At 43.1% G+C, this 202,787-nt stretch overlaps 2 protein-coding genes and 1 pseudogene across 7 annotated transcripts; all 3 read right to left on the bottom strand.

Moving 5' to 3' along the window:
- Positions 1-18,735: 18,735 nt before the first annotated feature.
- Positions 18,736-102,410, bottom strand: CEP192 (centrosomal protein 192). Of its 2 annotated transcripts, XM_079108817.1 has the most exons (42): positions 102,029-102,407; positions 98,843-98,898; positions 97,941-98,061; positions 96,225-96,373; positions 95,040-95,184; positions 94,343-94,470; positions 89,192-89,552; positions 88,471-88,614; positions 84,706-84,770; positions 83,614-83,823; positions 80,920-81,046; positions 79,872-80,002; positions 71,102-71,921; positions 70,898-71,021; positions 65,215-65,383; positions 62,556-63,465; positions 61,585-61,733; positions 58,938-59,168; positions 57,552-57,677; positions 57,251-57,394; positions 57,079-57,142; positions 56,576-56,718; positions 56,396-56,488; positions 55,763-55,881; positions 54,711-54,887; positions 50,890-50,980; positions 50,562-50,738; positions 46,444-46,704; positions 46,088-46,203; positions 44,472-44,581; positions 41,867-42,017; positions 37,946-38,124; positions 37,223-37,346; positions 35,452-35,557; positions 34,829-35,036; positions 32,822-32,901; positions 31,920-32,015; positions 27,250-27,369; positions 26,705-26,826; positions 25,403-25,529; positions 24,896-24,954; positions 18,736-19,185 (listed from the first exon to the last, which is right to left on the bottom strand). In XM_079108817.1, the coding sequence occupies exons 1-42, from the start codon at positions 102,171-102,173 to the stop codon at positions 19,047-19,049; spliced, it is 7,317 nt and encodes a 2,438-aa protein (XP_078964943.1). In that variant the 5' UTR covers positions 102,174-102,407; the 3' UTR covers positions 18,736-19,046. The 2 variants fall into 2 exon arrangements, with proteins under 2 accessions (XP_078964943.1, XP_078964944.1); XM_079108818.1 differs by lacking the exons at positions 79,872-80,002; positions 80,920-81,046 and having other exon boundaries at positions 102,029-102,410.
- Positions 102,411-116,593: 14,183 nt separating this feature from the next.
- On the bottom strand, positions 116,594-144,378 carry SEH1L (SEH1 like nucleoporin). Of its 4 annotated transcripts, XM_079108876.1 has the most exons (10): positions 144,111-144,378; positions 137,760-137,810; positions 132,922-133,068; positions 128,771-128,982; positions 126,575-126,673; positions 122,645-122,785; positions 121,423-121,580; positions 120,086-120,236; positions 119,089-119,130; positions 116,594-117,287 (listed from the first exon to the last, which is right to left on the bottom strand). In XM_079108876.1, exons 1-10 carry the CDS (start codon positions 144,219-144,221, stop codon positions 117,086-117,088), a joined length of 1,314 nt encoding a protein of 437 aa, XP_078965002.1. In that variant the 5' UTR covers positions 144,222-144,378; the 3' UTR covers positions 116,594-117,085. The 4 variants fall into 4 exon arrangements, with proteins under 4 accessions (XP_078965002.1, XP_078965003.1, XP_078965004.1 ...); XM_079108877.1 differs by lacking the exon at positions 119,089-119,130 and having other exon boundaries at positions 144,111-144,374; XM_079108878.1 differs by lacking the exon at positions 119,089-119,130 and having other exon boundaries at positions 117,278-118,908; positions 144,111-144,374.
- Positions 144,379-178,309: 33,931 nt separating this feature from the next.
- LOC306643201 (small nuclear ribonucleoprotein G-like) lies at positions 178,310-178,599 on the bottom strand (annotated as a pseudogene). Its single transcript has one exon. The product of its transcript is annotated as a small nuclear ribonucleoprotein G-like (transcript).
- Positions 178,600-202,787: the final 24,188 nt, after the last annotated feature.

The raw sequence follows: 202,787 nt of genomic DNA, 5'->3' as shown, positions 1-202,787 counted from the left end.
GGAAAGTCCAGAAACCACTTGAGAAGTTGCGGTAACCCTGGCAAGTTCAGAGCCCAGGACACCCACGTTGGAATAGGTAAGAGAAGCCATTTCCTTCTGACCCCACAAAGTCGCTCCCCAAAACAGCACGAGGGGGAGCAATCACCCCGTTCACAGCTTCTCCCTCAAGGGGGAGGCAGGTGTCCAGCAATCTGACTTTCCAGGGGCTGCTCGAAGACCAGCTTGTGTCTTGCTTGGTTGGGGCATGAAGGACCTGTAAGATGGCTACTCCTTGATGTACAGAGGGGGACATTCTGGAAAGCCCATCTCAGCTGAAGATACCACAATTAAAAATGCATTCGATGCCCCTGACCTACTACACATCACAACTTGGCAACACAGCGCACTGTGGAGTTCTGGTTGTAGCATGCGGGGTGCTTCTATGGTGACATGGCTTGCAGAATCAGACTGCATATCACTAGCCCAGGAAAGGACCAAACTTCAACCTTTAAAAGTATGGTCTTTACTGGGTATCATTTTCACACCACCATAAGGTTGAAAAACTTTAAGTAGAACCACTGTAAATGGAGATGGTCTTCACTGTGGATGCCTCAGGACCAGAGAACAAAAGAAACCCAGTGGCTTGCAGCACTATCAGAGGATCTGCAGTAACACATGCAGACACAAGGGGGAGCAAGAGATTGCAGCGCCTGAGAGAAACCAGCAAGCCCCTGGACGGGAAAATGACATGCACAAAGCCAGGGGAGATTTAAGAGCCCCTCCCCTGCCCCATTTCTGGTCAGCATGATTAGTGAAGGTCGTCCCTTATGAAGCTTGTCTCTAAGGACTGCGAGAGGTGGCTGGTTTTTCAAAGGATAAATCAAAGCAAAAACAAAAAGACATGATGAAACAGGAAAGCACAGTGGAATCACAGGAACAAAGAAACCTCCAGAAACAGAGAGCTATTAAATATCTGCAAATAGTTTAAAACATTTGCCTTAAAGAAGCTCAACATGCTAGAACACAGGTAAACAACTAAAGGAAATCAGGACACCGTTGCATGAACAAAATGAGATTACAACAAAGAGAGATCACAACAGAAGAGATTAAATTCTAGAGCTGATGAATACAATAACTAAATTTAAAAATTTTCCAGAAGGATTCAATAGAAGAATGATCAAGTAAAAGGAAGAATTAGAAAACTCAAATACAGGTTATTTGAAATTAGGGAAAAAGGAAAAAGAATGAAGAAAAGAAATCCTAAAAGAATTTTAGAAAACTATGAAGCAGACAAATATATGCATTATGGAAGTCCCAGAGAGAGAGAGAGAGAGAAGGGCAGAGAGATTAATTGAAAAAGCAATGGTTGAAAACTTCTCAAATCTGGAGGGAAAACAGATATCCAAGTTCAAGAAGTACAAAGAATTTCAACTAGAATGAACTCAGAGGCCTACCTCAAGACACATTAAAATCAAACTCAAGAATCAAAGATAAAGAAAGCAGCTTGAAAGCATGAAGAGAAAGTAACTTGTTGTATACAGAGGAATTTCATGAGACTATTCAAAAATTTTTCAGCAGAAACATTAGAGACTGGAAGGGAGTAGGAAGATATATTCTAAGAAGTGGAAGGAAAAGATAAACTCTGCCAACCAAAAATACTAATATTCAGTAAAAATGTCTTTGGGTAATGAAGGTGAAAGAAAGACCTTAACAGATAAACAGAAGCTGAGGGAGTTAATCATCCCTAAACCTGACTTACACAATCGCTAAGGGGAGTCTAAATGAAAGGATGCTAGAGAGCAACACAAAAGCACAAAAATATAAAGCTCTCTGCTAACAGTAAATGTGGAGACAGGTAGAGATTCTCGTAACACTGTCATGATGGTGCGCACGTTGCTTTTAATTCTGGCACAGAACTTAAAAAATGAAAGTTCAAAAATAACTGATAAAACTGTATTAACGGATACAAAACATAGAAAGATGTCATTTGTGACACTGATAGCATAAAGGGGAGCGATTTGAAGCAGAAGAGTTTTTGTATGTGATTGAAATTAGGCTGGTACCAGTTTAAAACAGATCACTATGATGACGTGATCCTTATGGTATGACGTAATCCCTGGGGTGACCACGAAGAAAACACTCAGAGAAAATGCAAGAAGGAAATGAGAAAGGAATCAAAACATGTCAATATATTAAAAAAATCAACAAAACACAAATGAAGGTAGGAAGGAGGGAAAGGAGGACAAAATAACTACAAGACACACAGAAAACACAGTGGCAGCAGCAAGTCCGTCTCCGTCAATGTTACTTGGAATGTCAATGGAAAAATTTTTAACCCAAAGGTGAAATGGATCAAAAACCAAGATTCAGTAATATGCTGTCTGAAAGACACTCTAGAGATAAAGATCCAGGGGCTGAAAGTAAAAGGATGGAAAGAAATCTTGTGCAAAGCAACCAAAGGAGGTCAGGGATGGCTGACTTCAGGCAAAATAGACATAAGTCAAACTCCGATGTGAGAGAGAGGGGAGGACTCTGCAGAGCCGCAGGAGGAGTAGGTCACCAGGAAGCCTGACCTTGACAGGTGTCCATGCCTTCAACATCACAGCACCCACGGGGAGGAAGCCACACGGCAGAAGCGAAGGGAGAAGCAGTCACAATGTCAGCCGCTGATTTCAGCATCCCACTTCCAAAACTAGAGGAAGCAGACAGAACGTCAGCCTGTCACAGGCCACAACCAAAGCCACCTTCAGCCGGACAGCACTGTGGACAACTGGACCTAGGGAGCACCACCAATCACAGGAAGATAGATGTTTTTCTCAAGAGCACACAGAACGTTCTCCAGGACAGATCACATGTGAGGCTGCAAAAAAAAGCTTTGACATGTTTAAAAAACGGAAGTCATACCACGTATCTTCTCCAAGCATGATGAAATGTAACCAGAAACTAAGAGCAGGGAAAATTGGAAAATTCACAAGTGTGTGGAAACTAGGCAACGCTCTCCTCAACTACCGGTGTACCAGAGCAGAACTCACAAGGGAAATTACAAAAGACTCCAGAAAAATAAAAACTCACGGTATGTAACAAAAGCAGTACCAAGAGGAAAGCTTATAAGGCTAAACACCTACGTTAAGAAGAAAGGTCTCGATCAACAACCTAACTGCACACTTCAAGGGGCTGGAAAAAAGAAAAACAAACTAAACCAAACTCAGCAGAAGGAAGAAATTGTTAAAGGTTAGAGCGGAAATGAATGAAAGATTCAAGTAACAAAACTCAGAAATGAAAGACATGTTTTAATCATCCTTTTTGCTGCTGTGGCTAAAAGACCCCACCAGAACAACTGTAGAGGAGGAAAAGTTTATTTAAGGGCTCACAGTTGTAGAGGTTTCAGTCCACATACAGCTGCCTCTATTCCTTGGGGCTCCAGGTGAGGCTGAACATCATGGCGCAGTGTGTGGCAGAGGGAAGCAGCTCACACGATGATCAGGGAGCAGAGAGAGACTCCACTCCCCAGATACAAAGCCACACCCCCAATAAACCACCTCCTCCAGGCACACCCCACCTGCCTCCAGTTACCACTCTGTTAATCCCATCAGGGATCAATTTGCTGATTAGGTTAAGGCTATGACCCAATCATTTCTTCTCCAAACCTTCTTGCATTGTCTCACGTGAGCTTTTGGGAGACACCACATCTAAACCATAATAAGACATTACAATCAATGCCACAGAAATGAAAAAGATCATGTGAGAATACCATGAGCAATTATATACAAAAAAATTGGATAATGTAGAAGAAATAGACAAATTTCTAGAAACATACAACCAACTATGACTGAATCATAAATCAGTAAATAAATAAACAGATAAATAAAGATGGAACAGATTTACAACTGGAAAGGAGATTGAATCAGAAATCAGAAGCCTCCCAACAAAGAAAAACTCAGGACCAGATGGCTTCACGAAGCAAATTCTACAAAACATTTAAATAATAATTAACACCAAATCTTTTTGAACTCTTTGAAAAAATTGAAGAGGAAAGAACACTTCCAATGCCATTTTATGTGGTCAGTATTATTCTAATACCAAAATCAAATAGATACTACAAGAAAAAGAAAACTACACATCAATATTCCGATAAACGTGGATGCAAAAATATCAACCATATATTAGCAAAGTGAATTCAACAACATAGTAAAAGGATTATAAACCATGAACAAATGGGATTTATTCCCAGGATGCAATAATGTTTCAATATATAATGCAAGACACCAAATTAACAGAGTGAATGACAGACAACATGATCATCTCATTGATGCAGGAACAAAACACAATAAAATTCCGTATCTTTTCATGATAAAACAATCCCAACAAACTAGGAGTAGAAAGAAATTCACTCAAAATAGTAAAGTTTGTATATGAACATCATATTCAATGATAAACAAGGTTTCCTTTAAGATTGGGAGTACGGGGAGAGGGGCTGTAGCTCAGTGGTAGAGTGCTTGCCTAGCATCTGTGAGGCACTGAGTTCAATTCTCAGCACTGCATATAAATAAATAAAATAAAGGTCCATCGACAACTAAAAAAAATATAAAAAAAAAAAGATTGGGAGCAAGGCAATGATGTTTCTCTTGCCACTTCAATTCAACATAGTACTCAGAGTGATAGAGCAATTAGATAAGAAAAATAAATAAAAGGTGCCAAAATTGGAAAGAAAAAAAGGAACTCTTCATAGAAGATATAATAATATATATAAAAACCCCTGAAGACTACCCCAACACACACCTGTTAGAATTAATCGCTGAATTTGGCAAATTTCCAGGACACAAAATCGGCATACAAAAATCACTTACATTTCTGTACACTAACAACAAACAATTCAAAAATCAAAAGAAAACAATTATATTTATAATAACAGCAGAAAGAATAAAGTACTTACAAATAAATTTAACCAAGGAGATAAAAACCCACTAGAAATTACAAGGCATTGCTGGAATAAACAAGAACAGATAAACAAAAAGACATTCATAATAATTGTAATCCTTCAACTCTGTTCTTTTCCAAGGTTGATTGGCTATTCTATTGCTTTTACCATTGACCTCCATCCCTAGCCCTGTCTATCTGTCAATCTATTTTATTTGCTGGTAACTGGGGATTTAACCCAGGGGTGTTTTACCACAGAGCTACATACCCAGGCCTTTTTATTTTTTTGAGACAGGGTTTTACTTAGTTGCTTAGGCTGATTTGAACTTGTAATTCTCACTAAGTTGTTAAGGCTGGCTTTGAACTTGCAATCCTCCTGCCTCGGCCTCCCAAGTGGTTGGGATGACAGGCATGTGTCACTGCCCCTGACTGAAGCCCTGTATTTTAAGGGTGAACAGGCTTCTGGGGTTGGAGGAATTTCAAATGGTAAACAAAGAAATGCCAGCAGGAAATGAGCCCAAACCCCAGTCCAACATCCCACCCTTACAGTTGCAGGTCCATGGAGTCACTGGGGCTGGTCAGTCACTCTGCACAAACCCAGAGCTGGAATTTGGAGGCAGTTGGAGCCAGGCGTACACCAAACTGTGTCCCTGATGGCTCCTCGGCTCCGGGGGCCTCTTTCCGGGGGTGGAATCAATAAGCTCCATCATTTCAGATCTTATTTATATCATTTAAATTATCGTCATAGAATTTTAAAAACATAAAATTCCAGTGCCAAATAATTATTAAGGAAGTCCCCAGGATGCCCCTGACTGCTGGCCTCGCATCTGTTACAGGCCCCCTCGCTCTACTCCTAAGAAGAGGAAATGCACGCTCCGTCCGGTAGGCGCAGCTTAGACGTGTGTCACAGGCAGGCCCGCCGCGCCCCTGCTCTCGCCCGTCGACCTTGGGTCTGGTGCACGAACCCGCCACCTGCAGCCCTGGGCGCCGCGCAGCCCCTTCTGTGACTCCGGGGCGCCGAGGGCAGTAGTGCTCCCGGGGCCGCTGAGGGCCGGGATGGGCGGCGGAAGCCTCGGTTCCAGACACCAGGGCCCGCCGCGGGCTGCGACGCCACCGACGGCTCCACCTGCCGAGGCTCTTGGACGGGAACAGGGAACCCTTGGGCCAGAGGGGTCAGCGGAGGGCGGAGAGCGGGGTGGAGCTAGGGGCCCCCTTGGCTTGGCTCAGTCGGGGTCCGGACGGGTCTGCACGCTCGCTCCGGTTGCGTCCCTCGGTCCCTCGGGACCTGGACTCACTCTGGCGTTGGCCTTTCCGCCCGCAGCACCTGCGTGCCGAGCATCTGTACGCGCCGCCTCGCGGGGCTCCTGAGATGACGTCCTGCCACCTCGCGCACCTGTCCTCCAAGACTGGACAACACATCTGTGGCGGGCGGCCAGACGGAGGGCGAACCTAGGGGCACACAGCCGGCAGAGCGCGCAGCGTGGGCAGGGGCCTCGGGGGCTGGGTTTCCTCCGCCGCCTCGGGCTGCTCGGGCTGCTCGTGAGCAAAGCCCAGAGAGCATAGCACTGTGGAGGCGCGATCCGGTCCAGGGCTGCTCAGCAGGGCTCGAGCAGTGGGAGGACACCTGGCCTTGGCCGCCCTTTCTAGAACCCCTGCGTGTAGCAGCTCATGCCGTCTGGACGCACATGGGAGCTCAGCACAGTGATAGACCCTATTTTTAGATGAGGACACTGAGGCACAGGGTGTCGGGTACCAAGGTGCGTGGGACAGGCACTGGACCCAGGCAGCCACCTCCGTCCTTATGCTGCCCCTGCCCTGCAGACCCGGCTCAGTGGCTCAGGTGGGTTAGTGCCTGGACTAGCTCCCTGGGGAAACTAGGGAGAAAAGGGGGCTGGGGAGCAGGGGGAGGAAGAACGAGAGGCAGGGGAGGGGAGAGGCTGTGGTGAGGGCAGGGGATGAGCCAGGCGCCTGGAGCCCACGTGAAGGACCAGCTCCTCCATCGCCCCTCCGTGGTGTACGTCTGTCAGGAATGTGCTCCATGCTGAGCCTCCACCTTGGACTCCCCACCACCCCATTGAAAGCTAGAGTGGTGGGTGAGCTCTGAACACAGAGCTGCAGGTCCTTGAAGAGCCCCACCACCCCACAGCAGGGCCGTGGCCAGACTTTCACCCTGGTGACCCCTGGACCCGCACGGCCTCTGCAGATGGAATGTCCTGCTTTTAGCCAAAACATGATGTAAACAAGAGTGATGTCTTCTTATCCCTTCTTTCTCAATTCAAGATGTGTCGGGCACAGTGGCATATGCCAGTAATCCCAGAGGCTCCGGAGGCTGAGGCAGGAGGTCACGAGCTCAAAGCCAGCCTCAGCAAAATCGAGGACCTAAGTAACTCAGTGAGACTCTGTTTCTAAATAAAAAACAAAACAGGGCTGGGGATGTGACTCAGTGGTTGAGTGCCCCTGAGTTCAATCCCTGGTACCTCCACCCCCACCAAAATTTCAAGGTGTACCTGGGGGCAATAGGGAGGGTGTGCCTGTCAGTTTCCAAGTCTGGATGTGCAGACCACTCATCATTCATAGAACCCACAAAGACCACGAAGCCCCCTCCCCGCCACCTGCCCTTCTACCTCATGGGGAACCTCTATTCCCTCCTCTGACCCCTCACGGGAATCATGACCCCTGACCACTCCAGCTGCCCACTCCAGGACCTCCCTTTCTCTGGCCTGCCTTCCCTCCCTGCCTCTGACTCTGAAGCCACTTGGAGCCTGGGGGAGGCCAGACCTCCCACGCGTGCTGGGCCTCCTGTGGCAGAATCCCTGCAGCAGGCCCGGCACCCACTCTGCTCTCTTCTCTGTGCCGGGCAGTTTGCAAAAGCAGGTGGGCAGTGGGGTGCTGATCTGGAGGCAAGAGCCCAGCAGCCCAGGTTCAGGGCACTGCTGTGGGCTCCTCTGTGGAGCTTCTGGAGGCACCGAAGCAGAAGGACACACGGGGACATACTTAGTCATTTGTGATGAGACTCAAGACACTTGGTGGCAGGGTCGGGGCACCCTCAACTGCTGCGAGGCATCCTGGGAGACTGGACAGGCTCTGGCCCGGCTGGCTCCTCGGGGCATTTTCCACCCCCAAGAGTGGAAAGCAAGTGGGATCGCTTTAATGGGCTCAGAAGAGGGCACTTTAGCTAGAAAAGCCGCCACTCTGATTTGAGCACTGCTAGAAGACTCTAAATGGGACCCCTGTCGTTTTTTGTCTGTAAAACCTGCAGTGCATAAAAGCTTGAGAAACTCACAGGGGTTCTGCAGCCGGTTCACAGGCTCAGCCAGTCTGTGTGTGGTTTTGACGCTCGCCTGGTTCTAGTCCCTGGAACTTTAGAGATGCCAGCTCCAAAGTAAAAAAAGAAAGAAAGAAACTTTGAGGGACTGATAAAGGACTGTGATGAAAATGTGAGAAACTGAATTTGTCAGCTGTCAATGTGTCCAAAGGCTCAATTTAGGATGTTCAGAGAGGAAAAAAAGAACACAGAAACAAGAAAGCGGCATCTGGTGAATGGTCTTCGGCATGGGAGTCTGGTTAGGTTTTCTCCTTCGCCACAGTAAGCAGCTCCACACAGGAAGGGCCCCGTGGCCTCAGCTGGAGTCACCTGCAGCCAGGCACACCCCTGCCAGCCCGATGTCACAGCTGAAAAGGCGACAATTGCATCTTCTCTTAGTGAGACCCAGGAAGTTCGGGCACCTCACTTAGTGCTGGAAAGTGGGCTAATGGCTTCCCCGGGACCGACTGCAGCCTGCTTTTGTGTTGTTCTCCTTCTTCCCTCTCATTTCCCAGGACTCTCGAGTGGGAACAATTCCTTTGCAGGGGCGAAGGGTGCTCACACTGCAAGCTGCACCTGTCCCCTCCCAGGAAGCTCAGGCATGCCTGAACAGGGCCTGGGGTGCCTGTGCTCACCTACAGTGACTCAGGTGGCACCCTGGCACCCAGGCCTCCCTGGGCTATGTGGTCAGCTCCTTCTGACGCATGGACGGGGCCGGAATGTCTCAAAGTGGCCAGTGCAAGTGGCTCCACTGGAGACGGTCATCTGGTATTCACGACACAAAGTGAGCATTTGAATATTTATTGTGAGCATGCGGCATTTTTCTGAGAACATACAAAGATCTCTTGCCACAATTATCTTGTTCCAGCTTTAAAATATGAGCTGTCACTTCTTTCATGGGTCTGTGAGAAAGGAGAGTCTGTCTTTCTTCTAACGCTCTTTTCCCTCGATCGCAATTACCACCGCATTCATGGCTCTTTGTGGCCACCTAATCGCACCGATTATGCCGGTGACATGGCCACAAAGCGGCATGACTGACACACCTGACAGCTCTGGCTGGTGACAGGGCGGCCACAATGCGGGTCGGCTTTTGTGGGATGAGCCCCACTGCCCGCCAGCCTCGCAGGGAGACAGGACAGGAAGGTGTGAGCAGGAGGGCACAGGCATGCCCAGGGCGCAAGGAGCAAGGACACCTGGCACACCCGCCTCCCCTCCCTGCTGCCCATCACTGAGCCCACTGCTGTGTGCAGCAGGGAGGTGCAGAACGGGTCCCATGCCTGACTGCCAGCTCCCCAAGAGGCACGGCCAGGTGTACGACCCCACGACCCCGTCCAGCACCCTGCACACACCACAGGCTGGTGCACGTGTGTGCAGGCAAGCCACGTGCAGGCACACTGTGTACAGACATGCTACACACAGACACCCCTGTGCAGGCACACTGTGTGCAGACACAGACATGCAGGCACATGCAGGGCTGACACCCCTGTAGGGACACACTGTGCAGGCACACTGTGTGCAGACATGCTATATGCAGACACCCCTGTGTGGACACACTGTGTGCAGACACAGATGTGCAGGCACATGTGGGGCGGACACCCCTGTGTGGACTCACCGTGTGCAGGCACACAGGTGCACTGAGGCCTCAGAGTCCCAGTGCTGCCAATCGGACTGTAACCCGCCCCTATGCGTTAGAGCCTGCCCTGGGGTCAGGCGCGTGTGGCTTCCTCCGCCTTGGTGCTCTGGCTGCTGATATTCTCTTGACTTTTCTTTTCAGGCCACAGGAAGAAAAATATTGGTCATCCAAAAGCCAGTGTGACAAGGGCTGGGGAGATAGCTCAGTTGGTAGAGTGCTTGCCTTGCACAAGGCCCGGGTTCGATTTCCCCAGTACCGCAAAAAAAAAAAAAAAAAAAAAAACCAAAAAACACACACACAGCCAAAGCCAGTGTGACAGAAGTGTATCAGTGGCCGTTCCTGCCAATCCTCCCCGAGGCGACCTGCTCGCAGCCACCTGCCTGGGTCTCGGCCCTCTTGACCGACTTTAGGAGGCAGCGGGTCTTAGGCTCAGGGAGGGGTCCGGCCCAGTGCCCTCCCCATCTGCACCAGGAAGACGATGGCTTTCTGCACGGTCTGGAGATTTAAATCTCTAGACACTTCTAGAAGCTCTTAGGTCACTTTAAGATCGATACTAAAATTGCACGAGGGGGGGAACCAAACTTCTGTGCAACGGAGCAACGCCTCGGAGGCCAGGATGGCGTGGCCCCATCAGCCACCCCGCAGGGCAGGCGCTGGAGCAGGGTGCTCTCCGGCAGCCCTAAAGGCCGCCAGGCCCTGAGCGTGCTCAGCCCTCCTGGCAGTGCCACAGAAGAATCCCAGGTGAGCAAAGCCAGTGTCTTAGCCAGAAGCCACCTGGCTAAGTCTGCAGACGGAGTCACCCGCTGCACTGGAGGGAGACGTCATCTGGAGCTCAGCAGGGACACCTGAGACCGTCTAGGAATCCCAAACTCGGGGAAAAATCAACCCAGAACTTTACCAAGGGGTGTGACTTCAAAAGCCCTGAGAAACCACCAGCAGCAGACAGACGGGCCCAAATGCCTTGGTTAACCCCAGCGATGTTCTTGGTGCCCACTGAGTAGCCGCGGTGACGCTCAGATTTTAAAACCTCAGTGAAGCGATCATTTTCATGTTCACCTTTAAAGATCATCATCAGAGAGAGTCACTCCTGACCGTGGCTGTCCTCCCGCCCCTCAGGTCTGCCTGGAGGCCCCCAAGGACCAGCAACTGCCCTGATGGTGGCTCCTCAGGTCCACTGGCCACTGTCCCACAGTCTGCCTTTTTCCTGTGACCGCCTCCGCATGTGGCAGACAGCCCTCTCCCACGTGGGGCTGTGTGATACCGGCCAGTGGTCTGTGGGTGGAAGTGATGCCGCTGATTCCAGGCCAAAGCCCCACGGGTCAGGGCCTGAGTCTCTTCTTCCTCCTGCGTCCACAGGGGGTCCAGGACCTGAACGCCTACTGCCCAAGAACAAGGAACACAGGAGCCCCGGGGCCCGCCTGCAGCCCACAACCAGGCAGCCAAGCACAAGCCTGTTGTTAAATGTCCCCCCAAAGTTCATCTGCCAGACTCGGCTGCCAGCCTGTGGCACTGTGGAAAGCAGGACCCCGCGGGAGGAAGGTCAGCGGGGCTGGCCTTAGAGGTGCGCTGAGCCCTGAGCCTTGCACTGCTTCCCTGCCGCCGTGAACAGGGGCCTCCTCTGCCATGTGCTCCCACGTAGCACCACCTCAGGATCTCAATCTGGCCAAGTGACCGTGGACGGACACTTTTGAAGCCACAGCAAAATACACTTTTCCTCTTTGTAAATTGACGTTCTCATTTATTTTGTTCCAGCTGACACACTTGCTGAGATTGAGGTTGCTTGGAAGTTATTGTGCATTTTTTTGTGTGTGTGTGGTGCTGGGGATTGAACCCAGGGCCTTCTGCATGCCAGGCAGGCGCTCCGCGCGCTACCAACTGAGCTCTATCCCCAGCCCTAATGCATGTGTTTTTAAATCAAAGTAGTCATCTGCATTTCTTTCCTATTAGTTGTCTGCCATGTGTTCTGCCTATTTCTCTGCTGGAGGCTGGGTTTTTCTTAATAGCTAAAGTCCTTTTACTTTACTGTTACGAATATCCTTCCCAGTTTGTCATCTGTTTTTGGACTATGGTTGTTTTTCTTTCACCAGAAAGATTTTCACTTCCATGACTGAGTTTATCAGTCTTTCTTCCGTGACTTCATTTCTCTTTCCAGTTGGAAAGCAGTGAAGGAAACTGTGTTCCCCAGGAACTCCTGAGCTTCACTGCTGGGGACGATTCATCGGGAAGACACTTTGGGACAACCCGCCTCTCTCCCGCTGAAATGCCACGTTTCCCGCGTTCTGGATCCGTGTGCCTTACCGGATTGACTTGCTTTGTGGATCTTTTCACAAGCCAGCCTCACCCAGGCCACTGGAATCACTGTAGTCCTGATGGGAAGTGGCCAGCGAGCCCCCCGCTCCAGCAGTGCCCACGGATGGGGAGAAGACGACGGTGCCGAGGTCCAGCCTGCCGTCTCCGTCGCCTCTGGTGCTTCCTCTCCTGACTCAAACTCAGCCACCAGCGGGAGCGCAGAGGTGGGACTCCCCAGGCCTGGTCTCTCCCAGAGGCCCAGCTGGAGCTGGGGCTAGGCAGGGAGGCGCTGCCCATCGCCCCGGGAGGAAGTGCAAGTCCTCCCGCCTCCAGTGTGGCAGCTGAAGCTTCGGCTGCAGGGGCTGGAGAAGGGTCTGGCCCTGCCCATCAGCCCCGCCTGGCTTCCCTCCCGCATGGCCCCTTCCACTTCAGAACCACTCTTCTCCCTGAATACGCCCCGTGGGTGTTTTCAATGAAGAAGCATCACCTGCAGAGCTGGGTGCGGGGAGACTGGCAGCTTCAGCTCCGGGTCAGCAGCAGCTTCTAGCAGAGTACACAATAGGCCTTCCTGTCACCCTCGAGATCCCAGCCGACACCTGGCTGCTGGGAAAGTGGAGTGTGGGGGTTGAGTCCTCTGTGACCAAGGCACTAGTGACCCCGAAACATCTGGCACACAGCTACAGCAAGGCCTGAAGAACCCAAGTGCGGACGTAGGAGAAATGTAGGATCATTCCTCCAGAACAGAGAGGCCAGCTTGATGGGAGGGGCCCCAGCAAGGTCAGAGCACAGCAAGCTGCCGGTGGACGGCTGTGGAACAACCCATGTTTCCATTCCTGAGAGCACTGTGAGGTCAGAGCACAGGGCCGGGGCAGCACAGGGCAGAGATCCTGCTTGCTATGCAGCCTGATGGCTCAGCAGCTGACTCTCAGCTGAGCAAGATGCTGTACCCAGGAGGCACCTCGCCCTTCCTCTGGGTCTCACCCTGCGCCCCCCACGAGTTTTCAAGTTTCTTTATGGAAATTTCTCACATTTCTTTGTGAGCTTGTTCCTGGGTATGTCACATTGTCTTCCATTATGCTTTCTGACTGTCCGTTATTATTTTTTTATCTGAGGGAAAACTTGATTTTTTTTTATTGTAAACAAATGGGATACATGTTGTTTCTCTATTTGTACATGGAGTCAAGGCATACCATTTGTGTAATCATACATTTACATAGGGCAATGCTGTTTGATTCATTGTGTTATTTTTTCCCTTCCCCCCTACCCCTTTCCCTCCCACCCCTCTTTTCCCTCTATACAGTCCTTCCTTCCTCCATTCTTACCACCCTCAACCCTAACCCTAACCCTAACCCTAATGCTAACCCCAAAACTTGATTTTTGAAGGTCAGTTGGTGCCTGGTCACATTACTGGGTACGACGTCTTACGGTTTACAGTATCCAGAGGAAGTTCTCTTGGAGTTGCCTATCAACAATCAAACCACGGCTAGGTAAAGATGTCAGCAGCTGCCTTTCGGCTCTTGTGCACCTGTCTCTTCCCGTGTACCCTGGGGCCAGGCAGCAGCACCAGGTGCACCTGTGAACAGCACCTGGTCTGCCCTGGGTGTCGATGCTCCCAGGGTCTCTGCATGGGCACTGTTGACTTTGGCTGGAGACCCAAATGGCACGAGGCTAAGTCCTTGTCCATCTACTCTTGACATTCCCCTGTCCACTGACGAAGACCCAGGAACTGTCTGGTGCTGTGGGGCTCAGCGGGGAACGGCAGCCTGGTCCCTGCCCTGGTGCTTCTGGTTTAAGGAGCAAGGCAGACACTCAGCAGAAAATCATGCAACAGTGGCCCACGTGGGTGCATCGTCTTCCCAAAGGACCTGCCCTGCTGGGGGAAAGTGTGCCAGTGACAGAAGGAGGGCCAGGGGGCCCCTAGGCACGGAGAGGGACAGGAAGGAGGCCGAGGGAGTGGGGAAGCTAGGCTGGAGAGAGGCAGGAGGAGAAGCCAGCTCCCATGGGGCAGACCGGCCTCTCCGGACGTCTTAATAAAGACACTTCCAAAGAAGCTGCTCAGGAATCAACTCCAAGTCTGAAAACACCAGGGTCACACTGAGACAGAGGGAGCCTCTGCAGAGCCGTGACGTGACCATCTGGCCCTGGGTGCCCTGCCCTCTGGACGTGGCTGGAGGACGCCTGTGGTGCTTCACGCTCTGCCTCAAGCTCAGGGTCGGCCTGACTCTCCTGGACAGTAAGCAGTCCCCGCATCACCCCACGCTGATTCCACAGAAGGGTCACTTGTGGGTCAGTTGAAACGGAAGGAGAATCTGGTTGAACCAAGTGGGGATCGCGGGAGTCCCGTCCCATCTGAAAGCACACCAAGAAGCCGGCTGTCTCCTCTGGCTGTGCGTCCGCCTGCTCAGGGAACGAAACCCACAATTGTCTACACGTGCTTACACGTCCCTCCAGGGGTGGGCACTGCATGCAGAAGAATCAAAAGTTCTAAAATTCTAAGTTTCAATTGTAGTTTGCCTACTTAGCGCCTCCTCTGCCTCAGGGCTTGAAGGCTTGACAACCCCACCAAAACTCAGGGTGAAATTTAATCTCCACTGTGACACACTAAGAAGTGGGACCAGGTGGGACCTTTGAGGGGTGAGTCGGTCCTGAGGGCTCTGCTCCCAGGAGTGGATACATCCAATCATGGACTGATGGTTATCCAGAGCAGGTCTCTAACAAAAGCCAATTTGACTATCTCTTGCCATGCAATGACCTACCCTTGGGTCTCCCAGAGATTCCACAAGCAGGAAGGCCACCAGATGTGGCTTGTGACCTTGGTCTTCTCAGCTTCCGAAACTGTAAGAAATAAACCCCTTTCCTTCCTAAGTTACCTAGTCTCAGGTATTCTGTTATAGAAAGGGAAGCACTTAGCGCCACCATATTCAAGGCCCAGGGCTACACAGCCTTTGACGTGTAGAGTGGAAACAGGATTCTTTGAGCGTGCAGCCTGCTAGCGGGCTGTCCGCACAGCTCAAGGGCCGGAAGACAGGTGACAGGTTTCAGTCCTGCCATCTCCCTCAGTGTTCAGCAACCTCTGACAATGCTTACAACCCTTTAAACCAGGACGTACTTAAAAACTCCCTGGAATTCGTCTCAGTAGGCCTAGCTTTTTACGTAGGCATCAAATTAAAAATGTAGACGATGGGAGTATGGGTGTGTCCATTTTTATTGAAGGTTAAAAGAGGATTTGGGTTTTGTTTGTGCTGGGGATTGAATCCAGGGCCATGGGCACACGAAGCACATGCTCTATCGCTAAGCTACAGTTACAGCCCCCAGACGTCAGGGGTCGTTGAATCTCCTTTCTATGCCCCTGCTACCAAGGTGGCCAGCTCTGAGTTTGGTAAATCTGCAGAGTGGGCATTTTCAATCAAGCTCCACTGTGTTGGTTGTCTAATGCTGCACAGCAAATTACCATCGCCTTCCCGGCTTAAAACAAGCAGTTAGTATTTCACTTCTGCAAATGGGGAGCCGGGCATGGCTTAGCTGAGTCCTCTGCTCTGGGTTTCTCACAAGCCTGCAATCATGGTGTTGCCTGGGGCTGGGTCTCACCTGAAGGAGTGACGAGGGAGGTTTGAGGACACGCTGGTGGGCCCTCGGCTGAGGGCCTCAGTTGGCAGCTGGCTGCTGGTCAGGGGCTCCCCTCAGTCCCATGCCACATGGCTTTCCCAGGATGGCAACCTGCTTGGTGACAGTCTGCCGCACGGCAGTCGGAATCCTCTGTGATCTCAACAGGAAAGTGGCCTTTCCATCGATGCTGAGGCATTCTCCTGGTAAGGAGCAGGCTAAGAGAGGGGCTGTGGGAGGGCGCGGACACTTTGCGGAGGGGACCACGCGCCATCTGTGAAGCTGCCTGCCACATCCACCATGCTCTTTAATGATACGCACACAGCAACTAGTTTTAGAATATTAGAGCGCTAAACATTTTAAAGTTACTTGCTCACTCTTCTACCCAGACTAGGGTAAGACAGGAAATGTTATATGGACAAAACAAGGAAATTAACTGATCCATCTTCAAGAAAAATAAATTTAATACTTGAACTGTTTAGCTCACTACTTTAATGTGTCGCTGGCCTCTTAATAATGACAGAGGAAGCCGTGATAAAAACAATTTCCCCAAACACGGTCCTGTGGCATGTGGATTCAGGAAAAGGTTTGGGGACAAGGAGTGCCATGTTTGTAAGAAAGAATGACCACATGGGTCAACTGGCCAGAAGCAGGACCTAGGGTTGGGGAATTCATAAAGGGACATCTGAAATTCAATAAGTCAACTAGAAAACCTAAAGAGCTACAGTTTGCATAAAATTTAGAGATTTAAACTATCGGACAGCAGAGGAGTCTGCTGCTAGTTTGTGAACCAACACAAAGCCCGTATGTCCTATCCAATGTGGGCGGCCAAAATGTGCAGTGACCGAGAAATGCACCTTTTTGAGAACTGGCATGTTAGTTTTCATTAAAAGGAAAAGATACTTTTCTAGGATATGATTAACTATAAAGACAATCTCATCTGGGAAGAGGCTGGGCAAACAGCTTTGGACTTCAGAACAAGGTTTTCATCAAACCTCTATAAAATAATCTACCATTTGAAGCATCAAGTTTAAAAATCAATACTGAATAGAAAAGGGAGTACAGCCTCTTAAGGAACAGAGCAAAGCCAAGTTTGTGGTCCCGAGAAACTGCCTGTTTTAATTCCACGCAGAGCCACGCCCCAAAGAGCATAAGTGCTGCGTATCATAGAAAGTCATCCAGTTTAGCTGAAGACTGAAAACAGACGCGCCCTTACTCCCTTTCTCATTTCTGGACAAATTAAACCAGCTAATGGTGCACATGCATCCCCATCAAGCTAACTGAAGTTGCAGGTCCTGCCTGCAGGGTGTCCCACCTGGAGGCCCAGGGAGACGTGCAGGTCCTGCCTGTAGGGCGTCCTACCTGGTGGACCAGGGAGACACGCAGGACCTGCCTGCAGGGCCGCCCACCTGGTGGACAAGCCTCCCTAGTGTGGACTCCAAGGAGCTCAACTGGCAAGACACATTCACCAGCAATCTTAAAGCTGTTTCATGATCACAGAGAATCAAGACTTTTAAAGAGGCTCCTCGATGATGCTTTTTCTTTAATTATGTTGGGAGTAGTCTACTATGTGCAACTGGACACCCAAGTCAGGAAAACCAAGGCCTGAACCCCGGTTCAAACTCTTTCAGCTGTGATTTTTAGTGAATGATGTCACCTCTCCAAGCTTAGTTTTTTTCATTTTTAAAGTAAGTTTCAACCTCACAGGCCAGACCAGGTTCACCTCTTACCCCTATAAATCCATCTGTCCAAGAGGCTGCCATATTTGGAGGTTGCAGCAGGAAGGGCTCTGTCCCAGCCTCCCTGCCATAAAAGGCCCAAGGCTATCCAGAGAGCTAAGTATGAGTGGCTGAGGGTACCCCTGGCACATGGCACGTACTCAGTGATCCATCGCTTCTTACTATCAGGAAGTGTGTGTGGGGGACACTTTTAAGAAGCCAGGTAAGAAACACTTGGGGACTTGGGGGAAGGTGGAGGCCCTCCTAAGAAGAGGAAGTTCGCCGGGAATGGGGAGAAGCAGCAGCTGGGCACCTGCATCAGGATGGTGAGCAGAGAACCTTCTAGAATGTGGGAGGCACAGTGAATGTGGCTGCATGCCAGCAGCCAGCCACAAGAGCCATGCTGTGCAGAGAGCCAGGTCTTCTTCTCCCAGGGCTCACACCCTACAAGAGGCAGATAATTAACTAGTAAACAAACCAGCAGGAAAGGCTTCAGGCAGAGACCAGGGTCTGTGCACAGATGGAGCCGTGCCACGTGGCGGGGAAGATACCACCTTGCAGATAGTGGTCAGGGGAAGCCTCAGGGGTGAGCGGCAGCCAGGCAAAGCTCCGGAGAAAAGCTTGGCTCTGCTGGGAAAGCAGAAGGCCGGCACAGCAGGGATGGTGGGCAGGGCCTCTGGGGGGGGGGGGGGGCTGCTGGCCCCAGGAACCTCATGTGCACCGGGCTCTGGCTTGGTGAAGATGCACCTCTGCCTGCTATGGAGAGTGTTCCAGGGCCACGCAGTCAGAGACGAGGTTGCTCAGACTGCTGTGGCGAACGTGGAGAGGGGCTCCAGGGGCCTTGCTCAGGGGGCCGACATGAGGGACAGGGCACGACACCGCCCAGGGCTTGGACGGAGACCCCAGACATAGTGAGATGTGCATTCGAGGCAGGCAGACCCGAGAGGCCCCCTGGATGATAAGGTGGCAGGCAGGTGGAGTGGAGATCCATCCAAGTGGGGAGGGCACACCACTGCCTCCAGGTGGAGAGGACACTACACTGCCCCTGCCGGCCAGGCCGCCACACCTTCCTGCCCCTGCTGGGCAGAAAAGCACCTTCTCTGAAGGCAGTCTGTGCTTTCTGCCCTGGGCACTGAGCCAGAAGGCAGCAGGCACCATGATGAGACTTCTCAGGGGAAAGGAAAGTCCAACAGGAGAAAGTTACACAGCAGACTACAAGTTTGGAAATCATTAGCAGAATAACACAATACTCTGATTTCTACTTGACATAACACAGAAAGACAGGCTCAGTGGAAAATTAAGTTTACTTCTGGATATGCCACGTTAAAATATATAACGTATTTATTAGGAATATCATCATTAATGCAAAAATAAAACTCTCTTCTCCCTGAAAAAGTTAATACAATATTGTGGTCTAGATACATGATATTTTAGTCAGGTTTTCAGGATGAGCTTCTCAAAACAAAACAAAACAAAAAAATTTACAGTTGTACACATCCAATTTATGATACAAAATATATACAACAGCATAATTGTAGTGTAGAAAAAAGGAAGTTGTGAAAATATAACTTAAGTAATTTACTTTACAAAAAAATGTTTCTAGTTAATCTTTTTCAAGGGCTTCACCAATGAGTCGAACAGCAACACTCTTGCCTTCGTCTGTCTGAATAACGAGCAAAGCTTCGAATTTGCCGGCTGCCTTTGGTTTGAAGTGCACAGGGATGTGGATGTAATGCCGGGCTCTGCAGAGGAAGGAAATGGCAGTGGTGAGAGACCAGCCGTCTGTGAGGCACGAGCTGGCACCTGCTGGGTGAGAATCAAGTCACTCCCAGCAGAAATCTGTTTACTTCTTTGATTTATTACTTGATAAGAAACTGGCACAAAGGAGAGAAGAGTCTAAAATTGGTGTAGCTGGGCTTCAGAGTGCTTGGCTAGTATGACAGGCCCCTGGGTTCAATCCCTGCATCTGCGGAAGATGAAATAAAATAAAAATCTACACTCCTGGCTATTCCGTAGAAGGAGGGAAACAAGAGGTTTGACCTGTTATACACTGTCCACTGAGCAAGGGTGACAAGAACCCAAGGCCCAGCAAGCTGCCCTCGACGCGGGGAGCCTGCCGCATGGGCAGAACAGCGTGTCCACTCTGGGCACGCCCAGCACCGGGCAGTCCTGCTCTAAACCCACACCAGACTGAGTCAGAACCCTTGAAGCTGACTTTGTGTAGTCAGACGAGCGCCACCTTTAAAAGGGGTATTGGGGGAGGTTTACATGCAGAAAACTGCCCCCAAAACATGCCTTCCTGGCTGTGACGAACGGGCTGCTGTGCGTCAGGCACAGCCTGAATGACATCACCACCTGTATCTTAATTGGCTCCAAGAGCTGTTAGACTTCTCCTCACAGAACGACACCTCACCCCTCAGTGTCCTCTCAGACCACGCCTCTTCAAGGGTGGTGACCAGTGACTCATGCTCATTTGATGTCCTTCCTGACAAAGCCCAGTGTTGTGCTGGCTTCTCAACTGGGCACACGCTGGGCTAGAGATTTAGAAGACTGTTTGCGTTCCACAGCGCTTCTCTTGGGTGACCGGCAGCACTGACCCCGTCTTCACCATCCACAGCAGTCGCAGTCACCCTGTCCCTGGGACCCAACCCGGATGCTCCAGCTCCTGCTGTAACACAGTAGTTTCCACGTGTGATCCGACAGCATCCACCACTGAGTCACCTCCAGACACAACGTGGATCACACACACAGTTCTCACGCCGTTTTGTTCAGGGACACAAGGACTGAGGCCTGTACGTGGTCAGCAGCTCTTCTTTGCACACTCTGAATTCACAGTGTGGAGCATGGACACAGAGACCGACTGTGTACGTGTATCCACATGCACACACAGCAGACACGTGTGTGTATCTCTGTGGCTACCTGTGTGTTTTCACTTATTTATTTGTGGTGCTGGGGATTGACCCCAAGGCCTGTGCAAGTAAAGCAAGCGGTGTTCCCTGCTGCAGCCCCAATCCCTGTATTTTTACTTAAAGTCTGGGTTATTTTCTCCCAACACATTATACTTCACCATATCAAAGCACATGTGCTTTTTTAAAAATGAAATCTAGTCCACAGCATTAACTACGACTCTCTCTTTCATGTTAGCATGTTTTTAGCACTCAGAATTTGCCAACTTAAGAGGCTCTGTCACTTATGATTCACTGAAACTAATGAAGTATGCCAAAATAAATCTCTGAACGAGACCATGATTAATAAATTCTAATACAGGACATAGTAGCATTCTATGTTCAACTAAGAAAATTCTTTAAAAATGCACTGTGAGGGCTGGGGTTGTGGCACAGAGGTAGAGCACTCACCTAGCATGTGTGAGGCACTGGGTTCGACTCAGCACCACATAAAAATAAATAAATAAAAATAAAGGTTCATACACAACCAAAAAGTATATAAAAAAATAAATGTCTTTAAAAATGCACTGCGATAAAATCTGTCACCTGCTTTAGTACTTGACACCTTAACTACAAATACTTGCATTAACCAGAAAGCACTTCAGAAAGCACCATGAGTCTAACATCTCTCAACAATACCACTAGCGGGATGACGTAGTTAAGACATACTTTGTACTACTATTAACCGTTTCATCCGCCTCTTCACATGTGTGAAACAAGGAACGTCTGCGGGCTCACGGGGGCCAGTTAGCCCTCTTGCTAGCTCATGACCAACGGGACAGCAAAGGCACATGGAGATCAGGCATGAAGGGTGCCACACGCACCACCCCCACCATTTGCCCGGCCCTGCTCCACGGAAAGCCTGGCAGAACCTAAGAATTCTAGCAACGCAAAGCTTTCTCCTTTTTTTCCCCCTAATTTAAAAAGAACACTTCTTGTAGGAAAAGCTAGCATGTCAGTCCACTCAAGGTACCACCATTATCAAAGAAACTGAAAAAAGTACAAGTGATTTGCTCATGGATGGCTTCTGCAGGAGCAGTCCTTCCCTCTGAAGTGTCACTCAGCCCAGCAGTGCTCCAGGTGGGGATGTGGGCGGCTGAGGTGGGACCATGTGCTCCACACCCCAGCAGGGATCCCAGGGGTTGAACGACAGATTAAGAGGAGGAGGATCTGGAGATTCAATGGAAGCATGAACAAATCCTGTCTAGGAAGATACAGAGGAGACCAGTTAAGGTACCCCCAAAAGAATCTTTATCCAAGAATATGTCACCAGTGTTTCTCCCATTACCTTATTCACACTGTCACTTTATGGAGGCAAAATATCCCCCACGCACCCCCTTTGCACTGGGCACGACTTCTGGACCTTCCAGGGGGCTCGCCTGCCTCTACAAGCTGCAGTCAGCGGTCGGCCCAAGGGGCACACCACCTGCTCCCGTGAGTGTTGGAACTGGCACAACAAGCCGAGCAGGCCCCAGGGCCACGCAAGGGCGTCCTCTGCACCCACAGTCGGCTGGCCACCTGTGTTTGGGAGTGTGCGCTCAGGGCTGTCACTGAGCAGAACACAGATTCTGCTGCACTTGCCAAAGTGAGCTGACTGCCGCTCTTAACCACAATCACTTTCATGAGTACCTCTGTCCAAAGTGTCTGGTATTTGAGAAGAACACAAAAGCACTCAATTCCATAGTAAGAATGGGTCCCACTACTTCAGTTTTGTGATCACTCTCAAGTGGGGTCAGCGCAGCAGTCGGCTCCTGCCCTCTCCACCCTGCTCCACACAGTCTGGTGTGTCGGAGAGAAGTGCTCCTGCCCTGGAGTTCACGCCACCAGGTCACAGACAACAGAGGTGGTCACACCGAGCAGGCTATGCTCGCCCAGGTGGACCCCGCAACACTGCGACCTATCCCCCTGGTACCTGAAAACGGCGCCTGCTGACAAACGTTTTGGGAAACCCCTGATCTGAATGACCTGAGTGCCTGGCCACTAATGAAGTACAAAACTGCCTTCAGGGTGTAAAAGTCTGAAGACAAATTTAAATGTGTCTGAAGTGTATACACAAAACGTATATTGTGATGCTATTTTGGAAGCTAGCCCATCACTTCCTGTCATGTCTGTAACGGAGCAATCAGAATCTACATGAAAAGCAGAAAACTACCATGATAGCCAGGTAGCTTCACACAGAAGAAAGGAGCCTGCTTAACAATTTAGACGAAAAATCAGATGGCCAGTGTGAAAATAATTTGGTACTTTGTCAGAATTATATATCAATTTAGATACTATGTTCTATAAACACGAAGCCTCAAATGACAGCCAGCTGCAACTGCAGTATGCGCTCTTGAGTCAATGTGTGTTTAAGAATTTCAACAAACTCTTATGTTGAAATCCTTAGGTCTCAGATCAGTGCCCATGGGCAGCCCCAGGGAGAGACAGCCACTGTGCACCAGGAAGAGGGCCTCATCAGACACCAAACCTGCTGCTGCTTTGACCCTGGCCTCCTGTTTCCTATGAGCCATTAGTGATGGTACTGTTACAGCAGAGCAGGCTGCCACAGAAGCATCCCCACCCAGACCCAGCTCTAGCCCTCTGCCTGCCTGGTCCAGCTCCCACCCTCCACTGCAACTCTACTGCAATGGTCCAAGATCAGCTCTTCTGCAGAGGCCAAGGAAGTAGCTGATTTGGCTTACAGATTTTATCTGAAATGCATTTTAAAAACATCTGTAGGGGCTGGGGCTGGGGCTCAGTGGTAGAGCAGTTGCCTAGCATGTGTGAGGCACAGGGTTAGATTCTCAGCACATTAAAAAAAAGAGTAAATAAAATAAAGGTATTGTGAAAAAAATCTGTGGAAAAAAATTAAACAAAAGATATATGATATCTAAGGAGAATTTGAAACCACAATGTGTTCACTGACAGATGTTGCAAAGTGTCCTTTTAATTCCTAGTAGGTTCTGACCTCCTTATCCTCTAACCTTGAAGTAGAAAGCAGTGACACAAAGCTGAACAATTTAACCAGCTATTTAAACGTGGATTATTTACCAAAACTGTAGATGAGGTGTATGTAAATACTGTTTTTGAAAAAGTTGATACTAAACTCAAGAGAACTTTTTAAAAAATGGAACTTTAAAAAAATGGAACTATTAACCCACCCAACCCCCCAGACACTCCTCTCTCAATTCCATGCTGTCAGGAGAAGTGGCATCTCCACTTTGCAAATAGAAGAAACTGAGGCTGAGAGAGATGAAGTCCATAATAATTTTCTACAGGCACTGGCTGCCGAGTTTGCCAAACTGAAATCTAGAGTTTGTGACTTGAAGTCAGTCTCCTGGGAAGGAAAGGAAGTGTTGGCCCATCAGCAGAGAAACATGTTTGACAGTACAAATCATGGAAAGGGTGGAGGGGGAGAGTGAACGGAGGGGAAAAGGCGCAGCGAGCAGCCCCACCCACGCCATGGTCCAGGACCTCCAGAGCTGAATGAGCTGGTCTTAATAAGTAGGAGGCAGTCCTGGAGGGTCTGCAGAGTGGTCTGTGTTTCACAGAACAGGCCATGTTTCTGGCTTAGTCCCCTAACTCTAAAATGAGAGCTCCTTCAGTACTGAGCCTAGCAGAACCCTACTGTTAAATTCTAGAAAACAGTGATAACTCTGTTTGAGATTTCAACTTAAATGTACACCAAACAGAAAAAGAATTAGCAAGTATGATAAGAAAAAAAGGCTGTGTGGGAAGAGATGCGGGAAACTAATTAGTGAACAGCTGCAGCCTCAGCTGACCTCCTCTCCACCAGGGCCACGCACTGTGTCCACACACAAACTTCCCAGACTTTCGCCCCGAGCCATCCAGAAGCAGCAGTTGCTTCTCCCGTGGACACCCTCCTATCCCAGAGCTCTGCCACTTTCTGGATCCTGCCTCTCATCTGCAACCTACACAGGTTCAGGGTACACAGTGCTTTTCTTCCCCCAGAGTTGATAAAAACACTCTAGGCTCTAGGATGGGTGGACATTTTCCAACTGTTATCCGGCTTTGCTGCTGGTGGTTCGTGAAAACTTGTCCTAGGACCTGGTCCTTTTTCTGATTAACAACTGTAATAGCTCAATAAACCCATTTATTTCAGAGGTCAGTACTGAAGGAGCTTTTTTTCCCCCAATTAATCAGGGAGGGTTTTGTTCCAATTAGTGAAAATTTAAGTCTTTGATCCTCAGTATATCAACAGTGAAAATAACACTTGAAGCATGGATTCTACAAGTTAAGCATGAGATAATTAAGCTAATGATGAAGTAGGAAAATCCTCAGCAAGAGGAACTGCACACTGCCCCCCACTGCCAGGCCGCCACTGCCACATGCCGACCGCCGGACACGCCCTGGCAGGTGCCTTCTCTTCTGCTACTCCTGCAGATCCATGGTCACCACTCCTGGCTACTGGTACTGACAAGAGGGGCGAGGACAGGAGGCTTGCACCGCCCCTCCCAGGACACCAGCCCAGTACCACGGAGAGCACTAGGATTTCTGACACACTCACCTCAAAGAGTACTTGGAATGTTTGATGTAGAAAGGTTCTTGGGGACTCAAAAACTTCAGCTGGAATTCAACAGGAAACACTTCATGAAGTCGTGCAAATTAGGTATCTTAGCATCTATCAAACATACTCTGTATTGCTTTAACTGAAGATGTATTGTACAGAGTAAAGATTTAAAAAGTCAAAAACTAGGGCTGGGGTTGTGGCTCAGTGGCAAAGCACTTGCCTAGCATGTGTGAGGCAGTGGGTTTGATTCTCAGCACTGCATATAAATAAAATAAAGGCCCATTGACAACTAAAAAATTTTTTTAAATCAGTCAAAAATTAAAATATGAAAACAAAATTTTGATTTTCAATGAATTTCTTTCCAAATACAGTATTAGGGCATTTAAAAAATTAACTAATTACAACTTAAATATACTCTCTAGAATACTTTTAATCATCAGGAAGACATTTATCAAACAGCCAAATCCATCTTTCCCCAAACCCACTGTAATACTTCCAACTTACTGTGTGTGTAATGAAAGAATTATTTCGCAGATTGACTTTCAGTGTCCTTGATTCTCCAACTCTGGTTGGCAGAAACATGTACACATCTTCTGGGGCATACACTCCACGGTGATTTAGGTCCACCAGCCTGTTTTGGGAACAGGGTTGAAAGGTAACTATGTAAAACCTACAGTAACAAACTCTTTTACCTATTAAACTGTGTGGTGCTGCCTTGTGTTTCCTCTGACAACCTACTTTAGCCCCCTGTCCATGGTTTGCAATCAAATGTGCTGTGGCCCCTCCTCAGAAGGAGCCCACTGAGGTGGGGCCGGGCAATCCCACCGATGCCCTGTCTCCAGCCCCACCATGCAGCAAGCACTCAGGAGGTGGCGGAGGGCGGAGGGTGCCAGCAGGGTGCCAGCAGAACTTGCTCCAGGTGGAGGTTTCTAACTTCTCCCACAGTGCGTGACGGTGCTACTAGAGGATAAATGACCAAATTTATAAATTCAGCACGTAATTCACATGTATTTTTCTTCCAAGCATATTTTTCCAAAACTAAATTAAGCCTAATTATTAATTAGATCAATAGAAAATTTTCATGAGGTATGACTGTTAAATATATCATTAAAGCTGTGTAAATTTTAAAGTTTTTAAGAATCTACTTTTGTATGCTACTTGTGTGGATGTAAATGGCAGTCACTGTGGGAAAACTTGGTAGTTTATTTTAGACTTAAATACTCACTGAGCAGTGACCCAGCAATTCTGAGTAAGATCATATTATGTTCACGCCAAATAAAAACATACATCCACAAAAATGAATGTATAATAATGTTCATAACGCCGTAACTCATATAGGTCCAAGTTATGAGACCCCCCAAGTGTCAACAGGAAAATGAATAAATTGTGCTATGTTCATCTTAAGGAATATTAAATAACTTTTAAAAACTATAGATATATTTGATAGGAGGAATGCATCTCAGGAGACTTCCTGTTGAAAAGACACACAGTGTACATGACTGTGATGTTCAAACAACTAATCCACGAGGACAGCAACTGGAGCAGAACAAACCTTGCCTGTAAAAGGACACACTGAGAACTTTCTGGGGTGCGGCTGGGCTGAGGGCGCAGTATGAGGGGCCTGGGTTCAACTCCTAGGACCCAAAAACAAAAATGAAAAAGAACTTTCTGGGGTGAGAGGAATACCCCACATCTTGATTGGCGTGGTTGTGGTCCACATGAACACACGGGGAAGTCGCCGAGCATCTTACTGACTCCAGCTGTCCCCTAACAACCTAAGGGAAACGCTCAATACCACCAACACACCCAGGCAGGGGAGCAGAGGTCCTGGAGGTGGTGCGTCTCCGAGGAGTGAGTGCGCTGTCCACCTTAATGAGGGCATCCGTGGAAGGGCGTGCGTTTTCAGGCTTGTTTTCATCTCTGACACTCTGTGTGGAAAAATCACAAGGTAGAGGAGGAGAAATGAACACTAGAAAATACAGACATTTACCTACTGCAATTCTACCATTTCCTTTAAAATTTTTAAAAGACGTTGACTTTTAAATCCTCTGAACTACTAGCCCTATTACCTATTTTGTCTAGTATCTCTCTCTTCCCTCTCTCCCTTTTTTGCATATGCACACACGCACACAGTGTCATACAATGAAGTCAAACACCAGTTTCATGCACTGTATGAACAAGAGAGCCAAACCCTGACCTCAAATGTACCAATTAATAAAGACAGATGAGAAAATTAAGAATTAGTGAAACTGAAATGATTATCAGGAAAATATTTGCATCTTTAGGAGTTTCTCATATCAGTTCACTTTAATATACATGAACAATTTGCTTAAATCCAGAGTAATACTCACCTGTCCAGAGAACTGGACTCTCAGCGTGTGCTTCCTGTGAGGCTCTTTAACAGGGTAACATTCAACATCCCAAAACTGCGCATAATCCCCTCTATCTCTGGGCAAAAATGTGATGGAGACCTACAAGACACCCAGAGGAGACGTTCAGACCCTGCAAATCACACACGTGCAATCACATTAGCAACCCCCCCAAAAAAATTTTTTTTTTTACTTTATGTATTTTTATTTATTTAATACATGTGATTTTTATATTATTATTTTATTTATTTAGCTTTTAATTTTTTACGGACCGCATTTTGATTCATTGTACACAAATGGGGTACATCATTTCATTTCTATGGTTGTATACAATGTGGATTCATACCATTCGTGTAATCATACATGTACATAGGGTAATGTCTGTCTCATTCCACCATTTTTCATACCCCCTCCCTCTCATTTCCTTCTACATACTCTAAAGTTCCCCCATTATTCTCTCATTCCATACCCCCGACCCCCACTACATATCATTCTCCACTTATCAGGGAAAACATTCAGCCTTTGGTTTTTGGGGCTTGGCTTATTTCACTTAGCATGATATTCTCCAATTCCATCCATTTATTTGCAAATGCCATAATATTATTCTTCTTTATGGCTGAATAGTATACCATTGTGTATATATACCAGAGTTTCTTTATCCATTCATCTGCTGAAAGGCATCTAGGTTGATTCCACAATCTAGCTATTGTGAACTGGGCTGCTATAAACACTAATGTGGCTGTGTTATTGTAGTTTGCTGCTTTTAGGTCCTTTGGGTATAAACTGAGGAGTGGGATAACTGGGTCAAAAGGTGGGTCCATTCCAAGTTTTCTGAGGATTCTCTATACTGCTTTCCAGAGTGGCTGCATCAATTTGCAACTCCACCAGCAATGTAAAAGTGTGCCTTTTTCCCCACACCCACGCCAACATCTATTATTGTTTGTGTTCTTGATAATAGCCATTCTAATTGGAGTGCGATGAAATCTTAGAGTTGTTTTAATTTGCATTTCTCAAATTACTAGAGATGTTGAACACTTTTTCATATATTTATTAATAGCCTGTGTGTCTTCTGTAAAGTGTCTGTCTAGTTCCTTGGCATTTATTGATTGGGTTCTTTGTATTTTTGTTGTCAAGTTTTGTAAGTTCTTTATAAATTTTGGAGGTAAGTGCTCTATCTGAAGTGCATATGGAAAAGATTTTCTCCCACTCTGTAGGCTCTCTCTTCACATTCTTGATTGTATCTTTTCCTGAGGAAAGTTTTTTAGTTTGAGTCCATCCCATTTATTGATTCTTGCTTTGATTTCTTGTGCTTTGGGAGTCTTGTTGAAGAAGTCTAATCCTAAGCCAACATGATGAAGATTCGGGTCTACTTTGTCTTCTATTAGGTGCAGGGTCTCTGGTCTAATTCCTATGTCTTTGATCCATTCTGAGTTGAGTTTTGTGCAGGGTGAGAGATAGAAGTTTAATTTCATTTTACTGTATATGGATTTCCAGTTTTGCCAGCACCATTTGTTGAAGAGGCTATCTCTTCTCCACTGTATGTTTTTGGCTCCTTTGTCTAGTATGAGGTGATTGTATTTATGTGGTTTTGTCTCTGTGTCTTCTATTCTGTACCACTGGTCTGCCTATTTTGGTGCCAATACCATGCTGTTTTTGTTACTACTGCTCTGTAGCATAGTTTAATGTCTGGTATTGTGACACCTCCTATTTCACTTTTTCTATTCAGGATTGTTTTGGCTATTTGAGGTGCATTTCTATTCATAAGTGATGAATATTCTGAAAGAGAAATTAAGAAAACCACTCCATTCATAGTAGCCTCAAAAAATAAATAAATTAATTAAATACTTGGGAATTAATCTAACAAAAGAGGTGAAAAACCTCTACAATGAAAAGTACAGAACATTAAAGGAAGAAATTGAAGAAAACCTTTTAAGATGGAAAGATCTCCCATGTTCTTGGATAGGCAGAATTAACACTGTCAAAATAGCCATTCTACCAGAGGCACTATACAGATTCAATGCAATTTCAATTAAAATCTCAATGACATTCCTCATAGAAATAGAGAAAGCAATCATGAACTTCATCTAGAAGAACAACAGACCTCGAATAGTCAAAACTTTGATATGAAAAAAACTAACTGGGCTCAGTATCTATACCAGATCCAAAATATACTTTTGTTTAAGGCTTTATATAACACATTCCTCAAAATTCATAGCACACATTTTTGGAGGAAAAAGTTTTCTAAGTACTAGAGTGGTCAAGCACAAGACCCCAGAGTGAGGAAAGTCGCATCAGAGAACAATCTGGCTTTTGACCAACATGCTTGTGGCCCCCTCTGCCGGCCAATACACAAGGATGAAGTTGCAGAGACGGGGCAGGAGGCTACCAAAAAGGAGCAAGGCAAGAGCTGGGACTCCGTGATCACGGCTACTCTTAGAATTAACTTCAGAGCACCAGCAGGGCCAGATGTCCTGATGACACAGTTCAAGGGAACGCACACAAACCTGCCCATGTACAACCTGTGAAAAGCTCAATCACACACACACAGTACTGGGGATTGAACCCAGGAGTCCTATACCACTGCGCTACAATCCCACATTCCCAGTCCTTTTTGTGAGACAGGGTTTTAATATTGCTGAGGCTGGCCTTGAACTTGCAATCCTCCTGTCTCTGCCTCCCAAATCACGGGGATTACAGGTGTGTGCTACCACACCCAGCAAGAAAGTTGTAATATTTTGAAGTAGTTTTTTATAACATTTACCAATGTTAAGAGCCTCAGTTTATCAAAGATTTCAGTGTTGATAATACTGATTACCAGTTAGATTAACGATCAGTCAGAATCTGTGTTTGGACTTACATGTGAAACATTTAAGTGACCTCATTTCTATCCCTGCAGAACACAAGAAACCACCCAACAACTGGAGGTGAAAGCTTCCGACAGCTGGGAGGAAAGGCAGGCCTGGTCAGGTGACTGCAGCCCAATGAGTGGCTGAACTTTAAAGAGGGCCCAGACTAAGGAAGCAGCCAAGGGTGGAAACAACCCCTGGGGACTCCTGACCACAGTCACACCCATTCAGCACCAAACACAAAGCAAGACAAAGAGGAAAGAAAAAACTAATCATAGTGTGCGCAATATGAGGAAACACTGAGAACGCTGATGCTTGTCATCTCATTTAGTCCTCATATCACATGACCAATGTTTCAAAAAATTACTGTGCCTGCTACTTTAAGAACTGGCTCGTAACTACCTTTTTTCCCCTGCTGGGTCACTATTACATACATCAGTGATTGTGCTGATATACTTTCCTAAATGGACTCTGAATAATGTGCTTTGCTAATCTTAATACAAATTAAGTAATGAGGCCTAGAAGCCATCTGACAAATTTACTATCTGCAAAGTGATAATTAGTTCAGTTCAGGGTGCACATGCCAAACACAATAAAAATCAAAGCCCTCACAGAGTGTGTGTTGCTGTTCTATATTTTATGAAAGGATAAACTCTTGGGAAACAATCTAGCTCACACCTTTTCTGAGGCACAATTCACATACCATATTATTTACATATCAATCAATCAATCAATACATATGCGTGTGCGTGTGTGTGTTATGTCTTGCCACCTTAAAAACCACCTTTGGCTGGGCTGCCCGGTTCTCAGAGATGGCCAGGGCTGGGGCAGGGGGCATCCCTTAGATGTGTAAACTCACCAACACAGAGCCCATTCCAGGAAGCAAGGTTTCTCTCTGTTGAGCAGCTGGCACTTTGCCAAAATTACTCAAACTAGCCAATCCTAAACTGTTCACCTGTCCTGCCTTGTTTTCCCATGGGAATCTCAAGAGCGGTTGTGGTATAAGCTTCCCCTGGTCCCTGTCTTTTGCCATCTGACCACCCTGTTGACGCCCCCCCCCCCCCCCATTCCAGCAGGGCATGGGGTGGTCTCTGAGACTGGTGAATATAATAAACCTTTATCTTCTTGTGCCGCCCCTGTGACCCCTTTAGTGGCACCTGACTGAAAAATCACAGGAAAAAAAAAGAACCCCCTATGGGTTACCCAGCCCAGATGCAGCCAGTGGTCTTCACTTCATTTACACGCTGTGCAGCCACGACCATAACCTAGGCTTAGGATACGTCCGACAATCCGAAAGGCAGTCCTGTACCCTGAGCAGCCGCTCCCCAAGCTCACGTGGCTTGAATGAGTTCCAGCCCTTAGAAAGAAGAAGTGCACTGCTGAGGCCCAGGGGCTGTCAAGCACCACAAGGGCGGCATCTGAAGGGCTCTGTCACCCCTGAAGACACACTGGGGACTCTGCCACAAGCACAGAGCTCCTCTTGAGCAGCAGCAGGTGTCCCTGGCTCTGGCTGGTGGGCATAGCTCTCACGGAGGCCAGTGACGTGTGCTGGAGGCACGGCAGCTGAGGCCTAGCCCTGAGCATGGTGCGCTCAGCCGCCAGCTCCCTCTTAGCGAGGCTTCCTGCCACAGAAGTGGGAGGTGCTGGCTGCAGCCAGGAGGCCTCTTTCCCTGCTTCCCTGCAGCCAGGCGAGCTCTGAGGCCAGCGCTGGCACAGGGAAAGAAACGTGTGCGGCTAGATCAAACGAGGCAGCCTGGCCCGTTAAGACTCGTTCTTGCCAACTAGCTTCGAACACTTCCAACTCACCTTTTGGATCCCACTGCTTTTTAGTACACCAGAAATAGGAGAGCACAGGAAGGCTGCATAGGTAGCTCTAAAAACATCTCCACTTTCATCAACGCCCTGTGAAGGAGTAATTGAAACGATCAAACAAAAACTGCAAGAATGACTGGATCACTCCCAGAGACACGATCACCTTTACGGTTATCAAGGACCCACCACGCCCAGGTCGCGGCGGGTGAGGAGGGCGCCAAGCATTCCCAGAAGAGGGAGCACTCTTTGGCTGGGTGCAGCATGGCCATAGGGCTGGCTGTACCACCACATGGAAGGCCAGGAGTGGCAACCTTTAGGACCTGCTTGGCCAGAGACCCCTCGAAATGCTGTTTATAGAGTCAAATGACCGTGTTCCTCAAAGGCCAGGACCTGCTGGGCGTGTACTTTAAAGTCCCACACAATTCCAGTTCACCATTCCTCCGCAGTAGGTTTGGTGACGGTCTTTTGCACACATTTTATTTAGTTTATGTCTCAAAACTGTAATTTTCACAAAAAATACACATCAGAGAGGCTGCAGTGTGGAAGATAACACGGAGGACAAGCCCACTCACTCCAGGCAGTGCCCACAGGCAGGTGCCCAGCCCGCCTCCTGCTCCACAACCACGCTCAGCAGGTGAGGAAGCCAGTGTGCATGCGACACGGCTCGCGGGGAGGACCCTGAAGTAAAGTCATCCCAGATGAAAACCAGGACTCAGACACAATCACATAGAGCAAGCATGTATTTTCACCACCCAGTCAAAACTACTGGGAAAACCAAGTAAGTGAACTGGTGGGACAAACAACCCTAATGTCAGCCTCGGCTCGTACTCAGCGTTTCCAACAGCCAACATGAAACTGCAGCAGTACGACGAACACTCGAGACAGCCGTGACTGACCTTGACATACGGTGGAGCGAAAGACGACAAGTGCCACCTGGCGTCCACAGGGCCGTGGTTCTCCAGCTCCAGGCAGTTCTCTAGAAGGGACACACGGGCCAGTGAGGAACAGCCCAAGTGCAGGCCCACAGGAGCTGCGGGGTTTTCTAAAAAGTCAAGTGTCTGGATATCCTATTGAACTTATTTCTAAGGCCGAGACAAAGACACTGAAGGGCCGCAGCCAGGGACCATAAGATGACAATGAAACAGGAAGACAGCAGAGCCACGACTGACCCGGGGAGACAGCGAGAGGAGCAGCCTGCCTTGCTCGGACGGGGGATGCTCAGGCACAGGGCCAAGCAGGTGCTGGCAGGTGCTGAGTGCGTTCTCCTGAGCACGAGTGGTCACCAGGGTCAGGGAGAACACAGAGAGGGAGGCACACGTTGGGTCAGGGTCCAAGCGTGTCAAGCTTTGGAAGTTGGGACTAAAGTTCACAAAGAAATCAGACAGGGGGCAAGTGAAGCTGGAAAACCAGAAACATCAGCATTAAAGAGACCTCGAGAGGTGTTCCAAGGAGGAAGGTGAGGATGCAGCTTGCAGGGACCCTGGGCTGGGCGAAATGAGCTCTACTATGACCTCAACAGGAACAGGAGCAGGAGCAGTTTCAGGGCAGTTTCAGGACATGGTGGTGACAGCAGGAGAGATGTGGGAAGGGCAGCTACAGGGAAGGGCAGCAGCCTAGGGGGACACCTCTTAGCCCCTGGGCTGGTGGGAATGGAAGAACTCGCAGCCCGGGAGGAAGAAAGGCTGGGGAAAGTCCTGGAGCAGGCCGGAAGAGATGGGCCGGAGTCCCAGCAGAGCTGTGCCCAGGAGAGAAACGAAGCCTTCCATTTCCACTTCACAGCTTCTCTGTTCCCATGTGAGGCAAGCTGGGAGCTGGAAAGTGAGGGAAGGAGCAGAAGAGACAGGGCTACTGGGAGGTGAGGGGGCACTTAGGAGGTTGCAGGGGCAGCTGGGATCTGTGATCATGGACCCATCGGCCATGGCCATGCAGTTTCTGTCCAGCAATGTTCATACTGGGGACAAGGAAGAGACAGGTGGGCTCAACCTGGGTCAGAAAGCAGAAGGAGAGGGGCACAAGGCAGCTCAGGATGGATGGGATAGTGACCATGGTGACAGACTCAGGAGCCCAAGACAGGAGGGATCTGAGCAGAGTGGTAGGGAGTGCCCAGGTCATAGGGCCTCAGCTGGAGGCCCCAGCAAGGTCGGAGGACTGCTGCGATCCCAGAGCAAGGAGCTGGAGGCGGGGAGTAACCCAAGGTGAGCACGGGTTAAGGGCAAGGTTAGGAGAGGCCCAAGGAGGAAGGAAACTGAGGCAGAAGGATAGACAAAATCACTGAGAGGCAAGGAGCCAGGGCCCAGTGAGAGGTGGCCTGAGCCAGTAGAGACAGGGAGAGGCAGGGGTAAAGAAGGCATGACGAGGACGCCTGAGGAGTGTGAGCGGACACCGCACCTGCTCAGTGATGAGCACTGCCCTCAGGGGAGGTGACAGTTCCACGCCGTTTCACACGAGCCGGCTGAGCAGTCTAGCTGGCTCTCTAGTGCGTGAGCCTGGCCACGCCTGCTCCCTCCACCTACTTGCTATTTCTGGTCAGTGATCGGTCACAGGTGGGAGGAATGGTTCTCATCATCCAATAAAACCCAAGACTCCTGGAACACAGAGTGACTGGACACCTAGATCTCACGTTTCAAGGTCACACTTCCAAATCCAGCCCATCACCGAGATGACTGTCAGTGACCACTAGATTTTCTCCTGAAGCTGGGGAGAGATCTACACTTGTTGCTGCATTAGGGTCAACTCAGAAGAGAGCATTAGGGGCTGGGGGCGTGGCTCAGTGGGAGAGTGGTCGCCTCCATGTGTGAGGCCCAGGGCTCAATGCCCAGCATGGAAAAACAAACTAGTCCACTAAAAAGTAAGAAATAATTGAGCACAAGCCTCAACGCACAGTAGATATTTGACCCACATACCTGAGGTTTTACCAGGTTCTGTTGCGGGAAAAGTGACAGTCTTGCTTCTTATCTCAATTTTCGTGGAAGGTGGCTTTGCCACTGGTTTCACCAAGTGACTGATGGAAGGCTCAGGCGCTGGCGTCAGAGCGCCAGACAGCCCAGAGGCCAAGCGAGGCAGAAGTTCTCTTTGAGTCAAATCTTCTCGAATTTGAACTTTCACAGTTTTCTGGAATGAGCCAGATAAAAGGATAAAAAGACAATAAAACTAACATAAAAGAGACAATCCAATTTTAGATTTATGGTAGAAAAAAAGAAATGCCAAATGAATGAAACACTGAATTAGAAATTAAAGTTTATTCAGATCTCAAAGTAAATCTTTGAGTGTATCTCCTTCCCCCAACTCCCTTTTTCTTTAAGCAAAATTTTACAAATTAGTGATGGCTTCCAGGTCCCACTCTCCACTCCAAGAGAATTGCTCAGTTCCCTAAGGGCCAATTCTGTACTACATGCTCTAGCTAAATATACCTCGCTTGGCTGGAAGAACCAGTATCTTTCCATGACTTCTGAAATGTAAGGGCTAATACGGATTATGGAACTGCAGTTACAAAATAAATGTTGTTCAGAAAAAACTTTACAAGTACCTTCTGTCCATGATCACAGTGTATGTAGATCAAACCACTCCACGGGAACATTGACTGCTTTGTGGATAAGGAGGAATTAGGACTCACAAGAATTTGTAGTTTACTCCTTTAAAAAATAATTTCATAATAAAAACAATGAATATTCTTGTACTTGCAGAGCAGTACTGACAGTACTGATAGACTGTTCTAGAAGTGACCAACTACTTCCTACATCTGGGAGAGAGCAAAAAACGATGCCACCTCCCCACATTCCCAAGCACCGCCCAATGGCTGACAGGTGACTTACACACCCACCAGCCCATGCAAAATACAAGGTGGAAACCACCCTGCCACAGAATCACCATCTCAAAAGCAATTAGATCTAGAACAAAAGGACCCACTTAAGAAAAGCTCTGGGCCTCTTGATAAGAGGGAGTGACAGTCACGGGATGAAGAGAACTAACAGCTGGGGAGGAGACTGGAAGAAAAGGCGTAAGGAGGTAAAGGAGAGAAGTAGAGAGAGATCAGTTTCTTCATTTCCCCCTCACTGATCCTTGCTGTGCACAAAGTTCTCTTTAAAACCCACGAGTGTCAAAAAGGAAAACTCCACAGATCATGTGATCAGATTTGTGACTAAAAGAAAGCACTAGTTACACATGCCAAAAATGGCAGGGTGGGATTATTTTCCACTGCAATGAGTTACAGACGGGGCTATGGAGAAGGCAAATCATGAGGAATGTGTTCCGCCATCTTCCTTTCCACCACTGGCTGGAAAGGGCCTGCTGCACACAGCACACAGTGAGAAGCCCCTGGTGCATGCTGAGGTGACACTCAGGCCCAGCAATGTGTCTCTGGAGTGTTCTTGTCCCTACCTTTGTTCAGTCTCAGTCAAGTAAACTCTAAAACACACACTCATCACTTGGGCAAAAGTAAATAAACTTCAAGTTGTTGTTTTGCAACGCGGCTTATCTCCAGTATGAAGCAACTTCCAGATGGGAAAGCTCAATGCTGGCCCAGGTAAAGTCCCCGAGAAGCCACAGAGCTGTGGTTTTACCTCCTGTCGACAACTAGCTTCACACAGAGGGCAGCTGTGCACGAACTGCCAGCCCCCAAAGGTTTCTCAGGAAATTCTATGTAGAAAGTGATAAGCTAGGTTATGGCTTAATTATCCTACAAAGCAGGAAGCTCTGAGAAAAAAAGTCCTTCCTAAAAAAGAGAAGACTGGGGGCTGGGGAGATAGCTCAGTCGGTAGAGTGCTTGCCTTGCAAGCCCAAGGCTCTGGTTTGATCCCCAGCACCGCCAAAAAAAAAAACAACAAAAAAACAAAAAAGAGAGAAGACTGTACAATCCAAACCAAGGAGATGGAAGGCAGAACCATCTGGTTCTAAGACCCCACCATCCTCACCCCAGGCCCTACTGGGATTCTGGGGCGGAGCGCTGCTGCATCAGAGAACACTCTTCAGACTTTCATTCCGGGGACACTGTTCCACCTGAAAACCGCCCCCTCTGCCACTTCAGGCCACGAGTCCTGAGGTGTGTGATCTCACTCCACCAGCAGCACAAGTCTTGAACTCGCTGATGCCCCCCAGGACCCCTACGCCCTGGAGGCAGAACAGTGCCAAGTGCCACTGAACACAGACATACGCTACTTGTTTCTGCAGGGCTTGTTCCTGCAGCCCTCATGCAGTAGGCACTGAGACACACCCCAGCCCCTGAACAAATGTAAGTAACCTATTATCTGACCCTTGAAAGGTCACCATGATAGCACTTGGAGAGCATAAGGACTACTTACTCAGGGGCAATAAAGCCATGCTGTGGTGTGACTGTCAGGCAATGGGCTGGCCAGTACAGCTCAAATTTCAGTAATCTGATGGAATTATTTACAATCTGGAAACATCCTGTTTTTGCCATGTCATCTGTTATCAAGAGATAAATGTTACTTATATGTGACCTACTACACTAGATGTTACACTTTGCAACAATGAAAAGACATATTAATAATAAAAATGATTCCTAAATAAATACACTAGTATAATGGTTTATTTTGCTCTTCTCAACTGCTCACTTACAAGAATTTCAAAACCCTGCTAAAATAAATCTATCTGATAAATCTTGAAAACTACAAAGACAGTGGCAATACTGAACAATGTCAAGAGAAAAACGGAGATCTGCAAACTGTTCCCAGCTGGTGTTAGCTCTGGCACATGTGTATGTTCCCAGTTTGCTCCTACTGTACCAATGACATCGGTGTCGCAGTAAGGAGAAGAGGAGGGCCCAGGGAGCTCCTGGGGCACAATGTGACTCTGCTGAGCAACATCGCTCTGAGGCCACCTCTGGATGAGAACCACGCTCCCGCCAAGTCTAAGCCAGGTCTCCCTGGCAGGAGCTGGCCCTGAACAGGCCATCAGTCCACAGCACATGAAGCCATGTGCACATCCCAGTCAAACCACGCGTACTTGAGTGCAGCTTTCAACTCCCAAATCTGCTTCTGACGTGTTGTCACCTGCATACTCACAAGAAGAAGGTGCTATCAGAATCAAATGTTCTGGCTGGACAGTCCATGTCTCTTCAGAGGCCGAGTTATCTTGAGGTGGGTGGCCAGTTTGTGAGAGAAAAGGAGAACCTTGAGGACCTCTAACTGGTAAAACATCCAAAGAGACATTGCCACTGTGTTTTCCAGAAGTCCCCAATTCACTAGAAACATTTTTTAAAATTAAAAAGACAGAAGAAAAATGATAAAAAGCCAGAATTGTTTCATATAGCTTATATTAATTCTTCATAAATCTAAAAACATTAAGACAAATCTAAAAGGGTGTTTTATGTCATGTATTTTTCAGTGAATAAAAAAATCCACTGTATTTTATACGCTTAAAAGTAGAGAACAGGTTTGGGGTGCAGCTCAGAGAGTTTGCCCAGCAGGTCAGCATCCAGCATTGCAAAAGGAAAAAAAAAAAAAAAAAAAAAAAAAGCACAAAAAGTCAAGTACGGTGTAAGTGAAGTAGTGATTCAACAGTCATTAGAAAATTAAGTGATTTCCAATGTTTTCCTTGCTGACTTCTGCATCTGAAGTCCCTTAGAAGATCCACTAGAAAATGACTCAACATTAGGAACTGAAGGAAAACCAAACTCTTGCTGTCTTGGTAACTGCACAGTGGTAAGTGGGTCACAAGGGACAGACAGATCCAGGACAGGAGGGGGCGAGCGGCCGGGGAGGGAGCGCCCACTTATACCTGGCGAGGGCAGCGTCTGAGGCAGTGGGTTCATGGCAGCCGTATCCATGTGCTCTTTCCTCCTTCACATTTTCTAAACTTACACTAACAAGATTTATCAAGCTGTCAGTTCAGGTGGCTCAGAATCATATTAGAGTGCTTACCCTGTGCTCTTGAGTTCTACGGCATTTCTTTTCTTATTGGTACTGGGGACTGAAACAGCAGTGCTTAACCACTGAGCCAGCCTCTGACGCTGCTGGGATTACAGGCGTGTGCCACTGCACCCAGCGGTTCTACAGTATCTCTCTCTCTCTCTCTCTCTCACACACACACACACACACACACACACACACACACACACACAGAGGCAGGAGTCTTCTGGGCAAAATGTTAGAGGAAGAAATGCTAATACAATTTAGGAAGACTTTATAGTAGGTGTTTTCTAATAAACCTTAGATTATAAATAAATTTAGTTCAAGTGAATTTTGTAATTGCCAAAGCACATGCCATAAATGAACTTTATGCAGGGTCCAAATTCTCCCACCATGCAGCACAGCCTTGTTTACTTCAAATTGACACTCAGCAAAGAAAAGAATCCCGTCTCTACCTCTTAAGCAGGCCCTCTCCCCCTACTTTTCAAATCAGACTTCTAGCCGGGCACAGTGGCTCTAGCCTACAATCCCAGCAACTCTGGAGGCTGAAGACAGGAAAATGGCAAGTTTAAGGCCAGCCTGGACAACTAAGGGAGACCCTGTCTCAAAACAAAGAATAAAACCCAAAAATGTGGCATGTAACTCAGTGGTAGAGCACCCCTGGGTTCAATCCCCAGTACGACAAAAAAACAAAACAAAGAGAACAGACCTCCACAGCCTCAGAAAATAATGCAGCACTGGCCAAAAGGCAGAAGCAATATTTAAACGATAACAATATTTAAAATTCTTGGCCTTTTTGCTTGCTTACAATCAGTTCCTCACAAAATAAGTGATTTTCAAGGTAATTTTTAACATATGTAACTATTATCTTTAATTCTTTCTTTGAATGTCTCTGAAAAAAGGTCAATACTCAACAACAGGAAAGAGCAGGCTGGTGGCACAGGGAGAGTAGGGTGGCAGGGTGGACAGCGCTGGCCCGCAGGCAGCTCGGCCAGGACTCGCTGGCACGCTGGGTTCAGGAAGAGGAGATAACAGTAGGGATTAGGGAAGAGGTAGGTATGCTGAGGATGACAGGGACAGGACCCCTGGTGCTAGAGGAAAAGGGCACAATGAGAAAGAAGCACTGTGGCCTGAGAGCAGAATGGGGGGATGGGTAAACCACGGCTTGAACACACTTACACGCAGAACAGGGGAGCTGCATGTGGCCCTGCACGTTAACTCACAGGAGCTCTGTCCACGGTGGCAGAGAAGCAGCAGTCGCACCACGACAGGGAGCCTAGCCACCCCACCTCCCTGATTCCCGTTACCATTCTCTGCTGAAGGGAGCTACAACCTCCAAGAGAACTGGCACCCTAGGCCTGGGCGGGGGAGTGGGAGGCACGTCTAGAACATGTGCGGGCCAGTAAGAGAGAGCTTGAAGAAAGACACGAAGCCCCTGGACATGCTCAGGGCAGAATTCACACGGAACGCCCGAGTCCATCCTAATGAAAGTGAGTAACATCGTGAGATCTCTTCCTCAGAGTGCAAAGCCAGCTCATAAATGCATCGCAACGGAATTTTAAATATCACTGTTTGGTGACTGTGACAGTAGCAGTGTGACTCAGGCAATGACTACTGATGGTTGTGAAAAATTCAAGCAACGAGAAACTGAGTATCTCTTGAGTACTGGTGCAGGAGAAGATCCGTAGATGCTATTTCCAATCAAGGGGAACTAGCTCGAGTGACAGGACAGACCAGCACTGTGCACCACCTGAGAAAACGCACTGAACAAACAGCAGCAGCACTCCACGAGACCCGAATCTGTGAACTGAAAGAGGAGCATTTTACAAACTGGCCTGGCATTAAATGATGTTTACAAACATCAAAGTCATTGGTAGGAAAAGGGATGATGATTAGCAGTTAGCCAGGAGCCTGTTTTCTCCTTTAACAGGGAACACTCAAGAGGAATGAAAGGTGACTTGGACAACTTTTGGAAATCCTGCCAGTGACAGATCTCCTAGGTCAGCTATGGAAGGCTCTGAACAGGATGGACTTGACCATCCAGAACTGGTGTGATAAGGAAACCTGAAATCTATGTGTTCATGGACACAGTCCTTTGAAGAACAATCACATTACATAACTGTCAAAGTATAAAACAGAACATTCATGCTCCAAACAGCTGCCCTCTTGTGTCATCCAAAGACCACAGGCCCAACTTGGAGAGCTGACGCTGATCCTGAACCAGAGCACAGGATTGAACTGGGGCTGTAAAAAGTCTCCAGAAAATGCCATCCGAGCCCAGACCTCTCCAGGCCTCCCCTGCAGGTCCTCTGAATCCACGGATCTGACCTGCTGATCCAACCCTCCGTCAGCTCACTTGGGAAGGGAAAGGGAGGACGGACAACTCTCTCTATACTGAGAGACAGTACAGAGGTACCCAGCTCAGATTCAACTCTGAACCAAAGAGGATGAAAAAAGAGGAAGTTTTTGCTTTGTGGTTTAATTTAAATATAGAGAACATTATCCTGACAACTGTAAAATATGTATGGGATCTGTAATGAAATTACTGTCTTAACTGTTCTGATTCTGCCATGGTTACCATGGTTCTGTAGAGAGTGGTTTGAGCAACTTTAGGGCTTACTGGTCGTCATGCCTACAGCTCCCTCTTAGTTGATCTAGGAAAAAGACCTATTGAAATCCAGAATGAAAGGTAGTAGGTATGGTGGTGCACAACTGAGATCCCAGCAACGTGGGAGGCAAAGGCCCTAAGCAACTTAGTGAGACCCTGACTTAAAATAAAAAACGAAAAGGGCTGGGGATGTGCTTCAGTGCCCCTGGGTCTGATCCCCAGTCCCCGGGGTGGGAGGGGCATGATAAGGTCACAGTAAAATGTCAACTAGGGAAAGTGGGGGCAGGCTTCATAGGAGCTCCCTGTACTACTTTTACTTTCCTGTAAGCCTGAAATGATTGCAACTTACACTAAAAGATAAAAGTGAAATAAACATTTTGAGAGCGTATGGGAGAAAAACATCAGTTCTACCATGAACTGAATAACCCTGAAATCTGGTCAGAGTTCTCTTTGTCCATTTGTATTACCTTTTAGATCCCAAGTTCGCTTTAGAAGGCGGCTGAAGAAACTCACAGCTAGAAACGGAATCTCTGAATTCTCCAATTACCGAGAGGATGATTTTACGCATGTTTCCATAAAAGAGTTGAATATCATTAGGCCACTGTGGAAGATCATACACTGAGAAAGAAAAGAGTGTTGGAAATACATGAATCGCCACATAATCACCACACAGAATAAGCAAGTGAATAAATACTAGCCACAGAGTATCATTTTCTAAGGTTGGGGGAGGTGACATTCTGACGATTAATTCAACTGACTGGCATGAAATTACAGGCAGTGCAGCATCAGTGGCTGACAGCGCTGGCTCTGAGCCGAATCATAACCACCCTTGCTTCTCATTAGCTCTGTGACTTTGGCAGGTTACTTAGCCTCTCTGAGTTTTAATTTCCTCTATTATAATCTGGAGTAACAATCTCTCTCAGGTGGTACCGTGATCCTTAAAACAAAAATGTTTTTGAACAGGACAACAACATTTATATAAAGCTTACTGTGGGCCAGGCATTATTCTAGTCCCTTTATATTAACTAAAGTTTCAGAACAACTCTTTGAGGTATTATATCCTCTTCAAAAATGAGGAATCTGAAGTACAAAGGGTTAAGAATGCACAATATATAAATGAAGGTCACACAGACATTCGATACTCAAGTCCAGAAACACTACTAGTATAACTAAATATTTCCAGATTAATAAAATAGTACTCAAGACAAACATCTCTAGATTAGGTCTGCTGAATTTTTATATACATTAAATTTTATATAATATACTCATTTTATGCATAAATAAGATAATCCTTATGAATCATATATATTTAAAAGGGAAACGTAAAAAGTGACTATAAATTTAAATATATATTAGCCAAGACATCAGATTATAAGTATCTAAATCAATTGTGAGAATACTTGCTACAAATCAGCAAAAGTGAGACCACTGTAAATACTTGCATAGTCATATGTGCATCAAATGTCATCAGAAAGTACCAGTGCGGCATCCTCACAGGCAATCTAAGGTACCCGCCAACAGGAAAATAGGGGCCACTGCCTCCGTCCATGTGGACAATACACACACCTGCCAGGAATTCTGCGCTGAGTGCGGATGACCCAGCTCTCCCCACCTGGCTGGGCTGCTGGACCACTTGAAGGCACTCCTCTCCAAGTGCAGAACAGGCAGCTGCCCACCGGCGGCCCCTCCCGCTGTCAAGGCCTCTTCTCCTCAAGTCTACCTCGGTCGCCTCGTTCTCAACGGGAGGCCCCTCCTGGTGTTCTCCCCAATTCTTAAACATACTCCAGCATACTTCAGTCATGCGGTAAGGACCGTGTCCTGAGGACCACATGCTGAAAGGCAAGTGTCGTTCAGCTGGGGGTGGATGCCCACTTTGGAACCACTTGAACCCTCTACCTGCCGTGTCACTAAGTCTGTGCTCCATCTCCACAGCACAGTCCTGGTGAGCTCTTGTTTGGATCCTTGCAATGAGAAGAGTCGAGGGCAGAACTGGCAGAGATGGTCCTGCCTTCAGGTGCCCTGCTCCCTTGGCACACTGAGCACATGTACACTATGAGTCTTTCTATCACTTTCATCAGATCTACGCCTGCCTTCCCATGGAACAGATGACCTAGATTCCTAATTTATAGAAAAAAAGCAGACTAGTCTACATCACCTTATAAAGGCATAAATGTCCTTTTCTTTTGCTATCTTGTATTTCAGAAACAAGATATATTCCATCATTAAAAAAACCAGGAAATAAAATAGGGGGAAAGCTACCACCTGAAATCCTACCACAACATAATCACTTAATATTCTGTTTGCAGAGCAAACCCCTGCAATTTTACTTACATAAATGATTACACGATTTTTTGTCAAAATGAGATCTTATTACACAAAATTTTAAAACTATGCTTTTCTTAATAGATGAAGAGTGTTCTCTCATTTATACATTTATACCACTATTTTAATGACTTCAGAATACTCTGCATAATTAAACCTAAATGCCTAGTCTTACTTCTCACTATTATAAATAATACTATGTTGAAAATACGTATATTTTTACAACATTTGCATGTCTGAGTACATTTTTTTTGTATGAGTAGACATTATTCAATATTTTAACTGTTTTACTCAAATAGGGCCAACCACCTAGGTGAGAGTCACTTCGCACCCTCCATAAATCTTCAGTAGGCACAGGAGCCCAGAAATCTCAGTGACTATAGGTTCACGATCATTAAGCCTGAAGTAGCAGTTAACCTGAGCTTAACAAGGACTCTGCCTTCGGTTTGCAAGCCCGCCCCAGAACAAGTGTGGTAAGGAATGACTGATGTCCAGAACACTCACAGGACAAAGCTCTTCCACCTGACCCTCAGAACAGCTCTGCACGGAGAGAAGCTAGACACTATCTTCCCACTCGACAGAGGGGACTGAGTCTCAGTGATGCCATCTGCTCCAAGTCACGCAGCAGAGCTGCGGCTCACAAGGGGCCTGACACCACACCCACACTGACCTCTTCCTTCCTCTGCCACATCATGATGCAGATGACACCACGAAGTGACCAAAAGACTGAAGACGTGTTGAGACTCTTACCTTCATCAACTAGCAGCTCGTCTTGAAACACTTCAGCAAAATTCAGGTTGCGCAGCACACTATGTTCTGGAAGGATCTGCTCCACAATCCCTGGGTTATCCAACAGGGCTCTGCCAGGAAAGAGTTTTATTCAAAAGTGATTTGATATCTAAAATAATCCTTGCTAGATTTTCATTAATGCATTTGGCAAGTCCTACTAACAGCCCATCACATTAGTTATAGATCTCAATTTTAAGTCCTACTGTAAGTACTTTTAAAAGAAAAATCTGTTTTGGAAGCTACCTTGAAAGTATATGTGGGAATAAAATCATTAACTTCTATTAAATATTAACAACAAAACAAGAACTCTCTAAGGTAAGAGTAAAAAGAACAGTAAAATTAGATTCTTTTCAGGTCTTACTTTTTTCATTACTTGTGATAATGAAATCTGTCTCAGAAACAGAACATGGGTGGGAAAAAGAACATGGCAAAAACCAATAAGACATTAGAGGAAAATACTTAAATTACCATATAACTATGTCTATCTGGGTTCTCCCAGAGAACCTTTGAAGTGAAAACTGAAATGTAAATTAGTAAATTATAATACTCTCAGATGTTCATAACTCAAGAAAATCTCACTGCTGTAAATTTTTGGCAGTCTGAAATAATACACTGATTTCTATATCCCACTGGACAGAAAGAAAAAAATGAGAAAACTTGGTAATCTGGTTTCTCTATAAGTCAGTTTCTATTTCTACAATAATTAATAAACAGAGCCAGATTCAAAGGTAAGCTCTTCACACTGGCCTGTTCCAACACCTTACAGCTAGTCATCACTTAACTCCCTGTTCTTAAACATCCCAATGAGCCTGAACAAATTAAAAATGAAACCGCTTCCCAAATTCTGTTTTGAGAAGAAAACAAAGCAGAGTACAAGGGGTAGAAGGAAAGCCTGTGTATTCACCGCATACCATGCTGGGTAAGAGATGGACATCATGAGTTCCACTATTCCAGAGTTAGGTCCTCCAGTCTAAGAAACTGGATTTTACAATAAGAGATTCCAGAATTTAACACACAAGGATGTAACTTATGTTTAAATCACACCTAGGACTAGATCAATATCCTAAACCCATCAGTAGTTCAGCATATTAAACCACGTTTAAATTAGATAAATCAAATGTTACAGAAGTACATGCTTTAAGCAGCTTGAAATTAAAACCTCTTACACACTTCTAAAACATGACAATTCTTTCAACTAATTCACAGCATTCCCAGACATATTCCAAATTACTGCGTTCTGCAATATAATCTCATTGGTTCTTAAAATCTCTCCTGACACTGATCTACTGTCCTTGCCATACCCTCAAGGACTGCTCGAGTCCTGTGTGGGAGACCATGCTCCTGTGGGGTGGAGGACAGGAGGCAGGAGGCCCGCAAACAGAGGAAGTGTGTTTCCCACCAGTATTTCTAATCCCAATATGGCGACTCCTCAGCCATAAATTTTACCCAAATTTTCCTTTACCTACCAATTCACTAATAAACAGTGAAGTATGTTAAAAATTCCAAATCCCATATCATTTACACCTTCATTATTTCCATTGACAAATTCCCAACATTGTCTAAAATAAGCAATCTACCTTCGATACTGCTGTCTGGAAATTTCATCTCCACCAAAGAAGTATACAGTTGATAGTTCTGTTGCAGTTTTACAATCATTCTGTCTGTCTGATGGATTATATATTATAGTAACATCCTAAAGTCAAGAAAAAAATCAAGGGTGAATATCAAATAGTATTTTTCTTCATTTCACTCTGATAAACAAGAAGCTTAAATGTTCAACAGACACAAGTGCACATGTGTGGCACTTTTAAGAAGACTAGACAAGCACTCCTACATCACTTCCAAATACTGTTTTAGCTTTTGACCATAAAATACATCATTATTAATCTATGAATGAGTTGAATTTTTTTAGGGCAGAGACTTTTGTACTTACTTCCTGTGTTCTTTCCTTGAGCACAAATTTATCTGGAAAAATCCTCAATACTTTAGGATCCAGCAAAATTTTTTTCTGAGAATCCTTAAAACCTATTGCTTTGACAAAAGCTGCTCGAGATCCGGTGTTGCGGACAGAAACCACCATCTTACTTTCTTTGCCAGGTATTAAGTCATTCACTGTCACCATGTAGCTATCAGACAATTTTTTAACACCTTCCAAAATAAGATTACTTGTTCCTCCATATCCAGACAAAGGTATCTAAAAGAATATACACATATAAAATTATTTCATATAAGAAAGCAGATTTAATTAGAGTCAGAAAATGATACAGAATGATTTAACATCATTTAACTTTTTAGTATCTTGTATCCTTGGCTAGAAGTTATCCATTTCCAATCCAGCATTACATAAAGCCCTTATCTATCTTATTTTTTGTACTATTTTTAACTTGTATATGAACACAATACCTTTATTTTTTTATGTGGTGCTGAGGATCAAACCCAGAGCCTCACACGTGCCAGACAAGCACTCTACCACTGAGCCACAACCCCAGCCCCTGAAGACTTTATCTTAAAGGAAAAATAAATCAAAGAGTTGCAAAATTACACGCCCTTTAGTATGCTAAAAATAATTATTTTGCTATTATAAAAGCCAAGTTTAGATGACAGAGGAATGATCAAAAGATCTGAGTAGACATGCTTGCTTGCTAAGTTTTTAGGGTTAAACATACTGATATTTGTAATTTACTTTGAGATACATAATGATTAGATATGGGGTAAGAGAATATAACAAAATATAACTTTAGAATCTAGTGGCAGGGTATGTGGGTATTAGTGCATAATTCTTTCAACTTCTCAGTAATTCTGCAAATTTTCATAATATAATGTTTTCTAGGAAAAAGCTATTATCACATAATCCTCTTATCATGTGCTCTAGCCAATGCTGAAGAGAAGCATGCAGAAGGGACTGGGACAAGAACTCAAAAACTCTCAAAGAAAATATTTCCCCTGCTAGAAAACAAGCCTCACAAGCACACATGTGAGAGTTATTGTTCATCCCTATTAAAATAGTTTCCAAAGAGTCCTCTGTAAACATGAAACATCACTTATTTTCACTTGTGTTATGTACCTAATCAAAATAACATTATGAAAGTTAAATTTAAGCTCCTCATATTTGCTTGCCTTTTATTACAAATTAATAGCATTTCAAGGGCTTCAGATCAGAAACTCCTACAAACCCCACCTTATTCAAAACAACTTTTGGTAGTTTCAAGAGCCGAAAATGTTTCTTATTTTTTTTTTCCACAAAATTTTATGAAGAAATTTTCTGTATGGAACTGAACAGAAGATGAAAACAGGGGAAAAGCAGTTTTAGAAGAACTCAGTAGAAGTACTCTCCCTGTACAAGTGTCTCTCGGTGTACACGGGGGTGGTTCCAGGACACCCCTTCTCTGGTATATACCAAAATCCATGGACACTCCAAGTCCCTTATGTAAAATGGTGAGCAGTTGCACATAACCCTCCCACATACTCAAATCATCTCCAGATGCCGTATCTAACATGATGCAAATGCTAAGTAAGCAGCTGTCACATGGTATCTTTAGGGAAAGATGACAAGGAGAGGGTCTGTACGTTTTCACTACAGACAAGCCTTTTGTCCAGAGATTTTCAAGTGGTGGATGGGCAACTGGACACCAACCCTGTGGCGAGCAGGGCTCAATGGGTTTTCAAAGCCTAACAAGTTAAAAGTTACAACTGAGTAGAAAGGTCAAAGAAAACAATGAATAAACAAATCTGACTAATGGCAACAAATCCAAAGATTAACCAGGAAAAATTACTGCTTTAGAGGTGGGCTTCTTAACTTCAGTACTACTGAAATTGTGGGCTGGATAATTCACTGGGGTGGGAATGCCCTGGGCATTGGAGGAGCTTGGCAGTATCCCTCACCTCTACACAGCAGATGCCAGGAACACCCTTGTCCCAACTCAGTTATGACAAACAAAATTGTATGCAGACATTACCAAAAATTCCCACAGGTAACAGCCTCTGGTTGAAAACCACTGATCTAGAGGACTACCAAACAGCTGCTGTTAGCACCCTAGAGCCTGCACCAGAGGTCAGGAGGGCCCGTGGGCAGACGGCTTGAAGCAGCCTGCAGACGCAGAACCGTACCGTGCTTCTCTAAGGGTGGGTTTCCTATGTGTGGGAGGGAAAGGGCACCATTATCTCAAAAGGCTGTTTTGAAAATAAAATGCAAGGATCTATGTAGTGATGAAGGGCAGGGCCTGACACGCACTCAACGTGTAGTACGTGATACATTTTTATTGTTTTGTTGTTTTCAAAACCTAGATCAGGGGCTGGGGCTGGGGCTGAGTGGTAGAGCGCTTGCCTATGCGTGAGGCCCTGGGTTTGATCCTCAGCACCACATGAAAATAAAATAAGGGTATCGTGTTCACCTACAACTAAAACCTAAACCTAAGTATTAAAAAAAAAAAAAAAAAAAAAAGAGCCACAGATCACCTCATTCATTCCTCAGAACCAAGCTGGGAGATTGGGACAGAAGTGAGAAGTAGCTGCATGTCAGAGAGAGTGAAGGGAATGACCCATGGTTAGTCTAAGTGACAGGCAGGGCTCCCTGGACTTCCTAGTCCCTGCAGTGAAGTGCTCTCCCACCACTCGACCAGGGGTCAAGAAGAGTACACCCCGTTAATGGTCTCAGTGCTCTGGTCAAATAAAGCCCACAGGTGAGCCCCACTCAGCCCACCTCTACAAAAAGATGAGGTGGTCGTCGATTTAGGTAGGAATCCCACTAGGATCCTGGTTTATTTAAGAGTATGTCAAACCAAACATGGGCTCGGTGACTGTCAAATCAAATAGTCCTACCCTAAGTCACCAGTTATTAGTTCTCCAGAGAATCTCCCTCACTAATAACCTCAAATGTTGGCTAGTAAACCTGAAACTATTCAAAATATAATTAGGAGAGCCTCAAAACACAGCCCATTGGTCCTCTCCATAAACCAAATTTTATCTTTACAGGAAACGAGATTATTATAGAGCTATGCACCTGGGTACATAAGTGTTTTGTCACTATGTCCTGAGCTCACACTTAAGGACGCCAGTTTCTAAAATGACCTCTTACATCCTTAAATAATTCTGCCCACCATGGGGCCAATCAAATGGCTCCACAGAGAAGAGGTCAACTCCAGTGTCAAAAAGAGCTGCCCTGGTCGATCCTCTCCTCCACCCCATTCCCTCTGTGCCGAGCCCTGGCCGGCTCCAGGCGCCATGCAGGCGAAGGTGTGCGCTTTCACGCAGCTCAAGTTGCACCTATTCTGCTCTTCGTTTCTTTCCTAAACGATTTATTCCTTTCATCTCTAGTTGTTCTGAATATATTTATGTAAATAGCCACAAATCCTTTTTAAAAATTATGTTGGGAAAAAACAAAATATAAAAAATTGTCTTTGTATCTCTAGTGTTTACAAGAGTCTAGCAAATTCTATCAATAGATATTTGCTGTGGTCTGAAGGTCAGTGTCCCCACAAAATTTGAATGTTGAAACTTAATCTCCAAACCATCCTGCTAAGAGGTGGGGTCCTTTTAGAAGTGGCTACCTCAAGAAAAATAAAGAAATAAAACAAAAGGGGGTGAAAAGAGTGCCCTTGCCCCTTTTGCCATGGGAGGACAACAGCACGAAGGCCCCGTCTCTGAAGCAGAGAGCAACCCCTCTGCAGACAATCAATCTGCGGGCACCGAAATTTCTAATATTCATAAATTACCTATTCTATAGCATCTGGTTATGCAGACCAAATAGACAAGCATTTTTGCCTAGTTCAAAAAATAAAACTTACTTGGAAAGTCAGAATCTTAAACAGCACTACCTGGATTTACCCAAAATTGTGTTCCTAAAAAGACAGACTCATTTCAAAATTCTCAAACTGAAATGATACATAAAAACGTTAGAAAACAAAATACGAATACTGCATTGGTTGCTTTTGTAACTTGACAATTCTCCCTAATTTGCTTGTCAAAGGCAGATTATATAACTTGCCAACATTAAACCAATAGTTATACCTTGTGAAAAACTGCATGTGAGGAAAAAAGTAATGAAGTTCTTACCATGAACTTAATGCCTGGTTGTGATCGATTTCCAAGCTGTTTGATTTCCAGTTTAGCCAACATACAAGATAACCGAGTAGGTGCAAATAATACAGAGATTACAATGTCTTCTTTTGGTTGAATTCTGATCTCACAGTTACTGGTCAATCGCTCTTCTAAGCCAAAAGTGTTCTGAAGCTATGATTTAAAAATAATCACTACGTAAAACACACAATTAACACAAATGTGTAAAAAACAAAAACAAAAACAAAAAACCCACCTGCATATGTGAGTGTCCTGGATAGAGACAAAACATGGCACAGAACAAGAGGCCATGCACTCTACACACCTGAAAACAGTCCTGGTCCTGTCCTTTGATAAGCAGCCGCAGGTGCTGGTCCGTAGATGTACAGTTACTTCTCAAAGCCAGCTTCTGAAGCCTGTAAACAATTATACATTTCAAATGCTCAAAACCAAGCCTGTCAAAACCAACCACACCATCCGCAGAGATGGTCTGATGGCATACACCATCTTAGCAGGTTGGTGTCCTCCCTCACTGTCCTGGACCCTAGCTTCTAAAAACAGAAGGCACAGGAGGACTCACCTTAGCAGATAAGCTTTTTGGCTTAATCTCTTCCCAATCATAGCTCCTCTGCAGCCTTATTCTCTGTCATATGGTCTGCCTTATAAAGAATCAATCAGTGAATATCACTGAAGAAATTAAGTCAATGCCACAGCTAAGGGGCTAACAAGGAGTCCTAGCCGTATTCTAAAGTAATTGTACTTTTAAAAGTTACAATGCAAGGAGAATGGACACATAAATAACAGCTGGCTGGCAGTAAACCCTAGAATCTCTGAAACTATGTGACTCTCTCTCCACTGGAGAATACTGAATATGTGGGCAAATCCCTCTTTTACTCCAAATGTGAAGACCATTTAAACATAGAGGCTGTGGGCTATGTCCTGTCCACCTTGTATTCAAAGGGAAAGGCTGGTCTGGCTGTCAGCACCTCTGGGAAAACTGTCCACAGCTATGTTGCCTGGGAAGACTCACCTGGACAGAATGCTGTTTGATAAAACATTCAGTTTTATTTATCTTTTATTTTTTAAAGAAACAGTCACTTTAAGAAGTAGAGTTATCAAGCTGAGGGGAAGAGAGCTCAGTTTCTAGTTTTAAAAAGGAGTTCCACAAACAAAAAGGGTTATTAACAGCTCTATTTTTTAAAAGAATTCCCAAAAATTAAGAAAAAAAACCTAAATGAAGTGTTTAAGCACGCATATAAGAAAGAAACCAGAATGAATAAACACACCATGGAAAAATGCAGACTTGAAACAGGATTCCAAAAATTTGATATTAAATACCACCTATGGATCATTTTATGCTTGGAAAATACAACTGTAATTTATTAATTATCATTCCTTTCTGCAATGGAAGCAAAATCCATAATTTAATAACACTGTCCCAGCATTATCATTGATCAATCTGTGCTCCGCACTCTGCTGGCTCTGATCCTGCAGCTCTGCAACCTTTCTCCCAGCAGGGCAGGCGCAGGTGCCCAGCAGCCATGTGATTTGCCAGCCCACTAGCACAGCCTCAGCTGCCTCCTAGAACATTTCATGGTGGGGGGGAACAGGAAGTTTCCTTTCTAAGCAGACCATAGACCTCTTCATCCTGAACTCTGTCGTAAGTCCTCACAGAGGGTAGTGTGTACTGTTTGTGATGGGACCTATTTTTCCATGTAAGACACAAACATGAGGGTGAGAAGGATCACAGAATCCATTTTCCCTAGGTGCAGCACTAAAGGCTTTAGGCACATCAGCTCAATGTCACCTAATGCCCTGGGATGCTGCTTTCAGAAGCCTGACTTTCACCATCACTTTGAGGACCATCGAGTGACCACAGGCAGTGCAGTCTCACAGGACTGGCACATTCCTCCAGGCAGAGCAAAGTCATCTGACCAACTCTTGTGATTAAGAGACACTCCCTACATGCAGCTGCCTGCACCCGTGGGAGACTTGCTCATGACCTGTCAGATGATAAGAACTCCAAGAACTCTCCATGGGAAGTGGAGCCACGAAGCGAGAAGAGACTGAAGGACTTTCACTCAGAAGAAGCTGGGCAGAAATGACAGCAGTGAGGACAAAAGCAGTGCCAGATGCTGTCCTGTTTAATCCAAGTGTTTTTACTTAAAATTGATTCAGCACACACTGATCCAACTTTGGGCTAGCTGAAAGCAAGATTTCAGGATGGCACAGCCTCTGAGTGGCCAGATTTGAAGATCAGTCATCCCTACCACAGTAATCCTCCACTACAACTTTTCTCACAGTGCAGAGACTCTTTCCAGGATCAGTGCAAGGAGGATTATGGCTCTATTCAACCTTCTTCTGCTTTTGACTTCACAGGCAAGATCAGCTATGAGAAAAGCTGTGTATCAAAATGGACACTAAATAAAGCTTTTTAGAGTCCACACCTTCATTAGAAAGTACAGTTGTTAGGTAGCTTCCCTTGTCTTGATGTCTGTGCTGTGCAGTTAAACCATTTTATTCTTTCCAGAACTTACTTAAGGACCTCAAACAACTATGTGTACATGTAGTACAGCAGACCACAAATGAATGTTGGGGAAGCCAGGGAAAGTTTCGTCATGCAGGCACTGTTCATGCTCAACTGCAGAGCTGGAGGAGCTTTCTAGACAGGCACATGGCCGTGTTCAGCCTTACCCTCAACATAAACTTCAATCCTGACCATCTTAACTGGCTGCAAAAGCCAGGACACACATGATCAGCAGCAAAAGAACTTCTGGAGAGGGATCATTACCTCAAATTAAATGCCACACAGTATTCTCCAAAAATCTGGCTGAGAGAAATGTTTACAGCAAGGTGCTTAAAAGAACACAGGCTGTCCATTCTTGAAATGACCTGAATCATCTCAAGTTGTAATTACATGGATCTGGCAAGGCCCAGGTAAGTGCTTCGCTGTGCCATACCTGGGCACCCCACTGCCAGACCACAGAGAAGCAACTAAACGGGAGAGGGGTACCAGGAAATGGTACCTGAATCTGCTGCTTACCTTGGAGATTCACTGCACTGCACAGATCTGTCTTTTAGAGGACCCTGGGGAGGTAGAGCTCGTGAGCCTGGGGCAGGAAGGGCCATACTTCCCTGTGCTTCACTTGTGCACACTGTAACTGACGGTGCGGGGCAGGACTGTCAGTGCAGGCCAGAGCCCACATGGAGGGGGCACGCAGGGCCTAGGCAGGCCTTGGGCACTCCCAGCTGCGGGGCCCCGCCTCTGACCTCCCACAGGAGTCACTTGCTGGTTATACCTCACTGTGTCTTTTTGGAAGCTGCTTTTGTAACATGACAGACAACTAAGCCATGGATGCACTCTGCAAGTGAAGAGGTTCAAATAGACCCTTTTAGCACTCACAGAACAAGTTTTTAAAAAGTAGAAGTTCAGTCAGGAGTTCCTTATCTCTCAGATACCATGGAAATGTATGTATAAAATCTTTAAGGAAAAAACACAAAAGTACAAAATATGGAAGAGTAAACACTCAGGTTAGTAATTTCTAGGTTGTTAGGAGCATTTGTTTACTGATTTGAGATTTGTAAAAGAACAGGTGATTAAATTATTAAGTTTATAAAGGGGGAACTATTAATATATTAAATATTACAAACAAATTAATCTTAATTATCATATGCACTAATTCTAATCATAATTGTATTAATTTATGTATTTCTGGTTATCAAAGAGAGATACCATTCATGTTGAAACATGACAGTATGCATCTGCTCCATTAGAAACCCGCTGCACTCTTCAACACTGTACCAAGTGTTCAACACTGAGACTAAGAAGTCGACAACACATCTCATTCATTTTTCCTCCTTTCTTTCCACAGAAGGAACCCAAAAGCTCTTAATTGCTTACATTTGGTAATCAGCAGAGAATTCGCTGAAGAGCCTAAGGAAACTCAGACCCACTTCTTTGAGATGCATTTTAAAAAGAGGGAAATTTTTCAATGCAAACATGAAAACGCAGAGCAGGAAGATGAACTGAGTGTGAAATAGCGTCATCTCAACTCTAGAAACAAAACACAGTCACGATCACCCCAGGAGGGAAGGGCATCAGGTAACCAGCAAACCTCAGCACCCGGGCGGCTATGGCACACTTACTGTGTTCTGCCAAGAGGGACACCTCCCCAAGCCAGAAACTGCCTGTTGGACAAAATCAATGGAACGTCTGGGCTGCAATGTCCTGGTGGCAGAGGTTTACTTCCTGAAGAAACAACCTCACCCTTTAACACAACTTCATACTGAGGTCCAAATGGCTGCACAAATATTTTCAAGATCCTAACAAAGAGAAAAATCTAAGTCAAATGTCCTGTATTCATTCTTTTTGGCAACTGTTTCTTAAGCACTTACTTTGTCCAAGAGACAGAGCTGGGTGCCAGGGATACAATGATATTCCTATCACTAGAGCTTACAGTCCAGGAAAGAATACAGACAAAGCAAGGGGACAATCAGGATGACCTCCACATGAGAAGTCAGTGTTATCAGGATACAACTTATGAGGAATTTGGGAGTCAGGGAAGTTTCCAGAAGGGGCTGGCCCAGGGGAGTTTAGGGCAAGTGTTCCAGCACAAGTATTCACACTGGTGCAGCCAGGGTCCTCTCTTTTTCTCCAGGGTCCCAATAGCAGACTGGAACCCAGCAGGGGATAAGCAATGAGTGTCTCAGAGGTGGTATGTGTCAAGCTAGGTTTACATACTCAAGTTCAAATACAATCAACAGTGGTATTCTGACTGTAAGTTGATATCTGCTTATGATTTGGGTCCCCAAAAGCTACAGACCTGGAAAAGGAATTGGAAATAGTACTAAGTAACAAGTGACAAGGTCAACTAAAGGTTTCCTGAAAGAGAAAAAAATCAATGGGAAACATCGAAATTGATAAACATAAAAATTGAGGTTTTCTTATTTACTTTTCTCATAATATACATGAAAATAGTAATTTCTTAATTTCTATTCAGTTGGTTTAAAAACAAGATTTCTAGCAACAAAAAAGAAAATCTGAGGCTTAAAAAAAAAGAGATAAAGCAGAACTATATCATGTATCAGGAGAAGTAAATGAACACTTTTGCATCCAGGCTCCAGGCGGAGCACACCTCAGGGAGGGGATGTTGTGGGAGATGAGTAAGAACTTAACATTGTCAATAGGTCCGCCTTACCTCTCCTCACAGACAGTGGGATCTTTTGGCATAAATGAAACTGTGACTTCATGTTCTTCTCCAGGCTTAAGGGATAAACTCTCTGGATCCACTGAAAAGTGGCCTCCTGGTCCTGGGACCTGAACAATCACAGCCACAGCTCAGTGCTGACCCACCAGTCCCATGTGCAGCCCGTCAGTGCAGCCCGTCCCCAGTCCCACTCGTCCCATGTGCCTCCTCACTGCGACGGGTCACTCATCCCCCCTTCTTTGTCCCTCACTGTCCCCGCTTACTCCTCCTCCTGCAGAGCATGTTTTGTTCTCCTTCCACCCCCATAACAAGCCTATCTTCCGGCTGCGCCAGCTCCGGGTCATGCTACCTCTCACTCACCCCCGGGTCTCAACCAACATCCACCTACGGGCTCTCTTCTCATTCTACTTGCCACAGGGCGACAAACAGATTTCTTCAGGCGCTAGTTAGAACCCGGTTCTGAAGTTCAGAATATCAGGCCTCAACACGAGCGCACTGTGGCAAAACGCCAGCTCTCAGCATGCGCGGCCATTCTCTAGTTCACCCTCGCGTGCTCTGCCAGGTTAGGAAGCAGAAGTGAGATTCTCGTGGTTGGAGGAGAGACTGAATGAAAGAAACTCTTACCTTGATATCTAAGAAAACTTCAATATTGCCAGCGTTTTTCAAAGGCAGGCACTGCTTTGTTGAGGAATTCATAGCAGCCAGCAAGTGCACAGTCTAAAGGATGGAACAAAACACGCTTACAACATGTTCCTGAGCAGTGAATCGGCCACACACACGACAGGACAGCAGGAGCTGAGGTACCTGCAGGTCCCGAGGAGCGTGGATCCGAGCCACTCCAGCTCTTGCCTGCAGACCCACACTGCGAAGAATCACCGGTGTAGGGTTTGGGCTGTCAAGCTCTATATCCACTCTGGCAGAGAACTCTTCTGCAGGGTCTAGGATTGCTACAAAGTTCATTCTTTTAGTTCAGGAACCAGATTATTTCATCCTAATGCCCTCAGTAGCCCAACATAATGCCCGTAGGGGACACAAGAAGATGTAGGCCAGGAGTTTTTTAAAGAATTAAAGGAGAAACAGAGAGAGAGAGAGAGAGAGAAAAACCACCCCCACAGGTTTCTGTGGCAGTTGGTTGGGTTACCCATACCTACACAGGTTTGACCTAAAATGTCATGCCAACTGCCCATTTTCTAAACGTAAAATTCTTTAAAATAGTCAAAATATTCACATTTCATGAGAGAAAATAAGCTTGAAATGTACAGTCTATTTAGATGTAAAGTAACTCCCACAAAGTACAAATGTGATACCTGAAGAAGCAATTTCTTTCTTTGGACTATGAAAAAGAACCCAAATTATCAGAAATTCTGGATCCTACAAAATGAAAACAAAAAAAAATTTTTTTTTTTTTTTTGTGTATACTAGTAATCAGAATAAAGTCTTAATGAGAGAAGAGCCAGTTCTTCAACCTGCCTAGCCTACCTGTCCCTCCAGACTGGCAGGCATCACGTGGCTGACCACAGAGGGGGCTGCCAGCTGAGCGATCACATCAGTATACAGAGCAGCTTTCAGAGAAGCGTGGGCAGGTTCCTTGGAAAAAGTGAAGCAGCGCCAGACTAAGGCGTTCTGTTCAGAAAAAGAAGAGTCAAGTTCAGTAAAGCCACAGTGCCAACTTGGGCAACAGAATACTTGACTTTCACAAGAAAAATTAGTCAAGAATATTAGTAGTCTACAATTCCTAAACAATGTACACTGTAATGTTTCTTACTCTGCCAGTACTTACAGCATTGATAATCAGTCTGATGGGTACAATGGCACGTGTCCTGTTTATCAGTTTTAGTGGGAGGGACTTCCAGCCTCCATAAATCAAGTCACCAAAATCAAGAACACCTTTCTTTTCTGTTTCTACCTAAGTTTGAGAAAAAGGACTGATTTATAAAAAGCTCATATGAATAAATAGCATAGCTTATGTACATATTGCTGATTCTTCTGCCCACAGTTAAGAGTCAACATTAAAAGTGAATTTAGACAAGTTTATCCTAAGTTATTTTATAATTGTTTATTTTCAACAAAACTGCATGTTAAATTCTTTTTAGGTAGTCTATGTCCCCATGTTAATGAGATAGTTGACACACTTTCTGTAAAATTCTTGAACTATGCCTTAGTTCCCTGCTCAAATCCTGCTGGTTCCTCAGGACCCACTGCCATCCTCTAAAAAAGGTCTGGTTGACGCCAGATGATCCGTACTCCAATGGTTCCCAAATCTGTTTGTCTGGTCGACTCAAAGTTCAGACACAGACATCAGTATTTTTGAAGTTCATCGGGTGATCCCAATGCACAGCCCAGTTTAGGAGTAATGCCTAATGCTACCTAATATAACTGCTTTTAGCCAGGTCATGGGTATGGTTTTGCTGGACAAAACGATAAATTACCTTTAGTGGGAGCTCAGTAACACCTGTGGGTTAAGTAAACATGTTAAGTTCTATTAAACTATTAGGAATCAGCTCACTTTTAATGGGCATGAAGAGCTGCTCTGCTTTTCTGTTCCGTGCCCTCCCGCATTCCTTCATCTGGTGCCGTTAGTTCTAATCTCACTAGCGCTTAAGAGGAGGCACTTCTCGTAAAGTACCTCCACTGTAGCTCAGGCTGCACTCCGTCATCACCCTGACTCGGCAGGTCTAGGGGAGACTCGGGGACTGGAGTGCACCTGAAGGCTCCTAGTGTCTCCAACGCGCAGCCAGGGCAGGGAGCCACTGTCTTCAACAGGCATGTCATCCAGTGAGCACTGCGCACCCAATTTGGCTAGACTGATTTGCTTTCACTTTCAGAAAAATGGATGACTGTAGAAGAGAAAGGCTTCCAACTAGCAAGGAATCTTCAGGCACAGAGAAAGGAGAACCTGGTGTTCTCCTAAGTGTATGTCTAATAGATAATGGAATCAGTGGAAACAATGGGTTTAAAACTCTGCTTTACAAAATCTTAGTAAATGCATTTATGTTTCTGTAATAAACAAAAATAATTTCAAATTCTGAAATACAAGATATTAAGAACTAAGGTTCAGCTTGAAGTTCACCTTGTGGCACACTGACCCCTGTTCATTTTTCCCATATGTGGTATCTAGGGTCAAACAGCCTTCATCAGAACACCAGGAATGACAAGACTTGTTTACCTCGATCGCAGGGCTCTCAGCAATGGCAGTGAGAATGGCTCTGCTTGCCAAAGCTTCTGCTTGCACTATCGTCTCAGAATCGGCCGAAAATGGCCAAGAAGCAACACTAAATATGCATCGGAAAATTCCAGGATTGGATGGTATGAAAAGTACTTTTATCTCTTCTGTGGCATGAGGTCTTATGATGGCTTTATTCTTGAAAACTAAACAAGGATATGTTGAAAGATCCACCTTTAAAAAAGAATCACACATGATTTGTTAAGAAATGACTTTGTGTTGAAAACCAAGGAGAATATCCAAGTTTAAGATTCCTTTTCACAGTTACTTGAGCTACCAAGTAACTAGACACTTATTACCACTTCAAAAACATCCACATCTAACAACTTATTATCTGTCAAGTGTAATCAGTCAACATGCTCCCCACTCCCCAGTTGGAATTGCCCTTGCTGAAAGAAACAATCAAAAATTTGAAGAGAGAGCCTACAGAATGGGAAAAAAATCTTTACCACATGCACCTCAGAGCACTGATTTCCAGGATATGTAAAGAACTAAAAAAAAAAAAAAAAAACACCAAAAAAACCAAATAACCCAATCAATAAATGGGCTAAGGAACTGAAGAGGCATGTGGCAGAAGAAGAAATACAATCAACCAACCAATATATGAAAAAATGTCCAAAATTTCTAGCAAATCAAAACTGCTCTAAGATTTCATCTCATTCCAGTCAGAATGGCAATTATCAAAAATACAAGCAATAATAAGTATTCATGAGGATGTGGGGGAAAAGGTACGCTCATACATTGTTGGTGGGACTGTAGATTGATGCAACCACTTTGGAAAGCAGTATGGAGATTCCTAAGAAAACTTGGAATGGAACCACCATTTGACCCAGCTATCCCACTCCTTGGCATATATCCAAAGAACTTAAACTCAGCATACTACAGTGACACAGCCACATCAATATTTACAGCAGCTCAATTCACAATAGCAAAACTATGGAACCAACCTAGATGCCCTTCAACAGATGAATGGATAAACTGTGAAATATAAAATGAAATACACAAAGTGTGATAACACAAAATGAAATATTGCTCAGCCTTAAAGAAGAATGAAATTATGGCATTTGCAGATAAATGGATGGAACTGGAGACTATCATGCTAAGTGAAATAAGCCGATCCCAAAGAACCAAAGGTAAAATGTTTTCTCTGATAAGTGGATACTGATCCATAGTGGGAGGTAGGTAGAGAAGAATGAAGGAACCTTTGGATTGTACAGGAAGGGAGTGAGGGGAGGGGTGAGGGAGGGTGGGGTGGGTGGGGATGGGAAGGATGGAAGATTGAGACAGACATTATTACCCTATATACATGTATGAAAAATTTTTTAAAAAAATATTTATCACTGTCAAAAAAAGAAGAGAAAATAAATAAAAGTAAAAAGAAAAAGAAAAAAAAAGAGGAAAAAATTGAATTGCCCTTGCTGCATCAAGAATGGGTCCCCCTAGTCTATTTTAAAGCAAATGCATTTATCTATACTCTCATTCTTCTTAAGAAGGGCACTACGAATGGAAGCACTCAGCCCTGTTAAGCTCTCTTGGATGTGACTTCTGCATCTGCATGATGTGGTGGGGCAGGGAGTGAGGCTGATCTCTCAGGACCTCAATAAGACCCCAGTCACCAATTCCTCCGCACTGCAAATGGGGATCTTCCTCCCACTCCCACATCCACTCCCACATCCACTGACAAGACTATGCAGACTCCCAGATGTCCCTAATCCAAGCTCACCTTCCACCCTCAATCCTTTCCTCCAAGCACCTGCTTTTTATGACCCAAGGATCTGAAAGCAGGAGGAAAGGAAGTGGCAGGGTAGAGAGTGTCTCACTTTAGCAGGAGGAAATAGGGAGAAGCAAGCTCATCTGCCAACAATGGCTTGCAAGCAGCAGCCAGGACATATCAGAAGGCAGCTGTGGACACTATTCTCCCTTCCTGTCACTCTGTTCAAAGGAGTCTACACCTGGAATTAAAGCAGCTATAACTGACATGTCACACAAGTTAATGTTAACTTGTCAAAACTATTTCCAGGTATTTCAAAAGATCAGGTAAGAAAATGATCAGATCAACTAGTCAAAAAGACTACTCTTACTCAATGAAGACATAACCCCAAGAGTTATGTCTTCCTTCCTTCCTTCCTTCCTTCCTTCCTTCCTTCCTTCCTTCCTTCCTTCCTTCCTTCCTTCCTTCCTTCCCTCCCTCCCTCCCTCCCTCCCTCCCTCCTTCCCTCCCTCCTTCCTTCCTTCTTTCTTTCTTTCCTTTTCTTTCTTTCCTTTTTTTTTTTTGGATATATAATAGTAACTTTGTTCAATCCCATTTCACAAAACCAACAAGACCAGAAACTCAAAGCGTTCAGTGATTTAACAGCACTAAAAGCAGACTGACATACTTTTACAAAATAGTAACGAAACATAATGATTAATAATAGCCAATGGAAATACAAAACACATCTGTCACTTCTTCCATCTGCATGTAGTACAACAAAAGGGCACAGGAGGAGGAGCCCACCCCAGTGCCTGTGTGCTCAGTGGGCAGATCCAGAGGGTGCCAGGGGCTTCCCCACACGCAGCTACGAAGCCAGATCTGATGCAGAAAGCTCACCTTCTCACCATTAAGGCTGATGCTGAGAACCCTGATGCTGACTTGGAGCCAGCGGCCAGTTGGATTGAGCACACTGAGGTGGGTCTGCGAGGCGAGGCCGACACAGCAAGCATGGGGGAACTTCAATTCCTCAGGCACTCTGACAGTCTCTGCGTGAGAACACATCAACACCAGCCTCAGATCTAGCACCTGACTAAAAGCACTACAGGTCAAATGGAACTTATGACATAAGACTCTGCTTTATCCAAGAGTCACAGCATAATGTCCTAGAAGTGCAGGAGTCCTGGACAGTGCACAAGCCTCAGTGGAGGCCTGCTCACAATTTTCACTCCTCTTCCAGCCCAGGAGGAGAAAAAAATATATATAATTTATTAGACTCACAATGTACAGCCAATTAACTCTCTCATGTCATTATCAGTTGGTGATCTGTCCTTTTTCTCTCCCAGATTATAAGTCACTGCCTGAACTGGAAAGAAGCCATGGAGGCTCTGACCTTCGGAAGTGCCGTCCTTCCCCCATCTTTTCCATCCTCATGCAAACAGCCCAGAGGGCAGGGAGACAGCACTGCAGTAGATGTGTGCAGTGCCCAGTCCTGCTGAGCAGACCCCTGTCGGGGAGAGACAGATCCTCATGGCTGAGAGCGGGAGTGCTGCCCACCACCACATCACCCCTCTGAACTCCTAAGGTATATGTCAAGGACTCCTGGAGTGGTCACTTCCTGATTGAAAGAACAAAAATCCACACACAGAGCAGAATGATGAGGAAGTCAGGAGCTTCCCACCTGCTAAGTTTAGTGTCCTCCGCCAACTTCAGGGACCCTGCACAGAAACAGTGTCTCCAAACAGAAACCTTGCGAGAAAGTAAGGTCAATCAGATCTTCCTGAAACCTGGTTTGACAATCCCATTTGAGAAAATTCAGCCTTTAAATAGTAAAAGCAAGAGTAGAGAGAGAGAGACAAGAAGCAGCTTACCAAACCCTGACATGGTTCCTGAGTCCCAGGACTGCACTCCACAGTTGGTGCCAGCAGACTGCACAGTACAAGACGGCACTGAGCTGGGCAAGTTCTGGTGGAAGGCATTAGAGCACGGGTGACAGAGCGAAGTGGGGCCCATCAGGCCAGGGGTGAGATCGGGCCCCAGATAGATCCCCATGGCCATGGAGCTCTGAACACGCTCTCCTGTGACAGCAGGGTAAGGACAGCATCCTGAGAACCTGCAGGCGGAGGTGCTGCTAGCGTGGCACTGAGGCAAGGTGACATTTCCCGCTGCAGAGAGGGCACCCACATACTGCTGGGTCAAGGGAGCTGTGCCGAGAGAGTGTGCCGACCAGAGTGTGGGGTGCACAGCAGGCACGTTCTGCACCTCAGCACCAGAGCTGTGAGCCGTGACTCGGCAGACAGGGCCACGCAGGCTTCCAGAGGTGATCCCATTAGGAATCTGGCCACCGAACTCACTGCTGGTGCTTGATGTGTCTTTAGAAATTACTCTCTGACCTCCTTCCACGGGCTTCGGGCACAATGCAGTGGGCTGTGGTGAGGCCGACCGAGCCTGACGGCTCAGACCTGGCTTGCTGAGGAGAGCCAGACTGACTGCATCCAGTTCACTAGGGTTTGATGTCAAACGCACCTCCTTGGTTTCTGATGGCTCTCCAGTTTTGGAGGAAGGATCTTGACTTGATTCTCCATCCTCAAGTCTGCTACTCAGAGAAGAACTTTCAGTCACACTTTTCAAATCAGCCTTGTTCTGAGTAAGAGATGATAAAGCTCCTTTTCCTCTATTCTGAAATGGAACCTTTTCTTGCAGATTTTCCATAGCACATTCCTCTGATGAAGCTGGGCTTGCCTGAATAATCGTGGTGCTCAACTCACTGGTGATATCACTCTTGAGTGTGACAAAAAAAGTTTTGAAATTACCCACAGATAAACAATATAACAAATTCAAACCACACTGTTATAATCTCAAGCAAAATCATAAAGGGATCTAGATGACATCATCCCTGTGAAAAGGAGCTGGTTTACACAAAGAAAGTAGCCCAACAGCTGTGAAAAGCAGGCTTGCATAAAATTATAAGCACTGTTATAAAAAGAAGTATAATATGAGGGAAATAAATAGGTGGCATACACCAGTTACACCTGAAAAATTGACACAAAGGACCAGAGTCAAGTGATTTTTTTTTTTTTAAACTAAGGGACTTATTTATGTAAACTTTGTAATAAAAATCTAAATAGATGAGTAACCAAGGAGTGGGGAGCAAGCTGTCCAATGATGTGGACACGAGGGTGCCCCCCACGCCCATGCTGCACTCTCTTGAAGATGTGAAGACACTGATTTCTGTGCCAAAGCTTGTGTGGTTCTGCTTTCGTAAGTATGAAGAACAGCCCAGTGAACGCTTCCATATTCATTTCTTCGTGATGCATGACCCGAGGGTGACATGCACACCTCTGCAAGATGGACCAGCTGGACTTTACACACAAGATCATATTTAATCCTCACTGGCTGTTACTCATACTGGGTATGGAAACCTCTCCTGGACCAAAGCTTTAACAACAAAGATACTGATAAAGACAAGATGATTTGTTGGTTATTAACAATAACAAAAAGTAGGTATTTGGGGGTCAAGTACTAGGAGACAAGCACTGCCCTCACACAATATTCCTTCTCATGGGTGAAGAAACATGTCAGGGAGACTTAGTCTTGTCTGAGAAAGCACAGAGGACAGGTTATCTGCTGCCATCACTCAGCTCTTAACCACTATGCTGAGAACACACACCACCAGAAAGACAGCATCCCATGAAATGGATGTAATACTCCACATATCACTGCACCCTCTTGTAATGGATCGGTGGAAGAGGTCTACACTGCAGGCCCACAAGAGTCACATTCAGCTCCTTCAGAAACTGACTTCTGTCCCACTGACAACACACACACACTACAATGCCACCTCAAGACAGGCTCAAATTGTCTCCTGCCTGAACATCTACAAGAGCCTCACACCAAACCCAATCCTGATCTTGTTCTGCCTGACCCTCCACCACACGGCTGCTGGAATGAGCTTTTAAAACAGGCCATGCTAGTGTCAGTCAGAAGCCTTTGCACCAAGTCACACAGCCGAGACTCTCCAGTCTTGGTCCCGCCTTCTTCCGCCCTTCTCCCCTTCCCAGTCTGAGATTCGCTGCAGCTGCTCCATGCCCTTGGAAGGCCTCTGCTGCAGTGCACAGCTCACAACGCCACGTCTCCCTCCATCTGTTCCTTGGTGTCCCCTGCTAACTCCAAGGAGCTCTGAAAAATCAGGCTCCAATAAACTCCTTCTCAAAAACCTGCTGGACCTCCCCCACCCTGCGGTGAGTTGCAGCCCAGAGCCCGTGGGCGCCATGGCGCTCTCCATCCCAGTGCACACTGACAGAGCTTCGAGGGCAGGTTCTGCAGTGTCTGTACCTCTAGTGCCCACGCAGCATGCATAGCTGTTCCCTCGCCTGCACACACACACACACACACACACACACACACACACACACACGCTGATTCACTCTGAAGGTCAATCAGCTGCACAAAGCTCAGAGGCCTGCACCTCAATCTGAGTCGAAGAGCAGGCGCGTGGCCTTCCTAAAGCAGCAGTCCCAGCACACCCACCTTGCAGTCCTCTCGGCCACTGTCGGCAGTCGTGGGAGGACAGGTGCTCTGTTCAGAGACGTAAGTCAGCCTGCTCATATCAGTATGGGAACACATCAACCGAGACAACTCGCTCTCAGAAGGGGACTTCTGGTGACAAGCTGTGGAGTCAAGAGACTCCAAAGCACACCTGAAAAAGAAATGAGTACCAAGATGGAACCATCCACCCCTTTGCTGCAGCCTGCCTACAAACTTGGAAGTAATTCAACCACGGGTTCAATATTTACATTTAATTATCTAAAACTGTAAATTATTAAAAACAAAATTGTAAATTATATATTCCTACTGAATGACCTATCTGATAAGTTACTGTAAAATAAAAATGTGGCATTTTCAGTACTAAACATCACATGCAGACAAAACAATATTAGCTATTTATTAAACAAAAATGTTTTATTTACCTGATATAAAACAATTACAAAAACACTAAAAATTCCTGCCCTCAAAGAGCAAAGCACACATCTATAATCCAGCAATTTGAGAGGCTTGGGCAGGAGGATTGCCAAGTTCAAAGCCAGCCTCATCAACTGAGCAAGGTCTTGAGCAACTTAGCAAGACTCGTCCCAAAATTTTTAAAGAAGGCTGGAATTGAGGCTCGGTGGTTAGGTGCTCCTGTATGTATGTATGTACATTTGTATGAAAGGAAGGAAGGAGGGGGGGAGGGGGGAGGAGAGAGAGAGAAGAGGGGGAGGGGAAGAGGGAGGGGGAGGGGAAGAAGGAGGGGGAGGGGAAGAGAGAAGGGAAGGGAAGGGAAGGGAAGGGAAGGGAAGGGAAGGGAAGGGAAGGAGGGAGGACCAACCAGAGGAGGGCTGGAAGCATAGCTCAGGCAGTCGAAGTGCCCAAGGCGAAGCCTGTGTGAGGCTCTGGTTCCGACCCCCAGCAGCAAAAGTCAAAAGGAAACACGAAATACTGTAGGATTTTGTCAGAAAGGAGTTCAGAGAGTCTGGCATGGTGGTGTATGCCTATCATCCCAGTAATTGGGAGAATGAGACAAAGGATCACAAGTTCACAAGTTCAAGGCCAGCCTCAGCAACTTAGTGAGACCCATCTCAAAATAAAAAATAAAAAGGGCTGGGGATGTGGCTCAGTGGTGAAGCATCCCTGGGTTCAATCCCTGGAACCAAAACAAAAACAAAAAGAATTATATAGATGAGGGCAAATAAATGCCCCTATCAAGTAGTACAACTGAGCGATTAAGTGACATGTTTCAAAAACTGAACTCTGTGTATCCTAAGGAAAAACTCATGATAAAGAGACCAAAGGATATGTCATCACACTGTTGTTGATAACAAAGTAGGCAATCTTAAATGTCACAGAGGAGGAAGCAGACTAGGGAAATTATGACAAAAACATACAATAAGACACTGCAACCATTAAAAAAACATGCTACTATGGCTAGGAGCTAATTCAGCGGTACAGCATTTGCTTGGCATGTGTGAAGTCCTCAGTTTGATCCCCTGGACTGCAAAAATATAATGAAAACAAAAAAGCCAATAACATGCAGTTGAATACTATCATTTGGCTCACAAAGACGTTCATGACATATCAAGTTTAAAAAAAGAATTAGAAAGTGATAAATATGAGACCCCACATGCATTTCACACCGACAAGACAATTTACACATGGAGGCATCACTTCTACCTTACTCTGTTCTTCACCCACCAGAGTGCCCAGCCCAGACACGAGGAGAGGACATCTCACTGCAGCCACAGTGTGAGAGCACAGGGGAGGGAAAGCACACCAAGTCGACTGCAGTTTCCCCACCGACTGAGCACTCTGCCACTCACTTCAGTTCAATCCTGGACTTGAGAGAATTTTACCCCTCGCTTTTTTTTTTTTTTTTTTTTTTTGCATAATGTTCAGAATACCCAGCTAGGCAATGAACACACAAAGATGATATTTAAATTTTAAACATTTTTTAAAAGTCCCAAATTAAGATAGTATTTTCAAAACACTTGTTAATACTTTTTTTGTTTTTTTGTTTTTGGTACCAGGGATTGAACCCAGGGGAACTTAACCACTAAGCCACATCCCCAGCCCTTTTTATGTTTTACTTGGAGACAGAGTCTCGATAAGTTCTTCAAGGGCCTCACTAAATTGCTAAGGCTGGCTTTGAACTCACAATCCTTCTGTCTCAGCTTCCCAAGCTACTGGGATTACAGGCATGTGTCACCATGTCCAGCACTTGTTAGTAAGTTTTTAACCAATGGAGAAAAAATATTAACCAAACTGCTTCAGGCCTCCTTTAGCTCCTGCCTGACGTGCGCCTATATGGGTCCCCGTATGCACACGTGCAGGTAAGTGCACACCCCATGATAAGCAGGATAAAAGTTCTGGGTCACACATATTTGGCCCCACTAATTGACAGGAACAAATGCATTTAAGTCAAACTTCCCCAAGGAATGAGAAGTGAACTACAAGAACACACGTAGGGTGGGAGGAAAGAAAAATTTCAATAGAGAAGCCAAACATCAAACGAATCTAAAAGCTGCCATGTAGGCGGCCACCCTGAGACTCAAAGGCAGTTCTGAGATTAGTAGCTCTGGATTAGCTCTACTGAGTGCTGGAAACTAGCTAGAAGCCAGAAGCCCGTCTAGCAGGAATGACAAGCAAGAACACTTACCAGATAAAGTATATTCACCAGGGAACGCTACCACTGAAAAGATGAAAATCCTGATCAACATTTTGCCAGAAATATAAAAGCCTGGTAAAGCAATCACCTCTGAGAATAATGATCACAAAGCAGAAATATAAATGATAAGGAAGAGATAGATGAAGGAACTGGGGACATGAAGAAAAATCAGGAGGAAATGGAATACAGCCAGTAGGAATAGGAAAAAGGGGAGAAATATCATACCCGTCTCATCACAGTTAAACTAAAGTATAAGAAGGCTTGCAATAATGATAAATAGAAAATTAAAGTGCACAACTAGTGGCAATAAAAAGTATATTTGATACCATAAAAAATCAGTGGTGGAAAGGATAAATACTTGAACAAATATTCCTTTAGAGGCAAGGTAGACAAAAATGAGCAGAGAAAAGGGAATGTGGTAGATCAGCAAAGGGAACATTAACTAATGGCCACCAGTGCATTTCAATGGAAGTGAGAGTAAACAGAACACAAGAAAAACCAATAAGAGAAAATGAAACTTCCCTTAGATGATAGAACTGTACATGCAGTAGTCACTGGATCCCAGCAAAATCAAGTGAAAGAGACTGACACATTCATTTGAAGTTCACGAGAGAAGTCAATGGTAGGAATATAAAAACAAGCCAGAATTTAGGCTTACACAAAAATGCAAATTATGTAACAGAAGAACCGATTAACAGAAGGTGGCATATCAGTGCACTGGAGCGCTGTTCAGCAATAAACATGTAGCACTACTACTACACACAAAAGGGACAAGTTGTAAACTGTTCAGTGGAAGGCGACAGGCACAAGAACACACTGTCTGGCTCCACCTGTTTAAAACCAAGAATAGACAAAACCACGGAGACACAAGAGAGTGGGTTCCAGGGTGACAGGAGGAGTAGCAGAACTGACTGTAAAGAGCAACAGCTGGTTAAGGGGTGGTAGCATTTCTCCATACTTTTTAGGGGCAGGTGTTTAGTGTAAATATGTGTCAAAAACTCACTGAAACTCCAACAGCTGTGCATTTTATTGTATGTCAATTATACTTCAATAATAATATGACAAAAGCGCACCCTGGGAAATCATAAAATTGGGTTAGCAGTGAGCCAAAACTTGACTGTAAGCGTCCCTGCCCTTGATAACTGAGGTCAATCGACACACAGACACTGCCCAGAAGATCTCAACCAGCATTTGCTCTAGTGACTGTGGCAACGAAAAAAGGTGCCAACCAAGCTGGCCCTCCTCAGCGGCTCCAGTTCAGAGCACACTCACTGGCCTACACTGACACCTTCCTAAGTCCCTGGTTCTGCCCAAGGCTGAGAGGTAGGGTGCCGTTGCTTGGCTAGCGTGCCACGTGGAGTGAGCTGACCAATTTCACCATCATCTCAGAAAGGTAAACATGATGTCATCCTTCAAAGCATGCGACCACACTCCAAGTGCCTTAGAAAGGTCACTATTCCTCAAGTTATGTCACCTACTTTAATAAAAGATTTTCTTAAAAGTACAATTTGAAGGAGAAATTCATAATAACAAGTCATTACAGAGTGTTTAGTTTTTATTAAATGCCTCTGAAAGTCAAAAGCAAAGAAATCAAGATGAAACTATTAAGTCCACCAGGGGAAAGAGACTGTAGAAAACACTGTCAGGAGCCGAGAGATCAGAACTGTGAAATGTGAACAAAGTGAAAGAGAAATGGAGAAAGAGCCAGTGCTGACAGAGCGTTTAGCTGCTCTGACCGTGAGGGCTGACGAGAATCCACACCTGTGATGAACAGCACTGGCCTCTACCCACAAGGGCACCTATGTCAAGACCCTGGGTGTGACACTGCCCTGTGATTCTGCAGAAGGTTATGATGGGGGAAACTGGATGATGGATTCTCAGGCCCTCTCTGTATTATTTTTGAAACTTCCTGTGAATCAACAAATATTTCAAAATCAAAAGGTTTTTCAAAAATTGGGAGAAAATAAACGCAGAAGTCAAATAAAACAGATCCCTCATATGCATCACCAGAGCTGCTGGGTTTGGAGGGAACGCAGCAGGACAATGCCCTAATCCACACGGGGAAGGGCACACTGTGAAATAGGCAAAGCAGCGATGGGAGTCGACAAAAAGATACAGGTTATAAAGAGGACTAGACTTGAAAAACAAATCTTTGGCTAACCCTTGCAAAAAGACCAAGTCAATTCAAAAGCGGTAAAGCGTTGGCCGAGCATACTAGTCCCCCATCCTGGAAAAACAAAACCAAAAAGACACTGCTTAGGGGAAGAAAGTGTGAGCCAAAGATTTAAAACATGCCAGCATGTGTCACAGGCAGGTGATCAGATCTGCTGGGCCAGATGACTTCTAATGTCCTTTAAAGTACAAAATCAACTGTAAATAAGTAGACGTGCACATGAAAGTGCTTCAAAATAAGGCACCCACAGTAGTCACTGAAATGAGGACCCAAGCTCTCCATTGCTATTTAACTCTAGCCAACCCATAAAATACTTCAGGTGAATATGCAAAACTTCATTGAAAACTTAGGAAATAGTTATTAGATGACTTTGAAATCCAGCATTTTGAAATAAATCAAAATTATATTTAATATTTTGATAATTTCACTAGTTAGGCAAAATTTTTCATTTATTAGTATCTTTTGAGAGAAACATGAAAGATCTCTTATAAAGCCACTAAAGAAAACATATATAATATTAAAATTTTGAGAAAAATCATTCGTCAATGTCATTTAAATAGCAATACACAGTAAGATACAAAGTATATTCACCAGAAGTATTAAACAAACCATGAAAGACCCACTATGCGGTCTGCAAACTACTTTTCTTTAAAATTCAGAAAATAATTGTAAGTGAAAAAGCACAGTACGAAAGCTGAAAGAGAAAAAAAGAAATCCACAAAGTATTTACAATGGTCACCTTTGAAAAATGGCAAATGTTCCTTCTTTATACCTTTTTCTAATTTTCCTATACAGAGCACATAGTTATTTTTAAAAAGAAAGAAAAAGTCGGCACCTACCCTGATAAACTGGTTCCAGAAATTTCACTGGGAGAAGAATGACTGAGTGGTGATGTGGAGGGTCTGAGGCTTCCCTGGTCCTCTGAGCCTGGTCCGCCGTGCTTGGCAGAGGCATGTCTGCAATCTGTCAGAAAAGTGCGGTTTCCAGTGAGAACAAAACAAGACTCCAGTTCTGTGGAAGGGGTCAGTTACTCAGGCACTTACCCACATTTGTAGATGAGACTCTGCAATGCTTCTCAAAAGTCACATGTCTATCACTGCTGCTTGTTTCACTGACATTCTCTCGTGGCCTCTGATTTTCCCTACTAGCTTGCATTTCTTCACATTCTTCTAAGAAGCACAGAGGTGTCACTCTGGGGCTCCTTCCTGATGAATAACTATTAGATGTTGAAGTGGAAACCGGGGCAGCTTTCTCATTGCTACCAATGTCTGATAATTTGTGGTCAGTGGAACATGGCTTCATATCAACTACTGCACTCTCCTTCTCTCTTCTGTTTGTAAGAACTGAATTTGAAGAGTTTACTGCTGTAGATGATTCCTGACTCTCACCATTTTCAACATAAAACAGAGCTGCTGGATTTTCTGTTGGTTCCCTTACACTTATATTAGTAGTACATGAATCAACTGTATGGATGTCTTGAATAGTCTGTTCTTTTGGCAAAGACAAATCCCAAATATCAGACATGCCAGCTCTTGAAACATTTTCCAATCCACCTTCATGTCTACTAATTTCTGTTTTTGTTAGATATTTCTCCATATCAAATGCACTGGATCCATTACTTTTTTCTGAATCGTTAGGTACAAAATGAGAAACTGTGGAACAGTCCTCTTCTTCGTCTTCTTGCAAAGTTTTGTCCTTTGCTTTATTTGTAAGTGCCTTCATCATGGCAGCAAGCTGGGAAGGATCCGTACTAACCGAAGCATCTGCGATGGCTGAAGCAATGGTGCTTATTCTGAGTATAGAATCACCACTATCATGTAGCTTGTCTTTGCATATTGGGAGTTTATTTTTCTGGCATGTGTCCTAGAAATGAGAAAAGTTACATCACCTAGATGGACCTGACTTTCACGGACTTGTACATTCTAGTCGAATCTTTATTTACAGCATCCCCTTAACCATGGGGTATATTTCAAAACTGTCACTAGAAAACTGTCACAAAACTGTCACTAGGCTGAAACCATACAGCGATGAACCCTAAGCACTGTGTTTTCTCCTACACCCACACACACAGACACACACACACACACACACACACACACACAATAAAGTTTAATTTACAAATAAGACATGGCAAGAGATCACTATAGAAACAGGGAGACATACATAATGATAGGGGAAAAGATTTGATTTCCAGAGACTACAGTCTCTAAAAAGTTTCAAGCAAACATAGATAAACCCACAACGAATAATAGACAAATATGCTATCTTAGCAGGAAATGTTAAAACTTAACTCAAAGAATAGCACAGTAGTTTTAAGAATGCAAGCAACCTGAACATCCTGATTTAATAAATCTACGTGAAACACAGAAAAGAGTCAACAGTCACTGTGACAGGCAGTCCCTTCAAGTGCACAAAAATGAGCAAATGCTGAGCCATCCATCACATCAAATTTCAAAGAATTGGAACCAAAACCCCCCGATCACAGTATAACTGACCTAAAATTTTTAAAAAATGGCAAAATCTCTTAAATGCTTGGAAACTAAACAATAAACTTTTTAAAAACTCATGGGCCTAAGAAATTAGAAAATATATTGAACAAAACAATAATGAAAATATGACATCAGAAGATATGGAATGAAAGAAAAAATACATATGAATCCAACCAAAACTCTGTTTTCAGGGAAATTTATATTCTTAGAGGCATATGCTAGGAAAGTAAGGCAAAAAAATCAATGAGCTACACACTCCTCTCAAGAAGTCAGAAAAACAATAAATTCTATCCACAGAAAGCAGAAGACCAGAAAGTGTGAAACAGAAAAACAGACTAGAGAATAAATCAAACTGATAATTTTAAAAAACTGAGTACTATCTGGTGAGACTGACCAAGAAAAAGAGGCAAATAATCAGTATTATAAATTAAAAAGGAGACAAAGTTTAAGAACCAAAGATAATAAATGATCACAAGAGAATATTATGGTTAGTATTATAGCAGTAAATTTTCAAATTTATATGAAAGATTACAATCCCCAGAAAATTACAATTTAATAAATATGACAAGAAAAATTTAAATATCAGCTATTCGGAGGAAGGCTGTAATTCCAGCTGCTCCATGGCTTGGGGTCAAGCAGCAGGAGTGCTACTTCTTAGAAACATAAGACACATACCACCCAACAAACTCCCAAAGCCCTGATTATACAGCTGAGCCCCTACCCCTGGAATTCCCCTCGTATAAGTCTGCAGCAGCCCTACCCTAGGAGTGCGCTGATCTGGTTTGTCCACACAAAATTTCAATGGAGAGTACTTCCCATTGCATCCTACCTTACACTGGTGAGAAGGGAAGGAGAGAGCTATTTTGATGACCTTCAATTTTAGATCACTCCAGCTAGACATTCAGTGCTGGGAATCTACTCGCACACTACTAGTTCACAGGGCACAGATCCGTGCTGCTGAACTAAACCCAGTCAAGATGGTTAACTTGCTCCAAACACAAATTAACCATATGCAAAAGTCAGTGATACTAAAATATAAAGAAGAGACAAAACCCCCAACCTAACAACCAGACCAAGTAGGAAGAGCTGGTGTGTGTGTGGGGGGTGGGGGGGGGGGACAGGTAGTGGGGATGGAAGAGGTTCAAGTCCCACTCAGATATCCCCAGCAAAAACGAGAGAATTAACACAAAGCCTATGGACACACCTTCAAGGGGTCTCAATCTGGATCACTCTAGGACACAGTGGAAAGAGAAGGCTGTGCCCAAAAAAAGCCAACACTTAAGAGTGGAAAAGAAATACATCCAAAATGATGCATAAAACCCAACATAGGAATATAAGACATAGGAAAAAAACAAGACAACATGATGCCTGCTGAAGTTCATAATTCACCAGCAAATGACTTCCAAGATCCCAAAGTGAATGAAATACCAGATAAAGAATTTGAAAGAATGATTATAAACTTGACCAAGAATTCTAACAGAACAGAGAAAAATAGATAAATTAAGGAAGTCAGTACAGGATATGAATGAGAAATTCAATAAGGAGATAAGAGATATTGAAAAAGTACCAAACAAATCTTAGAAATAAAAGATACCACACAGGACCTCAGAGCTGGAAAACAGTGTGACTGGACTTGAATATCCAGAGTATTAAAGAAATACTGTACTCATTTCATTAAGAATATAAGCACCCACGTCCAGAATATACAAGAACTGTGGAACAACACTGAGAGACCAAATTTAAGAATCATTAGAAATGGAGAGGGTTGTGAAATACAGGTTAATGGAATGGATAACCTCGTCAGGAAAATAACAGAAAAATTTCTACCCTTGATAATGAGATGAATATCCAAATAGAGGATGCACTCAGAACCCCAAAGAGAAAAAAATAGAAACTTTTCATAACAGATTATGATTAAAATGTCCAACATACAGAACAAAGAATTTTAAGTCTCAAGAGAGGGGTTTGGGCTGTAGCTCAGTGGTAGAGGGCTTGCCTAGCATGTGTGGGGCACAGGGTTCAGTCCTCAGCACCACAAAAAATAAATAATTAGTTATTTTTTAAAAAAAGGCCTCTAGAGAAAAATGTCAGGCCACATTTAGAGGCAAGCCAATTAGAACTACTTGAAATTTCCTAGTGTAAAATTCTAAAATCCAGAAGGGATTGGAATGATGCATTCCAAGTCCTGAAAGAAAATAACTTTCAACTAAGAGTGCTATATCCTGCAAAACTATCCTTTGGAATCAAATAAAAAAATTAAAAACTTCCAAGATAAGCAGAAACTAGAAGAAAGTCATGACTACTAAGTTGGCACTACAGAAAATACTTAAATACTTTACAGAAGAAATAAAAAAATAAATCCCAGAGCTCATAAATAGACAAATTGCATTTGAAGAGCAGCTAAGGAAATGAGAAATAGGAACAAATTAAACATTAGAAATAAATCAAAACTGTAGGAATTAATGAACATCTCTATATAACATTGAACAGAAGTGGTCTCAACTCTCCAATTAAATAACAAAAGCTGGCAAAATGGATTAATAAACAAGACCCAATTATATGTTGTTAGCAAGAGACTCAACTTACAGGCAAGACAGCCAAAAGCTGAAAGTGAAAGGATGGAAGTTAATATACCATGCAAATGGAGCCTGAAAACAAGTAGGAGAAGCTGCTCTCATATCTGACAAAGCAGACATTCAACCCAAAATCAGCAGAGACAAAGAAGGTGACTTCATACTGCTAAAGGGAACAATCCAACAGGAAGACAATGATAGCAAATATATACGCCCCAAACATCAGTGTACCTAATTACATAAAACAGATATTACTTGAATTAAAGACTCGGCCAGACCCCATTACAATAATACTGGGTGATTTTGACACACCTCTCTCACCAAAAGATAGATTATCCAGATGTAAACTCAGTATAGACTCTTTAGATGTAAAATATATTATAAATCAAATAGACTTAATAGACATCTACAGAATATTTCATCCAACACCACTTTCTTAACTGTTTATGGAAACTTCTCCAAAACAGACCACATTTCAGGCCACAAAAGCAACTCTTAGAAAACAGGAGGGAAAAAAAAAGATATAATTCTTTGCATCTTAGTTGATCATAATGGAATACAATTAGAAATCAACACCAAAAAACCCTACGGAAACTATGTAAACACAGGGAGATTAAACAATACACTACTGAATGATGAATGGGTGATAAAAGAAATCAAGGGAGAAATTTAAAAATTCTTAGAATCAAATAAGAGTGATACACCATATCAGAACCTCTGGGACACTATGAAGGTGGTTCTAAGAGGAAAGTTTATAGGTATGAGTGCCTACATAATAAAATCAGAAATATCCCAAATAAACAACCTAATGATAAATCTCAAGGCCCTTGGAAAACAAGAGTAAACCAATTCCAAAATCAGTAGAAGGAAGGAAATAATTAAGATCAGAACCAATATCAGTGAAAGTGAGAATAAAAAAATACAAAGGATCCAATGGAATGAAGTTGGTTCTTTGAAATGATAAACAAGCTGGATAAGCCCTTAGACAAACCAAAAGAAAAAGAAAGACCCAAATTAATAAAATTAGAGATGAAAAGGAGAAATCACCACAAACATCACAAAAATCCAGATGATCATTAGGGAGTATCGTGAAAACTTATAGTCCAATAACCTGGAAAGCCTAAAAAAATATATACATTTCTAAACACAAGTGACCTGCCAAAATTGAATCCAAAAGGCACAGAAAACCTAAAGAGACCAACCAATAACTAGCAATGAGATGGAAGAATTAATAAAAAGCCTTCCAAAAAAGAAAAGCCTAGAACCAAATGGATTCTCCATTGAATTCTACCAGACCTTTAAAGAACTAATGCCAATGCTCCTCAAATTATTCCATGAAACAGGGATAGGACACTTCCAAATTCATTCTGAGAAACCAATATCAACCTCATTAAAAAAAAAAAAAATGATATGGACCCATTAAGAAAACTTTAAACCAATATTCCTGACAAACTCATATGCAAATATTCTTAATAAAATATTAGCAAATTGAATTCAAATAAATATTAATAAGATTGTACATCATTACCAAGTTGTTTTTATCCTAGGGATACAAGGATCCAAAAAGAAAGTTATAAACAAATTCAGCAAAGTACTAGGTTCAAAAGCAACATATAAAATCAATAGCTGGAAAGGAAAAATACTAGAATGAGACAAACATGATCACCTTATGGACATGTATGATTACACAAATGGTGTGACTACTTCATTTACAACCACATAAAAAATAAACAAAATAAAGATACTGTGTCCATCTACAACTATAAAACGTATTTAAAACAATGGATCAAAGATCTAGGAATCAGACCAGAATCTATGCAACTCCTAGAAAATGTAGAGTCAACACTCCCATAGACACATGCGAAGACTTTCTCAACAGGATCCCTAAAGCTCAGGAAATAATGCCAAGAATATTTAATAAATAGGATGGTATCCAATTCAAAACTTTCTGAACAGCAAAGGATACAATTAAGAAAGTGAAAAGAGAACCTACAGAATGGGAGAAAATCACTGCTATCTACTCTTCTGTCAGAGGATTAATATCCAGGATATATAAAGAGTTCAAAAAACTTAGCACCAAAAAAACAAAATAAAAACCAACCCAATTAACAATAACAAAAGAGCAAATGAACTAAACAGACCCTTCTCAAAATAAGAAATATGAAAGGCCAACAATATATTTTAAAAATGTTCAACATCATCAGTAATCAGGGAAATACAAATCAAAACTACACCCAGATTTCCTCACTCCAGTCAGAATGGTACCCATCAAGAATACAAATAATAGTGCTGGAGAGAATTTAAAGAAAAAGGAACACTTTTACACTGTTGGTAGGATTGTAAATTAGAACAATCACTATGGAAATCACTATGGAGGCTTCATAAAAGACTAGGCATGGAACTACCATACGACCGAGCTATACCACCCCTCCCTAAAGAATCAAAGTCAGCATGCTATAGTGATACATGTGCACCCATGTTTACAGCAGCAAAATTCACAATAGTGAAACTATGGAACCAGCCTAGGTGTTCATCAATGGATGAAAGGATAAAACATGTGTTATATATACACAGTGAGTTTCACTGGGCCATAAAGAAGAATGAAATTATGCCATCTGCAGGAAAATGAATGGAACTTGATAATATTGTGTTAAGGACAATAAGCCAAACTCAGAAAGTCAAGGGTCATATTTTCTCTCATCTGAGTAAGCTAAAGAGGAAAAGGACTAGAAAGGAGGGTGTGATGAATCTTATGAAAACGAAGGGAGAGCAGTAGAGCAATGAAAGTCTCTAGGGAGAGGGAGGAGGGAGGGAAAGGGAAAAGGCTGGGGAATGACACTGGCCCATTCGCTGGTGCACGTATGAATACGTAACAATGAATTCCACCATTATCTACAACTACTGCACCAATTAAAAATAGGGGAGTCAATAAGTAAATTTGCTGGATATAATGTGAGTATATTAAAAAAAGAAAACAAGAAACTATATTTTGAATAGTCACAACAAAGTTAAGAAAAATACTAAAATGTATCAACAATTTAGGAAGAAATCTAACAAGAAATAAAAAAATCTGCATGAAGAATTATAAAATACAGACAGATTAAAACAAATAAATTGGGCTGGGGTTGTGGCTCAGTGATAGAATGTTTGTCTGGCATGTATGAAGCCCTGGGTTTGATCCTCAGCACAGCAAATGAATAAATAAATTAATTAAATATAGGTCCATCAACAACTAAAAATTTTAATAAAATAAATTTAAGACTCTATCCACTTTATGGGTTAGAAGATTCAGTATTATAAAGATGTTGATTTTACTTTTCTATAGATTAAATGTAATCCCAACAACAGTTCAACAGGGTTGCTGGTGGATTAGTTAGCTGGTGTGTGGAAGCTGACAATCTGATATTAAAATCATGTATGAAAATGTAAAGGATTTAGTCTATAGATACCAAAATTCCTTATAAAGCAACAATTTTTTCCAACATCATCACAACACTAGGTAGACAAGGAGGCCAAAGAAACAACAGAGAATATAGACATAGGTCCACGACTTTATGGATATCTGATTTATGATCAGATAAAAGCATGATCTCATCAATAAATAAAGATAACATTAAATGAAAAGGCAAGTCCAGGACAGGGCGGAGATATGTGAAACACTCGCAACTGGCAAAAGGCCAGAACATGTAAAGAATTTCTACATCAACAGGACAAACAATCCAGTACAAAAATAATCACAAGACTTGAACAGGGACTTCATCAAAAAAAAAGCCTGTTTGAAAACAAAAGGCCAGTAAATGCACAGTACTCAATTTCATCAGCCATCAGAGAAACGCACACCTACAAAGTATTGTAAGGATGTGTAAAAACAGGAAACATCAAACACTACTGGAAGAAATCTACACTGGTATAAGCATTCCAGAAAAAAATGAAGGAACACAAACCCTACAAGCTATTAGTTCCACTCAGTGAACACCTCATAAGTGTGCACACTGCCAGCAAGACACAGGCACCAGGCTGTTCACAGAGCATTATCTTATAATTGCCCAACACAGAAAATACAGTGAATGAATGTCAACTGTAGGATAGATATGTACATTGCAAGTATTCATAAAACAGAATATAAGGGCTTCACTACCTGATGAGCATAAGATGAAGCAAAAACAGTCAAACAAAAGGAATACACACTCCATGGCTTCTTTCATATACAGTTCAAAGCAAACAAAGATAATGCAGCACCAGAGTCAGGGCAGTGAAGAGCAGTGTTCAAGATGGGAAAGATGTTTTCTGGGCTTTCAGCAATGATCTCCTTCTTTTTTTTTTTACTTTATTATTATTTTAAGTTAGAAATAAAAGCTTATTTTGCCTCCTGGTTCCGAATGTGGAAGGTCAGGGGGCTGCACTGGGTGATGGCCTTCTTGCTGGTACAGTCCTGAGGTGACCCAGGACATCACGTGGCAAGACACAGGGAGTATGTGTGTATGTGTCTCTCAATGTTTTCTTCTTGACCTGGGGTATATGCGGTGCACAAGCTGTGATCGTTAATTCACTGTATATTTGCTTTATAAAGTTTTTCACATGTACATTATAAATTAATGGAAAAAATTAAAATAAAAGGACACTTGTTATAAAATTGAAGCCAGGAAAATAAAAACACAGGTGAAATTGCATATGTTTTTCTCAGGAAACCTTATCTGAGACCTGTAACAAGGTAAGCTTAGCTTTCCTTCAGGAAGGGTATGAGCTACTACCTCTGTTTTTCCTTTGTTGGTTGTTAATGTCACATCATGTTCATCCACTAGAGAAATGCCCTCCAGTGCTTCAACCTGAAGGGTAACTGATCCTTCACTTGGCTGTGTCTGGGATTGTTCATCTAAATCTCCTGCAGGAAACAAATGATACTTGACTTACAATATGCATTATCTCACAGAACAGTCTGGGATACGAATTAGTCAAAATGATTAATTGTCAAGGAATAAACTTCATATCCCTAACACAAGTTCTCCTTACTAAAACAGCAACTGTATAGCCACCTGGACAAAGAACAAACTTTGAAGAAGACTGGATTTTAATTTCTCCCTTGCAAACACTCATTTAATTTCTGTGTTTATAGTGCTCAACACTCTCAGTTGCATGCTACATGTCCAGTCAATATATTTTTAATAAATTAATGAAACAAAAACATTCATTTAATATTTTTTAACTTTAAACATTTCACACTGATTCAAAAGCAAGTACTTCTTAAGAGTAATAGGAAATGAACCAACTATACACACACAGGCCTTTTAACCAAACACACCTATAGGAATACAGGCTCTTTAAGGAATGGAGCAGATCTCATACAATGTCATATAATACGCAGCAAAATATATTGTATGGGGGAAAGGGAGTGACTCAATAATTGTAAGTTCAAGAAAATTTGATTTAAAATATTTATCACGGATACTTTTCAGAGATAGTTGTCATATTTAGACTACCACAGTCTCAACTTCAAAACACCATTAAAAGTTCACTGAAATAACATAATATCTTTTATTCATTAACATGGTAAGTTTATAGGTGAAAGTTAACCCATCCATTTAAAATTATTTCATTTAATGTGGTTTTTTTCAAAAAGGATTTGGGTGAATTTGGGCTAACTTGTGTCTACATTAGATTGAGTAGGAAATATGGGGCTAGATATGAATCAACTACAATCAGTAAGGAAAAATTAGGAAGCAGTAACCATGTTTTCACTCGTAAAAAACACCACACAGTTACTAAGTTGCAAGTTAAAGTCTTTTGTTCACTTCATCCCACCTGAAGAAAGACCGGGGTTAGGATGAGCCGCTCCTTTCTCCAGATCCCTTCTTGCCACATCGGATTGCCTTATTAAAGCAACAGGCTCCCTCTTCTCCGGGGAGCTAATAAAATAACCAAATGATGGCTACAAAATAATTAGACATGAATTAATTTTCCTTAATTTTCAACTGCTTGGGTAAATTCTGAACTATTTTATTTAATCCTGGTAACACAGTTAAATGACTTTGACAAAACTGTTCTTCCCTCTTAATCTCAAATAATTATAGAGGTGAACTTTAAAAGTCCAGATAAAGCCTTTTATTACCTCATACCAGCTAGCGTTTAGACATTAGCACCAATATAAGCTAACCTTACTAAAAAATCCAGATTAAAACAACACAGAAATGAAACTATTCCTTCAATAATTGTCGTCAGCAGTCACTATGTGTCGGGCGCTATTCCAATCATCAGAGACAGATCAAAGACGGAAGAAAGATAAAAATTCCTGCCTCCTAGAACTTACAGTATGGGGCATTTTATTTTATACAATAAATATACCCTCAAAAATATGCATGAAGATGCATGAATATTCCTGCTGACTTGCATGAGAGCTTCAGAAAGATCTACATTCAAAGAGCTGGTTCAAGGTCACAGAATTCCCACTCTTCTCTCCAATGCTATTTTCGCATGATAGATCTAAAATGAGAATTCATTAAGACACTCGGTTTCTGATTGGTCTTCACTTAGGAATTTCTTCCCTTGATCCAGTAACTTAAGTGCACATAAAATTTCATAACTAATAAAAATTCTGAAAAATAGATATATATTTTCCATAATCCAGTGCTCTGTTCACCTGTTTAAAAAGAAATTCAGTTCTTCATCAACTTCTCCCATAAGCTCAAAAATCCCAATCAATCCAGGCAGAAAAATCTACCTCTTACATATTATTTTCCTTCAAAACTCACTGCACAGACAAGATAGGACTGTGGTACAATTTCAAATTTGAGTTCTGTTAACTGTGATTTCTAGCACTACATCCATTATTTCTAAATCATACTCAGTCATGGTTTGGGTTTGGAAAGTCCCTCGCAGGTCAAGGCATTAAAGGTTTAGTCACCAGCCTTTAGGAGGCAGAGCCAGTGAAGGAAGTCAGGTCACTGGGACAGGCCCTTGACAGAGACACTGGGATCCTGACCACGCCTGATTTCTTTGCTTCTGGACTGCCCTGAGGTGAGCAGTTTCCCCTGCCCTGACACACTGTGATGCCACAGGGCCCCAAGCAACAGGGCCAAACCACCATGGGCTGAAACTGCTGAAACCATGAGCCAAAAATAAAACTTTGCTTCTAAATAAACTGGTTATCTCAAGTTCTGTCACAGTGACAGAAAGCGAATACATACTCTTCATGAAATTCAATTTTAACACAAACACTCTCCAATTATCCTAATTCCCTATATGGAGTTTATGAACAAGTCTTTTGACTTCACCCTCAGAACAAATCTTGAGTCCTTACACTTTGTAGGTTTCTGCACATCATCCTATCCCCAGTCTTCATCACCTTTCTTCCCGCTTTCTAAGCCTCTGCCTGCTTCTGTCCTCTGTGCTCCTCTGACTTTCCCCACCCAGGGCCCTGAAAAAGATGGTGGCATCTTGTTGCACCTGGAGGCGGGTCCAGGCACCTGAGTCCAGGCATCATGACAGAGTTGCTCCCTGCCTCCCAGCACTTCCTGCTAGTTAGTGCGAGACACAGCCCACTCCTCCAGGGCTGCTGGGCCTCCTACCTGACCATCACACCAGCACTGGCCCCTCACAGGAGCTCAGCTGCCTTCACTGTTCCACTCCTGTTCCCACCTCGGGCCCCACGTAGCTGGTCTCCCTTTGTTGGGAACACTGGGTCTCCAGGTCTCTAAGCAGCTGCCTCTTTCACATCCTCTGGATGCCAGCTCACTGTCGTCCCCTCAGACGCCTCCTGAACAGCACAGGTGAAGGGCCGCCTTCTCCCCACTTACTCTTTGCAACAATAATCACTTACATTTAAAATTGTTTACATGTATTCCTTTTTATTAAATCAAAATACTTCTGCATTTGAAGTATCTTTTTAGACAGGTTTAAGAGTGGATCTTAGAATGTCTTCCTGCCTGTTAACCACAAAGTGGTGGTGTCAAATACCAAGCACGGTGCTAAATGCTTTACATGCACGGCAAGCACACTTACATCTGTAAAGCACAGTCAGACTTTACAACTGCAGTCGGCTCTGAATGACTAAAAAGCTGTTTTCACCACCACTCTACCACACGCCTATTCTGCCTCGGCTTTAAAGTCACCATTCTAACACTCAAACTACAAAATATGGTTTGTCCCCACCAAACGCATGTTCAGGCATCGTCGCAATGTAGGGGCTTTGAGGTGGTGGGTTCTCTCAGAGGCCTCTGGGTACTGAGGGGTCTGCCCTCAGGAGGGACTAATGTAGCTCCTACAGTGTAGGCAGCCGCTGCAAAGAGAGTTTAACGCCCCTTTCCGATGGTCTGCTTTTCCACCATAAGCTGCTGCTACACCAAGCCTTCACCAGAGGCTAACCAGCTGGAGCCTCCCAGATGTGGACTTCCCAGACTCCAGAACTGTGAGCAAAGCACAGTTTTCCTTACACTTCATCCAGGCTTAGGTGATGTGATAAAGTGACACTGGGGCGCTTGCAGCATGTTTTGTACTTACTCTTTTCACACTATTTCCACCACCAAGGCAACCCAGAGCTTCAGATCTCTGAGCAAAGAACTCTCCTAATGACAGACGTATATAGCTGGCATCATCTCTGCCCAGATCTGAGGTGCTAAGTGATTTCCTCAACAGATTATGATTAACTGTAGCAGCCCAGGATGTGTCCACCAGTGCAGCTGATGTATTCTGAGAATCTATGTTCTCTTCCTAGGAAGAAAGAAATTGTTTTCATTCTATTCCCCAGCAAGCCTTCTTTCTGTTCTTTTAATATGTGAAACTAAATTAAAAAAAAAAAAAAATTAACTATGAAAACTTAAAAATAAATTTTTTAAAAAATTAGGGAAAAAAATTAAATTCAAGTATAAACAGTTACTAAAGTTAATGAAGTCCAAAAATAAGAGAAACTCTTTTTTGGGGGGCGGCGGTGTGGTATCAGGGATTGAACTTAGGGGCACTCAATCTCTGAGTCATATCCCTAGTCCTATTTATATTTTGTTTAGAGATAGGGTCTCACTGAGTTACCCAGTGCTTCACTGTTGCTGAGGCTGGCTTTGAACTTGCCATCCTCCTGACTCAGCCTCCTGATTCACTGTGATTTCAGGTGTGCGCCACCTCACCCAGTGAGAAACTAATTTTTTAATGCTCCAGTTAAAATGTGCATTGTCTTAATATATTGCTTAATCAAACACTAATCATAATGAGTAAAAATTTTTAAAAAGCATACATCTTCACTAAAAAAACAAACAAAAAAAACAAGATTAAAAAGTACAGAAATATCCATGAAGGCATTTAAAGCAATAAGTGAATTAAAGGCATATTTTATTTATTAATCTTGTTCTGGTACTGGGGATTGAACACAGTGCCTCATGAATGCAAGGCACACACTGTACCACTAAGCTGCACTCCTGGGTCAAAGATTTATTTTGGTATGTCAGAGTTCTTCAATTAATAATTTAGAAGGAAAAAGCAGAAGTTGTCCTCACATAAGAAAAATAAATAATTCTATACTAATCTTTCAATAAATGAACATTTTGCCTATATAAATGCAAGAAAAAATTTAAACTTTTGTTTTCATAAGTAATTACAAACCTGTATAAATTGATGCTCTTTATTAAATTCTTCCTCATCTTGTGCAATCAAATTCAATGCTTCAGCTTAAAAAAAGAAGTTTATATAATTACAAGTTTATATAATTACATTATGCTAGCAGAACAGTGAAACTAGCTAGTTAGGAAAATAAAGTACTGAAGAAACACAATTTTTACAAGTATGTGAAAGTTTCCATTCACAAAAGTTATGCATTTGTATCTGCAAGTATGTAAATCTGTGGTTGTCAAACTTTGGCTAATGAACACAACACTACTATGATTATTCACTTACTAATTAGACCTACTTTGCTCAAAGGGGCTTTACAATGCAATTTTTAAAAGATTCCAATTAAGCCAGGCATGTTGGTACACTCCTACAGTCCCAGCTACTTGGAGATTGAGACAGGAGGAATGCTTGAGCCCAGGAGTTTGTGGCCAACCTGGGCAACATCCTACCCACAAAAAAGAGTTTACACATGCCTGTAATCCCAATGGCTCAGGAGGCTGAGGCAGAAGGATCACATATACGAAGCCGGTCTCATCAACTCTGCAAGACCCTGTCTCAAAATAAAAAATAGAAAGGCTCGGGATGTGGCTCAATGGTTAAGTGCCCTGTGTTCAAACAAGATACAAAACCAAAAAAAACCCCAGAAAGTTTACAATTAATTTTAGTTTTGAAGAATTTAGCACCCCTGAGTTTAGGTACTCACTACTCATGAATATACACAGAATTTCATCTACTACCATCAGACTGACAAACCTCTCTATAAACTAGTCACAAAGATATCCAGGTAGGGTGTCAAAGCACTTGTGTGCCAAGGAACACACCAGTTTTATAAAGTCCTACATCCCAGGAAACCTCAGGGACAGTGGACCCCTAATGTTCACCCTCAAAGTCCCCAAAGTGCATCTCTGCTCCATGGTAAAATGAATGTCAGCCCACTTGCACAGGTGATCTCCACACCAAAAGTTACCAACTCAAATGCCTCAGAAAATGGGGGCCAATGAGCAAAGAAGGCCGGGAAGTATGTAATCCTGCTTAACGCACGTGAACCAGAAACCATTTTAAACACACCGCCAACTCAGCGCGGGTCAGGCTCTAGGCTCCTGTCTACAGTCCACTCTGGGCCTCTGCCTGGCACTGCAGGGTTGTGCAGAAAGGAGCAGACTGGTCTGTGGAGCAGACAGCATCAACTGGACTTCCACGGGGCCCAATTGCACCTGACCCAGTTGCTAGTACTGGGAATGCGGAATAAGTGTGTGAGGCTGGGGTATTCATTTCCTTAGCTCTTTCACTGTTAGGCCCTATGCCTGGCCACTCCACCCAAGACTACCTTCTACAGAAACTCTACAAGGCTCTCATAACTGCTCTCTCCCTTTGCCTTCAGAGGCCTAGAGATGGTAATAGCTTCCGGCTGCTATAATCCCGGGGACTTCACTTCCTGTGTTGGATTTGATTAACACCGACCATTCCTTAATAAGTAATGTCTTTGTTGAAGTCTCTTCTATTTCCAAGTTTCTACTGGCCTTAAATAATATATTTTCCTATGTAAAATATGAAAAAAATACACAACAATGAATCTCATCATCTACAAGATTGGGATCCTAATTAAAATAAGATATATTCCATACTTGTACAAATATATCAAAATAGATTCTACTGTCACGTATAACTAAAAATAACCAATTAAAAAAACAATATTCCCTGTAAACCAGAGGGAAATCATGTTTTCCAAAGTACTAGTCTTACCCTTAGTAAACAGACGGGAATTCTACTCTGGGGGTCTCAAACCTGGGAGGAGACAACAATGCACCTGTACGGACAGCATTACCCATGAGAGGAATAATATCCTATACAATTACCATGATTTTTTAAAATGGATATACGTACCTTAGTGAGCCACAAAATAAAATAAGATTTGGAAACATCATGAAGTTCATTAATTAAAAAAAACAACGAAAAGAAGGGGGCACAGTGAAGTCACAAGAACAGTCCAGTCATGGCCTCAGTGAGAGAGAGCCTCCACTCCCCGGCGGCCATCAGGGATTAACTGGATGCACACTGCCCTTCTGGGAACCTGGACCATATTAGGAGTCTATGCCTCCAGTTGGGAAAAGCAGAGTGTCAAATGACACGGGGTCCTCACTGAAGGAACAGTGCCCGTTGCCACAGCAGCTTAGGCACAGCCACTGCTCACACAAACGCATTCTTTACCCAAGGGCATTCGAGCCATGACACAAGACGCCAAAGTTACATGCAAAACAGCACAATCCACATAAAAATGTCCCATAAGAGTCCTGTGGACCTAAGACTCAAATAATCTAAACCCATGGTCATTCAAGTGAGAGTTCAGCCACCCAACTCCAGCAGCCAAGATGGGGAGGAGGAAACAGTCCCTGAAAAGGTGACCCAGAAGAAAGTTCATTTACTTAAGGGCCACATGGTTTTTCCACCACTGGACAGACAGCTCAAAGACTTTTTTTCTTTGAACGGGAAGGGACTGTTCAGTGAAACCTCTGTGAGACTATTCTGTTATTTTAGTGCTCATCATCAGTCGCAGGTGTTAAGGAAGCAGAGCTTCATTTTCTTACAAGAATCCATGCCCACTCTTTGCCCTCTCATTAGCCACCTGAAGCCTTCACTGGCTAGACTTTAAAGCAGCCCCCGTGCTTCCCCCAAAGGCAGCAGTAACGTAGAAAATCGAGGCCATCAGAGAAAGGGAAGGCAGATGGGGGGCGGGAGGCTCCTGTCTCTTGGGTAAATCCTCAGAAGAGAATCCATAAGTTATCACATTTTATGAAGTTGAGCCCTGGATCCAACCTTTCTTGTTGAATATTGCCTTCTTTTACATTTAAGAAATGTCCCCCTCTTCCCGCATAAAGGCCTTGTCCCAACTCTACCACAAAATGATCTCTATGAAATCCTTTTGCTTACCCACTCATGCAAGCTATTCCTCCTCCAAACTTCAAAAGCATCTGGTTTGTGTCTGTTATGCTGCTGTGTTTTATATTTTAAATTGCCCTTCCTGGCTGACAGTTTCTCAAGGGCTGACAATGTACTATTTAACTGTATTGCTGCATCACTGGACATTTAGAAGCTTGGCATAGGCAGTAGTTAGAATAACCTGCTCCTCTGGTGCCTTTTGAGACCAAACTACCGAAAACAAGTCAGCTGTAGAGGCCACCGAGTGCCTGTCCTCACGTCAGCACTGAGAGCCACCTAGCACCAGGGGTCGCAGCGGAGTGATGCCTTCACAGGACAAGGCTTGACGGGCACCTGCAGACAAGACCCACGTATTTCCACCACTGGAGACGACACTGATCAACAACTGCTTCTCTTAAGGCTTCCATCCTCTGAGGTTTCATTTATCTTTTCTGTCATTTTCATCACTTCCACTGCGTTTCTTAAGTTTTAATCCAAAATGGACTGCCTTCGGTAACTGTGCATTTATCAGAACATTTCTTTTGCTCATAACAGAATTTTAAAAGTGACCGAGTAAGCCTGAAGTCCTTTTTGGCCCTACAACACCACAGGTCCTAAAAACAGAAGTAAGAGTGCTGGCCACTGTGCTTGCTGGAGAAGGTGGTGGAGACTGACTAGCTCAAGCCTTTATTCCCATAAAAGCCAGTGAAGTGCTTCCACAATACTGCTGTGTTTCAGAAGGGGGTCTAATGTGATATGGCTAACCAGCATACAGAGTGATCTCAGAACACCCCCAGAAACGACGACACTGGCACCATAAAAGGGGCTGTCAAATATACTTACCGCCAGATCTGAAGTCTTCATTCATCTCATCAGTTAGAGCAATATTTACATCCTGTTCGTTATTAAAAGATGTGTAATAGGCAAGGTCAGTGACCCACCTGCCCTCCTCATTTTGATAGATCACACTCTGTAGGAGATCCGGTTCTAAAAAACAAAATTCCACACAGCACGTGCAGCAACTGCAATGGTGAATCCATCTCAAGTAAGGCACCCAGCTGACTACTGTAGTCACAAGGGTGCTGACGTCTGCCTGACTGTCAGAAAGGGAACGCCCACCGCCCTCACAGGGCAGCCAGCCTACTCACAAGGGTCCACAGTGGGAAGTGAGGGTAAAGGAAAAGGCGATTAGGACCTCTACAGGCACACCTGCAGAAGAGCTCTGCTCCCAGATATTAATTCTGAGAAAAATCCTCTAATGTTAGCATATTTAAACACCTTTAAAATCCATCAAACATTTAAATACTTCATATGAAAGACTGGCAAGTGCCACAAAGAAACTTAACTTATTAAAAATGTGTAGGGTTAGGGTTGGGGTTGTGCTCAGTGGTAGAGCGCTTGCCTGGCACATGTGAGGCAATGGGTTTGATCCTCAGCACCACACAAAAACAAATAAATAAAATAAAGGTATCATGTCCATCTACAACTAAAAAAATATTTTTTTAAAATGTGTAAACATCTTACATGTTTAATTCTATTTAAAAAGATAAAGGAGTCCACTTACGTTCTTCATTCTTTTCAACTGACTCATAACATTCACAGGTTCTCCTGTCACAAGTTGGTGACCAAAGAATATCAGTGGAACTAATTCCGTTGTCACTCATGGGCTTCAAAGAGGCTATGCAAACATCTGTCTGAACAGACACGGTAGCAGTCTCTGTGTCTGAGCATCCATCCGTGTGCAACCCTGCTTCTGAATCTGATGCCTCCTGCTTATCTTGATGAGGAGCCTCTGTCCGCTGTGCCACCGAGTCAGTCAGATCAGAACCACTGTCACCAGCATTTGTGTCAGGAAAACACACAGGGGCAAGTTTCTCACTGGCAGTGCTGATGGTCTTCACCAGAACATCCTCCCTTGCACTTTCCTTCAAAAATCAGGGACAGAACAAAGTTTTATACAACTAATTTTAATATATTATAGGAAGAATTATACCTTAGATATAAAATTGTGTTATATGAAAGAACAGATTATACAGTATTCACTATATTCTAGACTATATATGAACCACCGTTAAGCAAGTTACCAAACCTAACTTTAAAAAGCAGCCATGGCGAAGTAAACATCAACAGATTTAGAAGCCAAAAGTGGATTCTTTTTGTTACATTACAAGACAATAAAACTGTAAATTTAACTTTCATAATAACCAATAAGTCTCGACAAGAGTGGTTAAGTCCTATATGACTGGTCTCATAAAATTAATATAAATAAAAGCCAATAAAAATACATGTTAATATCCTTTAATAGAACCAAAACATCAGATAACTATAAATGCCCCTGAGGAACCCAATAATAACTGTATCAGATATGGAAAATTAAGCCAGTGACTTAAAGTTATGCTCCCCGACGCACTTTCCCCAGATGGCATTTATTCTTCTCTATAGTTACAAGCATTGAAAAGAGGCTCAACTGTCTGCAATACTATTTTTAGATAGTCAGTTACCACCATGATCTTGAGTGCCAATCAAACCTGTAACAATAGTCCTTACTGTTATAACATGAGGTACAGTAACAAAAATAGCCTAATCAGCAAAGTTACATGTTAAAACAATAAAAATAGTAAAAATAATAAAAAATAAAAGAAAACATGTTGAGTCTAGAATAAGACAGGTTCAAATCTTAGTGCTACCATTTATTAATTCAGTGAATTTACATTATTATACAAAGTAAAGTTACATCTCTACCCTACATCAAAACAAATTCCAGATGACTTAAAGATTTAGACGTAAAAGTACAGGACAAAATACAAATGAACAGTTTTCTATTCACTCGCTGACAGCACTTTCTAACATAACATTCTAGTATCTTGAATGGTGTTTCCCCTAAAGATATATCCCAGAACCTGTAAATCCTGACCTTATTCTGAAAAAAAGTCCCTGCAATGTAATTAACCTAAGGATGTTGAGAGGAGATCCCCCTGAATTTATCACAGGCCTAAGTACAAAGACAAATGTTCTGATCAGAGAAATCAGAAAAAAACCTCAGATTCACAGAAGGCCAAGCAGACACAGGAAGAGTGAGGATGCTGCTCTAGGACAAGGAATGCCAAGAGCCACGGAGCTGGCGGGGCCAGGAGGACTCCGCTGGGCCCTCTGAAAGGAGCACTGCCCTGGTATCACCTCCATTTCAGACTTTTGGTCTCCAGAACTTTGAGGGGACACATATCCACTGTTTGACAGCAAAATTCGCAACCCTTGGGAACTAATACAAAAAGCCTAAAATGTATAAACATCACTGTTTTTCCATATCACAGGGCCCTTATAAAATCAAGAAAATATGAATTCCCTGGGAAGGAAAAACAACAATGACAAGGAAATGCCACTTAAAACTAGGTAACTATTTTTCATATACGACAACAGCAAAGTTTTTTTTTAAATATGGAAAACCAGCTTTCTCACCCATGAAACAAAATAATTCTGACTAGGTAATACAGTTGTGATTTCCAGTTTCTGGATCTGTAAGTAAGGAAAACAGAGGTCACCAGCAAAATGACAAATCAAGAGTTTGTATTAGTACAACACTAACAAGACGTGGTACTGGATCTGCAAGAGAAGTGAGATCACAGACAAGACTGCTGCCTCCAAAACTGGAACCTGACAGGCAGACAGAAACACACACGGCAGCTTCAAGTCTGAGCAGAAGCCCCCAGCAATGAAGAGCTGGGCAGGAACACCTGAACTGCAGCTGATCTCTGCAGGCTCATTGTGGACAAGCCTCGGAGGTTGTAAAAACTCCAAGGGGACCCTGTCACAGGGGGATCCCCACATTTTCAGAGTTTTACCTCTAGCAGCTCAACTAGGTTCTCACAGCAAATACTGGAGAAAAATCCCTCAGGCTTCAGCAAGAAGTGAAGAGGAACCATTTCTGTTTTCTTTTTTTTTCTTTCTTTTTTTAATATGCCAGAGCACTCTTCCTCTTAACACAGTTGGCCCTCAGGAAAACCAGTTAATCAGAACCTAACCTGCTATGGTTTAATCAGAGCCTAACTAACCTGGGAGAAGGGAAACACCCAACTCTACCTCCCTCTAGTCATCTTGTTCAGAATGAGGCAGAGGAAGATAATTGAGCATCACCTGTGAAATCCACAGCCCAAAGGTATAGGCTCTCTAAAACAAGAGACCTTATGTAGAATTATGGAACACTCCTGTCCCCAACACCTACAAACAGCAGCTCTTTTTGATACATCATGCCCAGCTACCAAGAAAAAAAACCTACAAGGCATACTAAAAGGCAAGAAACACAGTTTGAAGGGAAAGAAAACCAGAAGCAGATAAAACAGGATGATGGAATTACCACCAAAAATTTAAACAATTATGATTAATGTGCCAAGGGCTGCAATGGATAAAGTGGAGAGAATTTCCAAGTTGATCTCTACCTTCAGTGTAATCCCAATTTGGGGATGACAAGATGATTCTAACATTCACATGGAAAAGCAAAAAGAACCAGAATGGTCAACACAGTATTAAGGATAAGAATAAAATGTGAAGACTGACACTACCCAACTTCAGGACTCACTATAAAACCACAATAATAAAAGAGTGGTATAGGTCGAAGATCAGATCACACATCAATTCAACAGACCAGAGGGCCCAGAAGGAGACCCATGAAATATCACCAACTGACCTCTAACAAGTGAGCACAGACAATACAATGGAGCAAAATGCCTTTTCAACCTAAGTGTTCATCAAAAGATGAACAGATTTTTTTAAATGTGCATATAATGCAACACTACTTAGCCTTTAAAACAGGAAATTCTTTCATTTATGAAAACATGGATAAAACATGGGAGACAGTATGCTAAGTGAAGCCAGACACAGAAAAAATACACTGCATGATCTCACTTACATGTGGACTCTAACGAGCTCAAACTTATAAAAGCAAACAGTAGAGTGATGTACCAGGGGCAGGGAAACACGGCAAAAGGAGATGGTGTGGAGCCACTGGTCCAAGATGCAAGCTTTCAGTTAGACAAGAAGAATAAATTGTGAGATCTTGTATACAACAGAATAAGTATGTTCAATAATATGTATGATATTACTAACAATATTATATTGGTAAAAAGATAATATAACCTACATTTAAAAATAACCAAAAAAGTAAACTTCAAATGTTTCATCACAAAAAGGAAAAATGAGGTAATGGATATATTAACTAACTTAATTTCATCATCCCATATTATATACAGATATTAAGCTAGACACAATGGCACAAGCCAGTAATCCCAACTACTAGAGAGACTGAGACAGGAGGATCAAGTTCAAAGACAGCCTCAGCAACTTAGGCAAGACCCTGTTTCAGAGTAAAAATTTAAAAGAGCTGAGAGTGTAGCTCAATGCTACAGCACCCTTGGATTAATCCCCAGTACTGACAAAGCAAAATAAAACAAAAAAACATATATCAAAGCATCAGTGTCCCATAAATGGATACAATTACAAGTTGTCGATTAATATTTTCAGAACTTTTAAAATGAAAGTATATTTAAAAAAAAATATATACAAATGACACATAAGCACATGAAAAGATGCTCCTAAGGAAACGCAAATTAAAACAATGAGATACCATTACACACTTATTAGAATAGCCAAGCTCCCAAACACTGACACCACAAAATGCTGACGTGTGGAGCAACAGGAACTCTAATTCCCCGCTGGTGGGAGTGCAGCACCGAGAAGAGAGAAAGAGCAGTGGGGCCAGAAGGCACCGCACCTCCAGGACCATTAGTGTGAAAGAGACACAGAAGACAGCAGACACGAGAGACGAACATAGACTCGCACGGGCTGACAGGCAGGTCGGAGCAGCGAAAACAAGAGTGGGCGTTAAATCAGGCATGGCAATAAATCCTTGATCCTGAAGGGGGTCAAGGGACTACACAGGAAGGAGCAAGGCTGAGACAGGCCAGAGGACACACTGACGGGGCACAGTCTTTTGGACTCCACCTCCCTCACAATGACAACCCCATCGCCTGCTGCTTTGATGCACTCTAAGGGTTAACGTGAGGAGAAATGACCGCCTCTTTCTAAATGTAAGCAAACACACTCCCTCTACAGTGAAAACCTCTGCATAATCCTGAAGCACACACGTTACTAAAGACGAGACAAAGAACAGGTAAGAGTCACAAGTAGTGATCCTGTTTCAAGCACAGGAGAAAAGGGGTGCCACTAACCAACAGGAAAAGCTAAAATAATGAAACAAATATGCCAGGTGAGGTAAAAGATGATCAGTTTGCTCTTTTTTTTTTTTTTTTTTTTTTAAGTTGTAGGTGGACAGAATGCCTTTATTTGTTTATTTTTATGCAGTGCTGAGGATCAAACCCAGTACCTCCCACATGCCAGGCAAGTGTTCTGCCACTGAGCCCCAGCCCCAGCCCCAATCAGTTTGCTTTGTGTTTAATGATTACTTATTGGGCTTTGCAAAGAATCACCTAAAGGCAAGTTAGTAAATGTTTAAATACAAGAATATGTGTATAATTGTATATTTACATAATCTTAGTGATACAGATACCTACACACACAACAGACACCAACATTATCAACAGTGATTCTGATACTCTATCTTTTTCAAAAGTCAACAATAATTGTTTATTTTAAAAAAAGTAGTATCGCACAAACACAAAAGACTCCTTATTTTTTTCATATGAATGAAAATATATAAACTTACTCTGCTATGATCTGGAACCATACCCTTGAAACTTTCTGCCCTTTCCTTCTCACTTTTCCAAGAACTAGAGGAAAACAGTAACAAACCATCTACATATCTTCTGCTATCTCCAGTATCTCCACAGTCACCTGAAAGAAAAAAGATCACAAAGCAATGTCAAAGTTTTAGTACTCTATTATAACTGCTTCTTGCCAGTCCAATTGTTTTATGTGAACCTAATGCTTAGCATTCATGTGACAAGATTAGCAAACTACAAGCAAAATAGGCATTGAAAGGCAATAAACACGACAAGCTGCCATGCAGAGAATCAGTTTCAAATTCTCAAATGTCTCAATATAAATCAATTCAAGATGTATGTACTATGGTATTTTTAACTAGATATTATTTTTAGTACTTCAGTGTCTCTGTAACAAGTAATTATGTTAAAAATAAATGAGGAAAAAATCTCAAATGTAACAACATATAATACAAAACTACTCAGAAGCAAATTTTAACCTAGGAGGTGAATGATCCATTGAGGTATTATAAAAGTTCTTTTGAAAAGTATTATAAAAGTTCTTTTGAAAAGTTTTAGACTATCTAATGATTTGAGGGGATAGACAATAAGTATATGATAAATCAAAACAGAGCAATGAATTTTATTTTAAGGTAGTCAACACAAAATTTAAGAACAAAGGAATCATATTTCAACACTTACTGGTTCCAGGTAAGCAGACAACATGACCTTCCTTGGACTCTCCATGAGTGATTTCAGAACTTCCTGAAGAGCGTGAGCCACAGGAAATTGGAGAGCTGTTATTTCCAGACTGACACTTGGAGTTGAAGCTACTGTTTTCATTTGCCTGTTGAAAGAATATCTTAGCTATGTGTATTTTTTTAAATTAAAATTAAACATCTTGAGGAGGAAAACATGGAGAGCACAGGAGGTATGCTTTACTGAGGGATGCCAGGTAACAAACATAGAAGCAAGAAAAAAATCACCATCCCGACCAGTGTGACACTTGCTTCCAAGAGGCTTTAGCAGTGGAACTAAACTCAGTTCAAGAGCTTCTGCGGACAGGATGTTGACAAGACCTTGACAAGACCTTGAAGTGTCACTCTAGAGATGACCTAATAGCAAAAGGTTAAGGTAACTTCACCAGGAGACATCTGGCCACCATCAGCTTAACCAAAACTATCAAACCGCAACATCGTTTGGGACAAAAAGACATATGTCTCCTGATGTGAAGCAATGAGAAAAAACAGTGTGAGCTGTCACAAGAAAAATATTCCATCTGAATGCTTACCAAAATGCTTGATCTAACCTAGTAAGGAGGGAAAAAGAGGAAGCAAATCTATCATTCCGGAAAAAAAAAAAAAGGAGCCTAGGAAATGTTCATGAAATAATGTCAAATTAAAGAGAACAAAGAAAAATGACAACCACAAGCAAATATAATCTCTCAGTGATTCTCAATCAGAAGCAATGAAGAATGAGCTGGGGACAACAGGAGCAAATCTGTATAAGGGCAGAACACTGATCTAAATTTCTATATCAAAATAAGTAATTAAACTGTGTTTATACAGGAAAAACATTCTTATTCACAGGAGATAAATACTGAAGTATTGGAGTGAAATGTCATAAGGAGAAAGTACTGACGGAGAGAAAAAGAAATGCAAGGGTGAGCACAGAGCACACATGGCCACTCAGCCACCCTCTCATCATTTTCTGTGGGTGAGAGCAAAGAAGAGGAAGTAGGAAACAGACACTGCTCATCAGTTTGTAATAGGGAAAAAGAAAGAGTTCAAAGAAAACCAAAGGCTTAAATTTAATCTTAGTATCCAATGAGACCAAGAGTAATTTTTAATGTCCAATTTATGAAAGATCATCGAGACCAAAACATACCTGACTAGGATCACTTGAAGGTAACTTAAAATCCTTTTCTGGAGAGTCCTGTCCTCCTAGATCTTCATATATCATTCCCGGAATTGCCAGCTGTTCAAAGTAAGCCTCCAAATGATCATCGTAAAACTCTTCATCATTAATGTCATCATCTATTGATGAAATGGAGCAAAACAGAACATGCTTTAGAGTAGAAACTGAACTACATGTAACTTTTAACTAAAAAGGCTGATAAAACAAATACATCAGTGGATGGCATGATTTTCTCTTTACATTTGGTGTGAGACAACGTATAATTTCAATCAGTTATTAAGTAATTTATGAATACTTTTAAAAATACAATATTTAACCTCTTTGAAAGGATAAAAACAGATCCTGCCATATTATAGAAAAGTTAGGATAAATATGGCATCACAAATCAGTGGGAAAAGAACAGACTATTCAGAAAACAGTGCAGTAAATGATGAATACTGCCAACACAGGCTGGATAAGCCCATTGCAGAAGTGAAGAGGTAGATGCGACTGCAGGGGTTTTTAGTGCCGTGACGTCAGTCTGGCAAAAAGGTTAAGACAGACAATACCTCTCAGTCATGATACAAGGCGGCACTGCCTCTTCAGTGGATGTTTTGTTTTGCAGTACTGGAGTTTGAACTCAGGAGTGCTCTATCTCTGAGCTACATCCCCAGCCACCCCCCTCTTTTTTTTGGAGTGCTGAGGATTAAACCCAGGGCCTTGTGCATGCAAGGCAAGCACTCTACCAACTGAGCTATATCCCTAGCCCCCCAGCCCTTTTTATTTTATTTTTTATCTGGAGACAGGGCTGCACCAAGTTGCCCAGGCTGAGTCTCCTGCCTCAGCCTCCCAAGTCGCTGGGATTACAGATGTGCATCATCACTCCTGGCTAGAGGTTAATTCTGCAACCAACATGAACGCTCATAACTTTTGACTAAGCAATTTCCTCTCTAAGCAGGAAGCCTACTAAAAGAACCAAAGATCTGATAAATTCATATCAGTAAGTCCTTATTCCCAATTCCACAGTCCAAAACACTGTGAAAACTCGGTATGTAGTCAACTCTGCCCTGAACTGTGTGATGCACTTATCCCAGTCAGCTCATGGGCCTGCCTTTCTATGGGTGCTATAAACCTGCCACACAAAACCACTGCCTATTCCCTCCCGTGGTTTGTGTGTCCTAGGGCAGAACCTTTGCTAAAGATGCTGCTCCTTCCTGAAACAGACTTTTCCTTCAAAGCCTCACCCGGGCCCATCCTTTTCCAGGGAGCTTCCTCAGTCAGAATTAACTCATCACCCCCTGTGGTTCCCAAGCACATCTTCATACTGTTCAAGCAGACCTCATACAATCTGCAGTTTGGCTGGCTGTGCAACTGTTATTATGAGATCTCTCAGAGAGCAAAGGCTAAATATTTTATTGTTCCCCATTTTCTTAACACTGCATTCGACAACAAGTAGCACCTTTATTTAGATACTCTGTACCCTGATGCTGTTAAACGAAGGTATGAAGATAATATCAGGATTGAAAAATACAAAATTTTAAAATCCTATCACTCCATGGAAGTGGCCTTCTGAGTGCCAGTAGGTAGGATAAAAAAGAAAAAAGAGTTAAATTCCTCCAAATTTGGCATAATAACAATTGCAACAGAGATGTGAAATAAAGTGGTGTGGCTAGGAAAGGACCAGGAAAACAAGTCACTCCAGAGTACCAGAAGAATCTTCCAAGCTTGTCAGTGACATAAGCTTCTCATTTTCTAGTAAGATGGTATGGCTGAAGTCACTGTTTGGAGTCTTGTATTCAAACTGCTTTCCAGCATCAGGCACAACAATCTAAAAGAAAGAAAATGGTGTGTTAAAAGAGAAGCACATTCATTGCTCTAAAGAGCACAGTACAAGTCTACAACATGCTCAGTATCTGAAAATCAAAACTCAGTTAAAGAAGAGCAAGCAGTTTCACATGTGTTGACAACTTTCCTTTCTGCCCCCACTCCACTCCCCACTCTGAATAAATCCAGAAAGACATTCTTAAAATTTAAGGTTTCTACCAAATTGCTTGCACATGCTTAGAGAACCCACTAAGACAGTCGCTACACAAATGCACGACTAAACGTGAGCAACAGAGGCTCGCGATGACAGTGAAGGCCCGGAAAAGCTGAACACAGCAACCCTCACTGAAGCAACTGACCTCTGCACCTCAACAAAAGTACTACATAATCCCAAAGGGCACACAGCAGTCTACTACTCTAGGCCCAGAGTGAAAATTTTACATTCCCCTCTAAGATTCAATTTTATCTCATACTAAAATACATGTTAAAAGACTACTAGCCCAAGAATTAGAATGCAAAATGCATACTATTTTTTATATAAAAACATGGAATCTTAATGTGATTTCACACTTACAGAGGACAGTACTAATGGAGCCTCACAAACACCTAAGGCAATGTATAGTATTCCTTATTACTTGAGCTAAACTCCCATTTTTGGGGAAGCTAGACCAACTAGTTCTGCTGTACAATCAGAAGGTTCCTAGCCAATCTTAACTCACACACCTGTGAAACACACCTTTGCTCCCCTATAACACTCCAGAAATTGAAAACACATAGAAATTTACCTTGTCTTCCTGATTATTCATCATCCATGATGGTAAACGAAAATCAACAGATGAGTCTGTGGAAGAATAAAAGACAAAAACTGAATAAACAAATTATCAACCAAATACCCAATACAGCTAAAAACAGCAATTTAATTAACTTGACATTTTATCTTGAAACAGAAGTACTTTCAAACAATGGCACAGGGATCCAATGCTGGTCAGATTCTTCAAGAAGTCAGGGTGGAGAGTCCCGGAGGCACACACGGGCCACAGAACATGAGTGTGCCTCTCAAGAGTGCAACTCTGACTTCTGCTTTGTGGGGAGAGAGGAGAGAAAGAACAAGCCAAGTACACTAGTCTAACCAGGGGGGCAAACTACAGGCGACCGGCACTGCTCACTCCAACACGTACAGACACTGAGCCGAGGGAGCCGAGACGGGACACAGTCATCTTCCGCACACCCCTGCTCAAGCAAAACAATGGCCACACTAGAAGATGAGGAAGAACTGTCAGCTGTTACGGCACTGCGGTCACATAAGAAAGTACGCTCACTGGAGAGGTACATGCAAAAATATGTAGAAATAAAATGATGTCTGGAATTTTGGAAAAAAGGAGGGAGTTGGAGGTGTATCTCAGAGGTGGAGCACTTGTCCGCCATACACGAGGCCTGAACTTAGGCCCTAGCACCACACGAAAGAGAGATGAAGCAAGCATGGAATTTTATTTCAAATGAAACTAAGGGAGAGGTATATGGGAGCGTTTTTTAAAATACATGATCCACATATATAAAATACGTAAAATATGTAAATATGTAAAATTCACCCTCTTAAGGTCTACAAGTCAGTGGTTTTTGGCATATTCACAAAACTATACAGCTATCATCACTTTAATTTCAGAATATTTTCTTCATTCCAAAAACACTAACCCTATTAGCAATCTCTCTCCATTCCCCTCTCCCAGTTCCTGACAACCATTAATCAATCTATTTTCTGTCTCCATGGATGTGCCTATGGATAAATGGAATCAAATATTTTGCAGCCTTTTATGTCTTTTTTCAATTAGCATAATATTTTCAAGGTTCATCTATATTATACTATGTATCAGTATTTTCATCCTTTTTTATGGATGAGTAATACTCCATCATGCGAACACACTACAATTAGTTTATCCATTTACCACTGATAGATATTTGACTATTTCTGCTTTTAGGTTATTGTGAATAACACTGATATGAACACTCATGCTCAAATTTTTGCGTGGGCATGTTTTTCCTTCTCTTGAGTATATGTTTAGGAGTGGAAGTGCTGGCTGGGTAATATGGTGTAATGTTTTAAGAAATTACCAAAATGTTTGCCAAAGTGGCTGCACCATCTTCCATTTCCACCAGCAATGTATGAGGACAGCATCTCCACATCTTCACCAACGCTAGCTATTTTCAGTCTTTTTCACATGTGAAGCAGTACTTCAAATCCTTTACCCATTTGTCTTTTATCATTGAATTATTAAAGTTCTTTAGACATTCTGAACACTACTTCCTTTCCACATACTTGATTCACAAATATTTTCTCCCATTCTTTGGTTGTTTTTTACTTTCTTTTTCTTTTTAAATATTTTTTCAGTTGTAAATGGACACAATATCTTTGTTTATTCAATTTTTTAACGTGGTACTGAGGATGAAACCCAGTGCCTCACACGTATGAGGCAAGTGCTCTACCACTGAGCCACAGCCCCAGTCCCATTTTTTACTTTCTTGATAGTGTCTTTTGAAGCATTACTTTTAAATTTTGATAAAGTCCAATTAATCTATCTTTCATTACTTGAGTATAAGTTAATACTATTCCACTTTCACACATTTGCCATTTTTCATTAAGAAAAACACAAACATCCATTAAGATTTTTTTTACTAAAACATGAATGCACATTCATTCACCAAGCTTATCTGATCAAGCAAGGCATTTAGGTTTTGAACTACAGTTTAGAATTACATGATATTGCCATATGACCCCAAAGCATGCAGTTTTCAATTTCCAGTTTTGAAAAATGAAGAAAGCTAATGTAGACTATATAAAAGGAATCAGAAGGGCTGGGGACATAGCTCAGTAGTGCAGCACAAGGCCCTGGGCTCGATGGGGGGCAGTGCAGAGCAGAAAAAGACAGTAATAAAAACATGTAACTTTTTTTTCCTGACAATTTTCTCCACATTTTTGTAGTTTCCTCAACATCAAATTTGTTGACATTACCTCACCCCCACCCCAGCACTGGGAATTGAACACAGGGTCACTCTAAACTGAGCTACATCCTCAGCCCTTGATGATTTTTCTCTCGAGACAGGGTCGCACTAAGTTGCTGAGGCTGGCCTTGACCTTGTTTTCCTCCTGCCTCACCTTCCCACACTGCTGGGTGTGCACCACCATGCCTGGCTGGCAACAATTTTTTATATTTATTTAATTTTTTAATTAAAAAATATTTTTATTAGTTGTTGATGAATTTTTACTTATTTATTTGTATATGGTGCCAAGAATTGAACCCAGTGCGCCTCACACGTGCTAGGCAAGTGCTCTACCACTGAGCCATAATCCCAGTCCAACAATTTTTTAAATGATTCACTTTAGAGTCTTTCTGAAGCATTTATCTTGACTTTCTTGGAAACAATTTCTTTTAGAGTTCATATTTCACCAATCACATAAAAATAAGTCTAAGAACAAAAATGACTTGATGAGAACAATTAATAGTTGGGACAAAATGTTAAAGGTGTGGTAAGAGCAGGTTCCTTGTCTTGAACATAAAGCATGTTGTGGTCATCTGACAGCATGTGGCACGCTGTGGTCATCTGACAGTATGGTTTCCAAAGGAAAAGAGGTTTCAGCTTAATCAGTGAAAACAGTTAGGAGAAGATCAGCAGAGAGGACTTTCCCTATGAAAGTGCTATAAACGTGAGATGATTAAGCACAAAACAAACCAAAACATTTTTGATTTATCACACAATAGCATAAGATAAATATACTAGTCCAAAGAAAGGGAAGTGAAAAAGGAAATTAAACTGTATGCACTAAGAAATAACTTCTAGGGGTTGGGGTCATGGCTCAGTGGAGAGTGTTTGAGGCCCTGGGTTCAATCCTTAGCACCACATAAAAATAAGTAAATAATATCTACAGCTAAATAAACATTAAAGAGAAAAAAGAAAAACTTCTAATAGTTCAGTACCTTGTTCTTGCTCCAGTGGCGAAATCCTGTCCAGAAGATCCTGAGAGGAAGTTGAAACTCCAGCCTCTTCCTCTTCTGCTCTTGGCATTCCACTGTGAAAAGCTGACTGCTTCATGAGAGCATTAGACAAAGGTGGACTTTCCATGTAGTTCTTTTTCCTAGAGATGGAATTTTCATTAGAGAACAGAATAAAGACAAAATGTTAGTCACCTTGGGTAAATCTATAAAGTGTGTATTCATCAGTTATGTGTTTCAACTTTCAAAGAGAAAAAAATGGATACATAACAATGAAAAGAAACATCCAACTAAAACTGGGTCCAACTAGAACACAGAACTGGTAACATGGTTGTTACTCGACAGACTGAACCAACAGGCTGGGACCAGAAATCAGTCTACCAAAACCAAGGAGGTCCCATACTGCTACTCTGTCTCTCAGTGATAAAATGACATTTTTCTCCTTTCCCACATGAAATATTCCTGAAACTATTATGTTCAGAGTGTACTACAGGAATCAAGCAGAGACAAGCCAACAGAAAGGCCACCTGGGCTGCAACTAACAAGGCTATAGGGGCGGAGTTACACAAAAGTCCTTTGGAGAGAACATCATGATGCCAAGTGCCCCAGATGCTGGATGTGGAGTTACAGGTCTTGTGTGCCCAGCTGGATTTCAGTCTTGCTTTGATCCTCTCCCTTCTTTCTATTCTCCTAATTTTGTGAATGGAAATGTTAACTCTGTACCATTTTATACTGGATACTTGTAAACTGCTTTTAACTTCACAGGAGCTCACAAAGTAAGACTGACTTGAGGTTCAGAGAAGACTTTGATTTGGACTTTGAGCGATCTCAGAACTGTTGAGACTATATGGAGTTATAGGAATGTACTAAACATATTTTGCATTGTAAGATGAGTGTGAGCTTTTGGGGGTCAGGGGCAGAATGTTATGGTGTCCCCCAAGAGCTTACCTGTGAGACAATGCAAGGTTCAGAGGAGAAATGATCAGGTTATAGCCTTAACCTAATCAGTGAACTAATCCCTAATGGGATTAACTGAGTGTTAACTGGAGGCAGGTGGGGTGTGGCTGGAGCAGGTTTCATTGGGGCATGGCTTGGAGTATATATTTTGTATCTGCAGACAGGAGTCTCTCTCTCTGCTTCCTGATCATCATGTGAGCGCTTCCCTCCGCCACACTCCTCTGCCATGATATTCAGCCTCACCTTGAGCCCCGAGGAATGGAGACTGTTGTCTATAGACTGAGACTTCTGAAACCATGAGGCCCCAAATAAATCTTTCCTCCTCTACAGTTGTTCTGGTCAGGTCCTTTCATCACAGCAGCAAAAAAACTGAACTAAAACACACTCGACCCAGAAGCACCCACAAATCAGAAACAAGGGAAAAAAGGAGCAGTTCAAGCGATCAAAGAGAACAAGCTAAACAAATTACCTGACATAAGGAATAAAGTATAGTGTTTTGAACATTTTCTAAATAGAATCCTCAAAAACATTCAAGTAGCTATTACATCCACACAGTGGCTATTAAAAAAATTAAAAGACAAAAAACTCTCACAGTTAAAATTATGATTGCCAAATAATTTAATAAAGAGAACAAAAAAAGGGAGAAATGTATCTAGAACAGTGTCTTTTTTCGCCGAAACAGAAAAAAAAAAAAAAAAGGAAAAAACAACGGAAAAAGATTAACCCAGGAAATTCAAACTTCTCTTCCAGAAAGATAAATGGAATATAATTGCTAAAGAAATAACAATTATTAAAATGAAAACACAAATCTCCAGACTGATGCCAATTAGAATTTAGTGAAGGGGTGGGGGGGAATATCTCCATTTACGAGGAACCCCGAGGATTCTAAGAGTTTCCAGAGGAAAAAAGCTGTTCAGATGCAAAAGCAAGTATTGATATGGCATCAGGTTGGGGATGGTGGCACACGCCTATAATCCCAACAACTTGGGAGACTGAGATAAGCAGGATCAAAAGTTCAAGGCTAGCCTCAACAATTTATTGAGGCCACAAACAACTTCGTGAGACCCTGTCTCAAAAAATAAAAAGGGCTGGGGATGTAGCTCAGTGGTAAAATGATCCTGGGTTAAATCCCCAGAACCCAAAAATAAATAAAATCAAAGAAGATAAAAAGAAAAATGGCATCAGGCTTCTCTAATATGCCTTCAAATTTTTGTTAAGATTATTATTTTCATCTTTAAATGTGATATTCTGTGAAAACATTTAATCCATAGTTAGAATAAAGACATTGTGAAACATAAATCTGCACACCCCCAACCAGAACAAAGAAGATACTCCTCATAAGACCATGCCTCTCCAACAGTCAGTTCTTCATCAGTGGCCAAAGGAAGCCCCTGAGCCAGGTCTTGCGATCATTCAAGAGTGGAGAGATACCCCTGAAAGCTCACTGAGAGAGGCCACACACTACGCCCAACACTGCCCTCGCCAGGACTCCTGTCCATCAACAAGGCCAGCAAAACACTCTCTAGACCTCCTGGCTGCTGTCGAGAATCAGAGTAACCCAAGATCCAACCCACCCACCATGTTCACCATCTCACTACCAATATCAGCAGAGGAGGAATTCTATGCTCCATTTCAGTTCCGACAACAAGCCCTGGACCCCTCACTGCCACCACTCTAGGCCCCACAACACTGCACACCTCCTCCCCGCCCTCCCTATCACCAGAACCCTTCCACTGTGCCTTCTAGATCAAGGTCTGTTATTTCTGAGTCCCTTCTCTCAACATTCCTTTTGCTTTACTGCCTTAATATAGGTAGGAATACCCCATGAGGTCAATACTTCCCCTATCAAATGGGGCCACTGCTGCTCCTGCAGCCTTGGCACCACTGGGCATGGAGATATGCCCTCCTTCCCCTCATTAGCACCTCCAGAGCCTCACAGCTTTGAGTCTCCTGCCTTCTTCAAGTCACTTGCCTCTAGCACACAACTCTAATACCCTGACCCCACCTGGGCCTCTCATCAATCCCCATGACCCATGTACGTTTCCTCACCCTTCTGGTTTCTCCTCCTCCTCAACCTAAATCCCATAGCAATCACACATCCTCAGCTGCCATCATCAAACCACAGTCTGGGTTAAATCCAGCTCTCCACCTACTGCTCACCTGCACCTCTGCAGCTAGATGTGCAATCACACCAGGGTCACAACAGATTCCTGACATGACCCCCCCCAAGGGAACCCTTGAAGCTATCCAACTCTTTTCTTTACTACCACAGGATTATCTTACTTTTTCAAACTACCAACTGCTCTTCCTCCACCCTCACTGACCTGATGACCACATTGCCTACTTCACTAAGCCAGCTTTCAACCTGCAGCACTGAAGAGGTAATACACAGAGATTGACCGTGAGGTGCAACAGAGTGCATGCAGCTGTCCATGGTCCTGCCATCTGAGGCTACTCCAGTCTATCCTCCTCCTATGCAGACACTGCAGCAGCACTTGTTTACTCATGTAACCACTTTTTGCTTTTCCTGGAGATCATTTGTATTATCATGCAAACATGCAATGACTTCTCCTGCCTCAAAAAAGGCCAAACGTCTCCTGACCCATAACATCCAGCAGTCACCACAGATGCATTTCTCTCCTGTCCTTTGCAGCAAGACTCCATGTGCTGTCCTCGGCATCATGCTCAACAGGCTACTGTGCCTTTCCCTATGTCCACAAAAACTGCTTGTGAAGGCTACTGATGACCTAATCTAGGATAATCTTGGTGATCAAATTTTTTTTTCCCCCTTTCTGGTAGTCAATTTTTGATCTCATTTTATTTGATACAGTTGGGCCATCTCTCTTCTCTACATGTTTTGTTTTCAATTGAAGTTTTCTTTTTGGACACAGGTGTCTTACTATCTTGCCCAGGGGCTGGCCTCAAACTTCTGGGCTCAAGGGATCCTCCTACCGCAACTCCTGAGTAGCTACGACTATAGGTGTGTACCACTACACCCACTATATACATGCATGTTTTTGGCACAGGTTTCAAGACTGTTTTCTTCCTGCCTCTGATCACTAATTCTTAGTCTTTGTCTCTCCCTCCTGCCATTTTCTCAATGCTGAAGTACCTAAAGGTCATGCCCAGTGCATTTCTCTCTTCATCTCCCTCACTCCTCACAAAGCCAGCCTCCTTGGTGGTCTTCCTGCTCCCATCTTGCCCCTATAGTCTATGCCCCACACAGTAGCCAGACAGAGTTTTTTCAAATGTAAGCTGAATGAGACCCCTAATGGTTTCCCATTACACTCAGGGTCAGAATCGGGGTCCTGCTCACCTGCCCTGGCCCCCTGACGCTCTGTGAACACAATGGGTGTACTCCCACCCTAAAGCCTTTAGAGGGCTGCACCCTCTGCTGGTCCTCTTTATCCTGGTGTCCACAGTGCTAATACTCTCCCTTGAGTTCTGGCTCATATCCTACCTCCTCAAGGAGACCCACACTGACCAGTGCCTTTGGCCTTTCCAAAAACCCTTCTTATCATGATCTATTTTCCTCTAGCACTTTTTCCTTCTAACATACCATGCAATTGGCACATTTTTATGATTTCTGTTAAACATCTACTTTGTTCATTGGTATTTCCTAATGATGGAATGGTGCATACTGGACAATCAGTCAAAAATACACAGGGAGTGAATGAATGTACAAGGGGTTGATATCTTTAACACAGAAAGTACTTTTATAGACAGCTACCAACAGGCAATTCACAGCTGACATTTAATGAATAATGTCACAGACAATGTTCAGTCCTTTAAATACTCAAACATGAATTTGAACACAAAAAATCTTAAGATTGGGTGGGAAGGGGGCAAGAATGGAGGAAGGAGGGACTGTATAGAGGGATAAGAGGGATGGGAGGGGTGGGGGGGAAGGAAAAAAATAATAGAATGAATCAAAAACTATTACCCTAGGTAAATGTAAGATTACAAAAACGGTATGCCTCTACTTCATGTACAGAGAAACAAGATGTATCCCATTTGTTTACAATAAAAATGAATTTAAAAAAAAGAAAATCTTAAGATTATAATACCACCACCAAGAAGTAACTATCATTTACAGACTTTCTTCCACACATTTGTGCATATGCATAAATTATTTTTATCTCTAAAATCAAAGATTAAAAATAAAACCACAGAATGTTGGGTAGGGCTCATACAAACAGGCATTCTTATATAAATCCAGTGTGCAAGTAAACTAGTACAAGTTTTCTCAACAGTAATGTGTTGGTAACAATCCTTACTATGAAAATATTTTTAACTCAGCAATTTAAATCCTAGAAATTTATTTTTCTTTTCTTTTTTTTTTTGTTTTGGTTTTATATATTTTTTAGTTGTAAGTGGACACAACACTTTTATTTCATTTTTTTAATGTGGTGCTGAGGATTGAAGTCAGTGCCCCACCCATATGAGGTGAGCACTCTACCACCGAAACATAACCCCAGCCCCAAGAAATTTATTTTAATAATTTCCTATGTATAAAAGAATCTGCATAAAGAAGTCCACTACAGGGCTGGGGATATAGACAGTGAAGAGCACTAGAGCACTTTCCTAGCACGTGCAAGGCCCTGGGTTCAAACCCCATACTGCCAAAAAGAATCCATTATGTTTATAGTAGCAAAACTGCAATACTCTTAAATGCCCACAACAGACTTGAGTAAACAGTCATAAACATTATAACAGACTTATGACAGAAAGATGAAAATAATATATTAATTTTTAAAAGTTAAAATACGTACAGTTTAGTCTTATTTTGTAAGAAAAATTTATATACAAATACAGAGTAAACAGTCTGGAAGACTATAAATGACAATGTAATCAGTGGCTATTCTCTAGTAGGATAACAGACTCTTTTTTTTAATAATATTATTTTTTTTCACACCTTTGTTTACCTATTTATTTTTATGTGGTGCTGAGGATCACGCTAGGTCCTCATGCACGCTAGGAAAGTGCTCTATCACTGAGCTACAGCCATAGCTCCCCAGGCTCTTTCTGTCTGACAATTCTCTGTACTTTCTATTTTTTTTTTTTTTTCCCCAATGAGCACATATTACTTTTAGAATCAGGTAAAAAAAAAAAAAAACAAAAAAACATGTTTTAAAAGGCTAAAAATGTAATTAAAACACGTGGAAAAAAAACCTCTTAAAATGCTTGTAATTGATCAGAGACACAATCACACTCATTTTTTCTTTTCTTTTTTGGTATGTGGTATTGAACCCAGGTGTGCTTTACCACTGAGCCACATCCTCAGTCCTTTTTATTTTTTTATTTTGAGATGGAGTCTTGCTGCATTGCCCAGGCTGGCCTCAGAGTGGCAATCCTCCTGCCTTAGCCTCCCAAGTAGCTGGGATTACAGGCACTCATTACCATGCCCAACTATACTTACATTTTCCATAAGACTAAGACCAGCTTCTAAAGTAGTATAAGCCAATGAAGGTATGAACTTACTCATCATCCTGGAAGCTAAGATGTAACCTCTCTCTTGGTGCAGCATCACTCTGGCAACTGGGAGATGATGAAGATGGAAGAGAAAACCTCCCGTCTACTAAGTAGGATGCCTGGATATCAGGATACCTACATAAAATTGTTAAGAATTAAACAATTAAATTAAACCTTGTACATTTAAAATTCACAGTGACATAAAGCTACATGACAGTAAAACCAACCAGCAGAGAACAAAAACAGGACCCTCAGTGTTCAAAATCTTTACCCTCTGTGAAAAGCACCAGAACCCTGTGGCTCTGCACTGGGATATTCCTCTATATCAATACTAGTCAGCTCCCCACTCTACAGACAGCCTGTGCTCTCCCTTTCCCTTTGAGTGTGTAATTCTTGCATTGTGCCTCAATTAAAAACAAAACCAAAAATACAGTCACAGAAAGCTTAATGCTACATCATGTACAACCACAGAATGGGATCCTAATTAGAAGAAGTTATAGTCCATGTACATAAAATATGTCAAAATACACTGTCACGTATATCTAAAACAACAAACTGGGCTATGGGTGTGGCTTGGGGATGGAGCACTTGTCTAGCATGTGTGAGGCACTAGGTTCAATCCTCAGCACTACCTAAAAATAATAAACAAATAAAATAAAGGTATAAAAAATATTTTAAAAAAACAAATTTGAAAAAAGAATCAGATAAAGAAAAAAGAAATCATAATGCTAAATTTTTAGAGAGTTAATCTAACCCTTTTCACTAGGTTGAGAGGAGATGAAAGAGTGATCAGTTATTTAAACATGGGCAAACTTTACATGTTACCAAAGATCCTATGTGCAATAATACATAAACTATACACATCACATTTGAACTGACATAAATAGGTATATTTAGCCAAAGATCTGGCTACAAAACTAGAACAAGAAAAAGTAAGATAACAAAAGTCTGGCTGAGGATGTAGCTCAGCTGCAGAGTACTTGTCTAACATGCATGAGCCCTGGGTTCAATCCCCAAAATACTGAAAAATATATAAACAAACCTAAAAGTTGGTTTAGTTCCTAAGAAAAAGAAACTTGATTTGGGGAACTGAAAGTTACAAGTGAAATGACTTCAGAGGCATACGGCAGACTGAAGGTTGAAGGAAAAGGCATAAGGCACAAACCTGGTTGATTTGAAAAGGGAAACCCTGTCATAGTTCTAAACATACCCGATGACCCCTGACTCACAGCCAGAGGGAGCTGGCTCTGAGATGGACACCTAAGTTACACTGGACCAACAACTCACAAAATGAGTTCACAGGTGGCTTTTCAGATTTGTGTTGCAATATTCTGCAACATGCAACAGGAAAGTAGATAAAACCAGTGAACTGAGGGAAAAAAAAGCAAACAACAGAGTTATACTAGAGAAGCAGGGTGGAATGACAGAAACCCAAGTCTCAGCACTTTCTGGACCCTGACTCATGTCATATTCAGGCAAAATAGTTCTGCTGTGTGGTCATATGTTATAGACCTGAAGAAAACATCAAGTCAGGTAAATCTTACCTGTTATCAGTGCTGGTTCTATTCCGAGCAAGTGTGGAAACAGCAACAGGCAAGCCGAGATTTGAAGAAAGAGTGACATTTTCCAAAATCCCACTATTACCAAGCAGTGAATTTGTTAAAAAGCTTGGAAATGACTCTTCTGCTATACCTCGAAAATCATCCATCTCACTGCAACAACAAAAGCACTTTTATAAATCAAGTATTACTATAAAACTTTTTCAAATGATGAAGAGTACAAGGCCCATAAATCTTAGAAAACCAATAATCTTAGGAAACAATAATGTTTTATGCAACATCCCTAAGAGGGAATACTATTCTGAGGTAAAGTAAGTCTCAGAATATCATGCTACTTTATATCTCAGACTATAAACATCAAACATTAAACTCATCTTCTTAACAGTAGTGAAATACAACAGTTTGATGTACCCACTGGCTTGGTATGGCCGGGAACATGAATTACCACAAACTTATCTAGTAAAGAAAGCAAAGACCAGGCATAACACAGATGGCATATACATATGATTGTAGAGTGTGTTTAAAAGTCTGGCAGTGGGCTGAGGCCATAGCTCAGGTGAGTGCATATGTAGCATGCTTGAGGCCTTGGGTTCTATTCCCAGCACCACAAAGAAAAAAACAAAAAAAGTCTGGCAGTTTTATAGTCATTTTTAGATAAAATAGAAAAATAGAAACAAAACCAAGACTCTATCTAGTTTCAGAAATTATCATTCTAGGTTTTTGTTTGTGGGCCTTGAGTGTGCTGAACACACACTACCACTGAGCTACACCCATACTCAAGAGTATACAGCTTAAAAAGCAAATCCATTCAAAGACAAATTTTGAGTTAAATAAAGCACAACTAGAACATGGATATAGCAAAATGGCCAAGAACTGGTAGATAAATGACCACGTTTGGAAAACACTGGCATAAAATCTATACCATCAATACAGAATCTACAAGTTTATGTTGGTCCTTGGTTCAACTTGACCCTGATCACAATACCCAGGAGATGTTACTCAAATTTTTATCCCAAATTTCTTCATAGCTAGTGTCTTACAGACTTTCACCTCAACTTAAATGTCACCTTCTAAGAAAGGTCCCCCCTTATCATTAAGTCAAATGTAGCCCCACAGTCTATCATATCCATTCTACTTTCTTCTAGCACTTCCATCACTGATTTTTGTACATCTGTCTTCTTCCACTGAAACCACTGCCATCTAAGAGGAGGGAGGGACCTTGCCTATCTGTCTATCACAATTTCCCAATGCCTAGAACAACACCTAGCAAACAGTAGGTACTCAATAAATATCTGTAAACTGAAAGAAGGACTGAGAACATTCTCAGCATTTGCCTCACTCTGACTTTAACACCTATATAATTTAGAAGGTCCATTTCTTGGGGAAATGTCTATCTTGTTCACATATATTTCCAGTATGTAATATATGAACTGGGAATACAAGCTGAAAGGAATTGTCTATATCCCCTAACTTGCTGATATTCTGTGTCTATTCTATTACCAAGTTATGTGCTTAGTATTTTATACTCTTTTGCTAATCCTTGTGTCAAGTTTGTAAAGTAGCCATTATCCCTACTATCAAGGAAATGAGAGGGAATCAAGATACTTTTCCAGGTCATACAGTGCAAGTGAGAGCAGGGAACTCCCACCAAGAAAGCCTGGTCCTGGAGTGTTCTTTCCTCAATATTAATGCCACCTCCCTCAGCTTTAAATCACCTTCAGCCCAGAACTCTATCCTGAGACCTAGACCCTGATTTCCAAGTGGCTCTCTGACAGCTACTTATCCCTGAACATCTCTCAGATAGTGCAAAGCCAATAAACACAAAACCAAACGTGTTACCTTTCCTTCATCAATTCCTCTTGTTATCTTCAGTCTTGATGTCAACCTTTTTATTGCCTCTATTACCTGGACACCTAGGACCACTCCAATCTCTCTTGCTCTCAATGAGTTATCAGTTTCTAACAGTCCCAACTTCGAATACATCTCTGGAGCTGAGACCCATTTGCTACATTTCCAATGCCTGCTACTCCTCACTTCTAATCTAAACTATTGCACAAGTCTCCCAACTAGCCTGCCCAATTCTAGTTTTGTAATTATGAAGATATTCATTCATTTCTAAACATACAAACTACATTAAAATATATACTGAACTCTTTCATTGTTATCCCTATATAGAAGAGGTCAAATGCAAGGAAAAATCATGGTTTACTCAAAGATCATTCATACAACAATCATTATCAAGGAAAAAAAACCCACTCTACTTGGGCTCAGGAATGCAAAAATAAATATGATGGCCTCATCAGTGTGCTGATCCCTATCACAGGATACATAACTAAGTGCTTCAGCAGAGGTTTCTGTGTAAACACAACCCATTAAGGAGATTCCTCAAGATGTAATCTAGTACCTGTCTCTCTTGTTTCCAGAAAGGATTATACTGTTAGACCATTCATGAACAAACCCACATTCCTAAAGTTTTCCTACAGGGAAAAATTCCCTAACTTCCCTCTGTATTGCACTATCAGCCTTTCCCCACCAGCTAAAGTGAACACATTGTTATCTTTCCCTCTGCAATATTTAAACCAAGTAGCCATCTTCACCATTTCACACATGGGTTTACTAGTATTAAATTAGTTTAATAATATTTCTGTGTACATAAAAGATTATTTTCTGTAGTTCTTAGCTGTAGGTCAATGCATACGATAAGACCCGTTTAAAAGTGCCTTAAAACCCCAAACTTAGTCAAACTTCCCAACATTCATCCTTTAGTCCTGGCACCTTTAAGATAAAATTCAGATTAGGTAAACATTTAATACGTTACTCTCCAAAGCTTACCACAAACTTCGCCTGTAAAATTGAAATTTGGAGAAAAGGTTGATCTTCCAGCAGATAAAACTCCAGTAGAACGACCTCAAAATGGTAAAGGCAAATGGAAACACTGTCATATACACAGCTGTCCTCCAAACGACAGCATGGAGAGGGACCTCATGCTTTACTAAACAAAGTCTGAAAATCAGAGCAAAGCAAAAGTGCAGTGAGGTTAAACGCTGTCTCATTTTACTTTGTTCCTAAGAAAATCATAGGCAAGAAATGTAAGGTTTTAGGAACGAACGTGAACACAGCCTCGCAGAAACCAGAGTGAGTGACGGGGTGACACCAACAGAGCTCGTCACAAGGACGTTACTGCCTGGGTCAGCCTGGACAGGACCCCAGCACCGTGCCCACCAAAGCGGGCACTGCAAGCAGCCCCAGAGAGCGCCCGTCTCTCGGCAGCTACAGTCCCCGAGGGGTGGGGAAACAGGGCGCCGCGCCAGCAGCCGACTGCCTGGCCAGGAGCCCCGCTCACCCGCCCGCCTCGGCCTCGCTGGGCCCGGGCGACCCCGGGGACGCGACCCGCCCACCGCCGCCTCCCCGCCGCAGCCGGGAACCCGCCCCTCCGGGTCAACCGTCGCCCCCCGCCTCCCCGCCGCCCAGGCGCTGGCCGAGACACCTCCCCTACTCACCCTGCCCGCCCCAGGGCTGCGGGAGACAGGGCAGCAAAGACACCCACCGAGGGAAGGTGCGTCCGGCGGGACCGCTAGTGCGCGTGCGCCTGCCGCCCGCGGCCGGTCGTACCGCGCGCCCTCGGGTTTACGTCAGTTCGCGTCAGGAGGCGACAGGCGGGGGTTCGGAGTCGACCTCGGATTGGGCGGCGCGGAGGGACGGTGCGGTCGGGCTGCTGATTGGCGGGACCTGCGCGCCCTGAGTTTGAAGCTGCGCGGCCGCGCCCGCCGGGTAGCCGAGTGGAGGTACCGCCCCGTAAGTCCTGGCACCGTGGGACCCCAGGGCACCGGCTTCCGCCCTACACGCGAGGAGATGCTCTCGGCGAAGCACATCCTCCTGTCCTTAGCCGCCGCAGACCCTTCCTGCCATCTCTGGATGAAATGGAGCTTGGCTTGCTTTCAATCACTACGTCATTCCTCGGGGTCTAATTTCGTTATAGCTCACTACATCTTATCGCCTTTGTGATGGAAAAAGTTGGTCCCAGTGGGCAAAGCAAAGGACACGTAACCGTCCCCTCGCTCCCTCCTTTCCCCTTCCCCATCGTAAGCCACAAATCGCATCACGGCCGTCCGCTCAGCCAAGCTGACTTAAAAGGTAACTCAACTGCACGCCTTTCATTCAAAATTTATCGCAAAAAACCAATTTTTTACAGTCCTTTATCTCAAAATTCTTCCCTATAGTCTCAGAGGAAAGAGCTCCCTCTTTACCAAAGGTAATTCCTTAATTTAATTCATTCAGCTTTTAGTCTTTTTAAGATGCACTTGGCAGGTTCACACCGAGCAGAATTTAAAACTTGATCCGTTCATTTGATCAATTTGTTTCCTCCAAGACACTGCTCAGCAATTAAGCCTGGTTACCCTCTACTGGTTCCCTCTGCCTATGAAACATGCTGCTCCTTTCCCCCGCCACACACACGTTAAGTTCCTTCGTTCTGCCTTATGGCCTTTGCCTCCACTTTGACATTTTCATTCATTTCATGCTGTCTAGCTTGGTCCTGAGCACTACTTTCACACTTTTACCAGGAAAGGTCTCCTAATTAAATTCAATAACATCTCTACACTTCTCGATCTCTCCTCTTAAAATCCTCCAGACCTAGAATTTTTACCTAGTTCACACTCAATGAGTAAAGTAAAAGAAATCTCGAGACTTTCTGAATCCTAAAAAGATAAACTGAACACTTGGCCATAGAGCAGAAAGGATGTATGAGTGACATAAGCCACCCTTCTTCACCAGGAACTTTAACCAGTGGCCATACTTTGTAGGTGAACTGCTGGGATGTGCCTATATGTTCCAGGCTGACACACTCACTGTTGTTCCTCCATAAAATTTCCTCAAGTCACCAGAACTCTTCCACGACCCTCAGGAACCTGATATGATTGTCTAGTGACAGATCTACAGGCAGCAGAGCCAGGCTGCCTACATCAGAATCCTGGCTCTCCTTCATCTCTGATCCTAGCTGTGTACCTAGGAAAAGTAGCAATAAGCTCCATTTCCTCATCTACAAAATGATGTTTAAATGACTGGCCCCAAAGGCTTGCTGTGAGGATTTAGAGCAGTTAATTCATGTAAAGCATCTAGAAAAGAACTGGTACACAAAAGTACTCAACAAATATTAGCTATCACCTTATACCTCAATATTTAACCTTACTTGCCAAAGAGAAACAGAGTTTCCAAATCTTAGACATTTAGTAGAGCCAACACAGGCCCCATAGCCAAGGATGCCTCCCAAGAAATTCAAACATCTCCCATAGCTTCCTTTTCCAAGTGCTGTAAATGGTATGCCTCAACCACAAATACTCAAGGCCTTCCACAACACGATTCCAGATTAATCTCCCCCTTGCTTCCTAATGTACTCTGCTCTTCCATCAGATTTTTACCTATTTTCTAAGCACAGCCTTACCCTGTTTCACCTCCCTCCACCTCAACAACTCACCTATTGAAATCCCACGTCCCTTCCAAATCTTTGCCAGCACAGGTAAGTCAATGGCTTTTATGCCAACTATAGTTTCTACCTTTCTAACAAAACAGAACCCATTTCCTCTCATAAACTGGAAATACCTTCTCCCACCAGAATATGTGTGTGCTATTCTATTTCTTACATGTTCTATGGTGTCCAATTAGTACTTTGCACATAGATGCCCAGTACTCACTACACTGGAGAATGGTCTCAACTCATTGTCACTCCAAGTCCAGTTAACTCCATGATGACTGAAACCTCAAAGACATGAATTGTTAATTCTGAGCTAGGTCTATCCTTATGTTGGATTCTTTGCTTTGATCCTACATAATCTAAAAGTCCTTTAACAAAAGGAAAACCATCAAGAATTATCTGAAAAGGGTTTGTTTTTACACTACAATGCTAATTTTACAGACAAAACATTTTAATTAAAAACAAAATTCAAATATTCCTTACACTAGACATAGTACATATCCTATCTACGCTCTATCCTTTGCACATTAAAAAGCTGAGGCCAAATGCAGTGGCACATGCCTATAATCTCAGTAACTCAGGAGGTAGAGGCAAGAGGACTGCAAATTCAAGGCCAGTCTCAGTCACTTAGTCAAATATGAAATGCTATTCAAAATACATCTCTCTTTAGTCCTGAAGGTTAAACTCTTGACAGATCCTAAGAAATCTGAACCCTTAAGAATATTACTAGCCCATAGTTTTAATCACTTCACCAAATCATCAAGTATATTCTAATCTCTAACTTTAAAATCTTTTGGAAAATAATCTACTCCAATGTTGACTAACCAAGTTAGTGAAAATCATCTGTCTATTCTAGATTTAATTTTCATATTGGCATCCTAATCTCCTTATTTTCTTATGCTTGGGCATTTTTGTTTACATGACATGGTAAAAGGAGAGTAAGTCTTATAACAATTTTAAATAATATACTATTTTTATAAGGCAACAGATTCATACTTTTTAAAATATATTTTATTGAATAACTACTTGGATAATAATTACAAAGGTTTTAAATAGTAATTCCAAGTAGTGAAAGACAATTTCATTTAAAAAAAAAAAAAAAGACAAAAATATCCATATTGCTTTGCTGCTTTATACACAGGAATGATTTATTTTACACATAGTCACTTGCAACATTAGCCTGTGAAATTAAAAACATTTAATATGTCTCAAGAATGAATTCCATAATGATATGTTTGCACATTAACCAGTATGACAAAGTAGAAGAAATTTAAGATTATGATAACAGTTCAAAATAAGTTTACAAAACAGGCACTTGGAAGTCAACTACTGTGTAATTTTCACAGTCAATGCAATTTGTACACATCTCATTTCATCAAAGGTTATCAACTAGTGAAGCCAATGTTCCTTTGATGTAGACTCACAAACAGGTTTAGGTTCCAAACACTGTGTTCTGGTTGTGATACATGCAAGACAGACCCTAAATAAGAAAACTCTTCTGAAAGAAAAAGAAAAACAAAAAGCAGCCAGGAATGAAAGCATTTACAAGCATTTGAATAAGGCCTTTAAATAGAAGTCAGTGTTTTAAACCCCTTCATTCTCAGGTAAGGGATTAAGAGGCCGAGAGAGAGATCGTCTGCGAGGGTGAGGATACTGGAGGTTGGCAGTGTCAGCATCGCAAGAGGGCTCTAGCAGAGGAGGAGGAGGAGGAGGAGGAGGAAGGAGCTGGGCATAACTGGACCATCTCGATCCAGCCCGTGGGGAATCCAGAGGGGGAAAGAAATACCTGAAACAACGGAGACAGGAACAAAACACCAAAACAAAACAAAACAGGGAGAAAAAAAAAAAAAAAAAAGAAAAGAAACAAAAACAAAACAGAAGAAAAAGAGAAAAGTAGTAAATACAAAGAGAACCAAAGAGGAGAAAACACATGCTGGAAAAAAAAAAAGCTTTAGTATATTCATGCCAAAACTAACAGAACATAATAGCACAAATCAAGACCCTTACTCAAATCAAGATTGCTTAAGCAAGTATAGAAACTTGAAGGAAAAAAATACAATCTGTTAAAATATCAAAGAAATTATCAATGTGAGTGTTACAAAGACATCAATTTTATAAATTTAAAACCTTTTCTAACCCCTCAGAAACATATCTGATGCCATTCTGTAAATTTACAAACCTAATGTGCTTTTTTACTTCGAGCAATGCTCCATCTGTAGCAGCAGGCACACATTTTTTAGTGCATACATGATACTGAAAACCAATTTGAATACACTTTTACATTGTATGTCTGGCTATTGCAACATACTTTTGAAGAAATACAATCATTAAACATACTTATTTTTTCTGCAAAAACCTTAAAATAGCTACAGAATTTTGATATGTAAAAGGACTCAAATAATTATTACGCCCTATTATTATTATTGCGCCATTGTATAACTTACCCGTAATACTTATGCATTTTAGCAAATGTAAAGATTTATAGCTAGAGAATATAAACAAACTGAAACAGCAAACTAAAGAAAATCCTGAGACATGGAATGTGAAGTTAATTTGCATGCACACTTTTAGCAAAATTTTAACTGATATTTCCAAATTGTGTCTTGAAGGAAACTTTAAGCCATGAAATCACATCACAAAAATATACATGCACATTATCAGAAACATTTAAGTCGTTAGGGAATATGAATTGGAAACTTATGAAGGTGTTTCTATTTCCCACCAAATTATGAATGGAACAATACCAAACACTCCACTTGGCTACAAACTGTACAGTCAAATTCCTTTCATCTTACTAAGACTACTTTACTAATTTCCTCTTTAACTAATATTTTTTAAATATTACAAAGGAATGACAGTTGTATGAAATAATATCATTTATAAAGCAATTCTACAAAAGGTAAACAAATTAGCACTCAAAACAATCTTTATGAAAAATATTTATTCAATCTTCAAATTAAAATTATAAAAATTCATCATGTTTAGCTTATTTAGAAAACAAAAGAAATATATCTATATTCTCCAAATGGAATAAAATGGTTTCTTCCCTCCTCCCAACCAGTTATAAGGATGGTACCAATCCTTTTAATTTTTAAATCCAAATTTGCTTCAGGAACATTTCAAAAAATTGTTTTGATGACAATGTCTCAACAAAAAGCCTCTCCAAAGATTTCAAGAGTTTCAAATAGTGTCAATAAACTGACTATACAAAAAAAAAAAATGATATCCACTGCATTTCTAAAGGCCTTTTGGGCTGCGTTTAGTGGTAAGCAGGCTGCTGGTGTGTCTCGGGAGAGGTCAGAGGGCGCAGGGAAGGGGGAGAGGAGCTGGCGTCCCATTCCTGTGTGCATGCAACAAGCAGCAAGACAGCAAAGTTACTCCAGTTAGCTTGTACTCAGCTGTGCTTTCTGTTAAAGGACATAACACAAATGGAGAAGGGAGAATGCATCACAGATCTAACACAGATGGTCATCGGCACAATAAGAACACAGATCAGAACGTCAAAGCTATGTACGAAAGAAAACAGGCAGCACAGCAGCCTCCTAAAGCCAGATTTAAAATATACACTCTACAATAGTATTCTTTGCTTCATGAAATCATCTTTATAATCTGCCATCTTCTGCGGTAACCTGAAATTGTTTTAATATATGCAAATACTTAAAATCTCAGAATCAAGTAGCAGAACTTTTCTTTATCCTTTTTTTTTTTTTCTTTCTGCAGTGCTGGGGATCAAACCAGGACCTCATACTCAACACTTCCTTATAAAAATATAACAATGTAAAAATACTTGAAGGAATTTTAAATTCAATTTTCTTCTTTTATTTAGGATTTAGGAAGACAACAGAGAAATCACAAGACAGTTTGTAAAGGTGTAGTTTTGAAGTTTCCTGAACTCCATTTTCAAATTATTCACAAAGGTATATTTAAAATAACTTTCTTACAAAGTCACATATTTGAAATTTGAATATAAAAACAAAATGATTCTTAGGGTTACATCAAATTTTCTTTTGTTTTTTAAAGCTATTTTTTATTAGGGCAAGAATCTAATAATATGCTAAATATTCTAAAAAAAAAATCAAGAACTCAAGTTTTATCATTTCCTTTTATAATCTCCATTAAAGTGTTACACACAAAAGTCAAATCATTTAACTCACTCTTTTACAAAGCCTTAATGTATTTTATTTGAAATTTCAGTTAGACATGATGCAAAGGCAGAAACTATATGCTATGAGCACTAAAACACTGCTTTTCTAGAACTAAAATCCTCACTATTAAACCATATTTACTCCTCTTCTCACTGCTGCAGAGGCAAGGTAGAATATGAAAGCTTCACACGTTTCTCCTGATAAACCATTCAATTTTAGAATATAATTTAGTTTAATGGCCTCCCAATCTACCTGTAAAAATTATGACCAAGTAAGCCAAATTCAGAGCTAACGAAGTCAATTTCTAAGTTCTGACACTTTAATAATTTTTGAATTTTCTCATTCCATTCTAAAATGCATAAAATAGTATGCCGTTAGTGTGACTATCAGAATGATCTAAAAAGAAGAGACTTTCCAGTTTTCCCACCGAACAGCCTACCTGCTGGCAGAAGATCCATTTAATGAGTTCTGAAGACTTGGAGTGGTTGAACCTAGGGAAGGGTTTGAGTTTCCTTGCTGAGAACTCCCACTGACTGGGCTCCCATTACCTTTCAAAATGCCAGTGCACTTCCAGTTGTCCATATAATTAGCTGAAAGGAAACCGGTCAAAGACATCAACACAAGTGAAACCTATGCACAGTCGCACAAATCCAGATCCCTGTCCTAAAACTGCAATTAAAGAAATGAGACAAACTATGGGCTACCTTTCTTTTCAGGTAAATATTAAAGACCTTTTATTTTTGAGGTTCTGGAAATGGAACCTAAGGCCTCATGCATGCCAAGCACTGAGCTACACCCCTAGCCCATTTTCTATTTTATTTTATTTTTTACCACATTAGAATGTTATGAAGTTAATATCAAAAATAAAATCTCTCCTATAATGAATCTGCATCAGGTAATGCTGTCTTATTGGTTCTTCACAGATGAATATGAACAGCAAAACCTTTCACTGTGCCCTAAAGTCACAGAGCGCAGAAAATTCAAGTAAGGCTGTGTGGTCCTGACTAAGGCCCAGAGGAAAAACGACAGCACAGTCCTTTTAAAATCAAATGGCAATGAGAGGAGGACAGTCTGGGCTATGTTTGCCACTTAGCTTAGCCAGTCTGCACTTTGGGAAGCACTGACCACTCGGTTGAAGTGACATGATACAGCTATGCTAAGTACAGGACGCCACCCATCATGGTGGTGCATGAACCAGATCTTCCTCCCGCTGAGAAACAGTCATGGACAAGCGCAGAACCAAGCGGCAGAGGCTGGAGTCTGACAACCCAGCTCCTCCCAGCACGCTCCGCTTAAGAAACCAAGAATCAGAGTCCCAAGACAGGAAGTGGGGAGGACACTAGATTTAAGGACTGGTTGTCTAAGGTAATTACATAAAAAGAGATGACTGCAGTCCAATCCCAAGTTTGTAGAGCAGTAAATGGTACCTGTTTATTGATGATACTACATATTGTTATAATTTGTTTTAAAAGTTGCTGTGTTGCACATAGAAACTTAAAACAATTCAATTCGTCATTAACTGCTATGAACTAGGTAAACTGTTCTTCAAAATTTAATATACTGATGTGCAAGGCTCTGGGTTCAACACTCAGCACCACACATAAATAAAAGATCCACTGACAACTAAAAACATTTAAAAATTATATATGACATTGATTTAAAGTCACTATAAAATATAATTCTTTTCCAAAATATTTCAGAATTTACATTCCTAAATGAAAACTCTAAAAGCAGAAATACAAAGCAATAATTACCCCTCCATGGAAATCTTCCTACCTTTCCACAATCTTACACAGCCATCATCTCCTGAAGATGCCAACACTGTTCCAGTAATATTCCAACTCACTCGCCAGACCTGAGAATTATGATTATCAAACTGAGCCACTATATGGATTTCAAATTTTGTTGGCCCACCAGAGGAAGTAAGTTCTTTCCTGTTAATTAGGAGAAAAAAAATTTTCTGAGGAATTGAGGAAGTTCTTAAAAATAAATAATAAATATATACATATATATATATACTATCCTAAATAAGAAATACAAATGATTCCATGTAATTTACCACATAATTTTATAGTAATTTGCATATCTGTATCCCACCCAAGCCCTTTTGCAGGTCAAGTATGGCCATCTTAATTTTTTAGTACTGAAACTGAATCCATGAACCAAGGGAAGCTTTACCACCTGGTCACTCCCCAGCCCTTGTTATTTCTTATTTTGAGACAGGGTCTCATTAAGTTGTTTAGGGCCTCACTAAGTTACTGAAGCTAGCCTCAAACTTTCAAGCATCTTGCCCCCGTCTACAAAGTGACTGGGATTATAGCCAGGCCAAACCACACCAGGCTGCTAGTGCCACTTTCAAGTGATTCCCCACCAGGACCCAGCGGGATCCCAGCCCATAAATGATACTCAGCAACAAATAAGGATGTTATTACCCCAAACAAGGATGAGGAATCAAATCCTTGATAATAATTAACTGAAAAAGGAAGAAAAGCGAGAAGAATAGAAAGAATAAAATTAAAACTAATTCAAAATTAAAGCTAAAGAGACTATTTGCAAAATGTCTCAATCTCAATGCTAACTTAAGTTTTTCTTTAGTAGATGGGCATTTCTCATCTTTGGAACATTTTGTACAGTACCAATTATATTTGGAGAACCAATCCATCGTTAGTATTGGCCTAAATAAAACAGTTAAGAGAATGTAAGTCTCCTCTCTTTACTCAATTCCCCATCCCAGAGAGTGACATACTTAAATATAAAATGTTGATCAAAGAACCCTTCTACAGATCACAGTTACTGCTTCTCTCACTTCCCCAAAGATAATCACAGACAAGAATATTTTCAAGGGCTAGGGCTGTAGCTCAGTGGTAGAGCATTACCTAGCATATGTGAAGCACTGGGTTCCATCCTCAGCACACATATAAACAAAGTAAAGGTCTGTTGACAACTAAGAAAATATTTAAAGAGTATTTTCAAATGCAGAACTGCTTCTAAAACTCACCTCACAGGCTTTAATGTAAAAATTCTGACATCTTTGGTTGCTATTGCTAGAATATGGAAAGATCTTCCCAAGTTTGGAGCAAATGCAATATCATGTACAGGATCAGTGACTGTCATAAGAGTTTCAGCTTTGGCGTATTTCCTAATAGAAAAACAATTTACGTTAAAATTTTTAGAAATAAAATTCGCAAAACTCCACATCAATGTACCTCAATTTTTTTCATTCTGCTCACATCGAGTTGTGTTCACCTCTGTAGTGGGCTGAACAGAGGTCCCCAAAAAGATATATAGTCCTAACCCCGCCAAACCCACTGTGAACTGGCCTTATTCAGAAAAAGGGTCTGTGTAGATGTAATTAAAGATCTCAGGATGCATTCATCCTGGATTTAGGGTGGACCCTGGATTCAGGGTCCTTACGGAAAACAAAAGAGAAACAGAAGCAGAGAAGGCTCCAATAACACAGGCAGAAATTAGAGTTAGGCCAGCACAAGCCAAAGAACTCCTAGAAGAAATTCCAAGAAGCAAGGGTGGATTTCAGAGGAAGCACAGCCCTGCCAACTGCTCTATTTCAGATTTCTGGCCTCCAAAACTATAAGCAAACAACTCTGCAGGGTTAAATCACTCAGTTTTGGGTAATCTGTGATGACAGCCCCAGGAAACCAATGTAGCCTCCCTTTGATAATTTAACTTAGAGCTTAATAAAAACTTAACTAGGGCTGGGGGTGTGGCTCAGTGGTAGAGTGCTTGCATGAGGCACTGGGTTCAATCCCCAGCACCACATTAAAAAAAACAACAACAAAAAAAAAAGATATTGTGTACATCTACAACTAAATATATTTTTTAAAAAACTTAACTAGAATTAAGTCTTGATTTAATAGTCATTGATACCTTTTTTAAAAAACAGGCAAGGAATTAACCTACATGCGTGTGTGTGAATTTTTAAAAAAGTAAAGTAGGTAGCAACGGGAATTGAGGTTTTCAAGAGGTGACTACAGGAAACTGCCAGTCTACTTGACTCTCAACAAATCTACGTACAGAGAAAAAGAAGCAGATCTGAGTTTTCTACATAACCCTGTGTGTCAGCAAGGGGACAGAGCAACACCCCACCACCACCACCTTCCATCACACTCCTCTGAAACAGCGGTGCTTCCTGGCCTTTTGTACTTAACCTTCTCACCCTGACGTCATTCAGAACACCTACCAAGCTAAAGAGACTCAAGTTTCTCTCCTGGATCTCCTCTTTCTATATTCACAATCACCTAGGCAATCTCAACCACATCCTTGCCTTTACTGTGTGGTCCGCAGCCACCAGGATGCTTCTGAGAGATGCAGACTCAGCCCCCACCACAAGTCCATGGAATCAAGAACATGCATTTTAGCATTATCCACAGATGACCTACCTGGACAGCCAAGTTTCTATGCTCAGTTTTACTACCTATATACCAATCGATTCCTATATATACATATATGGGAATTAATATGTGTGTACATATACACATACACACACATACATACATATCTATCTCACCTCCAATCCAGTCCCTCTGCCAAAGACCAGACAAAAGGAGGACAGTTAAAGAGCAAACACACTGTGGACACAATGCCCGTGTCTGAATCCTGGCCAGATCAATCATGGCTATACTGTGACCTTTATGGAGAAGTCCTAAGGTGGGAGTGATACCAACACTGTGGCAGATTCTAAAGGGCCCAGGACCCCACCTCCAGGTGTCCTGCTTGTGGAGCCTCCTCTCCACAAGTGCAGGTAGGACCTGCACATGACCTGTGTTTAACCAAGGGAAGGAATGTTGCAAAATAACAAGATTACACTTGTGTGATTACATACACAAGCTAACAGTGCCCGCCTCTTGAGAAGACTCCCCTTGTTGCCTTGAAGAATCAGCTGCCATGCTGTGAGCGACTCCATAAGAGGGCCAGGAGGGAGAAACAGGCAAGCTGTCAACAAGCAAGTGAGCTCCTAGGTGTAGCATTCCTGGGCTGGGCCAAAGCAACTATGAGCTCATAAACACCACTGAGTTGTGAGATTGCTTTGCAGCAACAGATGACGATCTTAGCTTTCATGCCCATCTGTCCTACTTGGATAGTCCCACTTGGATGTCCAAAGATACCTCAAACTAAGTATTTCCCAAGTGAATGGCTTCTTCCCTCATGCCACTCTTCTTCCCACAGGCTCATCTCAGCAGGTGGCACTACTCTCAGTCACATCAGAAGCAGGACTCACTGGCGTTCATCAGACTCAGCTGTGTCCCTGCATGTCCTTAGGCCCCTCCTCTCCACCCACTGCCTTAGCACACATCCTCATTCTTTACCACAATGGAGCTACTGCATTAATTCCTCAATTTCACCACTCATGGTCTCTTCCCTACAGCTCCCAAGATCATCTTCCTAAAAGGTAACTACACGAAATTCTTCTGGACCCTTCGGAACACTGACAGGAAAGAGGCCAAGCTTGCCCTGGCCTGCTGGCATGCCTCTCCACCCTGTCCTCCCAGCAGAACGTCTCTCCCTACAGTGCCATGCTCCTAGTCTTCGCTCCCGCTTCCTCTCTGCCTGCAGATCACCTTCCATCTTTCAAAATCGAGGCTCAAACATCAACTCCTCAGACTTTACCTAGCTCTCTCAGGCTGCGGTGACCTTCTTTTCTGCTCTACCTGGCACACGCTACCATCACAGCATCGACAGCACTACACTGTAGTCACCTGTATCTTAAAGGGCTGAGCTCCATATGTACAGGATTGTACTGTATTTTCTTTGGCTCTTAGCACAGTCCCTGGTGCTTGTAAAATGTTCTTCTAAATATCTGATTTTTGATGATTTTGTTGTTGGTGTTGTTTAATGGGCCTGAGATAAGCTATATACTTTATTAATGGTTATCTAATACTTTTCTTACCTAAAGGAACTGTCTCAACAGGAGTTGAGTATGAACAAAAAAGTAATGAACAAAGAAGGCCTTGTTTCTGGTCTGACTCCTTATATTTGACCTTAGCCTAGTCATTTTACAGTGCTGGTCTCAGTTTCTTCATTTGCAAAATATGCTAACAGAAAAGGTGCCAACCCTACTCACAGTATTCAAATTTCATAATGCACATTAAAGTGTCCTGTAACCTATATAAATTGCATGACACCTGTCTTCTCTTCACCCCTTCTCCCTTCTCCCTCACTGCCCACGTTCAATCAACCACCTGATCCTCTTGATACCACTGCTTCTTAAACTAATCTCTCCACCCCCGGGTCACTACTCTATTTCAAAGCCACCATAATATCTCCCTCCTAGATTACTGAATCCATTCACGTTGCCCTCACCTATTCAGAATCAAGCCGCACTCTGATGCTGATGCTCCTGTTCACATGACCGTAAGATTCTGGAAACCTAAACAGCAGGTCCTACAGACCCAAGTCCTGCCTCCTCCTCCAAGTCCTGCCTCCTCCTCCTCCTCACTGCCTCCCTTGTACCTTGTGTGATATGCTGGCTTGCTCCTGGCTCCTGGGCCTTCCCACCTGCAGTCTTCTCCATGTGAAGGGCTTCTGCCCTTCTTGTCTGACAGACTATACTTGGCCTGCAAGCCTTCCTCTAGGTGACGTTCCTGGCCCCCAAACTGGATTAGGTTCCCCCAGGTGTAAACTGCTCAACAAGCTAATGCTCTAAGGTCATAAAATTCACCCCCCCCCCTTTTTCTTTCTTTTTTTTTTTTTTTTTTTTTTAGTATAACTTTTGTTTTCCCTGCAAGATGCTAAATACTGAGAGAACAATTACCTTTTCCTCTCGAATTCCAGATCATCAAAGCCTGGACAGAACTTGGCCTATCACAAGTAAATATGCAATGAATGATGAACAGTTCGGTCAGTGAATAAAGGAAAGATACTGTTAAATATTAAAGGCAATTCTGAACAATAACACCAAAGCAGTACTCACCTGGTGTTTTCGTTGTACTCAAAAATCTGAACCTTGGCCATTGCATTTGGACTGCTGTCGTCGCTGCCTACGGCTATCATGGGGGAATGGGCACGAGAGCTGAAATGAGGAGTGAAAGCATTTCCATTAGCCTCAGGACAGCGGGTTCAAGACCCTGCACCTAAGGCTGCCCCTACTGACCTCCAGCTCCCTGCCACTCCCCTCACGGCTACACCTTGCAGTGTGTGTGCTGGAGAATGTCACACACAGGACCCCTGGGCCAGACACACTTACTTTCTTTCTTTCTTTTTTTTTTTTTTTTAAATATGGAACACGAATTTGTGTGTCATCCTTGCACAGGGGCCATGCTAATCTCTGTATCGTTCCAATTTTAGTATATGTGCTGCCCAAGCGAGCCAGACACACTTTCTGTGGCTTAGACAGAAAGCAGCTTTTTCCCCCAAAGAGAAAATTTCAAACATTCAACAGATTAAAAAAGACACCTGAGATGCCTCAGCATTCTGTCCTGACAGACATGCAATGAAGAGGTACCCTACTGTGAGGAGCCTTACGACAAAAAGGTTACAAGTTTTATACAAAAGGAAGAAACTCTGGAAGGAAGAGGAAGAGTGGGAAAGACCATCTCTGGGAAATCAAGCTCCCATATTAGGCTCCCCTCAAATTTGTGTGTAGGCAACCTCATTCTAAAGCAAGCAGATGAGTGACCAGAACGGCTCTACTGCCGAGACCCGTGACACGCTTCATGCTTAGGCCAGGCCATCCTGAGGTGCCGCCTTCTGCGCCTCTCAACCACAGTAAGCAGTAGCTCAGTAATGCTCTTGCCTAACCTCTGACCTCACTATTGTGGTCTTCTGCCTCTTAGCCCAAAAACACAATGTGGTAATAGAAAAAAAATTCAGTTTTTTATTACTATAGCTTCAGGTAATTAGGTCAAGTCATAGAAGAAAATTAGCAGTACACTACAAAGTGATACGGTAGTAAAATAGAGTATGCCTCAGAACCTAACACGAGATTATTTGCATAAACAACAAAGTTTTCAAAAAATAGATGACATCTGCATCTGTAATGAATATATTACATTTGCATCTGCAATGAATAGCCACATAACCTAATGAAGAAAATCTGGCTACTACTTATTTTTCTGGTAGTCCAAGAAAAAATACTTATACATGTATTACATGTTTACATAATATAAATGTTATGAGTATCATAAACCTTTTCAGTTATAAGCAATATAATAAAAATTAGGAAATTAAAGGATCAATGTGAAGCAGAAGCAAAATTAACTTCTTTTTTAAGAGTGGAACCAATAATGTATATCTAAAAAGAATAAAAAAAAAAAAGAGTGAAACCAACATACAACCTAAAACTTTATGTATCAGTAAATAAATTTAAGATAATAATTACCAAGGTAAGTAAAACAACTACCAATGTTACCACAAATAAAATATCTAATATCTACAAGTCCTCTAGTTGTATCATGGGAGGTGGAAGGTTTTATGAAGGTGCTAATTCATCTCTCATAAGTCAACATGAATAGTGTCGAAAGATACAGAGCAAGTTGAGTCAGTGGTAGATATAAAGCATTTACAAATGTAATAGTGACCACTGGGATTAAACTCTAAAAATCAGAACTTCACCTGAATTTATTTTAAGAGGCCAAGTGAACTTTTATTTTGTACTCCTATACATTACTTGAATTTTTTCTTTACCAAGTGATTCTTATCATTTTTTAAGAAGTTAAATAAAAAGCAAATACAGCATATTCATAGTCACGCTCTATATACAAGTTAAAAAGAAATGATGTACAAGGGCTAGAAAACTTGCAGATGGGAAAATGCCCGTGATGTACTTGTAAGAGAAAAAGGAAAGTGACTTATACAATGGCCGTGTGGCATGCCTGTCAGTGAATCTGGGTGCCTCTGCACATCTGCATGTTTGTCAATACATCAAATTTTTATTTGTATATACTCAGAAAATGCCCAGAAATTTCAGAATATTTAAATGGCTAGCATCCTCTGTGGAATGAAAACACAGGGACAAAAGACAAGGCAAGGAAGAAGGGAAATTTTTTACTCAAGATAACACAGTTAAGAAAAGTGTTTTTGAGAAAATAAACAATTAAATTGTTAGCTTAAAAACTGCTAGCCTGTTTTACTAGGATTTCATTACTAGAGATTTGATACAGAAGCTTACCTTGAAGGGTTCCAAGAGATGCAACTACAGCTTAGCTTACAAGAGATTTCGTGCTGCAGAGACCACTGGCTGAGATTCATAACATCTGGTGCCTCGTATATTCTCACTACGCCATCTGCTGAGCAGGTTGCTAACATAAGACCCATGTGTTTGGGAGCAAACTTCACGTCAGTCACGGATGTTCTGCTATCCACGAGAGTTGTCCTCTTCACCTGAAACACAGTTATTACCAACCTAAATTACACACAAAGAGAAAACATGGAGAGTGCAAAGAATGCAGGCTTTATGATCACATACGATTGCAGCGTACTAGAAATATAAACTTGAATAAGTAAGTAAAAGCTGCCTGGGCCTCAATACAAAGCACTCTGTAAAACACAGCACACAAAAATCACTAACAAATTGATGTTTGCCTTAGAAAGACAACTTAGCCAAGGATGCTGGTGTGCACCTGTCATCCAAGCTACTCTAGAGGCTGAGGCAGGAGGATCACAAATCAGAGCAAGAGCAGCCTGAGTAAGCAAGATCTGTCTCAAAATAAAATTAAAATTAAAAGGAGGGTGTAGCTCCACAGCAGAGCACTTGCCTAGCATGTACCAGGCTCTGGGTTAAATCCCCAGTGCGACAAAAAAAAATAATTTTATTATGTAAGCAACTTCTCTTAAGGAAACTGGTCACAAAACCAGAAACTGTTAGAATCTACTGTAGGTCACTTTGTTATGCAAATCATGCTACAAACAGTAATTAAATGAAATAAGATCCTTTAAAAGTAAATAGAAGGCTGCAACTTCTCTGAAGCATAAAGGACAGGTAACCCCAACTGGACCATTCTCCATTCACCTTTAAGTAAAAGTATTTAAGAGACCAAGAGAATGAAGATGGCATCATGATAATTATAGACTTCCAACATCACAGTTTAAAAGCTATTTTCTGGAACCTAGATTAAACAATACTTACCCAAAACTATCAATAAAATTTAGAAAACAGTTTACTGTCTGTGATTATCAGAATACTTCTTAAGGAATTCCAATACTAAAAATTTCTAAAAATAGTATCACATAAAAATCAAAGATAACCTATTAGCAAATTGTCTACAAATATTACTAAATAATTCACATCAACATAAATGATAAAAAACTAAAAGTACTAATTGTAGTTACTTTAAATACAAGTAAATACCCTGAAGTTAAACAAAAAATTCTTTATGTACTAAAACTCCAACCATTCTTTCTCTTCTCCTCAGTAAGCAGCCATTTGCCTTAGGAAGGCCCTAGAGCAAAAGCAATCAGACTACCCCCGACCCCATAGGAACAGTTATAAAAAGAATAGCATTCACACTACAAAGCGACAGTAATTAAAATGGGTTGGTATGAGTATAAGGAGACATACACACCAAGAGAGCAGAACACAGTCCAGAAAGAAATCCTCCATTATGGTTAACGGATTTTCAAGGAGACTGCCAAGAAAAGGAAGAAAGGCTAGTCTGTTCCAAAAACAGTGTTGGGGAAACTGAATAACCACATCCAAAAGAATGCATGTGGACCCTTATCTTACATCAGCCGGGTGTGGTGGTGAACACACATGGTTCCAGCTACTCAGGAGGCTGAGGTGGTAGACTGCTTGAGCACAAAAACTAGAGACCAGCCTCAGCAACAGCAAAACCTTGCCTCAAAAATAATTAACTCAAGGCTGGGATTGCAGCTCAGTGGTAGAGCACTTGCCTAGCATGTGTGATCCACTGGGTTAGATTCTCAGCACCACATAAAAAAAAAATAAATAAAACAGTGTGTCCATGTACAGCTAAAAAAAAATTAAATAAAATAATTAACACAAAATGGATCAAAGACCTAAATATAAATTCTAGAACTTTAAACTATTAGACAAAATATTGGAGAAAGTCAAAGTCTTCATGACAATGATATCTTGCATTTAACAACAAAGCATAGAAAACAGAAGAAAAATTGTACTTCATCAAAATTTTAAAATTTTGTGCATCAAAGAACACTATCAAGAGTGAAAAAGAAACCCACAAAGTGGGAGAAAATATTTACATATCATATATATCTGATATGGGTTAATATCTAGGATATATAAGGAACTACAACTCAGTAACAACAAATTACTCAATTAAAAATGGACAAAGGGGAGCTGGGGAGATAACTCAGTTGGCAGAGCCTTGTAAGCACAAGGTCCTCGGTTTGATCCCCAGCACCCAAAAAAAAAAAAAAAAAAAAAAAAAATGGACAAAGGACTTGACAAACATTTCCCTATATAAGATATACAATTAGCCAATAAGCACATGAAAAGATTATCAACATCATCAATCATTAGGGAAATACAAAAAAAATAAAATAAAATGAGATACCACTTCATATTCTCTAAGATGGCTATTAAAAAAATAGAAAATAAGTGTTAGAGGAGATAAGAAGCTGCAACCCCGGTGTACTGCTGGTGGGAATGAATATGAAATGGTGCCACCACTGTGGAAAACAATTTGGCCATCCGTCCAAAAGTCAAAGTAATGAACTACCTACAACAATTCTACTCCTACGTACACATCCAAAGAATTGAAAGCAGGGTTTCAATCAGATATCTGTGTACCAAAGGTAATAGTAGTATTATTCACAATAGCCAAAAAGTGGAAAGGATCCGAGTGCTCTTCTGCAAATGAATGGATAAACAAAACATGGTATAATCACACACAGGTTATTCAGCTGAAGAAAGGAATAAACTCAATATGTGCTACAACATGATGGACCTTGACAACATTTTGCTTACTGAAATAAGCCAGTCAAAAAAGAACACTTTATGATCCCACTTATGTGGGACACTGAAAATGGGCAAATTGATAGAAAGTAGGATAAAGGTTATCAAGGGGTGAAGGAGGGGGAACAGAGTTTATAACCAGGATTATGAAAAGTTTGCGGTATAGATAACAGCAAATGGTGCACAGCACTATCAATACAACTAATCCCACGCAACTGTATCACTTATAATAATTAAAACGCTGAATATTATGTCATATGTATTTTACTACCAAAAAAAAAAATGCATCAAGGAAAAGAAAGAAACAGTATCAACAAGCAAAGTGGCACATGCCTATAATCCCAGTAACTCAGGAGGCTGAGGCAAGAGGATGACAAGCTAGAGGTCAGCCTCAGCAATTTAGTGAGATCCTATCTCAAAATAAAAAATTATAAAGGGCTAGGGATGCAGCTCAGTGGGTAAAGTGTCCTTGGGTTCAATCCCCAGTACCAAGAAAACAAAATGGTATCAACAACATATATGCTTTAGTGGTAGGAATGGAGAAGAGAACACGGCACTATGTCCTGGGAAAGGAATGAAATACACCTAGAAGGATACCCAAAGAACTGAGTGGCAAGGGAAGAGGATCTCAATGCGCACACCCTTTACATTTCAAACCATTCACATGATTGCCTATTTTGAGACAGAAGAGGGGAAAATAAAAGGCTGAAGATGATAAAATCTTCAGTCAAATGTTGGAAGGATCTTAATCCAGTTCACTCTCTAACAGACTGAGGAACTTAAGAAGTATACAGATTATATTCTTGTCCAAAGTCGATCATCCAAAGAAGGCAGAGTTAGGATTTAAGAAGATGCACATAAAGGAGAAGACATTCTGTAAAGTGAATGCAACCACAAAAGAGGGGACCTCGGGTGTGGCTAGTGGCAGAGCACACTTATCACAGGGAAGGCCCTGGATTCAGTCCCCAGCACACACACATCTCCCTCTCCCTCCCTCCCCCCTCTCTCTCTCTCACACACACACACACACACACACACACACACACATGAAATTAAAGAACAGAAAAAACGAATTTTCAAGGATTTTAGAATGTGGGTAAAGTTATGTATTAATTACCATATAAAGTACAAAACCAAACATAAACCAAATACTCTGGCTTCATCGCCATAATTATAATTAATGGCAGAAGTACTCCTAAGTATCATTTCAGGCCCAAGACAAAATTCAACAAGTAGGAGAAAACACAGAAAAAAAGACAGTGGAAATGGTAAATATAGAGAAAAGGGTTAAGGTTTTACCAAGTACCTTAGGAATTCTTAAAAGGACTAAGGCTTCTTGGTAGTCTCACATGCCCCCTCCCCAGGGACACTACCAGGAGTCTTACCCAGTGACTCTGTCCTCGCAGTTTGTCATTGGATTCTCCTACTATTTCTTCCCACACAGCAGCTGTTCGGTCAAAAGAACAGGAAGCCAAAACCTGTCCAAATTCAGGATGGGCCCACGTCACACGCCACACGGATCCACTGTGTGTCTGGGGCATTTAAAAACAAAAAACAAAACATAGTTTATTCATGTTTCATACAAAAGTTTTACATGTGAAAACAGATATTTTACTTCAGTAAGATGAAAAAGCTGGTCTATTTAACATTTTAATGAAAAGTTAAGTTCTAGAATTTTTTAAACTTTAGAGATATTCTCTACTTGGGACTGTGGCCCCTGGAGTTGTTTTCCTATTTTACAAATAAAGACAAACCCAAATGGACAAAGTTTACTGTTTCCCATGTCAACAGCTGCAGTCTTGCTTCAGAGGTTGCTCGTGAAGCTTAGAAACAGATCCTACCAGTCTGCCATTTTTTACTTGCCAATTATTTCTACAGGACACATCAGTCTAACAAATGAAATGGGATTCACCAAAAACATTCACTACACAATCCACAGAAACAGAAAGTTACCAAGGGCTGGGAAAGGGCAAAACAGGAAGCGGCTACTATGCAGGGTTTCTTTTGAGGTGAAGAAGATGGACTGGAATCATCAAGCAGTGATGGGTACAGAACTCTGTGACTACCTCTGGACTGTACACCTGACATGGGCTTTTCTCCTTCTTCTTGGTGGTGCCGAGGATGGAACCCAAGGCCTATTTCATGCTGGTCAAGTGCTATTGCCACTGAGCTATTCCCTCAGCCTGCCCAAGTTGTATACTTTTTAAAACAGGTAAATATTACAGCATCACAAATTATAACAATAAAAAAAGCACTATTCTGCTTTAAAAATAATTATTTGGGGCTGGCTGTGTAGCTTAGTGGTAGAGTGCTTGCCTAGCATGTGGCAAGATGCCAGGTTCGATCCCCAGCACAATAATAACAGCAATAAAAAATTTGATTCAGAAGCCTAACAGTATATAAAGACTGTAGGAACAAAATGCTTTAATGATTCTCACTGATATCTGGTTAAACAAAGGATTACTCTAGGAAAAGAGGCATTGAGTGAGCAAATAAGAGAAACCAAAATCCTTCTACCCTGAGAAAATACAGATGTTTGCCAACCTGCAAAGGTTCAACTTAAAATTTCTGACTTCGGTGACGAGGAACCGATACCCCCAACAGTGAATTTTGATCTTTTCCAGAACTAACAACACACAACATCAGCCTCTTGGGACACTGCAGCTCCCAGTCAGCCACATCATTTGGAAAGGAGATAATGGACAGTTTACAGGACACTGGGGTACCGAGCTAAGAGGTCAGGCTGGCTGGGCATCTACACGTACTTTTTACATTCAAAGACAGAAGAACACATCCCTACCCAGGGGCTGCTACCTGGTACCAGCAATGGTGAACTGCACCCTTCTCCTCCTGTTTGGTCTAGACTTCAATGCGTCACCTTCAATTCTTACCCAGTTATTATGAAAAAAAACACTAACACAGAGGGGTTTTATTAAATGTTAGATCCCTAATAAACACATCCAACTGTAGAATTGAGTGTGTACAAAGATGTTCACAAAAAAAATTAACAGTAAAGCAAAACATGTGATATTTATTGAATGTTTATACAGTCCTAAAAAACATACGAAAGTATTTTTTAAATATATTGTTAGACTAAAATACAAGAGAGAAACATTTCCTTTTGGACGAATAAAAACACTGTGGCACGAGAAAAGATGGTAGTTGTAGAATATTATAAATGACCTAAATGCTGCTTAATTGTTTAAAATAATTTCATATGTAAATCTCACCTTAATTTTTTTGTTTGTTTGGTACTGGGAATCAAACACAGGGGGGCACTCTGCCACTGAACTATATATATATATCCCAGTACTTTTTATTTTCTATTTTAAGACAGGGTCTTGTTAAATTGCTGAAGCTGGCCTTCAACTTGAGATTCTCCTGCCTTAGCCCCGAGTCATTGGGATTTCAGGCGTGTACCACTATGTGCTTCACCCTAATTTTGTTTCTTAAAAAAACTGGATAGATTCTTCAACCAAGATATATAAAGGGCAAATAAGCACATGAAAAGATAATTAACAACATTAAGTAGGCAAGGCAAAATCAAATGATATATCCCAGAAACTCAGGAGGTTGAGGCAGGAGGATGATGAATTTAAAATCAGTCTGGACAACTTAGTAAGATCCTATTTCAAACTAAAATAGGCAAAGATCTGGGGATGGGATGCAGCTTAGTGGTAGAGCATTTGCCCGGCATGCCCAAGGCCTTTGGTTCAATCCCTAGCACCACATTAATATACATATATATCCAAAGAGATAGCACTTCGCACCCACTAAAAAAGCTATAATGATAAAAGACAAGCCAGGTACTGGAGTACCTGCCTGTAATCCCAGGTACTTGGGAGGCTAAGGCAAAAGAACTGACAATTTGAGGTCAGCCTAGGCAATTCAGTGAGACTCCATCTCAAAAAATAATATCAAGTGTAGGAAAAATGTAGAAAGAAACTAACCCTAATACATCATTTTTGGGAATATAAAAATGATACAGTCACTTTGGAAGAGAGTTTGTCAGCTTATAAAGTTAAACATATACAACCTAGCACCTACTCAAGAGAAACAAACACCTATGTCCACACAAAGACCTGCATACCACGTTCATAACAACACTGCCGTGGTTTCTCAAATACCCCCCAAAGCCCATGTGCTGGAAGCCCGTCCCCGCAGAGGTGTTACTAGGAAGTAGGGTCAATCAATCAGGGACTAAAACCTCCAACCCTGTGAGCCAGTTACTTTTCTCTTTATAAGTTTATTACCTTAGGTTTTTTGTTGTGTTTTAGAAAGCTAACTAACACAAATTATTCACAAGAGAAAAAAAACTAAAAGCAATTCAAACGCTCATCAGATGGTCAATGGATAAACAAATGTAGCTGGACTATTCGACTTTAAAAGGAACAAACTACTTGACACATGACATAATGCAGATGAACTCAACATGCTAAGAAAAGCAGCTACATACAAAGGACTAAATACTTACAGGTGCCATGTACACAAAATTTCTAGGAAAGATGAAAACTATAAAGACAGAAAACAGATCAGCAGTTGCTGGGAGCCTGCGATGGGACTAGGGACTGACTGTAAATGGGCAAAGGGAAATTTCTAAGCTAATGAAGTGCTCTAAAGCCGAACTGTGATGCTGGCTGCACAATCATTAACGTTTACTAAAACTCACTGTACATTTGAAATTGATGACTCTTTTAAGTTATGAAAAACTCTGAATAAGGGTGTTTTCATTTTTATTAATTTTGTTTAATAGTACTAGAGATTGGACCCAGGACCTCAAGCATGCTAGACAAGCCCTCTACCACTGAGCTAAACCTCAGCCATTTTCAGTTTTTACTTTGGGACAGAGTCTTGCTAAGTTGCCCAGGCTAGCCTCAAATTTGCAATCCTATTGCCTCAGACTCCCAGGCAGCTGCAATTACAGGGGTGTTCCACCATGCCTGGCTAAAGGTGCTTTTATTGGGGGAAAAAAAACAACAACAAAAAAAACTTAAATCAAGAAATAAAACTAAGCTGGGTGCAATAGTGCACACCTGTATACTCAGCGGCTCGGGAAACTGAAGCAGAAGGATCACAAGTTTAAGGCCAGCCTCAGGAATTTAGCAAGGCCCTAAGCAATATAGCAAGACCCTGTCTCAAAATAAAAAATAAAAAGGGCTGGGGCAAAAATAAAAAATAAAAAAGGGCTGTGCCACTGGCACAGTGGCAAAGCATTCCTGGGTTCAATTCCCAGTGCCAAAAAAAAAGAAGAAAGAAAGAAAACTAGGTATAAAACATCACAACTATTATGTCAGGGGCTGGGGATGTACCTCAGGACAGAGAGCTTGCCTAGCACATGTGAGGCACTGGGTTTGACCCTCAGCACCACATAAAAATAATAAAATAAGGATATTGTGTCCATCTACAACTAAAAAATATTCTTTAAAAAATGTCAGGGAAGGCTAGGGCTGTGGCTCAGTGATAGAGCACTTGCCTCGCACATGTGAGGCACTGGGTTTGATCCTCAGCACCACATAAAAATAAATAAAATAAAGGCATCATGACCATTTACAACTAAAAAAAAAAAAATCTGAAAAAAGAAATGTCGGGGAGAAAGATAAAGAAATGCTGAAATGCTAATACTGATTTTCTTACTCTCATTCTCTGAGGGCTGGGGCTATAAAAAAAATTCTCTAACATTTCTATTACTTTAATAGTGAAATATATATATATATATATATATATATATATATATTTCTTTCCCAGAAAATAACCACATACAAATTTTATGATTTTCTCAAGGTGGAACAGCAAGTCATTGATACAACCAAATAATAAATTTTTTTTTTTTTTTTTTTTTTTTTTTTTTTTGGGTACCAGAGATTGGACCCAGGGGCAGTTAACCACTGAGCCATATCCCCAGCCCTTCTTTGCATCTTTTTAGAGATATAGTCTGCAAGTTGTTTAGGGTCTCGCTAAGTTGCTGAGGCTGGCTTTGAACTCACAATCCTCCTACCTAAGCCTCCCAAATCACTGGGATTACAGGTGTGCACCACAACACCCAGCCATTTCATTCTTTAATTTTCTTTTTTTCAGGTAGGCAATCACAATACCTTTATTTTTATGTGGTACCAAGGATCCAACCCAGGGCCTCACACACACGAGCACTCTACCCCTAAGTCACAACCCCAGCCCCTCTTTCATTTTTTTAATTGCTATATTTTCACAGTAATTAAATACTTACCTTCCAGCTAGCAGTACAATGCCAATCTCCACTTTCACTTTTGTCCCAGACCTATGAGAAAAAAGGCAGATATTTTATGCAAAAAATTTCCACAAATTGATACAAAATAAACTGTTAGACTGATACAAAATAAGCTATAAGACTGATTCAGTGTCTAGGCAAAGAGGGGAAAATAAATTTCCAAAAGAATACAACCAACCAGGCCCGGTATGTGGCTCAAGTGGTAGAGCACTTGCCTGGCATGTGTGAGGCACTGGGTTCAATCCTCAGCACCACATAAAAATAAATAAAATAAAGGTATTGTGTCCATCGACAACTTAAAAAAAAAAAAAAAACAAAAAACTTTTTAACCAGTAAGGAAATGTTCCTTCAATCAAGCATTGATTGAGAACCTTGAATGTGTCAGCACTGAGGAATCCAGGAACCCAAGTTCTAACAGGTAACAGGGACAGCTGTACTTAGAACTTTCTTTTCTTTTTCTTTCTTGTTGATGTGCTGAGAACCAAATCCAGGGCCTTATGCATGCTAGGCAAGCACTCTGCCACTATGCTACACCCTATGGCCCCTTATTATCCTTATTACTAACAGTAGTTATATTCTATAAAGTTGCCTTGACTTTTGAAACTCTGCTCCTAAGGGAGATGCAGGGTTAGGCTCCTGTGTGCCGCTGGTCTAACACTTTCATCAACTAATCAAAACACATAGTTGATTCATCACATTGCTCTTGCAGCCAACAGCACTGCAACTCGGGTCTGAGGGACGCTTTCCTGACACACCCATTTTTTGGTAACGTACTTCACAGTCTTCCTGTGCTTAGGAACAGTAAGTTGCACTTCAGCACTATACCATTTTAGGCTGTGAGATCACTAACAATAAGACATGCAAAAATCATGGCACTAAATGAACCATACTAAGAATGGGTTCATAGTGTGAGTCAAAATACAAACAGAGTGTCACCTTGTTCTACCTCAGTTGGGACAGTGTGTCTAGGAATTTAAAATTTTTGCCATCCTACAAGTCTATAAAATGACTGGAAAAGTACAGTGGGTACAAAGAAATTTTACTTAAGCAAATTCACAAATAAAGAGTCCAAAAATAACATGGATCTACTGTATATGTAACAAAAGTTAGAGCAAAATATTTAATTTTATTACCCCCCCAAAATTATAGCTTAGTAAAACCCGTTAAAGAAATGTAAAGGTGATACTCAACACAGGCAATGATTCTATCAAATCCATACTCTCCCTAGAAATGTAAAGTGTTATAACACGGGGGGATGCAGCTTAGGGCTCATCTAGCATGTATCAGGCCCTAGATTTAACCCCCAGCACTGGGAGGGGAAAAAAAAAAAAAAAAAAAAAAACAGCAATATTCCAATAATTTGTAAAAGATTTAAAACATTTGCTAACTTCTGTTCTGGAATTAAAGAAATAATTCAAAATATATAATATGCTAAGTTAATGAAGTTTTCATTGACTTCTGAAGGATCAACTAAAAGATCCAGTAATAAGCATAAAATGAAAAGAAGTAGGGCCTGTTCAGTTAACAGACACGAAATAAGTAAGCCCTTACAAATGCTACTTGTTGAGACAATGCAGCAATGGGACAAAAAATAAAATTTACATGAAAGATTTAAAATATCAAAAGAACAGAGAATACCAATAAATATCAACAAGTGTTAGGATAGCAATGAACCTATAAGTAACATTTCTTTTTTTTTTTTTTTTTTTTGATACCAGGAATTGAGTCCGGGGTGCTTAACTACTGAGGCACATCCCCAATCCTTTTTATATTTTATTTTGAGACAGGGTCTCACTAAGTTGTTGAGGCTGAGCTGGCTTTGAACTTGGATCCTCTTGCCTCAGCCACCCCAGTCTCTGAGATTACCAGCATGGGTCAGTGTGCCCAGCTGTTAAGTAACATTTCTTAAAGGGAAGTACGTCATTTTCACAAATAAATTACATGTGTGTATAAATACATGGCTGTTTAGTAGGAAAAAGTACTCTGGAAAAAAACGAGCATTAGACCTCAAAATAATGAAAAACATAAAAACTAATAAAATAGAAACCCCTGTACTTTGTTATTATTCTCAGTTAAGACTTTCTGCAAAAATAACCCTTCCCACACAACCTCTTTACGAATCAACAGAACAGATCTGAGGCTGTCATACAGAGCATAAACTCGCCCTATATACTTAATCGATAGGCCTAAAGTATTCATGTCATCCAATTTATCACAACTTATACACATGAGGATGGACACCCGAACCGGGAAGGCAACAACCGGGAGCTGTCTGCACACCGCCACGTTCTTGGTAGACAAAAGGCAGATGGAATAAGGAGCCTGGGAACTGTGGTAAGTACATAGGACACCAGCTTTAAACAGGACAGGAACTGGGGTAAGTACATACAGCACCCAGCTTTAAACAGCACGGGAACTGTGACAGGTACATAGGACACCCAGCTTTAAACAGGACGGGAACTGTGGTAAGTACATAGAACACCAGCTTTAAACAGCAGGGAACTGTGACTAGTACATAGGACACCCAGCTTTAAACAGCAGGGAACTGTGACTAGTACATAGGACACCAGCTTTAAACAGCAGGGAACTGTGACTAGTACACAGGACACCCAGCTTTAAACAGCAGGGAACTGTGACTAGTACACAGGACACCCAGCTTTAAACAGCAGGGAACTGTGACTAGTACACAGGACACCCAGCTTTAAACAGCAGGGAACTGTGACTAGTACACAGGACACCCAGCTTTAAACAGCAGGGAACTGTGACTAGTACACAGGACACCAGCTTTAAACAGCAGAGAACTGTGACTAGTACACAGGACACCAGCTTTAAACAGCAGGGAACTGTGACTAGTACACAGGACACCAGCTTTAAACAGCAGGGAACTGTGACTAGTACACAGGACACCCAGCTTTAAACAGGACGGGAACTGTGACTAGTACACAGGACATCAGCTTTAAACAGCAGGGAACTGTGACTAGTACACAGGACACCCAGCTTTAAACAGCAGGGAACTGTGACTAGTACATAGGACACCAGCTTTAAACAGCAGGGAACTGTGACAAGGACATAGGACACCCAGCTTTAAACAGCACGGGAACTGTGACTAGTACATAGGACACCAGCTTTAAACAGCAGGGAACTGTGACTAGTACATAGGACACCCAGCTTTAAACAGCACGGGAACTGTGACTAGTACATAGGACACCAGCTTTAAACAGCAGGGAACTGTGACTAGTACACAGGACACCCAGCTTTAAACAGCAGGGAACTGTGACTAGTACACAGGACACCCAGCTTTAAACAGCAGGGAACTGTGACTAGTACACAGGACACCAGCTTTAAACAGCAGAGAACTGTGACTAGTACACAGGACACCAGCTTTAAACAGCAGGGAACTGTGACTAGTACACAGGACACCAGCTTTAAACAGCAGGGAACTGTGACTAGTACACAGGACACCCAGCTTTAAACAGGACGGGAACTGTGACTAGTACACAGGACATCAGCTTTAAACAGCAGGGAACTGTGACTAGTACACAGGACACCCAGCTTTAAACAGCAGGGAACTGTGACTAGTACATAGGACACCCAGCTTTAAACAGCACGGGAACTGTGACTAGTACATAGGACACCCAGCTTTAAACAGCACGGGAACTGTGACAAGGACATAGGACACCAGCTTTAAACAGCAGAGAACTGTGACTAGTACATAGGACACCAGCTTTAAACAGCAGGGAACTGTGACTAGTACATAGGACACCCAGCTTTAAACAGCACGGGAACTGTGACAAGGACATAGGACACCAGCTTTAAACAGCACGGGAACTGTGACAAGGACATAGGACACCCAGCTTTAAACAGCACGGGAACTGTGACTAGTACACAGGACACCAGCTTTAAACAGCAGGGAACTGTGACTAGTACACAGGACACCCAGCTTTAAACAGCAGGGAACTGTGACTAGTACACAGGACACCCAGCTTTAAACAGCAGGGAACTGTGACTAGTACATAGGACACCAGCTTTAAACAGCAGGGAACTGTGACTAGTACATAGGACACCCAGCTTTAAACAGCACGGGAACTGTGACAAGGACATAGGACACCAGCTTTAAACAGCAGAGAACTGTGACTAATACATAGGACACCCAGCTTTAAACAGCACGGGAACTGTGACAAGGACATAGGACACCAGCTTTAAACAGCAGAGAACTGTGACTAGTACATAGGACACCCAGCTTTAAACAGCACGGGAACTGTGACTAGTACACAGGACACCAGCTTTAAACAGCAGGGAACTGTGACTAGTACATAGGACACCCAGCTTTAAACAGCACGGGAACTGTGACTAGTACATAGGACACCCAGCTTTAAACAGCACGGGAACTGTGACAAGGACATAGGACACCAGCTTTAAACAGCAGAGAACTGTGACTAGTACATAGGACACCAGCTTTAAACAGCACGGGAATTGTGACTAGTACATAGGACACCCAGCTTTAAACAGCACGGGAACTGTGACAAGGACATAGGACACCAGCTTTAAACAGCAGAGAACTGTGACTAGTACATAGGACACCCAGCTTTAAACAGCAGGGAACTGTGACTAGTACACAGGACACCCAGCTTTAAACAGCAGGGAACTGTGACTAGTACACAGGACACCCAGCTTTAAACAGCAGGGAACTGTGACTAGTACATAGGACACCAGCTTTAAACAGCAGGGAACTGTGACTAGTACATAGGACACCCAGCTTTAAACAGCACGGGAACTGTGACAAGGACATAGGACACCAGCTTTAAACAGCAGAGAACTGTGACTAGTACATAGGACACCCAGCTTTAAACAGCACGGGAACTGTGACTAGTACACAGGACACCAGCTTTAAACAGCAGGGAACTGTGACTAGTACATAGGACACCCAGCTTTAAACAGCACGGGAACTGTGACTAGTACATAGGACACCCAGCTTTAAACAGCACGGGAACTGTGACAAGGACATAGGACACCAGCTTTAAACAGCAGAGAACTGTGACTAGTACATAGGACACCAGCTTTAAACAGCAGGGAACTGTGACTAGTACACAGGACACCCAGCTTTAAACAGCAGGGAACTGTGACTAGTACACAGGACACCCAGCTTTAAACAGCAGGGAACTGTGACTAGTACACAGGACACCAGCTTTAAACAGCAGAGAACTGTGACTAGTACACAGGACACCAGCTTTAAACAGCAGGGAACTGTGACTAGTACACAGGACACCAGCTTTAAACAGCAGAGAACTGTGACTAGTACATAGGACACCAGCTTTAAACAGCACGGGAATTGTGACTAGTACATAGGACACCCAGCTTTAAACAGCACGGGAACTGTGACTAGTACATAGGACACCAGCTTTAAACAGCACTGAGCTCCGACACGCGTCCAGCGCAGACGGACCTGGCAGCCCTGCTGTGAGGTGCCCAGACACAGGAAGGCGGCGACCCGTCTAGTGAGCACCCAGAACAGGCCAGTGCGCGGAGCAGGGCAGCGGCGACCAGCTGGGAACCGAGTTCGCGCTGGGACGACCCGAGTCGCCGCCCCCCGAGGGCGGCGCGGCCAACCACGCAGACCGCTGGTGCGGGACACGCTCAAGCGACCCTGGCGTCAAACTCCAACAAGAGAAAGACCAAGCGTGGCCTGCGGGCGCTCGGGCGCCATCCAGGACGCGGCCAGCCCGGCTCCGCACTGCACCGCAGGCCCCGCCCGGGTCCCGTGCGCACGCCGCGCTCACATCCCAGCACCGCGGCTGCCGGAGCGGCGTCCGGGGAACTCGCAGCACAACTCCCGGCGGCAGGAGGGGGAACCTCGCTGGGCCGCGCGTGTCCTTCCTAGGCCACAAAGCGCGCTCTGATCCGAACCTCGCGAAGAGCCAGGTCCGGGCTGAGGGACGCGGCGGCACAGACTCCCTGCGGACGGCCGCAGCCCCGCGGCGGCCGAGCGCGCTCGAGGCCAGGGCTCGCCCCGCCTCCCCGCTCCGCGCTCCCCGACGCCGGAAGCGCGGCCCGCGCCTGCGCCTATCCGACCGGCAGCGGGAGCGCGCACGTGGCGCGACGCCGGTCTGCGCAGGCGCACCGGAAGCTGGTGACGGAGCGCAGGCCCGCGGCGCGGCCGTGACCCCACAATGCCGGGCGGAGAGGGCCTTCGCCATGTCCGCACTCCCCAAGCAACCCGCCCGCACCCGGGGACTCCAGGCCTCGTGCCCGGCGGCGCGCCCTAGCGTCAGGGCAAGCCCCCTTCCTCCACGCCGGCCTCCCTCCCTCTCCCGCCAAGCGAGGCCGCCGCACCTTGACGCTCTGGTCGCTGGAGCAGGTGGCCATCCGCCGCCCGTGAAAGTCGAAAGAGACATCGTGGATGAGATCCTTGTGGTCCGCCGCGATGCTGCGCGCCACAAACATGGCTTCCGGCGACGCGCCTCGTCCGCCTGCCCCTCCCGCCTCCGAAGAGGGCGGTGGCGGCGCGTGGCCTGCAGGCTCTGGGACCCAGCTGCCGAGGCGCCTCCTTCGACCCGCTCGCCCCGCCCCCGGTCGCAGGCCCGGCGCTCGGCTCGCTCACCTCGCCCTCCGCCTGGCCCTCCCTCGCCACGCCCCCAGCGCCCTCGCCACGCCCCCGATGGCCACGCCCCCGGCGACCCGCCCGCACCTCCGTGACAAACGCGGTGCTGGCAGAGCCCGCCCCTAGGCCGAGCCTCAGCCTGTGGTGAGAGCAGAGAGCACGCTTTGACAGAAGTTTGAAATGCAGAAAAAGGAACCGTGGAAGCCGTCGTCCGCGGCGCTCAGCCTTCGACTTGCTTAGGTCAGCTGTGGAAGTTTCCCGACCAGCACGTAGAGAAGTGCAGCGACTGGACAAGGATAGGAATGGCCGGATGCAAACTTCACTAATCGGCCGAAACCTTTATGCGGGAATGGAATCACACCTCCAATGGACACATTTTCCTGGTGGAAAATGAGCCCTCGGCCCAAGAGGGAGTCTATGCTTATATAGGTTGTACTGAGGGGTGACCTAATTAATGAGCTTGTCAGTTTGGGTCTCTTAGGAATTGGGTCTATTTCATTGGGCGAGGGTAGCGGGGGCCTAGGGTCAGCGGTCAGTTTGGACACCTAGGAAACAGGTTTGTGAGAATTTGAAAATTTGTTTTTACTGGACAGTATTTTTACTTGGAGAAGAATGGAGGGTCTAGCTAGGGTCCACTTTCAGTGCTTATCTCTCCCTTCAGGGTCCCGTTTTACTGTCACTGGGAAAGGATTAATTTGGGGAAGGACCAATGCTCTGGCTTCCTTTCTAGGAATTGTTCTGTCACTGGGAAAGAATGCAGTGAGACAGGATCAGGGCCCTCAGTGTGCTGCTCTCCTCTCCATTCCCCCTTCCCAGCCCACAGCACTCTGGGGTTTGTCATTTTCCATATCCAACAAGTGGAACTCCGCTGGGACTTAAGGAGCAAGGAAGGATGAAGAGAGAAGGGATGAGTTGAAAGGGAGAGGTGAGGACTAGGGAGGTCCAGGAGGAGAACAGGGTCCTACGGTGGGAAAAGTGTGCAAAGATATCACAGGTGTGATGGGGCAGCAGATGCAAGTGGTGGCAACATGAGGTTAAGGAAATCTATAAAATGGCTCCACTGTGCTGGCCCCCACATACTTTCTTTTCCAAGAAGCAATTTATCTGTAGCCCTGCCTGGCTTAAATGGACAGGATATGTCATGTTATTTTGCCATCTACCTGTTATCTGCAGGAGAAATGCAGAACCAAAATAATGTTAAGAGGAAGCCAAGTTACCCTGAGAGAGGTACTTCTGTGACCCTTTTTATAGACTAGATCCCAAAACTCAAGGACATAAGGGTAATTTCTCCTAACCATAAAATACGTAAGGCATATGGCTAAGAGTCAAATTAGAACCTGTCAGCATGGGCAGAATTGATGTAGAGTTTTCATGGCAGTGGGGACTTGAAAGTGAACTTGATGCCAGTCAAAAGTCAAGAGTGGACCTGGGTGGGACTAACTGGAAACTTCTCTGGGATCCCCAGTAAAACTGGAATGCAGGAGAGGCATGCTATCCCTCTCCTCTATGAAAGGACCCTTCTCCCCCTTGAGCATGTCCCCTTTACCATCCCCTCTGATAAACTCATTGCCTGTTACTCTGAGCAACGTGTCTGAAATCTTCGATCACAAGAATCGGGGTTTGAAGGGGTCTTTGCACTGCCTCAGTTTCCTGGAAGTCCCCAGCCCTGGAACAGGTGAACAGAACAGGGGATGAGGACATATGACAAATGGAATGTTCTTTGTGTAAAAACATAAGCCATCTAGGGGGATGGCAGGACCCAAAGTGAAACCTGCGATCCCTCCATGGTGAAATTAGGCAAGAACTCTGGGAGAGAGACCTGTGAAGGAAAGTGCTCAGATCAAGGATTCAGTCAAAATCAAAAAGCGGATGGAGGAACGTTGTTCAAGGGGTTAACGACTTAGGGGCTTTTGGGGGGAAGGGTGTTTTTAATCAGAAAAAGGCAGCCTAGAGGGCATAATGGCCAAGTTAGAATGGGAAAAAGCAGACAATTGGGTTAAGGGTGAGAAAGTACAGAAAAAGTTTTGATAGTGAGCCTGCAGAAGGGTCTTGCTCTTCCCATTGTGCCCAGAAATAAGGAGAATATGGTGCAGGATAAATTAGAAGGTTAGATTTTTAAAACCCCTGAGGGGTGCACAGATTTAGCAAGTTAGATTTCAGAACCCCTGAAGGGGGTTACACAGAAACCAGCACAGAGCAGGTGGGGAGCAACCTAGCCTTTCTGATATTTTATTTGCGCTTTTTTTTTTCTTTTTTTTTTTTTTTTTTTTTTTTTTGAGCAAGTGATCACACTGCCACACAGGAAGCCAAAAGCGAGTTATAAAGTCACTCTCCTGAGAACTCCTAGGAAAGCAGCATTCCCTTTCAAGGACACACCCCCAATGACCTGAAGACCCCTCACTAAGCCCCACCTTTGAAGGTCCCAGCTCCACACTGAGGACCAGGACTCCAGGAACCTTTGAGGACAAATCACATCCAAACCACAGCAGGAGTTTAAAATTTTATTTTTAAAAATCCAAATAAAATTTCTGTATACCACATACACATATATTCTTTATGTTACATAAAAGTATAAAGACAGGTGTGGAGAGGTATAGGAAAACAATTTTTATCCTTTGACAAGGATAAAAAGGCAAATTTAACTTTTTACCATATGTGCACAGTTCAAAGGGCCTCACCAGAGCTAAGCTAAGCCAATGGCAGTGCCTCGTCCTTGAATCTTCTATTGGTTATCTTTTGGTCACAATGGCAAAATAACTGAGAAATCCAACCTAAGGGAAGAAAGATTTCTTCTGGTTCACGGTGTAAGAGGTATTAGTTCATGGTTGGCTGGCTCCATGGTTTCTGGGCGTGGGGTGAGGCACAGCAGAACGAAGCTGCTCACCTTATGACTGAGAAGCAGAGAAAGCCAGGAAGAAAGGACCTGGGGACAAGACATACCACTGCAGGGCACACCCCAGTCACCTACTTCCTCCAACCAGGCTCTGTCTCCCATGGTTCTCACCACCTCCCAATGGCCCACTGAGTCATGTTCACACACTGGACTACTCCACTGGATGAGATCAGAGCCCTCATAAGCCAATCACTTACGCAAAGTTACACGTGTGAACAATGCTTCATTGGGGTGCTTCATTGGGGTCCAAGCCTTTGAGGACCCTTGAGACACACTCCACATCCAAACTCTAGCAGACCTTCAAAACTGTGAGCCTCTTTTCTTTATAAAAATTACCCATCCTGGACTGGGGTTGTGGCTCAGTGGCTCAGTGGCAGAGTGCTTGCCTGGCATGTGGGAGGCACTGGGTTCGATTCTCAGCAGCGCATATAAATAAATGAATAAAGGTCCATCAACAACTAAAAAAATTTTTTTTAAAAATTACCCATCCTCAGGCATTTCATTATGGTAATGGAAAACAGACTAATCAAAACCTATTTTTTTTTAACTATCCACTAAGTCTAAAAGATATTTTCATGTGGGTCTCATTCATTCTTTCATTCTTTCTAACCAAAATACAGATATACTGTGGTTTATCTAACTACCATTCCCCTGCTCATGCACTAACATACAAAGATCAACACATGTCTGCTCCATTTCTTTTTGCATATAGCTTTTATTATATATGTTTCACAATATTTCTGAAGTTTTCCTTCACATAGTCATGCATATTTCTCATTACACTTATTAAAAATGTTTTATGGTTTTCATATACTTATGAGTTTGCACATAGTCATGCATATTTCTCATTACACTTATTAAAAATGTTTTATGGTTTTCATATACTTATGAGTTTGGGGGTTCTTGGTATAACTTATAAGAAACTTTTTTTTTTTTTTTTTTTTTGATACAGGAATTGAGCCCCAGAGCACTTTGCCACTGAGTTACATTCCCACTTCTATTTTTCATTTTGAGACAAGGCCTCACTACATTGCTTAGAATGGTCTTGAACTCGTGATTCTCCTGCCTTAGCCTCCCGAGTTGCTGAGATTACAGGCATGCACCACCACACTGGTGAAAGTTATTAATTTTTGATTGTTTATTTTTTTTTCTGTTCCCTTACTGTGCATTGATTCTCTTGGGTGTGTGTGTATATAACATATAATCTGCAAATATTTGTATATATACTTTGTATCCATCAACATCTAATCACAAAAACAGATTCCCCTCCGGTTATTTCAGATAATTTAACACATGAAAAAATTGGTTACAAATACATTGGAAGGTTAACTAAGAGCAAAATGGAAACACCTTTAGACAAGAAGAATGAAAGAAAAAATTGTTTTCCCCAGGCCACCATCCCTGACCCTCTGAGGCTGCTACGGACATTTGCCCTCGTCAGTCAGAAAGCTAGGAGCCAAGCCCAAGTAACCCTACAAGCCTCTGAGGTTAGCAATGACCCACCAGCTCTTTGCAGGTGAGATTCCTGGAGCCCCGTTGCTGCTGCTGCTAAGGCAGGTCAGAATTCCACTCCTGAGCAGGCAGCCAGGCTCACCCCTTGCCACGGCTCCTGCAGACGTCTGAGATGCCTACTCTGAAAGGCAAAGGCGCTTCTCTTTCTCCCACATCCCACCTCCTGCCAGCATCTCTCAGAGGCAGGAAGGGAGAGCTGGTCAGAGCCTGGGAAACGAGTTTGGAGACTCCAGTTCTCTGTTTTATAGAAAGGAAGAGGGGTGGAGGCTGAAGCTGGAACTAACCCTAGCACATTATGGAATAATAGTTGTGGTCATAGTTGTCTTCTTTCTCATATTAATGAAAGTGCTTTTACTGGGGTAGAATTTTTTACAAGGTTAAATTTCTACTTCCAGCTTTTGAACAGTATTGTTAGGAAACACTATTTTATTGTATCCCCTTTTCCTACCAGTACATTAATAAATTTCCTAATGCTGAATCATTATTGTTTTTGTTTGCTTTGTTTTAAAGACAAGGTCTCATGGGCTGGGGAGATAACTCAGTTGGTAGTGTGCTTGCCTTGCAAGCACAAGGCCCTGGGTTCAATCCCCAGCACCGCAAAAAAAAAAAAAAAAAGACAGGGTCTCACTGTATTGCCAAGACTGTCTCTATATTGCCCAGACTGTCCCTGAACTCCAGAGCTCAAGCGATCCTCCTGCCTCCGCCTCCTGAGTAGCTGGGACCATAAGTACACACCACTATGCTGGGGCTGTAAGAATTCAGAGTTCTGAAAGCCGTAGCCCTAAGACTGGCTTCCGAATTTGATCTCCAAGTGTCTTGCATCTAGCAATTAGTTCAGAGGATTGAGGGTCCCTGAGAGTGATGAACCTGATTAACTGAAGTTTTTCTTTCTTTCCCACTGCTTTTGATATACTGCTGGTGGTTCACTAATATTTCACTTAAGATTTTTGCTTGTATTTATAAGGAATATTGGTAGATAGTTTGTTTTTTAAATTTTTTTCTTTTTTTATTGCTAAAAAATATGGTGGCTTGTGCAACTTTGCATATGTGCCGTTCTTGTCCTTTTCTGGTTTCTAAAATATATTAACTCACAATGAATTAAGAAGCTTTTTTTTTTTTTTTTTTTTTTTTTTTTTTTTTTTTTTTTTTTGCTGCTCTAGGCCAGTTTGAATTACATAGGAACTACTATCTTCTGACTGTTTGGTAGATGGCATCCATAAAACTATGTAGGCCTGAGGCTTACGGTAGTAAGATGGCTGATTTTAACCACCTTATAAAATTATTTTAGGCCATGCTACCTAAAGTGCTATACAAATTCAATGCAATTCCAATTAAAATCCCAATGACGTACCTTACAGAAATAGAGCAAGCAATTATGAAATTCATCTGGAAGAATAAGAAACCCAGAATAGCTAAAGCAATCCTTAGCAGGAAGAGTGAAACAGGGGGTATTGCAATACCAGATCTTCAACTCTACTACAAAGCAATAGTAACAAAAACGGCATGGTATTGGTACCAAAATAGAAAGGTAGATCAATGGTACAGAATAGAGGACACGGACACAAACCCAAATAAATACAATTTTCTCATACTAGACAAAGGTGCCAAAAATATGCAATGGAGAAAAGATAGCCTCTTCAACAAATGGTGCTGGGAGAATTGGAAATCCATATGCAACAGAATGAAACTAAACCCATATCTCTCACCATGCACGAAACTAAACTCAAAATGGATTAAGGACCTCGGAATCAGACCAGAGACCCTGCAGATTATAGAAGAAAAAGTAGGTTCAAATCTTCACCTTGTTGGTCTAGGATCAGACTTCCTTAACAGGACTCCCATAGCACAAGAAATAAAAGCTAGAATCAACCACTGGGATAGATTCAAACTAAAAAGCTTTCTCTCAGCAAAGGAAACTATCAGCAATGCGAAGAAAGAGCCTACAGAGTGGGAGAATATCTTTGCCAATCATACTTCAGATAGAGCACTAATCTCCAGAATCTATAAAGAACTCAAAAAACTCTACTCCAAGAATTCAAATAATCCAGTCGACAAATGGGCTAAGGAAATGAATAGACACTTCACAGAAGAAGATCTACAAGCAATCAACAAACATATGGAAAAATGTTCAACATCTCTAGTAATAAGAGAAATGCAAATCAAAACCACCCTAAGATTCCATCTCACCCCAATTAGAATGGCAATTATCAAGAATACGAGCAACAACAGGTGTTGGCGAGGATGTGGGGAGAAAGGTACACTCATACATTGCTGGTGGGGCTGCAAATTAGTGCAGCCACTCTGGAAAGCAGTGTGGAGATTCCTTAGAAAACTTGGAATGGACCCTCCTTTTGACCCAGCTATCCCACTCCTTGGCCTATACCCAAAGGACTTAAAATCAGCATACTACAGAGATACAGCCACATCAATGTTCATAGCTGCTCAATTCACAATAGCCAGACTGTGGAACCAACCTAGATGCCCTTCAATTGATGAGTGGATAAAGAAACTGTGGTATATATATACAATGGAATATTACTCAGCCATAAAGAATGATAAAATTATGGCATTTGCAGGCAAATGGATGAAATTGGAGAATATCATGCTAATTGAGATAAGCCAATCTCAAAAAGCCAAAGGACGAATGATATCGCTAATAAGTGGAGGATGACACATAATGGGGGGGAGGGAAGGGTTAGTGTTAGGGTTAGAGTTAGGGTTAGGGAGGGGGGCAAATATGGAGGAAGGAAGTACTGTATAGAGGGTAAAGAGGGGTGGGAGGGGTGGGGGAAGGGAAAAAATAACAGAATGAATCAAACAACATTGCTCTATGTAAATTTATGATTACACAAATGGTATGCCTTTACGCCATGCACAAACAGAGAAACAGCATGTATCCCATTTGTTTACAATAAAAAAAATCAAAAAAAGAAAAAAAAAAGAAAAGAAAGAAAAAAAATTATTTTAGTAATGGTTTCTTCAGTTTTCTGCCTTTTGTCAAATCAGTTTTGATTATTCATATTTTCCTTTAAGAATCAATCATTTCACCAAGATATTTAAATATATTAATAAAGAAATGGTGTATATATACATAGATACATACCTGTATATGTATATATATATAAATGGTAATTTCTTATAATTAAAAAACTACATATCTAGAAAAGGGAGGACTTACACTGTTGGTGGGACTGTAGACTAGTACAACAAATATGGAAATCAGCATGGAGGTTCCTCAAAAGACTCAGCATGGGATCACCACTTGACGCCCTGTACCACTCCTCAGTATTTTTTTTTAATTTATTTTTATTGTAAACAAATGGGATACATGTTGTTTCTGTTTATACATGGAGTAACAGCATACCATTTGTGTAATCATACATTTACATAGAGTAATGATGTTTGATTCATTCTGTTATATTTTCCCTTCCCCCCACCCCTCCCACCCCTCTTTTCCCTCTATACAGTCCCTCCTTCCTCCATTCTTGCCCCCCTCCCACCCCCCATTATGTGTCATCATCCGCTTATCAGTGAGATCATTCATCTTTTGGATTTTTGAGATTGGCTTATCTCACTTAGCATGATATTCTCCAATTTCATCCATTTGCCTGCAAATGCCATAATTTTATTATTCTTTATAGCTGAGTAATATTCCATTGTATATATATATATATATATATATATATACCACAGTTTCTTTATCCATTCATCAATTGAAGGGCATCTAGGTTGGTTCCACAGTCTGGCCATTGTGATTTGAGCCGCTATGAACATTGATGTGGCTGTATCTCTGTAGTATGCTGATTTTAAGACCTTTGGGTATAGGCTGAGGAGTGGGATAGCTGGGTCAAATGGTGGGTCCATTCCAAACTTTCTAAGGAATCTCCACACTGCTTTCCAGAGTGGCTGCACTAATTTGCAGCCCCACCAGCAATGTATGAGTGTACCTTTTTCCCCACATCCTCTCCAACACCTATTGTTGCTTGTATTCTTTATAATCGCCATTCTAACTGGGGTGAGATGGAATCTTCGTGTAGTTTTGATTTGCATTTCTCTTATTACTAAAGATGTTGAACATTTTTCCATATGTTTGTTGATTGCTTGTAGATCTTCTTCTGTGAAGCATCTGTTCATATCCTTAGCCCATTTGTTGATTGGGTTATTTGTATTCTTGGTGTAGAGTTTTTTGAGTTCTTTATATATTCTGGAAATTAGTGCTCTGTCTGAAGTATGAGAGGAAAAGATATTCTCCCACTCTGTAGGCTCTCTCTTTGCATTGCTGCTAGTTTCCTTTGCTGAGAGAAAGCTATTTAGTTTGAATCTGTCCCAGTTATTGATTCTTGCTTTTATTTCTTGTGCTATGGGAGTCCTGTTAAGAAAGTCTGATCCTAAGCCAACAAGGTGAAGATTTGGACCTACTTTTTCTTCTATAAGATGCAGGGTCTCTGGTCTGATTTCAAGGTCCTTGATCCATTGTGAGTTGAGTTTTGTGCAGGGTGAGAGATAGGGGTTTAGTTTCATTCTGTTGCATATGGATTTCCAATTCTCCCAGCACCATTTGTTGAAGAGGCTATCTTTTCTCCATAGCATATTTTTGGCCCCTTTGTCTAGTATGAGAAAATTGTATTTATTTGGGTTTGTGTCTGTGTCCTCCATTCTGTACCATTGATCTACTTGTCTATTTTGGTGCCAATACCATGCTGTTTTTATTACTATTGCTTTGTAGTATAGTTGAAGTTCTGGTATTGCAATACCCCATTTCATTCTTCCTGTTAAGGATTGCTTTAGCTATTCTGGGTTTCTTATTATTCCAGATGAATTTCATGATTGCTTGCTCTATTTCTGTAAGGTATGTCATTGGGATTTCAATTGGAATTGCATTGAATCTGTATAGCACTTTTGGTAGTATGGCCATTTTGACATTATTAATTCTGCCTATCCAAGAACATGGGAGATCTTTCCATCTTCTAAGGTCTTCCTCAATTTCTTTCTTCAATGTTTTGTAGTTTTCATTGTAGAGATCTTCTACCTCTTTAGTTAGATTGATTCCCAAGTATTTTTTTTTTTTTTGAGGCTATTGCAAATGGAGTTGTTTTCCTCATTTCCCTTTCAGCTGTTTTGTCACTTGCGTATAAAAATGCTTTAGACTTATGTGTGTTGATTTTATAGCCTGCTATTTTGCTGAATTCATTGATGAGGTCTAGAAGTTTTCTGGAGGAGTTTCTTGGATCCTCTAAATATAGAATCATGTCATCCGCAAATAGTGACAGCTTAAGTTCCTCTTTTCCTATTCATATCCCTTTAATTTCTTTGGTCTGCCTAATTGCTCTGGTTAGAGTTTCAAGGACAATGTTGAATAGAAAGTGGTGAAAGAGGACATCCCTGTCATGTTCCCGTTTTTAAAGGGAATGGTTTCAGTTTTTCTCCATTAAGAATGATGTTGGCCATGGGCTTAGCATAGATAGCCTTTACAATGTTCAGGTATGTTCCTGCTGTCCCTATTTTTTTCTAGTGTTTTGAGCATGAAGGGGTGTTGTATTTTGTCGAACGCTTTTTCTGCGTCAATTGAAATAACCATGTGATTCTTATCCTTAACTCTATTGACATGATGGATTACGTTTATTTATTTACGGATGTTAAACCATCCTTGCATTCCAGGGATGAACCCCACTTGATCGTGGTGCACAATTTTCTTAATATGTTTTTGGATAATGTTTGCCAATATTTTGTTAAGGATCTTTGCATCTATATTCATCAAGGATATTGGTCTAAAATTTTCTTTCCTTGATATGTCTTTTCCTGGTTTGGGTATGAGGGTGATATTAGCTTCATAGAATGAGTTTGGTAGGGTACCCTCCTTTTATGTTTCCTGGAATACTTTGAGAAGTATTGGAATGAGTTCTTCTTTGAAGGTCTTGTAGAACTCAGCTGAGAATCCGTCTGGTCCCGGGCTTTTCTTTGATGGTAGATTTTTAATGGCTTCTTCTATATCATTGCTTGATATTGATCTGTTTAAATTGTGTATGTCCTCCTGGTTCAGTTTGGGAGGAGCATATGTCTCTAGAAATTTGTCAATGTCTTTGGTAGTTTCTATTTTGTTGGAATACAGATTTTCAAAGTAGCTTCTCATTATGTTCTGTATCTCAGTGGTGTCTGTCATGATATTTCCTTTTTTCATCATGAATTTTAGTAATTTGAGTTTTCTCTCTCCTCCTTGTTAGTGCGGCTAAGGGTTTGTCTATTTTGTTTACTTTCTCAAAGAACCAACTTTTTGTTTTGTCAATTTTTTGAATTGTTCCTTTTGTTTCAATTTCATTGATTTCAGCTCTGATTTTAATTATTTCCTGTCTTCTACTACTTTTGCTGTTATTCTGTTCTTCTTTTTCTAGGGCTTTGAGCTGTAATGTTAGGTCATTTAATTGTTGACTTTTCATTCTTTTCTGGAATGCGCTCCATGCAATGAATTTTCCTCTTAGTACCGCTTTCATAGTGTCCCAGAGATTTCGATATGTTGTATAGTTGTTGTCATTGACCTCTAAGAATTTTTTTATCTCCTTCCTGATGTTTTTTGTTATCCATGTTTCATTCGATAGCATATTATTTAGTCTCCAGGTGTTGGAGTAATTTCTGTTTTTATTTTGTCATTGATTTCTATTCTCAGTCCATTATGATCTGATAGAACACAAGGCAGTATCTCTATTTTTTTGCATTTCCTAAGGGCTGCTTTGTGGCATAACATATGGTCTATTTTCAAGAAGGTTCCATGTGCTGCTGAGAAGAAAGTGAATCCACTCATTGATGGATGGAATAGTCTACATATGTCTATTAAGTCTAGGTTATTGATTGTGTTATTGAGTTCTATGGTTTCTTTGGTTGGTTTTTGTTTGGAAGATCTATCTAGTGGTGACAGCGGTGCGTTAAAGTCACCCAGAATTATTGTGTTGTGGTCTATGTGATTCCTGAAATTGAGAAGGATTTGTTTGATGTACACGGATGCACAATTGTTTGGGGCATAAATATTTACTATCGTTATGTCTTCCTGATTTATGGTTCCCTTAAGCAGTATGAAATGTCCTTCTTTATCCCTTCTGACTAACTTTGGCTTGAAGTCCACTTTATCTGATATAAGAATGGAAACCCCCGCTTTTTTACTGAGTCCACGTGCATGGTAGGTTTTTTTCCCCATCCTCTCACCTTTAGTCTGTGGATGTCTTTTTCTATGAGATGAGTCTCTTGCGGGCAGCATATTGTTGGGTCTTTCTTTTTAATCCATTGTGCCAGTCTATGTCTTTTGATTGATGAGTTTAGGCCATTAACATTCAGGGTTATTATTGAGATATGATTTGTATTCCCAGTCATTTGGCTTATTTTTGGTTTTTAAGTTGGCTTGGTTTCTCCTTTGAATGGTTTTTCTCTAAGGTAGTTCCTCCCTTTGCTGGCCTCCATTGTTGTTTTTCATTTCCTCCTCATGGAATATTTTGTTGAGAACATTCTGTAGTGCAGGCTTTCTATTTGTAAATTCTTTTAACTTTTGTTTATCATGGAAGGATTTTATTTCACCTTCAAATCTGAAGGTTAGTTTGCTGGGTATAGGATTCTTGGTTGGCAACCATATTCTTTCAGAGCTTGAAATATGTTGTTCCAGGCCCTTCTAGCTTTTAGAGTCTGGGTTGAGAAGTCGGCTTATCCGTATTGGTCTCCACCTATGTGTAATCTGATGCTTTTCTCTTGCAGCCTTCAAAATCCTATCTTTATTTTGAATGTTAGGCATTTTCATTATAATGTGCCTTGGTGTGGATCTGTTGTGATTTTGTGCATTTGGTGTTCTGTAAGCCTCAGTATTTGATTTTCCATTTCATTCTTCAGGTTTGGGAAATTTTCTGATATTATTTCATTGAATAGGTTGTTCATTCCTTTGGTTTGTATCTCTGTGCCTTCCTCAATCCCAATAATTCTTAAATTTGGTCTTTTCATGATGTCCCATAGTTCTTGGAGATTCTGTTCATGATTTCTTACCATCTTCTCTGTTTGGGCAACTTTATTTTCAAGATTAAATATTTTGTCTTCATTGTCTGAGGTTCTGTCTTCCAAGTGGTCTAGTCTGTTGGTGATGCTTTCCATTGAGTTTATGTGGCTTATTGTTTCCTTCATTTCAAAGATTTCCATTATTATTATTTATTTTTTTTGAGAATCTCTATCTCTTTGTTGAAATGATCTCTTGCCTCCTGCAGTTGCTCTTTCGGTTTATTGGTATTATCATTCATTGCCTGCATTTGCTCTCTTATCTCATCCTTTGCTTCGTGAATCAACTTAATCATGTATAATCTGAAGTCCTTTTCTGACATTTCTTCTAACATACTGTCATTGGATTCTATTAATATAGAATCTAGATTTGTTGGGATCATTTTCTTCCCTTGTTTTTTCATGTTGTTCATGTATCTTCCCCTCTAGCACTGCAGATCTGGGGTATTGAAGATTTCCCCCTATAGGCTTATAGTGGCCCTATAGGTTTCCAAAACCCTTTCTTTAAGGGGAGATCAATATTAGCAGTGCCCAATTCAGACACTATGCAATCCCAGACCAAATAGCCCCTATGAGGACAATAACAAAATTGTCATAATACAGAATGAGTTCAAATATTATCTTCAGTAAAACAAACAGATTTGCAATAAGGTCTGCAGTTTCTAATGGAGAACAAAGAGGATGCAGAGGGATGAAGAATGTGGCTGTTAATGGGATAAGAAAAGAATATACAGAAGTTCTAGAAAATAGAAAGGGTGAGAGTGTAATCAAAAGAAATTGGATGTTAGCATGCAAAAAAGGGAGAAAGAGACTCTGAGGGAACACGTAAACAAAAGGAAAAGAGAGCAAGAAAAGTAAAGAAATAAAAACAAATGTTTTCTATAAGGAGAAAAAAGAAAATCTACAATATAACAGTCATATAGTAATGAAACCTCCCAGAGTTCAGTAACCTGATGCATGAGAGGTACCTGACAATGAGCTTCAGGTCTCCAGCAGGCGTCTCAGGATGGGTACGGCTTCCAGGATTATCCAAGATGGCCGCTCTGGCTTCAAAATGTGTTGGCAAATGGGGAGCTGCAACTCAGGGTGTGGATGTGGTCAGCTGGAGGTCCTGGAGGCGGGATGCGGTTGGTCAGGCAGGGGTCCTGGAGGTCCAGTGTGTTTGGTGTGGTTGTGGGATCTTGGAGGCCGGTTGCAATCATTTGGTCTGGGTTCCCAGTGATAGGGCACAGTCAGTTGGTCTGGGGGTCCTGGCAGCAGGGAGCAGTCAGTCGATGTGAGGGCTCCAGAGTCAGGGAGTGATCAGCCAGGCCGAGGGATCCTGGAAATGGGGCTCAGTCAGTCCGGCCAGGGGTCCTACGGGGCCTGGCTGTTGTCTCAAAATAGCGGCAGCCACATGTAATCAAACCTGCAGGTATTGTGACAGAGAACTTCCAGGCAACAGCAAGCAGCTGGTGCTCCACTGGCGGTCGGCGATCAGTTTCCTGACTATTGTGGGACGATTGGGAGGTGAACCTCGTGCGTTGAGTGATGGATAGTTGTAAGGCAGGCGGTAGACAGGGGAGAGGCAGGAAAATGCAGATGATAGGCGCCTGACAGTGAGCAATCAAGAAACAGATATCCTCTGCTTGAAACCAGAGTTACGGAGTGACAAGGAATGCAGCCTCCCTCTAGTCCGCCATCTTGGATCTCCTATACTCATTTCTTAAATGAAGAAACATAGAGACAGCTGTAATTTTCCCAGGATCACGACCCAGTAAATAATAGTGCTGGGATTTGAATTCCTGAAATCTGTGTCCAGGGCCAAACTCTTTGACTCCACTCTTCTGTATTTATCCTAAAGAATTAAAGTCATCTTACCACAGTGACACATGCACACCCAAGTTCACAGCAGCACAGTTCCCAACAGCCAAGTCACGGAACCAGCCTAGGTGTCTGTCAGCAGAAGAATGGACAAAGGAAATGCAAACACAATGGAGTTCTATTCTGCCAAAAAGAAAAATGAAATCATGTCATTTGCAGAAATGGATGCAACTTAACATTATGTTATGCAAAATAAGCCAAACTCAGAGGCCAAATGTTGCATTCTTTCACATGTGGAAGCTAGAGAGGAAAAAGAAAAAGAAAGGTGGCGGTGGATCTCATGAAAATCAAGGGGAGTTCAGTAGAGGAAAGGGACCAGGGGGTGGGAGGTGAGGAGGAGGTGCTGGGGAGCGATATTGGCCAAATTTTGTTATATTGTGAGCATGTACAAGTAGGTAACAACAAACCCCAACGCTGGGTACAACTAAAATGCACCATTAAAAATTAGAATGTTACATATCTAATGTAATGTCTTTTTCTTATTTCTATTGGTTTTTGTCTTATTACCTTTATCCTTAATATTTTAACACTTTTTCATTATGGATAATATGCATCCCAAAATGTACACATATCTTAAGTGTACTGCCTGGATAGTCACAAACAGAAACACCCACACAACCTTCATCTGATAGAGAAACAATTTCACCCCAAATGAAAAATGCGAAGGGGAGCCCCTACACCCACAAAGAGCTCTGGTGGATACAGCTCAAAGTGAGCAGAAAAAATTCCATAAAAATATTTATGTCCCACATGAATGCTCACCAAAGGGTCAGCTCAGCAGAGGAGGACTTTAATTAAGTGGATAGGATGAGCCCATTCTGTGAATACCAGTCTCCTCTGCAGCCACCCTGGTCACCACCCAATAAGTTCATGAATAAAGTGGCCATGGTGGCAGTAATGAAGGTTGCACATGGGCTCAGCAACATGGACTTACACTCACCAAGGCTCAACCTGGCTGTGACCACCACCAAATGCCCCTGTCAGCCGCAGAAACTGACACTGAGTCCTTGGTACAGCATCGTTCCCCAGTATGATCAGCCAGCTACCAGGTGGCAGGTGGATTACGTTGGACTGTTTCCATGATAGAGTTTTGTCCTTCCTAGAATTGACACTTATTTCCTATGTGGATTTGCCTTCACCTTCCCTGTATCCCATGCTTCTGCCAAAACTACCACCCGTGGACTTGCAAAATGCCTGATCCACCATCATGGTGGATTTCACACAGCTGTGCTTCTGAGCAAGGAACTCATAGCTCTGGGGGCAACACTCATGGAACTCCTGGATCTAATGTTTCCCCCATTCTAGAGCAGCTGGCTTGAAAGAAGGGTGAAATGGTCTTTTGAAGACTCAGATACAGCACAGTGAGGGGCTATTCTTACAAGGCTGGGACAAGGTTCTCCAGAAGTCTGTCTATTCTCTGGGTCAACACATGGACTGCTTCTCCTGTAGCCAGCAAACACAGGTCCAGGAACCAAAGGGTGGAAATGGGAGCAGCACCAGCCACAATTACCCCTAGTGACCTACTAGCAAAATTTTTGCTTCCTGAACTGTGACCTCATGCTCTGATGATCCAGAAGTCTTAGTTCCAAAAGGAGGCATGCCTCTATCAGGAGATACAACAAACTCAGGGAGCCGGAATTTCAGACTGCCATCAGGCACTCTGCTTATGTCTCTGAACCAATAGGCAAAGAAGCAAGTGACTGAGCTGTGGGAGGACTGGTCCTGGCTACCCAGGGCATATTGGGTGGCCACTCCACAGTGGAAGCAGGGGATGGTTGTCTGAAGTACAAGAGCTCCCATAGGGCATCTCTTACTGTTACCATGACCTAGACTAAGGTCCATGGAAAACCACAACGGTCTAATTCAGACAGGAACAAAAATGGCCCATACCCTTCAGGAATGAAGATTTCATCGTCTCACCAGGTCAAGAACCACAGCTAGCTGCAATGCTTGCTGAGGGCCAAGGGAATGTGGAATGACAGTAGACGAGGGTAATTATCACAAGTACCAGTTACACTACTGACTCCAAATTCCAGCCACATGGCTGGTTACAGAAATGAACACTGTTATGCATAGAGCTTCCTTGTTTGGTTGCAGATATAATCTTCATACATAACATCTTTGCTTCCTTTCCCTCTCTTATTTCCTTATGTAACCTAAGATTATTAACTTTCCATGGTAGTATATGAATTTCAGGATGTCAAAGAGAAGATAAGCATCATGCAAGGATTTTGCCTCTGCTGCTGGGATAGAGTGAAGTTTGGTTGTACCCAAGATAGTTGTATCAGGTTAGGTGGAAATTTGATGTTGTTATTGTCTATATCTGGAAGATATTAAGTTTGGCTTAAGGACTTAGGTAGAGTAACGCCAAATGGACAAGGCTTACCTGTAATGGTTCACTTTTTGTGTTACCCTGAATAGGCAATGGTGCCCAGCTGTTTGCTCAAACAGTCATGTAAGGGTTGCTGTAGATGTGATTAGCATCTATAGAAAATTGCCTTTACATAGAATTACCCTTGATAATGTAGATGGGTCTCATCCATTCAACTGAAGGCCTTAAGACCAAAGGCTAAAGTTTTACAGGAAAGGGAAGGAATTCTACCTCCAAACTGTGACACAGAAATCCTACCACAATTCCTAGCTTTCCAGACCCCACAGTCACATGAGCCAATATCTTTAAATAAGTCCCTTTAAAAAATCTATCTATATATCTCCTATTAGTCCATATATCTCCTGTTAGTCCTGTGTCAGTTAAGAAACTGCTTAAATTAGTTTTTCTTGGTTTTTGTATTTTCCGAAAATGTAACTGTACAACACACTTTTTTTTTCTACCCATCTTCTCTTGCCCCTCGTTATATTTGAGAGATTCATCTCTACTTTGCCCAGGTCTATCCATTCAGCTGCTGATGGACTGTAGGAATAGGTCGGCCCATCTCCCCTTCTGGAGGTCCTTATTAGGCATCGCCAGTAGGTGGCGCTAAAACAACTCATTTAAAGCTTTGAAATGCTCAGACTTCAAGAGTCCCAGGTGTAAGCAACCTCTGAAATTTTCAGTGGCCTGCAACAGCAGGCAGCATCACGACATGTTTATTGAGGACATAGAGGTTCTGGATGGGTTGCTTTGCGCTGAGTCCAGCACTAGGGAGTGCCGACTCCCCAGAAAGCCCTGAGTCTGCACCCTGTTTGCCAGTTAGTGAGTGGGGCTGTCCGTCCTTTGGGTACTGCAGGAAGCTGCACAATTCTTCACAGCAATAGCAGGAGCCAGAGTACACATATTTCTTGCCCCTGAGCCCACACATAATAGAGCCGGATGACACCTGCACACTCAGTGTCTTATAATTCAGGAGAATCTCTGAGCTTGGAGACCCTGAATATTTGGTAAGGGGCTTACGCTTTTGCTCGTGAGGGAAACATCATTTTTATTTCTAAGGGTGAAAGCAAACTGCCTTTGCACTGGAGAAAGACACCATTGTTTGTCTTCTAAGACTTTATTATGCATTCTTGAAAAGGTAATCCAGAATCAAAGAAACCAGTTCCTTGCTTGCAGGACATGCAGAACTGCAGGACACTCACCCATGGAGGCTCGTCTCACAGAGTGTGGAGGGCAAGGGAGGCCCCTGTCCCAGGGAGGCTTGGAGGGGCAGGAAGAGCACCCTCTAGACTGGGGAAGCCTCTCTTTGTGGACAAGCAGTAACTCTGGGCTGGGATGAAGGACTCCATCACTTTCCCGCAAAGAGGTCAGAGGATGTGACATAACATCTCTAGCCTCCTCTGCATTAATCTTGACCCTCCAAGCCAGGAGGCTGCGATCTGGGCAGTATGGATGCCTGAGGTCTGCAGTCTTGGGTGCTCCGTCCGCACCTTAGGGAGGCAACGTCCTCCCTCTCCAGCAGCTGTCACACAGGCACCCTTCACTTCTCACCCTCCATTCAGAGGGGAGACCCTGTGTCAGCAGGAGCAGCCCCGAGGCACGTTTTCCTATCTGAATGAGGCACAAGAAGAGGGAGAAGGGGGTGCTACAGCTCTGACGGAGTCTGCAGTGCAGGCCTGGGAGCCTGGGAGGGCCACCTCCTGCCTTCCTAATGTGACTGAGGCGAGGTGAGCAGGGGTCTTCCATGGTACCCGCCAGCCTCTTGATGCACAGGCAGCACTGGAGGAGATTGTTGGTTTGAACTGCCGGGAAGGGTGTGTATTTGAGGCCTAGGATACTTGCAGTGGCTGGAGATAAGGGAAGGTCACATCTTCCTTGGTTAAGTCTCTGAAATCTTGACTTCCCACTATAGTTTGTACGAAGTGTTAAAATAGGAGTAAAATTACTCAACACTTCCTTTTTGTCCCAGTGCTGGGGACGGGGCCTCCCCATGCTAGGGACTTGCTCAATCACTGAGCTACATCCCTAGGTCAAACAAGGCTCTTATGGTACACAGGACCTCAGTGAGGGCCTACTCCAATATCCCCAAATTTTTCTTTTTTGGTACCGAGGATTGAACTCAGAGGCACTGACCATTGTGCCATATCCCCAGCCCCATTTTGTATTTTATTTAGAGACAGAGTCTCACTGAGTTGCTTAGTGCCTTTAGCTTGTTTTGCTTAATTTAATGGTCTCAAGTTCCTTTCATTTTCCTGAGAATGACATGATTTTATTTTTCTTTATGACTGAATAAAACTCCATTGTGTATATATACTGCATTTTCTTTATCCATTCATCATTGATGGACACCTGGGCTAACCATAACAATAGCCATAACTTGGCTATTGTGAATTATGCTGCTTTGAACTTGGATATGCTTGTATCACTGTGGTAAGATGACTTTAGTTTTGCAGGATAAACACCAAGGAATGAGATAACTGGGTCATATGGTGGTTCCATGCCTGGCGTTTTGAGTAGTCCAACAGTTTCCTAACTCAGATCCTGGGACTGCTCAGTTCTCTACAGATGGGTTCTCAGGGTTCAGCCTTCCCCTAGCACGGGACACATTTGACCCTTCAGGAGGCTGTCATTTGATTACAGAACAAAACATTTCCAGAAAACCGTAAGTAACAGAGCAGAGGAGCTGGGGAGTTTCAGCAAGAAGTCAGCGTGTCAGGATAAGGACCCATGGTGCCCGGCTTGAGGAAGCAGCCCTTTGACAGGATGACCGCAGAGGCCCCATGCAAGATGGTGTCTTCAAGCCACTTCAAGACTGGCCAGCCTTGGCATCTCCAGCCATAACCTGCAGGAAGGACAGAAGCTTAGTAACATTTATGTCAAGAATTTAGTGCTCAAGCGACGCAACAGAAAACAGCTCTTGTGTCCCTCCTTAGATTGGTTGGACTGGAGTATGAGGTTCAGGTGGTGGATCCTGCAGGATCAGTACGTACAAGACCAAGGACCAGACTGGAGACCTTGGTCTTCATCCTGTAGGCTGAGGAGAGCAAGTTCAGCTGATAGCCGACTGCAGGAATGTCCTGGAAGCAACCGGAACAAGGGGAGAGTAGGGAAGGAGCAAGAGTCCTTTCTGAGCATTCTTACCATACAAGCTCAAAAAGAGAGGAAGAGTGTGGGGACACACAGGGACTGAGATGGGTCCTACCACACACAGCGTCCCGAGTCCACTGGTGCCCACTTCCATCCTCACGTGCAGCACGAGCCTCTGCTGTGCTTGCACTGCCCGTGCCCCGGGAGCAAAGGACAGTGACTGTTCCCAAGTTCTCACTCTGTATTGGGGCTTGCTGTCCTGGGACCTGAGAAGGGAAATTGAGTTCTCCGCTAATGCGATCACCACCCCTGGGCCTGGTTATTTGGGACAATTGATGTAATGCTGTTGTCGGGGGAGATAGGGAAAACTTTTTGTAGGTCACTTTTTAAAAAAACAGTTTGACCCAAAAGAGGAAACACTGTAAGCCCTTTGGGTTCCAATATTCTGCATAAGGATTTCATTTTCTTTTTGACATCTGAAAAAGTACATTTCCCACTGGACAATGGAGTAGGCTGAAGCATCCACAATCCGGACTCCCGGGACTGGCGAATGGGTCACCTTACGTGGTGAGAAACTGCACAGATGGGACCCAGACGCGGATCCTGAGGTGGGAGATGATCCTGGTTCGTCTGCGGGGACAGAGTAACGAATGTAACAGTCCCTATAAGGGGGAGGGATGCAGGAAGATCAGAGTCAGAGGAGAACGTGATGTCATGAGAAGCAGAGATTAGAGAGAAGTGGCCATGAGCCAAGGGATGTGGCAGTCTCTAGAAACTGGATGATGCAAAGGAAATGCTGTGGTCTGAATGATCAGATCCTCAGATGTGTGTGCTCTACGCCAGTCCCCTAAGCCACAGTATTAGGAAGTGGAAGGGACATCAGGAGGGTGGAACCTCATGGTTGAGATTAGCACTCTGATAAAAGACAGCCAGCCCTCCTGTCCACCATGTGAAGTTACAGCGAGGAGATGGACCTTCAGCAGACACCAAGTTTACCTTGATCTTGGACTTCCCAAGCTCCAGAACTGTGAGAAACACATAGCTTTCATTTATAAGTCACTGGATTTAGGGCATTTAGTTGTAGCTGCCCCAGCCAATTATGATGGAATGGATGTTCTCTGGGAACCTTCAGGAGGACACGGCACTCCGGACACTTTGCTTGTAGCCCCTTAGGACTGATTTTGACCCTTTGATCATCAGAAATGTGAGAAGCATAAATCGGGGTTGTTTTAAGCTAAGCGTGTGAGAACCTGCCACGCAGCCAGCACTGGGTCCTAGGGAAGGGTGCGCACGATCCTCCCACCCGAGGACCTTGTGCCGTCTGGAGCCCCAACTGCATTTGCCCTGGACTCATGTGGAGAAGTCGTGAAGGTCCTTTGCCAGGATCTGCCTGCCCCAGAGGAGCTGGCTCAGAATCTCTGAGGGTCACCGCGCATCGTCATCAGAGATAACTGCTATCTGTTCTTGATCTTCATATAAACATTTCTTCTTTTGGAGGGTCTGGTTCTTTCACTCAAAATAATGTTTTTGAGATTCATCCATGTGGTTGTATATTTCTTTTTATTGCTGAGTAGTGTTTGATATATGAATATATTACAATTTGCTCACCCATTTCACTACTGATGTATTGGGGAGTTGATAACAGTTTCGGACTGTTATGAATAGAACTTTGAGCGATTTTACTTATTTACTTTTTTTTGCAGGACTGAGGATCCAATCCCGGTCTTGCTCTACCACTGAACTCTGTCCCAGACCCTGCGTAGTGACTTTAAAGCATGGCTATGAAGTCTCTGACACTCCTTCATCAGACGTGGTCTTTATATCCCCTCCTGCTGTGGCCAGCGGCTGTGATGGCTTCAGTTCACAGAGAATATTAGAAGTGACACCATTCTGGACTGAATTTTGCCCCACCCCCAAATTCCTAGGTTGAAGCTCTAACCCTCAGTATTACCGTATTTGCAAGCAGAACTTTCAGGGAAGTCATTATGTTCAATGTGCTTACAGAACAGGACCTAATTCAATAGGCCTGGTGTTGCCTAAGAAGAGGAAGTAAAAGCGAATCCAGCACATTCTCACCATCTGTGGAAGCTAAGAATCTTGGTCATGTACAAGTAGAGAGTAGAATAGAGGTGACTAGAAGCTGGGAGGGGAGTGGGAGAGAGGACAGCAACAGGAGGATCATGGGTACCACAGAAGTTAGGGGTGGAAAGAGATCTAATGGAATAGGGTAACTATGGCTATAATGTTACTCACGCATTTCAACTTAACTAGAGAAGAGTGGTGTGAAGGGTCCCCACACATAGAACTGTGACTAACCAGGAGGTGACTGTGCTAATTACCTGATTATACATGTATTGAATCATAATACCGTATCCTACAAGTTCAAATATTATATACCAACTAAAAATTAGAAAAAATAAAGAGGAGGAGACAGAAGAGCTCTCTCTCTCTCCCTCTGCGTGGAGGAAAGGGCACGTGAGCCACCAAGGTGGGCGTCCACAAGCCACAATCCCACCCTACTGGTACCTTGACCTTGGACTGCCCAGCCTCCAGAACTGTGAGACAGCAAGTCCTGGTAGTCCATGCCCACCCTGTGGCACCTTAGGATAGCCACAGACTCACTCCCACATGGCAGTTCTTCCAAGGTAACACAGTCCATAAGGCCATGGAAATAGAGGGGCCGGTGGCTCTCAGAATGGGCGTTCTCTGGAACATTTGCCTGAGGTCCTGAACTGCCCTGGGACCCTGAGACCACCACACTGGGACGGACACTGGTTGAAAGTCCTGGTCCAGCCCCAGGCTGATGGGTAAGTGGGCCATCTGGGACCAGCTGTGCCAGACACTGGCCATCCTGGCAGATGATAGCTGCTCCACGTGTCCCTTCCCCATTCCCACCACGAGATCTGTGAGCAGGAGAAACGGCGTCATGCACCCCTGGCTTTGGGAGACCCGGCACGTGAACTTCTGTGCCTACGCCTGGGTCGTATTTAATCCTGTGACCTGGTTACAGTCTCTGGCGCAGCCCACTGTCCCACACCTCGAGAGCCAGAGCGACAGTCGTTGCTCTTCACCTCTGCTGACACCGGGGGTGCCAGTCTCTTCAGGGTGGACCCTCCTAGTGGGTGTGAAGGGCCTCTCTCTGTTATTTTATTTTCAGTCTTTTGATGACACATGGCATCTTTTCAGGTGCTTATTGGACATTCATATATCTTTTTTGTAGGAAGCATTTGTTCAGGTCTTTTGCCTATTTTTAGACTCTAGGTGATTTGTCTTATTAACATTCATTCCTGGGGATTCTTTTTTAATTTTTTTTTTTTTTTAGTTGTAAATGGACACAATACCTGTGTTTTATTTATTTGTTTTTATGTGATGCTGAGGATCGAACCCAGTGCCTCACACATGCTAGGCAAGCGCTCTAACACTGAACCACAACCACAGGGATTATTTATAGATTCTGGACACAGGACATGTCAGATAAATGAATTGTGGATTTTGTAATATGCATTTTTTCCTCTTTTTCTTTTTTTCCCACATTTTTGGGTGTATTTTAGATGTACATAATGATGGAATTTGCTATTACATACCCATACATGCACACAATATAATATAATGAACTGTGAATGCTTTTTCCCAGTCTGTGGGACATGAGTGTTTTCTAGCACTCCCAGGGTGATTCCAATGTATAGCCACTGTCAAGATCCCTAGCCTAGTATTCATTTTCTTCTTCTCCTAGGAGGACAAATTTGGGTTCAGTGCCCAGGGTCTGGAGTCAGACTTTGGCTTTGGCTTGCCTTCAACACTTGTCTGCCATGTGATCTTTGGCAAGTCACTTAATAACTGCTCAGGAGCCTGAGACAGGAGAAGCGTTTGAGCCCAGGGGCTCAAGACCGGCCTGTGCAGCATGCAAGACCCCTTCTCAAGAAAGAGCAGATTGTCCTGCAGTGGGGCTTGTATTTCTGATACACTTCCAGATGATGCTGATGCTGATCCGTGGAGCATATTTTGGGCGACCAGGCATTGTACCCCTCCATCTTAATTAATCAACCAGTCACATGTCTCAATCTTTGATAGTCATCATTACAGACACTGATCTTTGATCAAAGCAGTTGGCTTTCAGCCAGGTACCACCATCTGCGGGTAAGTCCCCCTGATCAGCCAAATCCATGTCCATTTTGCGTGAGGTGTGCTCCTCTTTTCCTAGGAGTAACTAGGAGAGGTAAAGCTGGAGAACACATCCCGGTAAGAAAAAGGTCATTGCCCCAGACAAGGTCTTCTAACAGACTTCAAGAGAGGCCGTTGGAGAAGGTGGGGAGTCGGCCTCAGTCTTTAACAAGAGCTCTGTCTTGGAGGAAAGAAGAATCAGTGTAGAAAGTGTGACTTCTGGCCTGGGAGCAGGGCACCATGGTGGCCTGGTGACACCTCGCTCCCTTGGGGGCCTACCTACAAGTGTGCTGGAGTGTGTTGGTGTCGTGGCAGGGAGCAATTGAGATGCATCAGGTCACTTTACAGGCACGGGGCTGAGAGGCTTTTCCACGCTGAGACATTTACCCAAGGGAGGAGGTGCACCTGGCAGCTGGACAGGAAGGTTCCGTGATTCCCCAAATCCTCTCTGGGACCCGGGCAGAATTATCCAGCAGGAGAAGCACACCAAGTGGACACTCTGAGGGGCTCTCCTTGCTCTGGACTACTCCTGCCTTCTTCTAGGGACCGTGTTCCAGAAGCAAACATGTGAAAGAGCAGCTCTCTGCCAGCTCCCAGGAGTCCAGAAGCCCTGGCCCCCCGCACATGTCAGTGGGGCATGTGTCTGTCAGTCTCTCTTTTATTTTACTTTCTTTGACACTTTTCTCCTGTCATCTTGAAGCTCATTCTACCCTGTCATTTGTTCAGACAAGAGCCCAGTTCCCATATTTCTTGCCCTAGGCCATGTCTCCTGAAGTGTTCTGATTGCTCTTTGGTATCCAGAATCACTACCAAGGGGTAGGGGTGCATGGAGGTAAGGAGGCAGGTAGGGGGTCCAAGCAAACTGACCTTGAGCTGGGAAATCCCAGATCAGACCACCAATAGGCAGTTGTTCTGATCATCCGTGCCCTTACTGGCCTGACCCTTGCATATTTTGACCATCTCCCTAGGTTTAAACTCCCCAAAGAAGGGCAAACAGGTCCTCGCTGAGCTAAGAAGGGCAGTACTGAGCAGAAACCTTGCAGAGAGAACCACTGAGGCCTGGGGTTCTCCTTCTGCTGGGTGCCCTGTCTCTCCCTTAGCTTCATGTCTGTCTCTCTGCTGCACAAAAGGTGGCACCTTTGGTTCCTGAGTACAACAAAGAGATGGGAGGAAATCAAGCCATTAGCAAACAGAGTCCAGATGGTGAAAGTGAACTAATTTAAGGTCCAAGTTTTGGGAGAAAGATTAGAAATCTGGGCCCACTCTTGGAACAGAGAGGATGTTTCTTATTCCATCTGAGGTTTTCCTGCATCAGGACCCTCCTGAATACAAGGAGAATAGCACTAGACCATAAGAGGACAAGCTGCCAGGCAATTATTAAGTGTTTTCCGAAAGTGATGCTGCTTTGCAAAATGTTTTAAAATAAATTGAATGTGCTCTTCCATTTAGAGATGAGGAGCAGCATATCATTTGGCTTCATCTAATGATGACTTAGATGATGGTAAGAAGAGCAAGCAAATTCAAATTAGATTATTGATTTTCAAGACTATAACATAGAACTCCATCCAGAGGAATAAATGACAGGTATTTGTCTGTCTGAATAAATTTTAATTCTTAGAAAGTTGCATGAAAATATGCATCAGCCACTGCCAGTGATGAATGGAGATGTTGACGCTGTTATTCACAAAGTCCTTGTGGAGCTCAGACCTTCACAATGAATTGCCATGCAGCCATTTTTCTCCGGTGACGCTGAAGGATGACGTAATGTACTTTTATGCACGACTCCTATTCCTGACCGTCAGTGGCTGCACCACCTTGTGACGGATGTTTTCCAGGCAACTTAAAGAACTTGCTAATAATAACTCAACATTTGCTGTGTGACCTGCGGCAGTAATGACATTAGATTCGAAAGTGAACCTCGGTGTACAGATATCTTTGTGATTCACCCATTGTGAGACCGATTCCATTGCTCACCTCAGATTAAGGGAGTTTAAAAGTGGGAGCTCTATTTCATACTGTGGGCAGAAGAATGGGTGAGAAGGGACATTCACCATCTTTTGAGCAGCAGGAAGGCAGTTGCTTCCTCGCTGCACCTAGACCACAGTTTTGTCCAGTTATGCTATTATTAAAATGTATTAACATACATGCATCTTCCATGGAAAGCCCCGCATCATACTAAAAATATTCCTGGGATCCTCATAACTCAGTGTCTGTCCTGGACCTTGGACTTAACCCTCCTCCTTTACATCGCAGGCTGTCCATTATCCAGTCACAGATCCAGCTGACCAGCACCACGTCAGACGCTTTCCAGGCACCACTTGCGGTCTGCCCCCCTCCGTGTCTCAGGTTCCAGCTGCCCCTGTAGGAACCAGCTCTGTGTGGCTTCCGCTGGCCTCAGGCAGGAGCAGCCCAGCAGGGCTTTGCCTCTGTGTGCCCTCCACCTGGAGTTCTCAGTTGACCTGAGGCACGGGCGCACAGATTTGCCCTCTCAGTGCCAGGAGGATGCAGCACTGCTTCCTGGAGGTAAACTACCATCTGGTAGGACGCAGGGGGCCCTGTGTCACCTGGGCTTGCCCTCTTTTCGGTCCTGCGTCCTGGATAGCACTCCCTGTCACACGGGACGCCCAGGCGCTGCTCAGGCTCTGCCTTCTGGGTCCTCCAAGCTAAGACAAGTGCACACCGTCGAGGGATGTTCAGTCCCCCTTCTCATTTCCTCATGAGGTGGCTTTGATGAGTGAGCAGGGTCTGCAGAGTGTAAGGTGGCTGCATTATCCTTCCCCCACGGGTCTCTGCTTCAGCTTCCATACCTGAAGCTGGGCTCCCCTGCCACCTGCGGTGCCCTGTGCCCTCCAGTGAAGCACGGCCCCTGCGGCCTTGACTCCTTGCGTTCCTTGGGTAGTTTTTCTTCATTGTTGTACTGGCTGGTCCCCCTGCAGTGGAGTCAGTTGCCCGCCACCCACGTCGTGCCTCTCCCTGCCTCTCACTGGTGCGCTCTCATTCCTTCTGTGATCACTTGGGACATGTCTCTGTCAGCTGAAGCCTATCCTCTCCGAGAAGTCCTCTTAATTACCAGTGCTCCATTCCAACACCCAAGTGGCAAGATCTCACTTTATTACTAAACCATTTATGAGCTGAAGTGGGCTTCGGTATATGAGCTGGTGACCAAACTAATTCAAAAGCTACACCTTGATAATTACACTGGAACTGAAATGCAGTACTGTTCGCTGTGGGATGGAATTTGTTACAACAAGGTTGTGGTATTTGTCACATTTGATCCGTGTACCACTTGGTTTTTTTCTTTTGATTGCCATCTTAACCATAGGCAGGATATATTGGAGAGTTATTGGGACTCAGAATCAACAGGAGGCTGGATATCTGACTTGGAAAAACAGGTGGGACGCAAGGAAACTATACCCTTCATTCACTCATTCATAAACATTTAGTGAGCATATACCACGTGCCAGGAATTTTTACTCGTTTCCTGATGGTGGTCATTTGGGCTCCAATCTGTTGCTGTTATAAACAATGTAATAACAAATAAGATCTTTAAAAAATTCATTTTCTAGAGTTGGATTTCTTCAATAAAATATTCTTGACTAAGCTTATTGAAATTTGGCTTTTAATTTGAGAGGAATATATTTTAAGTACAAGTCTTTTTACAGTATATAATCCTGCACTGTACAATGCCCAACTTCTTCCCTTGAACGATAGTTGAAAATGAGTCATTGAAGCAAAATATTTATTGTTCATGGAAATGTCTCAAGGTTCCTTTTATCATAAGCAATTAAAATGTAATTTCATATGCTTAGGGAAGCTTTTTGGTAAATATCTGCCTATTTCACTGTTAAAATAGCTAAAAGATTTTTCTAAAAGTGGCAGCTTCATGGTACAAATAAGATCTTTTCCTGTTTTCCTAACCAATGCTATTTATTTGGAAAATAATACAACTGTAAGGTACCAAGTGCCTTGTAAGAAAGGCTTGGGCACAACTGATTGTGTAGGGGCTACTTTGGGTCATTTTCCTTGACAACATAAAGACCACTGAAGCCATCAGGGAGGCTTCTGTGTGGGCCGAGGCAGAGAGGAAAGCCATCGTAAGATCCCCGGAAGCAGCACTGACAGGTGTCCTCGGTGGCCCACGCACAGCGGTGAGAGACGTGGCGTGCACCCTGCGTGGCCCTGCTGGGCAGTCCTGGGTGTGCCGGTGAGGCCGGGGGCGGGGCTTCGCTGAGGCCTGTGGTTTCTGCTGCTCCGCGAGGTCTCGGCCTGTTTGTGTTGTTTGACTTCTCGCTTTGCTGTTCTGCACTTTCAGGACAGCTTGCAGTTTGGCCGGGAAGCCTCTCTGCAGGGTTCTCCCTGACACGGATTGGGCACGGAGATGCAGATAGGTGTGCAGGTTTTTTGAGATTGGCTTATCTCACTTAGCATGATATTCTCCAATTTCATCCATTTGCCTGCAAATGCCATAATTTTATTCTTCTTTATGGCTGAGTAATATTCCATTCCTTCCTTCTTTCGAGATGAATTTGCAAATTAAAAAGCACCCTTAAGTTTATTTGTGGAGCTCTAATACATTTTACAGACCCAGTATCCCTGGCTGGGCTCAGGCTTTTGGTCAAACAAATCTCCTGCTGGAACTCATTAATATCAGCCTTTCCTGTGTATCTACATAAAGTCCAATAACTCCATTTCACTTTAAGGGCAACAAGTTCAAACATAAAAAGAATCCTGTGAGAAAGGGTTTTCTCAAAGAAAGAAAAAGTATAATTTCCAAGAAAGAGGAAAAAAAATCACTTTTTTTTTTTTTTCTGGTGATATACCTGGCATGCTGTGGGATAAAAGAGGAGTAAGTTATTCCGTTATCAGCATGAATGGAACAGCAAAACTTCTGCAAGTGCTGGATTCAAGGCAGAGAGACAGGAAGACAGACCCTTATTGTACCAGAAATGGCAACACCGGAGTGTTCTGCCTGAGCGCTGGCAGATTCCAGAGAGCAGGAGGACCAGACAGGGCAGCCGCTGACGGCACAGGGGTTGAGTCAAGTGTGCTCAAAGCACAAAAGTTGAGAAGAAAGGAGACAAGGCAGCTTGAAATAAGGCCATGACATACTTAAGAGAGACTTCGAAAGTCAAGGCAAAGGCCTTGGGCGGGAACTAGTACAGAGGATTTTATTTTAAGGTGTTTTTTTTTTTTTCTTTTCTTCTTTTCATTACCCTGAGAAATTAAAGTTTTTTGAGAAGTAAATAGGACATTCTAGGCTCATAGAATGAGAAGCCACCTTAGACCACATCACACCTTCCTGTCTTGAACAGTAGTGACACTTCGGAGGCAGGAAACCTCTTGCTCTAGGCAAAATTTTAAGAACACTGCATGACAGTCATCCATTACATGGGGACCTGTCCCACTTCTTTTTATCTTAGGCTATGGAAGTCTGATGAAAACCTTGCATAAACAACACTTCCATAAAGTAACGGCAGTTGGTGTATGTTCACAAGTTATATTTGTAGCAACAGAGTAAAAATATGTGATCCTGGAGAAATTACTCTCTCCGAGTCTCAGTTTTTTCATCTGTAAATGGGTATGATCATTCTTACCACAGAGTTTTAGGGCAAGATTTGGTGAGATCACACGCCCAAGGTGTCAAGTATAGTTTTGTCACATGGTAAAGTCTTCTTAGTAGTGATTCTTGTTAAATATGTCAATGACAAATACTCAAGTGAAGTTCACTAAAAAGCCTATGTGAATGTGTGTATTACCACAAGTTATTTATCACACTCCTAGTGGTCATGAGCTGGTGAGTTCTCTTACGTTGAAGAAAGAAAGAAGGGAGGGAGGGAGGAAGGAAAGAAAGAAAGAAGCAAAGAAAGAAAGAAAGAAAACTCATGCCCCAGTTACAAAACATATAAATCAATAGTGTTCCTGTATACCAACATTAATCAGTTAGAAAATGCAAGGGAAATCATCCCATTCACCATGGTGATGAAAATATCGATTATCAGCAATAATAATTCCTGTGCCTATCTATAGGGTTACTGCATGGATTAAGTTATATTAATACATTTATAGTATTTTTTAAAAATTCCTGAACATAATAGGAGCTCATAAGTATTAGCTGTTATTGTCAATAAGAAAAAATATGCAGCATTTATATGAGGAAAACTTCAAAACTTTACTGAAACATTGTACAATACACAGATGATTTGAACAAATGGAAAGAAATTCTAATTATCACAGGGAAATTCAATATTGTAAAATCAATTTTCCCTCAAATTAATCTATGTATTCCACCAAAATGCCAACAAGATTTTGTGGATCTTTAAAATGTATTCTGAAGTACATTCAGAGCAATAAAAATTTTGTATATTAGACTTTAAAAAATAACACTGACACGTCATCATGTAGGAATATGGCATGATGAGTCCCGCTGTTGCGTATCGTTATAATGCACCAATAAAAATAAACCAAAAACTAAAAAAGTACTGATGAAGAATTTAATTCATCAACTATTACAGTGTATTTATTATAAAGATGCAATAATTAAAATAGTGCATGATTTTCATGGGTTGAACAATTAAACAGCATGGAAAGTTTGATGACAGATACAAATAAAATATGTGTAAGGATTCAGTGTGTGAGAAAGGGATCCGTGCAAATCATGTGGGAGGATCAATTCCTCAATAAATGGTAAGGCCAATGGCTGTTTAATAAAAAAGCTAGACCTGTATTTTACATCATATAAAACGTATATTTTGATGGATTAAAATGTCAATGTGAGTTTAAAATCACAAAAATACTAGAAAAAAAAATTTTCATTTGCTCCACAAGTATAAATGTTGAGGTGTTGCTATGTTTGAGACATCATTCTCAGCATGAGCAGACGGCCCCAAACAGGACTTGTGGGGTCTGTACTCTGAAAGCCTGGGTTTTCCTCCTGGGAGGAGACGGCCAATGAAGTAAAGAGAGCGTGGGCTGTGAAGTCACTAGGAGGCTACTGTGGCCTGGACAGGCGGTGCCATGGTTAGATTTTGAGTGTCTCCCAAAGGTCCAGGTGGTAAAGGGGGGTGGTTCCCACTTCTGCTGGGAAGTAGTGGAAGCTTTAGGAGGTGGAGCCCGGGGGCCTTCCCTGGGTCATTATGGGTATGCCTTCCAAAAGGAATCGTGGAGTCCTGGTCTCTTCGTCTCTCTTTGGCTTCCCAGATGCCAGGTAAGTGGTTTTGCAAATGCTTCTGCCTGATGTGCTGCCTCGCCATAGCCCCAAAGCAACCGCGTCAATGGATCGGGAACCGAAATCTCCAAAATTGCAAGTCAAAATAAGCCTTCGCTCTTCCTAAGTCCATGATCTCAGGTATCTGTTACAGTAATAGGAAGCTGACTAACACAGTCAGGGGTATTCTTCTGAAGAGATGTTAACTGAGCTCAGCATAGAATGTTGACAGGCTGCCCAGGGCTTCCCCTGAATTCCATCAGGAAAAAATAACTCATGCCAGGTAGTTAAAAGAGGTGTTAGAAGAGCCCTAACGTCAAACAGGGTGTGGTCCAGCATCCCAGAGATGAGCAGGAAGGAAATCACTCCTAACCACAAAAGAGACAAAGGAGGTACTCTTACCAGAGCCCACACAGGGGCTTGGTGAGAACTGGAACCGCAGAGAAGAGGCAGGTTCCGCTCAAGAGACCCCAGCGGCAGAGGGCAGAGGGGCGGGATGCTGGGACTCGCCTTTCTCCTCACTGATCGCTTGCTAAAGCCAGCCAGCCTCTGGTGGGTGAGGGAGCCACAGGAAGAGCGTTTGCAGATTTCAGGACCAGGCACTGCAGAGAGGATCGCGATCTGGAAGAGCAGATCTGCCAGCCCAGCCTTCCTGGCAGCTATGAGCAATGCCCAGGCCAGCAGGTGGGGAACGAAAAGAGACACCTTGGCACTTGATGGCAAAGCTAGCAAACCAGCACAGGTGGAGGTCTGCCGAGAAACAGGAAGGGTAGCATGAGATGAGATTAGTGGTGCCAACAGGGGCCAGAGGGCGGGCAGCGCTGCTGGCGATTTCTCAGTCATTTATTTATTTATTTATTTATGTTTACCTTTTTTGTGGTACTTTTTTAAACATTTTTTGTGGGTGAAAGGGGTGCTTTACTACTGCACCCCAGCTCCACCACCCCCTTTTTTTTTTGGTACCGAGGATTCAACCTGGGGCACTTAGCCACTGAGCCACATCCTTTGCCCTGTCTACTTTTTATTTTGAGACAGGGTCTCCTAAGTTGCTGAGACTGGCCTTCAACTTGAGATCCTCCTGCCTCAGGGTCTCGGGTAGCTGGGTTTGCAGGCGGTTGCCACCAACACCGGCCTCTGCGGTTTTCATCTGAGTGAGCATTCCGACTTCTCTAAGGACAGTGGATGAGAAAGGTCAAGAGCACAAACACGGGGAGGAGTTAGCAAGCACAGATGCTGCCGCCAAGGAGGAGGCCTGGGGATGGAGAGGAGCCCTGGAGTCGGGATCTCCACTGCAGATGGAGCTGTCAGAATTCGCCGGGATGTTGAAGGCGAGAAGTGAAGGAAAAAATAACCAAGAAAATGTAAGACCTGAAGTCTGATTCCTGTCAGAATGTAGAAGGACACGAAAATCCTTCCATCTCATAGAAACGGGAAAGACAAAATGCTTTTCTGTGAGTGCTTTGCACAGGTAGAAGTAAGCCTCAGTGACAGAATTTAGAGAGAAGCTCTTCAGAGGTGAGCCGAGCGTCGCACCAACTGTCCTGTGTGGAGGCAGGGACCTCGTTGGCACAGGGCAGGAGAAACAAGCCTGTCATAGCTTGGGGACTTGGAGAGGAGGCAGTGGCTGAGCCTCAGAGGACAGGGGGCTGGAGGGGTCAGTTGGAATCTGTAAGAGCTCCCACGCACAAATACATCTTCTTGGCTAATAATTTCCCACCACGTCCCCACATTTTCAAACTCACCTAGGGACGCTGAATGAATGGGTGGCGGTGGAGAGAGGGCTGGTAGGCAGAGAGCAACTGGGTAGTCCCAGGCGGCCTCAGAGCTGTGGATCCTGGGGTCCCACTGGAGTTAAACCAAAGTCGAGGAAGAAATATCGAAATTGTAGTCCTACTCTCTTCAATTTCAAACTATAAGAGGATCAATAAAGTGTTTGCTACAGAGGGTCTTATTGGTAGGCTAATCACACTTGAACTCAGTCTAACTGAAGTTGTGGCACAGTGCCAACTCAGCCCAGCTACACGAGGACCAATGATCAGCCTACATCGTCACCACTGGACGAGGGAAAGGAATTGCACTTGCCGGAAAATAAAACGCACCTACAGAGTCATACTGCAGCCTCCACTGACTCGTAAGCACTCTCTGATGAGTGTGAAAGATTGGGAGGCACATGAAGAAGGAAAATGTGCCCCACAACCAAGAAAAACAACCCGTAGAAGTGGATTACAGACAACTGGCTATTGGAATTAAGAAGCAAGAATTTAAAAAAATCCGTTATAAACATAATAAGGGTTTTGCAAAAAAAGAACAGGTCAAGACAGGGGTGTTCAAGAGAGATGTGGATCTTTAGGGAAAAAGTCAACTGGAAATTTTAGAACTAAATATATATATGTGTGTGTATATATAATATATATGCATATACACATATATAAATTTAAAAATCCACAGAATAGGTATAACAGCAGATTGGACATTAAAGGAAGATTCAGGAAACTTGAAGAGAGTTCACTGGAAATTATCCAGGCTGAAGCAAGAAAGAGAACAACACTGAAACTAAATAAATAAATACAGCACCAGTGACCTCTAAGATACCCCAACAGTCCAACCTATGTGTAATGGGTGTGCCAGGAAGAAAAGGGCAAAGGATGGGGCGGAGAAAGTCTTGAAGAAAATGGTCATAGATTCCCAACTTTTTTGTTGTTATTAAAAAGTTTATTTTACAAAAAGTTTAATATGAAAATGTACATGACCCAATTTTTGTGTGTGTGTGTGTGGTGCTGGGAATTGAACCCAAGGCCTTGTGCTTATGCATGACCCAATTTTTATGTCATAGTTAAACAGGCCCTCTGGAAAGGGGACACAGATTTCTGTGCTGAATAGCCATTATTTATACTCATTCCAAGGCTTCTAACATGATGATACTTTTCCTTGTACTACCACCATTCCAATATTGTTCTGTTGCCCACTAGTTACCATTGCCACACATTCATCTATCACAAGATTCACAAAGGGATCAAATCCCTGCAATATTCCTCAGGCATGTCTGCCACCATTTAATTTCAATGATAATTTCTTGCCCATAAATTTTTTCAGCTCTGGAGGGTGAGCTTTGCTCTTGCTGTCTACTCCACAGGCTCAGAGATAGATTCCCAATTTTAATAAGAAATTTTAACCGTAGGTCCAAAAAAGTCAATAAGCCCAGCAGGAAAAACACACATAAAACCACCTTTCGGTGCATTACCGATTCCTAAAAGCCAAAAAGAGAGAAAACGCTGAAGAGCAGCCAGAGAAGGAAGAGGGGTGCACCACAGGACAACGACGGGAGGGACACTGACTTCTCACTAGGAACCAGGCCCGCCAGACGCACCAGCAGCACACACCCACGCTTGGAGCGACAGAGATGAGCACGGCCCCTGCGCGAGGATGACGCACGGATTCGCCAAGCGTTCCATACCAGAAAGAAAGAAGAAAAATAATGCACGAAGACTGCGAGAGGACATTTTTAATGTACAAAAAGGGGAAAAAAAAAAAAAAAAAAAAACTAGCCCCTGTCATCCTATATCCAAAGACATTCTAGTTCAGCAATAGCTGAAGGAAAGTCATACCAGCTGGAAGCCTGGAGCTGCTCAAAGGAATGAGGAGTACCAAAAACCATGAAGACATTGGTGGCTGTAAGGGTTTCTTCCCTCTTACTTTCTTTCATGTACCATGTAAGGCAACGATAACAACGTATCATGGGTGTTAGGAGACACACAGAAATAAAATGCAAGTCAGCAATGGCACAGAGGTCAGCGGGATCCGTGAAGAATCACACAGGCCTCCTGGGGGTTGGTCCTGGACAGCTGTGACGGTGGCAGTGACATTCATTGCCCAGGAGGCAACTGTGCTCACCTCAGGGCCACTGAGGCTCTCAAGCTGCTGCCATTTACTAGGAGTAAGAGAACTAGGAAGCGATCTGTTGGAGGGAGGGAGGTCAACAAACCACCCTGCCGACTGCCTGCCCAGCACCACTGCACCCGCCTGACAGCTCCCTGATCTAATTCCGACTTCACCCGTTTCTCATAGACCACGAGTGACTCCGGAAAGCTGGCTGCATCTTCTCAAGAGCTGGCCAAATAGGTCCAGAGGTAAATGGCTCTCTCCCGTTTATTGAAGGATTCAGGACTCCCAGCCTAAGTCAGTCAATGCTGGGCATTCCCTTGGCCAGTAGGAAAGTTCAGGAACGAGAAGAATGTTTATGAGAATATGAGAAGAACGGATTAGGAGAAGGACGGTTTTCTTACTTGAGAGGGACCCACCAAAGCCCAATGTGCCTCTTCCTCTGAACACCGTGACAGGAAGAAGCTCGCTGGTGCTATCACAGTCGCTTGGCATCCAGTTGGAGGCCGACGCAAACCACGCAGCGGGTGGAGGTCAGAGCTGGAGCTGATGCACTGACTGCTGCTAATCCGCAGGCCAGGGCAGAACTTCCTCATGCACTTACGTCAACGATTACCTGAGTGTAAACTGGATTTTATATTACACTGTTGTGGTTTGAGTCTGGAACGTTCCCCACAGGCTGGTGTGGGTAAAGCTCAGTCCCCAGTGCAGCAGTGTTCAGAGGTGGGGCTTGGGGGAAGTGACCGAATCACAAGGGCTCGATGTCATCAGGGGATGGATCCCTTTGACAGCTGAATGGAAACCGTGAGTGGTGGGGCATGGTTGGAGGAGGCAGGTCCCTGTGGCATGCGCCAGCAGGTATTTCTTGTCCCCAGCCCCTTCCCCTCTCTCTCTCTCTGTTCCCTGGCTATCATGAGCTGAGCAGCTTCCTCTGCCATGCTCTTCCTCCACAATGTTCTGTCTTGACTCAGGTCCACAGCAAAGGCACCGGCCAACCACAGATCGAAACCTCTGAAACCATGAGCCAAAATGAACCTTTCCTGTTGTAAGTTGTTTTTCTCATGAATGTATCACAGCAACAAAGAGGTGACGAACGCCTACTGGTGCCAAAAAAAAAAAAAAAATTAATTAATTAATTAATTAATTAATAAAAAAATATAAATAAAAAAATAAAAATATTACATCATCTTGATATGAGAAAAAGTCTGTGTGTGCACACGAACACGTGTGTCTCATGCTGGGGATGGAAAACCCAGGGCCTTATGCATGCCAGGCAAGTGCTCTACTACTGAACTATGCCTCCCTGTCCAACTCTTTAATGTATGCAATTTTATATAAGTAATACATACTCATATTTTAAAAAATCAAATTGTGAAAAGGTGTCTTATAATGGAAGGCAAATCTCCCTGTTCCTTGGTCCCTTTCTTGGGAGGCAACCATGTTTACAAATTCTTGAGTCCCCTCTAAGATGGAGATATATTATGTATAATAAGGACATATGTGTGTAAAAGTGTATTTTCATGTACAAATATACATATATACATACATACAACTGTACAAAGATTGGGGCAAAGCATGTATTCTTCCATTCTTCTCCATAGACAAAGTATGCTTCTTTCTCACTTCACAGTACACCTTAGAGAACTTTCCCACAGCAATATCCTATAGCTTCCTTTTTGGTTTTTGGTGTTTGCTCAGTATTCCATTGCAGCTAGTCCTGTAATGTATTTAATCTGTTACTTATTGAAAGGTGTTTAATTTGGTCAATAGTTTACTGCTATGAATACTGTTTTAGTGAATTTTCCTGCACAACATCTTCACACACCTGTGCTAGATATATTCCTACAGCCAGGGAAGTCTGGGATGTACTCAGTGTGGTGCCTATGATTGCAGGTAATGGAAATCCCTGACTAAATTTGACCTAAAACCACAAAGAAATGTGTGAATTGAATATAAGGTCCAGACTCTTTAAAAAAAAAAAAATATATATATATATATATGTATGTATTTTCTAGTTGTCTATGGACCTTTATTTATTTATATGTGGTGCTGAGAATCTAAACCAATGCCTCACACATGCTAGGCAAGTACCCTACCGCTGAGTTACAACCCCAGCTCCAGACTTTTTTTTAATTAAAAATATTTTAATTGATACAAGAAATTCACTTTTTTTTTTTTTTTTTTTACTTCTACTTTTCTAAAGTCCCTGAAGTCAGGACAAGTCCAGAAAGTCACATCATCTGATGAAATGCTATAGTTAAACTGGCAGTATATTCTTTTCTTTGTGGCACACACACACAAAATCGTGTTGCATCTCGTGATCAATAGTGCATTAGATTAAATGAAATATGGCATTTCCTATAACAACCAAGCAGAAAATTGTCACGGAAGATGAAACATGAAAAGCAGCTAATGTTGTGAAAATATGCTTCCCTCACTATCACCTCACCAAGAGCCAACACGTTCAAAGGAAGTACCTTCCCCAGCTTTCCTTTTCCCTTTTGATGTTTGCATGGTATTCCAGTACATTTTCCCATAATGCATTTAGACAGTTCCCTGTTGAGAGGCATTTACTTGTGCCAATATTTTGCTATTACAAATACTGTTCTAGTGACTGGATGTAGAAGTACATGTCTGCTCTGGGGGGGAGCCATCCATGGCCAGCAAACCAGGCCTGATGAGCTGTCAGACATGGAAATCCGGCTTCCAGGAACTGGCAGTCATTGAAAGATTGTTCCAGATGGCCTAGAGTATGTGGTTTCCATGCAGAGTGGCTCACCACCGGGAATTTGCAGGTCCTGCTGGGATGACCCAGCAAATGGGCAAATGGCTTCCTTACCTCCACCCCATCCTGTTCCTCCTGGTCCCCCTTTTACCCCTAAGACTATAAATAAAGGGAAGGCAAGCTCCTCCGTCTTTATGAGAGCCAGATCTTAGCATGACTTCATCCCTGATTCAACAGGTAATTGTCTCCTGTGGTTTTGCTATTAAATAAGTTTCTTGGTGATTACTTTACAGCTGGCCCATGCCTCTGAAGAAACTCTTCCCTCCCTCAGCCGGACATGTGGCTACACTGCTCTTCCCACCTACCAGATCAAAAAAAGTTAGAAAGTTGGTAACACCTACTGAGGGAAATGGGTTCTTTCATTCCCAGTTGGCAGAGGAAGTGTAATTTGGTATAATGGGTTTTTTCTTCTCCATCTAGCATTTCTAAAGGATAGTAACTGTCAAAATTTTAAATGTACCCATTGTTCCAGAAATTCCTCCTGGTAATCTATTCCATATAAATACTCACATAAACACAGAGGTATTTGTATAGTCATGACTATTGCTGTAATATTTATTATTATTGTCATTATTACTATTATTAGTGCATTGAGGATTGAACCCAGGGATGTTCTACCACTGAGCTAAATCTCCAGACTTTTTATTCTTTGAGACAGAGTCTCACTAAGTTGCTGAGGTTGGCCTCAAACTTGCAATCCTCCTGCCTCAGTCTCCTATGCTGATTAGCCATATTGTTTATGATATTAAAAACAGCCTAGCCAGATGCAGTGGCACAGATCTATAATCCCAGAGATCAGGAGGCTGAGGCATGAGGATCACAAGCTCAAAGCCAGCCTCAGCAACATAGTGAGGCCCTAAGCAACTTAATGAGACCCTGTCTCAGAATAAAAAATAAAAAGGACTGGGGGTGTGGCTCAGTGGTTAAGTAACCCTAGGTTCAATCCCTGGTACCAAAAACAAACAAACAAAAAGGCAGACAAAACAGCCTAAATGTTTATCAATGGGTTAGCCGTTATATAAGCACAAGTATATGCATATTATGTATTTTTAAAAATGAAGTATAGTATATTACTTAGGAAGCTGTCTATACTATATTTTAGTATGAAATTTTAAAAATAAGTTGTAGAATAATATATTTGATCTCATTTTTGTTTTCAAAAACTCCAGATGAATATGTCTATCTTTGCCTGGAAAATGGTAAGAAAATCTATATCAGATTTCTGGTGACATTTACCTCTGGGACAATGTTTAGATGGGGATTTCACAATTTTTAAACACGTGGTTTTTTGTTGTTTTGTTTTTTTAATAATCAGGTATATTTCCCTAATTTAAAAAAGAATACGGGGGAAGTTGTGAAACTTCTGTGTCAAAACACAAGATTTTTTAAAATCAAGCAACCAACTCCCAAAATGATCAAGCCATGATGACAGGCATTTGAAAATATCTTACAAACCAGTAAAAAAAGTTGGTCATAGCAATAGGAAATAAGTCCATAAACTCAAAATGGGCACACACAAATATGTACCAACATTTGGGAAAAGTTTCAATCAATAAGATACAAACTAACACAGGAGTACCTGTTTTCAACCTAATATGCTGGCACCAAAAAGAAAATAAGAATTAAGGTATTTAGAAGTCAGGAGGAAATAGGGTTTGCCAAATACCTCTTTTTTTTTTTGCGGTGCTGGGGATTAAACCCAGGGCCTTGTGCTTGCAAGGCAGGCACTCTACCAACTGAGTATATCCCCAGCCTGAATACCTCTTTTTGAGTTCAAATTAGTCAACACAAAGGCAATAGTACACATCAAAAGGTCTACTTAGTCCAGCCCCTTGAGCAGCACCTCTAGAAAAAAATGGACACACTTAGATATTTAATAAGAAAGATGTTTATAATATAAAATGTTGAAAGCCATCGGGGAATTATCCAATAAGTCACAGATAAATTCATATGTGGGGGATGTTGCACTCATGAACTAGTGACTATTTAAAAGGTTTCAGAAAAATTCTGTTGTTCTAAGCCAGCATAACCAAAGGGCATAAGATCTGTAACTCACTAATAAGGACCTAAGGAGTGAGGCTAGGCCACTGTGCGATTCAAAGATGTTGCGGAGGCCATTTCTCCATGTTTCTCCATGTTTCTCCATGTTACTTGTTCTACAGGCCCTTCTCTCTCAAGATCAGCCTCCTCTGTGGCTCTCTTGCTTTCTCTTACATATGGCTCTTCCTGCCTGGCAGCAGCTCTGCTGGACCTTAGAGCTCTAGGACCTTACACTGTGTGACAAGCTCTCTGGTAGCAATATTCAATTGCTTGAGAATGACTATCTGGCAGCTGAGCTTGGGGAAGGGTTCCTCCTGGGTGAAAGTTGTCAGTCCTGGACTTGTTGGCTGTTACCTGGGGTGGGGTCCATTCACTGAGCTCTAGTAGCACAGGTTTTTTGCTCCTAAAAGTCCTCAATGTCTCTCCTAGTTGCCCTGAACCTACCCACCCCTCTGAAAATAGCTCCTGCCCTATCTCCGCTCCAAAGGCCCAGCTGTAGGAGTCTTCTGCTGTATGGCCGATAGGAATGTGAATACGATGCTTTCTGAGAGCTGAGTAACTGAAAATGAACGGGTTCTCGTCACCCCTGGAATCGCAGAGTACCTTCCAAGCCTGGCTGCTCCCCCATCGTCAGAGCCAGTGGTATTGCAATTAATGTAGGATCTTGTTAGTAGTGAAGCTCTTTCTTGGCAACTGGGTCAGTTAGCTTTCTGTTACTGTGAAAAATACTTAAGATAAACCAACTTAAAAATTGGGAAGATTTATTTCGGCTCACAGTTCAGGAGGTCTTGCCTGTGATCTACTGACCCCCTGCTTTGGGGCCTCTGGTAAGCCAACACATCCCGGTGGGAGCACTTGGCACAGGAAACTGCTTGGCTCTTGGTGGCTGGAAAACTAAGAAAGAAAGACAGAGGAGAGGCCAGGGTCCCAATATCCCCTTCACGGGCACCCTTCCAATGACCGCAGGTCCTTCCGTGAGGCCCTGCCTACTAAAAATCTCACCACCTCCCCACATAGCACAAGTTGAGAACCAAGGCTCTAACCCAAGACATGAGACACTGAAGATCCAGACTAAAGCACCACTAGATTCTCACCTTTGCCTCAAGCTGGATTCTTCGCTTCTTTGGTCAAGCAGTGAGTTCTTAGAACAATAAAGTCGTGAGGGACTTCAGAGGTCTTTTACAAAAACGTCATCATACATGTAAGAGATGTCGAAACTTAGGACCAAACCTGTGGAGGGACCAGGCCTCTTTTTCTTTTTTTAGATGATCTTTCTGATACCAATACTCTTGATTTTCTTCTCATTCTTAATTAACATATTCCCGGGACAAAGGTGTGGCAAATACACAAACCCACAACATCTTATCTTTTTCCAACCCTAATTCTATGGGGTGTTAGTGCAGTGAGATTTGCAATCATTCGAATGCAAATTTTCAAGTCGTAGTTAAAACTTCAAACCTCGAATCAATCGAATATTGATCAGCAAAAAGTGTAACTTATTTGAAATTACTCCGAGGGGAAAGTGGCATTCCCGGGTGGTGAAGGGCCTTCTACGTGGGGCATGATTCTGGCAGTCCTCCCGGATGTGGGCTGTTGACACAGAGCGTGTTTAACTGGGGAATTAAGCAGTTCAGCAGTGCGGGAATTACTTCTGTGATATCATCTCTGTTACGCTGCCAGGAAATGTTCTGGAAATACTTTGCTCTGGAAAAGCTATGTCTGAATGAGAGAAGTCAGTATTCTGAAATAATTCTCACCAACTCCTGTCCCCATGACAGCCACGCACGGCAGCTTGTCATGTCCTTTAAACACAGACTTTTAATGGATGTGTTATTCCCCTTCCATAATCACCATGAAATACCTGAGATAGCCGGGCACAGTGGTGTCTGCCCGTGATTCCAGAAGCTTGGGAGGCTGAGGCAGGAGGATCACAAGTTTAAGCCAGCAAATTAGTGAGGCCCTAAGCAACTCAGTGAGACCCTGTCTCTAAATGAATTTTTTTTTTTTTTAAGGACTGGGGATGTGGCTCAGTGGTTCAATCCCTGGTAACAAAAAAGGAAAGGTTTATTTGGGCCTACAGATTTTCTTTGAGCCTCTGCAGGCATATTGACTAGCAATGGCAGGGAGTACATGACCAAGAAACAAAGGAAGAGAAGAAGGGGCCAGGGCTGCAGAGTCCACTTTGGGAGCACACACCCAGTGACCAAGGACCTCCCTCAAGGTCCCCCCACCTCCCAGTGGTGCCAGTCTGGGGACCAAGTCATTAACACATGGGCTTTTGTGGATATTCAACATCCAAACCACACAGATATAATTAGACAGAGGGTTCATAACTATGAATCCAGAAGCTTCTGTTTTCTTTCTCTCCCTTTCTCCATCCTTCCTTCCATCAGCCTTTTTTATAACTTTATTTTATTTATTTATGTATTTATTTTTATGTGGTGCTGAGGATCAAACCCAGTGCCTCACGCGTGCAAGGCAAGCGCCCTGCCACTGAGTCCCTCCCTAGCTCTTCCATCCCCTTTCTTCTTTTCTTTCTTCCTTGGCAGAAAGTTAGAAGGGCAGAAGTGCTTACATAAAGTTTTCATTTGAAAGCTGATGCCAGAACCTAAAAACCCAGGATTGAAAACTTAAAATTTTATTGAGCTTAAAATCTACGAAATGAAGACAAACAATTGTTGTTCACCCTTGTAATACAAGGAAAGTTTTTACCAGCCCATAAAAAGATTTTAAAAACCACCTTAAAAATTCCAACAACCCACATACAAGACTTTAAACCATGTCTTTTGGTTCATTAAACCATTCTTTTTGCTTTAAAAGTTTCCCTAAACTGTTATAGCTAGCATCAGGACAGCATTTTTCACAAATCCACATTCTGAATTCTTTGTTTAAAAAAAGTCATTCCAGATTTCCTGGAACTGTTATAAAAAAGAGCTCATCCCTATCTATTTTGGCAAGGCTTAGGAAAACATTAGCCTTCCTTTCTACCACGTTTTAACAAAAGTTAGTTTCAGAACTCAGCTAAGGAGAGAAAAGCATCCAAAAGCCTATGAAGCAAATTTATAGCTGAAAGAGTATTACTTAAAAAAATAAACCCCGAGCGTTATTTTTAGTTGACGAGAACTGTGTGTTCCCTGCTTCCCCCTCTCTATGCTATAAGCTGTCCCTGTACCTTTGCCAACAGTCTGGCTAACAGAGGGCTGAGGTACCCCTGGTTGGAAAGCACAAGATTTTCCACATTTGCTTCCTATCCGTCTTAGACTTACCACCAACACAGGGAATGAAAATAGCTCCCACTCTTGGTGAATATTCTGTGGAAGTCACCCCACTCTGCCTGGGCATCCAGGTGGTCTGCCTCAGAAGTCCACCCTGTCCCGCCTCCCCTAACCCTGCCCAAGCCTCCCACCTGGATTGGACCAATAGCAGGCACCTTAGGCTCAGGCCAGATGCCCTGGGAGGTATGAGTACCCTTTTCTCTCCTTTGCACACTGACTCTCTACTTCCCACCCTGAAAACAGATCCTCACCCCAAACAGCTAGCCAGTGGGGCAGAGGCAGCAAGGGGAAGGGGGCAGCCCCTGTGTCTGGAGTAGCTCCAGGGCCTTGTGCATGGCAGTTCCAGCCGGACAATTAAGAGATTACAGACCCTCACTATGACAGCATCTTGGTCAGAGAATCAGGGAGACCGGGTCACCTGATGATGCCAAAATCCTGGTTTTGGTGACCCTGAATCACTTTGAACACATGACAAGTTTGGAGCTCCCAGTTACTGTGTGTGGACCAACATGGACCACCCAGGTTGGATGCTCGACGGTTGGCAGCACCCAAGGGCAGCAGGTCCTTCACTCTATACCCTCAGCTTTGGCACCCAAAGTGGTAACTTTAAAGCCTCTTCAGACCACCTGCTGCCTCCTTGGAGGACTTGCTGGCCTCTGCCATCCTAGGTTCATGGGGCCTGCAGTCCTCTCCTGCCTCAGATTAGCATGACCACGTCTTGTTTTCCCAGGATGACCTTCAGGCTCAGTCCATGGACCCTACGTCTATCCTTCTACCCCACAGTGGCAAGGTGCGGAAGGCAGCATGGGGTCAACGTTGAAAGGGGTCATATTCTGAGGCTGCAGTGATTATGCCTTGGAGTTCAGAAAAAGACATGGTTGGAACGCGGTTACTTTCCCTTGATGCTAAAAAAAATCCCAAAACTAAAGGTGCCCTCTTGTAGCACCTGTTGTAATTCCTGTTCATGTCACCTCCCAGGTGCAGAGCAACAATCTTCCAAACGTGTTTCTTCTTGACTTCTAGACCATAATCACTGCAGTGGTCAGTTTGCTAAGCTCAGAACATGAATCATCCTTTGAGATTTCCAGCATACTCCAGCTAAGACCTGCATTTGTGCTCAGCATACAGAGGTGCAGAGCAACAACGTGGAGTCAGAGTCCAGCATGCACGGCAGCAGGCGGTCTCTGGGCTCACAAGAGCCGATCCTGGGGAGCCGCAGAGGCAGGAAGGTCCATGTTGTTCTCGTACAAGTGGCTCCCGAGAGCGGTGGCCTGGTGAGGTAGCGGTGTTGCTGCCTTTTTCTTAGAATGGGAGCTCTAAACCTAGACAGGAAGGAGCCCTTGACAGAAAAGAGCAGGAGGAGATGGAGCCCAGGCTCTGTCAAGAACCCTCGTGTCCACGCCTTGGAGGATGAGGAGGCGCAGAAGTGCTGCCTCCATCCGCTGCCCTAAATCTTTATCAGCAGATTGACATGTCATGGGGCCTATCAATTTTGTAAAACAAACTGTGGGCATTTTTGCTTTCAAACCAGTTATGTTCGTTGGTCTGGGACACGTGCACTCCGGGGGCAGACTGGGCATCGGATTTACATTTCCAGGCTTACTTGCCCCAAACAGAGCACTCTGCTGACAGGAAGGGAATTACAGTAGACCACCTTACCCATGGGAATGTTCCCAGATGTTCCACCAACGCCTGAAGCCTCAGAGGCTACAGACCCTATGTGTGTTATGCTTTTTCCTACACATACACATGGCTGCGGTTTGGATATGAGGTGTTCCCTGAAAGCTCAGGTGTTAGTTCTTAGTGAGATGATTAGATTATGAGAGCTGTGACCTAATCAGTGGATTAATCCATTTGACGGATTGATAATGTGAATGGATTGATGGGTGGTCACCATAGTCACCGTAGGGTGTGGTTGGAGGAAGTAGGCCACTGGGAGTTTGCCTTGGGGATTATACATTTTGTCCCTGGTTCCTTTTTCATTTTCGTTCTCCCCTGCCCCCTCTCTCCCCCTCCCCCTTCTTCCTGGTTATCATGAGCTATGGAATCAGCTGATCATGGACTGAACCTGACTGAGCCAAATAAATTTCTCTTCACTTAGGTTGTTTTTATCAGTTTATTTGGTAGCACGGTAAGAAATCAACAACTAGAAATAGTAAAGTAGAACAATTACAACAATATGCTGTAATAAACATTATTTAAAACTTGTGAAATTTTTGTCCTGAAATTTTCATTTAGTATTTTCAAACCATGTTTGACCATGGGTAACTGAAACCTCAGAAAGCAAAACTATAGATAAGGGGGTTACTGTAGTGCAGCTCCTCCAGAAGGAAACTGAGAAGCATGTATCCAAACGTTCTTATTGTACTGTTGTGAGAAGTTAGAAACAATATAAATGTCCAACAATAGGGGACTGAAAAACACATTTTAATGGGACATTTAAATGAAACTACATTAAAATAAAACTGAAGACTAAAGATCAGTTATTATGTTTTAAAATGAAAATTAACAGGATCTACATTTTTCTTCATGAGGGTCAGCATAAGACCTAAGATTTCCAGGAGATGGTTACCTTAAATATTTTTCAAGGAGCAGGCGCAGTGGTGCACGCCTGTAATCCCAGTGGCTCAAAAGGCCGATGTAGGAGGATTGAGAATTCAAAGCCAGTCTCGGGCAACTTAGTGAGGTTCTGAGCAAATCAGCAAGCCCCGGCCTCTAAATAAAATGTAAAAAAGGGCTGGGATGTGGCCCCCTGGTTAAGCACCCCTGGAATCAATCCTCAGGACCAAAGAATGTGCCCCTTCTGAGGGCATGCCCACCTGCGATGCTCTTTTATCCTCTGCCAGCACAGATCCCCGCTGCGACACGCTGTTTGAGCTAAGATTTAGGAGAGGTAACAAAACTGGATGAGGCGGGTCCTCAGTGCTGGGCTCTGCAAAGATGATTCCACACAACTTCGATCAGGAGTTGAGATGCACAGCAAGGAGGTACCATAGAGTGACAGGTGCTGCAGAGCACTCCTGAGGGACGGGAGGGGAGGAGGACTCAGTCCTGAGGGGCAGGAAAGCCCCCAAGGAAACAGTGTCTGAACTGAGACCTGAAGGCTGAGGCGGTCACCAGGTGGGGGGAGAGAGGGAGCCCGGGGTGGGGGCAGACTCCACACAGTCCTGGGGTCAGCTGGGGAGGGGCCTGGCAGGCGGAATGCAGCAGGGCCTCGCCGCTGAGTGCTGACATGATGACTGCCACCCTGCTAGCACCCTTGGCGGGGTGGTGGGGGGGTGGGGGGGATACATCTGTTCCCATTTTATTTTTTAAAAAAATATTTATTAATTATTATAATTTGATTTTTTTTTAATTTAAGACTTTTAGGGTCTTTATTCTGGTGATAGAAAGTCTGGAAATAGCAGAAGCTGTTTGCATGACAGTGTGAATGTATTTAACACCACTGAGTCTGCACATTAACAGCCTCAGCAACTTAGCAAGGCCCTGAGCAACTCAGCAAGACCCTCTCTCAAAAGGAAAAACAAAAAGGGCTGGCGATGTGGCTCAGTGGTTAAGTGCCCTGTTCAATCCCTGGTACCAAAGAAATAAATAAGTTATCAATTAAGCAGAACTGAAGCCTCCATTTCAACTGGGGCCCTGAAGAAAATATATTCAAATGATTCACACATTCCAGATTAAGATCATCTATACCAAGTAAGAAGCTAAAAATGAGTTCGTTGACTTTTTTCCCTTTACCCACAGTAGGGTAATGAAAGCCAAGGTGGCCAAGGTGGGGAATATTGGAGAAGCATTTTTTGGGTGGGGTACTGGGATTGAATTCAGGGACACCTGCCCACTGAGCCACATCCCAGCCCTTTTCTGTGTTTTATTTAGAGACAGGGTCTCACTGAGTTGCTTAGCACCTCACTATGGCTGAGGCTGGCTTTGAACTCAGGATCCTCTGCCTGAGCCTCCTGAGCCACTGGGATCATAGGCGTGTGCCACCGCACCCGGCTTAGAGAAAACCATTTTTGAAGGGAGCTTTATGCGGGCCGTGAATCTAACCACCTGGATGGGAAGGTGAGGAGACAGATTTAGAAAGAGATTTCAACAGAAATTGCCCCAACTCGCGCCCCTTGCTCCCCGCCCTGTCCAGCCCTTCCCCGGCCTGTTCCCCCTTGCCTTTTGCCCCTTGGCCTGCGCCCTGCACCGCCCTGCCCCTTGCCCTGCCCAGCCCTCCCTTGCCTTGCTCTGCCTTCCCTTCTCCCCCTCCCCCTCTCCCCTCCTCCCCCCTTCTTCTCCTCCTTCTCTTTTGCCCTGTGCCATGCGCCCTGCACCGCCCCGCCCCTTGCCCTGCCTTCCCTTCCCCTCCCCTCCTCCTCCTCCCCCTCCTCCTCCCCCTCCCCCCTCCTGCTCCCTCTCTCCCTCCCCCTTCTCCTTATTCTCCTCCTTCCTCCTCCTCCTCCTGCTCCTCCTCCTCGGTACTGGAGATGTCTGGTGCAGAGAGAAGACTCCACAGGGAAAGATAGAAGTCTACTGACAGAGGGCCACCTGAAGGAAGGTATGAAATCTCCAGAATGAGATGAGGAGGACTGGATACAAAGAAATCCAACAGAACACTTTGTAAGAGAAGGGTATGCAGCTGGATCCATTCTGATGCCAGGATGACGATGACGACCTCCCAGCAAGAACATGCCTCTTACAAAGAATCCCCATCCGGGCTGGGCTGTGGTTCAGTGGTAGAGCACTTGCATAGCATGTGTGAGGCAATGGGTTCGATTCTCAGCACCCCATTTTAAAAAGTGAATAAAGATAGCAAAGAAAAAAGAATCCCCACCCCTTTCCAAAGGAGGAGAAGAAATGCAAAAAGAAGCTCCTTGGTGCAATGACCCAATCCCTACTTCATGGATGTGTAGAATCTCCACAATCTGTAGCCACATGCAGATAAATGGCAGTTTTAGATGGTGGCTACTCCTCTATTCTCTGCCAGCCTACAGGAGGAAAAGCAAAGCAAAGTTCCTTCGATCCTCCTTTAGGAAGATCAAAATGAGAGGAAAACCATTCCAACAAACACATTAGAAGTTAAAAGGAGAAGGAGGAGAAATCCTTAATAGATAGCGTGGTTTTTTTTTTTTTTGGTTTGTTTTTTGTTTTTTTTTTTTTTTTTTTGGCACTAGGGATTGAACACAGGGGCACTTTACCATTGAGCCATATCCCCAGCCCTTTTTATATTTTATTTTGAGACAGGGTCTCGATAACTTGCTGAGGCTGGCTTTGATCTTGCGATCCTCCCACCTCGGCCTCCCAAGCCACTGAGATTACAGGCATGTGCCACCATGCCTGGCTGGCAATAGCATATTTTTAAAAAATCAGATATAGCTCTCAGATTCAATACCACTCATCATAAAATCTTTAAGCCAACCAGAGTAGCTGAAAGCTGCACATTTATTAAAACGTATCCATGAATAAAACTACCGCTAACATCATATTTACTAGTGAAAGGTTGAATGCCTTCTCCCCAAGTTCAGGATCAAGAGAAGAATGACCACTCTCACCACTTCTAGATTCTAACTATTGTAATAGAACAAAAAAGAAAATTATTGAATACTGGAAAGGTACAAACGAAATTGCCTCTGACAATATGGTTGTTTAAACAGACCATCCTAATGAAACCAACCAGAATAACTGAAGTTAGCAAGACTGCAGGACACAAAGTTAATATAAAAAATAAGTTACATTTCTACATAACAATAACCAACAATTGGAAAGTAAAATTTTAAATGTAATTTACAATTGCACCAAAAGGATAAAACACAGATAGCCTTAATGAATCATATATAAACATCTACAATAACTCTGTAAAACATCTCTGACAGATATTAAAGAAGACTGAATAAATGGAGAGATATACCATATTCATGAATTTGAAGACCCATCATTGCTAAGATGTTCATTCTCTTTCTAATTTGAATTTGCAGACTCCATTCAATCCGAATCAATAGTTTAGAAGTTTTTTTAGAAACAGAAGTTGACACATTAAATTTTAAAATTCATATGGAAATTCAAAGACTCTAGCAAGGCCTAAACAATCTCGAATTCCATGAGCAAAGCTGAAGGATTTACACCACCTGATACTTTAAATGAGTCCCTTACAAGACATTCCACTGCTTGATTAGGTCGCTTTGGAAAGATAAGGAATATGTCACCAAGAGGGAATCCCATGCACCCAAACCTACATGCCTATTGCCATATGATTATCAAGCAATGAGATCTGGAGATAGATGAACCAATGGTCCTTACCCTGAGCAATTTTACACCCAAAGAGACATTTGGCAACATTTTTGGCGGTCACATCTGAGCGCTTGCTATTGGCATAAAGTGACTAGAGACCAAAGATCTCGGTGCTAAACATCCTGCCATGCACAGATTAGCTCCCAATAACAAGAAGTCATCCAGTCCAAATTGTCACTAGTTCTGAGGTTGAAAGAGCCTGAGATAGATAGAGAAGTCCAATGAAACAGAGTTTAGAAGTGAATCTACACATATCTGTTCAACTGTTACTCAATAAAATTATTAATATAATGTAAAAAGCACTGAAATGACTGGACATGCATATTGGGGAAAATGAATCTTAATTAATCTCTCTCCCATACAATCCACAAAAATTAACTAAGTTAAACTAGATCAGGGACCTAAAACTTATAAACCTAGTTGGAATTCACTTCACTGGCTGCCACTGAAAACAGACCCTGAGACAAAGATTTGCCTATAGGCAGCTCATTTGAAAAGGGGTCTGAGGAAGAAGGAGTGCAGAAAGAGGAAGTGAAACGAAGAAGGAAAACTGATCGGAGAACACATTACCATAAGCCACTGGGGCTCCATCTGAATAGCATTTTTTGAGGAGCTTAATGAAATGTATCCTAGAATTGCACGCCCAGATAATGAAAAGAGAGTGCATTTATCAGTCCTCCCCTAACCCTGCATGGTTAAGGGTGGATCTATTGGTGTCCATTACTCAGCACTTCTGGGGTGCCCATTGGAAAATGAAGGGTGGGTTCTTACAGTCATTCCTTAGATCCCCAGGGAAGGAAGCAAGAGGTATCAGGCACTGTTAATTGCTCCTGTGCAGACATGTTCAAAATCTTTAATGCCTGGAGCAAGAGATAAGCAGCACCAAATACAATGCACTCCTTACACAATTCAATTTTCTCCTCTTACACAACTTCTGGGGAGAACTGAGTTGACAAATCGATCCAGGTAGCTTGACTGTGAGGTTGACTTGAATTTTCATATCTGAAGAATCCATGACCTTAGCTGTCTTGCTTTTGTTAGTCTGTAGTTGTTCACTTACCATTATTATTGTGCACAGAAGCTTTGCACAGTGGCAGTATCGTAGCCAATGAGGTTTATCCGAGGCGCGATTATTGCTAATTGTGCACAGAACCACTAAATGACACTGCAGGAAATCCCTTGGGTTTCATACAACCCTCCCTAGCTACTCATGGCAACCAAGGTCAATGATCTCTACCAGGACAGTAATTTATTTCTCTGACGCTACTCCACTAAAATGAGGAGCCCAAGTGCCCAGGCGATAGTTGTACTTTTGAGTTCAGAGAAGCATTATTTCATTCCTAATGGAAGAAATTCCTGGCCTGAGAACCAGCACTTCTAACCAAGCACAGCCTGATATACACATTTCTGCAAAGAGGTCACAGGAAATACTGATGGTCTGGATCTTGAATTCCACCTACCGTGGACACAGTACCATATACTGAACAGTGGTTCAACAAACTAACTAAATTCTTAAGGACAGGGTTCAAATCCCACAGAGGGTCATTTTAAATGTGGCTGGCACATTTAAAATAAGCCTTTAACATGATACCCTAATGTTTTATTAATTGAACTGCTTCTGAATGATGAGGCATATGGAAAGAAGTATATGTCATGATTCTGTGCTCATTACCAATTTTCCTTTACCATAAAAGGAGTCCTCGGGCTGGAGACAACGTTGTGCAGGACACCCTGGTGATAGATCAGCCATTGTTGTCCACTCTAAGGTGGAGGAATTCCAATGTAACAAAACTGCCAAAAATGGCTAGCCGATGTCCTCATAAGGGGGTGCCATGCTGAGGACTTGGTGTTGGGTTGCCTCTGGCAGGCAGCATTCAGCAGTGGCAGAAGCAAGAGAAACCTGGGTGAGATGAAGGCCATTCTATTGGAACTAGCTGGGCTCATCCCTGCCACCAGTCTCATTATGAGTCCATTGAGCAAGCCCTGGGGTGGCTGAGAGGAAGGCTGGCAGGCAAGCACGAGACAGGTCACCCGTTCCTTAGTGGATACTTTCTGGTATGTGTTAACATGAGGCACAACTGTCTGCTCGACTTTGAGCCCACACCTACGTGCCCACTCACATGTCCCTTCCCTAGCCTTCTTTGTCCCCAATCTGTGAATTTTACCCACTCTAGGATCTCAACAAACTAGTTACTAACCAGTCAACCTATTCTGCACAGTGATGGAATCAGACACCATTCTCTTTAAATGAATTGCCAAATGTATTTCTTCCAGTTTTACCCACTGGGACATCATCCCAGAGTGGGACTGTCATGTTGCAATAGTCCATTTACCACTGGCACCAACCTGGAAGCCAAGCCAGAGTTCTTTCCTCCTCCATCATGTGGCGTTAGGGAACTCCCCAATGAAGCCAAAAATGAGAGATAAGGAAGAGGCATTGCCACGGGAAATTAAGTATGCAATTCTCTTGTGCCTGCTTTCCTCTTGGACCACTCAGGTCTAATCTTAAATGTACTTTTTGCAGTTCTTGACCTTCTGATAATGTTCACCTATTGAAGGACATTTCTGCTTGCATGGCCACTCTGGATCCCATGTTCATATGCTCAGTCTACTAAAGCCTGGTAGGATCCTGGGAGCTACTTTCAAATGACAAGTAGTTCCCTGTCACAGAATCCTAGGTGTCTGCTCTGGGACTCTGCTACTGGGGTCTGCCACAGATGCCAAACTGCATCTTTTTAAATCACAGATACTGCTAGCATAAATTAAACTTCCGGATCTTCCAGTGCAGATTGCACAATGACTTGAATTCTGCTCTGAGCTCCACTCAAAAGTGGAAGTTATCTAATAAATGGACTGAAGCAGAATTTCTAAATAGAGCACATGATGCCGCCAAAATTCAAAGATAACCACCAAACGCCGTGCCTGCTCCTTAGTGATAGGGAGATGCAAGGTACAATAACTAGTCCTTGACTCTAGAATGTTCCATTATGTCCTAGACCATTGCATATTTTCAAAACTTTAATATGTGAACTACTTAATATTTCATTTCTTAATGAAATAGTTTGCCTGCTACACTCTATGCATATGTCTTACCAAGGCTACCAGAGAACTAGCTACTCCCTGCTCACCAAGTCCAGTTAATAGTAGGACCTCAAATAGTGGACCAGTGTCATACTTTGCAGATGCTGAGAAGACCAAAATTCCTGAGAACTGTATGGTGTCAGAAAGCAAAGTCCTGGGGCAAGACAGTGAATACACTCTGCTGTTCACACCAAGTGAAAAAGAACTGCTTTAGATTCTCTTTACTGATGAATTTTAGGAAGAATATTAATGGCTCAATAGCCATAAATGAATTCTAAAAACGGTGTTGACTGGTTAGTCCATACTACATCAAGCAGGGCACCCATGATTGGGATACAGTTTAGTTTGGTTTCCAGTAATCCGCCAGACTCTACCGCGATTCATCTGATATTTATAAGGATCAGTCAGGTAGGTTGATGGGGACCACCACCTTCCAACCTTGAAGTCTCTTATGGTGGTGATCAACTCTACAGTTCCTCCTTGTAACACTTCTGATTTTTATATTGGTTGGGTTGTGGGAAATCTCAAGGACTTGTTCCCTATGTTTCTTGTTCTATATGTCAGGAAAACATTGTAAGTGCTAAGCCAACTAAGACTATATCTATTCCAACGGTACATATGGGAACTGAGGAAGTAACCCCAGGGCAGGTCCCTGGACCCAGTGGATCCTTGCAGAATAGCTTGGGTCAGAACTCCATTTATTATCTGTGCTTCGTAAGTCCTGACTCTAACTGGAGGGACATAATGGGATTCCAAGTCCAGTGTCGTCTGTCAACTCAAGTTTTCTCTCCGTTTCTTTAGGTATCATTAATGATGCCTACTAGATGGTAATAGGTTCCACAGAGAAAGGACTGGATAATATTTATCATTTTTACCTTTAGTGGTGCACAGAGTCTTTCATCTCTGAGAACTGGCAACCGTCCCATCAATCAGTCCATTTCAAATCCGTGTACTGATTTAGCTTTGGAAACTGAATGAACGAATGTGATTTTCCATTGCAGTCAGTACTTTCAAACTTGAGCTTTCCACCCTCTTGGTTTTTAAGAATAAATTATCCAAGTCAAGTCGCATCCGAATTAGCTATCCATCAACCTCAGCCTCTAGAACAGAGCACCATGATCTCTTAGTCACCACCACAGATCCCTGCAGGTCAAGAGAGTCTAATTGCCATTCTGACCTTGATGCCCACGATGGTAATTCCCCTACCTTCATGCTGCTGCCTCCCCTCTGCTATTTCAGAATCCCGTCATTCCCACTGATATGTGGCATCCTGTTGGCAGCATCCCACACTGATTAGCTCTGACCTGCAAAGGGCAGTTCCTACCAAGTTTCTCAAAGATGCCCACACCTCCCACACCAGTGTAGTCCTTAGGCTTTACAAAGGGAGCCTCCCCTGAATTCTCCCAAGGAATTCATTGATCCCATTCTAACTTCTAACCTCCCTGAGCTTTTCCAGGACTCTGCCAAGGAAATTCAGGCATCTCTTCCTCATTCACTGTAGGTCATCATGCTGAGTAAGCTCCAAAAGCTATCTCAGCAGTGAATGAGAAGCGAATTCAGACTCCTTCACCAGAATCACAAGCCAGTAAATTCTCCTCTACCCATGCCCGAGTTTGCCTCTTCCTTGAGCCACTGTCCCAAGATTTACAACTGTTCATTTCCCACTCCTTTTCTGTTAGATACTGTCACTCAGGCCTCACCGTTCTTTTGATGTAATGAATGAGTAGTGGCTGGGGTCGATACTCACTTCTGAAGATCAACCAGCCACCACGCATTCATTTCCTCCAGGCTGAGAGTCAGAGTGCATTTTCAGCACAGCCTGAGTGAGGAAAAACAGTCCCTACTCCAGGAAGAAAGCTGCTCAGGTCATGACAACTAGGAAGCGAAGAAACCTCTGCTCACTAGAAGCAAATACAAACCCTAACCCACACACCTGGAGGTTGCCTCCTCTAGCCATGCACTGCACGCCTGCAGCTACCACCCACTAATCCACTCAAATGATCAGTTCGTCAAATGGATTTTTAATGCACTAATTAGGTTACTGTCTTGGAAGAGGCGATGTCTCTGGAAAAGGGTCCAAGGAGCTCTGAGAGAGAAGGGGGAAACTGACTCGGAACCAGCAGGGTTGTTGGCATACATGATGGAGAAGACTCGCAGCATGCTCCAGTCAAAGGCATAGACAGAGGCTTCTTTAGGAAGGTAGGTACACATTCAAGGGAGAAGGTGCGCTCTCTTGAGTAAGAAGCCCTGCTTTGGGCAGGGGGTCCAAATATTTATGTAAGGGCTGCATTAGGGGCCAGACTCCTCGTGGAGCCAGGGTAAAGCTGCACAATTTAATGCCAAGTTTCCCTGCACTCAGGTGTTCCCCTCACTTCCCAAGTCTGTTGCTCAAGACTTCAACTGTGCTTTCAGCATCTCAGTGGCTCATGGATGCTTCCTTTAAGACTCAGGATATATCCCTTTATTCTATCTCAGTTACAGCTCTTATAATCTAATCTAATCTGAACATTCCCGCATTGTCTCACATGAGCTTTTGGAGGACACCTCATATCTAAACCATAACAGTACTTTATTTAGGAAAGTGGAATTGCCCTTTTAGCCAAAATTGATCATAAATCCTTTAGTCAGGTGCTGTGGCTCATACCTGTAATCTGTTATTTGGGAGGCTGAGGCAGGAGGATGGCAAGTTCAAAGCCAGTCTCAGCATCTGAGAAAGACCCTGTCTCGAAATAAAATAAAAGGGATTGGGGATGTAGCTCAGGAGTAGAGCACCCTTGGATTCAATTCCTAGTAACCACCCCCTTGCAAAAATAAAGTGAAATAAAAACAATGATGTGCATTCCAAAATTGTGTTTAAGAATAATTATAATTACCTAGGTCATAGGAGTGTGGACAAACTCACACAGTTTTGAATTGCTTCTTGTAGTATGCATTCATTATATTCTTTCATAAAGCAATTTAGTGGTGGATTTCAGAAGCCATGAAAAGGATCTTCAGCAGATGCTGCTAGGGCCTTTCCCATATACCCTCTGTATTCACCTCCATACTTGGAGGTTATTTTCTGCTTAAAAGTGTTTTTTTTTTTTTTTTTCCTGGCCATGAAAAAAAGCTCAGTATACACACAGGGCAACCTAGAGCTAATATGCTCTAGAAACAGCCTTCAAACCCTGACTGTTGGGGAGCTGGTAGATGATACCCCACTTCCTTGCCCTGTCCTTGGATGTTCCAAATTGCCTCGTGGCGTTCCCAGGGGGATTGAGGTCCAGCCACCACACGACACCTTGTTGTTGGTACACCCTTCATCGGCCTCCTTCCTTCCCAGTGTTCCCTGGCCTCACCTCCCACAGGAAATACTCATGCTCCGACCTCCATCTGGGGTTTGCTTCTGAGAAAACAAAAAACAGAGATGACAGCAACGACTCTTTATCCAATGATTCTACCCTGGGTGTTTATCCAAAGGAAACAACTTTGTAAAAGGAGGGGAGAAGCCATATCCATAAAAGACATTACAACATTTTCCTATAATAGGAAAATTGGAAATAATTGAAATATCCAACAAAGGTTCAGTCAGCCATTCTTCCGATGGCATTGATTTTTCCATCTACGTCATTCCGGGCATTGCTGGCACTTGAGATGCCAAATGGAATGCTAGGCAACAGGGCAGAAAGGACACAAAGGGACAGGACGAGGCCTGCACTAGGACAGCAGCAGCGGGACAGAAGAGCTCCGCTGGGAGGGAGCTTGAAGGCAGGGATCCACAGAACCAAACGCCCTGCAGACAGAGCCGATGAAGGACAGAGGCGCTGAAGAGAATGTTCCTGTGTTTGCCTGGGCAAGTGAGTGATGTCACTAGCTGGAATCGAGATTCAGGAGAAGCAGATGTTAAAGTCTTGAATCGGATTAGGATACACTGAATTTGAGCTTCAACCGATGACATCACTTTTCACTTCCATGAGCCCTCATACTACTTGATGAGCCTTCAGGACCTCGGTATGAAATTGTACCCAGAAGCAGCAAAAATCTAGCTGCAGAAACCCTGAAGGTCTTATCACAGAATTTTTTTTTTTTTTTTTTTTTGAGGTGGTGGCAATTGAACCCAGGGCCTTGTGTATGACACGACTGAGCGCCACCACTGAACTGCATCCTGACCCAGGGCTTCTCAAAGATTCATTGCAGGAGTTTACACAATATACGTCCTGGAACCTTCCCCAGAAGTCCTCTGTGGACGTTGCTCTTCCCCTCAAATTTCCATGGTCACGAAATTTCCGTTCTTGCTCCATCCTTCTCTCCCCATGATACTTCTCTTTCTATTCATTTTCTGTCACTTGTCCCCTCCCATGGGCCACTGACTATCCATCTCATGGTGGCTGAGAAGCAGAGAGAAAGAGAGAGGAAGGGGTTGGGGTTCCAGTATCCCCCTGGAAGGCATGCCCCCACTGACCTAACTTCCTTCACGAGGCCCCACCTCCTAAAAGTTCCACCCCCGCCCTAGTAGTGGCACAGGCTGGAGCTCAAGCCACCAGCAAGTGGACCTTCAGGAATCATTTAAGATCCAAACTATAGGGGGCTGGGGTTGTGGCTCAGTGGTAGAGTGCTTGCCTCGCATGTGTGAGGCACCCGGTTTGATCCTCAGCACCACCTAAAATAAATAAAATAAAGGTACTCTGTCCAGCTACAACTAAGAAAAAAGGTATTAAAAAAAAAAAAAAAAAGGGCTGGGGATAAGATAGCTCAGTCAGTACAGTGCTTGCCTTGCAAGCACAAGGCCCTGGGTTCAATCCCCGGTACCACCTCTCCTGGTACTCAGAAGCACTTTACCACTGAGCTACAACCCTCATCCTTTTTAAATTTTGAAATGGGGTTTTGCTAAGGAGCTCAGATTGGCCTTGAAATTGCAATCCTTCTGCCTCAGCCTCCCGAGTTGCTGGGATTACAGGTGTGCCCCGCTGTGCCAAGCTAATACAGGCACTCTCTAGAAACTGGGAAGGGCAAGAACAGTTTCTGGAGGCTCTGGAAGGAATTCAACCCTGCCAACACCTTGATTTGAACCCAGAAGACCCGTTCTCAGGTTCCGACCTTGAGCTCTGTAAGATAATAAATCTGTGTTGTTTGAAACCATTAAGCTTGTGGTGATTTGTTACAGCAACAGTAGGAAACTAATACACGATGCATTCCTGCTGAAGTCATGAAAGAGAAGTGGCGGGTTCCTCCAAGAAAGCCTGGCCCCACCTGTCAGTCCTCTCCTGCCCACTCTCGGGTTTCAGGCACTGCTCCCTTTGTCACCTTCAGAACTCTGGATGGCAGGTTTCCCAATGGTGCTGACTCAGGTTTTCACTCAGGTTTTCTGGTTTTAAAAAATCTTGCTCACGACTTCATAAATCGCTCTGTCTTTAAATTCTCTTGAATGATCTTTTTTAAGTTTACTAATCATATCCTAGTGGGACAGTGATCACTGCAGATTTATAGTTATCAAAATAAATTGAAAGCCCCAGATTTCAATATTAAGAAAAGCCGAGAACCACCTAACGCATACAATAGGACACCGGTTGTAATAACGTATTTGAAAACTCACCTTTTAGACTCCTGATCAAAGGTACCCAGCTAGGTTGATCGCTGGCTTTTCCGTCGCCTTACTCTTTTCTCCTTCTCTTCCTTCCTCCCCTCCTTCCCTCCCCTTTCTTTCTCTCAGGTTGGCCTTGAACTCCTGGGTTCAAGCAGTCCTCCTGCCTCAGCCTCCCAATACCTGGGATCACAGGCAGGTGTCACTTTGCCCAGCCCCCTAGCTTTCATCTCTCTATCCATTATCCATTCTTCCCTCCAACACTGACCAAGCAAATTGTGCTAGCTAGCATAACAAAGAGGCAGATCACAGAGTCATGTCTCCTTGGCAACTTCTGTCCCAACAGACTTTCATGCCACCCTTTGTCCTCTGGGAAGATTCAATATGGCTTGATTTGCTGGAC

Source organism: Sciurus vulgaris (assembly GCF_902686455.1).
Source record: "Sciurus vulgaris genome assembly, chromosome: 13".
In the NCBI taxonomy this organism is placed as follows: domain Eukaryota; kingdom Metazoa; phylum Chordata; class Mammalia; order Rodentia; family Sciuridae; genus Sciurus; species Sciurus vulgaris.
Note: the sequence above shows the minus strand (reverse complement) of the source record. Positions and strands in the feature narration are given on the sequence as shown.

Excerpts from the sequence above, each read along its gene's own strand:
- CEP192 (XM_079108817.1), bottom strand. The coding sequence starts at position 102,173 with ATGGAAAGTCCACCTTTGTCTAATGCTCTCATGAAGCAGTCAGCTTTT. Across the intron at positions 83,824-84,705 it reads AAGAGCATCAATTTATACAG|GAAGAGAACATAGATTCTCA; the intron begins GTTTGTAATTAC and ends CTTTCTTCCTAG. Across the intron at positions 50,981-54,710 it reads GTCCCTCTTGGCAGAACACA|GCTTCAGAAGCTGGCTTTGA; the intron begins GTAAGTGTGCCA and ends AATTGTTTACAG.
- SEH1L (XM_079108876.1), bottom strand. The coding sequence starts at position 144,221 with ATGTTTGTGGCGCGCAGCATCGCGGCGGACCACAAGGATCTCATCCAC. Across the intron at positions 133,069-137,759 it reads ATTGTACTGCTAGCTGGAAG|ACACACAGTGGATCCGTGTG; the intron begins GTAAGTATTTAA and ends TAAATGCCCCAG. Across the intron at positions 126,674-128,770 it reads ATCTCTTGGAACCCTTCAAG|CTCTCGTGCCCATTCCCCCA; the intron begins GTAAGCTTCTGT and ends TCCTCATTTCAG.